This window comes from Mugil cephalus, chromosome 15, assembly GCF_022458985.1.
Source record: "Mugil cephalus isolate CIBA_MC_2020 chromosome 15, CIBA_Mcephalus_1.1, whole genome shotgun sequence".
Classification (NCBI taxonomy): domain Eukaryota; kingdom Metazoa; phylum Chordata; class Actinopteri; order Mugiliformes; family Mugilidae; genus Mugil; species Mugil cephalus.
Window position 1 is genome coordinate 8098624 of NC_061784.1, and position 214440 is coordinate 8313063.

Sequence of the window (214440 nt, forward strand, 5' to 3'; positions counted from 1 at the left end):
GAAGTCTAACCTACATTTCAGAAACAGCATGACACCATAGAATAAAAAATGTTTCGTCTTGTGTAACAGCCTCTATAAATGTCAGCTCGCTGCCCCGGGCAAAAATCGACAGGTTTAATTTGTCGCTTTAACGAGCATAGAGTTTGTGTGACGTTAACCCTCTCGTGTCTGTGTCAACACCGCTAACAAGCTGGCTCTGTCTGTACAACCTTGTGGGGGTCACTTCACTGACATTTAAACTAACCTCATTGTTATAATGGGGACCCGCTCCTTACATGGTTATTAAAGGACAATATAAATTCTTTCAGTGATTCAGCTTTTTAAGATTATTAAACTGTGAATGAGCATTTAACGGAGATTGATTGCCTCTTAAATGGTGAGTGCATTTGGGCAGCTTAAAATGAAGAGAAGTGATTATGAATCATGTTGTGTGGGTGTGTGAAAAAAGGGGCCTTTATGTGTTTTGAGATGAGCATTTTTTAGGGCAAAGTACCCTCTCTCTGTTTTAGTCTCTGAGCCTGTCCAGCATCCTTCACCCTCACTCTCTGTTAAAATGTCCTTCAATCTTGTCGCAGGCTGCGATTTTTACGCATAAATTAACAATGGTTTACTAATTCATGATGGTGCAGCTATCCGGTGATTGCAATCGGATCCTAACTGTGCTAATTCCGTTGTGCAAAGAGAAATAACTTATCACCAGACCAGCACTCACTAAATCTACCAGACTTTCATCCTGACTGACAGGCATATTTAATATACTGTTTGGCTCGGTGTGTGATCACACTTTCTAACAGCAATACCAGTCAAATGCTGCACAGCTAGGACTGCCTTTTCCCACGTCGTCACATGCTTCTGTCGACATTCAATTACATGTTAGAACCAGCGTTAATAGCTCAGGAGTCTAATACCAATCCTGCTTCCTGCTGCTCCCATTCAATAAGCAACCACCACAGCCCAACAGCACTCTTACAGCATCCAATTATCCAAATGTTGCGCTGCAGATTTTCAAACACCTTCTTGTAACCATTGAGAGAAATTACCATTTTTATTGAATTTCCATCTTTACGTGTGCACTCTTTTGCCTCTGCACCTGTGATCTGCTTCCTCAATTTTCATTGGTCCTTTGTCCTGTAGCTTTAGGTGCTAAAATGCTAAAATGGAGGAGCAGCTTTTGAGATATAAATGTCATGCAGAGTATCGATCTCATATAAGGGTCTTTGATGCAGAGAGAAGTTTTAATTTTCTGATTTTTATCAAGGCAGATTCCATTTTTCTTTTTCTTTTTTTGATCTTTTTAAATATGGACAATGGAATATTTCCTATTTGCATGTGCATTGTGTGTATTTTAACCTGTTTTTTAAAAAAAAAAAAAAAAAAACTTTTATTGTGAACTCTCTCTCTTTTTTTTTTTATTAACTCCAAGCAATGCCCAGAACATGGCTGAAACAAATGAACACATCATGAGAAAAAATATGCCAGCTCTTAGACACCGAGACCGACTGCCCACAGGTGAAAACTAAAGTCGACATAAAATGCATGTCACCACAGGGGGCAGTTCCTTGCTCAAAAAAGGGAAGAAGAAAGGGAAGATGGGGATTGGTAATGGCCCTACCGAGTCTCAGGCAGCAGGCGGTGAGCTTGATGCATTAATTGTGATGTGAAGCCAGTTCCTGCCCTGTGGCCCGCGTCTCCTGCTGGGAAACAACGATTGCTGTTGGTCAGAGTCAAGTGAACCAGGCGGATGATTTTTTCTTGTCCCTTTGTGGCTAACTTGGATGGATGTAATGGTCCCTGGTACATTATTTTTCTTCTATTTGAAGTTTCAGACCTGCTGAAAGTAGTTTTAATAGATAGACAGAACATAGAAAGATTATATTTGGCTTGTTAGGTCGTTTTATTTTATCATTATTAAGCTAATGAGTATTTGAGATGACCTGAGACTTCTGGTCATCGTAGTGCTCTTGTCAGCTTTATGTCTCCTGTTCCCCCTACTTGTGTTTTCTCTGATACTTCTAGTTCCTGCCTGCCCCTTGAGTTTCTTTGACCCTTCTTTTGTCCTCTGTCTCAATTTTGCTTAGATTAGCTTAAGTCTTCCTGTACCAACCTCTTCAGTCGTACTCTCTCCAGACTTCAGCCACCTAAAAATTGACTGGCTATTTTACTTTACTGCTCTTATGTTTTTTTTCTTTCTATTCAAGTGTTCAGTTGCCTGACTGTGTGTCAATGTCTGCATTCCTGTCCAGTTTCAAGTTTAAAGGAAACCTAACAACTCCGGTCTGCACCTAGCAGATTTCTTGGTTCTCTGCAAATTTAAAACCCGTATCAGTGTAAATACATGAACCCTGAAAACAGAATCAAATGGATACACTAATGCATATGCAGTACCTGGTGAGCTAAGGCCAGCTCACTGCAGCTCACTGCTTTATACATGAAATAGGTTCATTGCCCCGTCATTACTGCTGAACACTAGCACCAAGTTTTGTTGTTGAGTTTTGTTAAATGTTTTGTTAAACCACCACTTATCAGAATCTAAGCCTGGTAACAGCATCTTGACTCACATTTGCAGCGTGTTTCAACCCACGTACAAAACTGAATAATCCTACAACCAATCAGAGTCATTCAGTTGCAAAACAGAGCCAATACCCACTCAGATGAAGTGTACACTATGTTGTTGTTACTCTTCTTTCCAGTGATCTCCATGTTAAATTCTGAATACAGCGATTCCAGACAAGGGGAAACTTGACCATAGACAGACAGACAGCGAGGTATCAGCACAGGTATTTTGGTCATTTTGGTGAGCATGGTAGCTGTCTGAATCCAAGAGCTAAACTATGTACGCACACAAAAGTTTTCGAATGTAGCCACTGTGAAGTAACCAGCCAATAATGTTTTACTTTTTTGCTGACATTTTCTCTCCCTGAGGAGGGTCGAGGTTTGTTCTGTCATTAGTTACCGTCTTCTGTGTCTCTACCAACTCATCAAGTTGCACTTAACAACTTCGTCCAGGCTCATATAATATTCTGAAGTGAAAATCTTCAGAATATTAATTAAAAGCCTTTTTGCAGAACATTATGGCCCTGTTCATGTTAACTCTGTACATATTACTTTGGATATCATCACATAACTGTCATAATATCCATTTAGATGTTTGTGTAAAACTGGGTCATAATTAGCATTTGATTTGTGAAGTTATGACCAAAGACAAAGAAATTCTCTCATGGCACTTCTGAGATCATGCTGATCCATTTCAGATCATAGATTTATCACGGTGAACTTTGACTCTTAATCCCCAATAACCAGTGTCTTCATCCTTAAGTCCAAGTGAATGTTTGTGCAGGGGGCAACAACAAACCCCCTTAAACCTATGAAGAAGAAGCGTCTTACATTGACTTGCACTTGCAACAATTGTAAACCGAACAAGAATTAAATTATGTGAAGTTTTTTTTGTCATCTGGGAATAAAGTAATCTTTAATTCATTCCACAATGCAGTTATGAGGCATTCTCCTGAATAATTTAACACCAGGTTGAGGTATGTGCGTATGTTGCGTCACCCCAACAGTCTTCAAATGCAATCAGTCCCCTGTTGTTTAGTATGTAAATTGAGTATGTCTCGTGTATTTTAAAGAGTCGGCTTTGCAGTGCTTGGTGAATTTAAACTCATTGTCTCCCTGGAAACTGCAGACTGTTGCTGCTGCTATAGATGCTTCCAGTCTAAAAGGAAAATTTTTACCCAAAATGCTTCTGTCTGGACAGTGTAACTCATATACACGTCCCACCCAACATACAACATCAAAAGAGCAAGATGGCATTTTTCCTCTCAGCATATGACAGCCAGAGGATGTCAAACTATTGTTACAATTATGTAGCAGATTTCTCACTTAACTTATCAGTGTTAGAAATCTTTAAATCTTCATTTTGCATGCTCTTTATTTCTGAAATCTGAAACTGCATTGTGCAAACCAGACCGTGTGGGGAATAATACTGAATCATATGTGCAGTCATGTGTTCCGTATGACATCTGTCTGTACGGTTTAGCCGGTAAAAGAACAATAAAATCATGTTTACATTTATTTTTACTTGCAGAATTTCCTCTGGGGCTCTAACTCTCCATAATGAGCCTTTTAGAAGGAATGATCTTTTTTGACACTAGTGGTTTGTGCTTCGCTGTGATAACACACATGAGAGAGACATTTGACAATGAGGGTATTTTATAATCAAACACTGCTCCAATTATGTTTCTTAATTCAGCGGAACAAGCAGGTCTGTGGGCCGCTGGCTAATAACAGTGTTTCTTTGTCTTTCATGGTGAAAACCAAAAACTTAACAAATCCAAATCCCCCACAAATGCATCTGCGCTTATTGTAAAAGGAAAGTACATCTTATCAGCTTCATTGGCATGTTGCGCACAAGCAGAGGGAATGATATTATCATCTACGTTGCATCTACTGCTCTATGTTAGATTAATGTGAAGGTCTTAGCATTGAGTATCCTTCAAATAGCACCAATATATACCCTCTAGAGTAGAGTGTAACTACCTCTGAACTCGTATGTTTTTGATGATTGGCAGGAAGCTGGACTCATCGGGGACTATTGTCGAGGGGCTCACATGCAAACACAGTGCAGTCCATCCTGGACAACATCAGGCATCAGTCCCCTTCATGACATCCTGGAGGGGCAGAGAAGCAGCAACAGTGGGGGGCTTCTCTCACTACGCTGCAGGACTGAGAGGTTCAGGAGGTTCCTTTGTCCCCACAGCCATCAGATTGTACAACACCACTGTTAAAATGCTTAAATACTCACTTGTAAATTGGTCATCTGTACATTGTATTTACACAGTAAATCATATTAACATTCTAGCACAGTACATATTTCCAGTATTCCTTCTCCTACTGTTGATTCTGTTGGTTCTTGTTGGTGCGTTACGCTGATGTCTGCGTATGTTCTATTCTATTGTTCTATATTCTAACAGATTAAAAGCAGTAATAAAGCTGCAGTAGTGCGTGTCATTCTGCCATTAGGCTCTTCTCAGTCCTCCGTTTTGTGCCAGTTCGTCCTTGGTCTCCTCTGTCCCTGTTACCAGGAAATCTGTCTATGTGCCATCTCGAAGGATATCTCCATTCCTACAAGACATCAATAGAATAGACCAGAATATTTGCACAAAGAAAAAGAAAACACAGGTTCATTGCAGTGCTTGTGCAAGAGTCCCTTTATATATATGTATATATATATTTATATATATATATATATGTAAACAAGAAAATAAAGGTAAACTTTTTAGATAGCAGATAGACACTTCAAATAGCAACAATACAATATTAACACTTACTGCTGTGAAAGTATAAAAAAGATTAATATAATATAAAGGTACACCGCAAGGTAATTGCACATAGGGTTATTGCACTGAAATGACTGCATTTGAGGTGAATAAAAATAACAGCTCTCTGTATAACAGAGACAGTCTATGAGGTATGTGGTGTGATTGTTTGTAGTGTTAAGTGTTCATGGTGTGAATGGGGATATGGTGATGATGACCCTGGCTATCACTCTATTCAGTCTGATAGTGGCTGGAAAGAAAACTGTTACAGAGCCATGACCTGTGAGTGTCCATGTTCTCTGGTCTGCGGTGTCTTGAGTTGTATCGTGAGTCCTTCCGCCTGAGCAGAGAGAAAGCTGGAGGGTGTTGGTGTCTGAGGGCTTTCCTCCTCAAGTCCAGAATGAGTTCTTTTGTTTTTCCTATATTGAGAGCAAGGCCATTTTCCTCTCCAGGGACGATGGTATTTTTTATTATGAAGTCTCATCTCGGTGTTTGATGAGACCCAGGATGGTTGTGTCATCTACATATTTGATGGTGACACTGGTATTGTTAGTCATAGGTGTAGAGGGTGTAGAGTTTGGGGCTGAGGCAGCAGCCCTGGGGGGTTCCGGGGGTTCCAGCAGAGACTTTGTTTCCCATCCTCACCACTTGTGGTCTGTCATATGAGGAAATCCAAAATCCAATTACAGGTCGGTAATGGTACTCCAACATCTGCCAGCTTTGCAATCAGTCTCACTGGCCAGTTGGTACTGAAGGCTGTGCTATAATCCAGGAAGAGCATGCGGACATGTGTTCCATTAGTGTCCAAATGTGCCAGTGTGGAGGGAAGTGCCGGGGCCACTGTGTCCGAGGGCCAGGGCCAGACTGTGTTTGAGACTACAGAGTTTATGGACTCAAGAGTCAGCTTTTTGAGGCGCTTCATCACGACTGATGTGAGTGTGTCAGCCAATTGCCTCTATTGTTTCGGTGTACATGCATTTGAGTGTTTAGTGACCAGTACTATAACAGAAGACTTGAAAGACAGTGGAACTGTATGAGAGAGGAGTTGAATGAGGAGTTGATGTCACCTGGAGTGAGGTCTCGTCTGGGCTGCAGGGGGGTTTTGTCCGGGTGTATCTTTTTCTTTTTGTCAAATCTGCCATAAAAACCGTTGAGGTGGTCTGGTAGGGTTGCACCTCAGATCTCAGTACTATTTGTTTCTGTTCTATAGTTGGACAGTGACTGGATTCAATGCCCCATTGCACACATATTTTCTCCAGGTAGCAGTTCTCAGGTCAGGTATCTGGTCATTCAAAGACTATATCACGCTCCCTTCGCTCCACTCACTCAAACCTTATCTTGTTTTCTGTTTGCTCTTAAATGTGTTTTTCTATCCTGTAGCCCATTGAGATCCTTTGATGAAAAGGGCATTATAGGTAAAATGTATTATTATTTATTATTATTATAGGTTTGTGAACTTTTCATGAGTAACACCTAGATGTTCCTATTTGAACTTCAACTGTCCACCAGTGTCGGCTGAGGTAAGTGTCTGGATGAGCAGTGATACATCTTCAAGATTCTCTACAAGTTGTCCATGTTTTTGAATATACTATGATCTGGATGACTGAGAACCTAGTTTAGAGACATGCTGTGATGATCACTGTTATGCTCCTGTTGTATATTGATGTGCTGAAGTGTGCTGAAGAAAGAAGTGATCACCGCTGACAAGTCTTATCTTGTATTTAAAAAGGTTTATTACAAGAAAGATCAGTGTCATACTCTTGCCCAATCTGAGAGAGCTTCTGGTCAATCGTTGAATCCTCTCTCTCATACAGCTCCTACAGTCACCTTATATAGGATGGTCATCCCCAACAATCCCCATATACAAACAAAACTTATGCCCTTACGTCTGGTTAGTTTTACAAGGTGGCATCTGGTAAATGACCTTTTGACCTTTAAACTTTATACACACTTCACAAACCCCAAACACAGGAAAGAGACAGAAGAGAAAAACAAGAAGATAATATACTACATTCCCCCCTTCGAGGCTCCTAGAGTCTCGACCATCAAAAAACTCAAACATGTTCACTGTTATAGCATAAAGATGCGTTCTTCCTACAGTGCCAGTTACAGCACAACCCTTAACAATACAACAAATTCGTGGAGTATGAGAGCGAAAACCTATCAGGCAGTCATCTTTCTTAAAATGTCCATCTTTCAATCAAGACAGGAAATTCTCTCACGGCCCCTCTGCCTAAGGCGACCACACAGTAGTACTCCAAGCCTACTAAAAAGAAGGATTTCTAAAATTTATATAGAGACATATCTTAAGCAGAGTATATATATGGATACCTCAGAAAATAAATCAAAACCATATCCAATCTCAGGCTGGTCGACCCATCGGACCCTCCATTGGATCTCTCCCTAACTAACATCACTTTTCTTAAACACCCCGAAAAAGAAAAGAAAACAAATGAGGTTCCAATACATCCACTTTCTTAACAAATCCATATCAATGATATACACTGCAACAAACTCTCAATATTGACAAGACTAAAATATGTTGCATTGTGATTCTTTCCCCACTTCGAGTCCCACTGGCACTGCAAGGCTTCATCACAGTGTCCTTGTTCAGGGTCCTTCAGTCCCCTCTTGTCATCCATAGTCAGGTGTCTGATTCTCTCCAGAACCTTCAGATCCCCGAACTTCCAGCTTCTCGCAATGATCTTCCTTCAGTATCCTTCTAGGAGGAGAAAAGACAGCACTGTAGTATCTTTGCAAACATTGAAAGCACATCATAACCTACTATCCAATTTAGACCCCATTTAGACCCCAGTTGTGGTCAAATCAATGCCACAGTTTTATTCACAAACTCCTTCCCGTTATCTGAAAATATTCAATCAGGAAGTCCCCATGTGCTTATGACCTCCCTGCGAGTTTTATTCACATATAAAGTCTAACCTATTACTTCATAAGACCAGTTGACACACACACAACAAGGTGCCACAGACAACAAATACAAAACACACAAATTTAAAGTGATCACACATTTCTCTTCCAAATAACTAGGCCTCTAACTTCTCTCTAACTTCTAACTAACTTCTTTTCACTAACTACTATTTTCCCTTTTTCTATTAACCTTTATTCCTATTTTCTTCTCTTTTCTTCTCTTTTTTAGGCGATTCTTTCTAGCGGTCCTAGACCTGCCCTAGTAGCCTCAAGCTATAGAGACCCCTCTGCTCTATTCCCATTTTCCTCTAAATTTACCTCTTGTTTTAAACAAAAATAGAATGTTCCAAATCCCCCTGGGCCCAGGAGTTCTCTGTCTTTCTCTCTTCTTTTTATCCCATTTTTACTTTAAGCCAATTCCCAATAAAGCCAATTTTCACACAGGAGCTAAAATACATATGTCTTACTAGTTACAGTGGTAAAGGGCCCCTCCACTTAACTTTGCACGATGTGAGTTCAGCACCACATGTTACTAATCAGGCTTTTCTACTCTACTACTCTATTCCTTTTCTATTCTCTTCTTCACTTTTTCTCTATTTGTAGGCCTACATTTATTTCCTTTTATTCCTTAATCCTAACTTCTCTTTTTCTTATCTTATTCCTTTAAATCTATGTTCTCTTTTCCCCCCTTTTGCGTTGCCGGCAATAAACCCCCCAAATTTAGAAATTTAGAACGATGAACAACTTCTAACAGCAGCATAACAACCACCCCCACAAAGAGTCTTAATGGTGTGTCCCCACAGCAACACAGCACAGTCCCCACGAGCAAACCAGCGCATAATAATGTGAAAATCTCACCCTTAGTATAGGTCGACTGATGCGGAAGTCAGCTCCTCAGGACTGAAAGCAGATGCTGAAAGGCTACAAACACATCCTGTTCGTGACGCCAAAATGTTGTATATTGATGTGCTGAAGTGTGCTGAAGAAAGTAGTGATCACCGCTGACAAGTCTTATCTTGTATTTAAAAAGGTTTATTACAAGAAAGATCAGTGTCATACTCTTGCCCAATCTGGGAGAGCTTCTGGTCAATCGTTGAATCCTCTCTCTCATACAGCTCCTACAGTCACCTTATATAGGATGGTCATCCCCAAGAATCCCCATACACAAACAAAACTTATGTCCTTATGTCTGGTTAGTTTTACAAGCTGGCATCTGGTAAAGGACCTTTTGACCTTTAAACTTTATACACACTTCACAAACCCCAAACACAGGAAAGAGACAGAAGAGAAAAACAAGAAGATAATATACTACACTCCTCTGTCCGAGACAATATACAGTGCTATGCTGTTAGGGTTAGGCCCAGCTCCTCTCTCCTCTCCTCTGCTTTCATTACAGGTGGAAGGGACTAAGACATGAAGAGATGAGGTGAGGAAAGTTACTGAGGATGCACAAGCTGAGAAGTTAGAAGAGGAAACCTTATACTTCAGCTACAGTGAACACGATACTTTAGCTCCATCTGTTGGCAGAAGGCGCCGAGGTGCATACTGAGAATGACGGACGACAAAAAAGAGTTCTGATGAGTGAACTACAAGCAGACTGTGCACACTGATGTATAGGTTTTAAAACTGAGCAAAATTCTACCAGGATTTGTTTGAGATCACTAAACTTCAGACACAGATAAATGTATTCCATAGTCAAATGTTCCCTTTCTATTTTTACTTCTTTCATCACTGTAAAGGAGAGCCAGGGATCATCACTCAGCCTCCGGTGCTGAGGTTTATTAATCTTTTCCCTCAAAGGAGAAAGTTGAAACTCACTTCTGATTTTTACGAAGAACCTGGCAAGTCTCAGTGTTATTAAAGCGGAACCTCTGCAAACCTCCGGCCAAAGAAAGAGTTCTTTTACTACTTCCTCGTTTGCTGTTTGTGTGCATTTTGCTCAACTTTGCTGTTTTACCATAGAGGCATACGGCGAAGCAGGTGCTCCTCAGCTGCTATAGCCATGCTGGTCACTTTTGTCCTGCGTTCTGAGAGGAGTGCCCTCATGTTTGTTCCAGGGCTGCTACAGGGTGCTCCACAGACATGAAGGGTTATTCTTCTATTTCACATACGGGGGTGGAAAGAAAATTGTGCTTTACAAAAATACTTCAGTTTGATATTTCTTTGGATGTCTTTCTCACATAATTGCAGAGGGAAATATCATAGTTTTTACGGAATTGCATTTGAAAAACAAATCATTATAATTAATTACCTAGAACTTTGTCATCTTGATTGTTTGTTCATTTGTTTTCACTCTAGAGGACAAGTGGTTACAGAAAACTAGACCCTGACCCTCTAGAGTCAGGCTGGAGCCTATCCCAGCTATTGTTGGACGAGAGGTGGGCTAAATATCAGATGTCAAATTGTCAGAGTATACTGTGAAATCCCGTGGTTTACAACCAACTTTGTGCAAGACTCCTCATCATGTTCCTATCCACAAAAAAACTCCAAAAAAGTAATTGGTACTATAAATATCTCATATGGTTTGATTTAAGAAACTTTTCTATCTTGTTGGCAAATTCTACACAAACAAGCCTTGAAGGGGCCAACGAGTAATCTAACTGTATTTAAATTACAGTAATAAGACATTTTTAAAGCTGGATGAGTACATCTACTTTTCACTTTCAATCATTAGCACATAATATGCTACTTCTGTACTTTACCAAAGAAAGAGTTTGAATGCAGTACTTGTACTGGAGTATATTAATGGGAGATTCTGCAGGAATGCGTCTCCAACCTTCAACCTTCAGCCGACAGAAGAGGGCAGCAGTGAGCGATGTGAGCCTTTTGGGTGACAGTTTATAGCAGTGATAGAGGTCACTGTATTAATCCGCCTGGCCTGCAGGATCATGACGGGTATGAGCATGATGAGGACCGATCATTTAAATGCGCATGTTTCTTCTTAACGTAGAGAATCGTTTTTCTATTCGTCTGCACTTCTGTCAGATGCATGGTATAGAACAACAACACATCACAGTTTTTTTTTTTTTTTTTTTTTTCGCCACGGTGGCTCAGTCAGTGCCCCCCGCCATCCCTTTCCTCTCCATTCCCGTTCCGCGCGGACGCGCTCAATGAGCTGCAGGTTCATGAACGCGCGTCGTCCTTCTGCGCGGATGGGATCAACGAGGGCGACGCGAATGAAAGGTAACCGGCTTTACATGCGTTTCCACGCAGCGTGCTGCAGCGACATGGCCCACTGCCGCTTCAGAGGACACAGAGCGATTGGCGCGTCTCGCTTTGCGTCGGGGTTTAGCGAAATGTAGGCCTGGTGGGCAGCCGAACACACGGACTTGCCCCGCGAATCAGTTCGCCACCAGAAACTCTGGTTATTTAGCAGGAACGTCGGCAAGATTTCTCCTGACTGGGGAGTGAAACTGCGCGCTGAGGTTTGGTAGTTCGCTGCAGGCGCTTCGGCGAGCCACGTTTAATGAGTTCAACTGTTTCCATGGAGCACGGGGTGCCTGCCATTTAAATCTGATAGCTCACGAACATGGCGCAAAAGAGTCACGGCTAGAAATGATTTATATCTGCCATTTATACTCCTAAAAAATGTCTACAACCAGGTCAGTCTCCTAGGTGTTCAAGTTCCCTGACATGTGATATTTTCAGCGCTGCTGACTGGAGCCCTCCAAGTTAAAGAGTCAACTCTGACATTTATATGACAGCCTGCAAGACATGAGACACAGACCAGGCTGAGCTGCTGGTCCAGCCTGTCACTTTATCCTCAACCTGCAGCTGCTAGTGTATGAAGGTCTGTGAATAACAAGGCAGCTGGCCTGACGGACTGTCAATGCTTCACTACACCACGTCAGGAAAAAACTACTCCAAATCTCCACCGATTCCAGCGTAATGTCATCAAACGATTACACATCTGCCGGTGTTTTTGTTTCAAGAAGTATTAACTATCTGCAGTCCTGAAACAGTTTTAACTGCTTCTGCCTTAAACAGTGCGTGTTATTGTGTTCTTATTTTCAGGCCGGTGTGACGACTCCTTCCCCTCAACTCGCTCCTACAAGCAGCAGCCTCACAGATAGACAAAGCTACCAGCCCGCAAGAAGTTTTGCCGCAAAGAGTCCTTCTCCTCATGGAAAATACCTCCTCCGTGCAGCCCGGCCCATGCTACACCTTGTTTCATATCACCCACAGCAAACAACCTCTCGATAGTGTCCGCTTTGCACTGGCTGTAATCTAGATGTCAGAGGACCAAAATACAGGAACCCGCTGAAGAAAAGACTTTGGAGGAACTTTTCTTAATTTTTTTCGTTCTGAGAAGTGTTTGTTAAATCGACCGCAACAATGGGGGCCACAGGCTATGCCTACTACCGCGTCGCCATCTTCGTCTGCATGTTCATCGGCTACTCGCTGTATTTCTTTAACAGGAAGACCTTCTCCTTTGTCATGCCCTCCGTGATGGAGGAGATAGAGCTGGACAAAGATGACTTAGGTGAGGCAAATGCTTGAACGTGCGTGTTTCCTGTTCTTTTTTTGGGCCTGGTTTAAGAAAAGCTTCTTGAAGCGGTAATTACGTCCATAATAAGTCTATTGTTTGTGAAAAGGATTGTGCCTAAATCTGTCTTATTGTGCTCGCCTGATCTGTTACTGAGCTCAGATATTGAACAGTGATATTGTTGGATTGACCCTTTCCTCCTCTGGTTGCACATTGGGTGTATTGTCTAACCTGCCTTATTGCTATATTGGTTCAGCATTACTGCTATGCCCAACACATTTTTTCCTGAGTATAGAGTTGCTAATAGCTCAGGAGCAATGAACAGCCAAGGGAGGTCTTGGACACGGTCCATCTGTAATACAACTCAAGAAACGACTGCAGCCTTGCTAGGGGTCGGGGTCTACACTAACACAATGGTGCTTTAAGCAAAAGTCGGCATGCTAACATACTCATTGTCAAAGAGGTTTATGTTGTCATTTCAACCACGCAGTCAGTAGTGAGATGAGAGGATGTTCCTCCAAGACCATGGAGCTACATGAAGACATGGGGCTAAGTACAATAGAAGGGACTGAGAAGCTTATGCAAACAATACAAAACAGTGTGAACAGTACTGAATATTAACATGCTGATGTCCATAAGAGTTTGGTTTAGTGAGTGGCCATGCTAACATTAGCGCATTACCAAACTCACTGGTTTGGTCATAACGTTTAAAGACTTTAATATTTAACACAGGAGGATAAAAGATGTGCAAAAAAGACGTGCATGCCTGTACACTCAAATGTTGGCCATATAACAGCAAACAGCTTTTTTTTTGCTTTACATTATAATGAACCAGTTTATGTGTGTCAGAAGTTGAAATTGTTATTGACTTTCATTGGTTGGGATGTATGAAAGTCTTCTAGTGCAGTTTCCGTTGGCTTTAACCTCCATTGTCTCCATGCAGGTCTGATCACCAGCAGCCAGACCATGGCGTACGCAATCAGCAAGTTCATCAGTGGCGTGCTGTCCGATCAGATCAGCGCCCGCTGGCTTTTTTCCATCGGCCTCTTCTTGGTAGGGGGCATCAATGTCGTCTTCTCCTGGTCCTCGTCGGTCTCCATGTTCTCCCTGCTCTGGTTCATCAACGGCCTGGGACAAGGCTGTGGCTGGCCCCCATGTGGGAAGGTGCTGCGCAAGGTACTATCAACCTTTCTGCAATACAGACCCTTATCTCAGTGGAACTGCAATGTTCTCAACATGTTGATTGCAGTTATTCTGGGCGCCCAGTGAAAGGGTGTAACACGCTGGGTTTGCTCACTGAAAACGTGCACCTGTTGGTTGGATGTTTTTAGAGGAATTCTGTTCCTTGCTGTGAGACGGCGACGAGCAGGTCAGTTGTGAGAAGATGTCAGCCAGCTGTATGAGACACTGATTGACCGAGGCAAGAGTAGTGATGTTGGCTATGGGAATGGTTTAAAGGCTTGCACAATAATCTGTAAGGCCTTTTATATAAATAGCTTTAGGGAATTGCTTTAAATAAATTACTGGCTAATTGAGGTAGATGGAGTAAATGGTCTGCGTAGTAGGCTTTCAACGTCTTTATCGTTGAGCAAATCCAAATGCATTCTGCTCTCAGACTCAACCTAAGACTTGTAAGAAGCTGCCTTAAAATTAGCAGTGTTAAAAAGCTGGGTAATAAATAGGCTTTGGCATGTGTTCAGCGTGTGGTAGAGGATCAGATTACAGGAGAATGTATTTATAGAAGGTCCTCAGCAGATCTTTCCAAAAGAATAGTAACTTTGACCAAAGGTGTTTTCCTTGTCCGGTGAGAGCAATCATCTTTAATAGCTCCAAGTCTGTTCCACAGTTGAGTTAACATCCACACACTTTGGATTAACACGGTGTTAAATCACCCTGTGGTTACCCAGTGGATTCTCAAATGACTGGTTACTGTGGATAGACAGTATGAGGAATGTTTATGGCCGCCTTAGCTGGATTACATCATAAGTGCATGCGGCTCTGATGCCATTTCTCCAGAACCTGTAAAATAACGGAAGAATGTCTGAACATGGCACCGCTTTTTAAAGAGAACGTGCTATAAATGTGAAGTCAGTGATCACCGCCTCAACCTTTTGAATGTTGTGCCACGTTTTCCTCACATCTACCTTAAAGATAATGGAAACATCAACATGTTTTTACTATAAATGTGGTATTTATTAACCTGTATGTGAATAGGAATATAGATCTGCATTCTGATTCAGACTGGATTGTAGGATTTTAGAAAAGTTGCCTGATCTTTTCTCCTGTGTTTCCTTTCCATCAGTGGTATGAGCCCTCACAGTTTGGAACGTGGTGGTCTGTGCTGTCCTGCAGCATGAACCTGGCTGGGAGTCTGGGTCCGCTCTTGGTCACTGTGCTGCTGCAGTACTACGACTGGAGGACCATCCTGACCATGTCAGGCATCTTCTGTGCTTCCTTCTCTTTGGTTTGTCTGGTGTTCGTGAAAAATGAGCCGAAGGACGTGGGCCTGCCCAGTATCGAGGCTGCAGCCAAGAAGGGGGTGAAGGGAGGTGAGCGAATCAACAAGTCACTCGCAGTTTGTGCTTCTGCATTAGTTGACACAGTGGCTCCCACATTAACGCAGACCCCTACACAGAGCCTCGCTCCGAAGCAGGCCTGCACCTCCTCAACACATATTTAGGAGTTACGCAGCGATGTAATTAATGTAACAATAAGTGATTTATCACAATGTGAAGGGCGCATATGTTTGCAATCACCCTGCAGTGACAGTAGGGGAATTTCAGTAACCAACAACAAGCACAGCTTCTAATTACTATTGTTGAGCCAAGTTTTTTTCCTTTTCTAAGAGAATCTCTTCCTCTCTTCCACACTTATCAGAGTTGATCCTGGCAATTTTAAAAGGATCAGATTGGTACTTGATTTGAGCAAAACCAGATCTGATGTAGTTATTTGTTTTAGCTTAGCCATAAACTAAAACTATGACCCTGTAGCGCCAAATGCCTAGCATCAAAGCTGTCCAAAGAACAAAAAAGAAGAACAACAGCAACAAGCACTGTGTTGAATGAACAGCGCATTTCTGTAGTAGAGAACACAGGTTTTCCGCCGTCTGGAGCCAAAGGGCAAACCTCTCGCCACTACATGAACTTTGACAGCCCAATTTATTGTACTTAATCCAGTTGCACACATGATTTAGGACAATGCGAGGAAGACAAGAAAAGACTTAATGAATCTCCAGAGCAGGAAATTTTGTTTATTTAAGGAACCTGTGTCAGAGCAAATTTCACTTCAACTTAATTAATCCTTTAGGAAAGAAAAGATAAGGTTGGCACCTGTGTGCAACGTGCCATTTTTAATAACAGTTTACGTGTACAAGTTTGAATAAACATCTTGATTAAAAGTACGTCTCTTTGTTTCTAAATGATAAAATGATTCATTTATGTAGTTTGGTTTAGGGGTCGGACAGCGGGGTGGATAAAAGATGTGGACGAACGGTTGCTCTTGGAAGCAAGCTGGGCATAGTGACAGCCTGAAGACAACAATGACAATTTGCTGCACAAACAACTTTAAGAGTTATTCGTACCATTCCTAGTGATGAGGCATTTTAAAGACGCTTCATACAAAGCCTTTGCCCAAATCTGCTTATTGTCACCAGAACATGGCACCGCCTTTCATTATTTACAGTACAACCAGTATCACCAAAGGACTGCAGGATACTCTCTGCAGATGTAATTTTACAGATTGGACTCTGATGGAGCTTAGATGGCAGCATCATGTGGTGCACATGATGATGAAGATGTAATTATACTGTATACATGGCCAATCTCTTGCTGTGTCTCTTCTCTCCAGGGAACAGTGAGAGCACCCTGAGCGAGTTCCTGCTCTCTCCTTTCTTGTGGGTGCTCTCTCTGGGTTACTTGGTGGTGTTTGGGGTGAAGACGGCAGCCACCGACTGGGGACAGCTGTTCCTCATGCAGGAGAAAGGACAGACCGCTCTCATGGGTACGCACTTCAGTCAGCGCCTCTCGCTTGGTTTTCATGTAATGTGCTGTATTCTGGGTGCTGACATCCGCTGTGTTGATAACAGGCAGCACCTACATGAGTGCCTTGGAGGTGGGAGGTTTTGTGGGCAGCCTTGCGTCAGGCTTAATCTCAGACAGATCTGTAGCCCGGGTGAGTAACAAAAACGACAGGGCCTATCTATTCAACTGTTCAGTTTCAGCGTTTTAAAACCCTCTCTTTGCCTCTCTCCAGCAAGGTTTGGGCACGCATGGCAACCCTCGCCATGGCCTGCTCATTGTCATGATGGCGGGCATGTACGTGTCCATGTACCTCTTCAGAGTGACCATCACACCTGAAATCCCACAGGTACGTTGACAATTTCCTCTCATCATTGTGGAAATGTTGCTAGAAATGAAAATGTTATAAGAGGCCCTGTCTTTTCTCAGGAGGCTCCTCTTTGGGTCCAAGTCATTCATCCTGTGTCTGTCCTCATTGGCGTGTCAGAAAAAGAGGTACACCATTTCAGAAAAGCTTTATGCAGTACACAGTCGGATTTAAGAAGACTTCAGATTTTCTGCTGGTCTTTCACAGATTTGGATCCTCTTCCTCGGTGCTATGTTTGGATTTTCTTCTTACGGACCAATTGCCTTGTTTGGAGTGATAGCCAGTGAAAGTGCCCCTTCAAACTTCTGTGGAACCTCTCATGCTGTTGTGGCTCTGATGGCTAATGGTAAGCTGCAGGTTCACACAACAACCCCAAAAAAAACAACTTGTGTTTTTTAGTGTTGTTGCTTCCCTTGTAACTAAACACACTCTCTGTTTGTCACAGTGGGGGCTTTTATGGCAGGGCTTCCCTTCAGTACTATTGCCAAACAGCACAGCTGGGACATGGCATTCTGGGTAGCTGAGGTGTTAATGGCGGTCGCCACCGTTGGGTTCTTCCTTGTGCGCAACATGCGCACCAAAATGGGACGGATCGCAGAGAAACTGGACTAATGTCTCGTCTTGGAATGAACCAAGGTTCAGTGCCCTGTTATGTGACTGGTATTCTTCCTAATGCAGGATACTGTACATAAATACATCTCCAGTTTGACCAAACAAGACCACTGTCAAACACAGACTAATATGAAAAAATTAATTGAGTTCATTTAGTTACTCAGGGTGAGTGTAGATAATTACACAATTATACAATGAAATAGTCACATGTAGATTCTGTTTAGTTTATTCGGATTCCCATTAGCTGTTACCTTAGCCAACAGCTATTCCTCCTGGGTTCCACACACAATAAAAATACATGCACAAACATGCAGTAGATCATAACCACAGCCTCATATTTTCATGCTTCCACTGAATGAAACCGTGTTGTCCCTGTAAACACTTTCTATTAATGAAAACACACAAACCAGAATGTGGGTGGATTTTCTTGAGATAAATTGTACGTGCTGATTACAGCACACCCTGCCTTCAGTGGAGGTGAGTTACAGTATATTTAACTTAATGAATGTCGACCGAGGGCTCTGTACGTTCTGCACTACTTGTCCGGGTATTTGCACAAACTTGTAACCCTATTACCATGAGTATTTGTAAAAATGTAACAGGTTCATCGTTTCACTGACATGAGGTCATTAGAGAACATGTTATTTTTATACACCGTTGTAGACTAAATAACACAGAATAGCAGTTTGATGCAGTCTTTGCATTGTCAACTTTTCTGATCAGATGTTTTTAAGGATTAATGAATCTCAAACAGTTGCTGCATGACAGCTGATAATGTCACTGCCATTGTAGTTGTGTACAGCCGTTAAAGTGCTGGATTATACACTGTTAAATAACTCATCTCAAAAATCCGATATCTGTGTTCTACTAGATTTGTACATTGGACTTGAAAGCGTTCTAATAAATGAGAAATTCACTTAGTGTCTTTTATGTTGATCTGTAAAGTGTCTGTTGTGCCACATATCAAATGAGATGATGTCCAGAGCTATTTCTTTGCCTTTATGGTATCGCCACCCTGCTGCATTTATATGCAATCTATGTGTCGCTGGCCAAATGGGCCTCTCTGTGTGGATTTCATCCTGTGTCTGGGTGGTTTTTCTCCTTCTTCATCCCACAGTTCAGAGACCTGCCTGTAAGGTGAGCTTGCTATTCTAAATTTGGTGCATGTGAGTGTCAGGTTGTTTGTCTTTCTGTGTTAACCCTGTGATGGAAACCTGTCCAGGATGTACTACCCTGCCTCCTGCTTAATGTCGGCTGGGGTAGGTCCCAGGCTGGGATGAGCTTAAGTATCCAGTTGATTAAGTCAAAATGAGATAACCCTAATAAAAGATAAGTACATAATATTAAAAAATCAAGAGCATCTTCAAGCAGCAGTTTCCCTTTTCTCATTTTGTAAATGATAATCTATTGTATCAGATCATAATATCATAATAGGCAGTTCTCCAGAGTCATTTCCCAGTAATTTGTTCTGAGTTAGTTAGCTCTGAGCCCACCACAGAGAGATGCAATAAATCCGATTCATCCCAATAAACGTCATTAAAAAATTAAATTTTTTTGGGACAAAGAGCAGAAGAGGGTGGTTGTGATAGATGTGGTGATTGTATCAGAAAAAAGGAACATGAAAAGGTCGAGAAGTACCAAGGGTCGTAAGAGCAGCTGGAACAGATGAGGCTATTGTTGTCGCTGTAGTAGCGGGAGCACTCGGGGCAGTGATCCCCAAACTGGGAGGGTGGCTCCAACAGATCCCAGGAATAACACCTGTAGCCTCAGTCAGTGGTATTTTAGTCATTAGGCAGTGAGGTTGTCTGTTACACATTGAAATGCTGTGTGACACATAAAAGTTTCAGCTGCGTCGGATGAAGTTCAATCAGATTTTCCTTCTGTACATTCCTCTGCACTTCTCTCACATCGGAGCCAGTAGAGAGCGCGCTGCAGCAGCTGATTCAAAGATGTGTAAAGATGCGCAATATCAGTTTGTTTACGGTCACTGAGGAAACATGATTTTGGCAAAACTGGTGTAAAACTGTCACCACATGAGAAGGGTGCATGCTGAAAAAAAAAAAAAACAGCTGATAAAGCAGTGGTCGAATGTGCAGCTGTCCATGGTGCTGAAGCTGGGCTCATCAGCTTTTATTGGGACAGACCTGGTAAAATCATTATTTTAAGATTAAGGAAAAGTAGTAAACCATAAACTTGACATGTCGCTCTCTCACAAGTAAACATGCCATCTCCAGATGGATTAAGGGCTCTTTCATTTTCATCTGAAACACAATGGAATCAATTTTATAATCTGATCACTTACATGCACCACTACCACAACTAGATTTACAGTATTTGTCTAGTCAGGTGTGGTGGTTTTAGCTCTGATTTAATAGTTTCTACAGTGTTGTGTCAGAAACCGTAACAATTAAGTGACTTTTCAGAGTGAAACAGCATAACAACTACCAACTGGGTTTTATTGGTTTGTTGATAACAATCATCACACAGGTACATCTATAAACAATTAAAAAGAAACTGCACACTTGTACTTGATACAGATACCTAAAACCCACATGAATATTGCTACTGCTGGTATGCATTTGACATTTCAAATAAGAAGCCAGGTTTTAACGGTTACATACCTCATTAGCTTGGCTAAGAAAAAAAATTCCATTTGTATCATCCTTACAATGTACCTTTACGCACTGCATATAGAAAGATTGAAAACCTTTTTTCACAGCAGCTATACAAATTTATTGCAATGCTATCACAGAACAGAGACACAACCAATACACGCGATGCACAGTTTTGAAAGGGAGCGATCTGGTACTAGGGATTTTAGGTTTATTGATCAGATTTGTTAAGAAAACTGCATGAGTACAAGAGTTAACAAATAGGAACAAAGCTTACAAACATTCTAAAACACTGTTTTTCATTATAAACAATAAAACAATGAGTTGCCCTGTGACTTTTTCCATTCCCACCCCAGCACAGATTACAGACACTGTCCCTTATAAAGCATATGGAATGTAAGCCACGCAGGCAAGCTCTTCCGGTTGTTTCCCCAGCTCCTGTGAATGTCATGCTTGCGTGTTGACACGGTAACCTGCCCTGCGCCCTCCCCTCCTTCACATTTAAAACTGAAATAAAATCCACTGACAGTTACAACAATGACCGCAATTCATGGCGATGCAAAATTGTGGGATGTGATGAAATTCCCATCTCCAAATTGACTTCTTTTTTTTTTCTTTCATTAAAAAAAAGTGTTCTCTACAATCAGACTACTAAAAAACCTGTATTTAGAAAATAGTTGATAAAAATATTCCCCTGAATTGTACAAGAAAAGAGGTACAGGGAGCACTGGTAAAAGACATGACTTGAGAGATGTTATTCAGCTGCCTCATCTTTTTGATCGGCTACGTCTGTAGCGGGTGCCTGTAAGACAAAATTGAGCGTGTTGACGTTCTGCCAAGGAGATTAAATTTTTGTATGTAAACACGCGGCTTCACAAGTCTTACCTCATCCTCAGCTTTGGCTTCGCCATTCTCTGCAGGGGCCTCCGGTGCTTTCTCCTCAGGCTTGGCTTTCTCCACATCCTTAGCTTTCTTAGGCTTAGCAGGTGCCTTCTGCTAAAAGAAATATTATCCACATTACTCACAGTGATAATTAACAGTCGAACAACAATCTAATCTGAAGTAAACAAAACAACTTCCTACCTTTGGCTTAGGTTTGGGCTCTGCCTTTGCAGGGGCGGGCCTCTGTAGACGAGAAAATAATTGATGTCAGCACTGAGAATGCAGTGAACAGCAAGCATTTTTTTTTCTCCCTGAGACAGGCAGGTCTTCTATGTACTTACATCTTTCAACCTGAGAGATCTCCTCTTGGGCTGCAGAGAGTGAACAGACATGGAGATTATTTTTAACATTTGGCCTCAGACAGTGGCTCTGACTGATGGGATGTTACTGACCCCTGGTGGGTGTGCACACTGCTTAATTATTTTAACCCCCCCTCACAAAAAAACTAAACAAAAAACAAACAGATTAATCCTTACCGCTGAGTCTCCTCCTGCTGCTGCTCCTGCCTGTAAGGTAAAAAATAATAATCAAGTTAGGGAAGTGTCTGGACTCTGATATACAGGGGTTAATGGTGGTGGTAGTGGGCAGGGGATTTAAGTATTAGTATTAGTTATGTAACTCAAAAGTGGGTGTTACCTTACAGAATACTAGCCCATGGATACACACACAGCTTCATATATTATTTAAATGGGAGCCAGCATTTTGATTGGTTGATTTCATTGTGATATGCTACGTCCATCACATGTTGCTAGGTAAACAAAGGTAAAGAAAAAATAAGAATAACATATGCTGGACTACTAAAGTCGGGGTCTGATATAACAGGATGATGTAGTTAAACAGCAGCAGCATGTGGCGCTGTGCTCTCCCCCCTGCTCCTGTTAGTGATTTGCCTACTGTATAACACCGGCGAAGGAGGGGGCGGACTCCGCCTCTTCGCGAGGCATCCATTCATTGGTAATAAATGGGATTGCCAGTGTCCGGAGAAAACCGAGCTGCATAGTCAAGCGTTCCCGCCATTAATTTGAAAAAGAGTCACTCCGAGATGCTCAGCGGCTCCGTCTGATGATAGCAGCCAGGCAGCAGAATCTACTAGAACCCCCCCAGCAACAGGAGCTGCGCCGGCTGCTGACGGAGGCTCGCCATTGCATAACCTACAACTGGCCTGAGCCCACGGTACAGACACAGACACCGAGCTGGCACGACGGACGGACGCCTTCCAAGAGACGTTTTCGCCGAGGAAAATAAACACTCTCGCGCACGATCACGCACACACACACGCATACGTGCGCGCGCGCTCATGCTAGTTTTGCGATAGGATGACGTATATTAAAGCATATTAAAAGTGTTCTTCAATAAAGAGGGAAAACGGCACGGGCAAGACACGGTTTCCACGCAGACCAACAACAACAGCGACATGACAGCCAACTCCCACCGAGCAGTGTTATCACAGTGTTCAAGGTTTTTAGTGTCGCTCTCGTTTTCTCTCGGAGAAACTTCAGCATGCAGCGTGACGTTCCCCCCCTTCGAAAACAATCAATATGCCGCCAACTTTCTCTGCAGAAACGCTTTCTATTGACACTCGGACCGACTACTTCTTCGTCGGACGCTGGAAATGAACGTATTTTAATGCGAACAAGCGTGGCTGTGCATGTCACCATTATGCCGTAAAAAAAAAAGAAAACCCCGGCACACGGAAAACCTCCGGGCATAAAAGATAATCACTGCGCGAAATAGGAACAGCAAGAATCGACCACTTCACAAAATCAAAACAGACACTACATGGTCACTAAACTCTTGGCTGCAAGGCACAGCGTGGCCGACATTCATTTTGGTAAACACAAAACTGGTATTTGTAGCAACAACAACTCTGACCGCAAGCTGTAAAAAGCCCATTTCATAAATTGTCGGTTATAAATACTGTATCACTAAATGCATGAAAGATATCGGTCTACTCACTTTGCTCCTTTTAGGCATGGTTGGTTTGTATGGGGTGCTTTTTATATATATAAAAAAAGAAAACCAGCTGAATGTTACAGGATACAGGAGAAAATACAGTGGTATATTGTGGATAAAGCTGTGCCCGTACAGTCTAATACAGCGCAGCGTTAATGTTCCATTGGAAGAAAAACTAGCTCAAACCGGATTGGATTCTCCCCCTCCCTCCCTATTCAAACCGTTATGGTTCCTGCCTGGTGCGCCCCGCCCCCGCTGCGCGCTGATTGGACAACACGGTGGTCAGTAACACGATTTCAAATCTGGGCTCCTACCTGTGTGGATACGTCACACGTCAGTCAACAAAAATGGCGAGCTATTTGTCTTTCTCTGCAGCCATCTGCTACAACGAGACGAAATTGTCATTAAAGCTGCCTTCCACCTTGCCTGGAAATGCTTTTGTTTCCCCCATTCATCCCTGCAACCTTATACCGTGGCATATCTGAATTTTGCATGTGCATGCGCCTGAATCCACACACACTGAATAGCGAATAACGCGTATGTGGCATAAGTTTTTTTTTTTTCTGCAGAAGATTTCTGAGAGGGGTGTGTGCTCCTCTGGCCAAGTCTTTGTAATTTCGCTCGGGAAAATGGCGACAGGATGCATGTGTGCACAGTTCCTTTCGTTCGTGTGCTCTTGTGCAACCTCCTCCGTGTGCAGCCTCCGTCCGCTTGCTCCATCGCGTGCGTGCAGTCCAAACATGACTTCAGTGGAAACAAGTGCGGCGGCTCTGTGCTGAAGTCATTTCACACTTTTCAACGCGGACACATTCATTCATTTGTCCCAAGTGAATCACTCAGCCTCTCAGTTCTCCACTGCCCCGTGTAAACTAGTCCACATGAGTAGGCCTGCAGCTCAGATCGCAAATAATAAACTCTGCTTAATTGCATGTCTCATTCCGTAGTTAATACAGGAGAAAAATAAACAGTTTGCTTCCCTTACACACACTAAACTTATTAATAATTGAGAATTATTTTTTATTTATTTAGATACAAGAGGCAGAGAATAAATTAAAGAATAAATTAAGAATAAGCATGCCTCCTGTTGGGTACGTCTTATATTATGAACCCAAGTCAGAACCTCATATTGTTCAGCTCTTTTTAGACTTCATTATAAAAAACAATATAATGCCGTAGTGCACAAAAACAATACAATATAATATAATAGAATGAATATTGGCATTGTATATCTGCAACCAAACTGAAAATGCAGACATTTACAGTGCAAACCTGCAAGACTATAACATAAAGGAATGGAATAAATAAATGAATAAATAAGAATCTAAAATGCACAGGACGTATCATTTTTAAGTTGGACTTACAGGTGCAGCATGTGCAGTACAAATCCAAATGAAATAAATGAAAAATCCCGTGTAATAATCCAAGACAATGCTGTATGGTAAAGTGCAGAATAGGATAGAAACAGATTCTGAAAACCTAATTTGTCCCCGGTTAAACAACACACACTAACATAAATAAATAAAAAAAAATAAAAAAATACACAATACACAAAAACCTGCTATAAATGTTTGCAACTTTTCAAATCATCCATAGAGAATGAAAAAATTATGGTATGAATAAAGTGAATGAGTAAATAAAGTGCACAAAGGGTAACTGTTATAGGGATTATGCATTTAAATATTATTGCAGAGGTAGTATGAATAATAAAAAAATAATAAATAACTCAGTCAGGACCATGTGGGCCTTGTCACTTCTTTTCTCTGCCACTGCTGGTGTAAACATTAAATTCGCAGGTTAGATTCACAGTGAGGTGCCATTTCCTGGATGAATTTGGCGGCAGTTTGAGAACTCAGCAAATTAGATTTTGAAGTAACCTTTCCTTTCAGCCCACGCCACACCTCACCGCTAACAAATGCTAGAATACACACCAGTCAGTCCTCCTTTTACCAGTTACGCGACGGTCTGATTTGAAAGTGAGGCAGCAATTAATCGGTTTAACATCAGAGCCGGTGTCAAAACCAGAAGTGCTTTCATTCGATATGTGTTGTAATATACTGTCCGAGATAGATGCAGCATGTTTAGACTTTAGGTTGTTGGTGGGTTTTACAGGATCCCAAGAGAGAAACGCTGTCTCATTTTCCATGCACTACTGCTGCATGCGCGACTTAATCACAATAAAGTTTGATCTGATTTGTTTGCAGCAGAGACAACCTTTTGACAGCTTCATTCACCAAGTGTGGTCAAACTGAAATGTTTCTGCACTCCCCGTAGGCACAGCGGTGATAGCAATTACTCCAGGTCACGTATTGTTAGTATTATGGTAATTGCTTCAGAAGTTTGCTTTTGCTTCAGCACAAAGACAGGGTGGGTGGTGCATAAATTAGCGGAATCACTAGTTGTCACTCAAAACAATGAGCTTCATTCAAACATCAAAGTTTTGTGTCAGGAGCTTCTCCCGTAGTAAATGTGTAAACACTGACGACATCAGCCAGTTCTGCAGGTTTCTAATTTACATGTTTACTACTTGACTTCGGAGACATGGCAACATTAAATGTTCATTAAGGAAGGTGAATGTGCTATTTGGGGGCAGTTCATTAAAAAACTAATTAAACACAATCTTCTATATGATGTTTTGAAGGCTGAGTTCACTATACAACATACATGTCCCTATTTGAATAGTATTAAAAAAACAACAAAAGCAGTACTGAAAGCTCATAATAAATGGTGCTTTTCATATACATTATTTTGCTTCTTATTCTTAAATTAGATTGTTCTGTGTATTGTTCCCAAAACATGTTGCTCCCTACAAAGAATTGAATAATTTACCATTTGCTATTTAATAAAAAATAAAGGATCGTGTGACATACACCACCCTATGAGTACAGCTGCTGTACTGCAAATGTCTCTGGATTCTTTCTCTGCAGAGCAGCAGCCTGTTGATCGACTGTGTGCTCAGAGCAACATGGCGTCTGCTTTACAGCAAGGTCTGTTTGCATTTAGCAGTTGCCAAATTCAAAATGGAGGAGCAGAGTGCAACAAGCTGAAGATACTGTAGCTAAAATACCAGAAGCCTCCATTTTGTATGACTCAAGGGGCTCTTCCACCACTGGACTCAACTGAACTGCAACTTGCAAAGCAGCAGTAGCGGCTCTGTCCCGCCTCGAACAACTGGCTCTGGAAGACATGATGCTCAACCTGTTGTAAAAGAATGTCCTGCAGCTCTATATATACATGGCAGAGGTAAAGGAAAAAATGAAGGAAAGGCAGGGGGAGGGGTGAAGGCGTTAGGTAGGTCTCGGATAACAATGCTCTTGTTTGTGTTGAGCGTCGAGGATCCATTCCGTCAAAACTACTGCCTGCTGCTGTCCTTTCCCTCCTTTTCCCTAACCCCTTTCCTTTCTTACTAGTTGAACTGTCCCAAAACTGGGAGGGCACCCCGTCACGGGCCACAGCGGAGACAACTGTTAATGCAATGTTTTAAAAGACGACATGTCTTATCTCTGATCTCTCTGATGGAATTAGTAATGCAAAGCAAACTCTCCGATCTTTGTTTTTTAGGCACAAGTAGCTGTTAGATTTAAAGAAAGAACAAATACAGTTCTCAGAGGTAACTGACACAGTCCTTGGCATAATCCTCAGGTGAGGGTGACAGGATGAACGTAAAGGTGACCTTTTCCAAAGCCTCTTTGACGGAGGGCCCCTTGAACATTTATGTTCTTCACTGTAACTCTTTTTCATTTGCGCTAGTTGCCAGTTGGGCCCGTCATAAAAGAGAGAGCCTAAAGTTGTGCTCAAACACATTTTAATTAGTCTCCGCTGCTCCCCAGTAAAAGTGCGCGTGCATGTGGTGTATTCTGCAGGCACTTATGGAGGTGACAGCGATGACTGTGAATGGATCAGGTGGACCTAAGGAAAAGCTGAGTCTCCCTCTCCCTCTTACTAAGTGGATTTCTCCCATGCAGCGAATGGTAGCCTTCCCATATGGAGCACAGTGTAAAGCCAGCTTACACCAGTTTGTGCGAGAGGGGCTCCAGCACCAGCAAGAGTTCACAGCAGGAGTCCACAAGGACATTAGGGATGGACATTACTGTCCACAAAAAAATGGCATCTGCATGGGCCTTTATTGCAACCACATGCCTTTCTATTAAAATATTCATGAATGCCATTTAAATTTAATTCCTTTCCTGCAGAATTACCAATTTCTTTAATGATTATGTACATGCATTTATTAATAAACTTAAAAATATCCTATTAGATAACATGCAAAATAATATAAAATGACTTGTATATTTCTTATAAATAATATGGGGTTTTATTTGTCCACTCAGCAGTCAAAGGAATGTGTTGCCGTGTAAGCATGGGAGTGCCCATGACCTGTCTTTAACACGGCAATTTAGAGAGGGCGGAGGCTTGCCCCAGTGGCAACATGGCTTAATAAGCTCAGTAACAATAGACCTTAGTCGGCTTTAACCATTGATTAGCCGAGAGCTGACACAACAAAAACAAATCCCACAATGGTGATTAATGCACATTGTTAAGGTGTGTCTTTTTTTGTTGGGAAAATGCTGCGTTGTGTGTCGCATCACGTTTGTTCTCGCAGATGAGGGGGCAATTGAAATCTGTGGCCGAAACCGGCGAAGTGAGACAAAAGGCTGGTTAAGTCATGGCATCAGCGAGCGTGTGTGATACGCTGTGACTGATGATCCCTGAGACGGGGGCTCTGGTGGCAGAAGAGGCCCCTCAATTACTTCCATCGCAGGCCATATGCAGGGGGATCAGAGGACCGCTATTGCCGACCCTCCCCCACCATCTACTTCCTGTTTTTCATGGTTGTCTGCTTGCTTCTGCCTATACAATACCAGCTGTGTCTGGAGACATTCCAGCTTGTACTATACTGCCTCCCTAATAAAACAGTAACTGGGCCAGAGGAGCCTATAACCAGAACAGTGGAAAGGCAGATCTCATTGCCAGGTTCCCAGCTGCATCATATGAGATGTGCTAATCAGGAGTTAAGGCCTTTTCGGCAAGCTTTACGCTCAGTGGACAAATATTTAATCTTTGTTAACCAGGTTTCAAATATCAAGAAAGTCAGAAATCATGATATTAGGCTAACAATATCTATCTATGGTTTTTGTTCAGTGCTAAGTTTTGTTTAAAAAATAAGGGATACACTAAACAGAGTATTCTGAGGACCTATGAAATAGCAATTATTGCTCTTTAGACTGGAAAAAAAGTTTCAAATCCATCTCCAAAGAGTTCAGAAGCCACAAATCCACCAACAGACGGAGATGACTGTTACCCTCCGCAGGAGTGGCTGACCAACGAAAACAAGAGACATAATAATCTGAGAGGTCACAAAGGAACCCAGGAACTTCTAAGCCACTGAAGGCCTCTCTCACATTGGTTCACTGTCATGAGAGCAGGAGCATCATGGTGTGCACAGCAGAGTGGCAATAGCAGAGCCAATACGCTACAAAAATAACATTTCCGCTCATCTGCAGTTTTCTAAACAGCATGTGGACAAGCCGGAAGACGACTGGGAGGACAGATGAAACCAATATAGGACTGTTTGGTTTAAATGAGCGGTGTGATATTTGGAGACAAAACAACACTGCATTCCAGCATCAGAAACTCATGGTGTCTGCAAAATATTGAGGTGGTAACTTCCTTGTTTGTATAATAATGACTTGCCATCATTGATGGACCAGTAAAATCTGAATTACACCAGCGAATGGGAAAAGTAAATGTCCGGACATCTGTACGTGAGATGAATGTTAAGAGAAACCGCTGCATGGTGCGAAACCACAAGCAGGCGAGTTATTCTATAAAAGAGCAGTTAAAGAGGAGCAAAATGAATGTTGCCAGGCAAAGTCCTGATCTTAATCTAATAGTAATGTGGTGGAAAGACATGAAGCGAGCAGTTCATGTGACAAAACGCAACAACATCTGAGGACTGAAGTGGTCCTGTACTGAGGAATGGGATACAATTTATTCCAAGCCGCTGCAGACGACTGATCAGCAGCTACTGGGAACATTTAGTTGATGCTTTTGCTAATCTGTCCCGTCTAACTATAGGACTTGTGTGCAGGGGAGCGAATACTTTTGAATGGCACACTGTAAAGTAACATAAAGTTATTTTTTTATTTCTCTCTTCTCTGATGTTAGAGAGCATACAAAGTTTAGGTCATACCTGGACTTTGGAAACGTCTATAGGTAAAGTAGTACCACTGGTAGGCTGTTTGCAGCAGTGAAAGAAAAAAATCTAAGAAATAAAAGAAAGAGAAAATATGCAAATTAACTCTACGATGTTAAATAGCAACATGAAACATGAATGCACAGCAAATTAACACATAACTTGTTCATTCTCGTTTAGATTTATATCATTTACTTATTATTATTATTATGACAGGACAAAACATTTGAAAATGCATAATCACTTATCGGACAGATTTGAAAACGTTTCTTATAGTAGTGTATCGAAGTTGATGCATATTCTTTTACATGCTCTTAATATCTGATGTTTCAGTGAAAGATTTTTTTTTACGATTTTGGTAATGTAAGGAATATTAACCATAGAGTACTTTTTAAAAGGACATATTCAAAACTGATATCTTCGTTAGTTGTTGGCATAAGAGTTGCATAATCCTACAGTGACCTTTAGTGGTCAAAACAGAAAATGGCACTCAGGCAGTCACATCCCTAAATCTACATACACTGATCAGTCTGATCAGCAGCTTGTGTAACATTAAACATTCTATATGTACTTGATGGTGATTATTACAAAAGTCATCTAAATAATAAATCTATGACCATTCATAGTGCTAATTACACATTGTGCAAGTCCCAGGTACACAGGAAAATAAGATACATGAGAAAAGGGTAGGTCATAGGTCAAAAGTCACTGTCTGGACTGTGGCAGGGAAAATGTTGGCTGTCTTCCCACTCATTGTAATGATTATCTCCTTGAAAAGTAGCCTACTTGACCCTGATTCCACCACCACTATAAATAAGCCTGATTTGAGTCTGGGGAGCTCATAGGTCAGGAGCTTAACTATCTTTTCTCCAGTTGGAAGAAGATTAGTGTCAAAGTTTACATCATTCCAGTCCACTGACACGTATTTACCTGCTGGAAAATACCCCGGTGGAAATGAATGCATCTGAGTGACTTTGTGGTTGTGTGACATTCTGTATCTCTTGCTAAAATAAAGGTACATAAGTATCAACAGCAAAGTGAAACTAACTGTTCCCTGTTTATTTAATATTTGCATTATGTTATGAAACAAGATCGCCTACGTGTAATTACAATAAGCAATAAGGAAGTTGTAATCATGCACTCCCTTTTAAATGACTGGTGAGCGGGTAACTATACTATACGTCCAGTTGTTTCTGTGAAATTCCTTAACAGATGGTTCATCACACAGGAACACGTGAGAGGTCATCCTTGGAAGCTGTATGGAAGGCACTTTCAAAAATAATTAGTATGTGAATGAATGAAACATCTGTATATTGCAACTCAGCCTAACTTCAATCAGTCAGATCGTTTGTATCTGTCATCGCACTAGGCTGCCGTGAGTCCTGAAACATGTCCACATCTGTCACTGGTTCCTCTAATGATGATGATATGTTTATACATCTGTTGTTCAGCCACAAGCACATAGCTTGAGGAACGGTAAGAGGGATTGCCTTGTGATCTTGCTACTTTTGAGAGCGAGAATTCCTGAGGTCTCACAGCACTTGAAACCTGCTGAAAACTTGGCATCGCATTTTAAAAGGCGTCCAGCGGAGTTTTGATATTCACAGGGTAGAAACCACACACGTGGGCCCTTATAAATCCCACTGTGTGCACAGCTCATCTTTCTTTGAATCTTAGTAGCATACGCCAAAAATGGGACTAGCTGGGTTTAAGGGGCAACACATGTATTCATAGAACTGGAGTTATATCAAGTGACTACTGTTGTGTACATGTCCTGCCCTGGAACAAGAAGCTGTTGGTTATTACTTAAGGCAGAAGTTGTTAGGGACGTATGTATCCCCGAGGCTAAAAGCTGCCTGGGCTCGTTTTAAATGGCATAATTGAAATATTATTCCAGATATAAGCTTTTTTTTTTTTTTTTTAAACCAGGACTCCATAAATTATTTACAGCTCAAATGGAAGAGCTCTACAGCAGGTTTAAGCATTTAAAGCATTTTATTTATAGTTAGCAACATGCTAACATCAAGACAATCCAAGCACTGCACATCGGAACAAAAACAAAAAAATAGAACCCTTTAACTCAATAAGATAAGTAAAACATGTTTTTCAAAGCCTTTAATCGTGATGTATTTACACCACTCTGTTTATTCTGTTTTAGGACAGGCAATGTTTAGTACACCTTTATCAAAATTTACATGTACACAGTATAAAACTAAGCAGTGAGGTGGCAATTTTCATACTATTATAAGGTCGAGACAATAAAATGTACCGGTGCGGACACATCACCTCGTCTGTCTGTGCTGCAGCCGAGCAGCTGGGGCATTATTAGTCATAGCTGAGTAGATATGGGCTGGGTTTCGCTCACCAAGCCTGAACCTTGCTCTCTGGGAGAGTTTCACAGTTGCAGGTGGGGACCTACGGCTCACCTGTTGTTTCAGGAAATGGAAATTTGATCCAATGCACACACCACAGTCGGAAGTTACACGGTAAGTTTGTCCGAATGAAGATGCTATTACTTCGGTAGAATATTGAGGGAAAACGGAGATTATACATGGAGATGGTCATTTACATGCGTAGATATGAATCAAGCATGCATGTGCTACGTTAGATCAGCCTGGTTTAAAGTGAGGAAGAAGTGTAGTAGAGTTGATAGTATCATATCAAAGGGGAAATAATGTATAGATTTTCCTAATTACTGTTATTCATTTATTTCAACTGAACGATAAAGAGTAAAGCTAAAACTATATATTCTAGATTAACATAATTTATTATCGAATGTTTATTATTAGCATTGGGAAATTGTCCCAAACACAATTCTACGAGGAGGTTCAGTTACATCAGTTTGTCCAGAAGATCTTTTGTAGGAACATTAAAAAATATACGGTTACCCTCTGCACTTTTGTTGTTGGAACCACTTGAAAACGTCTTTCTTTCTGGGCCTGACCTAAGTTAAACAAATGCTGGAGATTGCCCAACTCACTTTCCAACAGACACAACTAAAATGTGCTAAACAGAACTTCAGTGCGATCCATCATAACTTCTTCAAATTGTTCCAGACAGAATCTAAAAAACAAAACATCTCTCTCTTCCTTTTAAGACCAGATTTCCAATAGCTTTTTCTCAACAATGTCAACAATAATTGTTCCTGTTTTTTATGGGTGTTTCCCTTTCATCCTTCAGATTAGCAGCATGAGTGATTCCAGGAAATGTCTCATCTACATCTGTTCTATACTGTGCTTCACTGGAGGTTAGTACTTCTTCAATTTTATTGAATAAATTACAAGGGTCAAATAATTCTATACTATACATTATATTTATATTGTATACAAAAAATATCTAAAAAACTTTATTAAGATGGCTATTTCACAATGACATAATTTAAAACATAAGTAGTAAAAAACAGGCACTGGGTTCCACCCCACACGTAGCAACAAACAGCCTAAAGAATGCTGTGACACTTTAATTATGAAATAGACATCTTAATAAAGGCTTTAATATATTTCTTCGAGCTTGGGGAGTGCCTTGGACTTTTCCTTCGAGACTTTGAAACACCTTGACTAAAAATGTAGCGTATAAAGTGTACACACTGTATATTTATTTCATGTCCATTCCACAAGGCCAAATTAAACTGTTTTGCCCAGTGGAACCAATTTGCTGCCGGACTCCTCGCATTGTTAGGTGGCATTTTTTATTATTTTAACAGACAAATAGGAACTGATGGTTAATCATTTAACTAACAGCTCTCTTGTACATGTTTCTTAAATGTAAATGTGTTTGATGATGGTAAAGACTCCTTTTTTGAGGTTTGCTGTGGTGGTCAGACAAAATCTTTTATGTTAACTGAATAATTATTATCGTTATACCCGATTAACCTAATTATTACACTGATTTGTTTGCTGCTGCCTTGTAGTCATCCCACGGTAAATAAAACCGGTTTATCCAGTCTTGAATGAACATCAACGTCTACTATACAATTTGATGACGTTGGTCTCATTGATACAATGAAAGACTGTAGAAAAGATCTGCACACCGGGAGAAGCTCCCATTTAAACTTTTATTGGATGAAAAACATACAAAGGATGCCATCTTAAATACCCATCACGCATCTCTCTCTGAGTAGAGAAACAGTTTATAGAAATATAATATAATATGAATACACATACGTCAAATTTATATCCAGTGACAATCCAGCATATGTATAAAGAGTGAGCCTACACACACACACACACACACACACACATGAATGATTCAATGTAGACCTTTCTTGACCTCTAAGAAAAATTTCATTCTTTGTCTAGCAGGCTTTGTTCACTCTGATATCACTGGGTTAACTGAACCAACAACCGTTGTTGTTCTTGTTTGCTTTCCACTCATCTGCCAAAAAATACTAATGGGTTTTTTTAAATGACTTGTGACCTGTTATGAATTTTACTGCATAACAATAGTGATATATAGTATAAGCTCAAACCTCACCAGTCTAGAGGGTCAAATTGATTTTTGTGCCCTCAGTAGTTATGAATTATTCCTCTTGGTGAACCCAACCCAGCTGTCACAAGTCTAATCAGTAGTTCCTGTCAAAATGTAAACAGTTGTGTTCATTTCCAGACGCTTGTAACCGTCTGAGGAACAGAAGAAGAGTTTCCCTTTTAAATCATGCAACAACATGGCAGCGTTAACGCTCAGTTTTATGAAGGATCAGTATAGATTAATGCTTTGTTTGAGTTTCAGTCTTGTCTAAAGCCAGCAAAACCAAGCCAATGTCCTTTGTTATATTTACATACCTTGAGCAAACTCAAACACTTCTCAAGCACTGATTTGGATGAAGAGTACTATGTGCTCCTGTAACATGCAGCACGCCTTCTCATTATCCTGAGTACTTTGACTGACTCAGTATTTCCTCGCTTTTCACCCCGCTGAGAGGTTTACTAATGCTGGTGCTCCACATTTGCTCTGGTGTGAACACCTGCAGTGCGCTGTACATCCAGTCTTCAGCATTCTGTTTCAAAATTCAATTCATTCCACACCCACTGATCACTTCAGCAGGAAAACCTGAATATATAAGCCTGAAGCTTCAATTAACGTTCACATCAATCTTATGAATGAATGCACACGTGATCATAATTGCTGCATTATATGATGCCGTCATGTCAACACAGAGCACGGTTGCAAAGGATTTACACTTTGGAAACTTTCATCATAAATTCACAGAGCTTATTGTGACATTTATTTGAATGGAATAAGCATAATCCATTTTCAATATTAATTCCTGCGCTTACATTAATCTCAACAGTAATCTTCATGTGAGGGTTCTGTGGTCGCAGCCCCATCAACCTGCACGGTGTAACCTGTGCTTGTAATTATCCATTCCTACCTGAATGCACAAGTCTCTAACCTCCTTATGCCACCTGTTACACTCATACATTATACTGTAGCAGCTAACTCACCTGTGATAGAGCTATAATTGTACACACTCCCCGGATACACACTAAACATATCTGCACTCTGCACTCTACAGAGTGTTGCAATGTTCTGACATATTGTCCCTTTTTTCGTCCAGCTGCGTCGCAAGAGTTCCAGCTGGAGCCTCAGAATTTATTTGTGCTGAAAGACTCTGATGCCCAGTTCCGCGTCACCATACAGGGACCATGGGAGGTCATGACCTGGGATGTCGGAGACGTTCAAGTCCTCACGTTACCAATAAACAGTCCTAGCATCCCGGCTACAGGACGGTTTGAGGCCAGCTTCTGCGTTACTGACGACACAAGCTGTGTGCAGTTCACCATCATCAACACCACCCGCAATGATACAGGACGGGTTGCCTGCACAGTGCAAAACAGACCTGGGCAAAAAGTAGCACAACTTCATGTACAAGGTGGGTTATTAACACATATCAAGCTGTGCGTTCTGTTTATGTGTTTAATGAATTTGTGGCAGGCTGGTGTTTGGATTTTGAGACTATTTTTAACCTGAGTGCGGAGGAGAAAGTTCCCTAAACTTCAGAGTGTCTGGAGTATCCTCATCCTGAAACTTATTCTCACTGATGATATAAAAGCAGTGTTGAGCGAGTTGTCTAGTCTAGTCTGTACTCTGGAGGGCAGCAGCAGTCTCCATGTGTCTGTCTCCCTATAAGCTTCTCGCATGTAAGAATAGGGTGGCTGTTGACGAAGAGAAACAAAAATCCTGAGCGTAAATGAGAGAAAATTTCTTTTGAAGATATTTTAGATGTCTTTGACCATGTTGCTGGACTCAAAGGACATCTAAACCAGTTGTCTCTGGCCAGCAGGCTACAATTATTAAAGTTACACTGAAACAACATGTGAAAATATGAGGGAATCACTTCACGGGGACCGATTTGTGTCTCGATGCGGAAAAAACATCCAGCATATTTATCCAACCTGATTTTAACAATATAGTTCCATTCAGGGTGGAACAATAATTAGAAATGCTATTGCAACAGCTGTGTTATTGAAGACAGCACAAGAGAGAGAGAGAGAAAATCTCTACAGTAACATTTCCAGTGTATAATCCAATCGACCTCATTTAAAGCAGTGTGATGAAATATTTAAAAAAAACAAAAAAACAAGTCTGAATATAGTTTAGACACACAGGCCTCTGTCTTGAAGACATTTGCATGGAGAGCAGAAAACGTAAATGAGTGAAGGACTCAGCAATGAACATCATCCTTTAGTATAACTGATGTGTAATGTATGTCTGCAGGGAGGATTATTGTTCACAAAAGTAGGACATGTTCAAACACACAGAAGTGGAGATGTGCGGCCTGAAAGAAAATGCCTAGAGTTCTGTAAAATAAAATTTAGAAAAATCTGGCTGTGAAACATTTCAACAGGTCACCTTGCACGTCTGGCCAACATCTTTAGCTTTGAATACTGTAAGGCAGCTTCAAACCAAGCCCTTACACAGCAGTGTGTGTCTCCATCAGTATACGAAGAACTAAACCTGTTTGTTATCTGATTGTAATCTCACTGTGTAACATCTGGTGAAGTGGTATTGATTGGGAAGTGGTATTGGAACTCCATGCTGCTGATCAAGATCTCTTAGGGCCTGATTACTTTTTCTGCTATGGGGACGTTATCGATAGACAGTCAATTGGTAAATACTGTGAAGAAAGTCTTATATTGAGGGAATACACATATTGAGAATATATTCTCAAAATCATCCGTGTCTTCTATTCATGTCCAACTTTAGCCAAAAACATTACGACCACCTCTGACTAATGCCCGATTTGTCCTTTGGTGGCCACGAAAACAGCTCAGACACATAGAGGCCTTGAGTCTAAATGACCAACAAAAGTGTCCTGTGTTGTCAGGCAGTAAGACATCAGTGGTCCAGATAGTTGCAAGTTGGAGCTGCTTAATAATGATAGATACTCACCACAGCCATAATGGTTTACATCTAACCATTCTCCCACTTACAACACATTAACTTTGAGAGCCATCAGTTAACATATATGATGTTTCAGACCTTAACATTCACCTGTTCAGCATAGTTGAAACAAATAAGATATATTTATTTATGATAAAAGTCTCTTTATATTATAACTATCCCTTTTTGATAAGAACTTACAATCAGCGGATCATCAATCCACGACCTTCCACCATATCGTCTCTTTATTACTGTACTTTGTACCATTCAGTCTGTAAACATATAAAGTTGGATTATTCTTTAGAAAATCCTCATTACTGATTGAATACAAAGAACCCCCCTTCAGGCAGCACTGTTGTTTTTCTGTCCCGACTGTCTAACCGCGCGCTGTAAACAGTTCCATGGTACTTGAGGTTTCTGTGATGTGTTACTGATCAGACTGTCAACAAGTCCCAGTAATGTGTTGTTTGGTCTTGCTCAGACGCCACACAAAAACTTGTGATAAAATTTTATTTGACAGCGACTAACAGAACAAGTTTGTTCAGCAAATAATAAGCAAAAGTTAATTCCAATGTTGATCCCAGTGACAAAGACACCACAGAATAAACCATACAGAAAATCAAAAGAACAAGGAGGAGTCAACCCTTTGAACACACCCTTGTATCTTTGCACGCGGCATGCTGCTAGTCAGACACGTGTTAATATTCAAATACACTAACTCATACCCTATTAAGTGAGCTTACCAGTCAGCTCTCGTCTCTGCACCGTTGGTACTATCTGTGATCACTGTCTGCATGAGCTTGCACACACCCACTTTATCCTCAGTCCCTTGTACTGGACCTTCCGTATGTGGTTGAAATGATAATAAATAATCTCTTGACCTTGAGTTTCCAAACTAGAACCAGACGGGTCTCATGTAGGCCCTGCAGACTGTGGCTATCTTCCTGTGGCTCCACCTAGTCAAGCATAAACAATGCACATGCCCTTTAAATAGGAAGTTTTTACCTAGTTTTGTGGTTTTTGCTGCATTTGTTTCTCTTTGGCACTAAGATGACACACATGAGACTAACTGCAGCGCTCATATTCACGAATGTTGGAACTAATGAGAGCGGCAAGGATCATTTGTAGTTTTTGTTTTCGTCATGGGATCATGTGCCAGCGACTATGAAATACATCACAGCAAAATAGTTATTATTTTAGATTATTAAACATGGTGTCACTACCCAGCGACAAAGTTGTCCACTGGGTTAAAATCCTTAAAAACATGCTGTCTCTCCTTGTCTTTATTCGTCAGAGAGCGGTACAGTCAGTATCCTCGGAGGTGACACAACGGTTCCGCAGGATGAGCAGGTGGAGTTCCAGTGTGTAACATCTGCTTGGTTCCCCACGCCTACCATCACTTGGAACCAAAATGGTGAAGCTGTGAACAGCAGCCTGTACAACACCACCAGCGTGGCTGACGGGGATTTCTTCAACGCCACCAGTGTCCTGAAATTCCAGGCAGTGAGGAACACGACAGTCCAATGTCTGGCAACCATACCGGCGCTAACTAACCCAGTATCCAGCTCTGTCTTCATGGTGGTTGGTAAGAAAAGTCTCTCCCAGCTTTTCTTTTTGTGATTAACACGTTTCAAAAGAAGAGTTCAACCTACTAAACACACGAGGATTATGATGTGAAAACATTGTTCTCTTGTGCCCTCTGGTGGCTGTATAAAAATGACAAACCGTACATTCAGTATTCAGTCAAACTATTCTTATTATTTAAACACCTCTACTATGGACATTTCAATACACGTGTAAAACACTGTATAAAGCTTCCTGTGCTGGAAAACAGTGACATTTTATAAACAGTCCTCAAGGAGAGTGCTCATACAAATTCAAATTGGAGAAAGTACGTACCCACTCACATTTTCCACAAGATGGCTATAGATAGCTATAGCACTTAATGAGATAATGTCAATACAATTTACAAATGCACTTTTTTTGTCTATATTCATATGAAGGTTTCACTCTGAGACTATTTGCTATGAGTAACAAAACTCAAACACAAGACATGTTAGGAAACAAATCAAGAGGTTATAGCCGGTTACAGAGACAGGAAAACCACAAGGGCTGCAAGTAAGACTAACTGAAAGACAAGTAAAGGATTATGATAAAATAAATCAGGAAATACGAGAAAAAAAAAACAAACTGTATAACAGAATAAAAGTACAAAACTCAATATCGGGACATACAGTATGTATAATTCAAAGTCTGATTAAACTTTTGGAATAGATTATAGGCCACAAATAGACACTACGTTTTGAGAAAGAAGAATAAGGGAAATAAAAACATCACCGTCTCTGGTTCTTCTGAAACTTTTCTTTAAACCAGAGGTATCAAACATACGATCTGCAGGCCAAACCCAGTCCTCCAGAGGTTCCTGACCTGCAGGATGTGTTTGCAAACTGTGAAAATTACACAAAAGACTTGAACTGAAATTGTTCAATAAAATTGGCGCGAGTTCCTAATTTGTCCACTAGGGGGTCACACTGTTTTAGTTGTGCATATAACACAACACTGAGACTCAAAGCTAAGCAGCAGTCACAGCAATGAGCTGAAATTGCATTTATTATTATTTTTTTATAGGATGGGTCATTCAGTTTAAACATTTTCATAATTTACCTGTTCTTCTTTGCACTAAAACAAACTGAAACATTTGTAGTTTTTTATGTTATTATTATGATGTTATGTTACTGGTGCTTGAGATCAAATTGTGCCGTATGTGGTACTTTGAACCAAAACGAGTTTGAAACACCTGCTTTAAACTGTCCATTGACTGTGCTGCTTTGTCTGAAATCATTTCTTTATTACCCCTCTACTGCATTAATGCACATTTCTAAGCCAGCGTCTTGTGAATGACTGGGATTCCACAAATAGACCTGTTTACCTGATGACCCGGGTAACTGAAGATGAAATCGGTTTTTAACTCAATATAAAACCCATTCAACATACTGTATGATGTATAGAAATTACATTAACAACAATAAACCTGAGCGTAGGGTTTCAGTCAAGCACAGAGACCAGGCCTTTTAAACAAGATGTAGTCCTGAGTCAAAGAAGAAAGAAAGACAAATTTAATTTTAATGGGGAGGGGCGAGAGTTTAAGTTTTGTTTGTTTTTGTGTTTATATATTAAAGCTAAAATGTTCTGGTGGCTCAGAGAAGCCAGTGGATTTAAAGCACCATTGCTTCCAGTGACAGCAAGGTGCAAATCTCTGTCTATACTATGTCCACAGAGAGAAAATCAGGACTAAACCTATCACCACAAATTTCATACTGAAAACAAATACATGTGCAACACTGTCTATTCACAGATTTTAGTGCATGTCTAGGTCTATGTGTAGGTCTTTGACCCTTCCATTTCTCATTCAGATGCAACAGTTCCCGTGCCTCCTGACTGGACTGTGCTGATAGCTGTGGTTGTGTCCTTTGGAGGTTGTGCCCTGCTGGTTTTACTCATAATTGCAATCGTCTACTGCTGCAAACGCAGGAAACAAAAACGTAAGGCACTCATCATATAAATCCTTAGTCATATCACAGCTCAATCAGAAACATAATAAATCAAAACTTAATCTGATATCCTACGATCTCCTCTAGAAACCAACTACCAAGACGAAATGAGGTAAGTTTTGTCATTAGTTCTTCATTCTACAGCTACACATATATGAGTTTCTTCATGAACTAAAATGCTCGGTTGTTTATTTGTGTGCAGCAGGAGGGTGAGGACACAGAGCGTGGTGAGCGTGTCTGGACAGAGACAGGGAAGAGTGAACAACGCGTACACACCGGACAGTCAGACAAGTAAGACTGGATGCAAACACAGACACTGAAATGCAACTCTGTATACCATGTGTATTTCTAATATAATGACAGACAATCTATGCAGTATAATGAAGCCCAAACCTGTCTCTTCTATTCATGGCTGGATTCACAACTTAACCCTAACCCTAATCCTAACCCCTAACCCTAACCCCTAATCCTATGCACGACATAAGGAGAGGATAAACTGAAATAAGGCTTCTGGCACAAGGCCCCTCTTAAAGATAGAATAACTAATAATGCAGAACCCAACTGTACTTAGATTGTACAACAGTCCAAACAAACAATGACCAAATGACGAAAAAGCAACTAACACAGACAAAATATAGTTTTGGAACCCTTTGAGTCTAAGGCTGCGGGCAAGTTGCACATTGTCATCTTACTACTGTTTCTCTTCTTTGTCCACAGGTGTCGCTCCCAGTGAAGTCAGTGACTTTGACCAGGAAAAGGTCTACAGTGTTATTACGGTAGGCTCAGGTGTTATTTGGTACAAAGCAAACACTATCAGTATCAGAATGTTTAGGTCCAACGAGGCACATGCAGTACATCAGGTCTAAGGTTGCTTCCAATCTATTCTTATGAAAGTGGCCCACTGATGCACAAAATATGTGACATTACCATCTGTTTAAAAATGAACCTGACACATATGACCAGTTCACTGTGTTGTGGGAATACTGAAAGAAAATCAGGTCACCTCACCTTTGGTCTAAAACAGGCATGTCAAACTCAGTTTGGCTCTGGGGCCAGATCCAGACTTTCTGTTCTCAGGTGGGCCGGATCAGCAAAAGAATGTCAACTCCAAATATTTAGCTTTGTTTTTCAGTACTATGCTTTATCATTCAGCCTACATTTGTAGCCTACCCTACATATTATAATCACGGATGACAAGGGATCTTTTCTAAGCACAACACATTTATTCAAAAACAATGGGGAAAAAAATGATTTTTCATGTTTGGCCGTGAATGTGTTAACAACTGGTTTATTTTAACAGTTGAGTGAATGCAGTTTTACACCTGAACCAACTCACCACACTAAACAAACTCAAGTGGGAGCTATAAAAAAAAAATATTTTCGCCTTAATTGTCATACTGCTTTGAAATAAATTAAAAAAGAAATACAAAATAAAATAAAATAAATAAATAAATAATAAAAAAGTTATAGCAGTGCATGGGCAATAGGATTAGACTACATCAGATCAAACTACTAGGCTGGGCCTACTGAAGTTGAGAATATACTGCATAATTTTAATTGTCTTTAATATGACATACTTGTCTTTATGATGAGTGGCGCCGAATATTAAACTCTTTGAACACTGCAACTTGCTGATTACATACCAAGCACACTGGTTTTGCATTCACTTCTGTGAATAAATACTTCTCGGTCCATTTCTCCTGGAAAACTCTGCACTCCGTGTCCACTCTTCTTTTTTTTGACAGTGCCATTTTGGGAAGGGTGTGTTGACCGATAACTTGTTTCATAGGGGTGAATGGTGAAGCAAGATTGCCGGTTTATTTTTACTTGGACACATCACGTTGCGAATGTTTATTTCCTGTGACTAACTCGTGTCAGTGCCCCATGCTTGACGTGAGCGCTTTTACACATTTACTGCCCTCTAGCGGCCGGAGGGAGCATTTGGTTTGTATTTATGTTAAAAAATCACAACTTTTAATAGAAATTAGCTAGAGACTCGCTTCTTTTTTTGACATACCCAGAAATTTATGCCGGGCCGGATTAAATGACCCAACGGGCCGGGTCCGGCCCGCGGGCCGTATGTTTGACATGCCTGGTCTAAAGGATGTGATGCCGCTCAAGCAGTAACAAGGGTCGGGTGATAGTTCTTAGCTTCGTGTGGCCAGCTTCCGTACCCATTTGCTTTGTCTTCTGGTGTCTGAACACACCACAGGAAGGAGTCTATCACCATGCTAGCAGCTCTGTTAAGCTGTAAATAAACACGGCAGAGCTTTGAAGAAAATGCAACAGTACAATCAGTACAAATGTGATGATTTTGATTTGGCAATTTTTATCCTAGTTTAGCATCATTAGTTTTGCTGGTAATTAACCATAAAAATAAGAGTTATTAAATTTCCTTGTGAGGGCACAATAAATAATGATACAAATCACCTGTAAATTTAACCAATAGTTGTCTAAGGCAATAGAAATACAAAAATAGACATCGACCCCTTAAGGTGATGCGCTGACTGACTGATGGACATTATATTACAGTAATGGGTACAATGTTAGCATTTATTTCATCATTTATTACACACTAAGGCCGATGTTGTTTACACCGTTTTCCCCAGATTCCGATACTGTACACCACACAATAATAGAAACTCAATGCTTACAAAATTGTTCTTGCAAGAATAAATTAGAGCAATTCATACGCTGTACGCCTGAGAGGTGATTTATATAGATCACTTTGCCCTAACAAATGAAATGAAGAAATTGCCAGCCCCATGAATTTATTAACATTAATTACAGAGATGTAATCATTCTACGTGTCTGTGGTACATATGGATGATTAATTGCTTGATCATTCGACTAATTTCAGTAATGAATAACGTACCTCATAAACAAATACATTATTCAAGTCCTCAATTACAGCCTAATCATTTCAAGCCGACGCAACGTAGTTCATGTGTTCTGTGGATTTTAATCCACACTCTCTGATAAAATGGGACAGAATGGTAAGACTGTTCCACACTGTTAGATATGGACACTTTAAGAAGCAAGAAAGATGCATTGTCAGCAGCGCTGAGTGTGGTTTGCTTTTCTGTTGTAGTTGCCTGACATTTTGCACAGCCACTATGTGGAAAATAGCGACGGCGGCCCCTACAACACTGTGGACGAAACCGGCTTCAGGAAACACAGACATGTCACAATTGTGTGAAGTTGAAGACAGAAAGAGGAGGAATGAGCCTAGGATCAAACTTGCACTACACCTCAAAGCTTGGCTGCTTTGGTTTCTAAAGACTAGATGAAAACAATGACTGGATCTGCCCGTAAACCAAAGACTGATTTACTAAAATAACACCTTGAAAGTTGTGCCAACACAATTTGTACTTTCAGAATTACCCTGAAAAGTACTATACTGAAAGATTGGAGATTGTGTTCTTTATTCAATGTACATGTTTTCATTTTCATTGAGATACTATGTATTTTAAATTAAATATTTAAACAATGTAATATTCTTTACGTCTTCCACATTTGTAAATATCTTGAATGTAATTCTCTGTATTATTTTGTGGAGAAGTGTTGGCCCCTTCCTGATTTCTTATTTTTTCACATGTTGGTCATACATAAATGTTGCAGATCTTCAACCAAATTTAAATATAAGACAAAGAACAAAATGCAGTTTTTAAATAAATGTTTTTCATTATTAAAGTGAAAAAAATCCAAACCTACCCTGTGTGAAAAAGTGTTTGGGCCTCCTGTAGAAACATAAGAACCTGAGTTCAATTTCTCTAGTCACTCCCAGGCCTGATTACTGCCATACATGTTCTCAATCAAGAACCACTTCAACAGGACCTGCCTGACAAAGTGAAGTAGACCAAACGTTTCACAGAAGCTAGACATCATGCCGAGATCTAAAGAATGTCAGGAACAAATGAGAAAGAAAGTAATTGAGATCCATCAGTCTGGAAAAGATTATAAACCCATTTCTAAAACTTTGGGACTCCAGCAAACCACAATGAGAACTATTATCCACAAATGGTGAAAACATGAAACAGTGGTGAACCTTCCCAGGAGCGGCCAGCCGACCAAAATGACCCCAAGAGCGCAGCGACGACTCTTCCAAGAGGCCAAAATTCCTCCACGGCTCTGTAAAAGACTCATTGTAAGTTAAGTTATTGCAAATGCTTGATTGCAGTTGTTGCTGCTAAGGGTGACCCAGCCAGTTATTAGGAGCAGTCACTTTTCAACCCAGGGCCATATAGCTGCAGATTTTTTTCCCCCTTAATAATAAAAACCTTCATTTAAAAACTGTTTTTTTTTTGCTTTATCTGTAACTAATGTTTAAATTTGTTTGATTATCTGAAACATTAAAGTGTTACAAACGTGCAAAAAATATAAGAAATCAGGAAGGGGGCAAAAACTTTTTCACACCACTGTATGTATGTCCTCTGAAAACAATCAGACGTAAAAAAAAAAAAAAAAAAACACAGCTAAAACAACACACAAATCATGAGTGGATGAATTTGACACTGAATATTCCACATATATGTACACATTGTTTCACAGCAGAAACAAAAAATGACTAAGGGCAATGGTGAAAAAAAAGACCTGTTGGCATTTAACCTGATTTGCAGTAACATGAGATTGTAAAATCTATGGAGCCCTTTAGCTGAGATGAGTCCAATCAAAGACATATTGATTTAGTTGTTGCGTGAAAGCACAATTCCCCAAGAGCTGGATGTAAATATCAGTTTTGCTGTAGAATGAGGGCTCCCTGTCTGAGTGGTGTAATCCCAACAGTGGGCCATGAGATAAACTGGAGAGGTGGTCCACGCTGTACATGGTTTACAGGAGAGGGAAGAAATAACATATTCCTGGTACGTTGTTCATTTTCCGTACTTCCTTCTCATTTTTTTCTTGAGCTCAGGCTTGTTTTTTGATAAATGTGGACATTTACTCTCTAAAGTAAAGATGAGACAAATACTTTTTTTTTCATTTAAAAGAGAACAAATGGTCATATCTGAATGACCACTGCAGCTGGTGATAGAAGACTGTGTGATAACATTAACATAGGCACATGCCAGAAAAGTTAGAAATCCCTGCTGTAACACAATCTAAACATATCTGGTATGGAAGTGCATTCAGTGGCCCAACCTTTTATGGCTCTTGGCTTTTGCAAGGCTCAACCAGCTGAACTCAGATGACCTTTTGCGAGGACATAAATCAACCTGGCTGAGCCAGAGACAAGCCAGCAATGATGCCGCTCACTGTGTATTAGTTAGGTGATAACAGACATCATGGCATCATTATCATTCTCAGTAATGTAATTAGAGGTTCCGTTTAATCTGTGACTAGATTTAATGACAGTCTGGGGTGAGATCGGGAGCTTCTTGGTTATAGGTTTGCGACTGAATACTTTATCCCACTCTAGATGCCTTGAGGTTTATATTTGACCAGCAGATTTGTCAACAGATTCAAGGGTTTGCCTCCTGCAGTGGAAAAGCTCCATCACTCTGACTGCCTGTTTACCCAAGGCTCATTCGGAGTACATGGTCGTGTCTTTTTCTGGGACAAATGTGGTCCAGCAGTTTTTCCTAAAAGGTCCCCAGACAAACAGGAGCTAGATTTATAAACGCTGATACGCTCAAACTCAAATTAACAGTTTTCTGTATGGACATTTGGTGGCCGAAATAGGCAGTAAACATGGTGCTGACGTGTTTTTGTGGAGTAAAGTTAATAGCGGAAACTTGTTAGCAAACAGATTAATTACATAAAGGACATAAAGATACAGTTTTAGCCTCTATGTAGCCTGACAGTTAGAACTCTTGATAAATTCCTGTTCATAAAGCTTAATTACTCTACTTTACTGCACCTTTCATCCACACACAGGACTGAATTCAGAAAGATCTGGGCATTACATTACATAATAATTATTATTACCATTATTATTAACAGTGAGGGAGGACATGATTCTGATACAGAGCAGAAGCCGTCATGGTGAGTCGGTCTTGGCAGACATGTCTACTTTAATGCCTCGTGGCATCTCTGTCTGGACAGATGATGGGAGTGATTCAGAGCAGAGCACCGACATGCTGAGGAGGTTGGTTGGGGCGTCTTGATGAGGAGTACGACTTGCTGTAAGAACTTTTCAGGTCTGGGAAACCCAACACTAAATCCAATTACCTGCACTGTTTGTGTCTCAGTATTGGGAACCCCATTAGAGCCAGTAATGTTCTCTTCAATTTAGCTTCTTTTACATGGGATAGATGGCATAAATATGAAAGGAGATCTTCAGTTTTACATTTAATCTGAGACCTGTGTTGCTTCAGTTGAGCTTTTCTGAGAAGGGATGACTATATTTATTTCCTCTGTGCTTTTCAAACCATTATTGCAATTAACAGCGTTGTAATTTGACCTGATGGGCAGAAAACAGAGCTCCACTAGGCCTCCTAAATATAGATGTCTGGCAGTGGCTGAAAGAGTTAATGAATGGAGCCACTAAAATTAATGAATACAGCTATGGTAATGACTATTGATAAGCCATATATAGAGTGGGTTGTCGAGTCATTCTGGCTTTCAGGGCCCTTCTCTAAGCAGTTTTACCATTACATAAGAAACGTCTAGCAAATTAATCTCCCAAAGCAGACTTCAATCATCAAATTGGCTATCTGCAGGGAGCTGGGATGGCACGCACACCTCCCGCTGGAATAAGCCTCTGGCTGTCAGCACATAATGGAAAGTAAAGTGTTGCAGGAATAACCTGCGAAATATTGGCTGCTATTGATTAGTAAATACAGCACTTTCAAAATCAGCTCGGTCCCATTCTAACATGAATGGGATTTTGAACATTTAACAAAGGCTGTATTTTATTTTGGATTCTTTTGTGCACTATTTCTAACATTAATCACACTGAGCTGCAAGGATTTGCAGGAATATACAAAATGCAAACCGAGGTTGGTCTTTTAGAGCTATTGGATATGTTTGTCTCAGGGGGACAATAATAGTTTTACATCACTATATACTGGAGTTAGTAGTAGCAGAAATGAACGGTTAAATTCATCATTGAACATATATAACATAGACAACAATGCAAATGTGCTATAATATCTTTAGATGGAATCTACTGCATGTGACATGGTTATAATGACTTGTGGCTCATCTTAGACGTCACCTTATAAAGTGACAGAGAAGTTCCAATTAATCTCCAGCCTGTTTCTTCAGGAGGAGCAGAATGATAATGGCTTTTGAGGTGGTGGCTATTTTGCTTATAAAGGCCTCAGCCTCATTACTAGAGTCATAATGAAGTTGTCTGACAGTCAGGCTGAAGTAACGAGGGAAGCCTGTACTCGCAAACACTAACTTAGACTGCAAAGAGAGAACGAGTGACTGCCCGTCGTGTCAGATTGCCAATACGTCTTCAGTACGCGGAGGTCTAGACATCAGAAAGAGTTAGCAGGTTTGATCTGTCAGCAGCAACTGACACCATCTGGACACCTACGACTATCCGACTGCTTCTGAGTGGCTGCCACATTTGTCATATTAGAATGTAAAATGTGTTGCATGTGCTAACTGTGATACGATTAAATATATTTTTTTTTCCCCCGTCACATTATTCATTCAGCAGCCTGTTGCTGTAATCTCCCTCTGTGCTGTAACACATGTGGTAGAATAAGTTTTTATTAATTAAGCTAATAAACGTATTTCACAGCTGAGATTTTTTGGCATGCTGTTTAAGGACTGCATCTGCATCCTAATTACTGAGCTGGATTTGGCTTCCTGCCTCACTATGTAGTAGTTTCATTTGTGCTTGTTTTCCTACAAAGTGTTAAAATATCCACTATTAAAAGGTCCCTCAGAGCCTCTTCTCAGTTACCGCACTGTCTTGCATGTTTTTGCTACTTTAATTGCAACAGCTCAAAATTAATGCATTAATCTTGTGGTTACAATATGCCAATATGCCTGGTTTATTCAAGAAGACGACATTAAGCCTATAGTACAATACATTCAGGAGCCCTGACTCATTACAATGGGGCCTAGTTTACATAGGTTATTTATTTATTTTTTTTGTAGTTTTATCTATTAGGTCTTTAATGACTAGTCCGATCAATGTGTTATAAATGAAAATGTGTCCAACACTTCGGAGGAAGGAATCCTGTGATTGCCTTTGATTCTCGCCAGCAGCGATGTGTGTGTGTTTACCGTAATTGAAACAGAAATCTGCCCACACATCCAGTTTTATCACTTACGTGAAGAAGCATTTCTGCCTGGCTATCAGGCTGTGTGTGTTCAGTCATAGAAATATCAAGTTAATCATGGTCAGTGTGACTTATTCCCAGGACCAATATCATTACATGACACACCGGTCAGCCACAACCAGGAGACAGGAGAAGTAGATAACACTGATGATCTTGACCTGGCCTCCAAATTCACTAATTACAAACTCATCAAGTATCCGTGGGATGAACTGGAACAAGCCTTATCCACAAAAGCCCCTCCCCTCGACTCACAGTCCGTTCTCTGATGAGTCACAACTGTTTTGGAGGCACAAAGGAGACCTACACAATATTAAGAAGGTGGTCATAATATGTTATCGGTCTATCCAGCACAAATGATTCCTTAAAAAGACACAAAATTGGGCTCTTTGCAATATTATGGCTCAGCAGGTAACACAGGGTTAACTAGGTAGCATAGGTGAATACATTGCTGGAGGGAGATCTATGATTCATAAGTCTAAAAACTTGTCTGATCTTTATAACACCCTGACATTGATTTCACAACCAAGTAAAGTTTAATACACAGATCTTACTTCAAAATATTCAAACAACAAGGCACTTGTATGTAGATAACAGGCTGGTCTCTAATGATAAAAATGTTGCCATTTTGGGGGGTTGGAACACAGCATTAGCTGTTAAATATCTGCTGTGTTCAGTCGCTAACCTTGTGTTGGGTGGTTTGCTGGTTTAAATAGATACAGTATCTTTTTAGTTTTTGATGCCAAATGCCACTGAGTAGCACTGAGAGCTCTGACACCACCCAAAACCGTAGGAGCGCACTCTTACATTGCAAACAGTCACGTGGAGATATACATTATTCTTTAAATATAAAGGTAAAACTCTGAATCACAATTTGTACTCTGACATTTGCTCAGCGTACTGTATGATCAAAGTGCAACAAAATCCGTGACCCTACGAAGGAAGTTGAAACTTTGTGCAGTGACTGTGGCGGTGTGTAGATAGTAATCCTGCAGCTTTTCTTCTATATGGAGTGTTACACACAAGGACCCTGAGCAGCTTAAAATAGAGCAGTTCACTTCTGCTAATGCAAAATGTCTGCCTTTTGAACAGCGATGACTTCAAAGACCTAAAACCACAATAATAAAATGTAACAGATTATTTTTAGCAGTGGGAACTGAGAATTCTTTGAACGCGTTTTTTCCACACACTGCTGCGCTACAGCCACTGCTACAAGCTCATGCAGCACAATTTAAGATTTATGATTACAGACCTTAAACTGAAAAATGAATTAAGTGTTCATAAATGTAGAACAATCTGTAGGTTTGACTGTAAATATTAGGATCACATGAAAAACTAGGACTCCCCAACACTCTTTCTCTGCACACGGCTTGAGACTAATTCCAGTGGTTGATGAGATTCGATGTCCGTGGGCAGTCCAAATAAATCAATGATCAGAGTGAGCGGCGATCAATTAGTCCCAAGACATGGATCCTGGGGGACACTGAATCTGGTGGATCTCTAAGCAGCTAAGCCCTCTGATTAAAACATGACTGATCTGGGGGAAAGCAAACTCAGACTGATTAATGGCTGTTGACTAGCATTGCAGTGCATCACAGTGCACATGTGCAGAAAGATATGGTTAACCCCCCCGCTGAATCAATAGAGGCGTTTGAAGAGAGCTGCATTCATTTTGGTAAAAACGGGTGAAATATACTGGCCCTGCATCTAGAAAAATAAAAGAGTAAAAATCTGCAAATGTTTCATATATGATACCACTTATGAGCATGCTGAATTAATCATTTATATTTTTATGTATCATTTGGCTTATAATAACCTTTTTTGGGCAAATTAATAGTGTTATTTTCGGGTGTTTAAATACAGATTTTTTTTAAAAAATGTATTTTTTTGAATATTTAATTGCAAGAAGTAATTGCAGTTTTGCAATGGTCCACTAATGCAGCCAATATAAAAACAGCCTAATATTTCTTATCATGTCAGTCATATTGTTGCATACACTGGGTGGCATATTTTAATAAGGACATGGCACCATGGAAATCAGCATCCCATGGCATCATTAAGAGCATAAACATTAATTTCAAATAGTCACTATTTAACCATATATCTTATATCCGCCTTACACGTCATTTGCTTGTTATCATTATCTCAGGGCAATTCACATAGTAATATCAAGACTGTGTTATTTACAGAAACCATTGAGCAAACACTTAACTGGTGTTAAAGCAGAGTTTATGCCTCCACGGCATGACGGACGCATGTAGCCTACACACTCCCTGCTTCAACTTCAACAATTGCAACTGAAACTTTCACCGAAATTTTGCAGAAATTTCGCAGGAGATGAGTGATACAAATTTTTGCATGTCCGAACCTCCTCCGTTAACCTTTCCTCGATGTATTGATCCATGAAAAAGTACAACGACAACCTCTGGAGTAGATTAAAGTCTGGGCCCATTCTGGCTGTTTTAAAGCCTTCCTGATGCTGCTTTGACTGGATTGCTGTTGTCATGGTTATACTAGAAAATAAATCTGTTCCATTTTCACCATGTCCTCCTGTTTTATGTTCCTTATGTCCACATAACCCATACAGCTGCCAAAGCGTCCCCACAGCATCAGGCTGTTACCATCAGGCTTCATCATCATCATAGTGGCCATAGACCTCTGTCACTGTACAGTGTATTTGGCATTTCCATCTATCCTCAGGGGTGAACAATTCCACTTAATGTACAGTTTTTATTTAAATCTGCCCCTTTATTCAATTACTTCCACCCTCACACCTCTACTTTACTACACTTAAAGGAAAATATTATTCCTTTTACTCAGCTACTTATTTGCCAGCTGTAGTTAACACAGTTTAGTAACTGTGCATAAACAAAAATAATAGTGTGTTCACTTTTTTCTGACCAAACTACCATTGAATAACCACATACAATGTGACAATCCTCAACCAACTAAAAATGCTGCTTAATATTTAACCAGTAGTGACTGTCTCACAGCAGACACGTTAAATACAACACACACACACACATATATATATACACATACATATATATATATATATATATATATATATCAAAAATTTCTATTCAGTTCAATTCAGTTTTATTTATAGTGCCAATAACAATACAAATAGTCTCAAGATGCTTTACAAAAAACGGCCTGCAACCTCCAGAGCAAGTCTGAGAGCGACAGCAGCAAGGAAGAAAACACGAATAACCCTTGAGCAGAACCCAGCTCATATGGAGGGACCCATCTGCCGAAGGCCAGCCAGGTAGAAAAAGAGAATATAGAGAGAAAATATGAACAGGGGAAACAGATAAATTTAATCGTCCATATGCTATAAAATCAGCCTGTACTATATCGCTTACATACCACACTATCTATGCTACATGCACTTACAGCTTTCTGTACTTCTGGTTAGATGCTAACTGCATTTCATTGCCCTGTACCTGCACATGTGTAATGACAATAACGCTGAATCTAATCTAATCTAATTATGGCCACTGGCAGAAGAAGTGAATAACATGGACCATCTTCATCTTGTGACAATTCCATGTTCTGATTGGAAACCTTTGGGCCTGACATTCATGTGGTTGTTACTTAGACATGAACCACCCACCTGGACCAGACCAGACACCCCCACCCCATGATGTTACTCCTGATTGAAATGTTACTTGACATTTTTAGTTTTACTCATCACCACATATTATCTTTCTTCATTCCCTGATCAGTCATTTGAATGGGCCTGAACATCAGTGATTCGTATGATGATTTGCCTTTATGATCCAGATCCACAAGTGAATTATGTACTTGTCATAGAGATGCAGCTTATGTAAATTTATTTTGACAGATCATGGCAACAGTGGATAGGGCATAATAATTATGTTTGCATTTAACTGAAAAAACATTACTGTTAACTGGCATCACTAAATCATGTATCTTTTGTCAACTGTGCTTCACACGTCTTAATCCAGCAGATATTCAAAGTCCAACTGAGTGTATGAGATGCCTCATGCAGATGTTCAGAGACAGCACCTGCAAGTGGAGCAGCCAAATGTGGTGCTCCTGAAATATTTAATGTGTTTGCCATCTAATACAGACCCAGTGTTGATGGCGCAGTAGTCTAGTAGCCAATTAGCCCACATTAACTTCCTCTCATCTCATTATTATTTTGGTTGCATTTCCGTCCACCCAGAAACCAAAAACAAGACAAACACGTGGCAGTGGGTTGGAAATGTGAAGGCTGGTTTGCAGTTCTAGAGCTGGAGACGAGGGGAGCCTGCCTGAGCCCATTGGTTTCATGGAAATGTGGTGAGGAGAGCGGGACTAGCTGCGCTATAAAAGCAGCCGGTGTTTGCGCGCAGCAGCCAGAGCTTCAACAGGACTGTATCTTCAGAGGAGGCGGCGCGCAACACAGACAACACAGGATCCACTCTCATATACGCACGGCGCAGCCATGAGCGAGGTAGGTGCCTCTTTGTGGGATGCAAACCTGATTTTCTGTATCTGAAGCATCACTTACAGCAGCTTCAACAAGTCTTATATTTCGACACTTGGGCGTAAAGTTAACATAGCAGCCGAAATAAAGGACGGTCTGAGCGCTGCGCTTTGTCCAAATTGCGAATAGCGCAATCGTCGATATTTTATTTTTGAGTAAAGAACAAATGGCACGTGTTTACTTGCTAAAGTGAGACATTTTCTTTTATATGTACTCATACTTACCTAAATTTTCACTTTTGACAACAACCAACTGTTCTGGATTAAAACTGCTGCTCATAAAGGGTTACTACTATGACTACTACTACTACTGCTCCTCCTCCTCCTTGTAATAATGATAATATATATATAGACTATATTTTCTACACATAACCTGCAGATGATCAATCACTTCTGCAGTGAGAATATGACAGCCAGTCCCACGGGACTCTTGAAGTTCCTCATGAATGCACAGCGTCCTAACTTTGACATTTCAAAATCAAGCTCAGTCCAGCATTTTATTCAGGCTGGATGGATGAGAGGCAGCGCTGACCTACACGGTCAGTCCACGCATCATTTTACCGGTCTGAACTCGCATGTGGACTTGATAGAGCCGATGAGCCTCATAATGTCACAGTGGAGGTTAGAAGAAAGGAGCTCCACGGGGCAAAGAGCACATCCTACAGTCACTGAATTATTCAGGGCTAGCTGCGAGTCCAGAGAAATAAAACATTCTCACTGTGGACACAGGGGAGCACAGCCTCCAACAAGACCTCATCACGGGCTGGTTCATACCAACAAAGTGGTTTACAATTCATACGGTAGAAACCTGCTTTTAATTTGTCTCCTGTCACATACTTTCACCCTCAAAGCTTCAGAGTGGGGTCCACTATAGGTTTATTAGGTGGATCAAACAGATTTTGGATTCAGGATGTGTTCAGAGTATTGCCCCTTTGTCAGTGCTCCCACAACATGTAAACGGTTCAAACCACCCTCTGTCACTTCCGTCTCTATGAATCTTTTATTGCAGACGTGTGATGTCTTTTAGCACAGTGTCACACACACACGCGCGCGCACACATTACAGTCACACTGTTGACTCCCCCTTTCTGTCTTCTGTGCTGTTTAAAGAGCGAGAAGCTGGGGTCTCGTAAATAAGACATCGCACAGCGCGAAAGTCAGGAAATTTAGTTGTGTCTCGTGTCAGTGATGGATTCGTGTGTCTGTGAAGAGCCGAGGCCTGGATAGGAGTATGTTGCGCTGAATGAATAATTAAATAAAAATCAATGCCGGGTTCCATCTACCTCCACACTCTACTCCTATTTCCCCCCCAGTTTATTCTGTCCGGACTCCCACAAAGTTTTAATGGTCATCAGGATCAGGCGCCCTGACAGAGGAGATTTATTGTCTCTTTTGAATCATTAAGTTGTCTAGTTGACCTGTGCCGAGGCGAGAGAGAAAGAGAGACCTTAAAAGCATTCGCTGCATGTTTTCAAGTCTTTACTTTGTTATCTAAGAGTGACCTCTCCTGGGGCTCTTGATCATTAATATCAAACACAGGTAGTGTATTATTGATAAATGCATTGGAACTGCATTACCGCAGTGCAAACTGCTTCACAGCCAGAGAGCACTCACACTAGCCCACCGTTGGATTCGTAGCATTTTAAAATCAATATCACTGTCATATTAACTTTTACATTGTGCTATGTGAAGAAATGAGGCCATAAGGAGCCTCTGCAGTCTTTTTCTGACCTGGTCTGATTCATCTTTGGCAGCGTCCACAAGCACCAGGCAAGCTGTGGTGAGCGGTGAGTGGTTTAAATGTACCATTACTTAGAGTACTGGGCTGTGTGGATGTCAGGGTCTCTTAGCTGCATTCAATTCGCTTCAGTCACATGGAGAGTGAGCGGCAGAACAGACTCTAGGGGCCACAGGCCGGGCGTCTTGATTAAATGCGGAAGTTTATCTTTTTAGTGATTGACAACTTCGCATGAACCCGATGCTGGGATACTACAGATCAAAAAGGCTTTTTATATAGACGTTGTATAAGAGCATGGACTCCTTCTCATAAGTTTGACCATCCTGATACTGAGGTCTGACTACTGTTGCTATAGTGAAGTCTGCAAACACAAGTAGTGGGACATTTTAAACAGTCAAATGAAACTGAGCTTCAGCTGAAATCTAATGACAAAAGATACAATTTTTGTTTTCTGTTTTGGCCTTAGGCCCACAGTTGAAATAGTAATAAATAATTTCATGTTTTTTTTTGCGTTTACGTTTGGAAAGAAGGAAACTTTTATCTCTTCTGCTCCCTACCCCACAGACATGAATTATTCCTCATTGTACAGGAAACTCCGTCTGTAGACTGTTACAGTGTCTGACAGCTCACTTCGTCGCAGCGATGTCACCATATTTCCAAATATCATCACATTAACTTAGCGCTGGAACAGGAAGAAGTCCAAAACTACAAATAAATGTGACACAAGTCGCAACCAAATTGGGTTTATCCGCTAATTTTCAAACCTCTGACACGGTCGCGTTCCTGCTCCATTAGTATGACTGACACATTATTCGGTGTCAAACGCTGTAGCGCGTAAGAGCTTTTAGTGGAAAGCTCAAGCTGCTGAGCGCGGATGCAATCGGCACTGCAGTCAGAAGTAGAAACAGGATTATTCTTTATATGTCTCTATAATTCTGCTGCTGGTTAATTGCAGGAAATTGTGCTTAAGTGCTGGCTGACATTAAATTTTGTAGGATTTGACCGAATGTAAAGTTGTTTTTGTGGAGATAAATCAGGTTGAGTACGGTGGGTTGAGCCATTAAATGGCAATTCTTTTGTCATCTATTTAACATCAGTTTGGAAATGCAATTGCTGAAAGATGGCCACGTGCAGTATGAAAGGGGGTGTCCTGTCTTAGTGATGGCCGGTCTCTTCAATCAATGCATCAACATTTAAGTGGTGTCTTGCTGCGTTCACCTACCCTATATTTTAATTACACTGAGAGTGGCGGTTACTTGGCAAAGCCATTTGTTTCATCATCCAAAGTGGACTGGAGCGCCTTTTATAAAACTAATGAGATAAGAGTGTTAAAAGTTGCTGATCAGTGTAAAAAGGACTACAAGCTGAGTGGGGGAAAAAGCAGTCAGCGATGGATTTTCCTTAAAAATCCTTTTTGCTGACTTAAGACAGACAAAGTGATTGAGATCAGGACCAAAGTGGTGATTAAAAAAGAAAAAGTAATGCCTCTGCAACTCAGGAGGAAACGTTCAAAGATAATTTGTCTTAATGTAATGTGATGTTTTTTTCCCCCTCACACACTGACCATAAACATGAGCACATTTTAATCAATTCTCCGTGATTTGTTGTGTGGCATGTAAACCCACCTCTAATCCCTGCTTTCAACAATGAACAGAGATTACTCAGAAATAATCTGTAATCCATCTGAACTGTCGGCAGGCTTTCAAGGTTCCTTCGCGTGCGTAATCAAGACCCTTACTGGGCTTCGCAAGTAGAAAATGACAAACATCAGCAACTGAGGAGTGGGCTGTCAGTGGTCAACGCGGGGGAAAACGGAGCAGATTGCGCTTAAACTGCTAAAACGTCATCAGTGCTACAGTAGCATTATCAGGTTCCGCACAGACCCTTACGGAAAGGTTCACCCCCAGGCTCTTAAAATGTCACACATCATTCCTCGGGGGAATTGCACATAATCCTTCAAAGGGGGAGGTGTTAACAGTCACATTCTGCCTTATAATACACTTGAGACCACTGCCTGATTAAATCTGCAGTATTACACGCAGCCACTTGCAGAAAGGAGGGAGAAGTCAGATAGTTTATCTGTGAAGAGGTAAAACCATCACATCATCCATGAGTCCAGCTTTGTACGTTTGTAACAAGAATTAGAAAATTAAAATACCTTTAATTCCTCTTTTACTGTATATAATCTATTAAACCCCTTCATGCAATTTAAAGTGAAAACAATACCTTCTCACTAAACTGTAGCACCACAGTTCCTCTGTGAGCAGGTACAAACACAAGCTGACTTTCTTAATTTCCACTGAATGTTCTGCAGATAGATTACAGTCCACGTTGTGCGAACAGAGCAGTGTTGTTTATTTTCCTCATGAATGTTTAAAATTGCTTTTTAAAAAGGAGAAGGGGGGATATTGTCCAGTGTGCTGTGTGTGTAGTGTACTTGCTTTGTGTTAAATGACCCATCAAGTTAAAAAATATAACCATTACAATTAGTTTTTACTCAAATGTGTACACGTGGCGAACTTCATTCCACTTCCACATTTTAATTTTTTTTCTGCACACATTTTACACTTCTTAGTCGCCATGTTTTATCCAGTCTACACCAAATCTATATATTTATATGTATTGTGTTGGATCCCAGGTGTGTGCTGTTCCACGCTGTTTTCATACAGTTTTGTAATAAAGTGTGTTTTATTTTTATGTAATTGAAAGGCCCCTCCTTTTCAAGATAGGAATAGTCACATTTTTTAACTAACTCTTTAACAGACTCCCAGTCACTTTGATTGTATTTTGGTAGAAACAATAAGATCAATATCACAAAACCAACAAATCTGCATGGCTGGACACTATCAGAGCTTAGCCTATAATATGGTATTTTCTTATTTGCGTGTTGTAATCAAACACCATTGATTTCTGCATTGTGTATAGTCCCCTTGCTCATGAAATATATACACTAAGGCCCAGAGAAACAGGGCACATGTCCCACGTCTAACCAGGCTTTGGCCCCTCCATGATAAATCTAAAGTATATTTTATGTTTGATTTTTACTACTCCAGTTTAATGCATGGAATTTATCTAAATTATCTTTTTAAATGTCTAAGTTTGTATTTGCATTAAATTAAAGAATGATTTGTTGGAAACAACATGACATTTCTGAAGCTACAAAGTGTAAATATACAAGTGTTAATTTAAGTAATATGGCCATGAGGGTCATCCCACCACTTTCAACCTCACCAAAATATGATTTTTTAAATTTTTTTTACTGATTTAAAGACATGATTTCATCATTACCTATGTGCTTGAAACATCTTATGGTGTAAGTAGCAACACAGAAAATATTTCCATCAGGTTTTCCGAACTCATTTGGAGATTGGCTGGACCACCGCCTGCGTTTAATATTTTGCAATATTTTGCATTTTGAATAAAAACTTAATTTATTTCGTGTTGCCTGCAGGGTGAGGAGTAATAACTTTCCTTTTCCATTTCATCATCACACCATCATCAGGTCATATCAAATTCCTGGTGGCATTCCCATCAACTAGTAACTCATTAGCATGCTAACATACTAAACTAAGATGGTAAACGTTATGATCTAATTACCAGTCTGCTGACTTGCTAGTATTTAACATTTCTACTGGTTTGGTTAGTGTTTGGTGTAGCCAGCCTGTTTCCTCCGAGTGTTTTTTGATGCCTAACTGCTGATGTTTTTGATCACCAACAAAGTTCTATTTTTACCTGAGCTGCAAATATCTCAGAGTGACATCCTCTACAGTAGGTTACGTAAATGAAAGCGCTCCCAAAAGCAGCTTGTTTTTCACTAGGATGACGCTAGATGTCTTCATTTTTTTGTCCATCTTTGTGTCATCCTCCTATTCTTTCAGTCAATCATTGCTCAGCGGTGTCACTCCACGCTGTCATCCGCTTCCAGCCTGGTGGTGGGGAGGCATCTATCTAGTTGTAACGGTGCTGGGTTGAGCTGTCTGTGACCTACTTTTGCTGTCTCCTCGTTAAATTGTTAATAGATCTTGAGTGCAACATGGCGTCTCTCTGGGGAGTCCGAATTGCCATAAGAACCAAAAATAACCCCCCCACAGCCAGGCGAGGTGATTTATTTATTTTGTGTGTTCCCTCCATGTCCACACAAACCCTTCATGCCTGTGTAGAATTTTAGACAACATGACTTGTGTGAGCATTTTCCAGAAAAACTAATATTTAGAAGAGGCACATGAACACATCATCCTTGGATTCAAAATTGAACTTCTGCCGATACTGAAAACTAATCTGCTGTGTCTGTATGTAATTCACCTGTATAGATGCACACTGCACCAATAGATGCTCAAAACAGGAAACTGCAAAGAAAATTTAATTAAATAAACTAAACTAGGTAGATGCAACAATGCACCCAACACAAAACCTGTTGATTACAATTTATTTCAACCCCTGTATGTCACTGTAAAAGATGGATGCTCAAGATACAGTATACTGTACCTCTAAGACCCAGCACAGAAACACCCGCACAAAGTGCGGCAAAATTGTAATACCATTAATAATAATAATGTATCCTCAGCAGGATGCAGCCTGACAAAGAGACACACACAAACACGGTTTAGAAACAACTACCGGGTTAGCTCAGGCTACTGAGCTAGGCTAATCGCTCTCCAGGTGCTATCAGTCGGCTAATACGGTGGCCTCGCTCCCAGTTTGATGCCATTTGTCCTGAGTAAAATATAATATATAATACATTAAATACAGTTATTTAGATTTAGAGATTAATCTCTTTAATTTAAAAAAATAAATAAATAAATAGAGTTCAAAACATCAGCACTAAAGTTAACACATCTGGGCTGTAATAAAAATCGGTGATGGAGTGATGACTTTCAAAGTGTTCTCTGCTCAGATGAGAAGTCCTGATAGTCCAGTTCTTCATCTCAAGTAGAACATCTGGATCACCTGGAGGAAAACTACACAGAAAAATAGACATGTAAAATAATTTATGTGTTATATGTACAGAATGTATATGTGTATGTAATATGTAATGTGGATGGATATTCCTTGATCTTAATTTACATTACTGTCTAACTTCAAACCTGAAACCTTCACAATATTACAATTGTGGTCACAATGTTATGCCTGATCAATGTAGCTGAGCACTGAACTCAGATACACCAGCTTTGGCGTAAAAAAGACCCACAGTTACTGTTACCTTTCTGTCCATCACCAGAAAAAGCTCACACAAACTATTTGACTAGCCTGGCAGATTTTTGCAAGAGCATAATCAGTTTCCAACACAGAGGTTCTAGACCAACTTTGGGCCACAAAAAAACATGTGGGTGGGGAAGTAGGTATGGTCTCTGAACTCCAGACAAACATTTAACTGTGCTAGATCACACTGATGAAGGCGATCAAGGGCAACAGATTTCTAGTGTTTATCAAGCTTTGTACATTGTTAGCCAACCACTGCAAACAGAGTGGCACACACTGTAGACTATACAGAAGGACAACATAATTAGCGATGTAATTATCATCACTGTCATCCGTTTGTCAAGCTCCCTCTGTCTCCAGCATATGGGACTTGGTAGCAGAATAGCTTCATGGTTCCACCTCAGGGACTGTGACAGCATGACATGTCTGCACAAGCTGTACACGAGCCCTGCTCAAACACCAGCCGGCAGCCCAGCGTTAGGCTCCTTGTTTATCCTGAAAGCATTTGAGACTCTTCTCGACCAGCTTCCTGATGAGGAGCTGTGCTGTTTGGCGGGACTGAAAGAGTACCTGCTGCTGAACATTTGTCTTAATATTTGTGCTGCAGTCTAGGGTAATGACAATAACAGTTAACATATCTATTACAGCAGATGCTGAAAGCGAAATGTTTAATACACAGTTAAGCTCATTACAGGCGAAAGATACAAAGCATGAAAGGCATTAATTAAGGTTTAATTAAGGCCATGTCAGTATATGTGTGTGTGTGTGTGAATAAATACCATAGAATTGGACAGATATGTTATCCATGATGCCCACATGAGGAACCCTAATGAATCCCTTAATAAACATAACCAGTGCCCATGTGACCAGATGATACTCCAGCCTGAGCTAGTCTATTTAATCGCCTTGAGAACTGGGTTGGCCTCAGAGACACCTCCCAAAAACTGATTCTGATCATACTTATCAAACTGAACGTATCCAGGACTCTGCTGCCTACTGTGGAGTTCCCCAAGGCTTAGTCCCCTGCCCTTTGTTGTTTTCTGCTGACAGGCTTCTATAGGACATATTATGCACAAACAAATCCCATATGAAGTTCTATTTGCACATCTCAAACCAGAGGCCATTAAGTACAGTCATACAGTCTGTATGACATCTCTCATTTAACAACTTGTCCCGACCAATCGTACCTTCTCCTATGAAGGAGCATTTCAAAGAGCAAATGCATAGCTGCTAGCAATAAAAAGTAAACAAAGTATATAAATTTTATTATTAAACCGAATAAGCCAGCCAAATACAGATTACATAGTGTTACTACATGCTACATGTTTAATTATAATACAGTACTTATCAGACAGCTGAATCCTGTATATTCTTCTCAGCTTCTCAGTAGTTCACTGTAATTATTGACGTGGCATCATCTCCTCTTTGTTTCTTACCACTCACCATACTGCAAAATTGATTTGTGGAAAAAACTCCTGTTGTGGGGGCTGTGTGGTTTTGGCAGATACAATGGTGCCATTTTTATAATAACTACCGCTTTTCGTGTACATTTAACACATGGATAGCTCTGGCATGTTGTTACATTACACATCCTTCAACCCAGTGTGAGCCCAGCGGGTTCTTACTCACTGTTTCAAAGCCTAGATTAAAAATATTTAGGTCCCGACTGACTACTCTCAAATACAGAATGAAAGAGTTTTCTGTCTTAGGTGCTTTGAGAGTTCAGAGGAACCTGCCTGAAAAGCTTAGCATTGATGGGTCTCATCTTTCCGATAATTCGTCGTACCTCCAACTACTGTTCAAATCATCTGTGAAACATTTGTAAGCGTGGCACTTTACTCCAGTTCTTGTATTTATATAAAACAAAACCTCCTGGCTCATTTGCCAGTGTTATTAATTGTGATAGCAGGTTTCCCTGTCCCCCTGCCAGCTTGAGTGTCATGTGTGATCCTTGAAGTCAAGGTCACAGTTGAGAGGTGTGAGGGTTAATGAAAACTGGACAACCACAGGAGTTCAGAGGTGCTACAAAGACAGCTCATGCTTGCACTTGTCCGTCTGAATTGTTTCTTCTCACTCCTTATTATTCTAGGTCTTTGACCTATTTAAGTCACATTAACAGTCCTGCCTTTTGTCACTGATGCACTCTCTCTTTGTATAATACCTCTGACCAACATTTATCTCTGACAGAAATAATTAATTGATTTTCTTCTACTGGTTTGACAATGCATTTTATGCATTTAGGTTTGCATTTAGTTCTGAAACAGGGCATGACATGGATGTGTCGCACAGAGATTATAGCTAGCTTAACTCTTGTCCCTAGTTCTTACATAGAGATCATAGAGTGATTCAAAATGTACAGTATTCTTTCTAATATATGACGACAGAATGCAGGTATTTATGATGCAATGAGACAAATGGACTGCAATGTGCAGATATAACAGAGGATAAAACAATTGTCAGTTTACAATTAACAAAGACACTAACCAGGGATCCTCGATCAAGACACTGTCAACTGTAGTTGAGCAACACTAGATAAATACAGGAACATTGAACACATCAACCAGCTGTACACCACCTCACACATCAGTTGTGATGTTCTATATAACATTGGATTTAAAAATGAAAAGTGCAGACACCAGCACTGCTGCAGCTCCTCTTTATTTCTTCTCGTTTTACGTTCCTACCAGAGTTTTGGTCGTTTGTTCAAAGCGCTGCAGTCAAACAAAGTGACTGTTCTTCCTCAAGTGATGGGAATCAGGCAGCGCCCAGCTCAAGCAAAGACGCCCTGAAATTAATTAATTCCTCCTGAAAGTCCTCACATGAGGTTGCAAATGTTTCCTCTTCTTCTGTTCGGCGCGGTAAAGCAAACAGTGAGCTGAAATTAGAAAGATGACTCTGCCAGTGGAGAGGAAAACGCTAGCAGAAAGGGGAATAACGTGGGGAAAGTGTGAAGGGTTTTGTACATTAGGACTGGAGTTGTTTCATAAGTTCTGATTGCATCCAGGCACCAAGATAAATAGAGTAATGTGAAAGGAAGAATGAGAGGTATATGAGAGAAATGGGCACATTTTTCTAAGTATAATTTAATATTTCACCAACCACTTCAGCTCACTATACAAGTTTCTTATTGTGGATGTCCTTAATGAAAAGAATATATCAACCGTCCGCATGTTTCACCTCCATCTTATTGAGTCAGTAAGGCTAATTGTCACTAATGCAGACAGAATTATTCTCACTAACCCATATAGACACAAAAACAGCCTCTTTCTTCATGGTGGCTGAATATTTTACAGCTGAAATGTGGCCTACTGTGGTGGAAGTTTAACACCTTGGAGCAGCTTTGCCCATATCTGTAGGTGAGTCTCAAGCTATATGGTCCATCTGATAAGAGTGTAAGATGGCAAAAAGGAAGAAAGAGAAACCCAAGTAAAGGACACGAAAAGAAGCTAGGAAAATTGAGTCAAATGATTGCGACGACCACCCAGGTCGAGTGTTGAGTTCAGCTGTGTGCGTTTGTCTTGATTTCTCCATTCTTCATCCAGATAATCCCTCAAACATTATTGTCGCTCGTCTCCTGGATGTCCACTCAGGCTGTCTGGCTGCACGCCCACTTGTGGTGGGTGAGAGATGTGATGTATGGCACCATCACTGTGTTGCATCTCTCCTGCCCCAACTAATACCAGAGCACAATCAAACGGGATTCCCAGCGGCGTTGACTTAGATTTCTACATGTGAACAGAAAAACAGGTGGCCACAATACCAAACGAGCTTTTCTTCCCCTAGCTCTTGTGACGATGCATTGGGGGCATTAAAAGGGAAATCTTTGACTCGCACACATCAAAACTGCTTTGACATTTGGGATTCATTGAAAGCGCAGGATTAATAATTCAGGCTGAACCAGGCAAGATGGAGAGTCTCTGCTGGGCAGATGAGCACTAAATCAAATCACACCCACCACGTTCAGCTGTATGGATTAAGCTCTTGTATCTCGGTGAACTCGCTGACGCTCAGCGTGATGCAAACAAATCCGAGATGTAGATGTCGCAGCCGAAGTGAACCACCTCTCTGGCGCACGCCGGCGTCTGTGCATTTGGAAGACGTCTTAGTTTGGGAGCTGTGTGCGCCTGGTAATGTTGCAGAGCAGCACCAGCCTGTCAGGGGAGAACAGTTGGGAGCTGTTAGAGCAGGCAGAGGGAGCGTGCCTCTGCTGCAGAAACATGGATTATAGATCAACATATCTCATCCCGACTCCCCTCACACAGAGGCAGAAACTGTCCTGTAACATGTTCAGTCAGGCAGGGTTTAGTCTGCAGTTTACCTCCAATCATGCTTTCTGTGTATGAGAATAAAACACACCAAATCCTGTCAAAAAAAGTCTTAAACTTCATATATAATATAATAAATAAGAAGAAAATAATAATAAAACAAAAAAAAAAAGAAGCAACATTTGCAGTAGTCATCCATTCAGATGTGTGTTTTTTTCTGAAAAAATGAGTGATCATATTCTTCTCTTTTACATCACAGAGACAAGCACCTGGAGCGACGACTGGAAACAGCAAACCACCTGCTGGCCAAGGTATGTTTCTAACCATCAGGTTCAGTCTAAGAAGCGCAGCCGAGTAGAGACATGATGCAGATTGTGAGCAACGTGCAGTTTTCCCCATGTGGTGCAGACACAGCCTGTGTTTTACACGTGGCAATGGAACAGTGCTATAGCTGAGCACTTCAAATTATTATATTGTGCAAGTTACAGTCAGTCTGAGCCCTAACCAACATTATAAAGCTGAAAGGAGCTTTGCCCCCGTTTTAAAATACAATTATCATTACTGCTGCATGCATCATAAGCTGCTGACTGACTTTTTAAATTTTATTAATCTTAAACTAATTTTATATACACGTTATAGGCATTTAATATGATAGTCTAAGTAGCTATTAACTGCAGCTTTCAATTTAGCAGTGACTAGTTGAGAGCAAGTATCATAAAATTAAATACACAATGTCAGTAAATACACTGATATATAGCATTTATGTGTCACATGTAGTTTTACTCCTCATAGTCACATTGCAATAAATTGGGTTCTACATTAAAGTGTCAGCTTTAATTACTAGGATTATAACAGTTATAATATAGATAGAACTGCATAGAAATATGAATAGAGAACCTAAAGCTTAAGAATTTAAAATCTTCATAAGTAGAAGAAAATCATTTGCTGTCTGAAGTGTTTGTCCCGTCGGCCTCTGCAGACGTTATATGGTGACAGTGTCTTCACGGCGGACACCTCCAGGTCTTCTGACTTTGGCTGAATTTTATTTTTTATGTCTGTTCTCCTTTCATGTAAGAAACACCTCTACCGTTTCTGGTTTCCTCTGTTTCCTTGACTTATAAACAGTCAAACTGGACTTGCTGCACTTGCAGGATCCTTTGTGATTCGTAAATGGTGCTAAGTGCAGAGCTACCATCATGACAAGATGAGCATGCAAGAACAAAGGCTGGTTTCTAATGAACCTCACACCATTTAATGGGTTTTTTCATGACCTTGCTCAGGTGAGACGAATGACGATCCGTCTGACATGTCCTCTGTGGTGTGCAGGATTACCAGATCCTAAGTTTATTATCTACGTATATATTGTCATCAGTACGCATTCAACAGTTACAGCCGCTGGGTTTCTTGGCTCAGCCCTGCAAGAAGATACTATAAATCTTTTAATTGCTTTTTGCACTCTGCACATTCACTGAATTAGCTTCCATGGCCGCATACGATACGATACACGGAGGAATCACACAATGTAATCTCCCCCGCTCCTTGAAGTCAACTTTCTCTTCGCACAATGGATGCAGCAGGTTAATAGCAACCCATTCACAGCTCAGTGGCTCTGTAGCCCCATTTAGCACATAAAGCATCCTCCATGTACCTGGAGATCATGCGTCACCTCTCCTCTCTCTCTCTGGGACTGCTGATAACACTGTGAAGACCCCGTGCTGAAATGGATTTCCGTCCCAACTTCTGGGAAGATGAAGTGTGTTGAGGCTTGCGCTCAGCCCAGAGGGAAACATCGCAGCTGCAATCAGGAGGGATTTTAGAAGGCATAATTGAATTTGATAGATGTGTGAATTGCATTCGTTTGACATTTGCCCATTTTTTTTTTTTTTTTAGCTTTTTTTTGTGGGTTTCCTTTGTTTTGGAAAAAGAGGAGTTGCAGGATATGAATTCATATGCATGAATACATCGGGGCAGGGAAGTGAAGGATAATAGGTTTAGGATTCTATACTTATTGACAAACTATAGCTGGGCAGACTGATGTTAGACTTGGATTGCTCATTATTAGCTAGCTGGGGTTGGTGTGGTGGTTAGCACAGATGCCTCACAGCAAGAAGGATCTGGGGCTTTTCTGGGTGGAGTTTGCATGTTCTCCCTGTGTCTGTGTGGGTTTTGTCCAGCTTCCACACACCATCCAAAGACATGCTCGTTAGTTTCACTGGTGATTCTAACTCTGCCGTTGGTGTGAATGTGACTGTGAGTGGTTGTCAGTCTGTGTCGACTGAATAAGGAATAAACGTGTTGGGATGTACTGAAAGGTCATCATGCATGGAAATCAATAACGTCACCTTTTTGTGAGCTCAGCATTGTTATGACCAGGCCGTCATCAATCCTTGTCCATATACTCTTCAGTTGCCTCAAATCGCACAGAAACCAATTTGAATGTGACCTTTCACAAAACCCCTCATGGAAATAATCCCATCGTGCGTTGTGGCAATTTGAATCATTGGCTTATAGAGTCCCTGTGTGGTGTAAAGGGCATCGACCCTGTGGAGCAGGTGGGATTGTGGAGGAAGGAGGAAGCTGCGCGTGCGTGTTTGTGTGAGAGCTTGCGCAGTCATGAAATATGAATTTGTTTGTGATTGTCATCCAAGGGCTCCAAGGTCAACAAAATGTTTCATCTAAACGTAAGTAGGATGTTTTTTTGTTTTTTTAAATCACCCTTTATGTAAGGGAGCGCACCTTCACCGCACCGCAGCTGGTCAGCATTCAGGGACCTGAGCACCGCACCGCATGACAAATGACGCCTGAATAAATGACCTTTTGGTATTACTGGGGGAAGGAGCATCGACACGTTTCATAGCAGTGAGAACTGAAGCCACGTCTCATGAAACAGAAACACTTGTTTTCATCACATCCTCTGTGTGTTTGAGCATCTAGCACTGACTTCACATCCCTGTCCACTGTCGGTTTGGACACAACAACACAAAGAATGTGGCCTGATAATGTGTGTGTGTTTCTGAACATTTTAAAAACATGATATGTATGTCTCATTGTCTTCAAGCAGGAGCTTTTTTGAATTACAGTATAAGTAAGAACAAAGTAGTGGATGGGTAATAAAACACACAGCTGATTGTCAAGAATAACCGACATCTTGGACACCATCGTCCAATGAAGTGCACCTCTTTAGTTTTGTTAGTCGATGTGGGCTTCTGTATTGTCTTTTTACTGAATGTCAAGGCCCCTTTTTTATGCCTGTGACATGAATCAGAAAATCTGAATCCTTTAACAGCACTGCTGAAAACAAAAGATTTTCTGTATAATCCTTTAATTTTCTTTGCATGATTTAATTAAATTGGTTATGTACCGTAGCTGTAAAATAATTGCTAATTTGTCATCCTCCATTGCTTGAGTTTATCATCTCTTTTAAAACATGGAGCATCATAACATTTAGTGTCAAATAAGATCCATTTTTTTGTTCTACCAGAATAGTAATAAGGACCATGAAAATGGAAGTATTAAAAAAATTGAGTTTTATGCATCCGTTCCCCAGATGGTTCCATGGGCACGTTCAACAAATGGATGTGTAATGTTCACAGATCATTGTCTGAATTTGTGTAACCAACCAGTTAGTCTTCATCTCTTTTCATTTAATTGCTGCCCTTGGTGGTTAAAAGTAACACTACAACTGTGTCTCTCCTCAGTGGGCAGATATTTGCTTCACCATCACTAACATTTGTTCAATCCATGAATCTGTTACGGAGAAAATGATACCAGACTATTGCACCTTACTGATTTAAAGACCTAACTTATCCAACTCTAACAATGAGCAAATTTAAATTTTCAGGTTGTTACTTAGACAAAAAATGTATTCACAGCAGCGTTAACCCTGACAGACATATTATAGTGGTCGGTAAATGTAGCGCACAGCACATTTTATCTGTATTTTTCAGAATTAGAAGAGAAAATGCTTAAATTTATTGACTTGGGAAATGAACAGTTGGTGAATTTCCCCATCTATGTTAAGAGAAGAATTTGTCCATGGAACACACTGAAGAATAATTGGTAGCATTCATGCAACTACACTGCCAAGCTATGTGTCAACTATGAGCTAGATTCAAACATGCCGGCAGGAGCATAGTAAGAACGCTAACATGCTGATGGTTGACACGTAACCCTCACTACTTTTGTGTTAATTAGCACCCAAACAAAGTTCAGCTGATGCAGATGGGGGCAACAAAAAGCCCTCTCCTCTTGAGTCGTCTCAACTCTTCTTCTTTCCTCTCACCAGATGAAAAGAAGAGCAACCTCCCCCAGGACTTCGACATCGACATGGACAACCCGGAGACGGAGAAGGCTGCCGTGGCCATCCAGTCTCAGTTCAGGAAATTCCAGAAAAAGAAGCAGGATGTGAAGTCGTAGATCGTAGATTGTAGATCGCTGTCGCCCTGACCTTCGCCTGATCAGGGCTTTGTCTTGCATGTCGATCAAACTGCACTGTTATGAACTGAAAAGGAAGGGGGTGGGGTGGGCTTTCTGAAGGCAGAGGTGTCAGGGTGGGGTTAATAAATGTCTGTGTATAATTAGTTCTATATACAAAAAGATATAATTCCTGGTATATGTATTTAAACCTCTCCTGTGATTTTGCTATTTCTGTTTTTTACTTCAAAGACATTACACAGTGCAGCTGCAGCAGCCCCCCAATATGTGTAGTATTTCCTCTGTCACATTCAGTGTAATATACTCATGTAAACCACAAATTTAAATAGGTCTTATCATAAATTGTCAAACAATGCTTATCTTTCCTCCAAAGCCACATGCATTGTTGTGATTGAGGCTAAACCCCGTGTCACGTATTCATTGACAGACCTAATCAAAAGTTTTGGGCTCCACTGGAGATCCGTTAATCACATTTCCCTCAGGCTGGGTAAAATGATCCCCCGCTGCTGCCAGTGCTTTCACTCTCTATGACTAATGCTTTTAAAATCAAATCAGAGTCTCTAATTTTTGTTTGGACGTAGGAGGTCTCCCCTCCACCCTGTCAGTCCCGCCTGAACAAAAACAGTCGTAAGTCTTTGTAGAGACTCTTGATGTTGTGCTTGTGATTCGACTCCAGTTGTGTTTCGTTCCTTCGTTCTTGTCCCGGTGTGATTTAAATCATGTGTTACATGTGTACTGTACAAGCACATAACACTTATGCATGCAACCTCACTCATGTGCTCACACACAGAGAAAGAAATAAAGACAATGGAAAAGAAGGATTTACTTTCTATCATTTCCCACTGAATGACACTTTCTACAATATGTGTAACATGTACACGTTTCTCTGTTGTAGGGTTTGAAAAAAAAGGTTGCACACGTATAAGTGTTTGTATTTTTCAACTTCTAATTGACCTCCTGAGACCCCGCATCCTCATATGGGGACATTAAGTTTTAGGTTTTATCGCAGCTTAATGTCCTCATTAGTAGACGTTTTAGTCTGCCATCTAGTGGTAGGAAAGTGTCAATACACGTGATCGGTGTAAAAACATGAAAGCAGACTCATTCTATAGACGACATTTTACAGTTGAAATTTATTCATTTATTCTTATAAACGTTTCTAGTTTGATATGACGCGCAAATGTAACAAATTTTATCAATAGCAACGAGCTACAGTGTCGCTAATTAGCAAGTACTCGTTTGAGGACGCTGGGACTTTGTTGTTCTGTCTTTGCTTAGCCATGTTCAAGTATTAAAATAAACTGTTTTTATATTTTGGTGACTTCATTAAACTATAAATAATGAGATAATCCCAGTGTCGATATAGGAGGACATTGTTTTTTTTTTTTTTGTTTTTCAAAAACTAATACTTCATGTTCGAAGATGATGCTTAGTTTTTATACATTTTAGGTCCTACTATCCCAATACCGTGGAGAAATAAAAAACACAGATCAAATAAAAGTTCAGGTCCCAGGAAGTTAAGCATTTGTGTGAACTGATCTTGCAGTTGACACAAGCTGTAGTCAGTGCAATAAACCCTGATATCATATTTGAACTATACAACTAATTTGCTATGAATTCTGGGTAAACTAAGATGGACAGTGTCAAACTCAGTCCAACAGAAAATGTTAGAATAATGAAACAGTTACACGTCTTTTTTTTCTTTTTTTTTAATTTTTTGGGGGAAAACTATAAAACATAAGTGGCATAAACACTCAGCAGTGCAGGCCTGTAGCCAAGCAGAGCTTCTGTGTGTTGATGATGTGGCAGGACTCATCAGTCTGGCAGGAGCAACAGAAACGTCTGACAGTACCCTCAGTGCTCTCCCTCTTTCTAGGAAATCCAATTTTCAGAGCACTGTTAGCGTTCCATAAATAACGAGTCATGTTTCTTTTTCTTTTGACATTTGGTGCCTCAGAGTGGAAGTTATTAGTAACTTGTTACCACGGAAACGTAGCTCTGAGTTTGACTGGAGCCAGGTGGGTCTGACTTTTAAAGTTTAAACTAAGTGAATTTTTATTTTTATGAAACCCTCTGGCAACTTCAGTCAGACTAATCCATGAGCAAATTTGGTCTAAAATACGGAATACACTTAATGAGCTTCAGAGGAGTCTCTGCTTTCCTGTCAGAGACTGTCCTACGGTGATTACTAATAAAGTCATCATCTCATCAGGAGGTGGTGATTAAATTATGATATATGAGAAGAGCAGGTATTTCCTCCTTAAAATGAAATGCAACTGACATCCAGTATTTTGATTTTGATCTGCTCTCTCTTAACCTCGTGTTGCAGAGGATGAACAGACCATACTGCACTTCACTTTCTTTAGTAAATGAGCTTGTGAGGAGCAAAAACATAAATAAAATCTTAAGGCCAAAAAATGCCAAATATAAACAATGCCAGCTGTCTCGGATCGTCGCACATTGCTCCAGTTCGCCGCTGGGATGTGCCTCCATGTTTATTACCGTACATTTTCTCAATCATTTTCCCAGCGCTTCGGGCGGACAGCTTCACATTTGTCAGGCTGATCACAGGCAAGACCTCAGTCTCAGCCTGAACCTTATTTATGACGGCTGTTATTAACCACCACTTGTGGCGACGAGTAAATCTCTGTCACCACGCTCAATTTGTTGTGGACTTCAGAGGTGGAAGGCAGGTATGCAGAGTTGTCACACTGAATAATACGGCTTCCTGCCAAACCTCCCTCCAGTGATATAAGACCATGGATGCAATTGAGCAGGCAGGACGTGTGAGGCTCAGGCAGAAGCTTCTCCATGACAGGCTTTCATTAATATACCACTTTAGAATGATTCTGCATAATATTTGCTTTTCTGTCACTACCGGCTAAACACCTGTGGTAAGATTTAGAAGGAATCTTGATATATTTCTTGTAACATTGCATGATGAAAGGCATCTCAGTACTCATAATTTAGCACTTGGTGTTGCTATCAATGGACATGAAGGAGTTCTTGCCACATGTATCAATCAAAGACTGGTTAAATGCTGCAGGTCAGTCCACTAGTTCACACCTTTAAAAGCCATGAGTCCATTTTCATGGTGGTAAAAAGCAGATCACTCAGCTTTACACAACTACCAGAATCATCAACAGCAATGGTAAATATAATACTGAATTATTCTTGATCTCTCATGATAGCATCACGTAGTTGCTGCAGATTTGTCGGCTGCACATCTATGATGAGAATCTCCCGTTCCACCACATCCCAAAGGTGCTCTACTGGATTGAGATCTGGTGACTGTGGAGGCCATTGCAGGACAGTGAACTCATTGTCATGTTCAAGAAACCAGTTTGGGATGATATGAGCTTTGTGACATGGTGCTTTAACCTGTTGGAAGTAGCCGTCAGAAGATGGGTAAACTGTGGTCATAAAGGGATGAACATGGACAGCAACAATACTCAGGTAGCCTGTGGCATTTAAACCATGCTCAGTTTGTACTAAGGGGCCCAAAGTGTGCCAAGAAAATATCCCCCACACCATTACACCACCACCACCAGCCTGAACCGTTGATACAAGGCAGGATGGATCCATGCTTTCATGTTGTTTAAATTTCTGACCCTGCTATCGAATGTCGCAGCTGAAATCAAGACTCATCAGACCAGACAACGTTTTTCTAATCTTCTATTGTCCAATTCCGTTGAGCCTGTGTGAACTGTAGTTTCAGTTTCCTGTTCTGCACTGACAGGAGTGGCACCTGGTGTGTCTTCTGCTGCTGTAGCCCATCTTCTTCAAGGTTGGACATGTTGTGCGTTCAGAGATGGTGTTCTGCATTCCTTGGTTGTAACTACTGGTTATTGAAGTTACTGTTGCCTTTCTGCCCATTCTCCTCTGACCTCTCACATCAACAAGGCATTTTCGACAATGATTACTCACTGGATATTTTCTCCTTTTCAGACCATTCTCTGTAAACCCTAGAGATGGTTGTGTGTGAAAATCACAGTAGTTTCTCAAAAATACTCAGACCAGCCCTTCTGGCACCACCAACCATACCACATTCAAAGTCACTTAAATCCTCTTTCTTCTCCATTCTGATGCTCGGTTTGAACTCCAGCAAGTTGTCTTGATCATCTCTTCATGCCTAAATGCATTGAATTGCAACCATGTGATTGGCTGAATAGCTGTTTGTATTAACAGGTAATTAAGGAAATTAGGTGTACCTAATAAAATGGCAAGTGGTGTAGATACACAATTTACCATTCACAACTTGTTTTAGCCTGAATGATTAAACAGATTTTTTTTCTAACTCTTTCCTACCAGTCTCCTGTCAGGTGATGATTCAGTTGATCATCGGTGCTGGGCTGTGCCATGTGGTGTAGTAGTATTTCCACTGATGACAGGATGTCATCGTTAATCAGGTGTGACCTCCTCCGGTGGCAGTTATTGACGGTATTTCACACTAGCGGGCACTTTGGGCCAGACTCGTGATGTCAGCAGAGCCAACGTAGAGACAGGTGGATGTGGGACATGTCTGTGACGTGTCTCAGCAACATACACACTCATTCATTCATTGTACTACTCTTCATGGTCTACAGTTAGGATGCAGGTCTCTGACTGCATGGCATCATGGTCTTGTGAGTTTATGTCGAAAGGGAAACAATTTTATTCTCTTACATGCTTGAGATGTTTGAGAGCTTCATTCCTTATAGTTACCATTATGCTTTAGGTGAACTGCGACATGCACTGGCAAGTATAGAACCTGCATCACCATTAGATGTTTTCAGTAAGATTAAGGTTGTTCTTTTGATAATTTTAATTTCCTGTATTAAGTAAAAGACATCAGCTTTCTATAACCTTATAGGGAGGACTTTGCTGCAAAGGTTTGGGTTGGACACTGATGAGAAGAATAAACAACTCAATGCTGTCACCTGCAGACAGGGAATACAATGTTGTACAAACGCTTGTACAGCTGAGACAAAAAAGAAAAGATTCTGCATCCTCTGCCGAGATTTATGCCCCCACCTGCTCCCTGGACGCCTGCTGCATCTCCACCCCACCTCCAGTCACTCATGTCAAACCTGCGCGGGGACACTTCTGGGGAACAGCCATTTTATTAATCAAATTTGAACCTTTGTGTTAGTTTCTCTTTATTCCAGTGCCACCATGGTGAACACTCATGTTAAAAATAAAAAGTGACATTTTTTTTTTGTTTGTTTTTTTTGTTGTTGTTGTTGTTAAAATGTATAATCATAATGAAGACAGTTAATCATAGAAACTAATCATAGAAACTGACATTATGACCTCACAGCATTTTGGATCAAACTCTTCTCCCTTCAGGCTAACTCAAAGAAACAGAAAGAACAGAAATGGGCCAGGGCAGACAGGAACAAAAAACAGCTTCTTACGTATATCCACATATTTTTCTGATATTTCCCGTAGACATTATAGGTTTGGTTTGAAGGGGGGGATTCTGCTGGATTGTCTCACGTTTTTTTTTTCTTTTCTTTTTTTTTTTTTTTTTCCCTGTAGAGGAGCATCACTGCAATGCAGCAACAGTAAATCTACTGAGGAGAGTGAGAGCCCTGAAGACTCTAACTAGTGCACTGAGAGTAGGGGGATCTATCTGGACACACTTGAGTGGGGCTGTTGTGAAGTGCAAACCATTAGTTCTCTAAACCCTCCCTGTTCTAGCTAACATCATTTACCACCCTGGCAAACAAGCAGTGGTAAACTACACCTGAATACATAAGCTGGAGTGCGTCCGGCCCTGTAAGTATACTCACAACATAGTTATTTTTCATCATTACAGTACAGTATAGAGCAATAGTTTTCATATACTTCATATCTTTTTTTTTTTCATATTGCACCATCAGAGCATGGGACACAGAGAAAGATCAACAGAGACTCAATTTCCTAATTAAAACGAGATATGTGCAAACATGACTAAGGACTTTATTAACCAAATCAATTCTTCCCTGTAATATCCACAAATAAAAGTGATTTCTCTTTTTTATATATATATTTATAGTAATAAGAATAATAAATCTTCACATTGGATCATTTCATAGTGTGACAAAATGCTCGACTAGGCTGTTCAGCCACAATCGTAATCCTCATTGTCTTTTTAATTGGTCAGTCCCCATGCATCCATAGGAAATAGATTTTTTTTTTTCTTCAAAAAAAGTAACAATTTGAGAGCAGCTGAAAAGTTTGGACTGGTGTCAATTGCTTTCATTCCAAGATTTCTCCCAAGTTTCATTCAGTGTTTCAGAAGGATATTCCATAGGAAAAAAATGACTCCAAATCGTCATCTTCCACTCCAGAAATAAAAATAATAATAATAATAATTAAAAAAAAAAAAAAAATGTCCGGGTTCTTATGAAAACATTGTAGCAATGGTGGTGATAGATCATTTGGTAATCAATAATTTATGATCATTAATAGCTGACAACTAACAATTAATAATTACTGATTAATCATAAAGAATTAACAAGAATAAATAATGCTCCCTCGTTACTCAATTAGTTTGGCAAAGCTCCGGCTGGAGTCGTTTCTGATGAGTGAATTATTTTTTTTTCTCAAGTGAAACAAACCAACAAAAAAAAAAGAAATACAAACAAGAGGTAAAAGAAAAAATCTAAAATAAATAAAAGGAGATTAGTAAAAGTGGCCCCGCCCTTGGAGGGAGGGGACGTATATACAGAACTGCGTGGTGAAAGTCAGTTTACTGCACTTGAGTGTTAAGTCCAGTGTTAGAGTGAGTTCTAGTCCCGCCCTATGTGCCCCTGCTGTTATACCAGCGTGTAGGACTTTGCGTAGGGGTTGTTGCTCTGTTTGAGATGTCCTCTTGAGTCCAGCAGGGACTCCTGGGAGGTGCTGAGCTTGGCGGCCTGGGCCAGCTCTGAGCCCTCTCTGTGGGGGAGTGTGGCTGCAGAGCCAGGCTGCCACTGGGCCGCTGGGTCCCTGCTGGCCTGAGGGGCCTCTGTGGGTGTCGGGGGCGCCATGCGAGAGGGCCGCTTCAGTGAGCGGCTCTTCTGCGGCTCAAGACAGGCCTGACCCATGGCCGCTCTCTCCCCGCTAGCTGTCCCCCTGGATGACCCCGAGCAGGTCATGCCTCGGTTTAACAGGAAGTCCATGCGCAGGTAGGGAGGAAGGTGAACCAGCTCGCCTCCTGCAGGACGACACACACACACCAGAGTTAGTCCAAGAAAACACGAGCACTAGCAATAATCCTGTTCATTCTCATCCAGATTCTCGCTGACTTTAGAGGAGCGTATCTGTAATAAGAGTGCTCTCTCATTTTGGAAGAAGCAAAGAGAATTAGCATTACAGTATAGAACGGATATTACATGTGAATGTGTTTAGACAGCTGACATCCACCCTCCCTGGACAGAAGTCACTGTGCAAGTTTTAGATTTCAAACGTTGGATTCCCCATTAAAGTGGCAAATTAAATGCCATCTAACACAAACTGTCACGTCAAAGACTTCAATCTTCTCATCTGAGAGTTACAGTTATTCAATATAGAGTAATTCTATGCACATCCAGCAGCCTTGGTTCTGCCCACTAACACTGCACCTGGAGCTGTGAATTATTTTCATTTTCAGTCATACATATTAGTAAAAGACTAGTAAATACCTTTTCATACAGCATATGAAAAAGTACTGACTTTTAGTTACTTTGTAATGAGATCTCATGAATCTGTTTTAAAATACCATATTAATTGACTAATACATTGGCGTGTCCTGTTGGGTTTCATTCAGACTGAGTTTTAATCCAGAACCAAAGACACAGCCATCAACCTGAATAAGTTTTATAGCAGTTCATTCGGATTCCCTGTTGGTGTTAATATTAGGTGTCAGTATTAGACCAGTAGTTAATTTTTAGTTATTAAGCAGCAGAAGGGAGCTGATAGTGATAAAAGGCGAACAAGCTTCCAGCTTCCAGGCAGACAGGAGTGCGGTCTCTGGACAGCGTGGCCTCACCCGGTCTGTGGGCCTTGGGCACGGCCATGTTCATGACCCGGCTGACGTCCTGAGGCTTGGGAGGGGAAGCGGTGAAGCGACAGATGCCTGATTCAGACGGCGTGCTGGAGGTCAGGCTGTCAGTGTAGTCGTTGGTGCCTGCTGTCATCTGCTCCGAAGAGGTGTCAGAGATGAAGCATTCGGTGATGGTGAACTTGGCGTGGCGCAGCTGCTCCTCCATCTTGGCGTGCTCGTAGGCTCTGGCGAGCTCCTCGTAGGTGGAGGAGGCGCTCTCCGTTGACACCATGCTGCTCCGTGCGCGGTCTGGATGTGGTTGGGAGTTAGTGGAGGGATTAGTGTCACGGGTTAATGGCTGATGAACGGGATGTAACTTTATTACAGTTAAGACAGTGGATTTGTTGTTAAGGAGTCGTGTAAGGAGTGTGTTGCATCGTTTTACAGAATTTTACAGCAGCTCTCTTTTATTTACCTGTGTCCTGAGATGGGCTGACGCTGTAGCTGTCACTCTCTTTGTCAACCGAGCCTGCGACTCTGGGTGTGGGCAGCCTCCAGTCAGTGCTGAGAGTGTGGGAGGAGACAGGGGGGTGGGGGCGGTTCAGCGTCCACTGGCTGGCGTATCGGTTGCGAGCAGCTGGACCAGCCTTGGCTGTGCGACGGGCTGTAGGGTCTGAGAATGAGCAGAAGAATTCAGGGTATTTATGCAGGTCATAGAAAGGGTGTCACTGTATGGTAATGGAGAATGAATAGTGTCCCTCTTAACAGAAAAGTTTTGGTTTAGTTTTTGCTTGTGTCTCTCTCTGACAACCTTAAAGACTTGAAACCAGCACACTGCATGATCTATGCTACAACAAGGAACACCCTGTTCCCACCTCATGAAATCAGACATGTCAGACATGTAACAGATCTGGATCTATACATTTACATGTCACTGTTTTTCTGTATTCTGTATTTTCTGTCAACAGTAGCTTATTAGTTTTATCAGATTAGTTCAGAGATCATCAAATTCCAAGATGACGGGATGCAAACACAACACATCATCTCCCTTTCACGCAGCCATCTTTTCAGTTTCAGTTGCCAGCAGGGGCAACGACGCCTCCCGTTTTGTGCTTGTAGATTTTATATAGAATTGCAGGGCAAAACAAAAGGTGCAGCATTCCTGCTTTAATTGGACATAACAATGATTCCGATTTCCAAAGCAATGCAGAACACAGCAAGGGAAAAGGGAAAACACACGACAATAAAATGCTGTGAAAACAAAACCACATGTAGTGATGAAGTCAAAAAAGGGTCCGTACTGGACTTACTGGTTCCTGGTCTGGCATCAGACACATCCACCAGAGGACCGGTGGCCTGGGAGAGCGACTGGTAGTGGACAGTGTGGGTGACCGTGGACGACTTCTGTTTCTGCGTCTCCCCAAAGTCGTTGTCGGTCAGTAACACAGTGGACCTGTCGTCTGTGAGACAGCAAAAAACCAAGCTCAGCGCTACAGCATCAACATTACATTTGCTTTATGTCCTACTGTACACAACAGCAGCAGGACGGTGCTAGTACCATGCTTACCAACAGTCTCCATGGTGTCTCTCTCCTCGATGAGAAGCTGGGCTCTGGGGATGTCGATATGCATGCGGAGCGTTTGTTGCTGTTTGTTAATTGGCTCAGCTGGACGTGTGTTTTTGCTGAAGAATACAAAACAAGAAGAGAATTCATCATCAGACTCTCTTGTCATAATTACTTACATACTTACTTACAATAGCTTCCTGAAGGTGTTGCACGCTTACCTCATGAGCATCTCAGCCAAGCTTTTTGCATCTGGAAAACAAACAAAGAAGTCATAATTTTAACAAGGAGAACACACGCCTCTGTATGTGATGAAACACATCTCTGTGCCTTCTCTCGTCTCACCTCGGAGCCTCTTGAGCCTCTGCTCCCTCCTTCTCCTCCTCAGGACCAGCAGCCCAATGAAGATCACCACGATGCCCACCAACACGCCGGAAATTGTGACCATCATCTTCAAACCTTCACCCCCTCCGGAGTTGTCCTCGCTCACATTGGGCGCCTTTACCAAAGGGGCTATGGTACCTGTGCAGAGGTGCAGTGATGTTAGGGTGGGTTATGACATGCTGGAAGCCACAAGACCACTGAAACCATTAATATCACAACTTGACTTTATGCTGAAATACTTGGTAGCCAGTTTGCCAACATGATGTTCAGAGCAAATGAAATCAAATATGCCATATTCAATTATGCTTGACCTGATCATATCTCCAACAGCTGCAGGGTGTAAGTGAAGAAGTGGCTGATCTTCAGAGGTGATTGTGACAGCAATGTGAGCCGGAGGTGCTTATTTAACATGTGCTTGTGTACAACAGGCTTGTGATGGAGATATCATCAAGAGCTTCACATAAACCAGGTACAGCCACTGGCTTTGGAAGGAGTTTTTATTGCTTAATTACTCAAAGATGGCTTGACCTCACTGAGCCCCAAGCTCTGCCAGTATCAAGTGACTTGACCCAACATACTACTGTTAGTCAGACTCTGAATATTTGGTTAAGCTTTTCATAGATTCCTTGTTCAGCAGTCAGTGTCAGTGTTCACATTATGCTACCGCTGGAGTGACTCATACAGGTATAGGTATAGTAGTTTCAGCACAAATAATTCAGTGACTCTGTGCCTTGTAAAGAAAAGAGCGGGAAACGTAGCGTCTCCTGCGGTTGTGTCAACTCACTGCCGTCATAGCTCAGCGTCGCGAACTTGACTCTCTTCTCAGCGTATCCGGCGCTGTTGTAGACCTTCATCTGCAGCTCGTACCAGGTGGCCTCCTGCAAATCGTACAGGATGTAGCTCTTGGTGAGGGAAGTGCGCTGTGCCGTGGTCCATGTGGGCGATTCTACCGGCCGGTACTCCAGGGTGAACGAGGTGATTGGGCATCCACCGTTGTTCCAGCCGTTCAGGTTGAGCTTGACCCGAGTGGCATTGATGCTGGTGAAGAGCTCCTGTTCTTTAGAGTACTGAGGTTCTGTGTTTAGGAAACAAGAATGAATTAAAGCATTTAAAAATATAAACCATAAATACTAATAGACAGACAATGCATTAAAAAACCTTCTAAGCTTACTTATTATATCAATCTGGGCTTTCCAGGGCCACTTAGAGCATGTGCTCTGAGGTGATGAGTTTTAGGTCTAGAGTAAGGTTGCATCATAGCATAACTAATAAAAGATTTGTCCTAAATTAAGAATGCAATTTTGTACTGAGGCCATAAAGGAACAATTTATTTGTTTATACCTTTCCCATGGGTCTTTGCTTCAATGATCTCACTGATGCGTCCTGGACCCACTGCATTCTGTGCCGTTAAGGTGAACTTGTACCAGGTGCCACACTTGAGATTTTCCAGCCGATAGGAGCGCTCACTGGGACTGATGGCAAAATTACCCCACTGCTCACTGTTGTCCTCTGAGTACTGCAGAATGTAGCCTAACAATAGCACAAGGAGGAAAATGAATGTCATTCAGCAAATAAAAATGAATAAATAAATGAAAACACTGAAGAAAAAAAAGACATGGTGGGTTTGTCTGACCTCTTATGGAGCTGCCTCCGTTGTCTCCTGGGATCCAGGAGAGGGTGATTGAAGTGGTGGTTGTCTTGGTCACTGTGAGGCGAGGCTGGTCGGGTGGAACTGGAGGAAAGAAAGCAGACAAAGCTCTCAAATTATTCAAAATACATCTAGAACTGAAAAGCTCATTTGCCTCATATGTATGGGAGACATGTAACGTATTAGAACTTTTGTAATTTTCACCTTGAACCTGCAGGTTGAGAACGATCTTGTCCGACCCAAAGCTGTTACTGGCCACACAAGTGTAGTTACCAGAATCCTCTGCTTTTACTGTGCGGATAACGAGGCTGCCGTTGCCGTGGACACTACGCCGGCTATCGATCACTACAGGTGCTGGGGTTCCGTTGCTGAAACACAGATGTGTTTACATGTGTGTGAGTCACGTGGATAATTACTCGCATCTGTTATCACCTACTGCTTTTGGACTTGTGCTGTACTCACATCTCCTTCAGCCACTTGATTGTTGGAGATGGATCACCCACTGCTTTGCAAGGCAGCACGATGTCCCTCATCCAGGGGGTTGTCACTGTCCTGTTGAAGGTCAGGATCCGAGCTGGAGCTGCAGGATTACACACATCCTTAGTCAGCAGATGAGGGGGTGTAACATTTAAATGAATGTGTTTTGGTGTTATATGTGGACCAGTTATTTTTTCAGCAGCACATGGTTAACATCAGTGATCACACTTGATCCCACAACAGTAAATCACTGAGTCAGGGCTACAGATCCATGGGCTGCAGTGCGATGGTGTTTTATTCTCTATGTGGACACTGGAGCAGGAAGCAGAGCACATCCATCACCTGGACCTAAGGTAGGATGTGAATGTCCTGATAGGAGCTGTGGGTCTTGACTCCAGACAGAACAGGGTCTATCAGTATATGCAATCAGCTTATCAGCTCTCACCAAGCATGTTAAGTGTTGACAGGGCCAAATGCAGGGTTATTTATATTCAGCCGATGATCCACTACTTGTCTTCTTATCAAGAGATACGTTTTACCCAACCACACGGGTCTCCAGAAGGGATGCAGTTTAACTTTCACTGGCTAAGCTTTGAAGTCATACTCCAAACTACAGCGACACAAAAGTGACTCAGTGTTGTTGAGCACTGAATATCACAGAGCAGCTTCACCTACCCTCAGCCATGGGTTTGACGGTGATGATCTCACTGGCGTTTCCACGGCCTGCGGCAGTGACGGCCACCACCCAGATACTGTACTGTCGGTTCCTGCTCAGGTTGGGGATGCGGTAGAAGAAAACATCGGGCGCTGCCTCAAACTCACTGCTCACCTAGAGGAGGGAAGACATTCAACATTTTCCACACTGACTTAATGTTGAAGAGTTCTGTGCTGCTCTCATTTGCAACAACTACCTCGAAAAGCCTAGACCAGTGATGAACAAGTATTAATTAACCCTGATATACAATATGTGTGCTTCAGAGCACTGTCCGAAAAAAAAAAAAAATCAGTGAGTTATACCTTTTCATTTTAGTCAATCGTGTAAGCCATATCCTTTACTGATCAGAAGAAATTCTTGACTGGTGTCATATTTAAAGAGAAACCTCAGTATTACCGTGTTTTAGATGATTTACCGTGGGGTGTGGGTTGGAGCAGAAAACTGTGTATTTCCTGATAATGCCGTTCACTTTGAGAGGAGGAAGCCAGGACACAAACACCACCGAGTTGGAAGCAGCTGCCGCCTTCACACCGGCTGGAGGACCAGGAACTGAAACGATAAGATGATCAAGTTGAATTATATTTCCGACATTAAGTTTAAATCATTACTCTTTTTACACTGATTGTACAGGGCGATAACAGATGGCTGCATGACATATTCTACAGGCCTTTCTGCTACATGCAAGAGTTACAGCTCTCTTCTTAATAACTGTATTTAAGATCCTGTCACATTTTTACTACAGTAATATACTGAAAAATATTAAAGAGGAGCGATATTGTTATTCCTCGAGGCTCTGTGCGAGTCCAACTTACACTTCAGTGCTAATCTCACCATGCCTATAAAACAGCTCGTGTGACAGAAGCTCGCCTTGACGAGTTCAAGCTGACATTTGCCCTTGCGCCTTTTAATTTGGGGAATTGACTCAATCCTCCTACCGTCCTCCTTGGTGCGGGTGTAAATCTGTTCGCTGCGAACGCCGTCTCCGGCCCTGGTGAAGGCCAGCACCTGGATGCTGTAGTTGGTGTATTTCTCCAGTCCATCCAGCTCCAGAGAAGGCTTGGAGGTCGTCACATTCCTGATCTCTCCAAGCTCTGATGGACGGAAAACATAGGCGAGATTAGGCAAATAAATTATAATATAAGTAATCAAAAATCGGAAGCCTTATCCACTCCAAGTCAGGCTGGTATCACCTGAAAGCATATAAATAACATAAGAGGTCACAAGCTACGATAGTGTTATTTGACACTATGTAATCTGGCCTTAGCCCTAACCTTAACCATCTTTAAAAAGCTTCATGTGCCTTTCCATGACATGTGAAATGTGCTTTACATTTTATACGCCATTCCACACACGGCGACAGGACTGCCCTGTGTGGTTCAAAGGCGTGACTAATAAATCATATTTAAGATTGCCTACATAAAAATAAATGTCAGGCCAAAGGATGTCACAGAACAGCCTTGGGTGTGATTTCATATCCCAAAGTTTGAACAACCCTGGCTCCAAGGTCTGCTGTCACGGCGGGCCTTGACCGAGAACCTGCTACCATCAGCTGTTTCTGAATTACTAATAAATTAAACCGTATCACTGCTCTCTGTGCACATCCCTTCTTCTACTTTCTCCCTTTTCCTCTATCTCCACTGACAAACCATGTTTGTCTTGATATCTAGTTTTGCTGTTAACATGCAAAAATCTCATTTGTTTTTGTGTTTTACTCAACATCCTGGTAGAGAAGAATAATCAAGATTTTAGTTACCATTTACTTATGTGAAACTTTATTCCCAGGAAACATTTGCAAACATTTACTTTTAACTGTATAATATTAATAACTGGCTCTGGGACTACAACAGAAAAAATCTGTAGCTTGTGGAAATATATATATTGAATAACCAAGAAAATAGCAGCTGGATTAATACATAATAAAAACCACGAATATCACTGATTGTTATTGTCTAAAAAGCCACACAAACCAAGGCAGTTGACTCCAGCACTAGATTCTGATACCAATTGCACCAATGCTGTTATACAGGGCTTTCGTCTCCCTCTGCTGGCTGCTGAGACAGCCTTCTCCCAAACAGATGGATTTCACTTATAAAGGACCGAGTGGTGCGGACAGAATATTTTTGGAATAGGTACGTGATGTGTTAAGCCGTTACATTTACTCACAATATACGCCAAACAGCGCAATTAATAACATTTAAATTCAACTTTGAACATTCAGCCACTGACGGTTACTATGCAAACTAGCCCTGGCTGTCGGGTCCGGAGCGTTCGTGTTGCAGAGACGGGCCAATGTGATGTGACAGTGCAGAGGCCAAAGGTAATCACGCTGTCACAACCAATCCCGCTGAAACAAACCAGGCATGTGACAATGCCAAGACGTGCCGACTGACGTCCACGGGAACATGCAGACTTTTGGCCAGTGATGGAGGTTACCATGACTCCACCTGGTTATCTACAATATACAACTACTAGAAATACAAGGTAAATAAAGTAGGTTGGGGAGTCTGCAATGGTTTTCTGTTGAGACAATTACAACAGTGATGCTGGTTAGAAAATAATTTTGGGTGAGTATTGGTTACATTGCTTTTAAAATATAGTAAATTCTATGTAGTAGATTGAATTTTCTTTTTTTGTGTATTACACCAACACATTACAGTTTGCTTGAGGTCACAACCTGCAATGATTAATTCATAAACTTAATATTTCAACATCAGAATGCAGATTTCAGGGAAGCATGGCATGTTTACCTGTGTAATGTCAAATACAGACAAGTACAGTAAGAGTGTGTACCTCCGTCGGGCAGGTTGGCCCAGTAGATGACCCTGAAGCCCAGCAGGTTGCCGTTCAGAGCGTCTTTTGGAGGAGTCAGCCAGGACAGAGAGATGACCTCGGGAGATGTGGCGGTGGCCTGGACGTTCTCTGGAGGCCGGCTTGGAACTGAGGGCGAAGAACCGGGAAACAAACTGTAGAAATAATCGACTCTCAGAAAACCCTATTAGTGTTCACCACAAACTCCAAACTTCAAAAACACCTCCTACTGCAGTGTTCTGAAAATGGTTAAAAAAAAAAAAAAAGTGCACTGAGGGGGTCTAGTGGTAAGCCTTGGCATGTTTTAAAAAAAAGTAGATAGTGTTTAAAACAAAATTAGCTTCAGCATTAATGTATTTCCTCGCCATATGGTGTAATCAGTTAGTCTACACCTGAATCAAAATGTCAAAGAATGCAATTCCTCTGTGAGGGCCGACGACAAACGGCAGTAACCGCTGATCTCCACTAGGTTGTGATATATACTCAAAAATGTATCTAACGTTACACCACACTATCTGTCTCCTCTGCAGCTGTGTTCGCAACGATAAACAGTGTAGAGCCTCGACTGCCTCCTCTCCTTACCGTCCTCCAGCGTGGTGGCAGCCACCTCTGTGGATGATGGGCCTGTCCCAGCGCTGTTGCTGGCTTGAACCACAACTCCATACTGGGTGAACTTCTTCAGGTTATCCAGCACCAGGCTTTCCGCGTTGTCCCCCGTAGTCTCCACACTGATTACACTGAACTGGTAGTTTCCACCAGAGCTGTACTCCCTGTAGCCCACCTGGTAGCCTCTGATGGCCCCATTCTGGAGGTGCTTCTTGGGAGCCTGGCGGATACAGGGGTTATTTGAGCTAATAATAATGACTGATTTACTTTTGCTCATTGCATGTATCCGCAGTACACCTGATTATAAATGACATTATTAATTTTTAAGTAACACTTGTTACAAGATGATACAGGAGCGTCCAGGGAAGCATGAAGTAAAGATACACTTGTTTCTATGCAATTTGGTCCCATGTGTGAAATGAGTAGCTAGATATAGTCTATCTACAGTCTGACACATTTACAACACCACATTTAAACCACCAGAGAAGAAAAAGCAATACTGGTGACGTCTGACCAGTACAGCATGACTGTATGCAGCAGGTTAGAAGCTTAATTCAAAGACTCACTGAAGGAGAGGAGAGGCTGACTTTGGAGGTTTGAATTATTTTTTGTCTTCATGGAAACACTGAGTCAGAGTAACTTACCCTCCACGAGACTCGGATGCTCTGAGAGGAGAGGGCTTCCAGCTGCACGTCCTGCGGTGGTCCGTCAGGAGCTGAGATCAGAGAAACAGGTGCATCTCTTAAACTCGCACATACCCAACAACTGTCTCAGGGAGAGAGCAGGGGGCGGGGGTGGGGGAGCACATGGACAAATGTGATGGTATATTTTAGGTGGCTGCTGAGGGTGATGAGAAGTGCTCAGCGAGGGCTTTTAGAGAGGGGGGAGATGAAGGGAGCGGGTGGTAATTTGCAAAAGAGGTCCAACCTCAGTCTATTGACCGTAGTGTGACATTTACTACTGAGGCCGCTAATTGAAAAGTTCTGCTTTTAGCGTGGGGTCAGCATGTGTTCAATAATGCAACAGAGCCAATGGGCTGATGTCACCGGGCAGTTAATGAACTGACAGAGTCGGCCTCTTTCTGTATCTCGCCTTTCATTCAGTGCTCACACTAACGTCTGTCTTTTACACTGTTTTTGTTACTCAGATTGATGTCGTAGCAACAAATTAGATTCATTCTTGTCACTGTAACTGTACATTATTCATGTACTTCAGTGTGAGATGTTAACATGCATGCATTATTTAAGTCTGCGCAGAAGGCTACATGCTTGTGGATTGGGTTCAGACTCACCTGCTTCGTCAGTGGTGATGGTGAGCTCGTTGCTGGCCTCGCTCTTGCCGATCAGGTTCTTGGCGAACATGCGGATGTTGTATGTGGAGGAGGGGTGCAGGTCTATGATGGTGGCCTGATTGAGTTGAGGTGAGACATCTTTGGTCTTCTGCGCAGTATCCCAGGAGGCTGAGAGGGGAGAGGCCAATGTTTATTGGGGTTACTGAAGTCAGGGAAGAGGTCAAATCCAGCTAAGTGCATCACAACGGGCTGTGTTAAATTAGATTGCTGGGACTAAGTGAATGCGGGGATAATTCACGCAGGTTTTCAGGTTTTTAACCAGTGCCACATGTCATGACAAGTGTGGTAAACTAAATCATACTATATAAATAACTTTTCCTGTACCTGACTTGTTCTTGCTTTCAATATCAAAGCCTGTGATGGGGCTGTTGCCATCAAAACCCATAGTCCAGCGCAGTGCAATGGTCCTGTCCTTCACTTCTCTGATTTCCACCTCTGGGGGGTCTGGGGGCTCTGAAGGGTACAGTGGATTAATAAACTGAATGAGTAATAGCAACTGCCGTAATTTGCAAGTAGGGTTGAAAGAATTTGTTCAGAATCAGCATTATTTTCTTTGATAAACTGGGTTAGGTGCAGCTGTACCTTGTACTGTGAGCTGTATGATTCCTCTGTCTTCTCCGAAGGAGTTGATGGCATGGCAGGAAAAGAAGCCAGAGTCCTCCCTCACTGTGGGCATGATCTAGCGGATGCACAAGGAGGATATGATGTTAGCAATGAACTGATGAAAAAACACTCTGGTGGATGCCCACTGGTGCATTACAGATACTAAAGCTAAAAAAACATAGTAGTTTTCTTTATTTTTATTTTTTTTTAGAGCTGTTGACTCAGCCTGGTAGTCTTTTTTGACTTGACTTTTTGGGAAAGTTGTGAAGCCAAGAGAGCTCACTGGAATCAAACTTGTACCACTGTGGTGAGGACTGTAAGTTGGTCTGTGGAGTACTGGAAATACACTGTATATGTTTTAAGCCTTTGTAGTATAACAGAAGAAAAAGATAAACACAATATTGTTTTTTCTTATCCCTTTATCTCCTTTCAGCTTCATCTCCGTGTCCATCCTGGATCCCGACCCCCAGATTGGGATGATAAACCGCGTTCATCATCTGTCTTTCTACTGTATGTTTGGGAGCATCACACTTTCCATGTGCTGTGGCATTTTATTCAGAATAATCACCAATTCAACGCGGGGTCTCAAGCCCGCACACTTCCGAGCACAGCCTCCTACCTGCAGGGTGGAGATGACTTCATCGCCCACCTCCTTGACAGAAACCACGTAGCGGCTGGTCTCGGGGTTTATGATGCGTTCCTCCTTCTCCCAGCGCACCATGATGGGTTTCTCACCATGAGCTGTGCAGCTCATCTTCTTCTCTTCGCCCTGCGTGGCCAGTGTGGTGTTGGGGTAGGATGTGATCATGGCAGGGACTGGAGTGAAAATAAAGTGGAAAGAAAGAGAACATTTTGTCAGATTTATTCGACTTCGGCACTCGACAGGAGTTGATTTAAATCTTGAACAAGCAAACGACAAGATAACGTTTGATGATGATATTGTATGTGACGAATGGCTGTTCAGTCGGATTTTACTATTTCACCTAAATTTTATTTCAACAGCTGATATTTATTTAATAATGGACACATTTACGTCCAAATACTGCTTTTACTATGCTGTGACAAACACAGATACATTAATAAATTATTATGAAAGCTGATTACTATGGAAATTAGAAAACCTAATACATTTAGAATGATTAATAAATCCACTGGTTCTGTTACATTTTACCTTCTAGTTGCTATAAACTTTGTATAGCAACACCTCAGTGTTTCAATTTAGTGAAACTGCAAATTGAAACACTGAGGTACATCATAGCAACTCAAACTGCCTGCAATTAGCACCCTAAGGTGTCCTGTACGCTGTTAAAGCTCTTTAACCAAACACAAAGCCTCCCTTTAATCCTGTGTTATAGACAACAAGCGGCCCAGGTCCGTATCTAGTATCAGAGGGTCCTAAATGATACAGTGATGCTCTAACAACACTCTGAAGACACCACGCTAAACGCACACTAACGACATACACGCCTCATTACACCCACAGCAGAGTGTATAACAACCTTCTACTCCCAGATGCTCACACACACTCACACCCACACACGCAGGCGCGCGCATGCACACGAACGCGGTCGCTCGTTCTCATTTTCCATCCGACACACGCACGCGCCGATGCACAGCACAGACACACACAAAGCGTGACTCCGCTGATGTGATGGGAAGTGTCAGGCAAGAGGTTGCAAACATTTAAGCCTCATCTCTTATTCACTCCGCAGCCATTTGGGGCTCGGCTACAGAAAAGAACGTCGATTTATTTTGCATGACGAGTATGAATTTTTTGTGAGACACGTTCGGGAGCGGGAAGGAAATGACTGCCCCGGCTTCATGTAAACGTTAGTGTTTCAGAGCACAGCTACTTTCATTTTGTCGTGTAAGTGGCTCAGGGGTGGCACGGGGTGGTGTCCTTGACAGACCTGACGGAGGGGGATTCTGCTTGGCCACATGAAGAAAGGAGAGTGGAGAGACTGAGGCAGTCCTGTCTGTTAGATGGGCACAGGATGTCTACGCTGTAAACTTTAAAGGCATTTCAACAGGAAAGATGTGGATGGGGGAATACTGTACATCATATCTGCAGTAATAGTAACTTCCATAGTTGCAGTGTCGTCTGGACAGATAATGTTTTTTGAGTTCCTAATCTTGAGCATATAAATGACAACGTTACTGGTGATGAAGTTTGCAGAGGAAAAATGCTCAGTGTCGTCTAATTTTTTATTATGTATAAAATTAAATCTACAGGGAAAGCGACTGATGATGCATTGCATGTATGAATAAACAGACTTAAAATCTAACAGCCAATCAAAACAGCTGTTATTTCAAAATATTACCCACAGCTGAATAGCACAATAGAAAAGAAAATCTACATTCATTTTCAGTTTAAAAATACAAAGAACTGATGATTTAGAATCTAGGTAGATGTGGGAATTGTTAAACAGTTGTTAAACAGAATCCGTATGAAATCCAGAGCAGAAATACGTAAATACAAATACAAGGTAAACCAGTTACACAGATTATATCAGAGGGAAATGAGAGTGAACTGTTAACTACCAATTATTGGGAACTGACAAACGTAAGGTGTCTCCCGCTTATTAGAGGAGCTCTGTTGCATCATAAATGTATGTAGATCACTTTGGTGCACTTAATATGCGACAAATATGTAACAAATACAATTTTTATTTTCCAATTAATGCTCCAGAAAGCAGAAAAACGAAAGCAGACACTCAATAAAGGGTGTGTCCGCGCAGCACAGAGAGGACTCCGGCGTGAGGCACATGTGTGTTTATGTAAATGCACATATGTACAAGAGCGAGTCTCCCTGGTGTGCGAGCAGCCCAGATGAGCCACCCCTGAGGCACACTTTGTGGCCCTGTAATTGTTGTGTTGATGTATTTCTTTAATATCTAACAGAATTAAAGCAGCAGAACTACAGGGAGGAGTGAAAGGAGAGAAAACGATGGGCGAGAGAGGAAAAGGGGAGCTTAATTCAGTCTTAATCGTTTTCTTCTTGATATCATTATTCCTATTACGCATTTATTATTATTTATAAGCTCATCTTATCAACGATATTGTTTATTTGTCCAGCTGTACCTCACCAGTTTTAACAGTTAACTGAATTTATGTACGAGCAACTCTCTGGAATAGACTGAATGTACATGCTGTGCCGTATACTTAATAAAACTCATGTTGAAACCGAGCATAAACAGATGAGTAAATAGAGCTCAGGCTCGTTCGCAAAGATACACAGACGCTGGAAGACCGCTCGTGCACTGCTCCCCCCCCCTCAGGAGCCAATAAGATGTGATGTGTTGCTGAGGAAGAGGGGAGGAAAACACCAGCATTAGAGCTTTAAAGAAGGAGGCAGAAGAAACGGCAGAACGTGCGGTGTATGTTTACGCCACAGCACAATGTGCCTTTTATGTGGAGGTGAGGAGAGCCCTGTTCCTCCACAGCAACCCAGAGGGCAGTGATGATACGCTTAAGCCTGCAGGGGATTGTGGGGGATAGGCTGGCTGCTGATAGGCTACTCCCCTGAGACAAAACACTCCCCCCCACCCCACCCCCCACTTCTCCCAGGCTCCCTTTCACCTGGCCAGGTTACCATGCCAACCAGCATCGGACAGTTTCTCCTCTCCCTACCTCGCCTCCCTCCTCCCGCTCCTCCTTACGCTCCCTCTCTAGTCTCTACTCTTAGAAAAAGGGACATTTCTAGTAGCCAGGAATAGAACATGGACCTGCCATTGATTTCCACGGGAGTGTGATGATGATTACACAATCACACCCTGAATGTCGCAATGCAGAAATAAAAGACAATACAAAAAAGAAAATGTTTCTAATGTCTCTAACTGGTGGTGTAAGTGATGTGGAAAACAGAATTAGCCAAACGGCGGAGTCAGGAGAAAAATAATAACACATAATTATAGGTGAATGGCTACCTCGGTGTGGGGCTATTCATCTGTGATCAAAGAAAGAAAGCAGTGAGACAATCTCTGAGGCTCAGCGAGGCGTAAGAGGTGATGAAAGGGATTGCAGACATTTATTCATTTGAGCAGGATTAATTGTTATTAGAAAAAGGGACTGGAGCATCAGTCTCCACTTTGGAAGTTACTCCTTTTACGGAGGGAAAATCACGCAGTCATTTGCGGAACTGGTGATGACGTGTTTGGGCCGCTGCAATTTAAAATGCGCTTAAAAACAATAAAATACCTAAATAACGTGTGCTTTTCCTTGTATATTCTGTAGATGAATTTCTAGGGGGCGCTATTTTCTTTATGGACTGATCAGCAGTCGCTTTTTTCCTCTAGAAATAAAGCCCTACTGCTGTCAGTTTATATACTTTCAATAAATACATATCAAACACATGTTTTTCTCATTTTTGAATGGTTAATCTAAAAGTAAACTTCTATTCTCCTTTGTTTATGTATAAGAGCTGGCTTCATCATGCTGGGCGCACACGGGGAGGGTGATCTACGGTCTACCGGGGTTTGCAGACGGGCCAGTGTGAACCACAGGACACCCCTGCTCAGTGGGGCCATGAGGGGCGAGGCGAGAGCAGACAAGCTGAGATGCAGCTAGCGTTCTTGCCCTGGAGGCACACTGTAAGTGGGCGCTAGAGATGAGAAGGCCTGGATGGGGCGGGGGGGAAGGGAAGAGGGCTGTGGCGATCGCGCAGAAATGACTGGTTCACTGGCCGACTGCAATGTACTGAAATAATTCTCTTAGCTGCACAATTGGTTTGGACGTGAAGCATGATACCAAATATACTGCCTGCAGAAAGGAGCAGGCTTCTGTGCTACTGCTGCAAATGTATAAGATCAAAGAAGAAGGCATCAGAAAGAAGAGGGGACTTCCTTATGGCTGTCCGAAGGACCTCGTGCTCGGGAGACTGCTCAGTGACCATAAGACCATTTAGCACTGCTCTTCACTGAAGCCTCATTATTATTTGCTCTGCCCTCATCGCTGTGTCTGCAGACATTATGATGTCTAATAGGCTTGATTGGTCTTAATTGGCTCTGATAAACATTGAGTGGCTGTTGACTGACTCTGATAGCATCTGCTGTGGATTGGTAATGAATTGACTGAATTGCATCTGTTTTGGAGGTAGGGGTGCTCGACTGAAAACTGCGCACAGTCCTTTGAAGTTCTACTTGAAGCCAGCGTCAAGACACAACAAAAAATAGATTAGTGCTCCTATTGCAAAGCTCAGAAAACAGAAATAATCACAAACTCAAGTGCATACAGCTTGATCCCGTTGCAGTGCGTGTAAGCAATTTCTGCTGTCTGTTAGAGCAGTGGTGGTTTTCCGGCTGAATGATGCATGGTGTATATGACAAGACATTAGCCCATGCACACACACTTATAACAATGAAAGTGCCAAGCTAGGACACCACAATAGCTGCAATTCATTTCCCAGGGAGTCCACCACAATAGCCTGGCGGAGTGGGATCTATCTAAAGCACTGCATTAGCTGCCTGGCCCATTATTCTTTTGTAATGGCTGCACTGCACTGCACTGCATCTTTGCCCTTACACTACGGCTTTGCATTAAAGTGCACTGTCCTGCGTGTGAAATTTGCGTCTTCCGTGTGCGCTTATGAGCTTGTTTGCTCACCTGTGCAACATCTTCTGACCTGACAGCATCTTCACCATGTTTGTGTACAGTACATCACAGAGCTTCTGATTGAATCCATTGATCTATTGGTTTCTTTGCCGACAGATCAAGTCACATTTGGACAGCCAATAATGCACAGTGAAGATCACACTATCTATCACGTGAGCACTTCATCATGCGTCAACTAGTGTGCCTCCCTAATTGGCTCCTAAGCCTCTTAGGCAGCCGCCACTGCTCAAGTGGTGTAGGCTGGCCTGAATAAACAACATAAAAACAGCACAGAGTGTACAGAACATCACAGCCTCAGACGTTATAGTGGACTACACTGTACCTGTAAAGCTCAGGGAGAAGCTTTAAGGGTTAATGAGCTTGTTGGCAACGCACTAACACACACACACACACACACACACACACACACACACACACACACACACACGGGACATAGGATGAGGAGTGGCCTCCCTGTCGTCCAGGGAGACCTGAGTAATAACAGCAGGGAAAAGACACAAATAAAGAATAAACATATATCTACATCATCATCTTTTCAACTTTAGTGCTTTAGTCTCTCCAAAGCCTGCTAGTAAACACATCCACCCTGACTCTGGTTCTGTTCATGGTTTATTCCAGTTGCTATAAATGATCAATAAGGTCAGCGACCCTGTGATTAATCTGGTTAAAAAAATTTGAGAGCATCTTTGCTCTCAAATTTGGTAATGGACCTTAAAACAGCACTAGTTAATTTAGTATATGAATTGTGATCTTGATTGGCTTAGAAACCACATATGATGTCATGAGAAACACCCAAAAATAGTACCGTATAGCCACTTTCATTTTACAGCTTTATTTTTCTTTTGTAAATAAACGGATGAAATACAACTGCGAAGCCTTTCAGCTGAGAACTGAACAAACTCAATAGGCTGACGTGTTCCGGTTAAAGGGTCCGCAGTGAGAGCCTGCGATTCTGTGCCTCTGTGCATGCATGTTTGTCTGCGAGGGAGTGTGATGGGCTGCAGACAGGAGGGGTCATGAAGGAGCGCTAGGTTATTCGGCTGTGGCTGGCAGACAGTGAGACGCTCAGCAGGGAGCATTCTGTTCTGGCTTGATAAGAGCCACAGGGCATAAGCCTCATCTAGCGGTGACTGATCAAAATGAGCACCGGGCCACAATAGACCAGCTGGAGATCACACACTGTGCACACACATGCAAATCTGTAATCACATGCCCAAACTGAAACTCACAGATCTGTACATTTTTGGTAAAATTTCAGATACATTATTCGCAATGTGTTTTTTTTTTTTTTTTGGACCTCGGAGAGACGGACGCAGTTTACACCGTTACTGTAGACACATTTCAAATGTTTCAGGGTTAAGCCGCATGAACTACAATTAAATCAGCAAAGGAAATCCTTTATATTTCAATTATCGATGTGTGTAGTGCATATTTCTGTACTACCTATGTGATGACTGATGGTGTGGGACATATATTATCTTAATATGTATTTATAATTATATTGTCATATCAATCACTATATCCTCATGTTATGATCTCTAATGAGTTAGAAACACAATGAGTGTTATATGCTACACTAAACTAGACTTTTATAAAAATAAAAAATTGTATTATCCTTTGTAACCATAAAGGTAGGTCAATATATTATATACGGAGAGGAGGAGTAAAGACATGACACATTATAGAAAGACAGACAGAGGGAGGACGTGGATGACCTCCTCCTCAGCCCTCTTTTCCACATGGCAGTTCCTGTCTGCATGCCGGGCTTAATTGAGAGTAGCTAACTCCTTAACTACACAGCAGATAAATGCTGTACTTTCAGTAAGAGAAACAGTTGCGGTGGCTGTGTGCGTTGTGTTACTGGTGTTCATTCAGGCACCACCATGACGCCATCTTGCTGGTCGCCTGACTGCAACAAACCGACTCCAGTTCATCTCACTTGGCCGGTGTTGTTCTGAGGTGACTTTTTACTTTAACGTCACCAGCAGCCAGGGCCGGCAAAATTAACACATCAAGCATGTTCATTTCCATTGTTCAATAGGCCGCATTTTTACTTACTTTTGACATTAAGAAACATGGACTTGCTGACATCCGCCCCAACGTCATTGCTGACTCTACACAGGTAGAAGCCGCTGTCTTCTTCCAGCACGTGTTTAATGAGCAGAGAGCCATTGACCAGCACTTCGATCCGAAAGCCTGAGTTGAGGGCGATGGGTTTGAACTGAGGGACCCCGGACCCTGGTAGAGAAATGAATGAGTGTTTGTTGGTGATAAACCAAAGTACTGTACAGTTAGACATACACACTTAGAGAGCTAACTTAAAGTAGGAAAACCACAATGGGAAATATTGACAAAGAGTAATAATTAACTGTTATATGACTGTGATAAGGCTAAACTATTTTGGAAAAATAATACATTTTGTTAACTGCTATGTATCTAAGAAACAATAGGTGTGTGTTGGTATTATAGTACAAGAGAATCTACAAACGACTGGCTACGGCATACATACATTGCACATATAAAGCTGCAAATTTTTTTATTTACATGAACAAATTAATTCACAATAACAATCATAATAATCACAATAATAATCCTAATAATTAATAACACAATTAATACAACTGTGTGGATATAGGACTTTGTAGGCTGGGCTGAAGATGAATATTCAAAAAATATATTCACCATTCCCGTACACATGCCATCCCTACCCATACCACTAAATGCCATGCTACACCATGGTACATTGCCCAGCCAAGCTGGAATAGTGCTATATTCATTGTCACACAATTTTACACTTATTTCCTATTTCCAGAGAAATAAAAGCTCTTCCTTGAAGTGCTGCTGTTTTTCATCTTGTAGTGTCTATTTAGACATGGGCTGCGTATTTTTAATGCATTCAACCTCAAGGCTGTGGACATTATGTTTATGTTGCTGGCATATGCAAACAGATTATCTACCACAGAGATTTAGCTTGCTGTAGGTCAAAAAAAAAAAAAAGAGGAGAGAAAGAAGCCCAACAACAAACAAACAAACAGACGTTCACTTTAGCAAGACTGTCAAATAAAAAGAAGAACAAGTTAGACGTTTTTCAAAACCCGCACAACTCCAGAGGGACAGCTACGTTTCGTAGTTGTGACGTGTGTTTACCTTTAGAGAACTCCCACTGGATGGTAGGAACAGGGTAGCCCTCAGCTGAACAGTTCAGTATCACTGCCTTTCCATATATGCCGTCCTGGTCCTTAGGTTGCACCACAAATTTGGGGGGAACTGCAAGTAAAGTAGGCATTGGTTTAGAGTTATATGTTGTAAATCTAGTTTAGTCCATGCATTTTTCTTTTGTTCACCTTCCCACTCTTTCAAAACACTTCACCACATCGTCCCCCCTCCTCACCTCGGACAATGAGCTGGCTCTGGTGCTCGACAGCAGCGGCCTGGTTTCGCGCGATGCAGGTGTAGTTGCCGTTGTGCATCAGAGTGAGGTTGGAGATACGCAGAGAGCTGGTGAAGTCTATGTTGTCTATAGTGACCCCCAGGCTGGCAGGGATTGGCCGGCCGTCCTTCTGCCAGGTGATGAAGACGGGTTGGTCTCCGGACATGACCACGCAGGGGATGAACACACGCTGGCCGATTGAAAAGCGAGGGAACTCAAATGGGTGGATGGTAGGCGGGACTGTGGAAGAGACAGATAATAACAAATACTATTCCATATTCATTTAAATTTACCTTAACATGCAAACAGCCCAGGTCTAACTCCAGTTAATATGGCTCAAAATGATTCAGCTCTCATGTGCATATTAACACACAATAAGTTTGAATATGTTCTCTTTATGACTTTGAAGTCTAAATACAGCGCTGTGTTTTGGAGGATTTCATTCCATCTCGTGGAGAAGCTGAATTCTCTCTCAAACAGCCTGCACATAACATTTGCTCTCACTCTCTTTTCCTCTCTAGGGACGCTGTAGCCATCGTGAGAACCAGATGCTTTGGAAAATTAATGATTTAAAATAACATTGGAATAAGCGGCACTTCAGCGCTTATTTAATTCACAGCAAAATAGGCATAATAGGCTCCTGGGGATTCCCTCTCTGCAGCGGAGGAATGCTAAGCAGCCGAGAGGCAAATTAGCCGAGGTGGAATAGCAGCGTAGCTTTGTCTATGCTGTGTGATTTCCCCCTCGCACACTTGTTAGCACGTCAAGACTCGCCAGAGAGAAAGAGAGAGACAGTGAGAGAGAGAGACAGTGAGAGAGAGAGGAGGGGGGGTGAATTTGCACCTCCGACATTTCAAATTATGCAGCGTCATTGAAGAAAGAGAGCCATCTGAGGTTATCATCATCTGGCTTGGCTGGGTGCTGTCGCATATTCAGATGAGCTCCAGATAAGCTTTGGGGGATGATGGAGATGGTGCTTTGCTATCAGTGAAATTTGATACACAAATATCCCTCTGTGTATCTGTGTTCTCTGCAGAAAGAAAAGGTACGGCGCTGTTTTAATGTGACTTCTAAAGGCGATGCACCAGCGTGCACATCAAATGGAAAAACACCACAGGGTCAGTTTGCCGATGAAGTGATAAAGTGATTCCCTTGCCCTTTGAGATTAATGATGGAGTACCCAAGAATGCCCTGAATATTTGAATAAGTCATAGTGTGTATGCACGTCTCAAATAAATGGCTATAATTATCAGGCTCGGTGGTGAGTAATGAGCTGTGTAAGTGTAAATAGATCAGACTAAAGCCCGTACCTTTCACAGTAACATAGACGCTCTGGTGTGTCGACAGTTGCGGCTGCACCAACACATTGCACGTGTACTCTCCTTCGTCCACATCCTTCTGCACATCAAATAGCTTCAGGGTGCCATTGTTCTCGAAGGCCCGCTGCCGGTGGTTGTAGGGCAGCAAATTGGAGTCCTTGTACCACTTGATGGAGTAGTACGGGTAGCCAATGACCCGGCAGTGGATGTACATGTCCCGCCCAGCGATGGCAGTGAGGTTTTTCATTGGTCTGATGCTGGCAGGCCCTTGAAGGACACATTGGAGAGACAACTCTCTTAAAATGATTTTGAGGTGGGGGGTGGTGTTAAACATAGTTGTGCTGTGTTGTGTGTGTTTTTGAGACACCACAAAAGTCACATGCCTTGATACATTCTGATTGTGAGGAATGAAGACGTCGCCCAGGCTCGTTTAAGGGTTTCAGACTGCCTGATTAAGTCATTTAAAGAAAGATCTCAGAATGGCGGACAGGTCTTTTTCTTTCGTACAACGTTTATTTTTGTCTCATCAGAGCCAGGGACTCGTGTACCGTTCTGTTTGAGACTGTAGTGAATATTACCTTCTGCTCCCACCTCTTCGGTGCTGGCTGTGATTGCCTCTGACAAGCATTAGAGTGGAATGTTCCCTTTCTGCACTCATGAAGCTATTATCAAAACCATTACTCATGTTGCCGGCTTTCACACACACTTGTGAAAAACCAACAGAATAACCAATAGGCTTCCATGGCTCAGTGTCTATCAGGGAAATGGACTATCAGGCTTCTCTTTAAAGCACTGGAGAAGACAGTTTAACTAGGCTCTGTAGTGTACTTTGAGCACAAGCATATCCTGGGTTGCTACTCTCTTTAGCACGATTAGGGAGCCAACGATGTGAGAAACAGTCATTACACTTTCTCCGCAATGGCACCTGTGGAAATTTATCTTCATTGCTTGGCTGCGTTCTGCATCCATGGACCCTTCAGGGCTGGAGGATCGCCCTATTTAGCCTTACAACATGCAAGGATGAACACAATCAAATTAAACCAATCAGGGTACAAAAAGTATCATTCCCTCTTTGCAATAGGGACACGCTAATGACCTTGCACCAAGCACGGGAAGCCTCAGTGGCCAAGTATTACCACTACATGGCAATAGCTATCCAACCAACCATGTCCCTGTAGAGAGCACATACACCTACAGTCAAAGGCTAGTGCTAACGGTAAATCACCCTAATAATGCCCCAATATAAAGCTGGTGTTTGGTGAGGAGCGGGGTATTAAAAAGTTAATGCTGCTTCCAGTGACTGATTATCAGAACAGTTACCACTGGACTATCTGCTCTGTTTCTCAGAAGAAACCTGAGTACACCTATTATAGGGTTTCTAAGTGCGAGAGAAACTACAGCTCCTTAGAAACTTAGTCAGGCATTCTTTCAACATCTGCACATCTGCGTGCGTTTAAGGCTGCCAATTAAAAACAAATCAAAACAGAATAACTCAAGACATGTTTATGTGTATATGTGATGGTGTGCTGGAAGAGTTGATCTGACAAGCACCTCTTACGTTTATTCGCGCCTGGTAGGAAACTGTCCCGGCTGAGTTGTTGCAGATGCACCGGTACACCCCTCCATCTGGGACCTGGGTCTGGCTGATGTTGAGGTGGCTGACCACGTGGCCTTCGGTGTTGGTGTAGTGGGATATTCGATGCCGGCTGTCGCGTGTCACAGGCTCGTCGTCCAGAGTCCATGTTACCCGGGGCTCCGGCGTCCCCTTCACAGTGCACGACAGTGACACAAACTCGTTGATATTGTAGACCTTCTCGCTGAATGAAGCCTGAATCTTGGGGGTGCCATCTGAGCAGAGAAACAAGATTGACATGGCAGTGTATTTTATTTTATTCTGCACTAATTGCCCTCATGGTGAATAATTTGGAAACAATATTTGAGGCCTTTTTAATGATAATCTTTTTAAAAAGCAGACTGCCTTTTCACTGGAACACAGGCATGTCTGCTGTACAGTCGAATTGTTAGCAGATCAATATAGCTCTGACTCCACAACACTACTGATTGTCAATACCCTCCTTACATTGGTGTGGTCATAGGAGGGAGACACTGCAGCAGCATCATGTAGCAGTATGCAGGCTTTACAGAAAATCTAATAAAACAGGCTCCTCCATATACATGAGCAACATGCAGCAGATGTGAGCACAGGCTCACAGACACAGTTTGGATTTACACGTAGACTCAAAAGACAAAAATCACACATGACAAATCAGTTAACCGACACACACACGCCTCACTGGGAATGCTGACCTTCCAGGATGACTTGAACAAAGTCCTGGGCAGACATCTTTTCATGTCTGGCAAAGCACTGATAGGCTCCTCCGTCGCTCTTGGCCATGCCAGCCATAACCAGGTTCTCCCTGTTCTGGCCTGTCATGCGGACACTGTTGCTGGGGTAGATGAGCTCTCCGTTGCGGTACCAAGACAACTGGTACTCTTCAGAGCCGGTTACACCACATGACAGCGACACCTGGCTTCCCACACTGCCCTTCACCTTCCGTGGACTCACAACAACCTTCAAGGGCTCTGTAAGTGAGAGTGGCCGCAGCGTAAGAACGGAAATGCAATTATTTGTTTGATTCACCGCAGTATCACAATTAATTAGACAGCGGAAATTCTTCCTAACCCTTCATGGAGCAAAAATCTGAAACAGCACATGTAGCTTCCCAGCTATCCCATGTTTCGACAGTGTACAGACATAAATCAACCCCAGTGACTCAGCACCAGCCCAGGGATACTGACCTTTCACAAGCAGCCTGCCAACCACCTCAGCATTCCCATAACTGTTCCACACCTCGCACACATACGTCCCCGTGTCGCTGGGATGGGCTCTCTCTATCAGTAGGCCTGTCACACTCTGTCTGAAGCGTGTGTCTGGCTCCAGTGGCCGGTTGTCCTTTAGCCAGCGGTATTTGGGTGCGGGGTGACCAGAGGCCTTGCAGGGCAGCTCCACTCGATGAGATGCCATCACCTCTCGACGCTCGAAGCTGTCCAGGATGTGGGGTGCTGAGTTGGTTGGATCTGAAGTGGGGGTGTATAGGATGTTTTATGAACAATGTCCAAATAGATATTCTAAAGTCCTCACATTGAGCTTCATTTGGGATGATGGAGGGTGGAAGGTAGTGTTTTTATCTATCCTCCTAACATTCGTTTCTGCCTAACTGTTTCCACCTGCCTTGTAAATGCCTGTAAACTCCTAAACCTAAATTTATAACCTCGGTTTTCTGTTACAAAAGAAGACAGCAAACTGATGCCATGTGTGAAATCAGTTTATCTTTAAATCTTTAAATAATTTAAGGAAAGGATGGGTATATTATGTCTCCCACACCTTCATCACATGTCATCCCCTCTTTAACTCTGGTATTTTCTCCTGTCATCCTCTGTTTTCATCAAATCTGATACAGTACATGTTTTTCTTTTCTTTTTCTTTTTTTGTTTTTACAAGAACATACTGTATTTATTTCCACATGTCACCAGCGTGCACATTTGAACTCAAGCTAAATCAACCATTAAATGTCTATTTCATGCATATAACAGACTAAGAAATGATGTGATACTTGCTGCTTTCAATCACTGCTGATGCTCCTCTTACCTGAGACAATGAGGCGGGCGCTATTGCTCTGTCGGGTCTCTCCTGTGTATCGATGGCGTGTCATACACCTGTAGTTGTACAGCCCATCCTCCATTTGCACATCCAGGATATACAGGGCTCCCGTCGATGTGATGAGAAACCTTGACACTGGAAGTAAACAGATAAATGAGGTGTATTTAGCCATTGCACGTTACTTTATATTTTAAATAAATAAAGTCTTAATGAAACAAGGAAAGTGAATTAAGCAAATGGCACATTTATGTAACACATAAAGAGCATAAATAAGCCTCTAGGTAATCAGTATAATATATATATATTATACTGGACTTGGAGACTCGCTACAGAACAAAAAGCATCTATGAATCTCGCTATTATTCATTAGTCTCCACTCTGTTCTCATTTGGCCTAACTGTCCGGTGCAATAAGAGTTTCACTAAAATAAGCAATGACCTTTAGTGCAGCCGAACACAACAGAATATACACAAGATGATACACTGAAACACAAAAAAAAAACAACGCAAATGACCAACAGCATCTCTATGCTTTCATTTCTAACAGTTTGCCAGTACAAATAATCCTCATTTATCCATCTGAATAAACTGACGCTACAGTACATGACACATGAAGGGAACAAACAAAGGATCAGCTGCCATGTCTATGCTCTGGAATCACTACCTTACACCTTCTAAAAGAAGGAAATACAGAAAATCCAATATTGAAGTCTCTTAGCAAATATTTGCAAGTCAAGTGAGGTACGCAGCTCTGTGTGATCGTAGTCACCAAACATCTGCTGCAGCCCATTTAGCTCAGCACAGCTCTGAGGCGCAGTGACAAGGCTGTGTGTTGTGTAGCAGTGTAACACAGCTCGTTATCATGTAGCTCATCGCTCTCTTCTCTCTCTCCATCTCTTGGGGAAACTCTCTCTCTCTCTCTCTCAGGTTCTCTCTTTTTTTTTTTTTTTGCCGCTCCAGACTAAAGCAAAGGCAGCCAGGGATCACAGACAGCTTTGATAAGGCATGGCTGCGCAGGTTGGGTGTGCTAATATCATGCTAATGTAATGCTAATTTGTGTGAACACATGGAAGTAGAGAGAGGTAGTCAGTGTTTATGAGGAGTGATGTGCGCTATAGCTGGTGGCTGCCGGGGTATTTCGTGTCACCGATGATCGAGAAGCCTATCTGGGATGGGGATCAAATGGGGCGACCGTACGTTGGGGGATTCTGGCAGTGCTGCTGGAGATATCATAAGCAGACTTTATGGGGTGTTGAATTACCCTCATTTAGCCCTGGCATGACAGTTTAACACAGATTAAGACCGCAGCCACAGCCACTTGCACAGTGAACGCCTAAAATATTGGAAATAAGCGCAAGATACGATCATCGTGTTAAAGATCCTATCAGGAACAGTCCAGCTATGAATCACCCATTACTGTAAACATGATTAAAATGACACTTTGCTACTGGTCTGGTCTGACACTTTATGACTCTTAAAGCGCAAAATGCACTAAACTTGAGGGAAAAAAATGTAAGCACATCACAGTTGGGGCAGTCCAGGTGTGATAAGAAAGGCATGAATGAGAGGACACAGGGAGGAGAAAACATAGAAGGAGAGGGAGGAATACACAGAGGAGGGTACTGAGGATGCTATTGTGAGCAAGTGTTGACCTAGTTAGAAATGAGAGACCATGGATTCGATATCCTGAAGGAGATTTTTTTTTTTTTTTTTACAGCTTGTGGTTACGAGGATAAAATGAGAGAGATGGAACAGATATCCCTGTGTCCATAGTCCTCAATTACCTACAGAGACAAGCCACACAATATGATTTTCATTTTCCTGGTTGCAATTGGAGTGTGTTTTAAAGCAGAAAGAACCCAGCCGAAGAAAGGGGATATGAAAGGGAAGCGGAAGGCTGTCTCTTCTGTCTTCCCCTTCTCCCTTTTCCTTCCTTTCCTTTGAAAGTTGCCTGGTATCAAAAGTTGACGAGCTTATGAATGAGGGGAGCTTTCATTAGAACAGGCTGCCTGTCACGGTGACAAAAGGCAAGAAGGGCCGGGTGAGGGGGGTACATCTGTGTTTTACATGCACGTTGAATGAGACACTCACAATGGCATGTGTGTTTAAATGTTTTGGGGTCTACCAGCAAATTAAACTGTCTTTGGCTTATTAGAGAACTTCTCACTCATTCTGGGGGAGAAAAAAAATATGTTTTTTGCAGCCTTATCCTTTCTCACTTTTTTTTATGTTGACAATAATTCCTCATTGGTTACGAGAAAATAAAAGTAAGAAGAAAGGAAAAATGACACTGTCTTGGGATGACTTGTAAAGCATGTGCTGAAATGGGATACTTTCCCAGACTGTAAATTCCTCAAGATGCTTCCTCCCATTTAGGAGTTTTTATGTTTCAGTCGTGTGCAGCAAGCTGTCATCTAATTATAGTCATTTTACAAGTTCAGGGTTCTAGCGAGATCACAAAGTCACATCACAATCCGTTTCGCAAGGCTTCAAATGATGTGCTTAAAATCCTTTGAGAAACCAGTGGCAACTATAACTGTGGGTTTTTACAAAAATAGCAGGAATCCTCTCCGACATGCTAACGCCACAGCTAGCTAGCTACCTTTGAAAGCTCCTCAGACCGAATGTCATTGAGTTTTGCCCGTGATGTAAGGTTACACAGATGGTTCATCCAATCACCTGTCAAGCATTTGAAAAAAAAATGCCTGTCCTTTTCAAAACAATTTCCAATGATGACTTCTCAAATGTAACAAACCATCTGGTGCATCCTGCTGCATATTTAGACCACTGCAGAGAGAACAGAGGGCGGTAGCCAAATAAAATGTAACAACGGTTCAGGGCCATCGTAATTGATTGCATTCTTGATTCTTGGTTAGATTCCACTTCTGACCCAGCTTGTGCTCACTACCAGCAACAGAATTGATTGTCTGACACAGAGCTGCAGGCCTACATTGCTGTGTGTGCATGTCCTTGTGAGCTGAGGACATTTCTGTGCATACTTACTACCACTGCAGGTTCTCGAAATCGCGTCGGCTTGTGCGCCCGTATATTAAAGTCTTTGTGCGTGAGCACACGTACATGTTTCTCTGGAACGTGTGCGCGCAAGTGAGGACCAGTCAATAATAACGATCAAAGGCGCTCCATTACGCTTTTCCCTGCTCTTCTATGCTCCCCGCCTGCCGCATACTAACACGGCCTGAGAGACAGCCTCCACTGTTCTTGTAGTGGGTGTGTTAGCACGCTAGGCATATGAGCACGTGTCTGTGTGCACACACCTGTGTGTTTTAGTGTATGTTTCTAAAACTATGGCTTTACTTCACACCAGGTGGCTCGCTGGACCATCAGTCGTCTCCTCTTTCCTTCCTCGGTCCACACAGCTGCTTTGGCATCGCCAGTGCTACAAACACAAGTCCCTTTCTGTGGATCCACACTCAATAGCTTCAATTAAACCCCATATAAGTCACGCTGAGCCTGAGAGTAGACCCTTTTTACTCACTGAGACGGCGACGCATTGCACTAAATTTTGTTGTGACGCATAACAGAAACAATGAGGATCTTGTCTGTATTCTAACACTTTTCACCCGGGACTGTTTACATTGGAGAAGACAGTGCATGTCATCAACAGACATAGGTTAATGTATACCAAGGACTAAGAGAGGCCAGTGAGGTGGAACAGAGTGACACATGGTGACACAGCTCAGAGAACTTAGACCTACACACGCTGGGCGACCATCTGCATTAAAAAAAAATGCATTTTAACTTAAGGAGGTAGCTCCGCAAGCGCCGTCATTTCACTTTTCCACGGCTGAGACACGAGTGGGGAACAGATGAGATGGGAGTGGGAGGTGAAGAAACAGAGAGTGAGAGAAAGAGAGAGGAGGGAGAAAAGATCAAGAGGGAAGAAGCACCTCTGGGATACAAGCACTCTGTCATCTAAAATGACTTACAAATTAGCTAACAGCTATGCGCTCCCAGCGAAAGGAAAAAAAAAAGACACAACTTTCATATGCTAATGCAGATCATGGCTAGAGCAATTATCAAAAAAAAGTATCAGTCCTGTCTGTCTGACAGATCTCAACAGGAAAGCAGCACTTCTCTTCTCTTCTCTGTCTTCACTGTCTGCTTTCCTCAAATGAAATATGCTTCTAGAGGAAAAATACCGAAAACAACCCAAGTCGAAGACATTGCGACAATGTAAATTGAGAACATACAGACTTTACCACCGTTGTGTGCAGTTTACAATCTTACGATCCCAAAAAACTCAGAATCAGATTGATATCACCTTGAACACCACAACCTGCACTCCTCTGACTCCCCCAAAGAACTTTTCGATGGTCTGACCTGATCAACGCCAACAGTCTGGACGCCACTTACGGCAAAAAACAACAGAGTCAGCTAAACAATGCAGATAAAAATTGCTTCCTCATCACTCTGCTGGCAGCGTCCCCGCTGTGCAACTGTCTTGGAGCGTATTAGTGAGTGGAGGGTCGTCCCTGGAGACAGCTGGGGCCCACAGCGTCACCGTAACCTTGGCCACTCAAAGTCACGCAGCTTGAAATAAATAAAGAAATAAAAATAAATCCATGCTGCTTGCTCGGTTGGAGATAAACAAACAGCCAACGAGGTCTTTTAACTACACTGAAGAAATACAAGTCAAACACGGGTGGCGTAATTTAATTTAATTTTCAACATGAAAACAAATGCAGTATTTTGTCTGCGCACACGCACTACTCAAAGCCAGAGCTTCCACAAAACAACCACCTTCTACTCAGCTCGTTTGTGTAAACCGCAGCCACACTGCAGCCACGTTTGCCGCCACGTCGGTTGCTGCGACAAGAATGTCACGCAGGGACTGTCACCAGAATTGCCAGTGTAGTCTGTGAGTAATAATGAGTGGATGATGAGCCAAGGAGGGTCTGTGTTGTAATTAGGCCCGGTCAGAGTTATTGGCAGAGTGACTCCAATTTGATCAGGCTGGGAGAAGCGTATCTACGGAGAGAGGGGGGACCCCACCAATTTACAGCGTCGCTAATAAAAATCATCTGTCATTCTTTCAGGAGGCAAACTGACAGCTGCGGGTGTTACCATGGCGACGCACTGGCCACCATTCGCCTTCCCTTAGCAAGCAATAATCCCAGCGCTGTAAATGGTGGAGACATGAAAACACATATAGTACATGGTCCTGGAGTAAAATTGAATATATGAATATATCTGTCTCAATACCATTGTCAATCTGTGATATAATTTTATTATTGGTATTACTTTGTAGTCTCTACACAAGATCTACAGAATGTCTTTGTCCTGAAGAGAGATTACTCAATTGATTTTCTTCAGGTTTTATCCTTTTTTTCCTTCAAGTGTTTTTACCCCTTCACTAATCCAACGGTCGAGGAATGAAGGCTGTTACATCATATACTGAGCAGATCTCAAGGTAAATCCGCGATTTGGGGCTAGATAAATAAGACAGACTTGACTCTTCCTACTTGTGTCACTGCCTGCAGTGATAAATAATACTCCTCTTAGTGCCTGAGTATATTTAGCTCCTCTCTTAGGAGTCTACTGTACCCTTTTAACCACCCTCTCTAAAGCAGAGTTAGCTTAGCATTAACCAAAAAAAAAATACACACATAAGAAGTTCAACAACTAGAACATACTTCACTTACACTTACACAGTGTACACATAGACAGCACATTCATGTCCACAAAGTGATAAATTAACATGTCTACTGTGACAAAATGAATCAGAAATCCAGCTAACTATTTGTTAAATAAAACATTTCATTTTTTAAATATGAGGAATCACACGTTTCTCTGGACCACGCAGAGTTTTGGACGTTTGTTGAATCAAACAAGACATTTGGCTTTAACAAAGTCTTTCTCTACGACAGACGTCTATAGAGACAATAATTAATTCAACAATTACATTACTTGGGGCAATAATGGCATTTGTCAACTATCTGCATACAAAAAATGAAAACACACAGTTATTAATATTTCAGGACAAATATCCAATCTCCAATTCCTTCCCATGAAGAGTTGTAAGTTAATTTGTCCCTTGTAAGCGTGGAAATACTGGAGCGTACACAGAAACTAAACACCTGCCCCCGTTTCTTATCACACCTGGACTACACACTCGAAGCAGCCGATCTGGGTCTGGGCCCGATCTGCGGCGCTGCAGAGTAGAGTCAGAGTAGGAGACTGAGCTTTTTTTATTGCCGCTCCTAATCAGCAGCAGCATCCCTCTGCTCATTAACTAGACACAGGCTAGCCTCGGGCTAACAGCCTCATATGTCAACCACAGATAAAGATGTCATCTTCTGCTTGACTGAATAAACCGCTATTAAAACTAGATGCAAATAGACGCTGAACGATATTCAAATCAGCAGGCAACAGGGAAGCTTAAACCCTGAGGCGCTTGGCCTCGTCGTTGCCCCACATTCCTCAGTCGTGTTAAAAGCCGGAGAGATTTCAGATTCTGGCTGTCTTCAAAGAGTTTGCGCTACGAGACATTTGAGGACGCTCTGAAAACAAATTGAAGAGAAGTTATTTGTTCACCAACTATTTTAGATTTATTTTCTGTTCACTGCAGTACCAGCTATTTTCTGAATATTCTTCTGTGTATGTCAATATGTATTTGACGTTTCATCGGACTTACTGAAACAAAGTAAACATGTGGGGAAGACTAATCGCTGCAACCCAATATGAGAACAACAGCGGTGTCCATTGTCAGCAGCTTTGTCCATTATGCTCCACAGCGCCTCTATTCACCAAACTGTGGGCCCAACTGGCTGCATAGACAGAAACTCTATCTCACCAAATATAAACAGAGTCAAACAATGGACAGTGAAAGAATGAGAGTTTATTTGTACAGGACTTAATTGGCAGAGAGTGGCGTACTATGACAGGAAGTCTCTATTCTCCAGCAGACTCTTTCAAGGCAGCTGTGTTAGTACTTTTTTCTATCAGACAAATGTCTGTCTGCCGAAAGTCAATGCGGAGGGGAGAAATCTCGCCACAATAGCTTTCAAATCTGTGCCTGCCTGTGTGCGTTGCTGCGTGTGTGTGGTGTAATTAGCAAGTGGTGGAGTCGAGCTATTAAACCCCCGATGGTTATGTGTTTACAATGCTATCATTGGCCTCTCTCTGGCCAGCACTAAATGAGCCAGTGTTGAGCCTCAGCTGTATAATCATGAATATTCATCTCTCTGTCTGTGAGAACCTCTGTGTATGCATGTGTGTGTGTGTGTGTGTGCCTCACTGGCAGGCATTAAAGAAGCTACTACTATCTATTCAATCACAATTTGTCACTTTGTCTGGATAATAAGTCAAAGCTGACAACAATTCTGCTTATCGCCAAAACCTGCACAAAACAGGCTTTGTTTTGGGAAGGAAAAAAGAAAGAAAGAAAAAGAACAGAGCCCGTTTCCAGTCCTGCAGCTTCAAAGAGCGGTGCACCGGGTCGGGGTTACAGCGGGTCCCGTGCAATATTTTCCGAATTTTGCTTTTACCTATGCCTGATGAAAGCCAACTGAAGGAAAAAGATAAAAAGCTCGAATTGTCTTTGTGGCACCTGGGGAAGAGAGGCTTCCACAGCTACCAACACACACTTGTTTGTTTACACATTCACATGAGCCGTTTTTACTGTAAAGCAGTGTGGTTTTCATGCAAAAGTCCACATCTCAACATGGCTATTAATTACATTTCCTAAGTGGAAACAAGGCGACCCTTGAAGCCCTTGCTAAACTGTGATAACCTCAGTGTAAAATAGTTACTCCCATAGTGCCACTCCCTCGAGACTCCATGGCACTACATTCCCGCTTATGGAAAAAGGACTTAAATACAGCGCTCATTGGTGTTTCATGGTAATTTGCAGTGGCAAGTGGAGCAGGCGATGCTGCTCTGTGAGTAAAGCAGAGGGGGCAAGAGGAGGATTAGATAATCAAACAGTGTGCCACTTTAAATAATCTCTGGCTCCTCTGGGGGAGGTGAGACTTAAAGCCGGAGCCCTTCTGCTTTAATTGTCTGATTTTCCCGTCATTACAGTTGAGGGCCTCAGTAATTCAGGCTTATTAAATATTCAGGAGCCACACTGAGGAGAGGAGGGAAGGAGGGGGCGATGGGAGAAAGATGAAGGTGGAGAGAGGAGTGGGAAAAAGTAGGCAGGAGGATGTTACAAGACGTTGCCCACTGCTTAATAGAGACATTTACTTTCATCCCAGCTGGGAAGAAAAAAAAATATTTATTAAAGTCGACAGTACGCAGGGACATTTCAGCTTTTAATAAGTGCATGTCCTTGCATCAAAGGATCTGGGGATGAATTGTAAGATTTGTTTGTAACATAGCAACACAAACTAGCTCAAACGTGCCATGGTACTACTGAGTTAGTTGTCACGGCCAGACACAACAGAATTAAAAAATAATGTATTTGCTGGATATTATCAGTGTCAATGAGTTGATGTTTAAGTTGGAAGAGTTTCTGCAGATGTGAGCAAATAGTTAATATCATTTTATTTCACATGCTCGCTAAACTCATTAAAATAAACATGTTAATAAAAACATGAAGTCGCCTTTTCCCACTCTCTCCCCTCTATTGCTCTCGTTAGGGACATCATTATTACATTATTAGATGAAATTACCTTTCGTTTCTTTCAAATAATCACAGAGTTCAACAGACCATATCGGAAATAAAATCAAGAACTACTTTAGCCAAGAAAAAAGAAGAAACTAACAACTCTAAAGTAAATGTTACATCCTCATACACATGTTGAGTGGAGCTCTCCGTGGTGCTGAACTACAGTGCTGAATGGCACCAAGGCCCGTGAATGACTGAATCTGGAGCGAGCACAGGCTCAGTGAACGGGGATATTAAGATAAAGGCTGTTAAAATTAAACACCTAAAGAGGATTTCAATCACAAATTGAGAAAAAAATGTCTCCATCTGATTTGTACAGGAATGACAGAACAGATCTATTGATGGATCAAACTGATTTTACTGGTACTAATGGAACAAGTCTAAAATTAAAAAAAAGAAAAAAGAAAGAAATCTTGACAGGTTAAAACCACTCTGACAAGCTGCGAGTATGAAAGTCTATAAATGAAAAGGCTGGAAACCACATTACAGTGATTATACAGAAGGAAGTGAAGAGACAGAGTGCTGCTCTCTAATGAGTCACCCTGTCTGATCATGGCCTGGAGCCACAGCCTCCATCCACAACTCTGCACAAACTACATCTTGACATGACGTTTACTCTGGTTTTCAGGCCGTAAAACCGCATTTTTCATACAATGAGAGTCTGCCAATGGAGCGAGATGATTCTATTACATCTCTAAAGCAAATCAGCCTGTTTAAAGGTTTTCTTGAATCAAGTAGCCGTATGCTGATCTGGATGCTCTCAGTTAGTATTTAATTTATTAAAACTTAAAAACTATGAGAACATATTGATAAGTTAAATGATTAAAAAGTCTAAAACATATTCCTTTTCAATACCTTGACTGATTAAACTGATTGGACTAATGTGAGTGAGTGTTAAATATGTAACGATAATTATTATTGGTGTGTTACATTTGTAAGTAGGGGTGTAGTTTTGACTTATTCTTCGATTATGCTCTTCACATTAGTGTTGTTGCAGGACTGTGACTTTCACTTATCATTTCCATTAGTATAGTTGATACATGACTACAAACCCGATCTTAAATTTTAATCTGCAATTAAGTACAGGACTGCCCTTATTTCAAAACTGTGTGGATGACAAATACAGACAGAGTTGAGCTGAGGGCATTGTTTTAAAAAAAATCTAGCAAGTCAACTTCTAATTATGTTTGATTCATTTTTAAACGAAATGGATCGTGAAAGAAAAAGAAAAATCTTGTTTTGTGTTGCTTATACATGGCTGGAGTGATGTGGTCAAGTGTGCAGTTCTCTTCTGTTCTAATTGTAAATTATAGAACACAGTAACACACAAAAAGGTGCAGCGAGCCTAAAAAGACTTTTTCAAACCACCTCATAGCATCTGACTGTCGAGCTTATCATTGCTGTGTATACAAAGCACTCTTTCCAACTGCAGAGATCAAACCTGCAGTCAGAGAATTGCACACATGTTGGAGCAATTATGAGAGCAGCCATGAAATGCTGAACATGAATCTAATATAAAGCAGGTAAAGATGCATGTCTGCAGGTATAATCCCCATATATAGATATTCCCTATCAGCAGGACTTTTTGACCAACATCAATTACATCAGAAATATTGACACGTATTGTACTTTCATTTATCAGTTGATACGGATATTTAGAGGAAACACAAAAGACACTTGCACAGACATTGTTTGCACACAAAGATGTGACATATACTAGATTTATACAAGACATACATACATATATAAGACATGTACAAGAGCTGTTTAAATGCTTTAAATGCTCAAGATACAAGTAATTGTTCAGATTTTATACCAAAGAAAAGTCAAAATATATGGTGTTGCACTAGCCTGACATCTGTTTTTATCAGAACACAGTCTGAGAGTCTGGAAACAAGCAGTTTGGATTTCATTATGGGGCAAATTTGACTCCCCGGCGCCCAGATGACGTCCGAGGCTACAATGGTGCTACTCTTCTGCCCATCGCTGCATAAACCTCAATGCATGATGTATGCAAGTTAAGATGTTAAAATTCCCAAATAATATGGGACCAAAACTAAACGTCCGTTGGCAGACTAACATCAGTGGTGTCAGAGGACTTTAACGACCTCACTCCACACACTGTTCATCCCCTCCACGTCTCTGCTGAATAGAACAGAGGGACACACCCCTCTTTCACAGGATGGCTTGACTGCCATGTAATCAACTTCTCACAGCAGCCTCCACCTTTCCCACTATGGCTCAAAATCACAGTAAAAAAAAAAAACAGAAAAAAAACCCTCTCCTTTCCCTTTTTGTCATCACATTTCAATTTTAACTCCCGTCCTCTTGCCCATCTTCTTTGTCACTGTCCCTTCTTCCTCATGGATTTTCTATTCTTTTTGTTTTTGTTGGTGCTCCCCCACCCCCCACCCCCGGTTCCCTTCCCTCCCCGCTCACCTCCCTATCCCCGCAGCGCATTAGCTTGCAGTGGTCAGGCCGCTTGACAGCTGCTCCACCTGAAGAATATCAATCAATGTTGCTGTGGTGACAGAATCAGGCTCCCCCTTATTTTATATCCCCCTTCCTTCCATCGCAGTGGTCTTTTATGCTGTCGTTCACGGAGCGAACATGATCCAGAGTTTGTTTTGCTCCTCTGAGGTGCATATTAATCATTAGGCTCGTAAAAGGTGTGAATATTTTAATAGTATCTAGTAACTTCTTGAATGGATCTATTACGGGAACATACTTTGGCACCTTCTGCTGCTAATTTCTCTGAGGTGTGACTAATTGAGTTGCGGATGCAAACCCCAAGATGTCTCAGACTATCACTCCAGATGAGCCAGGCAGACAGGCGTGGGATGGAAGTGTCTGTCACCGCTAACAGATGACAGAAGAGTGAGCACTGTACAAATCGTGTGGCTCAATATAGGACCACCGTAATCACTGTGAATGACTTTTCTCTTGCAGAAAAAAAAACAAGTGAATACCTCTTTTTCTTTACAGATATACGCCTTTGTATTGCGTATATTTATCAAATTGTAGGCGTCAGTGACAAAAAAAAAGAGATAATAAAAAACTGTTTTGATATTATTATATCACATGACAACAATTGTCATGAGACCCATTGCATTCTTCCCTCTAATTGCTCCAATCTACCTCCCATGCACAATCCTGTTTTGAGACATTCTCCAAACATGGCCCCAACCCCGCTGCTGTACATAGTACTAAGCAGTGAAATGACTCCCCACAGACCCATCGTCAGTGGCACTAGTGCCAGGCCCGCCAGCGGAGGGTTAAGTAAATATTGGGAGAAGCAGCTGCTCTCAGAGTACCATTGTCTGCCTGTGTTCCTGCCTAGCCCCAGTCTCATATAAATCACACGCAGCAATTAGTGCCACGCTGTCCCCCTGCCCTCGTTAAACAACCCTGCCTGCTGAGGAAGCCCATTAACACCAGACACCAGCCTGCAAGAGTGGAGGAGGGATGGATGGATGGATGGATGGATGGATGGATGGATGGATGGATGGATGGATGGATGGATGGATGGATGGATGGAAGGGTGAGTGGATGCACACTGAAGAGACACTAAAGACTCTTTTAAAGAATAAATGAACACTCTTGACTTCGGATATTGTTCACTCGGCCGCTCCACTGTAAACACTTTTATTCACACCGAAATTATATTTGCCCTATCCAACCTGGCATTTACATGCAAAGGAAAAACAGCACGACAGATTGTGACTAAAATAAGCCACAGTGAACAACAAGTGATGGATGCACCCTCTAAAAAGACGGGCCTGTCGGAACATGTGACCCTGACCAGTGGAGGCACACAAGGCTCTTTAGTGCACCACATGAAGACAAGACAACCAATACTGTTGTAGAATCTACAAATGTCCAACAAGTATTTTTTTTTCTCTTTTTAGACTTTTCCAAACGCAGGAAAGCCAGCACCTAACACAACACGTTGAAAGGAAATGTATTTACATTCTTGTGTCTTCAAGTACTGTATGTCCCTGGGACGTCCTCACTGATGGTAAGATCAGGACGAGCATGTAGTCTAGTGTGTCAGATCACTAAAAACTCCACTCAAGAAAAGCCATGCAACAAACTTAGAACAAACTCAAAAAACTTGGCAAAAAAAGTTGTTAACGAATGAAAACTGCTGTCAATAATGAATACGAAATCCAGACAGAACTAACATGTCATGATAGAAAAGAGGCTCATAGAGGTGACCAGTGAAGGTGTGCAGCCTGGAAAAGGATCAACTGTGCAATCAAAACACCAAAGTTTGGTCAGGGTGGATGCAATTTGTGCTGTTTATCATTATCAGTAAAGATTATAAAAGTTCAGCCAGATTTTATAACAAACTAAGAAATTACCTCATATCAATTCTTTATTTTTTTATTCAACTACGATTTCTTTGCTGGCTGCCATCTAATAAACTACTAAAACGGATCAAATGACAATATCTATACGATCAATTGGAGGTCGTGACATTTTCTGGACTCATTTAGCACGTGTGTAACTTCAGCGTAAGTGGCTCACACATTACTGTGTGCCAAAGTTCAATCAATTCATCAATGATGCATTCTGTTTATTTGACTGCTACTAAATCATGAATATTTAATGTAAAAGATACGAAGCCATATTTTCAAGCCCATTTAAACGCATTTAAAACATTACCATACAGCAGAGTGATATGTCAGCTTTACTTGCCATGTTTAAAGTATATGTGCACATACAAGGAATATGCAGTATAAGTACAGAACAAGCACTTGGGATACATTTTGACTCTCTAAGGAAAACTGACTTCACATACTGTGAATGTAGGCATATTTTATACCCATGTTGACAACAATTATTGGTGGAAAGGAATCCCACGCATAAAAGACATGTCTTCCTAGCAGTGACAGCTCGTAGCTGATAGCTTGAGCCTTCAAGACCATGTGTTCTCCGTCCTTATTTGGCTTCTACAAATAAAGCAGCATGAACAAATGACAGCCTAATTCATGATGCATACGCTGGGAAGTGATCATCAATGATCATGGAGCTGATTTTTATCATTCATCAACTGCGATGCCCATGATCTAAAATACCCAATTAAACCTTCAATGTAATTTAGACGACAACAGCTAATGAAAGGATGAAAACAGCGGCTGGTGAGAGGAGAAATAGCCATCAGGACCCCTATTACCATATTGCTCTAAATTACCACAATCACCGGGGGAGCATTTAACATGCCACCACCCAGTGGAAAAAAAAAAAAAAAAAAAAAGTCCCACAAATAATGCCAGAATGAATGTAACAGATTTACATTCTGCTCTCTTCTTGATTGTGCTACCAGTTGCTGTTGTGTCCAGAGTAATTAGGCGGTAATGAGAGTGTAATTGCACATTGGGCAAATTTAGAGACAGCCAGCCAGCCAGCCAGCTAAAGACAGACAGACAGAGACAGACAGAGCTCAGGTGCTGAATGACTTGTCTAAGGCACAATGCTGTATGGGCAGACACCGCCACCTGACTGCTACTCACAAGCGACAAGGCAAAAGAGAGGGGGATGAAGGAGGTGGGTAGGCTGATATGGGGGATGGGGCAATATGGCTGGAGCAGGTGGAGAATACTGGTTAGCAGCAGTGCTACCGGTGCTGCAAATGTAAGAGACACAAAAACCCATACACACACACACATACAAAAAAGAATACTAAAAATTGGCCATCACACTTTGTGCACGTGGTTTCCCAGTATTCTTTTTACCACGTCCTTGTTCCCTGCTGTTTGGTTTTCACTTCGATCTTCCTCTCCTGCCTTGTCTGCTCTGTGGTGTGTGTGGATAATAATTGTAGAAAGGAAGACAATTGTGCAACAGAGGTCTCTCTGAAACACGCCTCCCCCCAATTTCCCTTGTCTCTGTCAGACTGAGACAGATTCTCTAGTTTAGGTGCATTGTGAGAAGGAGAAAGACAGAGAGAGAGAGAGAGAGAGAGGGAAAGAGAGAGATGAGGTGAGCTGGTTACTGTGGCAACCAGGAGAGTGACTCTTAGGCATTGCCATATGCATAGGGAAGGGGGGAGACAGATAGAGCCACGGAGGGAGAGGTGGTGGAGAGGAGAGTGCTGGTGGAGGGATGAAGTAGAGGGAGGGAAGGGTGGTGGTGGTGGTGGTGGTGGCTAGGGGAGGGAGGGGTGGAGGAGGTAGAGTGCAGGAGGCAGATCAGAGGGAGGTGTCAGTGGGTTACTGCGCACAGAGAGATTCACCCTCTTTTTTCAACCCTGGCAGAAGAAAGGGAGGCAGAAACAAAAGGAGCTGTCTTTTGAATGGTCGCTGTGCTGGATTGGACTGTCAGCGCTTCCTTCTAACAACCTCACTTAGCTTGCTGCTCCCACTCCCAGACACTTCCTTACTCTATGTCTCTCTCTCGCACTGTCTCCCTTTCAGAACACGCGACGAGCCCACTGGAGGTGATTTGCAGATTAGACTAAAGATGCTAATTGCTCACGATAAACCTTCTGAAGTTGAACAGTAAAACATTTTTATATATTCATGTGTACCCAGATAAAACCGTTATATATATATAATTTTTTTTTTCATCCACGACTGATGTATCCAGTCATTTTTTCTTTTAAAAGCAAGAGCTCAAGAAGCATAACACATGGTTTTCTCTGATCCCCCAAAAAAACAACGAAACTGACTTCCCCGTAATGTTGAGACCAGATGAAACACCAGATGATGCACCATTCAGCCTGTTGCTTGATAAAGCACATAAAGCCAAACTATGTAACTTTTTAAACATGACATTACATGTTCTCCTACATCTAAAGTTTATGGGTTGATGAAACATGCATTCTCAACTCAGTACACTGAAGGGTTCTGCCGCCTTAGTCTGGCACGATTAAAACTTTATGAAGGCTAAGATTAGCTCATTTGTTTTATATGACTGACATTACTGAATCATTTTATGTGGCTGAGCTGCAGCGTCTGTTCTCACAACCGAGAGGCTGTTGTGTTCAGCGCGATGAGATGAAGCTTTACTGTTGCAGGTTTCCTAGTATACGCGATTCATTAGAGACATTCAGCACTGGAAGCTGCAACCCGACAGTCCCCGAGCATCAGCCTCCACAAGCTGGACGCCGCCTCCTCCTCAAAACTATTCATAAACGTATTTGCACATTAATTTACTGTTCATCGAGTCATCTGTACTATTAACAGGACATTTTTGCACCATTACACTCACGTACCTGACACGTTTCTCAATGAAAAAACAAAAAAACAAACTTGTCATCTTTGTTTTGATGCGGCCAATTAACCTTTTACTCTTTCTGGAGGAATTGTGATTTTCCTGGCCTGTTGCGAAGACAAGAGGAGGATGATAGTAAGTACCCTCTGACCTTATGACAGGAGCCCACAGAGAAACAGACTGCCAGAGACAAACAGAGCCATGGGGTGGGTGTAATGAATATGCTGCCCCCTATGGTGGGGATGACCTTATAAACAACAACAAACTGTCACTGTGGCCAGGCCTGCTGGGAGCTGCCCTCTGTGCAAGGGCAAATAGCCTGGTATTCACTGGACAGGACAGCCAGAGCTCGCAGAGGAGACTCTTATTAGATGTTACAATAGAGGATAAGCTTTTGGGCCGTCAGGGTTTATTAGTAAATGCTGCGTGTACGGTCACTTTTAGCGGGAAATGTACCGACTCCATTCGTCTGGCAGCCAGCTGACGAAACCACGTGAGCTCCGTGTCGCGCACATCAGTCATCCTTTCCTGTCATAACACAGCACATTACAAACAGGGGATGGCACCGCACCAATTTTTTATCATAAATTATTTGTTGTACCTACCCAGGTAAATCATCAAAAATCTCATTGATGCGTCTGCGGTAAACGCGCTCCCACCGTGTCATGTACTGCTAAGTGTCTGCCTTTTATTATACAAGACAAGCTACGCCTGCAATCGCTGTGATCTCAGCCAGGCGTTGAATCAAACACCAGAGGAGAGACATCCTCGTGTTTCAAGGGGGACTTTCATGTCACCATGAAGGAGGCAGGGAAGAGCGTCAGTCGCGGGGTTAGGAGTCAGAGAGAGGCATGTGGCATCTCGAATTTTGGGCAATAAGAACTGACAGGTTAACTGAACATTTGGCGGGGGGTAGAAAGTAGCGGGGGTGCGCGGGGGGAGGAAAAGGGTAGAAGAGAGGTGGGAGATGTGTGTGTGTGTGTGTGTGTGTGTGGGTGGGTGTGGGGGGGGTGTTTTGGGTGGGAGGAGTAGGTGGGTAAGGTTGCTAAACACTCCCATCTGTTCGTATCCCGAGGCGCTTCTGGGACAGTTAGCTACTGTTTTATGCAGATGAGGCGTTGCCGCGTCGGCTCCTTCTACTTACAGCGGACGAATAATAATATAAATATATAAACACATTTGAATAATAGGAATGGCAGGATGGGGAAACAAGGAGCGGCAGGGTCAAGCTGTTTCCTAGGGAGTGTTTGCTTTCTACCAACTGATGGTCACAGCTCTTCCAGAATGTGTGACTGTCGTAACCACGTCCTCATTAGAGTTGAGTTTCCTCTGGGCCCCAGCACTGTCCCAGGAGAGAGATCTGCTTAACAGGGGTCCTCCGTGCACTCTGACACGCGGTATATGAGCTACGATGATACAGTAGAATGCTAACCTATGCAACTGTATTCAGCATTTCTGGTGCTGGTGTCGGTGTTCAAAGTACGAGCAGACTGATGCATTGTAATACAAGGCCTTTAATCTCCATACATAAGCTATGACCACTTAATAAAACCATGTACATTCATTGATTAGGGTTTTGTCCACAGTGTATTTTAGCTCCTTCAGCTCCACTCAGTGTGAGCAAAAATGCTGAAAAGACTAAATGTTAATTCAGCCACTGAGTAATTCAGGAAATGAAAAAAAAAGAAAAGAAAAATACTGCCGTTAGCCTCATTAGAAAATGTTGTTGTAGAGAGTAGTTGTATTAGAGAAACAAAGACAAACTAACCAATTGTGTTGAGAGAAAAAAACATAACTTTCTCAGTGATAGTCACGACTGAATATCTGTAGAAGTCAAATTGACTGAGACAAAGCCATCATGTGATATTGTTACTTTGACTGCTTATAAACTGAATGGACACATAGAGTAGTAGATTGCCTTTTAGATCCCATTAGTCTCTTCCATAAGAGTTGCTAATCTTCCTGGTGTCCACATTGTCCAGGGAGGATTCTAAGCATGTCCACTGAGCTGTGAACGCTGATTCCAACCTACACCACAGCCTTGTCAGACTGAAAGGGGCTTTAAGGGGTAATTGAGCGAGATTCTTGCATCACCCACGTCCCTGTTCTTAGATACAGTTGTGCCATGTGTGCGCTCCTGCTAAATGATAGCATATTCAAATGAGGATAAGGAGCTTTTGATAGAACGGAGGGGGGAGCGGAGGAGAAGGAGAAAAAAAACGATTGAAAAAGTGGAGGAAGGAAAGCAAAGCCCAGACTGATTTGAATCTGGTAAACTGTCAGAGAGAGGGATTACTCTACCAAATCCCTGGCGAAAATAGAGGCCCAAGTTATTTACTAGCCTTACAACCAGCTGCAAACCATCTGTACTTAATTGTAAGACACAAACTTTATGAAGATCAACTGGGGATTTGGCCACAAAGCCTCTTACTCTGCTGAATTGGTGTCTCTGCTTCGAGGGAGAGTATGGGAGGATGCTTGAGATTTGTCACATGTGCTTTGGAGGACATGGACTCAACCTCTCTCTCTAGTCTTTTTCTTCTTCTTCTTTCTTTCTGCTGAACGCACGGACAAACCTTGTGTATCAGAGGAAGGGGTGGAGTGCAGGGCCGGGGGAATTAAAAACACACGCTTGCACAGGCTAGGGCCTAGACAAGCCAGATCAATGGCCACACACACACACACACACACACACACACACACACACACACACACACACACACACACACACACACACATGACTGGCCAGCATCAAAACATTTAATTGGCTTGAGCCTCAATTCCTTTTAGCATGAGGCCAGTCATTAGGTCCCGATTAGGCATGTAAGTGGCCTAGTAACCTACACTTAGCCATGGAAATCAGTACCGGGAAAACAATACATACTCTGGCCATGGGACGCAGACCTAATACAAAGCCTGCATGTGGCATTGTTTAATGTAGGTCGTTGTGCATCATGTTGTTCTTGGCAGCCATCTGAAGACAGGAGATAAGAGGTCCTGTCCAAGCCACTGAATGGCAGGTAGCCAGCTTAATCCTATTTAACAAGATCTGTGTGGAATCTGGGGTGAGGAGTGTTGGTGGGGTCACACGAGGAGCCGGCGGGGTCAGGCTGTGGATTTTAGGGCGGTGTGGTCACAAAGGCTGTGCATTCAAAAAACTCTGCATGCCACACCTCTTCGCCTGAGCCCATCCCCGACGAGAGAAACACACACACACATATATATATATATATATATCAAGTGCTTGTGAATTTGTGTGGAAGGCGGGAAGAAAACGGGCATTCCTCCACGAGTGCATCACTTCTAAGAAATTCACAGATGGATCAGGGGAGAACGAATATTGTGGGATCTAATCTGCTGGCCGCTTTAAATCATTTATTTTCTTCCACAGCACTAATTCCTCCCATCTCCATATGTTGAGGGGTGGGAGAGGGAGGGGGACAGGGAGTGTGCGGTGAATGGGCATGGGTGGGCTGGACTGTGGTCAGGGATTAAGCCATCCTGTCTGGACATACGCCGTGTGTAATCACACTGGAAAAGACGAGGCCTTGCGCATCTCTGTCTAGTAGCAGGAAAGTACTGGACAATATCAATAATAGACAGCGCCTGCTATGGGCTGCAGTCATTTAACCAAAGACAATTATATTAAGGAAATCTGAGACTAATAATAGATAGATAGTAATAGAAAGATAATCACTAATCAATTGCAGTAATAATGTAAAATTATAATTTTATAACACAAAGCGCTAAAAATCTGGTTTGTATTATTTTATTGAGGTTTGGCCTGACAACGCTGAAGGAACAGAATAGATATGTTGAGCTTTGCAGATACGAGTTGATATTAATACAAATTTTACAGAATTATGCAGAGAAAATCTATAAAAACAATAAAACTCTGCAAAAAGACAAAAACAAATGAACAGCAAATAATAATCAGTCAGACATAAAATAGATTTCATAAAACGGGGCCCCATTGTAATTTTAAAAACACCTGCAGTCCCATGAGTGGCTTAATGGAGCATTGTCAATGGTCTGTCCCCGGCATGGTCACATCATAACTTGTTATTAACCTCCCACCCGCACCCCTTCCCTCCATCTCTCTTCGTTAGCAGGTATAATCCCCGATGGCCCATCTGCCAGACGCTAAAGCCACAAAACACAGAGCAAACAAGACGAGAAGAAGCCGGCCATTATGGGGCCTTTTCAATGGGCAGGCTGATCACTCACGCAGACGGTGTGTTTGCACAGTCCCCGCATAAGCACACAATGCTGCCACTACAGCGCCACCATTTTCACGCAGATAAGAAACTATTAAAGCTCCAGCGGATGGTAGATGGTCGTATCTGATGAGCGGCGCACCTGCCTCTGAAGAGGGATGGGACATACGAGCAAAGTTTATGGGTTCATGCTGAAAAATGGCTTGAGAATAAAACCTGAAATAAAAGTTAAACACGGCCTATTTTGAAAATAATCACTTGATTGTTTAAAGCATAATTACACTGAGATATCTTCAAATTTAAGGTTATTTCAGAGTGTGTAAAAAGGCCACTACGGCGTTGCGGCGCACCGTTTCAGTAAACCGCCTATGGAGGAAAACCTCAGTTAGGACTAAACAAATGAATTCTGCTCCATTTTTTTTCTGATCAGCTTTCTCTTCCCATCGTGAACTGTGTACCAGCACTGTTCTAGCAACACAGCCTGGCTGACACAAAATGGCTGCCTTGGACTGAAAGAGGCAGTAAGCCAGAGCAGCAGCGGCAGCCTAGACAGAGCAAACCTTTTAGCGGGCTCCCTCTTCCCCTCTCTCTTATTGACAGAGGATTAAAAAATCGCCACTATAACGCCACTTGATTGCTTTTTCCCTCCTCCAAGAGTCCCACAATATCACCGTCACACCAAGACATTTGGGGGTTGCGGTGTGACCCCCCCCCACCACACACACCACACACACCACCACCACCACCACCCCAGCCCTCAACCCCAGGCCACCAAACAAGGATTAGATTGTGGAAATGTAATCCCGGTTTGCCGGGTGGGGGCTCTGAGGGGATCAAGGCACTAGAAGATACAATGTAATCAGGGACAGCGTCTTCACCCCAAGAATCAGACCAAAAGATAAATCCAAGCAGAGGTTTAGCCACAATGTCAATTAGAACATATGTTTGGACACATCCACCGATGCACGACGCGCTCGTGTTGACACGCCGAGGAGAGCGCGGTTTTTAAACTGCACTTTTAACTTTACATTTAAATACGTTCAATGTAATCTCTTCATTTATTCATAAAGGGAAATGCATCCGTTTTTGTTTTGTTTTTTAATATATATATTTGTGCATTTCACACAAATCAATAATGATGCTGTTAAAAAAGAGTGAACACAGCTGATCAAGTTAAGTGTGTATTTGTGCGCGTCTTCCTCTTTGTGTGTCTAAATGGCTGATGCCCAAGGTCACATGACCTGGTTTCCATTTTGGGGAATTGTGCATGCGTGGAGCTGCATGTCAGACACACCTTATACACACACACACACACACACACACACACACCAGTAAACAAGACATCCCGTTTTAAACCTGCACCTCACGCTTAAAGCACAGATGTGACAACTTTAAAAAATTCTAGCTAAAATGGGAGAGAAAGACAGAAAAAAATGCAGAAGGAAAGAAAGTGTCTGGCTAACGTACAGTGAACTTAATAGCTGCTGAGAAAGATGAGCTTATCTTCCCACCACTGTTAATACGAGCTTCTCAATTAGATGAAAGGCTATCTCTCCTTCTCTAATTTTTTGTTCAATTTCTCCAGGCAATTTATTTAGGGTGGGGAAAAAAAAAAAAAAGAAAAAAAAAAGCCTGAGCACATCGTATTGGCTAAGCGCGCGGCGAGTCATACCGAGCTCCAGCCAATCAGGTGGAGCTGACAGCGTCAACTCAGGCCCTCAGCAACAACACGACTATTTACTGTATGCAAGAGAAAAATCTATTTGGGGTTCAGTCCTGCTCATCCAGCAAATCACACAACAAAATAATAATTATAAAAAAAAGAGCTTGTCTTTAAACATGCACATATATAGAATATTTTAAATTGAGGAGCATTTTAATATTTTTCCTGCATTGTCAGTATCAGAAAGTGTGGGTCAGTGCAAGTAAAATCACAGACCTGTAACAGTAAAAATATTATCGATAGATGCAGAATGAGCAGCAGCTTCCACTATGCTAATTAAACCTGTTTCTTGACTTTGTGAAGGCAGTCACAGATATTTTTAGACAGCTCACTCTGCATCCTGCATTATGGATTATCTCGGATTATGCAAACGACCTTCCGTGCATTCAGTTATCAGTTTAATTTCTTTGTCCTCTGAATTATTTTTTTTTACACAGACTCCCTCGGTTTTGTATCTCTCTGTATAGTCGCCAAGTGGAACTAAACGATTATGCAAGCATTTCCAAAAAATTCAGTTTCCCCACCTAACACAAAATAATGTAAAAAATTCCCTTTATTGTTTTGACTTCTGGGAAGTTGCCGAGATTTAATTTTTTTTTTTAAAGATAACATATAAATATTTATGATAAAATAGTGTATAAAATATTTAAAAATTAGATATTTAAATAAAAGCAGTAAATATAAACTTGAGTTTAGTTTTATTAAATGGAAAAACAATTATTCCTATTAATCTTTTGCTCTTTAAATGTAAATAAATAGGAACTTAACAAATAAAAGAAAAACAAAAAGAAAATATTAAACTCTACACTTTCTATATTATGTGTTAAAAAACATTTTTAATAACAAAAGAAATACATTCTCTATTTAAAAGTCCTTATTACCAGTTTCTTTCTGTTTACCTTCAGTTGAGAAATGAAATGAAGTTAAAACATTATTTATGATTCACTGGTTTAGAGGCTAATATTATAATCAAGGAATCATTTTACAAAACGCACAAAAAAGTCTCCCTTTAAAACCTCCTTGAACAAAGACGTGAACTGTCTTTATCCACTGATTCTTAATCATCCTCTTTCACCATCTGCTTCTGCCAGAGTCAAGGTTACATATCACAGCTTGAAAAACACTGCTGCTGGACTGTGGCAATACATGACAGGGCACCTGGGTAAAGATGGGTGGCTGGGCTGGGGAGTTGGGATGGGGGGGGGGATACAAATCCCAGAATGCACTCCACATGCGTTGCTCGGGGACATCGCTTCCCTAGGCGCCTGAGACGTCCATCTATCAAGCTGATTTCTCATGGCGGTTTTTCTTGTAAATACCTTCCTACAAGTCACCTATATACTGCCGCCGGCTCCCAGTGGAATTAATTAACCTTATTATATGTAGTTCTGATTAGTGTCCTGGGAATGGAGGGGGGTGGGTGGGTAAGGGTGTCCTCGTTGGCATTATCTTAAGACTGATTTGTGAGGCAACTTTGTACCGTCTTCTTTATTTTTGATATATAAAATATCTAATATATTTGGGGCCTACCCAACAATCTAACGTGCATTACATAATAAATAAGATAATTGATAAGTGTGAAACGTTTAAGGCCAACCTTTCGACGTAAACCACCGTGATTTCCTGAAACGTTAAAATGTCCGTGTCAACAAAGAGGAACGCGTCACACGTCAGACGCGGCGACGTGGTGATGTTCAATGACATTTAATTTCTTGCCTGTCCCTTGTTGTAAAAATCATCACGAGGAGACCGAGGGGTCCGTGAGCCATGAGTCTGCATTAAAGCCCTCCCTCTTTCTTTCGTTTACTTCCTTTCCATAAAACGCAGGGACAGAAAGAGAGAGACGGTGAGGGATACAGGGAGGGAGGGAGGGAGGGAGGCTGTGAATAGGCAGAGTGAGTGGCATGCATGGACAGCCCCTCTGTCTCTCAAAGACACTGCAGCAGCTGCATGCACGCGATAAGAGCAACCATTCACAGCCAACTCCCCCTTTTCCTCCTCCTACACACCAGTACACACACCAATGCACTTTTTGCTCTCCCCGTTTCTCTACAAGCGCGCGCACACACACACACACACACACACAAACGCACAGATGCTTACATGCACCCCAGCCTTCCTTCCTCCAAACATGCTGCAGTTTCAACCAACCTTTATCACCAGCCAAAGGTGCTCTCTGAAAATAATTTTGTCATCCCAAACATTTTTTCCTCCCTCGACGCTGAAGTACAGCAGCGTTAGACGTCGCTGAGGTGCCGAGGTGGAGGGAATCACCTTCCTTTATCGCTGACAGAATAGTCACAAAGCGCTGTGACTGATGCTTATTTATGTGGCTGTCAGCCACGTCTGTCCGCAGCGTCGGTCTGATTTAAGATTCTTTCGTTGTGGCCCCTCTCTTATGTTCTTAGAATTAAATGAGGGTCCCTTAAAAGCCTGATCGTCATTAATAACACATTCCTGTCTCTGCGCTGTATACAAGCTCTGTGCACCCTTGAGTAGAACCGGGCGTGATTTTCATTGCCTCTGGACTAGAACTGCAAATGCATCTTGTCACCTTGTATTGCAAAGGCCGGGATAAATCATTCATGACAATACAGTCTCTTCCCATCCAAATAGAATATAAGCTCCATGGACTAGCATCCCTCCAAATAAGCACATACCAACTCAATTACTTACAGCCTGGTTCTGCCCAGCCCCCACAACTTTTAGGCTTTGAGTACAACTGGAGCTTATAAGAAGGATTGCCTTTAACATACATGCGCTCATATTACAGAGCTATGTTTCCTATGTCACAGATAAGTCAAATCAACAGTGGCACATGTCAGTCGCTGTGATCCACTGATACCGTTCAGCCAAAAGTACATACAGTCCACAGAATGTCAAAGTGACAATTAATTGGTGGCTTCTTCCACGATTAGCTCATGTTGCGCTTATAGCTAATCTGTATCCTGGCAGGGAGCCACGCATGACCTGGCTCCCGTCCAGGTCCGAGAGCGGCGGAGGCAGCAGCCATGAGCTACCCGGCACAGCGCTGAGCAGCCTGGAGAAGATGTGCCAAACTGCAGAGCCACAAAGGAGACCTCACTGTTTATCAAAGATTAAGCAGTGTTTAGTATCTCTTCTCCGGCCCTCCTCCTCTTCCTCCTCCTCCTCCTCCTGCCTGCACAGAAATATACGCATGCGTGCATGCACGCACTCACAAGCGCGCACACGCACACGCCACCACCTCCAGCTCACACCCTAATTGTTCCGAGCCCCGAGAGTTTAATAAAGAACAAATTGCGGTTATTGGTGAGCAAACAGCGGAGTACGGAGGTGGGAGTGTGATCATTGCAGCACCAGCGCAGTGAAGAGAGAGAAAGGGCATCAGCCAATTTAATTAATATCTCTGTCAGTCTCAGGCTAAGACTGGAGCAGCAGGCTGTGTGGAGGGATACATAGTGGGATACATAGTGAGCACAGAAAGCACATCTATCTATCTATCTATTGTTTTTGTGTTTCATGTGCATGCCCCCTGTATTTTTTAGCGTATTATTATGATGCCTGCTCGCTGCCCAGCCCAAGTGTATCTATCTGTCATGTTCCCATAATGCTTTGTGGCAGCTGCAGCCAGATTCATGCACACAGGTATTGATTTTCTTCCCAGTTTTTTTTTTTTTTTCTTTCAGTGCAACCCTTTATTTATCTCGCTAAGCCCCTGCCACTGGGTGTGAGGAGAGAACCAGCTCGCGGCTTGTGAGAGGACACAGTGAATTCAACATGAGAGACGCTTACCACATAACCTGGATTTATTTTCATTTATCTGCTATTTATCTGCCAGCACTGTTTTGCTGCAGAGTATAATCCTGCTCTGTGTGGGATGCATGTGTAGGTATGCATGCGCGCGCGCATGTGCGTCTCTGTGCGTGCGTGTGTGTGTGTGTTTGCGCTGTCCGTCCGTCCGTCCATACAAACACTCCATTCTCCACAGGCCACCTGACCCATTTTTCTGTGTGAATAACAATACTCCAGCCAATCATGGGCAGACAGAATGACGAATGCTGGAAAAAGACTCTGCATCCAGCCTGTCACACGTCAGAGTCGCAACCCTGCCTGTCGACAGAGTGAGGCAGGGATAGAGGGAGAGAGAGCGGAGAAGGGAGAGAAACGGATTGAGAGCTGGTTATCCTCGCTCTTCTCTCCCTCTTCTTTGCGCCTTCCCTCTTTCTCCCGCTCCATCTTCATCACGCAGGGACCAGTAAAACCATTACGCCCCCTTCCCAGCCCCCAGCTCAAGGTTGTGCTGCTCCAATGGTTGTGCTGCCTACATGCATTCTAAGAAAAGGGCAAAACCGACAGCGAGCGACCTGCAGGGCTGCAGCTAGCCATTCAAAGCCATTTATTATACCACATTACCTGTAGGCTACGGCGCGCAGTGTACAGAAAAGGATTAACTCCAATCCTACCCTTGACATAAATGTTTACAGCAGGGCAACGGCAATATGAATGCAAATCATTTATATATAAACTGATCATAACCACTGAATTGCAATTAATATGCATTTACTTAAAATATTAATTTTACCATAGTTGAACACACCTGCCTTCAAGAACACCTTAGGGTTGACAGGGTGCAGTCGCAGAACTCTTCTAAATGTTTGCGTTACTCCTCACCAGCCTGACTTGTTAGCTGCCTTCAGATGGACGTATCATATGATAAAATCCAGCAGCCTTTTGATAGTAACTCTTGATATTTACTTCAAAGGCCCATTATACACAGCCAATTAAACCAACATAGTGTGGCTGGCTCCTCTCCCTCTCGGCAATGGCTGCAAGGATCGAGCCTGGCTGCAGAAATAACTCCGACACACATCCAAAATGTCAACAAACACGGAGGAAGCTGCGAAATGCACAAGACGGCTCAGCAAATAGCCCGACTGAAATTTTTTTAGAGCCGTCTGCAAAACGACTGTCTGCCGGCTGCGCCACACTGGTTAGCATGAGAAATGAAGCATTTACATCTTTGTGCTTTTGTACAGCACATGTGGAAGGATTGTTTATCCATGTATTAGTTCATATATGTGTGGGAGAATGAGTGAACAGTGGCAGCATGAATACAAAGAAAGGAAACACTGAAATGGAGTAAAGATAAGGGAGGGCTGAGCAGAGAAAAGAGAATCTGTGTGATGGCCGACGGCCCTTGTGCTTAGCTCGTGTGCTGAATAAAAAGAAGCCCCCGTATGTGTGTGTGTGTGTGTGTGTGTGTGTGTGTGCGAGTCTCTGCAGTATAGTGCTGGGGGGTCGGCCCCCTCTCGGCCTTACTGGTGCTGAATGCAGAGCAGGCAGCGTCAGGCCCAGGCAAATGACTACAAGGCCTCCTTAGTGACTGCAGCACAGGCTGCACCTGGGGAACGGGCCTGCACAGCAACACAGCCGAAGCCAAACACAGTGCATCACAACACACACATCTACCAGGTACGGCGCACAACTAAGGTTGCATCTGAGATGCATTCGTGGTTGGTGAGCAATGGTGATGTTCAAAACCTAATCGAACACAACATTACGAGGCTCGGGCCTTTACTATATTCTGATAGCAAAGAGCACTGATGGCGTCCAGTTTACCCCACAACTTAATCCCACTGATATGTGGGATTAAGTTCCGTAAACTATCTTTTTTAAGAACTATAGGAAAGATACGTACTGCCTGGACTTTTCGCTCTTGAGGGAGTCATCTATCACACAACAGAACCTTTCACCAACAAGGTTAGAAACATATCATCAGCAGCCATTTCATGGTTTCTCAGCACCATCTGAACATTCAGCATTTGCCAGCAGATTCAAATTTATCTGTCAAACAAAAGCTTGCAAAATACTATAAGACTAAATGTATAGACTAAAGGTGAGATAAAAAAAAATAGCAGACTAAATAAAAATGAGAACAAAAAGGAGAAACTGCCACAACCACGAAAGCACAATGTGGTGGTAAATCAGTCTTAAACAGTTTCAATCAGATTTAAACTGCACTACCACAACTATAATGCTCCACCTACAAGCCAAATTAATCACATATTTGGTGGACTACCAGAGGAAATGGAGGCCCATTGATTAAAAAAAAGAAAGTCTCTCGAGGCCTAGCTGTCATAAAATAATTCTCCCGTCATTCAAGTAAATGAGAATTTATCAGTAAGTAAAGCATAGACACGCTGGGCTTTCTTTAACAGTTTTATCATGCAACGTGCAATATCTTCTCAGTCAGTTTACAGTTTACGGCCTTTGACTTGGCACAAGTGCTCACACAAATTAGATGTTTGTTAGCATTTCTATCACAGCACGAAACGTTATGCGTTTAGCTCAGTGAAAATTATTTGTCGCCAAAAGAAATAAAGAAAATTCAACTTTTAACAGTCCCACGCCATTAGCAGATGTAACCCTTTCTTCTAGTAAAACAAAGTAAATACTCAAGATTAAAACGTTTACATTTCCCGCAGCAGATTTGTTCTCTACAGTGTGTAACCGCTGTTTTAGACAGCTGTTCTGCACAGTTCCTTTCTCAGATGTCCTCACTGAATTATTTTCACCATACATTTCTATTCTTTTCTAATGGACACCAGGGTTTCTTTTTTTTTTTTAAGTGGTACTTTGTTAGTCAATCCTGCAACAACTCAAAAAGCACAGTCCAGAGAGAATACTAGGGGGGCTGTCGGACGAGTGCTGCACACCAGGCTCCACCTTCTGAACTGAAGAGCCCCGGTCAATTATTTATGTCAGAGACAAAAAAGCTCTATTTCAGTTTTTTGTTTGAACTCCAAGTGTTGATATTATTTTTTTTGTCATTAAATATTAATCTTCTGAAGACTGGTGATTGAGATGAGGGGTTGAGCCATCTCGCCTTGAACTGTCAGTTAGTGTGCATATAGACGTCGGCACGTGCGCGCACACGCACACACAAAGTGCACTTAAAATGTGTGTAACTTGGGATGAGGAGAATGGACAGTGCCTCAGTAGGATGCGTGCACTGAGACGTGAATAAAAACCATTTGCTCATGGATTCATAGGCTTCCGTCATCCATTATTTAGCATGGAGAAGAGCAGTGGATTGGTGACTGGATGATTTTTCTGACAGCGTTTACATGGCTGATGGCCACAGATGGGAGGATTTTTACGGCTCAAGATAAACACTTTGTTTTGACAGCGTCGAAACTTTTCCGTGAAGATAACGAGGGAAAGAGCAGGTTCACAGACATCCAGTGCTCTCCAGCACTCTGGCTGATCTGAAGCTGCCGGCGTACCGTAAAGCAATCCAACAGCACGGCGGTAAGTTCAAGAAACACATTCAAATGAGAAGAGCAACAGTATACGACTATAATCCCTGTATACAACTATGTCTGAAAACATGCCTCTGGCAAATCCATTTATGGACAATTGGGAGATTGCTATAGATTTCAGCACGGGCAATTTCGCCTCAGCGGACAAATGCGAAACGTCAACCAAAAAAAAAAAAAAAAAAAAAAAGCAGTCACTAGCCAGCATTTGCCCTCCATCCAAAAGCAAAATGACATTAGCTCTTGTCTATTGAGTTTGCTAAATGCCCCACATAAAGCGAATTTGCCCCCCAGGGCTGGGAAACAATCATGCAGGCGAGCGTTCCATTTAAGTGATTTGAATGATCGGAGCGCTGCAGTGCCTCCTATCAGCCCGAGAAATGGGTCAATACACTGAGACTAAGTGACATGGCTGGCAGCCTGTGCTCTCGTGGAAGACCGGGAAGAGGAAGAGGAGCGGGACCTCACTGTCATTGGGTCAGACAGACGTGGTAATACAGACACATATCGAATGCGCCCGGATAGCTGTTACGAGCTGGGCCCCAGACTACACATACTCTGCTCATTTCAGGGCAAACACCACCTGTAGTTGTCATTCCACCAGCCTAAACTACAGAAAAGTGTCTCTTCTAACAAAGCATTACCATTATCAACAAAACTGTGCACCTCCGCCTCACTGCAGTGCTGCTGTTAGTACTCCTGATCCAGCAGCACGACTCAAAAAGAAAAGTTTCCAATATGAAAAACAGAAATCACTGCATTTATTTTCTTTTTCAGCAATCACTTCTGGCAAGAAAGGCAATCCACCACATTTATTACCATCAAGGATCAGACTGCGTTGGACCTGATGTTAGCGTCTAATTTATTCTTATTTCCGGTAAGTCCACCACTATCTAGGTTTCCCATAACATTTAGCGAGGCATGATGGGCCGTTCATCCATTAAAAGGACCATGAGGCCCAGAGTCAAACTAGACCCTCATCAGTCACTAAATATTGATGCAGAATTTCAAATTACCATTCAGTACAAGTTCACGTGGACGTCCATCTGTCAGACTTTCTGCAACAGCGGTCACTGTAGTAGAGAAATATGCCATGACTTACTTTCAGCATTGATTGACATTGTGTCTTTCTCCCAGGACACAACAGTGATGTACGCCTCCACTGAGGCAGGGATAATGCACTTGAAGACCGCCACATTGCCTCTCATGGCTTTCTGGTCCTCCACCCGGACAGTGTAGGGTTCCCGTAGGACTAGGAGGAGGGGGACAAAGAGGTGTGTTGCGTGAAACATGGAAAAGCGCCGACCCTGAGTCTAGGCTAAGACAAGCAACAGTCATGAGGTGAGGAACTGACCAGCCTTAATGTGGACATCTTGGCTCCTGATTCTCCCTGAGGGGTTCTCCGCTGTGCAATAGTAGGTGTTGTCGTGGATGAGTTTGCTGAAGCTGGAAGGGGGGATGTGGAAGATCTGAAGGGTGCCATTGGGGTGCACATGGCGGATCCCTGGCACATCATAGATCTCCTCGCCGGTGGCCAGGTACCAGCGCAGTGAGACAGAGGGCCCGCCTGCAGCGGGACAGGGCACCGATGTCCCTGTGGTGCTGGCAAACACTACCTCTTGCACAGATGCATTGACAAAATATAAGCTGTAACGTAGATCTTCACAGAAAACTGCAGAGAAATGAGAGAAATGAGATTACAAAAAAAAATGTTAGACAAGCCAGTATATAAGTTTCCACTTCCTATCAAAACCATAAGCATTGCATGTCATGTCTAGATAATTACTACAAGCTGCACGCGCTCTCGTTAAAAACATTTTACATTTGACAGAACTGCGCTCTCCCGCGTGTCTGTTGTTTTTTGAATTTAGGCCGAGTGTGTTTTTTTTTTTTTTTTTTCTCGGCTGACCGCTTGTTTGTGTTCACTGCAGTGGAGGGTTGCAGGAGTGTGTCTGCTGTTGTCTGTGAAGAGACATTGCAGCAAAACTCTGGATGTGAAATAAAAGGAGCCAACATGGAGAGAGAGAGAGAGAGAGACACCTCCTTACACAATAATACATACACACCACGGGACGCTAAAGCCGAAGTGATTAATCAAGCACAAATTGAGGAAGGAAAATGTCAAATTTTTGTTTTGTGTTCACCCCCATACAAAAAAAAACATCCATTTATTAAATCCGACAAACCTTGAGCCTGCTTTCAACAGAATTAAAAGTCACAAATTCTGCAGACTGATACGTCTAGTTTAACCTAGGATCTAGTCATTTATCATTTACCATCAAAGAGAATCAGATTCTATAATTACGGTTTGGATATTGGCAAAAAAAATAAAAGCCATAAAAGCTGATCGGCAGTCAGTCATGTTCATTTACACATAGAGGATACGGAGGATGTTTCCAAGTCATTTTAACTAATGAAGCAAGTCAATGTAATGTGATGTACTTCCTGTGTAGTAAGTCACTGCTCTGGATGAAAAAAAAAAAAAAAAACTGACAATGCAACTCTGGCTGTAATGGACAACCCACACTGTCGGCATGCAGCCAGGATATGTTTACTGGCTGGATCCCAAGCAGGGGAGGAGAGGAGGACTTGTTTAATACATTCAGCGCAAAACGCAGTCATAATGTGAGATGACTATTTGTAGTATATTCATATAAATCTGCAGTTTGGACTTTTTGTGCCACACTTGCCGTAGCTAACCTGTTTGAGGCGTTTACACAACTGTGATCTTTTATAAACTACTCGAGGAGACAAGAAAACGCAATATTTCTTCTATCAAGTATTTCAATTCATTGATTTAGTCGTCATTATTATGAGAGGCACACGACAGATGTTTTTAGAATAATGAGTGACTCCTAGGCAAAACTGGGCGAAGTTGCAAAACAAAACAAAACAAACAGAACTGGGCCATCACAAGCACTTTATTCATTATATTATCTTCTTAGTTTTATGTTTTTGGACAATTTGTTATGACAATCGTTTATTCTATACTACGCACTCACTAATATCTATGAAATTCACACATTAGTTCATTTGTTAAGACAGATTTAGTCAGGTTTCCCATTTTAATGAAAACCGTGGACTGTGGTTGGCCATGGTAACACAACAGGTCAAAGCTAAAGCGGTAACTTTCTACAAGGTTTGCATAGTTACACTGTAAAAATGTTACTTTTATTTTATTTGTTTCCACAGTTTAAGGGAACCTTAGGCACAGTGGCCCAGAGAGCTCGTATTGTAGTGTAACTAAAGAAAACGTGCAAATATACAAAACACAATAATCCAAAGAATCAAATGTGTTCACTCACAATTTCTGACAACACATGCACCGTAAAAAAAAACAAAAAAAAAATTGTCTGATCATCACAAAAAGTTTGAGAGTCTGAGCTGCAGCTGTAATACTGCCTGCTAAAGTGCTGCCTACCCCTACAAGCTGCATTCAAGATGCATTCAACACGGTCATTCCTCTACTTTAAATATTTCAGGCATCTCTCGGTGTTTCTACTCCGCTGATGCGGGCTCCCTCCTCCTGTTGCCAGCCTGCCTGCCTGCCTGCCTGCCTGCCTGCGCGACAGCTGCCAATCCCCCTTCCCGGGAGACCAAACATTTTAGCGCTTCATAAATTCCTAATGAGCGTTCTCAAGTCACCAGCCACTTCCACCCACTGGTCGTTCAACCTGTTACGATAAACAAACACAGCGACATACACATGTTTCCGCACATTTTCTAGCTGCACTCACTTCACACATACAGTACTCAGAGGGCCAGGCCTGGAGGTGTTGAAAGGGGAATGCCTGTAGTTGTCGACAGCTACAAGATGACTTTCTTATCCACGAGGTGGCAAGAAAAGTGGCAGAGAGACCACCACACAGTTAAGTCCTTTTTTTTGTATTTATTGCCAGGTTGGCCATGATTACCTCAAGACATTAAAAGTATTCCTACTTTAGACATAATTGTGTATTTCTTCAATGCAGCTGTATTAAATATAAAAAAAAAGCTTTAATATGACAAAAAAAGGCCCAAATTATGATAAATCATTCTCATTTGTGCTCTGTACTGTACTGTGCCACAATGACACATGCAGAACTTTTCAGGGGTTAATTTACAGCCATGTAATCACACAGAGTAACAGCTTGTCAGGGGTTTTTCTCTAGTAGGAAAATCTGCCATCAAGATGATCATAAAATCTCAGCATCTGTTGTGAATAGCAGGGAGCTAGACTCTTTTATGTGGATGACTGTTTCACCACAGTGTAATTAATTTGCTTCCAAAACCGACGTACTGGCTCTCACCATCTGCATACATTTGTGATGATGAGCTGCCAAATAGCGGCCCTTGTGGACCCATGAAAAATGCACGCGTGCTCACGGACATCTTTATTGAGACCCCGTTGGAATCGGTGCGGTCACAGGTAGCTCGCCGTGCACTAGAAACAGACAGCAAAAAGCTGAAAACGGTGAGAAAAGAGTCAAAAGAAGAACTCTGCACAAAAGCGGGCGTTTCTAAATGTGGCTTCCCTGTGCTTTGTTAACCGTCGGGTCAAACCGGGTGCGAGGCTGAAGCCTCGCATCACGAGTTAAGATCAACACCTCCAAGATAACAGTGACAGGTCAGCGGGGGAAAAAGCGAACACAACTTGTGGCATTTGGATGCTGTTAGCGTCCGTTCCCGGGGCATCATCTCATCACATCCTAATAACGTATTCGTATTCATTTACCTCAGCAGCAGCGCAGCATTTTGCTGTAATAATCGCCCATTAGAGAGATCACTGTCTAAATCAAACAGCCGTCACGCAGCCTCTGGCCTGAGCCAGTTGTTTAAAAGGTGGCTGAGTGATGAGGAGAGGAGCCACCTCATTGGAGGCCTTTGTCTCAACCCAGATTTCACCTACTCATAAAATATTGAGATCCCCGACCACCTCCACACACACTCCACATTTCTGGGTGGCTGACTCCTCAAGACGAGAAAGCCTGATGGACACGAAGCCCTGCCGGATCCCAATAGTTAGGATAGATACAGAGGGAGTGCATTTGTGTTTTAGCACAAGACCAGGACAAACGGTGAGGACGGGTGATGAGGAGGGGGGGCCAGGGAAGCTGGAAAGCACTCAGACAGTGACAGGCAGCCGGCTATTAACAGAGCGAGACAGAAAGATAACGTAAAGAAAAAGGGAAGGATAGGAAGTATGTCATGACAGAGGTCAAAAGCACGCACCATCTTTCAACATCTCCTTCAAATGAAGAATCGTTCTCCACTTTTTCTTCCTACGCGGTCCCTTTTTCTCCGTACCGCACTCCTCCTGTTGGCTGTTTTAATTCGTCTCTAACCTTCATCTCTCCTTCACACCGCTCTGACCCTGCCTTTTATACTCAGACTTACTCCACCTTTACACAAGAATACAGGCGGAAAAAAAAAAAAAAAAGTGAAGCCAGCTGTTCACTCACTCCAACTCTCCTGATCTGTATTTATCATTCACTGGACCTTTCCTGCAGTCGGTTGAGTATTTCATGTAAATGTACAACAAAAAAAACAGATAAATTTTTTTTAAAAAAAACTAAATAGCATCAAACATCAAACGTTAACCTACTTGGACCACTTGTCCAGTAATAAATATGAATCAGGGTAACACTAAACACTCCTTGCAGCAGTCTATCCCTGTGACTCTTCACTGAGAATTATCTAATAAACCAGAATTGCATAAACATGATTTGTATTTTTTTGCCGCGCATGGTTCGAATATTCGGTTGTAAATTAAAAGCCTAAGAAAATGTATCATAATGCTTGCTCGCAAGCAAAGGAGACAGTATGTGGGAGGCTGTTGGCTGTCATCAAGTGCGTTTGTGTACACCACCGTTAAATAATAATCTCATTAGCGCCTGTCACGGAACAGTAAGATGTAACACATACAAATGCACATCTCGGAGATATATATGGCACCGCTTTGGCTGAGGGATGAGGCATATGTCTGAGGATCTATCGATAAAACTGAGAACACATGAGTAAGATCAAAACAAGAGCGAGCAGAAGCTTGAAACGAGAGATGAAAGATTTATGTGGACTCTATCAATAGTCAGTCAGCCTGGTTGGCAGATAAGGCTCTTTGGAAACCCTTTGGACCACATCTCATAGGATTTCATACCCTGTTGATATTCCTGCTTATTTTTCAATCTTACTTTAAAATGAATGATCCTCTTTAGATGTTGCAAAAGCTTACTGAATAGACCTAAAAACTACCATTGATTGGGTTGTTCCTATCTTTCCATTTTATTTCAAGTTCCACCCAATGTCCTGTCCCACGTTAAGCACTGATATTTTGCAGAACACAAGATGCTGCAATGTTTTTTTTTTTTGTTTTGTTTTGTTTTTTTCAATTGTACAAACCATGAAAAAATGAATTCTAGCTCTGGTCCATTGGTATGGCTTTGGCATCGCACACATGCCATTACAATATTATGTGGAGGAACACCAACCCACTCCTGTGCCCACACACATGCTCACTAACAGCTACCGCATGCCAAACTGCGCCAGAGCCCGTCTTAATCGACATCAGTTTTCCCTGAGCCAAAACCACAAAGAGGAAAAAGTGATATTGTTCAATTATGAATCCCACACATGTATAATAGATGGACCGTCTTTTTTTTTTTCCTGTGTTTTCCATCTGAGCAATTCTGAGAGGAGGGGCAGTGAGGAGGGGTCCGGTAGGGTTAGTGAAGTGGTTTTCTTCTTCTTGCTGCGTGAAATAATGCTTGGCACAGTCCCAGATGTCAGCGCCTATTGGTGGCAGGCCCTGCTGAGGCCTCTAATCGTGGATTGCAGTTGACTCCTCGTGCAATTTTCCCTTTGAGGAGCTTCTGCAACAACGTTTGGAGCTCAAGGGCACCAGACGCACTTTGGTCAAGGAGAGTGCACGCAGGCGTGTCAGAAGGATGTGCATGTGTGTGTGTGAACGCAGAAGCTGACATGGGCTAGGCTGACAGGCCATAGAGCAAATAGTCGATGACAGCAGTGTTTGTGGTTTAGGATGCCACCGTTACAATAGAAGCACTTACATGTTACGTTACGTACTAAGACACCGATAAAAAGGGAACTAGTTCCTCTTTTTTAAAAACACTCATCAGAAAGATCCTCAGTGATATGACAAAACAATGACCCAACGAGCCTCTTATACCTCCTGTAGTGTGATAAAACCCACGATCCTCCACTCTGAAAATGCCAATCAGTGGTTGCTTCCAAATCACCCGAGCAATTTATTTAAGTAAATGTCTGATCAATACAGGTCCCACTAACACGCAACATAAATAGGCCCATGCATTAGCCTGTGCATTAGCCCACTGATGTGTCAGGGGCTTTTTGCTCAGCCTGTGTTTACCTCAACCAAACACCATCAATCAAGCTTGGCTGAATCTGTTTAGGAGATTCTTGTTGTTGTTGTTTTTTCTTTTGTTGAAATGACAAAAAAAAAAAACCTGATGCTTCATGTTATTCCGTATTATCCCGGTTGACTGGCTTTTTGCAACAACAGCTGGAATCTCACCCCTTTCCTTGGATTTTATCACATCGAATTAGCAGCTGCAACACGTTGGTCCTACCCAAGGCGGGGAATATATTTAAACATTGGACATCTCAGTGGTGCTACAGCGGGCGCCCGGGCGTCGGGACACTGGGGCAACTCCGGTGGGACAAAAACGCGCTCTGAGCCACAATGACAGCTCATGGCAGACGACGCAGGTAATTAAAGCAGAGCTCTGCAGAGACTGCCTGGGGAGGGGTGTATGGGGCCTGGGGGAATGGAAAAGGGGCATGGCCAGAGAAGGGTGGAGACTGGGTGGAGGACGGGATGGCTTCACGGTGACAGTGAGTAAGCATCCACCCCCCCTTTCCACCACCCAGCCTACCACTACCCCTCTCCGTCGCCCTAGGGGCTTACACAATAAGCGATAAAGAGAAGTGCTGCGCCGAGCTGAGATGCACCGATTGAAGAACAGAGTCCCCTCATTCTCCCAAATCACCAGCGCCCAATTTGCCTCATGAATAATGTTGAGCGGTGTGCTCCGTGCCATGCAGCCACTATGTAAAACCAATGATACCCTCCTCTGATGTCAACTCTCTGGAGGGCGAGGAAAGAGTCAGTGTGGAGTGGGTTAGCTGATGCATACGAACGCTCATTTTCACGAGCGTCAACAGAAGAGGAGGGAGTTCCCACTTACTGGGCACTTTGAAGACCTTAATCAGTTACATCACAAAGGTGAAAACAGACAAATGCTGCAAATTGACTGAGACAGTGAGGGGATGAATATATATATATATATATATATATATATATATAAAACTACTCTTCACATCATAAGAAAAAAAAAAGGAAACAATCGTAGGAGATATTCATAATGCTCCATTACCTTCTGCAAGAGACACGGCATTGAAATGACAGCATGTAACCAATGAAGCAGCTTCTAATATTAATCCACATGAATATCAGACACTGGCCACTTCCCAGACATTAGTCGTTAGTTTGCATGCCCATAAGCTTTAGTAATGCAGCTTTATGGATTGCAAATAATCACAGTAGTTTTTGTAAGCAGCTATTGAATGGTAACCTGAAAGCACCTTTCTAACTATGGCCCCTCAAAGTGCTTCGTTCATTTACTCACACAAGAGTACATACGTTCACAAACATGCGGTACAAACTGCTTCAGTCTTGCTCATGGACACTTCAACATGTGGCACATTTCAGGGATCAAACCGCTATCCTGCTCCACCCACAGCCCATGGTTTGATGTTACACTTAAAACGGTGGACTGTGCATGGTAATGTTTATCGGTCAGTTGTATGGATCCATTACTTTAGTCAACATAGAATTATCTGACAGGACCTAGTTGACATTATTGGCACCCTACTCTGATGGTGAGATTAACACTATACCACTGGCTGATTTGTTTAGTTTAACATGGAGCTCAGCTGAGGTTGCTGAGGTACCAGGAAGTCCCATCAAAATTCCAGTTTCTAGACAGTTTTAGTACAATTTAAGAAAATCACAAGGTGTCTTGTCTCCGGTCTTGGTGCAAAGCTAAGAGCTTGATTGTGTTTGTCTCTTTTTAACGTTGAATTATTGCCATACTTTATTTCCATCTCCTTTTAGACAAGAAAATAAAAGACAGAGAGAGATGCCCTTTTTAGTTATTGTCTTCCATCTCTGAACAACTCCTGAGTAGCTTACATTTACTATATCGCAGCAAAATATACACGTGTATAGTGTAGTGACAATGGTGGCAATATTTATTCTTTCAGTACAATCCCTCCCACCTCAACTCGCCACACCGTTAAGGGCAACTGCGACAGACTGAGCTGAAAGAGTGTGAGAGAGGATCTGAGGTGAGCTGAGAAGGAGGACATGAAAGCCAGGAGGGAGGGATGAACGAGGAGATTAGCTGGAGGAGGAAGGCCGACAGCTTGAAGATCACCACAGTACACATTCTACGGCACAGCACAAGACTCAGTAACCTACATAGAGAATTCAAAAGATATGCATATACTGTACATAGAGAATTTTTTTTTTTTTTTACTATAACTCTGTAAAACAGAGAGAAACAGGAAACATTTTTTACTAAGAGTATATATGACTTGATTTTAGCAAGGGTTAGCCGTGACTTAGCACGCTGACATGAATGACTGATGGGGAAATAGGGAAATGTTTACACGTGTTCAGGTTCATGTTCATTTGCGTTGACTTGTCTTTCAGTGAAACACCTGTCCATTCAATACGCAGGTGATGTGTCCATTTAGGTACAAAGAATGTTTTGGATCGCAGTGATTGCGAGATAAGGCAGCTCTCTGGTTACGTAACGAGCACATTAAGCCTCCTTTGGACCTCATTTGAGGTTATGAGCTAGTAATCCACACAGATGCTGCTCTTATATATGCATTAATTAGGTGTTTTACAGGCCTTACAGAGATGAGCACAGATACTTATCCATGGTTATCGATACACGTTGCATTAGCAAGTATTTGCATATGGTTTAATGGCACCAGAATAAATAAAACACTGTATTTCCTGAATGACTTGTCTGAAGTATGAAGTAAGCTACAAAAGGAAGACATTTTGCTCCACTACCATGTTGTCTTTGCATTATCTCGGGGCAGAATGAATGCCTTTTGCAGGAGACAAACACAGAGGCGAAATAGGCTGGCAGTTGACAGTGGAGGGCAAATCAAAGTCCTGGGGTTAAATGGGATTGTGGGTCAGATGACTAGACGCCGCTGCCTCTCCGCTCACAGCCATCCTCTCGTGCCTCAGAACCCCAACCCCCCGCCCCCAAATGCTCCCTCTCCCTCCCTCATTCTTTGCTCCCCCCGCCTGCCATCAGCAGTCCACCATTTCCCTCAGAGGCAACAGTATTTTATTCGCAGTAAACCCCACTACAGTCCTCCCTTATGTATACATACATACACAATAGTCAACCAATTTGTTTAGTGTTGTTATTTGTGCGTGCCTCTGCACCACTTCAATTCTTTGGTTTGTCTTCAATAAAAAAAAAAAAAGTCATAGAATAGTGAAACCTAGAACATACAAGTTCTCTGAATCTGAGCCTGAACCTTGTGACGTAGGACTACAGTAGAAACCCTACAACCTAATCATGTAGTCTTGTGCGAGGCTGTCTGCAGCCACACTATTATAAATCACCCTGATGGATACACTTTCAATTGAGAGTAACAGAGACAGGCAATGGTTGAGGAAATGGCAGCTATCTGCATTAGAGCCACACTCAATCTGCACAGAGACGAGAGTGAGCTTTTATTAACCTTCCTGTTTTCTGTGATTACTAGACCCGAGTGCATCAACACCGGTGTTCCATGCATGTTCATATCTACCTCCCAATGCAGCCATGCATTCATCTCAGCCTATCCCTATACCTGGGCTGTGTGGATCAGACAGGCAGCCCGGTGACGGGGGTGGTGGTGGTGGTGGTGGTGGTGGGAGGGGGGCCTGCAAACACTGCCAGGCAGCAAAATACACATCAACGTATTCAGAGCGTTTAGTGCCCGGGATTAATCAAATTATAATTTAATCATCTGATCAAACAGCAATTAGCATAATCACTTCTGGGGAAGGCCTGATAGAGTGGAGACTGGAGCGGAATGGAGCTGGGGGCTAGCAACACTTTAATGAAACATTCGCCAGAATGTTTGGAAATGTTACACATTTCGGGCTACAGGAACTGAGCTGGATTTTGAATGCTAATCAGCGTGGTTTGGTTATGCCTAATGAACACGTCCAGTAGTCAGCCAAGGGGGAAGAGATTCCCAGCGAGGTCCCGGTTTCATATGCTATCACTGTTTTGTTCGTACTCAGTATTCTTCTCTTTAATGCAACAATAAAGGAGAAAATGTTTTCATTCTAAAACAATAAAAAAAAAAATGATTATTCTATATATTCCCATAGTACTGTATCACCCTCACAATCTAAATAATGAGCAGTTTATGAGACACTGTGGGTGCTTTCACTGATAACAATGCATCCTCACATGCTCTACATTTTGCACCTATAAAATCACATACTATGAAGCCTATAACTGAAGCAACGGCGCATAATGATGAAGACATATGAAGTTATACATGTGGCAGTCTGTACTGAATTCTAAAAGGATCACTGACACGAATGGTTTGCCTCCTGAAACTAACTTGATGTGTTGCACATTTACATGTAGCAGTCATTTTACACACTCGAAAACAGGCATGCATCTATATGAAGTAGGCTCAAACAGAAGATGACTGGAAATGTTTCTAACAAATTAAGACTGTGACATGCAGAGAGCTGTCCATGAAGTAAAACCCCAGCAGGGAGGTCTGTGTATGGGCTGTTTGACAACAACTGCATCACTCAAGTCGTCTGTGCATGCTGCCGCAGCAGTCTGTGTCATAATAAATCTTATTCAGGGCAAAATGAAGCACAATTTCTGTGAAAAAACAAATTCTTAATATTGAATGTTTCAGCTAAAATTGTTTGCAAAGAAGAAGGACAATATGTAAAGTGTTGATACTGATGTCTGGACTCCAGAAGGACTTCATCCTTTCACCTCTCAAATCCCTTCATGCAAACTGGTCACGTATTAGGAGAATTTTATGAGTAACAGGATTATTTAAAAATTACTTCCCATAATGTGTGAGATCCTGGATTTTTGTGTCTCCATGAGGCATTGAACATCATCACAACAGCAGCTTAGCAGATCTGTGTTTCAGCTTCACTTAAAGCAAAAAGAGCCGTTTCCATTATGACAGCATTTATTAGGATTTCAGGGGCTCCTAACAACAAGAGGAAAACATGTAAACGAGTCTGCAGAAATAAGGCCTGTGACCACTACATGCAATCATGTATCTCTTTCTCCAAATCAAAATCATCTTCAGACTAGTGTGATCTACTGTACAGGATACACTTTAAATGTGAACCCTTCAGGCTGATGTAAGAAGTCCAAATGTAAGTCAGTAAAAGGTATTTATTTAAAGAACTTATCTCACGCCTGGCAGAACCTAGATGTCACAGAATTAACCTACTGCCCTATTTTATGCTCAGAGACACAAACACGACAACACCAATTTCCTTCTTATTACGTCACCGGTACAGTTGACACTTTTTTAAAGAAAATTTTTAAAGAAAAAATATTTCCCACAGCATGTCAGATGTGTTATAGTAACAAAATCTGCCACCAAACGAAATTGTAATGACGCATCGGTCTATTGCCGCCTCATTTCAAAATAAAATACAGCAGTTGCGAGAGCTTAAGAGACGGTGGGTAAAAAACAAAAACAAATAAAAAAAAAAAAATCAAGTTGAGAGCACACAAATATACAAATGTGCTGCAGATACACACAAGATGACCATATAGAGAAACCACTGAGCTAAAATACAACAGAATCACACTGATAAACATCCACCCTACGTGTAGTTTTTTCAGGGCTTTTGGAGGCAGAAGCTTTCTAAAATGTGTTTACTGTTGTAAAAAGATCTATTTTAACCCAAAATATGAAGTTTTTTTCTGAAGTCAACCAAGTACTTGTTGGGCAAAGTGCAGCTGGCAACTAAAAACAGAACTGTAAGCCAACAACAGCATGAAGAATAAAAATCACAAGTCAGAATTAACTACTGGTTTTACATGGACACAAACTCTAGTTTCCTGGGTGGGAAATCCTGTGTTTGACCTTCCTTATGTAGACTATGTAAACCATTCTTTATGTCAACTGACTTCCCAAGACTTTTTGTCAGAAAGCCCTGAAGATAAACTTCTCCCCGTGTGCGTGCACAACAGGCGTGTCCCAACTGAATTCTTTACTTTTTAACCCTTGGAACAAGATCTGTTGTCGTCTGCATGCTACTTGCAGCGCATTTCTGGATTAGATTTTTTTGTAATGTGTATTTGTAGCACATAAGAGTTGTCGGATATTTCCCCTTATCCTGTCTGTTTGCATGCACCTTCTTCAAGATTTTGTGACTGCGGTTTCTATGGGTTCAGGATCAATCAATGCCAGAACTGGCTGAGCAGAGGTTCTTGAGAAGGTTTTTGATAAAGCAAGAATTGCTGCTTGAAAATCTTTGAATAGCTGTTGTAGTAAGTTGTGGTTATCTAACGGAGCCTTTTTCCACCCCAATTGACATGACCTTATTAAAGTCAACTTCGCATTTTGCTGACATTTAATAAATCCTCACGTTCTCGTGTCAGTTGCATCTTGGACTGTGACTTGAAGAAGCAGCGAGAAGCGACGTAGGAACACTATTTAACAACAGTGTATGAGTACAAAGGGCTGGAGCGTCTTCAACAGATTAAGATCAATATTTACAAAACTGTGAACTATAACTGAGCTAAGATTAATAAGGATTGTTTAGTCCCTGCCAGTGTTTCACAACATATCTCCCTCATACTGGAAATTGCCTAGAATAGCCTCGTTTCTGCATGGAGAACCATGCTGATTTGATATGACTCTGAGCTTTAGATACCGCATAACACAAGCTGACTCTGTGTGTCCCTCTTTCTCCTCTCTTCCTCCTCTTTTTCCGCCTCACTACACACTATCATCTCCTTAAGCATTCTGGCCTGGGTTAAATGAAACCTTTAACAGTTCAATGTGCATCCATTAACATATGCTTGAGTCTACTCTCGTCTGAACAGCCAACCTGAGTCCGCAAGCACATACTGGGGAGTGATAAAGGAAAAGGAAAAAAAAAAAACCTTGACCCGACGGCATCGACAGATCTCACAGTGATTAGTGGGTCCATGGAAACAGCACGTGATTAATAACTTCTGATATAATGCTTTAGCCATAATTGAAACAAAGAAAAAAATAAACAGATAGTGTCTTTCTGGATCTAAGTAAAACTTTAACACCACAAAAGTAATTAATTCAATGACAAACCTAAGGGCTGACCTAAATTCATTCACTTGGGATATTTAATATGTATATTTCATTTAAAAGAAATGAAAGCCAAAAAGCCAAAAAAGTACAGTCACATGCATCTGCAAATACCATGTATATAATAACGCAAACTGTTACTGCAAAAAAAATACCGGTTTAATAAACATGAATATTCGACTACTATCAAAATGACTGTATAGGCTGCGGTGTATTATCAGTAAATATCTGCTGAGAAACCACTATTACAAACTTGAACGAGTAACCACAAAGCTTTTTAAACCCATTGTTTCCAGTGGCCTACATCGTACTGACTGGTGTGCTGACATCAATGTGCAACTTGAGGAGCTGAGCCCAGTTGTTGTTTACTGACGTGTGCTGCTGTGACTCTGTCAACCCGTCCTGGCTCTATGTGAAGTGACAGATGTATACCAAAAGACACGAGTCTGCACAGACCTAGTTTCCCACTGGCCTTAATGTGACCCCTAAGCAATGTCGTTCTGACTGGTGATAATTTGTCAAAACGGCAACACAACGGTATGACCGCATCATCGAGATCCACTTTAAGAAACATATTTTACTTTTAGCACCCCCCCCCCCCAATAAAACAAAACAAAAAAAACAGGTCCTGCTTTGTGGATTTTGGCCAAATATATTTTCAGGAAAGACCTGGATTATGTTCATCAGTGTCTTTTTGATTGGGATATGCCACGTGTAGGAAGGCAGAGCTATGAACAGTCAAGGTTTGGCAACAGAAGATGTTGGTTAAATACAGGGACAGATTTTAGTTAATAAAGTTAACTTGCCACATTAACTCACTTTTACTTTTTTTGTTTGACAGTTTTTCTTCTCCAAACCTTGACCAAATATTAATAACCATAAAATACGAGTTTAAAACAACACTTTTTATTCATTATTGTATAGGAGTAGTAAATAATATTGGAAAACAGATGATATATGCTATTACTCATTTAGCATGGACTCTCTCCAACTATATTAGATAATAACGATTAAAAAAACAAGTTCTAGTAACTATGTACAACCCATTCCTCGATATGTAAATACATATGTCATATACAGGGCTTGAATGATTCTAATCTCTGTCACTAATGCTAAACACTCCAGGATGCCGTGGTGTTTTGCATGTTTACTTCCACAAAATTTTTGTTCAGTATAATGTACCAAGGAGCTAACAGACAGTTTACTGTGTTCAAGCTGTTGCTATAAATCTGTGATCTGGGGGGAAAAAATATGAAGGGGTAACTAAACTCTGCTTCTGCATTAATTGTGTTTCGATAACATGATAACATGATTGAGTCATGAAAATGCTTATGTTTTAATAAGCGGGGGTACCTTTTCTCCAGCAGCCCCTTGGCATCCTAAGCTGAAATCTAAAAATACACATGCACAGACTGATACTAAGCGCCCAATTGAGGAGCTTCGCTGTAAATTTACACAGCTTATTAGTGTCCAATTGAGCATGTGTCAGATTTCCCCCCCGGCGTAGCGAAGCAAAAACAACATTATGCCATTCCCCCAATTTTATCTCTTCATAACCGGAATATGTTGTTCGTATTCCATTTAGGTTTTAATAGACACTTTTGCGAGAGCACTTTAAAAGCTCAAGCACCGCTGAAGTGAACTCTGCAGCAGATTTTACTCTCCACAGCTGTGAATTGTTTATATCTTCTGTAGATGCGCTTGCAAATGTGTCCTCCGTTTGGCAAATAGCAATTTAGAGCAAAATGTAGTTTGCACAGTAGATGGTATTCATTAATGGCCACTGCAAGGCTAAAGTGTAAATAGGTGGACTCAAGCTTTAACCTTTAAATTTAATTTATGCTTACAGGAAATGTCAGTATCTACATAAATAGTCAAGATTATGATAACCAAACAGAACTATATTAGTCCAAGCATTCAAGAAATAAAACCTTCAAATCAAATGTGACAAATGAAATCTTACTCTCACATCTATTATCAGGAAAGAGCGACAGGCTATAATTTATCAGGATGCATTGCCTGGGTCACCTGAACAGAGTGCAGTGTTTCTCCAGCCCAAAGCCCACACTGCAGCACACTCATTACCCCGGTCTCCATAGAGACAACCTCAGCAGCCTGTACTGGACCAGAGCTCTAAAAGCCTTTATTTCAGGAAGCTACGGCTCTCCGTCCAGAAGAGGTGCAAAATGTATGACTCCGAGGGAAGCTGCTCATTAAGTCTAATCTTTGCAGGTATGTTCACTGAAAACAAAAAAGAAGTGCAGCTGATACACCCTGCACAGCCTCTTTACTCTTGTCAATTTAGGAAAAAAAGAAAAACACACAAAATTGGCAGAATGCACCCTGGGTAATACTCATTTGTGCCGCAAAAAAAAGGGAATTTAAATCTTTGTATTAATAGGAAAGGTCAGCGTGAAACGAACGGAGTCTTGCGCTACGAGTGGCACCGCATCAGCAGAAACCACAAACGTAGCATTCATCACAATCACAAGTGCTGTTGCTGCCATTCAAAGTTTCCATGTAGATGTCTCTAGCAGCAGCCATTTTGCAACGCTGTTGCCTGGACCAAAGAGACTGAAAAAAAAAAGCTACTCACATGCAAAGCAATGGATCGTGTTCAGCAAACGGCAGAGATTTCACTACAGCATTATGTGGGATTTCAAATGAACATCCGTGTCCTTTCTGTTTTTGGCCACTGCCTCCCCTCAGTTCCAGGAGTATTTTCTTTTGCTCTATTCTCGCCTATAAATAACCCCTGCCTCCACTGAACCCTTCAGCATGGCCACAAAATGGTTTTCCTGTCATCTTTGCTTGACGCATTGTCCTCTACTCTCAGTTCACGTTGTGTCCACCTTTGATTTTTTTTTAACCCCTTTCCTTCCATTTACCATTCAAAAGGGCTTCAAAATACCCCAATTTTCATTCGAGTTGATTTCTGCCCCCCAACACGCGCACATCCCACCCCCTACCCCACAGGCTCTTGTCCTCCTCACTGCCCCCCCTTCCCACTTCTTGTATTCGCTGTAAAAAAAAAAAAAAAAGAAAGAAAGAAATCAGTCCCCCTTAACAAAAAAGAAACAACGGCCACTTATCAAGGCTATCTTTTAAGGGGTTCACCGTACACAAAACGGGATCTGGATGCGTTTTACGAGATGTGCACTTGGGTAAGGGTGATAAGGGCTTGTCTCTTTTTTTCCCAATCCAAAATGACTCCATGTCTGTGCTTCTAATATGGCGGGTGCAATGGCAGAAAAAAAAGCACAGCCAACCTATTTAATCCTTTTTTCTAGAAGATACTCGATAGATTTAACACAAAGCACGCAAACATGCAATCAGACGTGCTGGCTAATGCGTTTCATATTAAATTTAAAACAATAAGAAAAATGTTTGTTTAGAAAATGCAAGTTCATATATTACATTTTCATATTTTTCTGGTGTGGATGCCTGCTTTAATTAAATTAATGCACAGTAAATGTCTATAAAGAAATTCTTTCAATTTCATGAAGCAAATAATTGTTCAGTTTGAACGCAATTTATAGACAGGTTTGAGATTTAAACAAACAAATGCTGACCCTACCAGGAAAACATGCAAATATGGCAGAACCAAATTATTTACTAAAAGATAGCTGTGCACAAGCCATGTCCATACTCTTAATATAATGCTCATAATGCTCAGTATGCACACTGATCAGCTAAAAATGCAGGGAAATAAGGAAAATGCACCCAGACTGAGGCCCAGTGCATTTTGATGACATGGAATAATTAATCCTTCATCACACCAGCTGAGAATGAAACAAAATAATTGTTAGATATTGTTTTAGGCCAAGAATCTTAAAAATCTAAATAGATAAATAAATGCAGAAAAAAAAATGCAATAACAATACACTGAAATGCCTGCTTCCTTCTGCAGCACAGGGTGCACCTATCACTCAACCTACATTTCTCCTCTTTGCCTCTCTGCATCTTTTTATTTCTCCGCTTTTAAAGGTTATTCTTAAATGCTGAATGTGCATGTGTGGCTGGACGTTTTTTGTTTGTTTGTTTGTTTTTTTGTACACTTACGCTGTATGAAGGTTAGTCCGCATGTAACTATCAACCCCCCACCAAAAGCCCCACTGCCTGTGACAGGACATAGCAACAGCCTGTTCCTCCCTTCAATTTTCCGGGATACTAAATAAATAATCAATCTCCTCAACGTGGAAATGCTTCCAGTCTACTCGGGATATTATTTGTGCCCTCGATCCGGAGGGATAATTAACAAAAACTTGAAGTTCGACGTGCATCACTTACCATTCAAGATGCACTGGGAAAAGATAAGAGCCAATATCCACATGCCCCGCTCCGTTCAATATCCAAGCTTATGCTTTTTCTTCTTGTCTCCACGCGCTCTTTCTTCTTGTTATTTTCTTCCTTTTATTTCTTCAACAAGTCAATTGCAATGAAAGAAAGGGGAGCTTGCAAATATCTCTCTCTCCCTCTCGCTCGCTCCCTCTCTCTCTCAATCCTTCACGTTGGGAAGAAGATGAAGAGGAGGAGGTTTGAGCTTCTTCCTGCTGCTGATTGTCTCCTGGTACAGCGGGGGATAGTATATGATCCACAACTGTGCGTCTCCCCCCTTTTTTTTTGGACTGACCGCACTGCACCGCACCGCACCGCACCGCGCCGGGCCTCAGCGCAGCCGTCCCTCCGTATCGGAGCGCTGCTCTGTCTGGAACATGAGGGAGCTCGGCTCGGTGCACTCCGGTCCAGGTGAGCTGTGCCGCTGCTACTGCTGCTGAGTCAGAGGCTTGGGACGCATATGACAAACTGCCTATGCGCACACCCAACTCCACGGTCAAACAATTAAAACAACAGAAGAAGAAGAAGAAGAAGAAGAAAAAACGCCTCAAAAATCGGAATAAAGAAAATAATCAATAAATAATAAATAAATAAGAAGTGTGTGTACGGAAAGCAGCCAGATATATCATCTCAGGTATGTGTGGGGAAAAAAATGCGTAAAAGTTGGATCTTTTTTTCTGTGGATTAAAAAGCGCGTGGAGTTGATTGTTAGCTGCGCTGGAAACTCATTCTCTCTTCGCCGCCTCTCTCCGTCCGGCGAGCAACAAGCACACGCATCTTCCCCCCGCAGCCGCACACACAAACTGCGCACACTGGTCCCTGCGCTTATAACCTGCCCTGCCTCAGAGCACAGTGGAATAAACCCTCGCCTCCTTCTCCGCAGCCGCTTTTCTCCCTCTCCATTGCCTTAAAGGTGCAGGGGTGGGGGGTGCGACGAGGGGGCGCGCAGCTGAGCCTCTGGAGGAGCGTTAAAACCCCTCTTTCGTTTGTTTTTGTTTTTTTTGTTGTTGTTTTTTTAATCACACAGATGAAGGATCAAGGTGCCCCACTCAAGGAGAGAGAACTATACATTAACATAAGCAAGAAGAATTAGCCCATGCAGGACATCCTTCTAAGGCTTGCTGCTACTGCTGTGGTGTTGCAGGCTGGAGGACGGATGCTGAGGGAGGGAGGGAGGGAGGGAGGGAGACAGGGAGACAGGGAGAGGGAGTGATGTAGGCTACACCTGACTGGATGCTATGTGGGCATTTTGTGAGGGGGGAAAAGCTAAATTATCTTAATTGGAGGAGATCAAATCCTGTCTTTTAATGTGTTTTCTGGATAATTTATGAGCCCCAGGGGCGTTTTGGGGACCCTGCCAGCCTCAGCCCTGCATTCATTAATTGACCTTGACAAATATAAGTAGCGACCCCCCCCCAATGCACCAGAGGGCATCAAACAGCGGCCATGTCGGACATCCACAGACCCCCCCCCCCCCACCTCCCATGAGCTCACCTCCAAACCCCATAGGAGGAGGAGGCTGTGGATTAAAATGAGAAAGCTAAATAATGTGGGAAGAAAATGAGCACAGAGTTAACATGTGTTGTATAAAACGATTAATACTGACCTGTATTCTAACATTTTAATTAAGCATTCGGCTACAAGGAGGAAGGATGTACCTGCAAATGTCAACAGTAGTATTTCTGCAGCGATTATCTGGATTATTTTGAGACACAAACAGAGCACAGGGGCCATAAAGGTTTGCTTTAAAATCTCATTTTTTTATTTTATTTATTTATTTTTTTAAGATAGGTTGTTAAGAAAGTCACATATGCATCTTAGGCTGAATCCCAAAAGATGGTGCCCTCCCTGACACAGTAGTAGCTACAGTGACATCCACTGCCATGTGACCGTTTGAATTTAGCTTGGCCCATTTATGTTCAAAGAAGATTCAGGCTCCAGCCCGCCGCCCAGATACAGTATCTGTCTCCTAGGCTTAGCATCCACATCAGACCTGCACATGAACATGCTCTGCACCAGGAATACAGGACCTGTCACTGCCTGTCTGGCCCTGCATGCGCTTCCAGCCAGGGACCCCCGAAATAAAACAGATCATTATCACCGACTCCAGCCAGCTGAAATAAGATAGCAGGGAGGAAAGCAGGCACTTTTCCTCACACGTTGTATACAAAGTATTGTGCGGATTTTTTTTCCTAATGCCTGTCCTTGTCAGTCTCCTTGGTTCCCAACAGCAAAGGGGGATTGTTGTTCATCCAGTTATGACGTTATGTTTACTGCTACATGCACACACCCCCTTCTCTTTTACCTGCCTCGGTGAAGCTGCAGTCTACACAGCCTGGCGCTCTCAACACCCGAACGCCATTTTCAAATGGATTATTATTAAGAAGCCTACTGTACAGTTTGTTCCAGTTGCAGGTAACTTCCTACTCATAACTACCAGCACATGATAAACCTGATAGTTTAAACTGGCCTCCACATCAACACCAACACTGTGGATGTGTAATAACATAAACACTTCACTGTAACACTGTAATAAAGATAAGACACTGTGATTCATTTTTATTCAGATGTAACTGCTATTTAAAGGAACCAAACCCACACAACCACAGAAATAAACAGCTATGAGATATGCAAATAACTTATCTACAGCTGACACATACTCATGTGTTTATATGAGACACAAAATCAACAATCAACTTGGCACTGACCCATTTCCTCACTCGGTGATCCATTGCCTTTTTTTTCTTCTGTTTTGTTTTGTTCGGTCTAATCATTTAACCATATGGTGAATGATTCCATGCAGTCTTCGTCCCAGTGGACGTTTGTGTACAAAGATTGGATTAAACTGGCTGTATGGTCATAAAGAGCTCAGGCTGTTTTTCTCTAATCCCCGCTTTATCACAATGGTAGGTTGTGAGGTTATGATCAAATCTAAGGTATTATCCTCCTTTAAATCCTTCTGCTATTTAAATGGTAAACATTCAAACATCTCTGCAAGATCCCTCTATGTCCTACACACGGGGTGTACATGGTCTTTATCTTACAGAAGTTTGACATATTTAACTTTGAGAAAAAAGGGTTAAGCTGGTGAATGTTATTTTAAGCATCTGTGTCAAAGACTAACCACTTTAATGTCATAATAACAGATTTCATAATTAACATGATGGTGATTGAGTTACGATGCTACATAATGTCATTTAGTCTGCCAAAATGGTCTTAATAAGTTTCTAGTGTTTCTGCTGCAGATTATTTGGACATTAAACCAGACTAGCCATGCCATATTGTACTGTGATTGTGATGCTTTTGAATATATACATATATATTTTTAATTTATTTGTTTTTTTGAAGTACTCTCTGCACAGGCTAGTGTCTACAATATAACTACAGTCACTATGGGCGTGTTAATGTTCAGAGGTCTTGCACAGAATTGCAATTAAAATGAACTGTAGCCCAAAACTAGCATTTCTCTAGATCATAAAAGGAACATCTGTGAAGGATATTGTATTAGCTAAACTTTTTTTTTTCCACTAGTGAGACTAGATGAAAAGAGTCTTTAGGGGCCAATTCATTCAGCTCACCTTATGCATTGTTGCATTTCGGGTGTTGCCTTAACTTCTGGTTGCTATTCCTGAAATCACTGAACCAAGTCAAAATGGACTCAAACAGAGCGCCATCACGCATTTCTCAACCAGGAAGAAAGTCAGTATATACAGAGACACAGTCAAATGCTCTGTGTTCAACTCACTGAACAATACAGCATAAGTCATAGGTCACTGGCAAAAAGGTGCCCAAAACGTTTGAAGTTACCACCCGTTTACAATATAAGGTGCATGTAAGAATTCAATAAGAGGCCATTGACTCACAATTAGGGGTGTTGACCTGATACCGATCTCTTAATGTTACACCAGATATATCCAAGATCACTTGTGTGGCTCCAAATGGACTGATCTAACTTCAAAACCCACTCAGGAATAGTTTTCACTTTCACGTTGGCACCACAAATCTTTCCTCTTCTTTTAAAAGAGGAGGCATGTTTAGTCATGTGATTTTGGTTCCTCGTCTTCTTCTTCAGCCCTTAAATAAATAACCAGACGAGAAGAAGCCCGATACTGTTCTGATAATTTTAACAACGCCTGGATCAGGCCGATAAGGATCAGGAAATCCCTGCTTCAACCACATCCATCGATCATCACTACAAATATCTATATTCCTCCGGGGAACTGTTAATAGCAGGTATTAACAAAATACACAGTAAAATATAAGTCTATAAGTTATAGAAGCTTCATCTCAAACTGCAACTGAAAAGAGACGAGGGAGCTTTGCTGCCGGGGTCAGGTTGCTGAATAATTCAAACCGCGTTATGAGGTAAAAATGGAGAAACAGTAGTCTAACATACATCCTGAGACCCTCATTTTATTAGATCATCTTTGAATCCTGCTCTCTGCCCATAAATTCTGATAGGAATGTGAGACCAAGTCACAATTCAAGTTTAATGAGTCGACATGTCTGCAGAATAAAGAAATGGAGAAATCGTGTTCCCTTTGAGAGTAATTCCTTGCCATTAGAGGGTGGAAAGTGCTGTGTCTGCTTGAATATAAGCTATGTGCCATGAGCTTCCCACTGTGGGTCACACAAGAAATGATACTCTGCTCTCAAAGCCAGGGCAACGGAGAATTTAAAAGACAAATCCAGCTGGGAATATGCCGCAGGGAAACAAATCTGTTGAGGTTGCTTCTATCCTCCCTGTCACACAGACTCTCCTTACGCACATTGATTACTGTACAGCAGTGCTAAAAAGAGACAATCACAAATTCCTCCGTTCTTATCAATTGACCTACTTTCCATTGAATGTTAATTGGTTCATTTAAAAACAGAGAACTCCCCAAAAGCCTGCTAAAACCCTGGTTAACGGGGATGAAATACACTAAGTTGACATTAGTGCTTTCCATAATCATCTTACCTTGTAAGGTAGCAACCAATTGAGTGGAGAGATCAGAGTTCCTTGATGGGCCACCTTAGCAGATCTATTCATTGATTGCACTCATTGACTTCCTCGCATTTCACAGCTCAGTGTTTGGGTGGACAACAGGGTCATCCAGAGGTAAATCTAGGATAACAAGTCTTCTGAAATTGAAGAGGCAGAATTCATAACTGTGCACTCTGAATTGAGATTGTCCCACTAGATGAATTTCCAACGATAGGACATTCCTGTTGTGTGTCATTCCACCATAAATATTTATTATATTTAATAAGTTCTGACACAATGAATGTTGCAGTGGCTTCATGAATTTACATTCTGACTCTGTACATTGCACTATGCAGGTGAATCCAACTTATGTGTATTCTCCTCTGAAAGTTTAGGTTAATTTTGAATTGAAAACATCCAAAATAAAAAAGTCAAGAGAATTGTATGTTTATTCCAGGAACACTCCGTGCTTAATGTTTTGGCAATAACGTGAGCACTAATACTGGAACACGCACAATAAGAACGATCTATTATGTTACTCATCAAAATAATGATAATGAAACTTGTACTGTGGCTGGTGTCGCGTGACTTCGTGGGATCAAATAAGGGATCCACTTCAGTTCTAAATCTCAGCATTTTCATTTTTCAGTCCAATAAAAAGGGTGCAACAATAATCAAAAATTATGTAAAAGTGCTTTTAAAACCTTTAGGATTACTCTCACACTTGATAAATTACTTAATTTGCTGCATCATTTAAAAAAAAGTTTTAGTAAGCGTAAAGGATTTCCATCATTTAATTTGACATTGAGTTGTGTTTATGCATGTGCGTCTACATCCTACAGTGGCTGTCACACGGCGCTCACCAGACAATGCTGCACTCAGAGCAATAGTAAACATCTTTGAGTTTGACTCTTCTGGTCCGTAACTGTCCAACATGGGGTGGCAGCGTTGCTTAGTAACCACAGCACATGACTGACCTTATCGGTACAGTCATAAAAATGTATGAAGTCCTTTTATTCATTTTCCTTCTCTGCTGTGCGCTCTCTCTCTCTCTCTCACTCACTTTCAGACACACACAGACGGATACTCACATAATTCAGATAAACCCCAAATGTGTTTTCTTGTGTGTGTGCGAGAGAGAGAGAGAGAGAGAGAGAGAGAGAGATGGGGGAGAGAGCAGCAGGGTGGTAATGAAGGGCTATACCTGACACATGCCACATACTGCATCAAGCTGCCTGGAGAGAGTGAGGTGGTGGTGGTGGTGTGTGTGGTGGTGGTGGGGTGGGCATCCAGTGACAGGGAAATCAGCAGTCACAAGGTACACAGGGAAACAGCAGAGGATGCGGGTCTGACAGCAGGTTCATTTCTATCATCGCGAAAGATGAAACCATGCGAGGGATGCAGATTCAAGTAACGTAATATCGGGATTATGTGTTCAGCGCCCTCTCAGTATCAAATCTCTATGATCTGCTTAGTTGATGTAAATCTGGCTAGTTTATAGTGTTTTAATCTGTGTTTAATCCACAGAACATATTTATGGAACTGACAAGGTATTATGAAGACGAGGAGGTGTGTGTGTGCGTGTGTGTGTGGATGGCTGCGTGGGGTTTTCCACGGCCTTAATGAGCCAGGAGCAGCGCTCGTGATTCCACACAGGACGCTAAGCACTGCGTCTGGCGGCTCGCTGACACAGTATCACAGCGACTGGCTTCCTTGCAAAGTGCTGCTCTGCCGTTCCCACAGGGAGCACAGATGTTAGCCTCGCTGTCGCCATCTTTTCGCCCTGACAACATCTGCACAGCTGTGTTGTCGTCTGAAACGCCACAACCCGCTCTTGAACTGTTGACAGCTAGGGGCAGGTCGGCACAGATGGCGAGGGTTGAGGGGGGGGGGGAAGGAGGGGGGGGGCTTGGCGGGTGTCAGGGGACTGGCATCGGGTGGAGGTGGGGGGGGTGGCAGGTAGAGACTAGGGCTCCCATCTGGCCTTGGTGCTGGCGATCTGCCCCAAGGCATCTTCAGCGTTTCGTCGTCAGAAAGCCTGTCAGGACTTGGAAGTCACCTTGCGCAAAATGTTGTAGCCTCTTGGAGTTTTTTTTTCAAGGGAGGCTCAAACTCCGCAGGTTACACTGTTTCATGATGACATGGGACGTCTGATGAGTGGGATTAGTCAGAAGTTTGTTCTGAAGTACTCAAGCTGTGTGTCTGTGAAGTAATTTTAAATCCTGCTTACTTTTAAATTAAGGGAGAAGACACAATTACACTGTGGTTGTAGAAAGTAAGTGCAAAAGAACTACTGTTACACGTGATCAAATTTCTCCTGCACGTTCTTTTCTTTTCTAAATCTAAATTAATGACAGCTTTCTAGTGTTCACCAGGTTTGATGAGGCACAATGCGAAAGATGTGTCTGCCCCAACACAAATACGGAGTAAAAAGTAGTCGAGGATCATTGTACTGAAAAAACTAAACTGTAAGATTTTCCCCAATTGTTCTTGGAGCCAATCCACTGATTAATAAGACATATGACATAAGACATTTTACTGTCACCCATGGTCACTTTAGAATCACAAATGTCTTTAGAGGGTGAGAGAAAATCGGAGTACCAGACGAGAGCATGTCTTTGAAGGTTGTACGATACGATTATTTATAGGTATACTGAACCAAATATCAAGACAAACCACTGGAAAAATTTAAAAGTTTAGTGCTCAAAGGAAAAAGGTCTCATCAGCAATAATGCAAAATGGACTCTACTGGCAGACATAAAAGACATTACCACGTAGTGTATATTAAAATACTACCATAATTCCCACAAGTACTGTATGTTTAACCTTTAGCTTTCAGTAATAAATATGATTCTTACATTCTCGTGAGCAAATAAAAAAATCATTGACCACATAATGCACTGACTTTAGTGACATTTGTGCTTTAAAATAAGTAAATTGTGCTCTTTTTTCTAGGTAAAACCTTGATGACCCTCAAGTAAAAACAGCAAATTTTTCTGAAGTATGAGGATTTTTTTTGTTTTCTTTTGCCATTTGTTGCAGTAAATTGTATGTGTACAGTAAAATGTCATTTTAGGCCTCCAGTCAAACAAGACTTAAAATTTTTTTTAAATATCACCCTAACTAGCTTCTCAAAGGTCCACAACCCACAAAAACATAGCGTGAAGCCTGGCAAGGTTAACTGTTGTGATATTACTTTTTTTTTTTTTTTTTTAAATGTGATTTGTACAATGCATGAGCAAACATGGATGATTTAGTTTGCATAGTATGATGTTTCTGACAAGTCTCATAAAATTAGGTAAATGGCATGAGCTTAAACAATGACAGGCATGTTTTGGACCAATTAAAGAGGCCAAGCGTTTCCAGGATGACAAACATCAAAGTAAAAAAAAAAAACCTGCGGTGAAGGAAGACCGTAAATATGACAATTCAGTTGTTCTGCACAGAAGTTTTGCTAGATGTTTTAATCACGTGCATTGCAATTCTTAATTAAAATGTTTTACCACCGAGTCATAGATTACCCGTCAGACCTGCCAAGCTCTCCCCCAAAATGACACATCAGATCGGAGAGGCTGACTGAGCAGACCTGCAGATCACAATGGTTGTTGGCAGCAGCATGGGGCACTTCCCAGTGGGGGCTCTTGGTTTGACCTGGACTGGCTGCTCAGGGCAGAGGGCCAGAACAGAAGAAAAGCGCTTTACGGATGGAGCATGTGGTCAGGTCATTTCTTCTCTAGCCTCCCCCCCTTCACAGTTCCCCCTTAATCCAACTTAAAGCGCCTTCCCTCCCTCCCTCTATCCTTCTCTCTTCCTCCCGCCCCCTCTCTTCCTCCCTCCGCCTCTTCGTCCTCCTCACCTCGACCCCCCTCCTCTGTATCAAGCGTACCGCGAGGAAATACCACCAGATGCCCAGTGTCTAAGACAGGCATTATGTTCTTAGAGGATGTCCTGGTAATTCTGGTTTTTGCCAGGCTGCTGATTATTACCATGCTGTCTAGAAGTGGTGAGGGTGACAGGAAGCACAGATGACAACAGGTAGCCATCTATGCAGGCCGGGTCACATGGTGCAGTCTACACAAAACAAGACGCCACACACCCAGGGGGGACACATGTCTGTATGTGACAGTAAATATATAAACATTGTGAGAATAACACACCCACATATATATAATGCAGACAGACTGATATATAATTGCAATATTGTTGTACTCATTTGTATTTATAGTACTATTAGTGGTATTCTGGGGATAACTAAATGGCATTCAGGGATATCCAAATGAGAGTGCACAAGCAGCAGCATTTAGTGCTGTATTTTATAACATGTTACTCATCAAGAATTTAAAACTGGAGGAGCAAGACTTCATTTGCTATAAGAAAATGTGTCAATCACGGGGACTCGAGGAGAAAGTGGTTTGTCAGACCCTGAGGGGGCCACACTGACCTAAATACAAAATTGTCAACAGCAATACTACACTGGCCGACCAAAACACCGGGGAGACAAACATTTAACTCTGTAAAGAGAGTATAAATAAAAAATATATCGCCAGGGAATCCGTATCGCCGAAGGAAAATTTAAGATGGAAAAGATCACCACTAAAGTTCACATAATAAGGTTAATGTTTACGCTAAGAAATTCATGCATCTACCTTCAGAAAATAACATGTCCAAGGAGATCTTATTACCAGTAACAAGCTGTCTTAATGGTAAATCCATTGTTATTCTCCTTGTCAGAGGGGTTCAGACAGATGTTTTTGCCTTCCTGTTATCGATGCATGTTTCTTTACGTCAAGGGTGCAAAGACGTTGTTAAGATTAATTTAACCCTTCCAGTAAAGAGGATTTCCCAACGTTCTGTTCATCAGTGATGGTTAGGTCATGGCCAAGCGGGTGAGGACTGATGCCACCATGTGGTCATGGAGAGTGTTGCAGGTTGAGTACAAAATAATAAAACAGTGTTCTTGTTATAAGGTCATTACATTCCTTACAGATAATGCTACGAATGTTTTATAATCACCTACCTTGCTTTGTGTGTTGTGATGCAACTACACACGCAAATACAGGTGCAAACTCTAAAGTGTAGGTGATTTACACAGGTTTACTTTAACAAGGTTTAGATACAAATAATTGACACAATTAATACTGAAGCGTTGATACAACATTGATCCAACTAAAGGGTTATTCTCCTATTTAGCCTATTTCTAGTGCTACTATATTTGTTCATTGTTAACATCCTCTGCAAACATGTAAAATCTTTGAAGGTATTCTGGAAATATAGGGGGACAAGATTAGGGACGGGCCTCGAAAACCAGTTCACTTCATCGTCACCATTAGCCTTCGTGCTTATTGACTTTTGTCGTGCCACATCTTTACGTCGAAGCATGTCATTCAGATCACGCGGCGACAAGGAAGATGGTCGAAAGTGTGGGTCCACTTCACCAGATGAGTAACAGCGCAACATGCAACCCATGCAGCACCGTAATTTCAAGCAAGTGAGACAACACCACCAACATAACAAAGTATTTGTCGACAACGCATGCCATTAAATACCGAGAGTGCCGCGTGTTCGACAATCTCCGGTCAACAAGTGCAGCTATCGCTAAGTCTCAGCAGAGCAGAGTGCTAGTGTGGATCCAGTGACCAATTTCTCATTTGTTTACTTACAATAACGTAATAACATTTTTGTTATTTACAAAAAATCACTATCGCTAACCTAGATAAGATATATAAACTCTTAGTAAATCAGTCAGACAATGCTGCTGATTCAAGGTCTGATACAAGCATGAGGGGCCTTAGAAATGTACTAGATTCAAAGGCCTTTTTTGACTTACAGGAAGTAGGGGTGTATTTTAGAAAACATTGTGATTTTATATTCAAAATGGGCCTCTCCTGCATTTACACACGTGCTCCAGTGGTTGTATAGCATGCAGTTCCTTTCTCCTCGATTGTACTGTAAGAACGGGCGCCCTACACCAGTTCAGTTCTACCACCGCGTCCTCGTGGGCCTCACTGCATCCTACGCCTTTGCTGCCAAAGGTGCTGACTTGCACTTTTCGATACCCAAAACTGAAATATTGAAAAAGTTATTTAACTCAGTCTTTCTGCATAATCACTGAGCTGAGCTGCATATGCATGAACCAACTTTACTTTGAAAGTCAAAATTTTCAATCAATTTGTTGTGCAAGTGTAAAATGGCCAGATATGTAACAACATTAGCACATTACATTCTATAATTACGTACATTTGTTTACGTTGTTTTTTTTAGAGGCTGACATACAGTATATATTTAAATTGTATATATGATATATGTATTTTAACTGCTTATATTGTATATAATTTATGTTAAATTTCAATAATTTTCACTTTAAAACGTTACACACAGTAATGCTAGTACTTATTATAATTATTATGATTTCTTTTAAGGCTGGAATTGCAGCAAAAATGAAATGAGTAGCTGTGATGTATTTATCTCTTTACAGCATGTCAGCAGAAAAGAGCGAAATCAGAGAAATCCGATTAAGTGATGGAGATTTCGCTTCACCAGCGTCAGCCAATAACCTTTTTTTTTTTTTTTCGTGAGCAGAAATACCTGTGACCTTTGATCTATGCATAGAAGCAGTGTATACAAATACATGTGTTGTGAGCTGGGCTGCACCCATAGTTCAATACTGGTTGACCTACAAAACCAGTGAGAGTGCTGATGTTCACCACAACCGGAGGACCCTGGTGTGTCGTAAAGACTCATGCTGATCTGAGAGTCTATGAGGCTTGACGCGTGACATCGACCTCACGAAAGAACGAGGGGTGGGGGGGTGGTGGAGGGTGGAGGTGGGGGGGGATAAACACATAACTGCCCAGTAACAAGGGCTCTCTCCTCATTGGCTGCGGAAGAATGTTGCATTGATCATACTCTTTGTGCAAAAATGACACATGTGGTTTTGATCCACATACACATAGGCAGGATTACAGTAACATGCTCACACACACACACACACACACACACACACGACACACACACAGCAGCTTGTGTGCGGAAATCCACACTTGAGGCTTAGATGTGCACAAACACAAGCACTTTCCATCACCCTCACGCGCACACAATTACACATATCACATCTGCACAGTGACAAAGTGTTGGTGAGAACTAGGGCAGAATCACACCACTAAGCCTCTTTTTTTTCTTTTTTTTTTTTTAAATATCCTCTGAGAATTCATCCCCCTCACCCCCCCACCCAAGATTAGCACTTAGCCCCTAGTAACAGTGCTGTCATTTTGTTGTTACACGTCACCCACCACGGTTCATACTTAATGTCAACACTGTTTCCTCTTCAGGAACAGGCTGCTTTTCACAGCAGCACGTAGTTTGTGCTTCTATGCAAACACATTTATTTAGGTTGGAATTTTACTTGACAACACGAGCGTTACCTGCTTGATGAAATAAGATTTGTTGATGATGCTATAATGATCACGTCTTTAGTGTCGTTCACTGAATCCTGACAAAGACGGCAAGGCTGGTTCAAATTTGGTTTCACTTAAAAATGTATTCCTTAACTAAAATATTCCAAATATGACATTTCATACTAAATGCTTTTGAACGTTATCATCTTTCCAAATGCTGACATCTCATTCTAACCTTGGGGGCGTATACTAATTTTTCATCCAATGAAACCTGGCTCATTTCCTGGAAAGAACCATGTGAAGCAGAAGTAATTCAGATACGTACATTTTATATGTTTTAGGACAAAGCCAGAGGAAATCTTACACTATTTACATTCTACCTCATTTTACTTTTTGACCCTTTTTGCTGCCTGTAGTTCCACCTACCTACCTAACAATCCTACACCTCTTCAACTATCTAGGATCAAAATGAAACACGCTGGCTTCACACAGCCACACGCAAAACCCGTTCTCAACAGAACCGCCAACTTCTGTCTTTTTCATATTTCCCTTACCACTCACTAGCGACCAACATATCCACCGAAGCGGCCGTTATTTCAAGTCACGCCTCCAGACAGACCAGTCAACTCTGTGGAGTGGACAGATTCAAACGTCCCTGGCAAGCGACAAACTGGTAATGGCTCGAATGTAAGCCCCCGCCCACTCCCCCACCCCAACTCTAATGTATGCAGTGCATTTGCCATGTAAAGTCTACCCTCTCGGCCGTAACAGTGCATCTGAAGAGCTAATTTGGGGATCTGGTGAAAAGACTGTTTGCTCAACACACTGGGGTTTCCTGGCCTTCCCACGCCTCATTTGAGAGGCAACAAGAAAAAAGGCACATAGATGAAAGGCGGTCCCCACAGTTGGAGATGATGCAACAAGGGTCCTCACGCTAAGCAGGCAGCTATTCAAATGAGTGGCTAATTGTGGCATCTGTTAACCCACTGAAGAGGTGTCAGTGCAGTATCATGGGTCTGTTAATTGGTACAAACAGGTAGCAGATGCAGGCTCTGGGATTGAGCATCTGCCAACTAGTGAGCCAACCTCCATGAACAGTGATTAGACAGCCAAGCTGGTGGAGGGAGACCACGTTGGAGAGGAGAGGAGAGGAGAGGAGAGGAGAGGAGAGGAGAGGAGAGGAGAGGAGAGGAGAGGAGAGGAGAGGAGAGGAGACCTTCTGTACACAGTTTTGTTAAAGATTTAATTTTGTAAAACTATTTGTGTTATTACTAATTCATGGTAACTAGAAACTGCTTTCATGTTATGTAGATTTCCCATGTGGGAGATTAACTAACAGTTCGGACTTGTGTGTGGCCCCGGATATTATCACTTTGAGTCAAAAACCAAGTTATCAATATACCCAGACTGCGACGAACTGAAGTTCCCACATAGGTTTTATCTTAAGTGTTTCAACCGAGCTGTGCTGATGCTACTGGCTGAATACAAGACTGTCACATTTTACATAAAAACTTACATGAGACTCTTTCTGTCTTTAATTGCATTTATTATAATTGTTTGTGTTGCTTTTATAGTTTTGATGATTATATTTATTTTAATCATGAACACATTTGTCATTCTGTAGACGTGAAGCCTATAACATCACAGTGTACAAAATATGATGGATCCATTCAAGAACTGCAAAACTCAACATTCAGTTCGTACTTTCATTTATAAGTTTCCTCTGAAACTCTTTACTGCATATCCACAAACTGTCCATGTTTATCCGGAACAATTTAATATGTTGATAAATATTGATTTAAGTCCACAAACTGGAGTTATTTGTCAACATAACTTTACCATGTCAAAATCTTACTGACTCTTATTTGAGCATATTGTAAAACTTGTTGCACCTATGAAATTTAATACCATACTTTTAACACTTACCTTTCACTCACCACAACAAAAACAATAAAATCCTTTATATCAAGTTTCTCGAATAGAAAAAACCCATTAACTGATGTGCAGTACATCGGCAGCACTACCAGCAAAAACTTAAAAACTTTATCATCTGGTGATCGCGTTGTACATAGGGCTATTTTGACATATTTATTATAGATGTTTTTAGTAGCAACCGTTATGGATATTTCTGAATATCTTACTGGAGCAGTTAACTGTCTAACCGTAATGTGACTACACCTCTGCTATTTCTCCCACAGTAAAATCTGTTGTAACAAAGACGTATGTGGGGGTATGTGGTGACAGTGACCCGGCCTGTTTGCTAGCTTACCAACATCCCTTAAAAGTTTCTCAACCACACTTCAATACACTGTGCAAGACTGCAACACAAAAGGGGGAACAAACATATCCAATATCACCAGCTCACCTGCTGACTGAAAATCATGTTTTTGTTTTTGTGACAACATCATGTTCCGTGCTGGTGCCTGGACTAGTCTATGTTTGACCTGTGCCATGCACTGAACTTTCTCCCATGTCGTGGCTCATGCTGCCTCAACGACACTGACACCTGCTGGCGATTTACTGTTGCTACGGACTGAAGACCAAATAAAATCTGAATTGGGTGGAACAATCAGTATACTTTAAGTCACGCACTTCACCGTGCATGCCAAGTGTCCAATGCCATAGGAAGGATAGAAAACAGACTAACATCTAAAACATTTTTAATGGCAGGCATATTTGATGGGGACCCTGAATACTGTATCAAATTTGGAAACAAGAACCAAGACTGAATTATCGAAAACAGCCTTATGATGAAAAACAAAAATTAATGCTAACTAATTAATGTTCGGTATTAGTGTGATGTCTGCTTATTTATCACATTTCAGAAATGTCTTGGTTATGATTGAGAATCAATCTATATACAGGACATGTGGGCTTCAGCGTGTTTGGAGCTTCTTGGTAATGGACAATTAAAAAACAAACTAAAAACACTAATCCATTACAATCATTTGAAAATACAGGTACCCTACATGGCACATGAAGCCTCTAACTTAACCATGATTTTCTTCTGTCAATCTCTTGTAGATGAACCACTGCCTAAAGATTTTCCTCTGCGTTTGTATGTTCCCACATTGACTTAATAGTGTTCCTGTTTAAAAGTGTTTCTGTAAAACAGGAAAGGTCAAGATTCAGACTGTTTTTGCATCACAGGGACCACAAACGTAAGACACAAGTGCTTAACTGAAAGACAGTCTAGGGGCAACTGATATGACGAGCTACTTTACCCTGATGGTGCTTTTCAAAAGTCATATTTTATCATAGCAGATACAGTAGAGTCTACTGTGATGCCCCACAAAGACAAGGGTAAACCATGTCCGTGAAAAAGTTGTATGGCAAAGGCTACTCCTGTGGTGACCGGAACTGCCTTGTCGGCTAGCTTACCAACATCACTGAAAAGTTTGTCAACAACACCCGAACACACAGACAAGTAAACACTGTGTAAGAAAGCAACATAAGTGAGGGAACAAACATGTCCAATATCACCAGCTCACCTGCTGACTGAAAATCATGTTTTCGTTTCATTTCCCACGTTAGTAGCCTGTAGCAGTCTTTCACTTATCTCGCGCACCGACCTGTCTACCTGGTCGTGGCTCATACTTCCTCAACGACACTGACACCTGCTGGCGATTTACTGCTGCTACCGATTGAAGTGCATTATTAATAATACATAAAAACATACACAAATAAAATTGGAATCCGGTGGAATAATAAGTAAAGTAGTTAGAATCATGCAAGTGCCAAAAAACTGTAATTTCATTTTTATTCTTTTCATGAACTAATGTTTGAAATTGAAATTCACTGCCAGGAAGTGGCGCTGTGAGTCTGTCAGTCTTTTTGGTTCTGTCACCTTATACTACTGCCATTCATGAGGCAATGAAACAAACATAAAGAACGGATATAAAGTTAATTAGTTTGCCTGCAAATTAAAACATCTTAAACTATTGCTGGGTTGAAGCTGTTGCCATGAAAACATATATGTGTAAAAATATACCTACTGACTGGGCATTTTTATTTTTGCCCTGTTTCACAAGGATATACGCACAGCACACAATGAAAAACAATCTAAATATAAGTTAAAGTAAAATTAATAATTAAATTTAAAAAGCACATTAAACCTCTTAAACGGTGGACCATTTAACTGACAGTGTCCTCTGTGAAAGGTGCTGGTTTCTGCACTGAGAGAAGTCTTCTGAAGACAAAACTTGGTTTTCCAAAAAACAACCAATACCCATTCTTATTATCACCATGCAACATTCAAGTCAGTTTTAAAAGGAATATATATGTGTTACTGGCGTGGTAACAATTTGCATGAGGCTCCCTCACAAACACACAACTCTTAAATTCTCAAGAAAATTTTCTAAATTTTATGTGAAATGTTTGGAAAGACTGGTGTACAGTTTTTTTATTAGTGTAACCAGTAAAACTGGTTCTTTTAGCTAATAAGACAAACGCATCTGTCAGTAAGAAAATATTTCCCCACTGTGCTCCGTTAATGCACGCTGACATTCCAGAGCACGTGTCTGATGCATCTTTGCTGATATTCACTAGTTTCATGAATTTATATCCTATATAATCCTACATTTGGAGAATTTACAGAGCTCCTTTGTCTGCAAGGGGACATACAATATTATAAAAATACATTAAACCCGAATAAGTTTATAGTCCTCGAAATGTTTGATGTAACTGATTGCATAAGAAAATGTAAGTACATATACTGTTTTTGAAAGTTAACTTTAAAACTGTATTTTGCCTAAACTCATTTATTTTGTTTTCATAATAATTAATAATGAACTCATATCAAATTATTCACATACTTTACATCTTTTTACCTCATTGTCCTAAATTATTTTCAGAGTATAAGAAAAAAGTGGTTAAGCTTGAATTTCTCAAATGGTTAGTACCCTACGCGCTTACTTATTTACTTCATATATCTTTAAATATTGATCTCACACAACCTTTCTTACCCTGGGTGCGGTGTACCTGAGGCTGCAGGCCACTGCATAACTGCACACACTACTGTGTGAACAAATGGGTGTGTCAAACAGCAGGAACATAATTTCCCATCTGGGATCAATACGGTATCAATTGTGTTTTTTTATATATATATATATTTGAAGGTCCATGCTGGTTCCTGCTTATGCACTGGGACATCATTTGCAATCTAATAATGCTGTGATGGCTGTCCAGCCGGGGGTTGGACCCTGATTGCAAGAAAGATTGCACGAGGCTCATGTGAAAGTCAATATGAGTTCATTGAAAATTCTACATGGGGGGGAAAAAAAAAAGAAAAGAAAAGGTAAAGAGAAGACGCTCCAGGGGAAGGAAAACACAAAAGTTGCTGCAGGGGCAGGAAAATGGAGCTCTCTTAGAGGCACTGAAAAGGATAAAAGACACAGGAGATGAGCCTTCGTTAGCGACAAAAAAAAGAACTTCACAGCACACACGACACAACTCTTGTGCTGGCACAAACTAACAACTGCAGAATTATCTGGCACTGGAGAGAAGCCGCGACAATCCTTATGAAGTGAGCTGATTAGTGATCTGCTACAGCTGGTTCAGGTACCTGTTTCCTGCCCAGGTGAAAATAATTAGAGACAGAGGGACAGAGAAAAGACAAAAAAACAGGCACAGGCAGGAAACACAAGAAAACCATGATCGTGACAAATGCCTCTTATAATAACGTTTCAGTCTCAGGGGGCTTAGGTCTACACACAACAACTACTTTTCAGTTTAATGCAATTTAATTAATCCAATAAAATCAGCCACTTTCAGGCTTCATTTCCTAATTTTGTAACTTGGAGAAAATTGTGACGCTCAAGAAGAAATACGTTACTAAAAGTAGTTCAGGGTGTGTGTGTGTGTGTGTGTCTGTGTGTGTGTGTGTGTGTGTGTGTGTGTGTGTGTTATAAGCAGTGTTAGTTTTAACATTTTACTTTAAAAAAGTAATTAGTTATAGTTACTAGTTACTTCTCCCAAAAAGTAACTGAGTTAGTAACTGAATTACTCCACTATAAAAGTAACTAGTTACCAGGGAAAGTAACTATTGCGTTAATCTTCTTTTTTTAAAGTTTAAATATGTCTAATAATTTGATTTTTTTTTTCTTAGCAGGTTTCACAAGTCAGTTGCATATAGAATTGTATAGACATGTACTTACACAGAACTTTTAACATTTATTGCCCCTCAGAGTCCGATATGAGTGGGTCTCATATCGGACAACGACGAGACTCACTACAGAGAGGAGATCCAGCACCTGACAGGATGGTGTTCAGACAACAACCTTGTCCTGAACACCAGCAAGACCAAGGAGGTCATCGTGGACTTCAGGAGATCCAGGAGGAAGGAACACACCCCTCTCCTCATTCATGGGGAGGAGGTGGAGCGGGTGGACAACATCAAGTTCCTTGGCATCCACATCACATCTGACCTCACTTGGTCCACGCATACATCCCACCTGGTGAAGAAGGCCCAACAAAGGCTCTTCTTCCTCAGGAAGCTGAAAAGGACTTGACTCTCCTCTCAGCTTCTGACAAACTTCTACAGAGCCACAATAGAGAGCATCCTCTGTCTGAGTGCAACAGTGTGGTATGGGAGCTGCACTGTACAGGACAGGAAGGACTTGGCCCGGGTGGTGAAAACCGCACAGGGGATTGTTGGGAGTCCTCTCCCACACCTGGACTCAATATATGACAGCCGGGTCCAAAGGAGGGCTGGCCGTATAGCTGCAGACCCCACCCACCCAGGCCACGAACTGTTTGTGCCTCTTCCCTCCAGGAAGAGGTTCAGGAATATAAAGACCAACACAAACAGACTGAGACACAGCTTCTTCCCCAGAGCTGTGAAATCCATCACCCCATCTCCTCACATACCCCCCCATCCAGAGACTGAGCATTAAACCCCTGCAGATGCCAGATAGACTCTGATACTGCACTGCACCTTGTCTAAACATGCTGCTATACATGCAATATTCATACTGGTCACTTTAAATATCCTTGATTGCACTACTACCTCTCATCTCATCTTATTTTATTCTTAAATTCTATTTTTTTTTTTTTATTTTAACTTGTTATTCTATTTTATATTTCCTATTCTATATTTATATTATTTATATATCTCAGGTCTATACATTTATACCAAGAGCTGCTGAACAGAATTTCGTTGTGCCTTGCATAATGACAATAAAGATTCTTGATTCTTGATTCTTGATTCTTGATTCTTGAGAATCCAACTAGTAGACATACTGCTTTCACATCGGCAAAAGTCCCGGGTCTGACCTCCCGCTGTGAGAGCTGCTTTCCCGCTTTTTCAAAATGCTGCTGATATTACAGTAATTCACTGTGTCCTGCACAGAGCCCGATATTTGACACCAAATCCCCGTTTTTCTCAGATGGAGAGCGCTGCAATGATCGTTAAGGTGTAAGAGATCGCTGTACATGCTTGATATAAACACAGTCGCACAGTCGCTGTTCACCTATACGCTTCCATTAACGATCGTGTAACAACACATTTGATTTGTTTGATTGAAAAAAAAAAAAAGGAACAACAATCTCTGCCCTTCAGAGGTCAGTCTTTATGGGAGGTGATCACAACTTGTTTTTGAGCTGAAGCTTCTACAATGATCCAGTCTGTCGGGCCGTCGAGTCATAATGTAACAGGCAGATATGAGTCAGAGAGAAAAACCGTCGATCAGGTCCAACCAGTGACGGCTTGCAACTTTTCCTCCACATTCAGCATTGCTGCCGCTTACGTCTGCTAGATTGGTGTTGGTGTGATTTGTGTATAAACTGAACACTGCCTGAGAGTGGCTTGTCTTGAAAGCCTACTGCACCTTATCCAATCATCATCACCTATGCGGTTGTTTCGCCCCTCCCTCCTCTCCTCGCCAAAAAATCAAAACACAAACAAAAAAAGCAGAGCCATGTAGTTAAACCCCGCAGGGTACCAACATATGAGATTGTTGCAGTTATATTCTTGCAGTCACATGCACTGAAACCATAATATTTTATTGTTTCAGTGTATCTGTGTGACAGTCACTGGCCTTCGGCTTGTTTGTTGGTCGTTATTGAGTGGAGTGACCTTGTGTGGCAGGGAGGACAGTGCTACACCTCAGTGAACAGAGGGGAGAACAAAGGACTGATCACCTCAGTCAGGATAGAGGGGGTCCAGAGGGTTACTGTGTTTCTCCTGGACTGTGTTTCAGTCCAGGAGGGTAAGGATGTCTCAGTACAGGAGCTAAGTCAAAGATAGGGCACATAGTGATAGAGTGGATGAGCATTCCAGCCCTTATTAGGCGGGACTCATTAATTCTTCTGCATGATTTGGAAGGTGACACCACGCATGCATGTGGGCGTTCCCTAACTATGAGTGAGGCCATCACCAGAGTCGGGTACAGGGGACCAGGCCCCCAGAAACCAACACCCCAGTGTGGTAGCACATGGGTCCCAAGCCCATAGAACCACCACAGAAATAGGGCACACTAACGCCCTGGCACCCATGGTGGGCGACAGCAAGCACCTCCAGACCAACCCAGCAGTCGATAGTCATTAGAAGTATTGGGGTCTAAATTGCTCTTCTTCAGAAGGAGCCTCTCCTCCACAATCATCTTAAACGCGGCAGGGATGACAACTGTCTGAAAGGAATGATTCACCATGTATAGCAGCTGTTCCTCAAAGAATCCATAAAATGTTTTAAAAAAACGGTGTGGGAACTGGGTCTAAAAGGCAGGTTGTGGGCTTTAGTTGGGAGAAAACTCAACCAAGTGTCCTTGCATCTGTCTTTGATTTTCTCAGAGGATAGGTGTGCTGCTAAAAACAAAGGCATGAATATAAGACCACAATTTCATACCCAATGACTGCATGTTTCGAATAAACAAAACCATTAAACATTAAATGTGGTATGGCCTAGGTAGCCTAAACACTGTGGGCTTTTAATGTATTTATCTATTCTATTTCCACGCTCCAATTTTCAAAATTGAAACTCTTTCTCATTATTTAACCATTTTTTCAAACAGCAGTTGTACTCGGCCACAAGGGGGGCATCTGGGCAGTGGTGGTTGGGTGCTTGCACCTAAGCCGTGTGACACATTTTTGTTTTGTTTTGTTGTTTTGAAAAATGCGCCTAAAAAGAGTCCCCTCGGCCCTCGGTTACGTAACCTTGGTCTGCAACATATGAGGGGGAAGAAAAAAAAAACCATGATTGTAATGTAACGGCAAGTAGAAGTGACGTCTAACGTACATTGTTAACGTTAACTAACATTAGGTGACTACATAACTAGTGATATTAATGAAATAAACGGAACAAGACAAAACAAAAGCTGGTTGAATAAACAAAAGCTGTGTATGATGGGAAATCCATTGTACCCCTTCGTTTCAAGTGAGCTCCCAGATAATCTTGATTTCTAGGGCTATGTAGCCCTTCCACTTAGCCCTAGCTCTCGATCAGAAGTAGAATTGGGACACCACTACCTCTCACATGAACGCACAAAACTAAGGGGTAGGGCTAACGGGGAGAATTGTGATTGGGCCAAAGTAGGCCTAATTTCCCTTGTGGACCATTAAAGTCTGTCTAAGTCTACAGTGCCTTGAAAAAGTATTCATACCCCTTGAACGTTTCACATTCTGTGACCTGACAATCACAGACTTGAATGTATTTGGTTGAGATTTCATATGATAGACCAACAAAAAGTAGCATGTGTTAAAATGGCCCAGTCAAAGTCCAGACCTAAATCCCATTGAGCATCTGTGGCAGGACTTGAAAATTGCTGTTCACAAACACTTTCTATTCAATCTGGCTGAGCTTGAGCTATTTTGCAAAGAACAATGGGCAAAAATTTCAGTGTCTAGGTGTGCAAAACTGGTAGAGACTTGCAGCTGCGATTGCAGTGAAAGGTGGCTCTACAAAGTATTGATGCAGGCGGGGCTGAGTACAAATGCACACAGCATTTTTCAGATTTTTATTTGCTTAAAATTTTGAAAACTATGCATCATTTCCGTTCCACTTCACAATTCTGTGCTACTTTGTGTTGATCGGTCACATAAAATATCAAGAAAACACATTCAAGTTTGTGGTTGTAAGGTCACAAAATGTGAAAAAGTTCGATGGGGAATGAATACTTTTTCAATGACTTTATGACTCTTTCGCGTTTGCGCGAAAGAGTCGCTCTACATCTGGACTCTGTCACTGCCATTTACCATCCTTGTAGATTTGATGTCTGGACTTTGATGTAACCTCATCAACAGTAAACTTTATCACATTCTCAGAAATAAGCAAATTAGGTCGATTTTACAGAAATAAAATGGTAAGTGGGAAGAGGAAGAGGCAAACAAAAACATCATAATAAAAAAAAAAAAACATGACGCTAGGCAACAGTGATTTAAGGAAACCTGCAGGTACATTTCCTGCTTTTATTAAAGACTAAAAACCACTATATTGTTAAAGTTTTTTTAAAAGTGTATTTTGGTTTTTCATATATATTGTTAATTCAGTAAATTATACTTATACAATCAACTGCGCAGGTATCAAATTCAGGTCAAATGCACAGAGCATTTGGTTTGAGGCCTTAGTGTCTGTAAAGATAAACCCTTCACTTAAGTCAAGCAGGAAAAACACTCCTACTTTTAGAAACAGTGACGTAAATATGAACATAGTTATGGAAGATCGTTAAGCTGTAAAACATATCCCACACACACCGCACAGATTGTCCTGACCATTTGTGATGGGCCATAATCTGGCACAATCACACTCAATGCTGGCTGTTTTGCTTCTGGAGTTGCTCTACTTGTTTCAAGCTGTGCTGAGGTAATATCCAACAAGTGACGCACAGAAACAGTTTATGAACAGCTACAAAAAGCATGAAGAACAGCACAAGGTGTTGACCTGGGATCTAAATTCACTATATCCCAAACTGATCAAGTATGTGTGGCACCTCCCCTCAATCCATATGACCCCCTAGACCCCCACTAACAACATCCTGTTTCCAGGACACCCTCAGAAGGACCATGTCCATTCTCTGATGAGTCACAACTGTTTTGGAGGCACAAGGGAGACCGGCACAATATTAGGGAGATGGTCATAATGTTATGTCTGATGGTGTACTCTGTTTTGAAAGGATGTACTGTATGAAGTATAATAAGCACTAATTCATAGTGGCACATGTGTTTCTGAGCTCTCCTTGTTTAAAAAAGTGTAGAGAAGAGTTTACCTTTTGTGACACAGGTAGAACATTTTTATTTGCTATAAAATGAAGTGTAACACAAACAGAAATGAGTTATGATCAGGAGGTATCTCTGGTTTCTAAATGTATAGCTCGTTGTGTTGTAATAAACTCTAATCTTTACGTCTCCAGTGTCCTCTCCTCAGAAGAAACTTTGAATCTGTAGACAAGCTGTGATCTTCTCTGACATTGTTTTCTGAAGAGTTTCTGGAGTCGTGTTGTAGTGAATGCAGAGCGCTATGTAGGCACCACTAACAGGGCACTTGACAGGAGTGAGAAATACAATACACACATGCAATTCATTTTATTGAAACAAATAAATAGTTCATTTTGTTTAGATACAGGCACTGAGTGCGTGCTAAAAACAAACATATAAAAAAAAGTAATGATGTGTTTCATTCATTTTCAGTTTCATTCTGTCCAGTGCTTTGGTTTAATAAAATCTCCCTGATTAACAAATCCCATCAATTTTTCAAAGTGCATAGTTTGTGATAAAGTACTTCACAGCTGTCTCCATCACTCATTCTGGGGAGATTAAAAAAAAGAAAAAAGAAAAGAGTTAGATCTCAGTATGATAAGACTGTTTTTGAAGGCTCTTTGCTTAAAATTTAGTTTGATCCAATAATATTATATGGATTTCAAACATGACACTGCGATGCTAGGCTAGTTAGTGTTTAGCAGCACTGCTTTATTTCGTTTTTTACTTTCTTAATTATGATGAGTATTATGTACTAAAGTGAGTATTTTACAATACGGGATGAACAGGATGATATGGGCGGATTAGCTGTGCTGTTTATCCCTTAATTATTTCTTGTCAGACAAATTACACAGTTTTATGGCATCATAAGAGCCCTTTGCAATGTTTAATGGCACTTCTCTGTTTCTATGAGAACACGGGATCAGATGATTTCACAAAATCGTACAAAACATTGCTTGTAAAACCGATCCCACTGAGAGTTATGGTACCAGACTGCTGCTCTGCAGTCTAGGTCTTAGAAAGCACCGGACATGCATTTAGCGCTTTTTGTCAGGTGAATGCCAATTATATGTTGGAAGTTTACCATTAGAACTTAGTATGAATGCTGGATGCTGTATTCAATTAAAAAAAAAAAAAAACTCCAATTGCATATCCATTAAGAGTAATTAATAAAAGCAGGCATGTCTCTGTGACTCTGTGAAATGGAGCTGGTAAGAGGAGTTGATCAATGCTGATAAGTCAATCAAAAAATAATCGGCATCTACTTTGCTAATTTCTGACAACTGTCATTTTTCAAGCATGCTTAGTAAACAATACCAATTTCAAGTCTCTGAAATAAGAGCGTTCGTTACAACTATTTGGTCTTTTTTGTTGAAACTTTAAAAATGTTTTCAACTTCGTATAAACTAAAAGACTAAGTGGAAAGTGCAAACACCAACAGTGGAGTTTCAGATGTAACATACAAGGAGAATGTATGTGGTAAAAAAAAAACAAAAAACAAATAGAACCTCATAATAATCAAGATCACCCTCTGTTGCATATTAGAGGAATACATTTCTATCGCACCAACATGTTGTACTGTACCTGCATCTGTTCGTATATCCAGTCAATGAAGTAAATGACATTGCCGTAAACTCCTGGCTTGTTCCTCTCAGCACATCCAATCCCCCAGCTGGTGTCTCCAGCGAGGAACCACACATTCCCAACTTCAACCACCAGGGGGCCTCCGCTGTCACCCTGCAGAAAACAAATATTTCTGGTTAGTGTGTATATGTCTTTCTATGCGCCCTGGTCCACAATAGAGAGAACAAACTTGGACTAACCTGACAAGAGTCAACTCCTCCATCCAGTTTGCCCGCACAGATCATAGTCTCAGTGACTAACCCGCTTAACACGTTGGGTGCATTACAGGTCTCTCTGCTGTATATAGTCACACTGGCTTGATTTAATATCGGAGGCGTTGGCCCTGAGTAAAAATTAATGATTGCACACCCACAGTTAACTCAGCCGAGCATGAAAAGTACAGTTTTTTCTTACTTAATCTTGAAGCCTGAAAAACCAGGTGACATTCGGGAGGGAGGAATGAAAACATTTACAGGTTTCTCAGCGTATAGTATTAGATCCATTCCATGGACAGTTGGACATATTTACTCACCAGATGAGAACAAGGCACCCCACCCTGTGATCCAGGCTCGAGTTCCGGGCGAATTTATGGACATGCCGGCGTTGGGAAGACAAACTGGCTTCGCTGTGGCTGAGGCATAAACACATGTGAGCTTCAAGCATTACTCACAGTAGGTAGGATTATTAGTGTGACTCAGTTAGTGTAATATGAATTTGACTTCTCAGCACTTACATGAAAAAGGCAGAGGTGAACTCAGCTTTAGGAGAGCGATGTCGCTGTCACTTGTTTTTGAATTATAATTTGGATGACTGATGATTCTATCAACTTTAATGCCATTGGTCATTAGAGACAGTCTGACGTTGCCGTAGTATACGCGCCATTGTCGTGGGTTGTTGTAGCTGCCAATGAGCAGAGTTAGAAAACACAAAATAAATATCTGATTGTTTTCTTGAATGTCATTTAAAAAAAAAATAAAAAAAAGAAAGTGGAAAATAAAGAGAGCTTAACTTTGAATTACACATAACGTGCGGGTCTTGATTTTACACTCATGTCAGTCACTAACCTTACTGGAATTTTAGAAATCACCGTGTCAATAAATGATACTGATACGGTGATTCGCGTCACTGATAGTTAATCTACAAAAGCACACCATGGTAATTAAGAGGTTACAGGTCACTGTTGCGCAACATTATTAGGCTGAGCAATTACGTGTTTGTATGGAACAAGTGGGGGAAACTGACCTTTCAAAGCAGTGTGCAGCGGACAGGATCCAGGTCTGGGCAATAATGGAGCCTCCACAAACATGTTGGCCATTTATCTGAAGGCTGACCTGCCACGGCCAGGCCTCATTTACAGCTTCTGTGCCACCCACGATTCGAGTTCTGGTAGCTGCTAAACTCTTCCCACATTCTGAGGAAGGACAAGCGCAACGTGACTTTTTATTTCAAATCTGTTGCCGAAAGAAAAAAAAAACTTTCATTAGGTCCTGTTCAACTAAATGTATAACCCCTTATCAAAAAGAAGTGGCGCTGTATATTGAGTACTTTAGCCAAAACAGTAACTTACCGATACATTTAAGTGTGACAGCCTGGGTTGAGCAACTCTGGCTGTAAGAGGAAAGGATGACAAAAAAAGGTGTATATTTAACACAGCGCATTTGTGATTGCTGCACTGTGTATCAGTGATACCATAAACAGGAATGTTTACCTGTGAGTGAGCTGTGACGTCACGTATGATCCATAATAACTTCCAGGCTTCAGCGTCAAGTATCCATTGGCGGCCAAAGAACCAGCACTGGTTTGACCGTAGGACACATAATCCTTTCTGAGGGATACACACACAAAGTCAAACATGTGACCAGTGAGGTGAGACCAGCACACTGTGCTTGGTCGGAACTGCCACACTTTCTTTCTTTCATTCTTACAGAAAATTCTTCAAGATTTCCCTTAATTTTTCCCAAATAAGTATTTTCATGGTAGACTAGTTACAGGATTTATTTCAAAATGATGGCAAAGTAAAAAAAAAAAAAAAAAAGTGTAGCGCTACAGTGTTGTAACTACAGTGAACCATCTTCCCATTTGCTATAGTCACACAATATGGCGGGTCTTGTTCAAATGTTTGGCGCGTCGCATGTTCTGGGGATTGGACAATTTTGTGTTTAGTGTTAGCATTTGTTATCTGTTTTTTAATGAAAGTTATGAAGACACTGCCCTTTTAGCTGTTTGCCTGTGCTTCTAGTGTGAACTGTGGTGGTGAAGACAATCAGAAGACACACCTATCGTAGCCCATCTGCTCACACACGGCTTTCCCATAGTTGTTATTCCAGTTCTCAGCGCACACGGGCATCCACTGCTCGTTACTTGCCGTGTATCCCTGTAGCATGGAGTTGGCCCCATGCAAACGAACTGCGGAGCAAAGAGAGCAGCATTTTAAAAAACTTAAATGGTAGCATCTTGTGTGTGTGTGTGTGTGTGTGTGTGTGTGTGTGTGTTTGTATGCGTGTCGAAGTCTGCCGTGTCGATTTGAATGTCTTACAACACTGAGATTCGTCCTCTCCATGCGAACAGTCCCTGACGCCGTCACACCACTGGGAGGGGCTCAGACACTGCCCGCCGTCTCTGCACGACTTCCCCAGGATACACTGGTAGTAAACTGCCAAGCGCACACATGTATGAATGAGTGCAGAACGTGCACAAACGCAAGCATGCACAAGTGAATGGTAAACACGTACAAACGCACGCACAATAGCGTCGCTCTGAGACCGCGCAACGGCCGAAGTCGTTTTGCTGAGCTACAAGGGTTCGCAAATGAACTCACAGAAGTACCACAGCACGGCTGCAATCACTGCCAGGACGAAGAACACGGCCAGGCATATGCACAGGATGTTTCTCCAGTGACATGACTTTGATCCTGCAGTAAAAGAAAAAAAATAAATAAATAAAATTACTGATATTCCACACTGTTTTATTGTTTTTTTTTTTTAAGCTGTGTATGTATTATGCAAAATTAGCAGAATTTGCAAACCCCCTATTTGCATGCATTTTGCATGCCTTCACAAATACTGCAACTGTGACAAGAACCTGCGCAGACTACAGCTCTGACTTCTTACTTTACTTCACAGGAGTAAACTAATGACTTGCGGTCGCTCTATGTTTATGACCAACCCAAGTCTACGGGCTTAAACACAGGGGTTAGGATATGTAAATGCTTCCAAATAACCCTCTGCTATTTGACACAATTCTGGCACATTCAGAGAAATAACAGTGAGTTTGTGGGGGGGGGGGGGGGGGGGGACTAAGGCTGAGACCGAGAAAATGTTTTCGTAGTAGTAATAATATAAACCAAATGACAAATTAAATATACAGTAGCGTTCCTTTCTTCTTGCTAAACCAATTAATTTTCATACAAGATACTGTGCACACATATAAGATGACCACAGTGGCCATGATTCATAAGGCCAATGAATGGAACGCCAACTCTTTAGTCAAGTTCCATAAACACTGACCCAGTTTAATTATTTTATTTATTTTTGCCACCATGAAGTAAAGGAAACCGGGTAGGACTCTGAACTGAACTGACTAGAGTTCATGAATTCAAGTGTAACGCTTTCAATAAAGTAGCAAAACCTTTTCATACTTCAAAATCAAAAGCCTGTTTTACCGGTCATGTATATATATGTACGTACAAAGTAAGTGTTTTCATTCATGTGTGTGGGGATCTGTCTCATTACTGCCTTATCAGATTCTCCAACATCCTGCAAATTATTCAGCATCAAAAAGCTCAAATATCACCTACCTTTATTTCGTCTTGTAGGATACGGCGATCCGGCTGATGTAGTGTTCCAGGTGTTGACGGGTGGTGAAGTCGTCTGATATGGGTTAGGATATACCATCTGCTGCACAGGGTATGGAGGTGGTCTTTCTCCCTGGTGCTGGAACCCTAAGTTGTCATACTCGCCATCTTTCGCCTGGAGATAAAGGGAAAGAAAAAGCAGCGTTCATTTGCGGCAGCCCTCATTCACTAATCTGCTTCAGTTCATAGAAATACCCATTAACTTATTTATAGTTTATTATTTTTTAGTTTAATTTAGTTATAAAATCAAGGCATCAGGTGTCCGAGGATGTTAGAGAGCTTACCTGACTTTGACTCATGGTGAAACGGATCTCACTGCCCGATGAGAGACACTATCTGGAAAGGTTTGTATTATTTTTATTCAGGAAAAAAATATATTACTTTCAATCTCTTGAAATCTTTAAAAACAACTTTTTAAAACCATTTCACTGGAAATTAAAAATATAACAAACTGTTAAACACTCTTGTACTGGAAATTCTCTTTGTGAATTCTCAGAATTTATAAACTGGTTAAAGAACTGTTCCAAGTCTCAAAATACGTAAATTAGTTATCTATTAAACTTATGGAGTAGGCTGACTTACCTAGAGTTCCTGAGTAGATTTCCAAATGCTTTAAGCGCTACAGTTCTGTCTGTCACTCCACTCCTTTATTCTCCACTCTCACGTCTCTCGCAAGCACCATTCCTCAAAGTACTCAACAGCCAAGGCCACACCTTTTTTACCACAGAGTGCAGAAGCCAATGAGCTGCGTGCCACTTGATTTGTACAGCTCTTTTTAATGACACGAGCAAATATGGGAAGGTACAAATGAAGGCCAGCACTCGTATTGTCTTCAGAAGGCAGCACGGAACAGTGTTAATCCCTGAATGGTAATCTTGAATATTATCAGAACATCTATATGTAATGTATTTTAGAGATCTATTGTTTTTTTTGTTTTTTTAATAAAAGAATACTTCTCCTTTTTCACTGCACTTCACCTTGTCCTTCCTCAAAAATCAAACACCCTTTACATTTGGTCCGGGTTTCGCGTAACCGTACTTACATGAATTAACAACAGTGACGGTGTTTCAAAGTTCACCTACAGGCAATGTTCTCCAGTAGATATAGCTGCCTCACCGGCTCTCCAATGAAAGCTTAGATGAGCGAAAAGAATATATATATATTATATATATACCGAACATGAAAAGGATTTGAGTCACATAACAAACAAAGGTGTGATACATGTAGTCCTTACGTTCACGTTATTTTCGGTGCTCCTAAGGAGATGTGTCCCCTGTGTTTAATCAGTAACTGGAAAAAAATTGTCAGCTGGACTTAAAAAAAACACTACGGTCAAAGGACATTCAAACCCTGTCAATATTCAACTTCACATATGAATGTATTAACTGGCAGGAGAGGAGGTCGATGGAAAACAACAGTCAGCCGTTAAGAGAGCGAAGAACATGTCCATGTCTCTTGTGCTGCACCTCCTCATTATCTTCACAAGGTGTCTGTGGCTCAGTAGGTGTAGTTGTGTGACGTCTACAGGGAAGAGGGTTAGCGGTCCGATACCAGGGCGATGCCGCATATTCAAATATCCTTGAACATGAAGCCAGAGTTACAGCCAGTGCTCGTCACTCGCTTGCATGTTTGTGTAAATGAGAGGCTATATGTTTTGTTGTGGCCTAAAATACCAATCGGTAGAAATGCACTGTATAAAAACAGTATAGCAGTATGGGAAATTATTTTTTTTAACGGAAAAACAACAATACATTAATTTATGAGCTTATGAGTAATTACAAATTCACTGTAAGTCGTTAATAATAGAGCCAATAAAGCTGATTCTGATTCTGATAAATGTGTGGATTATAAATAACATACCTAGTGTCATTCACTGCAACAGTTTACACATTTATTTTTAACCCCACAAGGAAATGTCTATGTAAAATACAACAGAATAGAATTCCCTTCACTGTCATTATACAGTGTGCAATGAGATTGGAGAGCTTGTCCTTTTCAGTGCATAAGCACAATGTTCCAACTTTCCCTTCATATCAGTTTTGCTAATTTCTTTTGAGTGTAGTTTTACTGTCTATTATAAGAATCCTGATCCTATTGTACTTGATGAGATCCACGGATAACATTTCATATTTTATTTGCATGGTTAGATGACTAAAGGTCAAAAGAGCAACTTCTGAGACAATTAATCAGTTACTCATGACTCAAGACTTTAGCTTTAACAATATAATGGTAAGTTGACATGACCATCATGGCCACCCTTCCCATCTGGCATGTTATTGTATTGATTGTGACACCAGCATTCACGTAAAAAAAATAAAAAAAAAAATAAAAAGAGAGAGAGATATAGCAGCATCTAGTGGTCAACTTCTAAATAACCCTGAACAACATTGCATAAGTAATGCATGAATAAACAATGCTGATGCCTTTTGCTTAGTGGAGGTCAATCCTTTAATCATTAACCCATAGACATAGAAACACAACACAAAGCAGTGCTTTCATAAAAACTATTTATTTAACCATTACAATTCAGAGTTAAATATGAAACCTTTTTTTGCACACAGGCATTTCTTCCAACAGGAGTGTTTAGTAACTGGAGTCATGGTGTCCTGTGAGCCAAGTCCTACTTGCTGTTTGATTAAGGCCACTGTCATTACAGTTGTAACAGATGTTTTCTTCACAGGAAAAAGGAGCTTACAGATGTCTTAACCATTTGGAACAAACGGTGAGTTACCACACAGTTTAACGTGAGTGAATCCAGGAAAGAGAAGGTTCCTACCCGGCTTCTTCTTTTTTCTTTTTTACAACTTCTGGATCAGAATGGAGGAGGCTCCACCACCGCCATTGCAGATGCCTGCCAGTCCGTACTGACCAGACTTCAGGTTGTGCACCATGTGACCCACAATTCTCGCTCCAGACATCCTGACAAATGAAAGAGAAATAGAGTGTAACACTTCAATGTCATGTAGAGATTTTAAAATATAGACATCTGATTCTGGTTTTAACACTGACTACAGGGTAAAGAGCAAATTAATGCATTACAACATAATTGAACAGTGCTACAAACGAGGGCTGGGAGATACTGGGAATTTTGGTATCGATCCGATACCAAGTAAATACAGGCCTTGTATCGCTGATAACGATACCTTTTCTTGAAATGTCAGGATGACCATTGAATAACTTCAGAATTTTCCCTTTAGTTAGTTGATTATGATTATAATAAAATACAGGACAAGTATTTAGGCAAATAAACCTGTTTTTCTTAACTAATTACAATATAAAACAATTTAACTGTATAAAATTTAAATTAGTGCAAATGCAAGAAAAGGGAACAATGTAACAAAAATATAAATATAACAATGTAAACAACAACCATGGGAAATAAAGACAGCAACAGTAGTCAGTTGAGCAAGATAAGTAAATAAAAGCAACAGTGTAATAATAAATATTATAATAATAATAGTTGGAAATGTTGGCTCATTAATTTTTCACCACAAAAGTGAGTCTACATCCCACGTAATCGTCTTCTCGTCCGAGTGCTGACGCATTTCAATAACAGCATCAGTACCAGCTGTGCGATGCTGCTGTGATGCTCGGATAAGAGTGTCAAACTCAGTCAATATCCCACCTTTTACTACAGGTGAGGACGGAGAAGATCCTGACGCACAAAGACTTGGAGAGAAGCTGCGGCCGAATGAACTCCGTGATGAGTAATTTGCTGGACGTATAGAAGAGAAACTGTAACAAAAGTATCGATCTCATCACGCTAGTAACGAGCCGATACCGATACAGGCCGTGATGTCCAGTCGTACTACAAACCATAGCCTTCAAGATGAAAACACAGCTGAATCAAGTGCTCTCTCAGTTTCTGGATGAGGATACTTTTGAGATGAACAGCTTTGTCAGCTGGTATCTCCAATTTGTTCATCTCCTACTCCATTGGATCATTGACAGTATCTCCTCTGGTCAGCTCGTCTCCTGAACCTGAACTAATTTTCAGCCAGTCCCTCTCAGCTGCTTACCCAATGGGGTGTCCCAGTGACACAGCTCCCCCGTTGACATTGACTTTTGAAGGGTCAATGTCCAGCATTTTGATGTTAGCCAGGACGACCACACTGAAGGCCTCATTGATCTCCCACATGGCGATATCGTCTTTCTTTATTGCTGCTGCATCCAGGACCTGACAGAGACAAAGGAAGTCAACAACGTCATTAGAGGTCTTCCTCTCTTAGCACAGTCATGTGTTGAGATGGACACTGTTGTCAGTTTGAAAACACATGACACATTTGGACCTTAATAATAAAACTGATACACACATTACATTCATAAAGTAAGGATGCATAAAGAAAGTGTGCCAAATGACACCATCAACCTCACCTTTGGAACGGCAAATGCAGGCGCAATGGGGAAATCAATGGGAGCGACTGCAGCGTCAGCAAACGCTATGTTAATAATAATAATAAAAAAAAGCAACATATTAATAAAACCTGACGGGAAACCACTGAGCTCACACTGAACATGAAGCGGAAGAACAAAATTTGCCTCATAAAACTAGACTTTTTATTACCTGCATTTTACAAGAGCACATAAAAACATATTTTATGATGATCGGCAACCTGTATTTGAAACTCTAACTTCTCTAGCCTCTAGCCAACAAATCTTCTATTGCTTCTATAAGCAGAAAACTGACTGTTATAATCTGCAAGCAAGTGTGTGTGTGTGTGTGTGTGTGTGTACGTGTAAAACTTACAGACAATTCTGGCTAGTGGAGTGACATTCAGTCTCTTTGCAGCATCTGCAGTCATCAAAACAAGAGCAGCGGCGCCATCGTTCAGTGTGCTGGCATTGGCTGCCGTCACTGTGCCTGTGAACAATCAAAGTGTACACTGAAACCCATGGCTTCTACTAGACTGAATGCCAATTCTTATAACTAAAGCAGATAGCACATGGCAAAAATAGGTGAATATGACAGCATATTAATACTTCATATACTGGAATTTCCCCTTGTGTAAATGCACGATTGATTCATAACTTACAAGTGACTGTGCAGCGCATCCGTTCTTATCTTTCTCTCTCATCAGATAATCAGTGGCTTATCACAACACTGCAGACTGAGGTGGCGAATGAAAAGACTCAAACAAATATTAATGGAAAGTGCATCGTTACCATTCTCTTTCTGGAACACTGCCTTCAGTTTAGGGACTTTGCTGAAGTCAACCCGCCTCCACTCCTCATCCTCAGAAACCACCACATCAGGTTTGCCTACAAAAAATACAAAGAACAGATATGCAGTGCTCTGTAAATGACTAATGCCACTGGCCCAAGAGAAACAAGCCACTGCCATCTTCATGTACCTCTCTGGGGAATGTTGACCGGTACAATTTCTTTGGCCAGCACACCAGACTCATATGCTGCTTTGCTGCGGCTGTATGAGCCGATGGCATAGGCGTCCTGCTCCTCTCTGGTGATGCTGCAGTTCTTGGCTGTGTTCTCTGCACAATTGCCCTGTGAAACAACAGTAATAGGACCTTGTAAAGGAATTTAAGAGCTTCCCAGAAAGACAATATTTGACTCAAGGTTTACAGTTACCATGTGGAATTTGTTGTAGACATCGGTGAGTCCATCCTTGACAATGAGATCTTCCATCCTCACTCCTCCGTAGGTTGGGGTCTCTCTGGCCATCACATAAGGTACGTTGGACATGCTCTCCATGCCTCCTGCCACCATTACATCCTGAAGTCACACACACAGAGCTACAGTCTACTACATAAAGTGACTTTTCTTATAATGCCTGTAATCCTGTAATCCATATATCCCAGCCAGGCAAAACCTGCGATAGTTTATTATAAACACATCTTGTGTTTGGTCACAATACTGCCCACATTATCTTGTCTGTGATCCATGTCTTAACAAGAGATGCAATATGAGAAGAATTATTTGTAATCTATGTCATGTTACTGTACTGCATGTGATTTACCTGGTGACCACACATTAGACTCTGGGCTGCCATCATGATGGACTTCATTCCAGAGGCACAGACTTTGTTGATGGTTGTTGCTGGAGTGCCGAGGGTCAAGCCTGAGGAGAAATTAATTCATAAGAATGAATCTTTGAACCAATCTTCAGCTATGTTTCTCTTGATACTTCACAGTGGTGCTAGGGCAGCACATGTGTATCAATAGTGTGACGCTTTTCCAATGATTTGACCTCACCTGCTCCAAGCAAGGCCTGTCTTGTGGGAGCCTGTCCTTCTCCTGCCTGAAGTACGTTGCCCATGTAGACTTCCTTCACATCTTCAGGAGTAATACCTGAACACATGAAGTGAAACCATGAACACAGCCGTCTACAAATTTCACTGCAAAAGGTCCTTAGAATACGAAAACTGTGTACAAATCAGTGAGTCAGTGACAGTGTCTACCTGCTTTATCTATGGCTCCCTTAATAGCAACGGACCCCAGTTTGGTTGCTGGAACTGCAGCCAGGGTGCCTTTGAAGGAGCCCATTGGAGTACGGACTGCACTGACAATGACGACTTCCTGAAAAAACGCATTAAAGTCTGCACTTCAGTGTTTGCAGCTGCAACATTTGATTGTGATAAGAATGGGAGATTTCAGTTAAGAGTACTTACATTGAGTGAAGGGCGAGATGTGTAGGTTCTTGACAGGTACTTGTGAGCCTACGATGGCACAGTAATAGGGTAAGATTACATAAAATAACCCTTTAATTTATCCCCCACAATGGGGATGAAAAGCACATTTAAAAACAATATACACTGACCAGATAGAATATAATATCTCACCCCAGAGAATAAAATTTTGTTTTAAAAAGGGATTTAAAAACAGGCAGTGGCAGGCAATCCAGTGGCAAACTACTTCAGGGTTGGGACAAACATCTGTGTATAATGAATTACAAATAACTTCATATAGAAGAAACAACTGAGTTGAACAGTCATATGGCCAGAGGGACAAATGACCTCCTTAATCTGCACATGTAGTAGGACAAAGACAACCTGTCACTGAATGTAGTCTTCTACCTATTATTAACGTCAGCTGTTCAGAGCCCCCCTCCTCTGCCAGAGGTATTAAGGATTCCAGCCCTGTCCCCACAACAGTCAGCCTTATTCAACATCCTGTCCAGGTCCCTTATTGCTGCCACATGGACACATGGCTACAACACTCTTCAGGAGTTGTAGCCATGCTAGCCAGTGTCTGTGCTAGCCAGGTGTTGGCCCAGGTACTTGTAGGTCTGAACAAACTTCACACAGTCTCTGTTGATGGCCTTCTGAAAGTCTACCATCATCTCCTTGACTTTGCAGGTGTTGATGCAAAGTGGTTAGACCTGCATTACACCATAAAGTCCTTAACTGGGTTCCTGTGCTAGACAAATTCAACTGTGAAGCTTGACTACCACTCAGGACTCAGGACAGAACAGGATAACGGTCATTCGATCATTTGTAACACTTGATAAAGATGCAAAATACATTCTGGGCTACCTGGCCAACTCAAGTCCACACAAGTTACCTCCCAATGTATCCTCAATAAGGCATTGGGGGACAAAAGCCATCTGGCATCTGGGACCATAATTGGTCAGATGTGCAATTTGAATTGGAACAGTTTTTTTGACTGCGACTGGTAACATTTCTGCACAAAATTCAGCTCCTGGATGCTCAGGTGACATGTCTGATTACACCAGTGCTACTCTGCAATAGGGCTGGCAAGGGCAGATCTTGGCTGGAGCACGATGAGGTCTCAACCGAGGGACTACTGACCAACTGTCCACCCTAATATTTTGTGGTTGAGTGAAGTCTGGCTGGTTTTGCCAGGCTGGAACCCTGAGGGACTCCACCAGGCTGCAGCAGATATAGTCACAGAGGCTAAGAGAAAAACTCCTGTCAGACAGTCCAGAGCAGCACCTTTAATCCCAACACAATTCTAACAACTCATTTTCCACAGCTCTGTCTGTGCAGTTTTTCTCATCCCGTATACAGTGTACAAGCTACTGGACACTCGAATTTCCCTCTGGGGATGAATACAGTATTTTTCTATTCTTTTCTATTCTAAACAATTCAGGGTTTCAGATCAGGACACTGATGATTGTTATGGTTCCAGTTAGCTAGCTCCCGTTATTATTGTTGTTAGCTTCTTTCTTATTTTTTAAGAAGACGAAGCCAGTGACATGAAAACACTTCTCTAAGCACCCGAGCCACCTGGTGCATGTGTTCCCAGGCTGCTTCATTCTCACTTAAGCCAAGGACGCTGCACAAACACCAAAAGGTTAGCAGAGCTGCTGCGGCTTCACCAGGGCCTCGCGTCGTCTGATTGTTGCTAAAACTAGCATTCATAGCGACACACAACGACATCTCAGACTACACAAACCCATTACTTGACACACCGTCACGTACCAGGCGTTTGCAGACTCTGCCATGCATGGTTAGGAGAGCATTGGATGACATTTTGGAGTGTGAGACAGGACTCAAACACAGACTAGCTTCACCTTCAGCAGCAGAGGGATAAATACGTCAGCCAATCACAGCGGGAGGTGTGTTACCCGGCGTCATCATTCGCGGGGCATGATGGTTATTGAAGTTCCCACTAATGATAACAACAGCGCAGTACTGTGGATATGGATGAATATACCATGATAGAGAACCATTCTTTTTTTAATGCACCTTCTTTTCAATGATTAATATTTTAATGCAAGATTATGGCAGTGCTGACTTCACGCTCACTAAAATGATATTTATTTTCTTCACATAGGCCCACGTGTATACTGTGCATGAATGAATTGGTAGTCTGTGCTCTGCACCTTTCATACTCACATACTTTTGTCCAGAAGATGGCAGTATCAGAGACCAGGAGAAAGAGCTGAGCCAAACGGTTTAATTTCCCAGACCATTGCAAATCATTCATTCATATATATGTTGTCATGACTGTGTCTGTCTGTGTCAAGTTTTGGGTTTCCTGTTTTATTTTGTGACGTTTTTTGATTTCCTGTCTTTTGTGTTTCCTCATGTTGTCCCTTGATTATTGGTACTCCCTGTGTGATTGCTCATTAGTTTCACCTGTGTCTCGTCATCCCTCTGCCTCTGTGTGTGTATATAGCCCTGCCTTTCCCTTTGTTCCCTGTCGTATCACTCTTGTTACCTTGTCATATCGCTTTCATGCTGTTTTTCGTGTTTTCAAGCTCCTTGTGTGTTCTTGATTCTTTTGTATTTAGGGTTACCTGCCGTCAGCAGCTCCTATAGTTGTTAAAACCTTTTGTTTGCACCAAGTCCTCACCACTTTATTGTCCTGCACCTGGGCCATCACCATCTCACTACTTGACATAAGTAAGCTTTCCAACAGGGTTACTCACTGAATTGGTTACGTGGTCAGATGACCACTGTCAGAAGACATTTTTGACACACTTATAACACAGGAGAACATGCCAAGAAATAATAAGCCATATTTGTCATTATGTTAATTGAGACTGTCAGAGTAGATTAAGTGAAAGAAGTATATGTAGCAGAAATCTACTAATCCCTTTGTCACAGTGTAAAATTGGATGGTGTGATGAGGTGCCATGGAAACTATTAGGAACACATCATCAGTCCCAAAGTAAGTCTATAGGAACTGATTACATTTTACAGACTTTACATGTGACACACAAGCCAGACTACATGTTGCCCCATAGTCAAGTATGTTCAGCAGTCTGGATGGCTTAAGGAAAGAAAGAGTTGGCACAGCTGTTTGTTTTCCTCAAGAGGGCGTAATAGCGCTGCCCCGAGGGCTCCAGCACAAACTTGCCTGCAAGAATGTGATCCAGATGATCAATGATGCTTTTTGCTTTCCTGACCACCTTCCACCTTCCGCACTGAGGGCAAGTCACACACACTTCTTGGAGCACACGTTTGTGATACTGTGTAAGCTGTTTTTGTATTTTTTGTGACAATCCATTAAAAAAGCATCTAAAAGGAGATAGAAGATAGAAGAATGGTAAAAAGTTCCCTTGCAACTTATACAGTTCCACTGAGGAAAGAAAAGCCATGAATGCAGCAATTTTAATAACTGTGCAGTATGACTCATAGATGCTCTTAAAGAATAAAAGAAACACAAATTGGGTCTGATTGATGAGTGCATATTTGCCGTCTGATTCATGGGATAAGGGAGATACTGGCATCAGCAACAGTGTTTACCCAGTACATCCCATACATTTACATACACCCTCTCATACAAGATAAAGTATTTAAGTCATTTTTGACAGAGCGTATATGTACATGTTGTTCTTTCTTTCTTTAGCAATCCATCCATTCATAGTTCAGCAGAGTGCGACGCACTCTTCTTCGTCTGAAGTCGTATTCTTTTTGTCTGAACCCATGTGAAAAGTACAGGTAACCTGAAAAGGTGAGATGCTTCATTAATATCATTACAAACAGGATCATAATGCAGTGGCAGAGGGACTGTCTTTAGACTGTTACCTCTTTTCTCAAAAGCAGCATCTACTTGGAAGGCAATCCGAGGAAGCCCCCTACGGATGAGCTTTGGGTAACCGACATCCATTCTGCCCCTCCTTTCATTGTAGCTGTATGAATGATATGAGTAGCAGTGTTAATCAACACGCAGTATCTGTTTATATCTGGATTGAGTTCATCGGGTTAGTCTTTACTCACCTCCAGTATCTGTTCCTTACAAAGAAAAGGGTTCTGCTTGTAAGTGGCAGATAAACAGCAGCATCTACCTTGGTAACAGACGCAGGTAAGCCGAAGTCACTTAGAGGTTTGGGATAACCCGGTAGGACAGTGTTTCCTGTCACAACCCAATAATGGTTCCCTGTGGTGTGAAAAGGTTGAATTATGTTTGTTGCAACTCCCGGTATTTTTTATGAACAATTAATATAGCTGATTTTATACCTTCAAAGAAAATCACAATATGCTGTCTGTTATTCTCATAAGCAGCATCAACTTTGTTGACTCCAGGCCAGACAGACTGAATTTTCTTCATAATGATGTTATTCCTATGGCTCCTCTTCCAGAAATACCTGACAAAGAAAGAAATAAGTACAGCTGTCACGTACAACATTTGTCTTGTCAAAATAAGAGCTCTGACAAATAAAGTCGCTTGTTTCTGAAAACGTTCAAGTGACTGAATAAAAATGCATAAAACTCTGACCCATCTTTGAAGAAGTAAAGATCCCCTTTAATGGAGGTTGCAGCATCAAAGCTCAGCTTTGTGTCACACTTGTTTGGAGGAAGTTCAGGCTCTGATTGACCAGGGGACTTTGCTCTGACTCCTTTAGGAGACAAAAGAGAGAAATGGGGGGCTCAGCTGGAGAGTTTGTCACTGATGTCTGATGGCTTAAGGAAAGAAAGAGTTGGCACAGCTGTTTGTTTTCCTCAAGGGGGCGTAATAGCGCCGCCCGAGGGCTCCAGCACAGACTTGCAGGCAAGAATGTGATCCAGCTGATCAATGATGCTTTTTGCTTTCCTGACCACCTTCCACCTTCCACACTGAGGGCAAGTCACACACACTTCTTGGAGCACACTTTGCTTTTGTGATCTTTGCTCTGTTTCTGAAATACAAACTAGCAACCTGTGGAGTACTTAACCTCTCACCATAGAGAGCTTGTATTCCCTTTCGGTCATCATCTGGTAGCATGTACCCCTCTGTGTTCACATACTTGTAGGTGGGATGCATCAGAGCTGTCTCATCCTCTGAGTGGGCTAATCCCAGAGCATGGCCAAACTCATGAGCGGCCACCAAGAACAGGTTGGTTCCTGTATATAAATAGTAATATAGTTAGTGCAGGTACATGACCAGCTACAGTGTTACATCCACAATGCTTATTACAGTATGTTTACCTGCTGAAGTTAGAGTCCAGTCTTCATCATCATCAAAATGGGTATCACCTCCGATGCCTTCCCCGGGAGAGAATGCATGTGCCAAGACACCATATTTCCCATCAAATGGAGCAAAATCTCCATGGTCTGGTTTGTAGAGCAGAAGATAAAGTTAGCACAAAACCATACATTTCAAAGGCCCTGAAGGGAAAACATTACCTCCAGCCTTGAATTTGATTATAATATCAGCAGCATCGCTGTCAATCTGCTTGAAATCGATAGGAGCTACATCACTGTAGAGTTTCAGAGCTTTGGCTATGGTGGCATCCACATCACTTCGACCCAAGTCTGGTGTGTAGTCAGTTATCCTGTTAGAGTGAAAATAGTTTGCTCTATGCTTGGATGAACTGCATACAGGAACTCAATGACTTTTGTTAGATGTTCTTGTACTGATTCTTGTACCTGTATGTGACCACAGTCTTGTTCCACTTTGGTCGGCCCTCAAAGAGGCCATATCTGTTGATATCTATGAATCCACAGCGGGGGCGAGACATCACTTCCAGTGTCCTAGAGTCCGCCTGCCCCGTCACCTCCAGTCCAAAAAACGTCTGCATTTTTCTGAGATTGCTTTCAAAGGAGACTTGAGAGCTGCGCTGCATAGCTCTGGATGTGCTGACAACTGTATCCGGGTAAAATTGAGACAAATAGTTCTGGAAAAAGAAGGCAAAAATAAGCGGAACCCCACATATCAATTAAACTGCATATAGGATTAATTTGACTGATCCTGAATTTAGCTTTAGCAGTAGCCAGGTTAAGTCTAAATTCTCAGAATATGAATCTGGAAATTCAGAATATGAATCTGGTAATAGGCCATTCAGAGCCATTGCGGGCCGTGTTTCAGCCTATACAGAGAAAAAAGGCATGCAACTACAAGTCCTTCAACCAATCAGAGCAATTTAGTTGTAAACAAATTTAACTCCACGGTGCTTAAATGATGATGTGTATCACTATGCTGGTACTCTTCCCACCATAAAACCTGCACAAATGATTTGATTGGCCCGGCAGATCAGTCATCAGTTTTCAGTGGTTTGACTCCAGACCAACTTCACAACATAAATGTTGTGGGCGGTGGAGGAGAGGATGGCTTTTTAGGCTCATTTAGCTTTAGAAAAGAATAACATTACTTTGCAATTATAATGCAATGTATGTGCAGTAGAAATCATCAATATTACCGTGAAATCAAACACAGTACACATGATATTTGCATACTCACATTCATCAATTGTCTGTTTCCATCATTAAAAACATAATAAAATAAATCGTATTACAACTTAACGTGTGGAAAGGGAAATCGTCATGTCAGTTGGTTTTGTTGCGTAAAAAACTGTGCTGTTGTTGTATTTCCGCCAAATCAGATGCCCAAGAGCAAGATGTGTTGCCTCATGAATTCTTACACTGCAGAATTCCAAGTTGCTTGTTCTCACCATAACCACAGATTACCACACTGATATCATTCACTTTCAGAATAATAGCATTCTAACATATTTCATATGCTTCCTCTGACTATTACAGAAGCTAGACCATTACAGAAACCAGAGGGTGCAATCACTCAATCAAATGTATTGTCAGTATGCCTGAAAGTAAGTTTTGAGCATGTTTTAGAAGAATATCACCACCATATGCCATATATCATTCTATAGTTGTCTTCACAATGTTCAGGTGTCCTTCACACTTTTTTTCCCCATGTTATAAGCCAACATTATTTTAAATCCAACTTGTACAGATGCAGGGTACAGTTTACATGAAAGTTGCAAGATTTAAACAAGGTAGACATTGATAACATGAACACACTGAAACAATGTTTCAGGAAATACCAAACTAGTTCATTACAACAGTTGGTGTGTTCTTATGTTTTTCTTTATCACTGGGGACACAGTTGGCGATCCAGACATTATTCAAAAATCCAGTGACTCAGAAAAGTCAATGCATTTTGCATTCACATTGATACGCTGAAATGTAATAGATATTGCAGGATATTATTACCCCGTGAATTAACGCAACACAGAGAAATATTTTTAACATTCGTATTTACCTGGACTTTTAAGAGCTCCTCTTGGCTGGGTGAAGTGGCGGGCAAAGCTCCACATAGTGATACAACCACCACCACCATCACAATTTTGAAAGCAGCTCCCATGAGTCCCTTTTATTTCAAAGAAGAAGGAGAAATTCACTGTGCTTAAGCTATTCTTTATCTCAGATACTGTTCAGCTGGTCGCAGTGAACAACCGACTCCTGAAACATTCGATCTCAGTATTTTGGATGGAACATGGAAGAGCGGGGAAAGGCTGGGCAACAAGACATTCCTGCAAGTGTCTGAACAGGCCCATTCAGAACAACATGAGAGAAATAATAGCAGTAATGATAAGAAGCGGGGGCTGGTGTGGAGGGGGAGATGATTTGCAGCTGGAGTAGCTTGAACTGGCATGAATATGATATACGGTAGATCAGACACGCCATAAAGGAGCTATCAACAGGAACAGTAATAGTCAACATCAGGTGCTTTCTGTGTGCAGTTTACTCATTGTGGTAATTACACATCACCAAAGTATTTGGTTTCCAGTATTTAGCAGCTGTTGGTGTTGTGACCTAGATATAAATAATCTTATCTAATTTACATTTTAATATTTATAATTTAGAGATCCGGGGGGCAAGGCAGTTAAAAAGTTAATACTTGTTATTGAAGTTGTACTTTAATATTTGAATTTTGCTTATATTTTATGTTAATTGGATTGAGGTCAGAGTGATGTCACTCAATGATGTCACCGCTGTGTATGCCGTGAAATAAAAATGGAATTAGAACTGGGACAAATAAAGTTGCCAAACTTTAAAAACTTTCAAAATGCAGTGTGAAGTGTCAACAATCTCAATACACTGGCTAGTAGAATCATGGAACTAGTTAGGAACATGTAGAAAGGTCAAGACTCCAGCAGCACTCATAGTAAATGGAACCACTTTATTAGACAGACACATTTTGGCTTGTGGCCTTCATCAGAGTCATCAAGAATCACACTGAAAAGACAATTTAAATAATGTCTAAAGTAAAATAAAATTGCCAATTTATATGGAAACGACCAATCGTCGCCAATGAGACACTTACAAGTTGGATTTAGTCATGTGACAGCAGGCCAACCAATCACATCCACATACATACAGACAGGGAACACAAGTGCGGGTCGGAGATGAATGGTAAAGATAATATATATAAACACAATAAAAGCAACAAAAATAGCATAAACAGACCACGTAAAATATACAAAAGTACATGTATTCAAAAGACTTAGAAGAATATTGTATTTTAACAGCTCTAAATATTACATTGAATAATGATCTATAATGTTTAAAAATTATTAATTTAAACACTGTTTAACACTGTAGTACATACATTCTTTTTCTAGAGGAGCATAAATTCAAAATCAACTGCTCTAGAAGTTAGTGCAGCGCAGGAAGTAGCTGTTCCTCAGCACGCGGTGCAGCCTTCCAGTCCTCAGGCTGTACTCAAACATGTAGGGTCCACTGTAGATGTAAGTAAAACCTGCAGGACAGAAGCTCAATATTACTTTTTGGGTTTTCTCGGCTGGAACTGCCTGGTTTTGCAAAACTTATAAATTAATAATGTGAAACTTAGTCCAACTATAGATGAAACAAGACATGCAAAGAAATGAATGAGCAAAAACAACATCAGCCCACAGTTAATGCCAGTGGGCTGAAAAGTATATTTGATAGGAATGAGAGCACTAAAAGCAAGGCTAGCTTTTTCAACAGGATATCTGCCAAGAAATAGAGCTGACATAATGAACAACTCTTTGTGTGGAATTCTCCCATTAAAGCTGCAATGGTACTACGCAGTTGCAGGAAATCAAGCTGTCCCCTTGTATTCATTGATGGTGATACATAAATACAGTACATTTAAATGCATGGAATATTTTGACTTTTGAGGGGTAGGACAATTCTTGTACAATTTCTTGTCTAGTTTCCATTCCATCTCTGTTTGACAGAGACTCCAGAAAGGCACTTTGCCGGGGTTATGAAATAATTTGCCACTTAACTCGCAAAACCACAACACTTAGCAGGGATTATCTCACAGTCATAGGCCCATGTCAAAGTAAACATTTCATCACATTCTTATATTCTATCTTAAAGCACTCAGAGACAAAAGCTACAAGAACCAGCATGCCATCATTGTAATGGTGCAGTCATTAAGGTTGGCTGTGTTCCCTATTTGTAGTTTTTGCTAAGCTAAGCTGACTGGCTACTAGTTGTGGGGTTATATAACTGTCAATAAGAAAAAAATAAGTGAATATAAATGGATGGTGAATGATCCTTCCATTTTCCTCATTTCAATTGTCTGGATGTGGAAAACTCACCTCTGTACTGGAAAGCTGCCGTTACCTTGTTGTTCAGACCTGGAAAGGTTTGAGCAACCCGTTTGGGGAATCCCTGGTCCATCCTATTTCTAACCTCATCATAGCTGAAGAAAGAGATACAATCAGTCAAGCAAAAGAAGAAGGAATAGGCGCTTATTCTGAAAAACAAAGATGACTATTTATAGTTGAACCAAACCTGTAGTAATAGTTGTTTACAAAGAAAAGAGTTTTGCCAGATTCCACGTCGTGGATGGCGGCATCAATTTTCGCCACGGATCTTGGGAGACCAAAGGTTGTCAGTTTTTTTGGGTAGCCCCGAACAAGCGTATAACCACTGAAGGCCCACACTCTACGGTCTGCAAACAAAACATTACAACAATTATTATAATGATAAATGATAAATGGCATCTGTGCTTTGGATCGATAGGGGAAACATATACCTTTGAAGAGAAAGACTCTGTCCAACCGTCGGTTCTCATAAGCAGCATCAATGTTGACGGGGGAATTAGGCCAGAAGTTGGTGATGAGAGTCTGCTGGGGTGTCCTGCTCTGAGGGTAGCTGCGCCAGAAGAAACTGAGAAAACACAGTGACACAAACTTATAGTACACCCAAATCAGACTTCGGAAATATATTTTATAGAAATCTACTGTACAGCATCTATGATACCTGTCCTTGAAGAACAGCATCTCTCCTCTGAGGGTGGCCACAGCATCCAATACCATTGTTGAATCACAGGCATCGGGAGTGGTGGGAGGTTGGGGTTTGCCCACTGAAGGATCCTTAGTAGGGTCTGCACCTGGTGGTTAAACAAAATATATTTATAGATAGCATCACAAGGCAACAAAGCCCAGTTTAGTACCAATGCAGAAATAAGGATCAGTCAATGATCCAGAACCTCTAACTTACCATACAGGGACTGGATACCATTTACATCATCCCGGGGCAGAACAAAGGTGTCAGGGTTTCTGTATGAGTACGTAGGGTACATGAGGGCACCCGGATCATCGGAGTGAGACAAACCCAGAGAGTGGCCAAACTCATGAGCGGCGACTAAGAAGAGGACGAAGCCTAAAGCAGGGAGCACAGAAGGAGGATCAGTTAGGGGGCAATCTAAAATAAATCAATCCAAAAAAAAATACAAGAAGATGTCATGTTATGTAAAAAAAAAAAAAAACAAACAAACAATTAAACGTACCTCGGCTTGAGCGGTAAGTGAAGGTCTCATCTTCATCGAAATGAGCATCTCCTCCAATACCAGGAGAGGGAGCAAAGGCATGGGCAAGAGTACCGCCAGGGCCATCAAAGGGGTAATAATCACCATGTGCTGTATGAGCAAGAACATAGTCATGTAAACATACAAAAACATTCTATACAATGTATAATGTTTTGTCTTGTATTTGTAAGGATTCTGTAGAAAAAGTCTGTCCAAGGGAGATATTATTGTTTTAGTTGTACAACGCACACATGTATCTCATCCACCAGCCTATTGCCAAGTAAACAGACATTTCAGCACATTCTTAACTCTAATGTAAAGGAAGCTCTGGGGCCGAAGCTGCAAGCACCAGCATGCCATCATTAGAATGACTGGAGTTGCCTTATGCAACCCTACTATGAGACCGCTGAACACCCACACACAATAAACAAACTCTTATCTATGGACTGCCACAGACCCCTGCACTCACCCCACCCCCCACGTCCACCCACCCCCAAGGGATCCTCATTGGACTGACATGCTGCTATCTCTGACAGTTTACACTTCATACTTATTGTGTTATTTTTATGTTATATTTAACTTCTTTAGCATCTTTAAGTCACTCCAGCATTTATATTTTATACTATATTGTGTGAACCGATGGTGTACCTGTTGAATGACAACCAAAACAAGTCTAAGTCTAAGTGATAAACACTATACTCCACAACAAATTACATATACCAGAAAACTAAAGTTATTTTTTTTTATTTTTATCGTATATCAAATTGAACATTATACTCACATTGGCGACCAAAGGAGATCATGATGTCAGCGGTGCCACTGTAGATCCTTCTGAATCTCAGAGGAGTGACGTTGGCCCAAACCTGCAGAGCTTTCTCAATGGAGGTATCCACCTCTGCCCGAGACATGTCTGGTGTGTAGTTCTCTATCCTGTAGCATGGGAAATTACAAATCAGTAAGCAACCGCATGAAATGCCTGTAGTGGTAAGTTTCTCTCTCATTCTCTGTTCAGATCATTCACCTGTATGTGAGGTCGTTTTTCTCCCACTTGAGGCCGTTTCCGAAAGTGGAGAACCGAGCGATGTTTCCATCTGGAACGCCACAGCGGGGCTTCTTCATCATGGCCAAGGTGTCGGCATCCAGAGTCCCTGTGATCTGGAGACCAAAGAATCTCTGCATCTCACTCAGCTTCTTGGTCACCTGGCTGATGCCCCGTCTCGCAGCTGGACCACTCTCCTGCGTTAAGTTGAAAAATTTCTTCAGGTAGCCCTGTGAACAAAGATGAGGTTATAAGATTATATGACCAGATGAGACAAATCATGAAAACATGAAAGCAAATCAAGACGCATACCTCTGCAAAATGTTCATCCTGCACAGTGGTATCCGACACAGGCGCACAGCAACCTGCAGCAGCCAGACTCAGTAGAATGCACGCAACGAAAGACCTCATGTTTCCTTGTTGATTTTGACTTGTGTATGTGCATTCAGGTGGGCTGTTATATAGGCTGGAGAATGGAAGTGGTTGGAGAGTGGGCGGGTTGAGCAACTGCCTTCTTGGACCTGTGACTCAAAGACTCCTCCATTTATGGATGACAAGATAAGACGTTAGTAAAAAAAATCCCCAAACACGCTCAGCACAATGTTGACGACACGTCACATGACATTTCTATGTGGATCCTACAGATTTTGAAATTAAATATTACTTCAAGACTAACCAGAATCCTAAATTATAGTACAGCCTGTATATTGTTGAAGGACAATGTAATTCATTTTCTTTGTCAGCAGTTCATATTTATTCACACAGTAAATTGAATCAGCTTAAAGGGGGATTTTCTTGTTCCCTGTTGCGTGAAGTAGGTTCCCCAGCCCTCAGGGAAAGGTTTCCAATAACAAAAACATGTACCTTGTGAACAAGTTGTGTCACGCTGTGAACCAAAGCCCTGTTTACAGTCTTTCTGGACCTGAAGTCATCGTATGTTTCCATGAGGCCCTTTCTCATCAAACACTATCATAACCTGGACATCTGGGTTTCCCGCAAATGTCTTGCCTAACAAGTGGGTTGTAGCCACACTGAAACACACTCACACCCACACACACACACACACACACGCGCGCACACACACACACACACACACACACATACTTGTATTTGCCCCTCAGGGGGCCCACCAGTTTTTTGCTCAATTATGGGGTCCACCCTTCCAGTGGTTCTACAATGCTGTAAGAAATCAGGTAAGGTAAAGAAAAAAGAAAACAAACAAACAAACAAAAATCCCAATCAAAAAATCACTTCAATTAAACAAAATTCTACCAAGAACAAAGATCGATGTAATCAAAATGATAAATAAATACTAAACTAAACTTTCACTGTGACTTAAGTAATTATTTGAGTACTTTTTACTTCTACATAAGTAATATTGTTCTAAAGAAACAATCTAAACCCACTCCTCCATAATTTCTGCCCAGAACATGTGCTCACTATTGTTCTGCACATATTTTTTAATCTTTATACAACAGAAAGAGCAGCGAGAAAAAATATCGATAGCATAAAAGAGATTTTGAGGTTAAATTCTACAACAATCTGACTGTACTGTTCAGGTTTTAGGAGTTTTTGGATAGTCTTCACATGTGTAACTTTTCTTGCTTCCAATAACAGCCTGCCAAGCTCTCTCAGTTTCTGTCGTATGTACTGATGTTGACTGACTATCTTCTCATTTTTCTTGAACAGTCTGTAACCATACTCCAGAAGGCAGTGGTCTTCTTTAATAACAACTGCAATCCTGTCTTGATTCATAATACTTAAGAACTTCCAATAAGCATTATGGAGTACACAATGCCTGAGTTTAGTACTCTCAGGTTTTCTTCTGGAGAACAAGCCATGGAAGCAAACACAATGTGCAAAATCCTCTCATTCTGATTTTTTTCTGTGGTTGCTTCCATGGGAAGAGATTGCTTTTTTGTGTCTCCAAAACGTCACTATTTGTCACACCGTGGTGAGGGTGTCTTGTCTTGGGGTTGTTTTGTCATGTCATTTCCTGTTTTATTTTGAAAAGTAACTCTCCTCTTGTTTCAGGTCACTTGCCCTTCCTCATGTGTCACCAGTCTGATTGTCTTCCCTGATTCCTGATTGTGTCCACCTGTCCCCTATTTCCCTCCATGTGTTTAAGTAGTCTGTGTTCCCCTTGTCTCGTGCCAGAGTGTCGTCTTCGTCAACCTTCTCGTGCTTCGCTTCACGTTTTCTTCCCAAGTAATTTTCATGTAAGCCTGTGAATCCTCTCGGAGAGATTACTTTGATTTGTTTAGTCTTTTCTTAGCCTTTTTCCTCAGTTCCTCCATTCGGAGTGTTTTGTGTTTATTTTATGAATTGTTTCTTCATTTTGAATTTTCCTCCCTTTGGAGAGTTTTTTTGTTTTCCCTGATTTGAATTACGTCCAGGAATTTTTGTGGCCATTTGTTGTCCCTCTGTAAGGGATCTCTGTACATTCCAATTAAAGTCCCTAGTCATCTCTGCATACTGAGTCCTGAGTGCTGCTTCGAGTCCCGGCCTGACACTATTGTGTTTAAAGTTCCCCTTTTTCCTTATATAGTCTTATGGGTTTTTTGGCAAGCCAGTGCTTTTGCGACATCCATTTCATCCTGGTGTTTACGCCACAAGTGACGTGACATTTTCTGGACAAACTTTCTGCAATAAAAGCAAAAATGTTTCTTATTATATCTTCTAGGGCCAACTTCCCTCTTTATCACTGGACTGACATAGATAGAATTTTCTTCAAGGGGCACTGAAACGCTCACATCCTTTTGCAAATATGTTGACATTATTTCCTTTTCAATCCCATCAGCTCTGCTATTGGGATATTTTTGTGTGGGAGCATGACTTCTTTCAAAGGGTGTCTTCTGGCTAAGATCAAGCAGGCTCTGACTGGAAGACTCACTTGTGTTCTGACAGGAAGACTTACTTAAATGTCTGGAGGACTCACTCCAAATCTCCTGGGGGACTTGCTTCTTCTCTGCCTGGAGGACTCACTCCCACTCTCCCTGGGTTTAAGCTTGCTCTGACTGGGGGACAAACCAGCAAAAATCTGTTAGCTTGAAGAGTTCATGTATGGCCGAATCTGCCAACTAGAAAAGTTAGCCAAAGCAAAAACTGTTCCTGTGATAGTAGTAGCATATAAAAATGGCATAGTCTGATTAAAAAGATGCATCCAGAAAAGCAAAGTGAACATTGGCCCATTTGGGTGACAGAACAACATCACATACAAGTCACCACAGATAAGTTGTGATGACTGTGTCTACAATGTCATTTTACCTGTATGTTAGTGTCATCTGGCTTTGACTCCTCATGGAACACCTGAGCTTCAGGGTTGGTCTCTATCTATATTGCTGCTGCAGGAGTCTGAGGGTCTTGCAACTGAAATTAAGATGCCAGACAAGATGACATTTAGAGCTGACAGAAATCATAGCTGTGTGTGGAGACATTCACGGGCTAATAAGGTTACCTAATGGTAAAACAGATTATCAAAAAGCACAGAAATTCAAACTGAGGTAACAGCAACTCTCATGAGCCATTACAAAGATTTGCAGTGGGTCACATTCAAAATATCACTTTAAAACATCTAACAGTTCACACAGTGGACAGTTACCAATGTTAAAATCAAAGAGAGATAATGCCACATGTTGCCACAGTGTCATAAAAACACCCTCAGTGAGAACTACATGGAGGGGCCCCATTCGGGTCAGACTAGAAACATGCGAGTGTGTAAAGTTACCCTCCCCCATGTGTCTGTGCCATGAATAAAAGGCCCTATATGGACATGACTGGAAATGTGTGTGTGTGACATTAACTGGCTGTTATGACACCACTCAATAAGTAATCCTGACTGTATTAAAGTGAAGTGAACATTGGCCCATTTTGGTAGCAGAACAACATCATATACTAGTCACCACAGATAAATGGTGATGACTGTGTCTACAATGTCATTTAACCTGTGTGTTAGTGTCATCAGAGCTGGTGAGCTGGTCTCTGTTTCTACAGGAGGGTCACACACACACACACACACACACACACACACACACACACACACACACACACACACACACACACACACACACACACACACACACACACAAAGAATTTACTGACATTTTAAGAGGAGGTGTGGATGTCTCTCACCCTTGCTCAGCTGTAGACACTTGTTTAGTTTTTTTGTTTTTTGTTTTTTCTAGATTTGTTATTCAAGTATGTATGTATTTGTCTGTCTCCATGGCATTATTTTCTGCCCCAATGTTAACAGGGGACACTTTGAGAAGTTTTCTTTATTTAGCATATATCATAGTTAACTTGATAAACTGTACATTAGTAAATGCAGACATATGAATGAAATAGTTGGAATAATACAAAAGAAAAGAAAAAAGAATGGTATTCTTATTTTTATTTGATATGAATGTGAAAAAAACAATCTTAAGACATAAGTTTTGTCTTTCTGCATATTATTACAGATTTGTGTTGTCTACTGTTGCTTATTAAACGAGGCATTAAATAATCCTGCTTACAATTTATATACTGAATGTACCCTCACTTCTCAGTTCAATAGCTACACTGGAAAATGACTACATTCTAATATAACAGCACTGCACAAATAACTAAGAACAGCTGATTTGACTGTGTTTTCATTTTGGAGACTGTGGTTTGTAGTACTGAGCTGTATTGTGTTGTACTGACACGTATTTCCATTATTTTAATACCCCAGTCAAATAAACACTTTAATGTTTGGTTCATTCCACTGTACCAGCACCACAACCACATCCTCTAAAATATCCAGGTGAATGACTGCCTTTCTGAAGCTGTTTCAGAATAAAATGTAGGTCAGTCAGGACTTTGTGCATGACTTGGCACACAACATTACACATGAATCACATCGTACTTTCTGTTGTGTCAGACTAAGCGTAAGCCTACCCATTTATAGGTCACCATTACAACATTGTATTCAAATTGCTGAGTAACACTGTTATGACTGTAAGTCATATGTGTGTGAATGTCTATCTGGTACTGTGCTCCCTCCCTGCCTGCAGAGGTTGTGGTCTTTTGTTTGTTGTTTCAGTTCCCTGTAGACCAGCCAGTGATTGGAGAAGACCTAATGAACTGGTCAAAAAGGCCTTTGTGGAGAAAAAAAAAACTGCGTAACACATGCAGGGGAATTTAATTATTAAACATTCTAAAAGTCTAATAACTGCACTTAAACAGGGCACTAATCACAGATGTAAAGTAGCCTATACTGTAAGAATGAATCAATTACCGTATTTTCTGGACTATAAGCCGCTATTTTTTTCCCACGCTTTGAACGTGGGAAAAACGTGGGTGCGGCTTATATTGAGGTGCGCTCTATAGTCCGGGAAGTACGGTAATATAGGACCTTTCTGATAACAACTTAAGTGAAGTATGTGGTTTATTTACAAAAATGGTGCATAATGAAAAATAAACAATATGATGTATAATATAACAGTGGGAGTAGGCTTAATGGAAAATGATGAAAATACCGAGATAAATGTTTGTGTAAAGTTTTAAGGAAAGTTAGGAGTATGAACAAAAATAAGAATGCAAACAGAACCCAATTTCCTACATTAAAGATTTAGTTTTGTCTAAGGTTTATTTAAACAAAACTGCTCAAAGATCAAGTCTTTCTCCTGGTGAACTCGATCTTCCACAGCGGTATCCTCAGGGGAACAACCGGACCTTGGCAGAGGTTACAGCTGGAGTCTTCCTTAGTGTTGCAGACAAAGTGACACTTATGAAATTGCCGTGTGGGAGAGTCTGACAAGACAAGCAAGCAAGTAGTTAAAGCAGCATTATCTGGGTGTCTTAATCGGATAAGGAGAACTCCTTTACATGCACTTGAGTTCTCCAGTTATAGTACAATTAAGGCAATAATTTTTTATTTATTTATTTTTTTCACCTGCATGTAAACGTACTAAGTAGGACTATTATTTGTTAGAATTACATTCCAAAGATATTTCTTCAACTAGCCTCTGGATGGCAATATGGTGAAACTTATGACTAAAAATATTCAAAACTAACTTTATCATTCTAAGGGCTAGAAAGACGATCAAAACATCAAAAACAACCTGACTCCAGTTCAGACTCCAGTATATTGGGGATGGCCAGTACAACCGGAAAAACATTGATTTGGGGGTCTTGTTAAAATTTGGTTTAGATCTCTGGGAAATTAATTTAAATCTACGTAATATCAACAAAACGGACATCAGTGCTGTACGCCTGTGTTGAAAGTAGAGCGGTTGAAGGGAGCTCCGTTCACTACAACTTAATACATGCAAATACTCATAAATTAAGGGGAATGCTTAACTCAATGAATGTTGTCTGCAGTAAAGATTTACAGTACTATTCTATACAGTACTTTAATACTGTAAATTGAGAAATTTGAGAGCATAAAATTAGCCACATTCCCCAACGTTTCTGTTGGACAGTGGGATGAAGCAGGAGTACCTGAAGAGAACTCACACAAACACAGACATGCAAACTCAAATGCATTTGAATCCAGAATGTTCTTGCTGTACACACCATCAATATTAATCTATTTAGTCTCCACTGCTTTCATGGAAATCTACTCATCTACTGGATTTGTGATGTGATATGGAAGGTTTACAGGTAAAGGCCCTTGCTCTTCTGGCTGGTCTTAGAGTGCGCTCTGTCAGAGGTGTCATGCAATTATCCCTTTTTTGGGGTGTGTTCTTGGGAGACATTTGCTTCCACTTTTGTGCAGTCGTATGTCAGGGATATGGGATTTCATAATGTACTCAGGTCTCCATCAGAATAAGCATGATGCTACATTGCATATTGGCTCCTTGGCACTGCGGGACTTGTTTCTGGGCTCCCTCCCTCCCACAGTTGGAGATTTTTTTCAATTGATAGTAGGCTAGACTGACCCAGTATTGTGTGGGAAGACAGCTCAGAGCTTCATCTTAAACAGCATTGACCGGTGTTAACAAATAGCAAAGCCTGTTAGAGGGTGCAGCACCTATGATGAAAGTAGGTGTGTGATGTGTATAGCCATCCACCTCCAGGCCCAGGAATCTTCCCTGCTGCCTTTGATTGCTATACGTGGTTGTTTAACAAAGGGAGGATACGTGACCAGATTTATAGGTGACCACGGTGGTTGGTTGCTTCCCCTTAATTAGTTGAGGTGTATGTTGTTGTTTTTTTTGTTTGTTTGTTTTTTGTTGCTTTGTTTGTCGCTAGCCTGGGAGAGGGCTAAATACATACTCATAGAGCTACTTACAGGTTGTTATGTGAACCAAAACTTTTCCCCATTGTTTTTGCCTTAAGTGAAGGTCTCCAACACATGCACTTAACAAAAAAAGTATTTGCACTTTTTACTTTTTTTTCCAGTGTTTGTGGATCTGGACCTTATATTTATTTATTAAATTCAATTTTCTTTTTCCAGTTGAAGTTGGTTGAGACATTCATGTTCCCTTCCGTCATAATTGTGGTGATGCTCTGACATTTCTCATCAGTGGAAATCACTGTAGTTTGCAGTATGACTTTGGTAGAAGGAACATTGACTAAATTTGTCTCTTTTCCAGCACTGCTTTGCATTTAATCTTCAAATTTTAGTCTTCCAATGATTAGTTGACTGTGTAGTATGCACTGTAGGTGTTATAGTTCCAGACAAATAGCAGATGCATTATTACACCTATTTGTTGATATTCCTGTATCATAAAATGTAATAAAATAATTTTTGGTGTTGTTTTATGTCACATGACTGATACAAAGAGTTTTTTTTTCCCCCAGACTTCTTTTAAAAATGCCTAAGTTGCCAGTTCTAACATGATGTAGAAGCATAACAAAAAACAAAGCTAGACATGTTAAATTAGAAAGGCAGTTTAATCTCTTTCTCATTTTCTTCTCATTCATACATACATCCTCATACAGTGGTGTACAAATGAAACTGTAACATAATGTGTTATGTTAAAATTAAATTTAACTTCATTAAAGGCAAAAATGTATGCAAACATAAGTAAAGTATGATGAAACTTTTAAGATAAATTAATTTAAATAGACAATGGCCAACATCACAAAATAACTATTTAGGTCATACATCCAGTGTATAATTGTAACAGTGTAACAATATAATTAGATAACATGTTATGTTAAAATTCAATTTAACTTAAAGACAAAAATATAACAGCAACAAAAAGAGCAAACATAAATACAGTAACATTTAAGTTAAATTAATTTAAATAGGCCAACATCACAAAATAACTATTCAGGTCATACATCCCGTGTATACCTGTAACAATGTAACAATATAATTAGATATCATGAAAAGTATTTGCATACTATCGCATTTTAAATGTGCCTTCACTGCAGTTATAGGCAAAAAGCTGGCTGGTCAACTGCTCTAGAAGTTAGTGCAGCGCAGGAAGTAGTTGTTCCTCAGCACACGGTAAAGCCTCCCAGTCCTCAGGCTATACTCAAACACGTACGGTCCACTGTAGAGGTAAGTGAAACCTGCAGGACATCCATATCATGTGTTAGTTTCTCTTCTTAAAGGCTTCCGAATTACTGTGATAACTCATTTAGGTACTCTTCAATTCTGGGACAACACACTTACCTCTGTTGTGCAAGGCCGCTGTCACCGGGCGGGACATGCCATAGAATTTGTCATACACCCGTTTGGGGAATCCTCCATCCATAGTCTGTTTGGCCTCATCATAACTGAAAAAAGGAGACAGCAATGAAACTCACACACAATTTCTAGTACACCTTGTAAACCATCATCATACCAGAATTAATGATTTGAACTGATTTTGTTTCATTTGGACACACCTGTAGTAGTAACTGCCAGTGAAGAACAATGTTTTTCCAGATTCTGGATCATAGACAGCTGCGTCCACTTTCTCCAAGTGATCGGGCAGACCAAAACTGGAAATTGATTTAGGATAGCCACGCACAAGATCGTATCCGCTGAAAGCCCATACCTTGCGATCTGTTGAGAGATGAAGAGACTGGCTTGAAACTATTTAAAGGTCAACAGGGTAGACAGGAACATAGGGCAACATTAGGTGGACACAGAGAACACATACTGTACCTTTAAAGACTAAGACGCTGTCTAAGGCCTGGCTCTCATAAGCAGCATCAATGTTGACGGGGGCATTAGGCCAGAAGTTGGTGATGAGAGTCTGCTGGGGTGTATTGCTCTGAGGGTAGCTGCGCCACAAGAAGCTGAGACCACACACAAAAGAATGGAAATTAGTTCAGGGGCTAGCTCTAGAGTAAAGAAAGACACAGAGCATTCAGCATCGACAATACCTGTCCTTGAAGAAGAGCATCTCTCCTTGCAGGTTGGCAACAGCGTCCAGTACCATGGATAAATCACAGGCATCAGGGGTGGTGGGGGCTGTGGGTCCAGGCTCAACAGGATTCTCATTTGCACCTGGAGGTTAAGTGAAATGACCGTCATCAAATAAATGCAGCTATGTTGAGTTCATCAAATAATCTGGTCATAGGACATTTGTTCAAACAGAGAAATGGTGCTGATTCTCAGCACTTACCATACAGGGACTGGATGCCATTTACATCATCCCGAGGCAGAACAAAGGTGTCAGGGTTGCTGTATGAGTACGTAGGGTACATGAGGGCACTCGGATCATCGGAGTGGGACAAACCCAGAGAGTGGCCAAACTCATGAGCGGCGACTAAGAAGAGGACAAAGCCTAAAGCAGGGAGCACAGAAGGAGGATCAGTTAGAGCGCCTCCAGAGTAGATCAGGAATAAAGAAAAATAAGATGCCATGTCCTGTAAATAATAGCAAACTTACCTGTCTGTGAGCGGAAAGTGAAGGTCTCATCTTCATCGAAATGAGCATCTCCTCCAATACCAGGAGCAGGAGCGAAGGCATGGGCAAGAGTACCATAAGGACCATCAAAGGGATAATCATCACCATGTGCTGTATGAGCAAGAACATAGTCATGTTAGGTTTTATCAACCAAGTACAAACAAGTCTTTAACTGAATTATAATAAAAGACAAAACAGCAGAGTGGATTTTCCCAATGCATCTCACCACAATGACTGATCATAAGATGCTACATAAGATACTGCTACAACTAAAAATCTGATAATCCAGTAATGGTATAGCTGAAAGTTAATTTGTACTCACATTGGCGACCAAAGGAGATCATGATGTCAGCGGTGCCACTGTAGATCCTTGTGAATCTCAGAGGAGTGACTTTGGCCCAAACCTGCAGAGCTCTCTCAATGGAGTCATCCACCTCTGCCTGAGACATGTCCGGTGTGTAGTTCTCTATTCTGTAGCATGGGAAAGTACAAGTCAGTAAACAACTGCATGAAATGCCTGTAGTAGCAAGTTTCTCTCTCATTCTCTCTTCAGATCATTCACCTGTATGTGAGGTCGTTTTTCTCCCACTTGAGGCCGTTTCCGAAAGTGGAGAACTGAGCGATGTTTCCATCTGGAACGCCACAGCGGGGCTTCTTCATCATGGCCAAGGTGTCGGCATCCAGAGTCCCTGTGATCTGGAGACCAAAGAATCTCTGCATCTCACTCAGCTTCTTGGTCACCTGGCTGATGCCCCGTCTCACAGCTGGACCACTCTCCTCCGTTAGGTTGAAAAATTTCTTCAGGTAGCCCTGCAGATGAAAACAAGCGTTAAAACACTGCACATCAGAATATATGTATAAGAAGACAAATCAAGCAAACATACCTTTGCAAAATGTTCATTCTGCACAGTAACTGGCAGTATGGGCACGCAGTAAACTGAGACTGCCACAGTCAGTAGAATACTCAGGCTGAAGGTCCTCATGATTGCTTGTCAAATGCAACTTGTGTCTAGGCCATGGAGGCAGCCGATATTTATGCTGGGACTTGGGTGTGTTGAGCAAATACCTGTTTGAGTCAGTGACTCAGGAAACATTCCTTTTATGGATTAGAGAAGAAGTCTGGCATCGATTGCTCATCCAATAAAAAGTTTCCAAAAGTAGAGACTGCAATTATGATGACATCACAATTAAAATTTAATTTAATTAATTTAAAACATCAGCATAGAATAATAATCACATTGAGTAAAATGAGACAGTTTTATTTAGGAAACTATATTCATCCACAGGAAAGAACCTTTTTCTACTACATGTTCCTCAAGTCATAACCTAATTGAAGGACTATTTTATTAAAATGCGTATACATTTTCATCAGTTTTTGTCCCTCATAACCATATTTCCTGTTGTGCTTTCCTTTACGTCATATTTGGCATTTATAAGCTATGCTTAAGTCGAAACCCTTTTCTTTCTTTGTTTGTTGTATACAAAGAGATTAGATTGTGTAGATTGTGTGAAGATTTATGATGCTGACCAAAATAAATTACATTTATTCATGTTTTATTGGAGCTTTTATTCTGGGGTTTTAATCCTGTGTGCCTGTGAATGATCCCTGCTGTTACGCTACATTTCAAATCAAAACATCAGATAACAAGGAACTCTGAGCTCAAGGGTGAGTCATTGACTGACATTAATAAGTTGCAGCGGTAAAGACTGAAACATTTTGGCTAAGTTGATGTTAGAATAACGTTGATTTCACAAATCACAAAACAGTAATGTTGCTGAATGGCACTACAACCTGTTTGTTCAGTTGTGTAGTGTGTTGTGTGTGTGAGCTGCAGGTGTTTTTTTTTTCTAACATGTCCCTAATAATCTGTAGCCACTTTGTACTTCATCGCTTGAGGAAACCTACATTTCAGCCATTGTTGGCAAATACTGGACTTTGAGAAAAACAGTAAAAACTGTGCTGAGCAACGTACCTTCACATGTGAAACAACCAGCAGCAAATGCAGACACATAATGGATATTTTGTAATAAGAAAAGCAACAAAGGTGTCACAGTGTTGCAGTGATGGGAAGAAGCAATGAATTTCTCATTTGGTTGAGTATCTTTAGGTAGAATGGTAATATCATCCATGTCATGCAAAATGTTTTCACACCGTGACAGCAGCAGAATTAGATTAAAAGAAGCATTTAAACAACATTTATGAATTGACACTTTTATTCAAGGTACTAATGACATTATTTCAACACTATTACCTCAGTATTACACTCTGAGGTAACACTTCCTGAGGTAACACAGCTGCATCTATAAGAGTCAGAATCCCAGGCCACTGCTGCTCTATGAGCATCGGTGATCCTTCCATCATCTTCAGCCTCTCATTGTACCTGGACACACAATAAAATCAGTGGAATTTTTTATCTAGATATTCTTGCTTGAATGTGTATTGTGTAGCCTGATAGACTAGATGAGTAATCAGTTACACTCCTGAGATGAGAAACAGCTGAGCCAATACCATTAATTGAATATACCTTCACTTCTCAGTTGAATAGGTACTGTACATTGTGGGAAATGAATGCATTCTAATATAACAGCACTGCACTAAATCTTAGCTCCATGAAGCTCATGGTATTCACCATTTGTTTCAAATAACTAAGAGAGACTGTGGTTTGTAGTACTACTGAGCTGTATTATATTGTACTGACAAGTATTTCCATTACTTTGACAACCCGGTCAAACAAACACTTTAGCGTTTGATTTAATCCAGCTCATCAGCACCACCACCACATCCTCTTAATGATTCAGTTGAATGACCGCCTTTCTGAAGCTGTTTCAGCACACAATGTAGGTCAGTCGGGACCGGGCACACAACTTTACACATAAATCACAACATACTTTCTGTTGTGTCAGACTAAGCGTAAGCCTACCTATTTATAGGTCATCAAAACAACATTGTATTCAACAGTGTATTATATATTGCTGAGTAACACTGTTATGACTGTGAGTCATATGTGTGTGAGTGTCTATCTGGTACTGTGCTCCCTCTCTGCCTGCAGGGGTTGTGGTCTTTCATTTGTTGTTTCAGCTCCCTGTAGACCAGCCAGTGATTGGAGACGACCTAATGAACTGGTCAAAAAGGCCTTTTTGGAGAAGCCAGTTTCTCTCCTCTACTGAATGTTTACCACCACAGTCCCGCCATGTAGGGATGAGGAGCTGGCTTAGTTTTCTTGTTTTTCTTTTTCTTTCTTTGATTTTTAGGGAATCCAGGGAAGGACATTTCTACTTAATTTCATTTTTTTTTTGATTGCAAGTTTGGTATGTTTTTTCTTTTTGGGAGCAGGGAAAAGGGAAAGTCAGCTTTTTGTGTTATGTACTGGTTTCCCTAGGCCGATCATAACCATGGACACCTTCATCAATTGCTCAGCATCACCAGCTTGTATTTTCAGGTATCAATTACACCGTGCAGATAAAATGCCTACTTGTAGACAAGTGCTAAATGGGGAAAAACAATACTTTGGTGGAATATTACCTTCACATCTGCTGCACTTGAATGTCCAATCTTAACATCAATGCCCCTAACTTTGATGCTGAGTGTACTTAAGTGCTACTCACAAAACTTGTGTGTCCACAGTAAGGCTGACATATCTTTTCTAGTAGCCTTTTGGCCAGTTGCTTTTTGTGTCATGTGAGTTTTAAGAAAACTAATCTTCAGAAAGTAGGTTCATGTGGTAAATCTGACACGTCTTTGCTGCCTTTTGTTGCTGTTGTTTCTATATTGCAATTCTGTACTAATTAAATTTCATGAAGGCTATTTATCTAGTGAGCATTACAAAAGAAAAATGTTTCTTTCTCTCCAGTTCAGACTCCAGTATATTGGGGACGGCCAGCACAACTGGGAAAACACTGATTTTAAGGTCTTGTTAAAGTTCGGTTTAGATCTCCAGGAAATTAATGTAAATCTATGTAATATCAACAAAACTGAAATGGGTGCTCTACGCCTGTGTTGGAAGTAGAGCGGTTGAAGGGAGCTCAGTTCACTGCAACTTAATACATGCAAATGCTCATAAATGAAGGAGAAAGCTTCAGCCAGAATGTTCTTGCCGTACGCACCATCAATATTAATCTATTTAGTCTCCATTGCTTTCATGGAAATTTAGGGCTGCAAATATCACTGTGTGCATTTGTGCATGCATGTCTGTTTGCAGTACGTAACCTGATAAATAAACACCATGTACATTTACTTTTTAAATTTTGCATTAATTTCAATCAAAGAGGATGTTGTATCTGGGAGAGGCCTGTCTGCCTCCTAATTCATCACTTCCTCATTAAGGTCTAGGCGATCATGTGAGGAGGATTGTTTCATCCATCTCATGCATCTGAGGAAAAGCAAATACTTGGTTGTCACTGTCTGCTCAGTATCTGGACTACTGGATTTGTGATGTGATATGAATACGGTCTTAGAGTGCACTCTGTCAGAGGTGTCATGCAATCATCCCTTTTTTGGGGTGTGTTCTTGGAAGACATTTGCTTCGTTGCTTTTCTGTCTTCCACTTTTGTGCAGTCGTATGTCAGGGATATGGGATTTCATAATGTACTCAGGTATAATAAATTGGCTCCTTGTAACTGCAGGACTTGTTTCTGGGCTCCCTCCCTCCCTCCTGCAACTGGAGGTTTCTTTCAGTCAATTGTTGGCTAGACTGACCCAGTATTGTGTGGGAAGACAGCTCAGAGTACATTCATCTTAAACAGCATTAACCTTCGGTCTAAATAAATAGCAAAGCCTGTTAGAGGTGCAGGACCTATGATGAAAGTAGGTGTGTGATGTGTATAGCCATCCACCTCCAGGCCCAGGAGTCATCCCTGCTGCCTTTGATTGCTATACGTGGTTGTTTAACAAAAGGAGGATACATGACCACACTGTCACACTTTTCACTGTAGATTTACAGTAATTTACTGGCAGCAGCTTCGCTAGCAAACTACACGTTATCTCACTGTATTCAAAAATCACAGTATACTACTAGAAATAAATGTACAGTTCATTACTGTAAATTTATGACATGATGCTGATATTTTTTCATTAAATTACTGTATATTTACAGTGTTTGAACTGTATTTGTATTTACAGTATGTATCCTGTATATAATAATAATTACAGAATGTTACTGGAATACTACTACTATAATAATCATAATAATAATAAAGAAATGGCAGCAGGAGAATACTCATTATGCAGTTCCCTTTCAGTTATTTATTAAAATAAAAATAGTGCAATCCAGGCAAAACTAGACATGAATAAATCTTACCTCCCTGTCTGTTTTCTTTTTGTTGTTTTGTTACTTCGAAAGATTAACAATTTTTAATTTAAATTATAGCACATATAATACTTGGTAACTCACTGTGACAATTTTGTTTTTTGTGAAAAAAAGGAACATCAAACTATGCAGAACAGCAGCAGTATAGTTTGCATAAGTGCAGCATAGAGGGAAGTGAACAGTAAACAATTATGCAACAGTTTTTCTAAACATCTCAAGTAATTTAATTTGGTTTGTGTGTTGTTTTGCTTTGTGACATTTATTTCCAGACAGGTTTATTATAAAATTGGCCTTCATGACGAATGCACTTAAATATTTAATTAGCATTGGCTGAGTTTGTTTGTTGTATAGAGCACAGTTACTTAAGAGGTAAGAGTCAAGGAAGAGGGCCTGTAAAACTTACATGTGTAAGCTTTACTTAACAAACTTACTTACTTAGCAAACTATAAATATACTTGTCAATGTTTTATTCACATTCAAAATCAGATACAGTACTTATTAGCCACAATCAAACATGGTGTGTCAAGGAGTGTGACAGTCGACTGTACAATGGCTAATGTAGTTGACACCTTAAAAAAAGCACAAAAACAAAACTAATTATTAGACCTTGCAGATACATGCTGGTTCACAATGAATGGACTGTGATTTTAGAATAATGTAAAAGACCAAGATCATGAAACATCATGATCATTGAATAATTTCGTAATTTTGCCTTTAATTAGTTGATTATGATAAAATACAGGACAGATATTTAGGCTAATAAACCATTTTCCTTCCATTACAGTGTAAAACAATTTAACAGTACAAAATTTAAATAATTCTCCTTTTACTACATAGTCTACAGTTGTTTTGGCCGTCAGCTGAGAGAGTTGGTGTGTAGCCCAGCATAAAAGGCAAAATAGAGGACAGGCTGACAATGTGTGTGTCTGAATTATCTGAATTTACCAGTATTCATGAGCACCTTGTTCTAACCTTTTTTTTAGCCTGTTCCTGTAAAGTACGCTGTAACATTACCAGATAAACAGCAACTCATAATGGTTTGCATTATTGACAAAATTGCATACGACATGAACAAAGTAACAAAATATAAATATAACAACGTCAACGACACAACAACAATGGAAAATTAAGTCAGGAATAGTTAGTTGAGCAAATGAGTAAACAAAATCAACAGTGTCATAACAAATATTACAAATTGCACAGAGAGGGAAATGTTGGCTCATTAATTTTCCAGCGTCTTCTTTCCGAGTACTTACACATTTTTATAATGGCATCAGTTCCAGCTGTGCGATGCTGCTGTGATGCTAGGATTTGAGTATCAAACTCTGTCCATATCCACCTTTTACATTAGGCGAAGATGGAGAAGCTCCTGCTGCGCACAGACTTGGAGAGAAGCTGCACTGGCATGAATTCTGTGACGAGTAAGTTGCAGGATGTATAGAAGAAAAACTGTAGCAAAAGTATCGATCTCAGCAGGCTAGTATCGACCTGATGCTAATACTGGCTACGACACTATCGATAGGCCCAGCCCTAGTCTTGTTGAGTCTTTAGTTGGGTGATCTGTTTTGAAAATGTATTGTTCGGAATATGCGTTACAGTCAGGTCAAGTTTATGATATTCTTATGAATTTTCATATACCTCAGAAATGCAGATTTTGTTTCACAGTTATGACAACACAATTCACAATGAAACATTTTGGCAAATGAAATGAAAACCAGGATTTATGTGAGCTAAGTTGTCCAAAATAATAATAATAATTATAATTACTATTCCATTTTTATTTAATTATGAGGCCAATAAAACTGACAATGATAACTCATAAAATTCAAGAGCTAATCTTTGCAACAGTTTGACACAAATAACAAAAGCAGTGAATTCAGAGCAAGGTTTTAGAAAGACTTACTACCTTTCTAAATTAGTAGTTAAAGTATCTATCCTATCCTAGCAAAAGCAACAGTGTTGTTTTAATGTTGACGTAAACCGATACTCGCTAATTTTAGCTAGCTTGGAAAAACGAAACTTTTCAATAGCTTTGTTCTAACATTGTTCTAAATGGCAGAAAATTTAACCAGAGAAATCCTCAAATCCTTCTCCTAGGTCCGTTACTACCTTTCTAAATTAGTAGTTAAAATATCTGCCAGCAAAAGCAACAGTGTTGTTTTAATATTAACGTAAACCGATACACAATGCTTAGACTTAAAAAAATAAAAAATAAAATCCTTCCTGTAAGTCAGAAAAAAAAAAATGGTGAAATAATGTTACCTTACTCAGTGAAGGACGTCAGGCAGCTCCGGACATCTGTGACAAAAGGCTGTGCAGGTTGTCCTCTGACTGTACTTTCGTGGTGATAGACACTGGCTGGCAGACTTGCACCTAAATTCATCAACAAATCAACAAAACTAACATACAAACTGCTAAAACAAACTTTTGCCAAATCTTGTTGTGTCCGTTGATTTTTTTTTATTTTTTATTTTAGTTCCTGCTCTTTTCTTCAACGTTCCCATGGTAAAAGAAAAAAATAAATTCAAAATCACCACAGTGGTAGCTGGGGACATGTAGAACAAGAATCTGTTGGAGTTTGCAGAAAACAATTTTATTTTATTTATTTATTTATTTTTTAATCTGCCCATATAAATTATTCATTGGGTATGATTTCATCATCAGATTATCAGACAATGATGTAGTGAATTAAATTGAAAATCACCACAGTGGTAGCTGGAGACATGTAGAACAAGAATCTGGTGGAGTTTGCAGAAAACAATTTTATTTTATTTATTTATTTATTTTTTAATCTGCCCATATACATCGTTCATTGGATATGAATTCAATCATCCGATTATTTGAAAACGATGCAGTGAATTAAGTTGAAAATCACTACAGTGGTAGCTGGGGACATGTAGAACAAGAATTTGGTGGAGTTTGCAGAAAACAATTTGTTTTGATTTTTAATTATTTTTTTAATCTGCCCATATGCATCATTCATTGGATGTGAATTCAACATCACATTATCAGAAAATGATGCAGTGAAATAAGTTGAAAATCACCACAGTGGTATCTGTAGAGTATGTGGAAAATAATTAGATTTTTTTCTTAATTAAGTTTTCAAATCTGACTATGCAG

General features: G+C 41.4%; 10 protein-coding genes across 17 annotated transcripts; 3 read left to right on the top strand and 7 right to left on the bottom strand.

Moving 5' to 3' along the window:
- The first annotated feature begins 11267 nt into the window (after positions 1 to 11267).
- Positions 11268 to 18654, top strand: slc37a4b (solute carrier family 37 member 4b). Of its 2 annotated transcripts, none has more exons than XM_047606691.1 (10): positions 11268 to 11426; positions 12258 to 12726; positions 13673 to 13905; positions 15032 to 15278; positions 16576 to 16728; positions 16814 to 16899; positions 16981 to 17094; positions 17175 to 17240; positions 17320 to 17458; positions 17558 to 18654. In XM_047606691.1, the coding sequence occupies exons 2-10, from the start codon at positions 12579 to 12581 to the stop codon at positions 17722 to 17724; spliced, it is 1353 nt and encodes a 450-aa protein (XP_047462647.1). In that variant the 5' UTR covers positions 11268 to 11426; positions 12258 to 12578; the 3' UTR covers positions 17725 to 18654. The 2 variants fall into 2 exon arrangements, with proteins under 2 accessions (XP_047462647.1, XP_047462646.1); XM_047606690.1 differs by lacking the exon at positions 11268 to 11426 and adding an exon at positions 11498 to 12128.
- Positions 18655 to 20159: 1505 nt separating this feature from the next.
- si:ch73-1a9.3 (non-histone chromosomal protein HMG-like) lies at positions 20160 to 23436 on the bottom strand. 2 transcript variants are annotated; one of them, XM_047606694.1, is made up of 6 exons: positions 23235 to 23436; positions 21755 to 21784; positions 21560 to 21589; positions 21420 to 21461; positions 21222 to 21329; positions 20160 to 21138 (listed from the first exon to the last, which is right to left on the bottom strand). In XM_047606694.1, the coding sequence occupies exons 1-6, from the start codon at positions 23250 to 23252 to the stop codon at positions 21091 to 21093; spliced, it is 276 nt and encodes a 91-aa protein (XP_047462650.1). In that variant the 5' UTR covers positions 23253 to 23436; the 3' UTR covers positions 20160 to 21090. The 2 variants fall into 2 exon arrangements, with proteins under 2 accessions (XP_047462650.1, XP_047462649.1); XM_047606693.1 differs by having other exon boundaries at positions 21222 to 21332; positions 23235 to 23435.
- An 8384-nt stretch (positions 23437 to 31820) lies between these two features.
- igsf5a (immunoglobulin superfamily, member 5a) lies at positions 31821 to 44071 on the top strand. Of its 4 annotated transcripts, none has more exons than XM_047607238.1 (9): positions 31821 to 31910; positions 32605 to 32671; positions 34982 to 35296; positions 38102 to 38392; positions 40221 to 40349; positions 40446 to 40470; positions 40561 to 40649; positions 41076 to 41134; positions 43450 to 44071. In XM_047607238.1, the coding sequence occupies exons 2-9, from the start codon at positions 32614 to 32616 to the stop codon at positions 43555 to 43557; spliced, it is 1074 nt and encodes a 357-aa protein (XP_047463194.1). In that variant the 5' UTR covers positions 31821 to 31910; positions 32605 to 32613; the 3' UTR covers positions 43558 to 44071. The 4 variants fall into 4 exon arrangements, with proteins under 4 accessions (XP_047463194.1, XP_047463195.1, XP_047463196.1 ...); XM_047607239.1 differs by having other exon boundaries at positions 40564 to 40649; XM_047607240.1 differs by having other exon boundaries at positions 40230 to 40349.
- An 8755-nt stretch (positions 44072 to 52826) lies between these two features.
- On the top strand, positions 52827 to 69545 carry pcp4a (Purkinje cell protein 4a). The gene is made up of 4 exons (XM_047606096.1): positions 52827 to 53057; positions 64550 to 64601; positions 66939 to 66971; positions 68576 to 69545. Exons 1-4 carry the CDS (start codon positions 53049 to 53051, stop codon positions 68704 to 68706), a joined length of 225 nt encoding a protein of 74 aa, XP_047462052.1. The 5' UTR covers positions 52827 to 53048; the 3' UTR covers positions 68707 to 69545.
- A 4265-nt stretch (positions 69546 to 73810) lies between these two features.
- dscama (Down syndrome cell adhesion molecule a) lies at positions 73811 to 149828 on the bottom strand. 3 transcript variants are annotated; one of them, XM_047607438.1, is made up of 33 exons: positions 148644 to 149826; positions 131314 to 131631; positions 131062 to 131211; positions 100858 to 101004; positions 100008 to 100286; positions 99516 to 99791; positions 98760 to 99056; positions 97200 to 97475; positions 95851 to 96129; positions 95607 to 95726; positions 94518 to 94697; positions 87469 to 87665; positions 86829 to 86925; positions 86571 to 86699; positions 86187 to 86354; positions 85540 to 85610; positions 84872 to 85115; positions 84272 to 84418; positions 82417 to 82572; positions 81897 to 82030; positions 81442 to 81595; positions 80752 to 80869; positions 80494 to 80657; positions 80275 to 80373; positions 79983 to 80171; positions 79426 to 79716; positions 78603 to 78779; positions 78479 to 78509; positions 78261 to 78376; positions 78004 to 78153; positions 77169 to 77366; positions 76700 to 77002; positions 73811 to 75886 (listed from the first exon to the last, which is right to left on the bottom strand). In XM_047607438.1, the coding sequence occupies exons 1-33, from the start codon at positions 148684 to 148686 to the stop codon at positions 75507 to 75509; spliced, it is 6078 nt and encodes a 2025-aa protein (XP_047463394.1). In that variant the 5' UTR covers positions 148687 to 149826; the 3' UTR covers positions 73811 to 75506. The 3 variants fall into 3 exon arrangements, with proteins under 3 accessions (XP_047463394.1, XP_047463393.1, XP_047463396.1); XM_047607437.1 differs by having other exon boundaries at positions 77995 to 78153; XM_047607440.1 differs by lacking the exon at positions 76700 to 77002 and having other exon boundaries at positions 77995 to 78153; positions 148644 to 149828.
- A 22722-nt stretch (positions 149829 to 172550) lies between these two features.
- tmprss2 (transmembrane serine protease 2) lies at positions 172551 to 178966 on the bottom strand. Its single transcript, XM_047606227.1, has 14 exons — positions 178297 to 178966; positions 177999 to 178050; positions 177658 to 177829; positions 176680 to 176772; positions 176398 to 176514; positions 176138 to 176267; positions 175570 to 175686; positions 175429 to 175469; positions 175104 to 175272; positions 174595 to 174761; positions 174394 to 174492; positions 174062 to 174204; positions 173823 to 173975; positions 172551 to 172786 (listed from the first exon to the last, which is right to left on the bottom strand). The coding sequence occupies exons 2-14, from the start codon at positions 178011 to 178013 to the stop codon at positions 172778 to 172780; spliced, it is 1425 nt and encodes a 474-aa protein (XP_047462183.1). The 5' UTR covers positions 178014 to 178050; positions 178297 to 178966; the 3' UTR covers positions 172551 to 172777.
- A 1238-nt stretch (positions 178967 to 180204) lies between these two features.
- acat1 (acetyl-CoA acetyltransferase 1) lies at positions 180205 to 186257 on the bottom strand. The gene is made up of 12 exons (XM_047608075.1): positions 186113 to 186257; positions 184340 to 184387; positions 184130 to 184247; positions 183924 to 184019; positions 183689 to 183789; positions 183301 to 183444; positions 183066 to 183216; positions 182878 to 182973; positions 182462 to 182575; positions 182089 to 182153; positions 181734 to 181891; positions 180205 to 180633 (listed from the first exon to the last, which is right to left on the bottom strand). The coding sequence occupies exons 1-12, from the start codon at positions 186161 to 186163 to the stop codon at positions 180513 to 180515; spliced, it is 1263 nt and encodes a 420-aa protein (XP_047464031.1). The 5' UTR covers positions 186164 to 186257; the 3' UTR covers positions 180205 to 180512.
- A 1479-nt stretch (positions 186258 to 187736) lies between these two features.
- mmp30 (matrix metallopeptidase 30) lies at positions 187737 to 191855 on the bottom strand. Its single transcript, XM_047608071.1, has 10 exons — positions 191619 to 191855; positions 189989 to 190236; positions 189746 to 189894; positions 189548 to 189673; positions 189302 to 189463; positions 188859 to 188979; positions 188600 to 188727; positions 188360 to 188519; positions 188168 to 188271; positions 187737 to 188085 (listed from the first exon to the last, which is right to left on the bottom strand). The coding sequence occupies exons 1-10, from the start codon at positions 191718 to 191720 to the stop codon at positions 187985 to 187987; spliced, it is 1401 nt and encodes a 466-aa protein (XP_047464027.1). The 5' UTR covers positions 191721 to 191855; the 3' UTR covers positions 187737 to 187984.
- A 666-nt stretch (positions 191856 to 192521) lies between these two features.
- On the bottom strand, positions 192522 to 196682 carry LOC125021843 (collagenase 3-like). The gene is made up of 10 exons (XM_047608067.1): positions 196516 to 196682; positions 196186 to 196433; positions 195946 to 196094; positions 195147 to 195275; positions 194858 to 195019; positions 194618 to 194747; positions 194391 to 194524; positions 194147 to 194306; positions 193951 to 194054; positions 192522 to 193118 (listed from the first exon to the last, which is right to left on the bottom strand). Exons 1-10 carry the CDS (start codon positions 196612 to 196614, stop codon positions 193009 to 193011), a joined length of 1425 nt encoding a protein of 474 aa, XP_047464023.1. The 5' UTR covers positions 196615 to 196682; the 3' UTR covers positions 192522 to 193008.
- Positions 196683 to 204560: 7878 nt separating this feature from the next.
- On the bottom strand, positions 204561 to 207006 carry LOC125021849 (matrix metalloproteinase-18-like). The gene is made up of 10 exons (XM_047608073.1): positions 206899 to 207006; positions 206577 to 206824; positions 206337 to 206485; positions 205997 to 206125; positions 205731 to 205892; positions 205489 to 205612; positions 205268 to 205401; positions 205006 to 205165; positions 204791 to 204894; positions 204561 to 204687 (listed from the first exon to the last, which is right to left on the bottom strand). Exons 1-10 carry the CDS (start codon positions 206995 to 206997, stop codon positions 204578 to 204580), a joined length of 1419 nt encoding a protein of 472 aa, XP_047464029.1. The 5' UTR covers positions 206998 to 207006; the 3' UTR covers positions 204561 to 204577.
- Positions 207007 to 214440: the final 7434 nt, after the last annotated feature.

Excerpts from the sequence above, each read along its gene's own strand:
- slc37a4b (XM_047606691.1), top strand. The coding sequence starts at position 12,579 with ATGGGGGCCACAGGCTATGCCTACTACCGCGTCGCCATCTTCGTCTGC. Across the intron at positions 13,906-15,031 it reads GTGGGAAGGTGCTGCGCAAG|TGGTATGAGCCCTCACAGTT; the intron begins GTACTATCAACC and ends CCTTTCCATCAG. Across the intron at positions 16,729-16,813 it reads AGGACAGACCGCTCTCATGG|GCAGCACCTACATGAGTGCC; the intron begins GTACGCACTTCA and ends TGTTGATAACAG.
- si:ch73-1a9.3 (XM_047606693.1), bottom strand. Across the intron at positions 21,590-21,754 it reads CAGCAGGAGGAGACTCAGCG|CCCAAGAGGAGATCTCTCAG; the intron begins GTAAGGATTAAT and ends CACTCTCTGCAG. Across the intron at positions 21,139-21,221 it reads AAGCCAAAGCTGAGGATGAG|GCACCCGCTACAGACGTAGC; the intron begins GTAAGACTTGTG and ends TTTGTCTTACAG.
- igsf5a (XM_047607238.1), top strand. The coding sequence starts at position 32,614 with ATGAGTGATTCCAGGAAATGTCTCATCTACATCTGTTCTATACTGTGC. Across the intron at positions 40,350-40,445 it reads CAAACGCAGGAAACAAAAAC|AAACCAACTACCAAGACGAA; the intron begins GTAAGGCACTCA and ends GATCTCCTCTAG. Across the intron at positions 40,471-40,560 it reads AACTACCAAGACGAAATGAG|CAGGAGGGTGAGGACACAGA; the intron begins GTAAGTTTTGTC and ends ATTTGTGTGCAG.
- pcp4a (XM_047606096.1), top strand. Across the intron at positions 64,602-66,938 it reads CAAACCACCTGCTGGCCAAG|GGCTCCAAGGTCAACAAAAT; the intron begins GTATGTTTCTAA and ends TTGTCATCCAAG. Across the intron at positions 66,972-68,575 it reads ACAAAATGTTTCATCTAAAC|ATGAAAAGAAGAGCAACCTC; the intron begins GTAAGTAGGATG and ends TCCTCTCACCAG.
- dscama (XM_047607437.1), bottom strand. The coding sequence starts at position 148,686 with ATGTGGATATTGGCTCTTATCTTTTCCCAGTGCATCTTGAATG. Across the intron at positions 131,212-131,313 it reads AGATGTCCACATTAAGGCTG|TCCTACGGGAACCCTACACT; the intron begins GTCAGTTCCTCA and ends CCCTCCTCCTAG. Across the intron at positions 86,926-87,468 it reads AAGTCATCTCCACCCTGCAG|ATCATGCCCACAGTGAGGGA; the intron begins GTAGGAGGCTGT and ends TGCATCCGCTAG.
- tmprss2 (XM_047606227.1), bottom strand. Across the intron at positions 176,773-177,657 it reads TCCTACAAGACGAAATAAAG|GATCAAAGTCATGTCACTGG; the intron begins GTAGGTGATATT and ends CTTTTACTGCAG. Across the intron at positions 176,268-176,397 it reads AGAGGACGAATCTCAGTGTT|TTCGTTTGCATGGGGCCAAC; the intron begins GTAAGACATTCA and ends TTTGCTCCGCAG.
- acat1 (XM_047608075.1), bottom strand. The coding sequence starts at position 186,163 with ATGTCATCCAATGCTCTCCTAACCATGCATGGCAGAGTCTGCAAACGC. Across the intron at positions 182,974-183,065 it reads GGTCAACATTCCCCAGAGAG|GCAAACCTGATGTGGTGGTT; the intron begins GTACATGAAGAT and ends TATTTTTTGTAG. Across the intron at positions 180,634-181,733 it reads TCACTGGGACACCCCATTGG|GATGTCTGGAGCGAGAATTG; the intron begins GTAAGCAGCTGA and ends TTCATTTGTCAG.
- mmp30 (XM_047608071.1), bottom strand. The coding sequence starts at position 191,720 with ATGGGAGCTGCTTTCAAAATTGTGATGGTGGTGGTGGTTGTATCACTA. Across the intron at positions 190,237-191,618 it reads AGGAGCTCTTAAAAGTCCAG|AACTATTTGTCTCAATTTTA; the intron begins GTAAATACGAAT and ends TTCTTTTTCCAG. Across the intron at positions 188,980-189,301 it reads GGGAATACAAGCTCTCTATG|GAGTCAGAGCAAAGTCCCCT; the intron begins GTGAGAGGTTAA and ends TGTCTCCTAAAG.
- LOC125021843 (XM_047608067.1), bottom strand. The coding sequence starts at position 196,614 with ATGAGGTCTTTCGTTGCGTGCATTCTACTGAGTCTGGCTGCTGCAGGT. Across the intron at positions 196,095-196,185 it reads AAAAACGACCTCACATACAG|GATAGAGAACTACACACCAG; the intron begins GTGAATGATCTG and ends CCCATGCTACAG. Across the intron at positions 194,307-194,390 it reads CAGAGTCTTTCTCTTCAAAG|ACCGTAGAGTGTGGGCCTTC; the intron begins GTATATGTTTCC and ends TTTTGTTTGCAG.
- LOC125021849 (XM_047608073.1), bottom strand. The coding sequence starts at position 206,997 with ATGAGGACCTTCAGCCTGAGTATTCTACTGACTGTGGCAGTCTCAGTT. Across the intron at positions 206,825-206,898 it reads AGAATGAACATTTTGCAAAG|GGCTACCTGAAGAAATTTTT; the intron begins GTATGTTTGCTT and ends TTTCATCTGCAG. Across the intron at positions 205,893-205,996 it reads CACTTTCCGCTCACAGACAG|GCTTTGTCCTCTTCTTAGTC; the intron begins GTAAGTTTGCTA and ends TCCCTGCTTTAG.